This window comes from Mustela nivalis (assembly GCF_964662115.1).
Source record: "Mustela nivalis genome assembly, chromosome: 16".
NCBI classification, from domain to species: domain Eukaryota; kingdom Metazoa; phylum Chordata; class Mammalia; order Carnivora; family Mustelidae; genus Mustela; species Mustela nivalis.
The window spans coordinates 65,833,869-66,113,879 of NC_139035.1; the positions used below are offsets into that span (position 1 = coordinate 65,833,869).

At 54.8% G+C, this 280,011-nt stretch overlaps 6 protein-coding genes and 6 long non-coding RNA genes across 62 annotated transcripts in view; 7 read left to right on the forward strand and 5 right to left on the reverse strand.

The window, feature by feature from the left end:
* Positions 1-884: 884 nt before the first annotated feature.
* LOC309850026 (T-cell surface glycoprotein CD1a-like) lies at positions 885-15,568 on the reverse strand (the record flags this gene model as incomplete). Of its 6 annotated transcripts, none has more annotated exons than XM_082703141.1 (6): positions 885-1,180; positions 5,515-5,582; positions 5,730-5,820; positions 6,156-6,434; positions 7,607-7,873; positions 8,406-8,578. In XM_082703141.1, the coding sequence occupies 6 exons, from the start codon at positions 8,464-8,466 to the stop codon at positions 1,167-1,169; spliced, it is 780 nt and encodes a 259-aa protein (XP_082559267.1). In that variant the 3' UTR covers positions 885-1,166. The 6 variants fall into 6 exon arrangements, with proteins under 6 accessions (XP_082559267.1, XP_082559269.1, XP_082559268.1 ...); XM_082703143.1 differs by lacking the exon at positions 885-1,180 and adding an exon at positions 3,009-3,527; XM_082703142.1 differs by lacking the exon at positions 885-1,180 and adding an exon at positions 3,533-3,591.
* Positions 15,569-30,818: 15,250 nt separating this feature from the next.
* Positions 30,819-38,507, forward strand: LOC309850029. The gene is made up of 2 exons (XR_014304020.1): positions 30,819-31,938; positions 35,593-38,507. It is a non-coding gene; the product is annotated as an uncharacterized lncRNA (long non-coding RNA).
* LOC309850028 lies at positions 35,810-41,677 on the reverse strand. Its single transcript, XR_014304019.1, has 4 exons — positions 40,586-41,677; positions 39,785-40,185; positions 39,385-39,480; positions 35,810-36,681 (listed from the first exon to the last, which is right to left on the reverse strand). It is a non-coding gene; the product is annotated as an uncharacterized lncRNA (long non-coding RNA).
* Positions 41,678-42,573: 896 nt separating this feature from the next.
* Positions 42,574-47,319, reverse strand: LOC309850017 (antigen-presenting glycoprotein CD1d-like). The gene is made up of 5 exons (XM_082703122.1): positions 46,688-47,319; positions 46,145-46,423; positions 45,418-45,696; positions 44,562-44,664; positions 42,574-44,450 (listed from the first exon to the last, which is right to left on the reverse strand). The coding sequence occupies exons 1-5, from the start codon at positions 47,295-47,297 to the stop codon at positions 44,429-44,431; spliced, it is 1,293 nt and encodes a 430-aa protein (XP_082559248.1). The 5' UTR covers positions 47,298-47,319; the 3' UTR covers positions 42,574-44,428.
* A 13,175-nt stretch (positions 47,320-60,494) lies between these two features.
* On the forward strand, positions 60,495-70,603 carry SMIM42 (small integral membrane protein 42). Its single transcript, XM_082703145.1, has 4 exons — positions 60,495-60,819; positions 61,586-61,656; positions 61,860-62,120; positions 64,168-70,603. The coding sequence occupies exon 4, from the start codon at positions 69,806-69,808 to the stop codon at positions 70,016-70,018; it is 213 nt and encodes a 70-aa protein (XP_082559271.1). The 5' UTR covers positions 60,495-60,819; positions 61,586-61,656; positions 61,860-62,120; positions 64,168-69,805; the 3' UTR covers positions 70,019-70,603.
* An 18,651-nt stretch (positions 70,604-89,254) lies between these two features.
* On the reverse strand, positions 89,255-176,270 carry KIRREL1 (kirre like nephrin family adhesion molecule 1). 2 transcript variants are annotated; one of them, XM_082703166.1, is made up of 15 exons: positions 175,948-176,270; positions 108,701-108,850; positions 106,927-107,076; positions 102,418-102,575; positions 100,564-100,714; positions 99,576-99,681; positions 99,304-99,452; positions 99,001-99,128; positions 98,262-98,388; positions 98,080-98,180; positions 96,575-96,773; positions 95,339-95,446; positions 95,064-95,203; positions 94,409-94,486; positions 89,255-94,295 (listed from the first exon to the last, which is right to left on the reverse strand). In XM_082703166.1, exons 1-15 carry the CDS (start codon positions 175,997-175,999, stop codon positions 93,819-93,821), a joined length of 2,274 nt encoding a protein of 757 aa, XP_082559292.1. In that variant the 5' UTR covers positions 176,000-176,270; the 3' UTR covers positions 89,255-93,818. The 2 variants fall into 2 exon arrangements, with proteins under 2 accessions (XP_082559292.1, XP_082559291.1); XM_082703165.1 differs by having other exon boundaries at positions 93,015-94,295; positions 98,262-98,436.
* On the forward strand, positions 117,109-127,295 carry LOC309850044. Of its 6 annotated transcripts, none has more exons than XR_014304047.1 (6): positions 117,109-117,500; positions 119,732-120,388; positions 121,309-121,414; positions 123,778-125,039; positions 125,946-126,733; positions 126,869-127,295. It is a non-coding gene; the product is annotated as an uncharacterized lncRNA (long non-coding RNA). The 6 variants fall into 6 exon arrangements; XR_014304048.1 differs by having other exon boundaries at positions 125,946-126,140; positions 126,614-127,295; XR_014304049.1 differs by having other exon boundaries at positions 125,946-126,105; positions 126,614-127,295.
* Positions 176,271-184,638: 8,368 nt separating the features above from the next.
* LOC309850047 lies at positions 184,639-186,744 on the forward strand. The gene is made up of 3 exons (XR_014304054.1): positions 184,639-185,123; positions 185,429-185,650; positions 186,409-186,744. It is a non-coding gene; the product is annotated as an uncharacterized lncRNA (long non-coding RNA).
* An 18,056-nt stretch (positions 186,745-204,800) lies between these two features.
* LOC309849750 lies at positions 204,801-214,871 on the forward strand. 2 transcript variants are annotated; one of them, XR_014303874.1, is made up of 7 exons: positions 204,801-204,912; positions 206,559-206,810; positions 209,583-209,731; positions 209,998-210,304; positions 210,407-210,489; positions 211,610-211,771; positions 211,856-214,871. It is a non-coding gene; the product is annotated as an uncharacterized lncRNA (long non-coding RNA). The 2 variants fall into 2 exon arrangements; XR_014303875.1 differs by lacking the exon at positions 204,801-204,912 and adding an exon at positions 205,108-205,219 and having other exon boundaries at positions 211,856-213,715.
* Positions 214,872-252,336: 37,465 nt separating this feature from the next.
* On the forward strand, positions 252,337-263,064 carry CD5L (CD5 molecule like). Of its 2 annotated transcripts, XM_082703217.1 has the most exons (6): positions 252,337-253,091; positions 255,260-255,286; positions 257,797-258,147; positions 259,221-259,538; positions 260,234-260,558; positions 261,646-263,064. In XM_082703217.1, the coding sequence occupies exons 1-6, from the start codon at positions 253,064-253,066 to the stop codon at positions 261,725-261,727; spliced, it is 1,131 nt and encodes a 376-aa protein (XP_082559343.1). In that variant the 5' UTR covers positions 252,337-253,063; the 3' UTR covers positions 261,728-263,064. The 2 variants fall into 2 exon arrangements, with proteins under 2 accessions (XP_082559343.1, XP_082559342.1); XM_082703216.1 differs by having other exon boundaries at positions 252,722-253,091; positions 260,234-263,064.
* A 3,092-nt stretch (positions 263,065-266,156) lies between these two features.
* Positions 266,157-271,000, reverse strand: LOC309850046. The gene is made up of 4 exons (XR_014304053.1): positions 269,485-271,000; positions 268,867-269,437; positions 266,773-267,690; positions 266,157-266,737 (listed from the first exon to the last, which is right to left on the reverse strand). It is a non-coding gene; the product is annotated as an uncharacterized lncRNA (long non-coding RNA).
* The window catches only part of LOC309850038 (Fc receptor-like protein 1), a 14,120-nt gene continuing 3,584 nt past the window's right edge, over positions 269,476-280,011 (forward strand). For 4 of the 38 annotated variants that reach the window (XR_014304041.1, XM_082703207.1, XM_082703179.1 and 1 more), the window contains exons 1-8: positions 269,930-270,510; positions 272,087-272,413; positions 274,038-274,200; positions 276,163-276,432; positions 277,496-277,783; positions 277,944-278,222; positions 278,529-278,645; positions 279,632-279,659. Coding sequence is in view for 30 of the 38 variants with exons in the window: in XM_082703207.1 (XP_082559333.1) it covers positions 274,161-274,200; positions 276,163-276,432; positions 277,496-277,783; positions 277,944-278,222; positions 278,529-278,645; positions 279,632-279,659 (1,022 nt within the window). In the remaining 8 variants the exon portion in view is untranslated. Of the gene's footprint in view, positions 269,839-269,916; positions 272,414-273,911; positions 274,201-274,520; positions 275,385-276,162; positions 276,433-277,495; positions 277,784-277,943; positions 278,223-278,528; positions 278,646-279,631; positions 279,660-280,011 lie in introns of those variants that run through there. The other 34 variants (XR_014304042.1, XM_082703183.1, XM_082703194.1 and 31 more) reach the window with 22 other exon arrangements.

Sequence of the window (280,011 nt, forward strand, 5' to 3'; positions counted from 1 at the left end):
TAAGAGCGTCACAAGATAAGGGCACATGAGAAAAAAGCAAGCATATTTTGAAGCATTGAGAGAAGGAAAGCAAAGTCAGGAGGCACATTGCAAGGAAGAGAAACATTGACCCATTGTCCCCTGGGGGCCACATCCATGTCCATTGGTGGGGTTGGGGGGAGTCTTCAGTCCCTAAGGACAAAAATCCACGTTGTGCTAAAACTACTCAAAGGAGGTATTGGCTGGTGTAACTGTGGAGCTTAGGGTCACTGGGGCTCCATCCCCTTCTGTGGGTTTATGTGTCTGCCTTCACTATTCTGATGCTTTGGTTTTGTTATTGCTGTTATTTTCGGTGGCACTGGAATATGATAACAAATAAAAATTGTACCTATGGGGCGCCTGGGTGGCTCAGTGGGTTAAGCCGCTGCCTTCGGCTCAGGTCATGATCTCAGAGTCCTGGGATCGAGTCCCGCATCGGGCTCTCTGCTCAGCAGAGAGCCTGCTTTCCTCTCTCTCTCTGCCTGCCTCTCCATCTACTTGTGATTTCTCTCTGTCAAATAAATAAATAAAATCTTTAAAAAAAAAAAAATTGTACCTATGGATAGTATGAAGATTTCCAGCTGCCCAGGGAGGAAGGCTGGGAGGCACCAGGGTCGTGTAGGCCCTCATGGGCTCTGATAGGTATAGCAGGTCCTGTGATGTGACATGAACAAAGGTCTTTCTTGTGAAAGCCTTCTGACAACTTCTCAAAGAGGAATTCCTGAAGAACCACAGGAGCCTGGTGCACTGGGGTGTGCATAGAGCTACACATGAATGTACATCTTTACCCGTGGAGTCTCTACTGAGGCAAGCACATTTTGTAAAGAAAAGGCTGAATTGGTCAAGAAAACTTGCATTGAGGCAAATCGTGAAAATCATTCTTTAATGTAGTATTAGTCATGTGTTTGTATATTTTTATTGCTATTTTATTTTAAAAACATAAAATAATCACTTGAGTTTTTTGTGTATGTGTACATAGTGACATCATGCTTACAACCACGTCAATTAACAGTGCCATGGACTCTCATCTAGAATGTCTTCTTTTCTCTCTTATTTTGCTTTCTTTTGGTGAGAACACTTGGGATTCCCACCTCTTGGTAAATTTCACTTATTTTAACTTCTCTGCCTGTTGCAAGCAGGCTTCATCTTCAGGCTTTTATCTCTGGTGATGAAAAAAAATGATTGCATTTATTTCAGGCTTTATACCCTGACCTTATTATCCAGAACAAGAGAGAATACCTCTTTTCCCTTCATTAAGCATCAGAATCAGACCCCACTGACCTGTACCACTTGGAGCAGGTGCCTGGCCTGAACCATCACTCTGGGTAATACAAGTGGCATCTATCAGATGACAGCCCTGAACTGCATGTTACCTGTCCTTCCTATAGCCTGTCACATTTTTAAGGATCATTTCTACTAATGACCTCAGGCTGGCCCAGGGTACACATGAGTGTGCAGTCAACCATCCAAAATCCACATGGTGACCACAGAAAGATGAGACGGACTGCAAGTTAGAGAAACAGCCAGTCAGTCTGATCCATGAGAAGAGTCCAGAAATCCAATGATTTGCTCTCTCCCTTCCCATATTTTCACCTTTCCCACCTCTCCTATGTCAACAATATTTTCTGGAAATGTCCACATATGTAGGGCCAGGAGCCTGCACATGCTCTCTCTGGATGCTCCACTGCCCTAGGCTCCTCTCTCAGCACCTGCACTTATTACAACTAAGTCCCTATCACCTAGTTCATCCCACATAAATAGTGGCAATAACAAACTGGTTACAAACAACAATGAAAACCACAACCAAATCAGGAAAGCAAAATTTTCAAGCTATGAAGACAGGGAAGACCTTTTCTTCCTCACTACTTTACACTCAAAATGTCCCAGCTGCATGTCAGAGCTTGAGAATGGTTTGTTGTGTTAATTAATGAAACCAAGGATAGCTGAAGTCTAGTTATGGATGACTCCACTCACACTGCCATGGGAGTCATCAGTTACAGAGGGTCCATCTTCATTATTCATGGAGTCTGTCTGTCAGCACATACTCCATGAATTGGCCTACCTCCTCACATTGATTTGTAACCAACACAGGCACCTGCCACTATTCATGGACACGTAGAGTAGCTGACAAGAATCACCCACCTCAGGTAATCTCAGCTGAGGCCAGACCAGGTGCCCCTCTACCTTATGGTGTTAATTCCCACACTGTAAATATGTGTCCTATTAACAGCCCATTTGGTGCCGCATTTTCTGAATTATGTGCTCCCACTTGGTGATTTCAGAGTTTAAAAAGGCTCTGAAGCCCAGACTGACAGGTATTCTGCAGGACTGACTGGTATTCTAAGCACAAGAAGGTGGGATGTTCCTCATGACAAAATATGTGTGTAGGTGAGACTTGCTCAGACCCTTGATGCAGAGCTGTGGGCCCTGTGTTCACTGATAATGAGTCAAAGAGGCAGGAAATCCAGGAAAAGGAATAAGACACCTAGGAATGGGACACCTAGGTGGGTCCTAGGAATAGGACCCACCTATGTGGGGCCACTCCAGAAATTGCTAGAGTAACATCTAGCACACAATGATGGTGCAATGAAAAAGGACGAAAGTAACTATATTCATGAATTCATGAGAAGATGACCATTTCCTGTTTGTTCAGAAAACCATTGTGAGCAGCACTGCTGCAGGGCAGGAAGCCAGAGACCCTGGTGATCACAGTACCCAAACTGAGAAAGGTTACACACTTCCGAGCTGGTGTTTCAGTATAGGGAAATACACTATACAATAAATTATTTACAAATACAAATGTATATTAGAAAAGATGTCTTTATTTTTTTTAATTTTTTATTTCTTTTCAGTGTAATAGTATTCATTGTTTTTGCACCACACCCAGTTCTCCATGCAATCCGTGCCCTCCCTAATACCCACCACCTGGTTCCCCCAACCTCCCACCCCCCCCCACCCCTTCAAAACCCTCAGGTTGTTTTTCAGAGTCCATAGTCTCTCATGGTTTACCTCCCCTTCTATTTTCCCACAACTCCCTTCTCCTCTCTACCTCTCCTTGTCCTCCATGTTATTTGTTATGCTCCACAAATAAGTGAAACCATATGCTAATTGACTCTGTTTGACTTAATTCACTCAGCATAATCTCTTCCAGTCCCATCTATGTTGCTACAAAAGTTGGGTATTCATCCTTTCTGATGGAGGCATAATACTCCATAATGTATATGGAACACATCTTCCTTATCCATTCATCCGTTGAAGGGCACAGACACATAGACCAGTGGAACAGAGTAGTGAGCCCAGATATGGACCCTCAACTCTATGGTCAAATAATCTTCGACAAAATAGGAAAAAAATATACAGTGGAAAAAAGTCTCTTCAATAAAAGGTGCTGAGAAAATGGGACAGCCATATGTAGAAGAATGAAACTCAACCATTCTCTTACACTGGACACAAAGATAAACTCAAAATGGATAAAAGACCTCAATGTGAGACAGGAATCCATCAGAATCCTAGAGGAGAACATAGGCAGTAACCTCTTCGATATCAGCCACAGCAACTTCTTTCAAGATATGTCTCTAAAGGCAAAGGAAACAAAAGCGAGAACGAACTTTTGGGACTTCATCAAGATCAAAAGCTTCTGCACAGCAAAGGAAACAGTCGACAAAACAAAGAGGCAACCCACGGAATGGGAAAAGAAATTTGCAAATGACAGTACAGACAAAAGGTTGATATCCAGGATCTATCAAGAACTCCTCAAACTCAACACACACAAAACAGATAATAATATCAAAAAATGGGCAGAAGATATGAACAGACGCTTCTCCAATGAAGACATACAGATGGCTATCAGACACATGAAAAAAGGTTCATCATTACTAGTCATTAGGGAGATTCAAATTAAAACCACATTGAGATACTACCTGACACCAGTTAGAATGGCCAAAATTAGCAAGACAGGAAACAACATGTGTTGGAGAGTATGTGGAGAAAGGGGAACCCTCTTACACTGTTGGTGGGAATGCAAGTTGGTGCATCCTCTTTGGAGAACAGTGTGGAGATTCCTCAAGAAATTAAAAATAGAGCTTCTCTATGACCCTGCAATTGCACTCCTGGGTATTTACCCCAAAGATGTAGTGAAAAGAAGGGCCATCTGTACCCCAATGTTTATAGCAGCAATGGCCACAGTCGCCAAAATGTGGAAAGAACCAACATGCCCTTCAACGGACCAATAGATAACAAAAAATGTCTTTAAATGGACACACAAAAAAAAACAGTCTGGATAGTCATCAGTTGACAAATGTTATGAGCAGGGGCTCCCAGAAATACAACCCCACATTTCCCATAGGAGCAATGGCTCACTATTACTGACTTCACGTCCTCAGCACTATAACACAGAAGCCATGATGCCATGATGCTCTGCATGCACGGTCCTTGCTGGATCCCCATTCATTCCTGACCATGACACTCTTGTTCTCCTCCCTAGAGCATCTCTTTTTGCTTCAGCAACAAACGTGCACTGCTACCTCTCAAGCATCACATTTTATACACCTGTGAATCCCCTGCTAATTTCACTCAAATGCAAATTGCTTTCTGTGGGTCTCTGCTGAGTCCAAGACCCCATGTTTCTAGCAAACCACAAGGTGACAAACCTGCTGCTGTCCCTGAACCCTACGAAGAACAAGCATTCTGCCTTCCCCTTTCAATTCAGAACACTTGGAGCAACAGGTTCAGTCCAATAGGTGGCTGTAGTTAAATAATAGAAATCTACACAGGAAACTTGTTTCTACTGAGGGCACTAGAGATGTCAACAGGAACAGGGAAAGTGTGAACTCCCTCAGCCAGGTGACAAGACATTTAACAAAAGCATCAAACATCTCAACTACTACAAACATGTCAGCAAGAGAAAGAAAAAAAGAATGAATTTAGCATACATTCAACACATATTTTCTTTTTTATTTATTTCTTTCTTTTCAGCGTACCAGTATTCATTGTTTTTGCACCACACCCAGTACTCCATGCAATCTGTGCCCCCCCCAATACCCACCACCTGGTTTTCTTTAGGGACATATTTCATGCAGGTGACACTCCCCATCAAGGATACAAATATTAAAAAGATATGGTCTTTGCTGTAAACAACCTTAAGACTTAAAAGGCAAAAGGGACCTAATGGGTCAACAAGGACTGGGGGTCAGGAATAGATTAGCCAAAGTGCAGGCTTAAGTGGTGGAAATTCTCACCAGGCTGAAACTGCTTCCACTACTGATTCAGAAAGGGCTCACTAGAAGAAGTGACATCTGATGCCTGTGACCAATGAAAGTGCTGAGACTTCATTTTACACTGAGTCAAATTTTGACTGTAGAACTAAGTCAGAACAACAAATCCTGCTAAATTACATGGAGCTTATATTGACAACTGATCATTAAGCAGAAATGAAAGACAAAGTTGCACACAGAGAGTTGCAAGGGTATCACTGTTGAGTAGGGTTTAGGTACGTACCAGAGCCTGGGCTACTGGGATCTTGCTCAGAAGGGAAGCCAGTGCACTGAAGTCTCCAGTGTGTTTTCCTGAGAGGAACAGAGGAAGAGTCATTCTGCAGCAGGTGGAGGTGAAGACTGTAGGGGGGAAGGGCACTGAGAGCAAGAGGGCTGAGGACAGACTAAAAGGTGGGGAGACACCTGGGAAAGAGCAGAAAGGTGGCTCCAGAGACTTACCAGTGCCTGCAGAGCCACAACGTCAGACCTGCCAGAAGCACCAGGGGCATTATCACCACCAGGAAGTCCAAGGCTGTGGTGTGTGACTGCTCTGTGGGTTTGGTCCACAGAAGATACCATTTCCCATCCATCCCATGTTGACCTGCACCTCCCTCTTCCTCTTTCCATATGTCATCCTCTGCCTCACCAACTGCCCTTCTTCCTCTCTCTTCACCCATCCCTTCTTAGGGATGGTCTTTCACCCAACCACATGCACCCTCACACATCCTCAGGACCCTCACCCTCACCTTTTCTATTTTATGGGTTACTGGTTTTGTGCCCTTTTTGTTCTGGGGTCCTTAGATTCCCTAATTTTTCATGTGGCTCCCTTGCTGTGCTGGAGAAACACCCATACCCTCTCGCAGCCAGACCCAAGTTCTTTCTTACCCCAGTAGAGGACCAAGTCCTGGCCTCCTAGACTGCTGTGTCTCACCCGGCACAACAGATCAGCTGCTTCCATGGTTTTCACATCCAAGGACACCTGAAGATACCATGTCCCATCAGCATGGGGCAGAACATCACCTCGCTGAGTCCCCTGTTGCTCCTGCTCACCCCGCATCCACATCACCCACACAGGCTTTGGGTAGAAGCCAGAGACATGGCACACCAGCAAGAGATGACCAGGACCAGGACTGGGGCCAGTGGACAGCCAGGCCTCTGGCCTCACTGCAGAGACAGAACAGGAATTCACAGATTAAATGGGTAAATTTCACATCACTTTAGACACATTTTTTCCACCTGTAGAATTCTGCCACGATCATCTTCTCTCCTTCTTGACTCCTTCTTACCCTGAAAATGAGTGTATGGTGCAAATTTGTGAGTGCAGAAGCAGAATACTTGGAGAGAGGGATGGAGCGGGACTGACCTTTTCGTTGGGAGATCTGCCTTCCCTGCATCAAGAAGACTTGAGAGGTAAAGAGGACAGGAATCTATGATGAACGTATGCATTAATTCATTGTCTTCATGGTCCTGATCGAGTAGTCTGCAGACCTGTTGAGCCCTACTTCCTCCTGTTGGAGATGGCCACCATGTCATGTTCCAGAAACTCACAAGTTCTGATCCTTGATAAGCAATCCTCATGAAGCCTCCTGATGCTTCTCCAAAGTGCAGTTCACACCCTATTATCAGCTGTACCTGAAAAGGATCTGGGGAAGAAAGACTCTGAGTTGTTGTACAGAGGGAAAGAGAAGAAATGAGATGAGTGGAAACCAGGAATGGAGGAAGCAAAAGGGAAAGTCTCAGGGGAATGGAAGGAATGCAACAAAGTTTGGTTTGATGGGGGGCTCACACAAAGGGGAAGTGGTGGTGGATAGAGGGAGAGGAAGAGGTGAATTATTGAGGAAGGAACAAATGTTGGAGGAGAGATAGGAAGGGTGTGGGAAGAGAGTAAGGAAGGGCTCAGTGGGGAACCTGAGGATAAAAACAGTCTAGAGCCAAAGGAGTGCAGTGGGGCTGGGGGAAAGCATAGTCAGATTTTGCTGCTGGGATTGAATGGGGAACAAAAGCACAGTGCAATCGTCAGTCACAGAATGAGGGAGCAGAGGGTGCCCGGTTGGGAGCCAGAGAAGGGGGTGGTCACAGGAGACATTAGTGGGAGACAGGAGAGCACAGACTGTGGTCAATGAGGAGTAAGAAATAGCAAAAGTTGTTAAGTTTAACAAGAATTGGGGTCTGGCTTCTACCCCTGCCTAGATGAGTGTGCTTCAGATTTATGACGGGTAGATGTGAGTTTCAGAAGATGGTGGAGGATCTTTCCTAGAGAAGGAAAGAACTCAAAGAAACACACACACACACCAGCTACCTCCATCACATCACATCTCTGAGGGAAATGAACTTACATTCAAGCTGCCATTGGCTGCCATGGTCATGAAATTTTAGAGGAAATCCAGTGTAGTATGATGAGAATAATTCATCTACTTCCATCAGCTCCTTGTTGCAAAATTTGCCCTTAGGCCAACGCTGAAGGAAAATGAAAGCTCCAGTCTTGTTGTTCCAGGCATGAGTCTGCAACTCATTCAGCCAAGCTGAGCCTTGACTTTGCATCCAGGAATGGTTGTAAAAGGATGTGGTCAGGATGATTTGGATACAGATCGGCTCCTGGAAGTCTGTGGAAAAGAACAGATAGACTGGAATAAGATGGCATTAAAAGGAGACTGAATGGTGAAGAAAGTGGAAGAATGGGGAGCCAAAATCTAGAGAACAAGGGAGATATAGTTGTCTCCAGAGACATGTGCCACCCATAGCCCAGAGTTTGGTACCCATCCTTCAGAAGAGCACGGGGCCCTGGGGTCAGGATGTTCAGGGAGAAATCAGACTGACACGCTCACTCCACAAATATATGCTGGAGAACTCACTACACAAGTGCACACACTCAAAGGGAAATGCACACACACACACACACACAGACACCCCACAGATGCACAGATGCTCATATACACAAAAACACTTATACAAAGAACTGACACAGATACATATACACACAAGTATACAAACGTGGAAACACATATATATACAGACACATGTACACACATACACATAATAAAACACATACATACACTCACACAAGCACACAAACACAGAGAGAGATTGGCAGAAACACACACGTGTGCACCCACTGAATAAGGTCAGAGTTCTCACCATCTTCACTGTCACCATCTGGGAGGAGAACCACCAGCAGCACAAGTTGCAGGAACAGCATTGTACTTGCAGATGTCCTGTCTGTCTCTTACAAAATCGGTCTTTGACAGTTGTTCTAACAAACCTACCCCGCACACAGCACTACTGTTCTGACTTCTTTCTCCATATACCAGCCTTCCCTGAGTCTCTGCTAAAATAGAATTGTGCTCCTCCCTCAACCCTGGACACCTACTCAGACTCTCAGTTCCCCTCCTGGTCTGACCCTCCTCTCTGGCTTCCAGCTTCTCCCTGTCACCAGCTTCCGTCCTGCTGCCCATCTCCTAATTCAGTTGCTGCAGAACCAGTCCTGTGTGACATGGAAAAGTGACTACACCTCTCCCCTGACTTTCCTCTCATCCAGACAATAACCCATGAAAACATAGGACTCCCCAGCACCCCGCCCTGGACCGTGCTGTCACTCTGTCCCTTCTGCTTTTGTGAAACCCCACATGTATTTCCTTCCCCATCTCACTCCCAGCCCACCTCATTCTCACTGCTTGTGTTAAAAAAACAAAATCAGCCAGGTAAATTTGAATATGTAGTTGCTTTTATTAAATGGTTCAAGAACTAGGCAGCATCCTATCTGGAAGGCAGAGGGAAGCTTTGAGGAGTGGTGCAAATGGAGGTTTGCATAGGAAGGAGTTTGGCAAAAGAAGAGAAAAGAGGGTTTCAGGGAAGGACACCTTCCCCTAATTTGGAAAGCAGGGGGTCTTACCATGCAGATGACCTCCCTTCCTTGGGGGATGGAGAAGGCTCATATGACAGAATACCTCACCACCAATGACCAGAGACTTCCTCACTGATGGTTGAAGACTTGCATTTCTGGGGGTGGTTGCATCTGCAATTTGGTTAGGGATTAAGCAAGGTTTGGGTACTTGACCTGGCACAAAGTGCCATTTTGGACCCATGGGTCTCTTTTTAACCTTTGCTCTCTTTGCTTTTCCAGATTCACCCATGATTGCCTGTGTAACAGTATCAGCAACCACCAGTCTACCTTTACTCTTCAAGAACGAGTGTGCATAAACAATGAATTTTGGAACATTGAAAAGAAATAAAATATGGAAAAAAAAAAAAAAACAAGTAGCCATCCCAGGGACAACAGGACGTTGAAACATCTGAGGAATAAGACCCCCTCAATCTGGTTTGCATTAATATATATTCACTCACCAAACATTGAGCACCTGCACGGATCCGAGCACTGCGCCACCCCCATGAAAATATGGTGTGCACCGTGCAGTCACTTCATTCAAGGAGCTTTCCGTCTACTCGGGAGGAAAAAAACACACACACGTAAACTGAGAACTATAACTTTCAGTGTGCGGAGTTACTTTTCTGTTTAGTTGGTTCTTTTTTTAAATTCTAGTTAAGTCAGGGTTAAATTAGTGATGTACAATACAGTGATCCAGAGAGTCTAGATAGTACCCAGTCCTCATCAGTGTACGTGCAATGCTAATCCCTTCACCTGTTTCCCCGTCTCTCCCTCCACCTCCCCTCCGGGAGCCAGGAGTGTGTTCTCTATAGAGGAGTCTGTGTTTCCCTTTGTCGCTTTTTCTTTTCTTCCTTTCTTTTGTTTCTTAAATCCTACAGATAAGTGAGACCCTGTGGTACTTAGCTCACTTCCCATCATATTCTCTAGCTCCATCCATATTGTTTCAAATGGCAACATTTCACGCATTTTTATGGCTGAGTAACATTCTGCTGTGTGTATATGCGCATACTTTTTTCTTTATTCATCTGTCTATGGGTGCGTGTGCAGCATCTCTAATTTGGCTATTGTAAGTAATGCTGCAGTAACCATTTGGATGCACTTTTTTTTTTTTTTTTCAGTTTAGCGTTTTCACATTCTTTGGGTAAATATCCAGTAGTACAGTTACTGGATCAGGTGGTATTCCTGTTTTCAATGTGTTGAGGCACCTCCATACTGTTTGCCACAGTGGTGGCCCCAGTTTGCATTCCCACCAAGAGGGCTTCAGGGTTTCTTTTTCCCCACATCCTCCCCACCACTTATTCTTGTGTGTGTTTTAGGTTTAGCCAATATGACAGCTGTGGGGTGATATCTCTGTGGTTTTCATTTGTATTTCCCTGATGATGAGAGAAGTTAAGCATCTTTTGAACAGTGTATTGGACATCTGGATGACTTTCTTAGAGAAATGTCTATTTATGTCTTCTGCCTACTGTTTTATTGAATTTTTTTTTGTTCTTTTGTTGTGGAGTTGCACAAGTTGTTCTTTTGTTTTTTTACAAGTTCTTTATATATTGGATACTACCTCTTTATTGGATGTCATTAGCAAATACCTACTCATATTAAGTAGATTGTCCTTCAGCTTTGCTGACTGTTCCCTTCCTGTGTACAAGCTTTTATTGTGATGTAGTCCCAACAGTCTATTTTTGCTTTTGTTTCCCTCACCTCAGGAGACATATCTAGAAAAATGTTGCTGGGACCAATGTCAGAGACCTGACTGCCTGTGCTCTCTTCTAGGATTTTTATGATTTCAAGTCTCACATTTAGGTTCTTAATCCACTTTGAGTGTATTTTGTGGAAGAAAGTGGTCCAGTTTCATTTTTTAACTTTATAGCTGTCCAATATTCCCAACACAATTTGTTGAAGACACTGTCCTTCCCATTGCATAATCTTGCCTTCTTTGTCCAAGATTCAATGCCCATAAGGTAGTGTTTTTATCTCTGTGCTTTCTCCTATGTTCCATTGGTATTTGTGTCTGTTTTCATGCCAGTGCTGTACTATGATTACAAGATCTGTGACAGATAACTTGAAATCTATCTCCAGCTTTGTTTTTCTTTTTCAAGATTGCTTTGGTCATTCAGAGTCTTTTGTGGTTCCATAGAAATTTTAGGCTTGCTTGCTCTCATTTTATGAAAAATACTGTCGGTATTTTGATAGACATTACATTAAATCTCTGGATTGCTTTGCATGGGATGGACATATTAACAATATTTGCTCTTTTAGCCATGAGCATGGAATATCTTTCCATTTCTTTGTGTCACCTTCAATTTTTGTCATCAATATTTTGTAGTTTTAATTGTACATAAACGTCTTTCACCTCATTGGTTAAGTATATTCCTAGGTATTTTATTATTTTGGTGTAATTATAAATGGGATGATTTGCTTAATTTCTCTTCCTTTTGCCTCATTACTACTGTATAGAAATGCAAGGGAGAGGGAGTCCAAGATGCCAGAGGAGTAGGGGAACTTAGTTCCATCTGGTCCCAGGAATTCACCTAGATAGCTATCAAATCATTCTGAACACTTCAGAATGCAACCAGAGATATATTAAAAAAAAAAAAAAAAAAACCAATACCTGCAACTCTGCTAATAGAAAAGTGACCACTTTCTGCAAGGTAGGAGGTGCAGAGAAGTGAATCCAAAGTGATACATGGGAAGATAAACCACAGGGGGAAGGAGACTCTCTAAGCCAGCTACTGGAAAGTGATACAGCAGCAGAGCACAAAATCAGAACTTTTAGAAGTCTGCTCCAGTGAGGGACATCTCTGTATGAAAGATGTTCAGGTGGCAAGTGGGACAGAATCCTAGGAGGGGCAGTGTGGTCTCAGGATCCTTGAAGTCACAGGAAGACCAGGGTGCCAGAGTGCAGCAGAGTTTCCAGGCATCAGAGCACAGAAGCCAGCTACAACCAGTGAGCCTAAGAGTGGGCTCTCAGTTTGGGGTTGCCATGTACCATAACCTACCACACATTCCAGTGGCCACTTTCTGAGCAGGGCCCCAGCAAGCAGCAGAATCAAAGGAGCAGTGCAGGTGTGAGCCATAGGAGCCTGCAGCGTGTGGAGACTCCAAATGGGGTTTTATACTTGAGTTAGAACTACTCAGTCACAGGCTGGATGAGCACAGAGTGCAGATAGCGATCATGAAGACAAGAGAGGGTTTGGCTGATTTTCCCTGAGGATGCACTGAGGAGTGGGGCCTCAAGCTATATAATTATTATATAATTATAATTATTATATTACATAGTCCATAGTCTCTCATGGTTCACCTCCCCCTTCCAATTTCCCCCAACTCCCTTCCCCTCTCTAGCTTGTCCTCTATGCTATTTGCTATGCTCCAGAAATAAGTGAAACCATATGGTAATTGACTCTCTCTGCTTGACTTATTTCACTCAGTATCATCTCTTCCAGTCCCGTCCATGTTGCTACAAAAGTTGGGTATTCATCCTTTCTGATGGAGGCATAATACTCCATAGTGTATATGGACCACATCTTCCTTATCCATTCATCCAATGAAGGGCATCTTTGTTTTTTCCACAGTTTGGCGACTGTGGCCATTGCTGCTATAAACATTGGGGTACAGATGGCCCTTCTTTTCACGACATCTGTATCTCTGGGGTAAATACCCAGTAGTGCAATTGCAGCATCATAGGGAAGCTCTATTTTTAATTTCTTGAGGAATCTCCACACTGTTCTCCAAAGTGGCTGCACCAACTTGCATTCCCACCAACAGTGTAAGAGAGTTCCTCTTTCTCCACATCCTCTCCAACACATGTTGTTTCCTGTCTTGCTAATTTTGGCCATTCTAACTGGTGTCAGGTGGTATCTCAATGTGGTTTTAATTTGAATCTCCCTGATGGCTAGTGATGAACATTTTTTCATGTGTCTGATAGCCATTTGTATTTCTTCATTGGAAAAGTGTCTGTTCATATCTTCTGCCCATTTTTTGATATGATTGTTTTGTGTGTGTTGAGTTTCAGGAGTTTTTTATATATTCTGGATATCAACCTTTTGTCTGTACTGTCATTTGCAAATATCTTCTCCCATTCTGTGAGTTGCCTCTTTGTTTTGTTGACTGTTTCCTTTGCTGTGCAGAAGCTTTTGATCTTGATGAAGTCCCAAAAGTTCATTTTTGCTTTTGGTTCCCTTGCCTTTAGAGACATGTCTTGAAAGAAGTTGCCGTGGCCGATGTTTAAGAGGTTACTGCCTATGTTCTCCTCTTGGATTTTGATGGATTCCTATCTCACATTGAGGTCTTTCATCCACTTTGAGTTTATCTTTGGGAATTTTGTAAGAAAATTGTCCAGTTTCACTTTTCTGTATATAGCTGTCCAATTTTCCCAGCACCATTTATTGAAGAGACTGTCTTTTTTCCATTGGATATTTTTTTTTTCTGATTTGTGGAAGATTAGTTGACCATAGAGTTGAAGTCCATATCTGGGTTCTCTATTATGTTCCCATTGATCTATGTGTCTGTTTTTGTGCCAGTCCCATGCTGCTTGGTGATCACAGCTTTATAATATAGCTTTAAATCAGACAATATGATTCCCCCAGTTGGTTTTTTTTCAACACTTCCTTGGCAATTCAGGGTCTTTTCTGATTCCACACAAATTTTAGGAGACGCTGTCTTTAAACAGAAACACACATGGAATCAGACCAGGTGGTCATCAGTTGGCAAGCATTGTAAGCAGAGGTCCCCAGAAACACAACTCCACATTTCCCCCAGGAGCAATGGTTCAACAGTCACTGACTCTGAGTCCTCAGACTGTAATAGGGCAGCCACAAATGCCAGGAATCACTGTATGTACGGTCCCCGCTGGATCTTCATTCATTCCCGACCACAACACTCCTGTTCTCTTTCCTGGAGCATCTCTTTTCCCCTCAGGGATGCATTTACACTGCTACCTCTCAGACATCACATTTATGCACATGTGAATCTGTTGCTGATTTTGCTGTGATTCATTGGGTCTCAGCTGAGGTCAAGACCCTGTATTTCCAACAAGCCCCATGCTGACAACAGTGTTGGTGTCCCCAAGCCCCACAAACAGCAAGCACCCTGACTTCCTCTTTTTATTCAGAATACTTGGAGCTGCAGGTCCACTCCAGTAGGTGTCTATAATTATATAATATAAACCTTCACATGAAAACTTGTTTCTATTTAGGGGCCTGGAGATGTCAACAAGAACAGGGAAATTCTGAAGACTGTAGCCAAGTGAGACACTTCTAACATTAACAGTACCAAATATTTCAACAACTACAAACATGTCAGGAAGCACATGTAGGTGTGTGGTTGGAGACCAGTGAGGGGGGTGTCACAGGAGAAAGTTTATGAGACAGGATAGCACAACTTGTAGTCAATGAGAGGGGTGGGAAATAGCAGAAGATGTGAAGCTTCTCAATGGTCTGGCTTCTACCTCTTGCCCACACAAGTGTGTTTCAGTTATAATAGGGAGATATGAGTTTCAGATGCCTCCTCTTTTTCCTAGAGGAAAAATAAGCTCAAGAAGACACACACACACTCACTCACACACACACACACACAGCTGCCACCCTCATCTCACCCAGGAGGAAACTGAACTCACCTTCAAACAGCCATTCACTGACATGATTACATTATCTGAAAAAATCTCATAGCGTTTGTATGGAGTATCCTTTCCCTTTCTGAGCATCTCCCTGCTAAAGCTGCCCTTGGACCAAGGCTGCGGATATGTGAAAGCGCCAGTCTTGCTGTCCCAGGCATCCACCAGCTGCAGCTCATCCACTCACACTGAGCCCGAATTTTGTGCCCAGGGATGGTTGTAAAAGGGTGAGATCAGGATGATTTGGAAGGAGGTCGGCTCCTGGAAATCTGTGGAAGAGAACAGTTTGATATTGGAAGAGGAGCACATGAGAGAGAATGGAGAAGATAGGGCCAGGGAGGGGGACCAAAATCTAGGGGACCAAAATCTAGGGGACAGGGAAGCCAGGAAGTTGTCTCAGGAGACATGTGCTGCCCCACAGCCCAGAGCTTCATACCCATCCTTCAGAAGAGCACACGGCCCTGGGGTTGGGAATGCTCAGGAAGGAACCAGGCAGACGCTCTCATTCCCAGGTATGTGCTGGGGAACCAACTCCCCCAGTGTACACATACACATGATTACACAAATACACACATACAGCATACACACATCTACACACTCCCACACAAACACACCCACAGACACACATGTGTACATGAGTACACACACATACAAACACATGTAGTACACGTATCACAGAAACAGATACACACACACACACACACACACACACACACACACACACAGTGTAGGGCCACAGTTCTCACCATCTTCACTGTCACCACCTGGGAGGAGAAACACCAGCAACACAAGTTGCAGGAACAGCATTGTATTTGCAGATGTTCTTTCTATCTCTTAGAAAGTTGGTCTTTGACGGTTGTTCTAACAAACCTGCCCCCCACATAGCACTTCTCTTCTGACTTCCTCTCCACACACAACCTTCCCTGAGTCTCTGAAACAATGCAAATATGTTTCTCCCTCAACCCTGGACGCCTACTCAGAATCTCACTTCCCCTCATGGTCTGATTCTCCTTTCTGACTTCCATCTTCTCCCTGTCACCAACTTCTATCCTGCTCCCTGTCCCCGAACTCAGTTGCTATAGGATGAGTCCTATGTGGCATAGAAAATGACCCTACCTCTCCTACATTTTCTTCTCATCCAGACAGTAACCCATGAAACCACATGGCTCCCACCACCCAGCCCTGGAAACTGCGGCCATTGGGTCCCTAAGGCCCTTGTGACAACACCCCATGTATTCCCTTCCCCATCTCACCCCACCCTAACTCATCCACATCTCTGACTTCACACTGTTGATGTTAAAAACCAAAATCAACCAGGTAGATTTGAGGATCTAATTGGTTTTATTAAGTGATTAAAGAATGGGGCAACATCCCATCCAGCCAGTAGAGGGGGGCTCTGAAGAGTGGTGCAAATGGGAAGATTTTATAGCAAGGAAGTTGGCAAAGAAGAGAAAGGAGTGTTTCAGGGAAGGTCACCCTCCCTTAATTGGGAGAGCAGGGGTGGTATCATAAGGATGATCTCCCCTCCTCCTTGGGGTTGGAGAGGGCCCCTGTGACAGAATAGTTCCCTTGTGTTGACCAGAGAATTCCTCAGTGACAGGCGGACATTTCTGGGGGGAGCTAGAACTGCATTTAGGTTAGGGAGTAAGCAAGGTTTAAGGACTTGGCATGGCCCATGGCACCATTTTGGGCCCACTTTTTGTTCAACAGTTAATCTATTTGTTTGTCCAGATTCCCCTTGATTGCCTGCAACTACCAGTCCACCATTGTCTTAGGGAAGAACCAGTAGCAATTACAGAGACCACAGGACATTGAAACAGCTGCCTTGTGTTAACATATGTTCACTCAGCGAACAGTCACTTACACCTGCCTGGATCGAAGCACTGTGCTACTCTGATGAAAATACAGTGTTGACAGCCCAATCCCTTCTTCAAGGAGCTTTTACCCTACTTGAGAAGAAAAGCATGTAAACCAAGACTATTAATTTTGGTGTTCTGAGATTTATTGTAAAATGCACACTCTAGACAAAAACAAGCCTGCTTGAAACAACATTTTCTAAAGTGGTGACCCTTGCTGATGTTTGCACTCTCAGAATCTTGACTCACTGTTTGGCCCCAGGTGTTTCTACCTCCTCCTGATCCCCACATCTTAAAGAGGGCCTGGCAAGTGGTAAGTGCTCAAAGATGATTTCTGAGTGATCGATTACTTCAGCTCTGGGATCCAACTATTCTTAAATATTATGGAAATCTTCAACATAAAATTTTTTTAGCATCACAATATATTAGTTGTAATCCTATTTGATAAAATGAGAATCGTATACCGTTTTGTTTAGAATAAAGCCAGATGCTAAGAATCGGTATGTCTACACAGAGGGTTCTGCTGTGAATCTCCTATTACTTGTAGTAAGAAACGATGAGAATTTGCAGCAACGGAAGTTAATAGAGTGTTCTGGAATCATGTATCCAGATTCCCTCCTTACTGTTCCTGCTTGAAAGCTCCTTGCTTGTCTTATCATGAGCTGGCCTCTGCTGGACATGCTGACCTTCCTCCTTCATGGTGTTTGTAAGTGTCTAAAAGTTCTTCAGTATTTGTTTGTGCTTTATATCATCTGGATAAATGTGTTTGAACTGTTTGTCTTGTCGTTTCTTGGTTTACCAGTAAACAAATAATCTCGGGCTAACATTATAAAGATAACATTTTTTGGAAAGTTAAGATTGGAATCTAGAAAACTGGAAAGAGATCACTGCTGTATTTAATCTTATGAAAAGCTGGATAATCAAAATCTCTTGACTCCATCTGACTTCATCAGAGCTGAGGGATCAGAGCAACTTAACCTAACATCTTGGAAAAAACAGTCTCCTCTAAGGAAACAGAGATACAAATCCTCACTTACTTGGGACAGATGCCAGATGTTCTACAGCCAGAAAGAAAAATTCCACTGAAATGATTAACAAATGTCTGAAGGTGAGTACCTGGAGCCTTCGAGAGTCATGGACTCAGGAAGTTCTCTGTCTCTTTAGGCTTTTTCCCGTTGACATTTCTGGGGGCTCCTGACAGGCTGGAATCCAAGATATGGACCAGAGAACTGCTTTCTTGGGGTACAAGCCTGAGGCCTGAGAGGACCTGCTACCTGAGAAGGGCAGGAAGGCCATCGTCTCCCACGCAGAATGAAGCATTCATGAGGTGTGGAGAGGTCAGGGAATTGCTTCAGCACACAAGTGAGGCCATGCAGCCACTGGGGGAAAGGGCCTGTAGGGGAAGGAGAGTACCACATCCCGTCCCAGACTAAGAAGCTCCATCTGCTGAGGGAAAGGTGGAAACCCTTAGAAGGCCCAATCCCTAACCTGAAAAACAAAGCCTCAGGCTGAGTATGAGCCTGGATCAGAACAGAGCTAGTGTCCTGCTCTGTCCAAAGTAGGCTAGCCAGCAGGGTACAAAGAGCAGCTCTTGCTAATGGAGGGACAAAAGGATGAAGATGTCAAGGAGAAAAAATTTTCTCTGCCTTTCACAGTCCCTCTCACTAGGCTAGCATCAGATTGACATGAAATGGATTAACAAAAGAAAATAAAATTCAACTGCTTAAGTCCAGGAAATCCACATAGACATGAAATTCCAAAGACACTGAGGCAATATGAAGCTTATGTGAGCTCAGGAGAGGTGTAGGGGTCTGAGGATACGAAGCAGGGAAGACCATTAGTGGGAAGGTGAGAAGAGAGTCTTGGTGGGGGAAGGTGCTCTATTATGCAGATAAATTTCTTAGGTAAAGAAGAATCTCAGCTCTCTTCCTGGCGTTGGCAGGCAGGGGAGGGGGAGGTAAAGACCTTTTCTTGAATTTGTCTCATTTTTATAGCTTTTAACTAAAAAGATTGTTTTTTTCAAAGTCACCCATCTTAGAATGGTCTGCTATTGGTCTCTATAAAGATAAATCACCCTGAGGCACATCCCAAACGTAACACTCACAGTTGATAGGAAGCAAGCCCTCAGGCAAACAACCCCACCCTACAAAGAAAGTAATGGGAAAAGAATGTGAGGACTGTGGACAGAGCCACCAACAAAAACCCAGGTAACTGGACTAGAAGGACTGAACCCCCTACACAGCACTTAGCAAAAGAACAGGCAGAAGCATTTCCATGCTAAAATATATATTCTATGTGCCTCGGAGTCTTATCTTAATGAGATGTCTGCAGTTCGTTCAAAAATTATTAAATACGTGCAAATAAATGCAGGTGAATGGTGTCCCCCTGGCACCTAAGAGAGTCTGCGCTTGCCCTCTGAGTCCCTATACCCAGGGGAGAGTGACATTTTGCACATGAAATGAACAAAACCTACAGCAACAAGAAACACTATGACAGGTTGAATGGTAAGTACTTCAAAGGAAGGAGAAGTTTTTGTATTTTAAAGTCTTTAAGAGCACTTTTTCCCCTTCTTTTTGAGTATGACACCTCACAATTGCCTTTTGCACTGGACCACGAAAATTAAAAATGTCCAGTACTAACACCCTTAAGTTTGGTGTGGGGATAGTGGGAGGGGGTGGTAGGTTTGAGGAGGAAGAAGAAAGAGTGATAACGAAATGAGGAGTGCAATTCTGGGATCAAAGTGTCCAGAGATGATCAGAGACACCAAAGGAAATAACTGATGCAAGAGAAGGAGGGAGCCAGAAGACAGAGTGTAAGCAAGAGGAGTTAGGGGTCTCCAGGAAAAAAAAAAAAAAAGGCAAAATATAGCTTTCCTGACATAAGAAAAGTCACTTTAAACCTCCATTCTGTGAAGTAGGTATGAACAGCCACTATCAGGCCAGGAGAGAGTCTAATCCTTTCACAATAAGTCAGTGGTAAAACTCGCAGGGCTGGTTCAAAATGAAGACTAACCTGACACACTCTTGAGTTATCTTTGCAGTATCTAAGCCTGTTGGAGCACCCAGATGTTGGACCTATGGGGGTCAGATTATAGGTGATGCCCACTTCTGCTGACCTCATGACTGACCCAAACTCTGTCATCTTGAGGTGACTTTTCCCCCAGTTCAATGCTGAATTCCTCATTGCACGAGTCCCTTCTTGCAAATGCATGCATTGCCCATACTTTAAACTTGTTCAATTTTGTTGTCTGTGGAAACACTGCTTTGGGAAAATCCCCAGTGTTCACCTTACTTGTTGCAAGTAAAACCCTTCCTTGTCCTATTCTTTGGCTTGGTTGTGTCTTTTGGCTCAACACCTACCAAGAGGCAAGCAGATTTCAGATAACAGAAGGAAGAGAAGGAGGTGAAGGAAGAGGAAGCAGAAGAGGGTTGGAAATTGAACTGGAGTGGAGCCCCTCATCCTTCGGCTCAGCTCCTGTGGGCAGGATGACTCCAATCAGTGGTGCAGGAAGTAGCTGTTGCATTAGTCATGGTTCCACTGAGGATCTGCCACTTTCTCAGCATCGAGGTCAAGGCAGGCTGCCCCAGCGTGGACCACTTTAGCATGAACATTATTGTGAATTAAAAGAAATCAAAATCCAGCAGGTTCAGAAAAGGCTCTTTGCCTCACCCTCAACTGTCTAAATTTACATTGGAAAAGAGACTGTACCAGGAAGAGAGCTATCAACAGAGAGCCCTCTTTACCTAAAAAAACATATCTGCATAATAAAACATCTTTGTTTTCCATCCTCTCCTCACCTTCCCCTTAATGGTATTCCTCCCCTTCCTGTCCAGACCTGTGCACCTCTCCTGAGCTCACATGAGCTTCATGTTGCCTCATTGTCTTTGGAATCCCATGTCTGTGTGGATTCCCTGGACACATGCAATTGGATTTTATTTTCTGCTATTAATCTATCTCGTGTCAGTTTGATTCTTAGTCCAGCTAGAAGGACCGTGAAAGGCAGAGGAATTTCTTCCTCCCAAGCACCAGCCAGCTCCACTTCTGTGTATGCTTGGCTGATAGTGGACAGAGGACAAGCTCTGAAGCAGTAGCTAGGAGACGGTCTTCTCAAGAGAGAGAGCAAACTTTTGGGGGTGAAGGAGTGTTTGTCATGTCAGTGACACTTGTGTAATCCCTGGACACAGGAGCCCCCCAAGGAGAAATCTAGGAGGTGCTTGGAGGCTATCTGGCAGGATATTCAAGCCCCCCTCAGAGAGCAGGGCATCGGCCATGTCCCCAGATGTCCTTGAGACCCTCCTTTTGGCTCATTTGTGCTCAGACCTTGAGCAAGGTCCTGTTTCTCCAAAAGCCCTTGCTGGATGCCCCCCAAACATCATCATAGTCCTTGAGTTCCTCCCTCCTCAGGACCCAGATGTGATCCCCCTCCCCAGACAGCCCCACAGCCCCACACACTCAACTGATGTGCCCTTCCCACCAACAGAAACCTCAACTTCTCTGCTGAAGAAATCCACTGCCCCTAATAACTGTTTCCCTTTCCTGAGCTTCTCATTCCACCCACACTCTGCCTCCCATTTCTCTCCCAGTTGTCTGGCCTCGAGCAGCTCTCCCCACATCTACTCTGGGCCCTTCTCACCTCTCACACCACATCTCTTGTACTAAAAGAGCTTTGGGCTAAGCATCAAGAAAAGTCCTGGGTGGACATGCACTAGATGCAGTGAGTTGGAGAAAACATACTGGTGTCTGGTCTCAATGTCTTCATCTGTATTATGACAGGATTGAAAGAAGTGAATGTTTTCTCACAGTACCCTGGGCTCTGACACTCCACACGCCTTCCTGTGTTCCTGTGTCCCCCCACCCACATGTCCTGCTCCTCCCTACTCTGCTCTGTGGCCACATGGGGTCCACACAAACTTCACTTCAGCTCCCAGGACCCCCTCCCCCATTTCCTCCTCCTCCTGCCCATTCAATCTAATCTCAGTCCTTCCTTTCCAGACTCACTTTCAAACCTGAAACACTGTTTTCTCACATGCCCTTTGGAATTCTGCGTGCAAATATACAGAACAGATATGAACTCTATTCTGGCAAGATGACATGCTCCGTAACTTGAAAAGACATAAAAAAACAAACATCCAGAAATGCAAGATTAAAATTAAAAAAAAAAAAAAGTCTTTTAGTTTTTTTCGGAATCCAGATCTGTGGTCATAGTGGGAAAAAAAAAAAAAAAAAATGGAAACACCCAGAGAATAACACAAAAGAAATGGGAAGTCCCAAAAGTTGGAGAGGATGTGGAGAAAGGGGAACCCTCTTACACTGTTGGTGGGAATGCAAGTTGGTGCAGCCTCTTTGGAAAACAATGTGGAGATTCCTCAAGAAATTAAAAATAGAGCTTCCCTATGACTCTGCAATTGCACTACTGGTTATTTACCCCAAAGATACATATGTAGTGAAAATAAGGGCCATCTGTACCCCAATGTTTATAGCAGCAATGGCCACGGTCACCAAACTGTGGAAAGAAGCAAGATGCCCTTCAACGGACAAATGGATAAGGAAGATGTGGTCCATATACACTATGGAGTATGATGCCTCCATCAGAAAGGATGAATACCCGACCTTTGTAGCCACATGGACGGGACTGGAAGAGATGATGCTGAGTGAAATAAGTCAAGCAGAGACAGTCAATTATCATATGGTTTCACTTATTTGTGGAGCATAACAAATAGCATGGAGGACATGGGAGATGGAGAGGAGAAGGGAGTTGAGGGAAATTGGAAGGGGAAGTGAACCATGAGAGACTATGGACTCTGAGAAACAGTCTGAGGGTTTTGAAGGGGTTGGGGGGTGGGAGGTTGGGGGAACCAGGTGGTGGGTATTGGAGAGGGCACAGATTGCATGAGGCACTGGGTGTGGTACAAAAACAATGAATACTGTTATGCTGAAAATAAATTTTAAAAATTTTTTTAAAAAAGAAAGAAATGGAAGGTGACATGGCAAACAGGGCGTGTGAGCATACCAGTAACCATGTGTATCTCCCAGGGGTTGGCTGTTCTTGCTGCTCTGTTCAGATCAGGGCACAACGCCTGAGACCAGGCAAATGGATGAGTGTTGGCATCGAGCCTTCTGCTGTCTCCTCTCAGTGACAGGAGGAATCAGAAGAAAACCACCCAACTGTACAGAAGAGGAAGCTGGTCCATCTGTGTATTCCCTGAATGCTGGCTTCCTTATTTGCTTGTTCCTCATTCTAAGAATTACTAATCACAAGGGTTACCCTGGAGTTCACAAATTTTTCACTTGTGTAACACTGGAGTACACAATCTGACAAATTAAAGTAATAAGCGATTCCAAGTTCGGAACACACCTGTGTCACTTGGTGAAATTTTCATGCTATGTTAACCTCAAGAGAGCCACCCTCAACACCAGGTACAAAGGGTTCCCCACGCATAAAGCCTTTCCTTGTATGAGGCCACACTCCTAAATTAGAGAATGCAGAGAGATATAATGCATCACGAAGTCAAGTTGGCAAATAAATAATACATTAGATCCCACAAGAAATCACACATAGCAGAAATTATATTTTAAAAGCTCAAAGATATAAAAAGAAACAACACCAGAAAAGAAACAGACATTATCAAAAAATACCAGATTTTTAATAGCAAAATAACCTTCTAGAAATAAAAACTCTTACCACTGTAATTAAAAACTCAGTGGGTAGAGGAAGTAACAAATAGAGTTGTACTGATTGCATTTAATGTTGTTTTTTTTTTCTGACTTATTTTGCCAGGACCCTTGTTACCAGATAGAAAGTCGGTGAAGGTACCCTCTGCCGTGTGTTTACTTACACTCGTCCTTAAGAGCACCCTCTACAAACATGACCTGAAGAAGACGTGAAGTTTTGCTAGCAAGTTCTGAAAATGCTGCCTAAGTGTTTACTTACTATCCTGCAAGGATTGTTCTACGTTTGCTTACTTTGCTATCTTGCTTAATGCCTATTTACCCAGAAGAAAACATTGTATGAGTCTGCTGGGGTTGCCATGGCAAAATACCCTAGACAGGGGGGCTCAATCATGTATTTTCTTGTTTGTTTGTTTTAATTATAATATGTATTTTATTTCATTCTATTGTTTCATTTAAGTATAATATTCAAACACATATTTCTAACAGTTCCAAAGACCGGAAGTCTGGGACCAAGGGGTCAGCAGGTTTGGTTCCTCCTAAGGCCTCTCCTTGGCTTGTAGACAGATGGTCACCTTAGCCCTGTGTCCTTGCATCACATTTTCTCTGCACACCCCACGTGTCAATGTCCAAATTTCCTCTTCTTTAAGAACACCATTCAGAGTAGACTAGGGCCCACCCTCAGGCCTCATTTTAATGACTCTTCGAGGGCCCTACTCTTGAGTGCTAAGGCTTCAAGATATGAATTCCCAGGAGATACAGCTCAGCTCACTTTTCAAAATCTTCTTCACTTTCAAATGTGGGTGTTTTTTTTTTTTTTTTAAGATTCTATTTATTTATTTAAGAGAGAGAAAGAGCAGGAAGGCGAGAGAGAGACTCCAGAGCAGACCCCATGCGCAGTGCGGAGCCTGATGTGGCACGCAAGCCCGTGACCACAACATCACAGCTTGAGCCAAAACCAAGACTTCATCACTGAACCCAGTGAGCCAGCCGGGCAACCCATCCAGTGTGTGTGTGTGTGTGTGTGTGCGCACGCATACATGTGTGCACACGTGTGTGTACACGTGTGCATGTATGTGTGTGTTTAACAAGGGTATTATTGATTTCTAGACCTCAGAGACTATTGCTCTGGTTTGTGAAAATAATGTCCGCTTTCCCAAAGCCTGTGACTCTGTTTTGTCTTCTTATTAATAGTTACAGCTCTGGTGTTTATGTTTAAATCAACATCTATGTTCTAAGATGTATAAATTATTCTGGTGTTTCTTTATCAGATTGAAAAAGAAACACATTTTCCCCTTCTTCCACTAGATTCACTTGAAAAGAGGAAAAAGGAAGAGCTACTTTTGTATTAAGATTTCTTATAACTCCAAATAATTAAGATTACTTCAGCAGATTTCATTGCATAACAGACTTACAAAACACAGGAATGGGACAAGAGCTCAGAAACAGATCCGTATAGACAGACCCAGTGTAATTGGTGCTACATAGCACTGGCCTTAGTGAAGTGACTAACATTGCTAAAAATAAAAATCTTACCTGTATTTCACACCAGGCACAAAAGTCAGTTCCAGGTATATTATAGATCTAAATGTAAAAGGTAAAATAATTGAGTTTCTCAAAGGTAAAATACTACAGTGGTTTTCAAAGGTGATCCCCAGACCAGCAGAAACAGCATCATCTGGAATTGTAAGAAATGCTAATTCTTGGACCTCTTTCCCAATCTAAGGAATTTGAAACTCTAAAGGTATGTGCCAACAATTTGTGCTTTAAAATGCCTTCCAGGGGTGCCTGGGTGGCTCAGTGGGTTAAGCTGCTGCCTTCAGCTCAGGTCATGATCTCAGGGTCCTGGGATCGAGTCCCGCATCGGGCTCTCTGCTCAGCAGGGAGCCTGCTTCCTCCTCTCTCTCTCTCTGCCTGTCTCTCTGCCTACTTGTGATCTCTCTCTGTCAAATAAATAAATAAATAAATAAAATCTTAAAAAAAAAAATGCCTTCCAAGTGATTCCACTTAAATTTGAGAATTACAGAGTCAGGAGATTATCTCGTGACCTCAGGACTAGAGTGACTAATTCACAGGATTAGATAACTATAGTCATAAAGAAAAGCATCCACAAACTTTGTCCTGTTAAAAAGAAATCCTCCTCACCCAAATATGACTTTATAAAACTGGAAAGTAAACCAGAGCCTGGCAGGAAATATTCACAATCTTATGTCCAACCAAGGATTCGTATACAGAAATGATAAAGAACTTCCAATCAACAAGAAAAAGACTGACTCCTCCCCTCAACATGTAGAGCTAAAAACCTAAACTGGTACTTCACTAAAGACAGTATCCAAACGGCTAATGGGCCTATGAGAGAAAGGTACATACCGTTAGTCACCAAGGAAACAGGAACTAAAACATAGTGGATACACTATGTCCCCATCAGAATGGGTACAATTCAAAGGGTTAGTACCTAGGATAGAGGAGGATGTGGGGAAGGCGGAAGGTGGACCACTGTGAAAACCTGTTTGCCAGCATCCACCAAATGCAAAAACCACGTGTGACCTGTGAGCCGGCCATTGCATTTCCACACACAGTCCCGAGAGAAATGAGTGGTCACGTTCGCAACGAGACATATACAAAAACGTTCAAAGCAGCACGATTCAAAATAGGTAAAGTCAGGAAACAATTCAAATGTCCGTGCCCAGCAGAATGGATAGACTGGGGTATATTTACCCGGTGGCTTACTACAGAGCCACCACTCCATGGCATGACATGGACAAGCCTGAGAGAAGTCACCCTGCTGGGGGGGAGACAGACAGAGTAGGGCACACCACGTGAGTCTCGTGACGGGAAGTCAAGGACAGAATCAAAACTGCTCTGTGCTGATGGAGAGGGGAAATCTGCTGTCTTTAAAAGGACCATGAACCGGCACCTGGCTGACTCAGTGGGTTAAGCCTCTGCCTTCAGCTCAGGTCATGATCCCAGGGTCCGGGGATCGAGCCCCGCATTGGGCTCTCTGCTCAGCGGGGAGCCTGCTTCCTCCTCTCTCTCTGCCTGCCTCTCTGCCTACTTGTGATCTCTCTTTCTCTGTCAAATAAACAAATTTTAAAAACCTTTTAAAAAATAAATAAATAATAAAAGGACCACGAGGGAGACTACCAGGTGCTGAGAATATTCCTCAGCAGGGCACTGGGTCACGCGTAGGTTCCTTCACAACAGGGAAGGAGAGAGAATCAAAAGCGCACTGACCTGGGGCGTTCATAGGTTAAGACATGACACCAGGCCGTTGCTGTGGGACGCTGGGAAGAGAGACCGGGAACTGCGAGAAAGCCAGCACAACGGCATGTTTTCACAGTGGTCACCAGAAGCCCTGATCCTCAATGGTGCCCTTGAGGAATGTGAGGGCAGCACAGAGCCAGACCCCCTCCCAACAGTCCAGGATCGCCCCGTGGGCTGTTACTTCCCCCAGGCTTGCAGTTCCGAGCACCCACAAGTCATAACCCGCTTCACTCGGGGGCCCCAACCACATGCTGAGAAAACACCTTGGCGCCAAAATGCAGGAGATAAGCAGGGCAGCTGCAGCGGGTTCCCAGCAGCTGGGCTGAGGAGGGGTGAGGCAGGGCACAGGGTTTTATGAGCAAACAAGCAAAACATAATCTATACAGAAAATCACCCAGTTCTTTCATAGGGAGACTTCAAGACGCCAGTGTTCAGTAACGTGCCCCCAGGGACGCCCGGGGAATACAGACATCCACAAGCCCCGAGTTCCCATGCTGGCATGATGTCTGCGGAGACCCCCCGAATTCCGTGCGGCTCAGACTCGCTCGTTCCGAATTAAAAACCCAGAGCCTGATGTGCCCAGTGCCTGTCAGCGGGTGTGACCCGTCACCTGCTGTGACATCTGTTCGTCAATGGGGACCCTGATCTTAACCACCACTTTAAGAAGAGCAGGCGGGTGCAACCTGGTACCTTATAAGCGACCTCCATCGACGTGGGGAGCTCTGCGGGAAGGCTCTGCTGCAGGTGCGGGACTTTATCTGCCTGTGAGCTACATCCCCCATACTTTCCCACAGCCACAGTCAGCCTCCAAAGAGATCTCTATGTCACATCTGTAATGAAAGTCCTAATTTCTCCAGCTTTGGGGAGGCATTCTCCTTAAATCTCCAAAATTTAAGTAAACTACTTTTACTATTTAAAGTTTATTCTATTCCTAACGAATCATTAATACGGAGCTAGTCAGATGTTCTCCCTCTTCTTTTCTCGTTACAGGGAACTGCATGTCTCAGGAGGCTTTTTGTTTTTAATGTATGTTGTCCAATGTGTTGGCATGAAGTTTTCTGAATTCCCATCATATTCCTTTAGTAATAAAGTCTGTGGTAATATCCTTTCTTTTCTTCTTAATACTGGTCGTTCGTTTTGTTTTGTTTTTTCCTCTTCCCTTGTTCATGTTGGTAAACTTCTATAAATTAATTCAATTAATCCTTTTAAAACCAAACAGGGGGTTTCATTGATTGTGTTGTTTTCTCCTTGACTGACTTCCTCTTGATCCTATTATTTCCCATCTCTGTTGGGTTTACTTTGCTCTTTCTGCTCTTGCCTCTCAAGGGAAAACATAGATCACTGATTCTAAATTTTTCTCACCAAGTTTAATACAAGCTTTTAAACTCTGTGGTGCCTCTTTGTTCTGTACCTCTTCTGATGAATCTCACATCCTTTGATATGCTATGTCTTCATTACCACTCAGTTAAATCTATTTTCTAATTCCCCTTTCAAATCCTTCATTAACCAATAAATTATTTGGAATTGTGCTGCTTAATTTTCAAATATTTGTGTATTTTAAATGTCTTGTTATTATGAACTTCAAATTCAATTCCATTTTGATCAGAGAATACAGAGAGTGATTTCAATTCTCTGATATTTACTGAGACTACTTTATGGCCCACAATGGTCTACAGTGATACTTCTTCATGCACAGTGGAAATTCATATATATATCCAGAATTCATAAGGTGCAACGTTCAGTGGGTGTATATTAGTCCTATTGTTATCCTGTTGCTTGAGTCTTCTACGTCCTTATTGATTTTTGTTCATTTATTCTATTAATTGCTGAGAACAGGTGTGCTAAACTCTCCAATCATGATTTCTATTTGTGTATTTCTCCCTTTGATTCTGCCAATCTTTCCATCAGGAGTTGTGAAATTCTGTTATTAGGTGCATTGACATTTACGGTTTTTATGCTTTCTTTATGAACTAATCCCTTTTTTAAGATTTTATTTTTTTAAGATTTTATTTATATACTTGAGAGAGAAAGAGAGACAGAGAGAGAGAAATATGAGAGGGAGCACTAGTGCGCAGGAGCAGTAGGCAGACTCCCCGCTGAGCAGGGAGCCCGACATCGGGCTCTACACCAAGACCCTGAGATCATGACCTGAGCAGAAGGCAGAGACTTAATTGACTGAGTCCTCAGGCATCCCTCTGAATTGATTATTTTATCATTACTAAATATTCCTCTTATTTACTATTCCCAGATCTTTCTAATTCCTCTTGTATATCCAAGTTTAAAGCTGGTATCATTTCTCTTTATCCCGAAAGACTCACCGTAGCATTTCTTAGTAAGTCTACTGTCAACAAATCCCCTCAGCTCTCATTTATCAGGACATATCTCTACTTGACCTTTAAATTTGAAGGATAGTTTTGCTGATTATATCTAGCATGCTATAAAACTTTAAGTTGATAGTTTTGTTTGCTTTTTCCTTAACCCTGGGAAGATACCATTCCATTGTCCTCTAGCTTATGTTTCTAGCAGGAAGGCAATGCCATTCTGACCTTTGTCCTGTGCGTAGTGTCTTTCTTCATGGCTGTTTTTCGGATTCTCTCTTTCTCTTTGGTTTTCAGCATTTTGACTATGACATACATTGATATGGGTTCTGGAACTTTCATCAATTTTGAGAAATATTTGGCCATTATTTCTAAAAATAGTTTTCCTGCCCCTATCTAGTTATTATAACACTAGTCAGAGGTACCGTTCAGTTATTTTAGCTTTTCCCCCAGTGTTTTATTTCAGGTATTTTCTATGGCCCTTTCTTCCAGATCACTGACTCCTTCTTCCACAGTGTTTATCCTGTTACTGAGATCATCCATTACGCTTTTCTCAGAACACATTCTACGCATTTGTAAAGTCTTCATATGGGGGTGCCTGGGTGGCTCAGCTGTTGAGCATCTCCCTTCGGCTCAGATCATGATTCCAGGGTCCTCGGATCCAGTCCCATATTGGGCTCTCTGCTCAGTCAGGAGCCTGCTTCCCCCTCTCCCTCTGCCTGCCGCTCTGCCTACTTGTGATGTCTCTATCAAATAAATAAATAAAACCTTTAAAAAATAAATTTTTCACATATTCTATATGTTTGTCCATATGTTCACCCATTTTTTTAATCTTGACTTGTAAATTTCTAGATACATATATGTATTTTTTTTTAATGGAAAGAGGTTTCATTTATAAAAGGACTATTTACACAGTGTAGGGGAACCTCAAGCAACATAACCCAGAGCTAGGAGCCACAGAGCCATCCCCAGCTCAGGGCCTATTAGCCAAACAGAGGGAGTCATTCCTGGAACCCAGAGGGAGAAAGTCACACAGAGTCAACCACTCTGAGAGGAGCAGTGATCTCTACTTGAGGGACAGAGCCAGCCAAATGCTGCAATATAATAGCGTTATATTGATAATATTAGTTTTAAGTTCCTTTTCTGCTAGTTTCAACATCGGGGTTATCAGTGGATCCCTTTCTTTCGAATTTTTTTTTTTTTATGTGTCCCATTTCCTCACATACTTCACAGTGTTTTATGATGTGCTGGGCATCGCCCATAGATAATGGGGGGGGGGCTTAAATAGTCAGCTCTTTTGCTTTGTTTTTATTTCTAGGAGTGTGCAGCCTCTGTCCAACGCACGGCTGCTCAAGTGAGGAAGTCAGTATCCAGATTGTCCCAGGGATGAAATTAGGTTGGCCTAGGCATGTTTTTTAAATCGACCTCGCCTCTCAGACTTCCTCCCAGAGCCAAGTCAGACTTCATTGGTCTCCTCAATTTTTCGATCCCGGAGCCCGGTGGGAGTTGGGCGTGTTTCACCTTTTGAGTCAATGGTAGCGTCCTCTGTTTCTAAAAATCATAAGACTACATGAGACTAGAGTCTTTCTACTTACGGACTCATCCACACTGCCCTTTCCTCAGCACTACAGGAGGGAAGCCAGCGAGAACTGTTAGCTCAAGTAAATTATCGCTGAATTTGAGAGTCTCTCAGACCCCAGTGACCCAGCCGCCCCCACCCCCACCATGGCCGGCGTGTCTCTCGGAACGTCGGCAGGCTTTCTTCTCCAGAGCTGCCTCCACGGTCATGTGTAAAGAGTGCTCTCTGAACGTCAGTGCGTTGGGGATTTTCGTGCCTCCACGTCTCTTCAGTGGCTTCATCGATAAGTACAATGTTTATACTCCCTAAACATTGTGGTGTTACAATGGAAACAAAGATCTACATCCTTTAATATCTCAGCCAGGAAATGGCTTATTGTGTTTAAATTCTAGCCAAATTGCAAAGAAAACTACAGTTTCTCTTTATTTTATTTTTTCTAACATGAGGTTCTTATGGTACTTATCTCCTGCTTGGTGAAAAAACAGAAAGAAGAAAAGAAGGCAGTTACATTTAAAACTCGGTACGGGATCTAGAATTCCATTTTTGTGTCACGAACCTAGGAGATCCTATTGTGCACATAGAACGCAGAAGGGACATACTCTTGGAGACTGTGACCCACAAAGTCTAGGGTCTCTCTAAGTTGGCTTCTTCTAAAGCAAACACACAAAATGTGTAACAGATGAAAAACCAGTAGGAGTAGGGCCAGGAGTTGTTGCAGAGAAGGAGGAAGGGGCAGCGGCTGCGCTTCCGCTCTGGGACACAGAGGAGACCCAGAGAAGTAAACCACTGATGTCAGAGGGCAGGCAATGGAACAGTGGGGAGCCAAGGGCATCAGGGGTCCAGCCCAGAGACGCAGAAGCAGAGCAGGGCATGGGAACCCTGATGGTTCTGCAGGAAGTTCACTACAAGGAGGGAGAACTAAGTCTGGAACAGGCGCTCGGAGCTCAGTCCTCACCAGGGAGTCACAGATTAACCCCTCAGGAGCCTGGAATTACTCACTGCAAAGAAGCTGCTGATGCTTTTATCTTGAAGTTACAATGACTTTGTAGTGGTCGACACAGCACACAGCTGTGAGGAGGCATGAGGAGGCATCCAAAGAAGAGAAAGCCACACAGCTTCCTGTCCCTTCTGCCACACGGAATCTCCGTTTGTTTGAACTATTGAAGTCTGGTCTGAAATGAAGGAGCCTGTCGATGGCCCGTCATGTAGGTGTGGGACGCCTCCCCTTCTGTTTCCTGGTTTGCTGGCACGCCGTGGCTCTGCCGGAGGGCGTCTGTTCTCGTCCCATGTTTTCCAGTCGCTGCTCTCCACGCTGGAAGGACCCATGAATGATCGTGTGTTCTTAGTGGGGCTGAGCAGACACGCCAATCTGAACACCTGACTCCAGCGAGGTATGCAGTGTCCTCGGGGAAAAGAAGACCCAGACGGCAGCATCCGTGACGTCTTTGCTTTCAGTGGTTCGTGGAAACGCCCACCCACCCCAAATTCTCGGTAAGACGGCACAAGTGCCCTGACAGACGATGACCGTACCTGAGCCAGGGACATGGTCTCTGCTGCTGTATCCTGCTACATACGGGGTCAGTGTAGTACATTGTCCTCTGGGGTCAGGACCCCTATTGTTCAACTTTGTTTTGATTTTTTGGTCAGGGAGCGCTTACCTTCCTTTACCTACATAATGAATTGCTCCTGAGGGGGACAGCCTGTCTCCCCCATCGTCCTCAGGACCATGCCAGCTGTGGCAGCAGGAAAGGCCATATGGATGGGAGGAAGGGAGCTTCTGCCCACCTGCCCTGTGTGCGGCACTTCCACCGGCCAGCACGGCTCATCCCCAAGACCTCTCTATACACCACAGGAGAGTGTAAGTAAAAAGTAAGAAATAGAGCCCCCCGAGGCAGCCTATTCCAGATCAGCAGGCGGTGGGAGCTCCCTGGTGCTCCTTGTACTGTGTGTTCATCAGCGGGAATCCTAGTTGCCAACCACTGTGCCCTGGGGAGTCCATGGCTGCGCCCACTTACTCCTTATTAAAATACTCGAGACCTTTGTTGAGAAAATGTTTCGGTAACCCTAAAGATTGTAACCTTGGTAAAGGGCTTATAGTGTCATGCCCATAACGGAACAAACATAGGTCTTCACGGTGCGGCATCAGAGGTGACTTGGGTCCCCCGAGGTGAGTGACAGCCACTGTGTGCCAGACCCGCCCCTTCACACGGCGACTATGGATGGGCTAGATGTACACACGCAGTGGGATGAGTCTTCAGGCAGCGTTTGGGGGAAACCATGGGAAGGATCAGAGCAATGTCGCTATCAAACACCATTTATGACAATGTAAAATGCGTGCACACAAAACTATCTGCAAGAGGACATCCACAGAAATTAGAAGTTACCCAATAGGAAAGTGGTTGTGTGTGTATGAAATTGGACATATAAGTGGCTGATAAGAACAAATGCAGTAAATGCTTAAGCAGAAGAAAGTGTTTTTGCCCTTGTCCTTGTCCTACACTGACATTCCCTGAGCCGAGGAGTCTGATGAGCTCGACCCTCGGTGTCTCACGCCCGACCCGTAAACGAAGAGATCCTTAGTAGGAGAACAGAAAGGCACCGCAGAGCGGTGAACGGGAGCTGCCACGCGCGGGACTTGGAGCGTCTGCCGTCGTGGGCGCTGCGAAGCCCAGCTCCGGGCGAGCCACGAAGGGACGTGCGGGCCGGGCGCGGCTTCACGGTCTCACCCGGGGCGCCACAGACACGGAGAGAGAAAGGAAACTGAACAGTAGACATGAAGACGTTCAGATCCGCCGTCTTAGCTAAATTCTTTAAAACAGTCCTCGTCTTCAAACATGAGCAGTGGTCCTGAATAGAGTCTTTTTACCCGTCAATCATTTTCATGAAGCATGACTTATCTTTTCAACGCTGTTCTGGAAAAATTGTCAATCTGTTGATTTGATGGAGTTTCGGTTCCTGGTAAAATTAGGCAAATACAAATTCTGATCCAGTCTGAATTCCACATCAGGATACATGCGACAGGCTCGCACCCCAAGAGGGTCCCCGGCCACAGCCACCATCCTTCCACCACAGCCAGAGCCGCTGTGACTCGCGAGGACCTTCTGCCCGAGCAGGTGTGGCGGGGCTGTTTAGTCCCTTCCTGGTTTACAGGGTCGCGCCCGGGAAAGCCGCAGCGGCCAAACACACAGCTGATTCCAGAGCGGGGTCCACACGGGGCCTGCAGGTCTCTCCAGACGGCCCCTTGGCCAGCAGTGTCCGCAGCCACGCTCCTACGGGTTCCTTGGCCAGCCTGAGGTGTGGAAGAGCAGGTGTCCAGACCAGACGGGGGGGGACCCCAGCGGGCCTGCAGGGGACTGCTCCCGGGCCTCACAGCCTTCAGCCTTTCTTGGGTTAAATGGTGCTCTTGGGAGATGGCGGCTCGCAAAGGCTGGGTTAATCGGCAAAATCTTGCGTCTCCCTATCGTGGAGGCTTTATTGTGGAGAATTTAAACATGGAAGAGGCAAAGGAAGGCACAGTACTGTGACGGAGCTAAGTGGCTCATCCCCCGTGGGCCGTGGGCCTGGTCGTCCCCCGACACGCTCTCCGACAGGCACCCCCGCACCCCTGCCCCTCCACACCAGCCTTCACACCTCTCTTCACCCCTCACACCGCACCCGTATCTGCCCCCACACCCATCCGCCCCCGCCTACCCCACGCATACCCACACCCCCCTGCACAGCCTCCGTACCCACAACTCTTCCCACACTCCCTCCACACCCACACCCTGCATAACCACACCCCCCCTTACGCCCTCCACACCTCCACCCACACCCCCCTGCACAGCGACAGCCCCACCCGTATCTGTACTGTCCTCGCACACCTCCACACCCCCACAAATTCCAGGGGTCCTACCCTTTTATCGACAAGCACTGCGGCGCGTGTTACAATATCAGGATCGTACCTAAAACAGCAAATAGTTCTCGAGTCCCCTTAAATGTCCAGTGTACTTTTAAGTGGTTTTTTTACATCTTCAGATGGATGAAAAAAATCAAAAGCACAACAGTGCATGACACATGGAGGTCACACGAGGTTCACATTTCCACATCCATAAATCAAGTTTTGTCGGCACAGACACTTGGTCATTACGTGCTCCAGCTTCTGTGCCCCGTCCGCAGAGCGGAGCTGTTGTCACTGGGACACGGTGGCCGCAAAGCCCAGAGCATTTACTATCTGTCTCTCAACAGGAAATGACCACCCACCCCAGCCCCATTCTGCAACCTCCAGCGCCCCAGCCTGGAAGGAACTCTGCGACAGCCCCTCCTGCGGCTGTGCCACCTCGTCCGAGACCCACCTCCCCAGCCACTAAGGCGAGAGGGAGCCACGGAGCTGGGATGAGGGTGTGGGCGGTGGCGCGGCCGTGGGCCGTGTGGCCACCAGAGGGAGCAGCTGGGCAGTTGGTGGCTGGAGAGCGTGCAGTCTGTGATCTGGACTCCGGCTCGCCCTTCTCAGGTGTGTGCTGAGTCCCAAGGTGGCCCAGGGCCATTCTGGCTGCCAGTGGCAATGATCAGAACTTCTTCGGTCCGTAAAAGAATATTACAGCAGTGTGTATGTCTCCCAAACTTCTGAGTATCTCCTCGGCCTGAATATCCACGGAATTAATGACAGATTCTAGAACAACAAATACCTTCAGGATTTGTGGGGTTTGCCCCCTCAGCTGACCCAACCCCCTGTCCTGTAGAACGTGAAGAAACTCAGATCATCCTGAAAAGCCCTTTAAAGGACTTCAGGGTTGGGGAGTGCCTGGGTGGCTCAGTGGGTTAGGCCTCTGCCTTCGGCTCAGGTCATGGTCCCAGGGTCCTGGGATGGAGCCCCTCATCGGGCTCTCTGCTCAGCAGGGAGCCTGCTTCTCCTCCTTCTGACCCTCCCCCTGCTCGTGTTCTCACTCTCTCTGTCTCTCTCTAAAATAGATTAAAAAAAAAAAAGACTTCAAGGTAGAGACTTAGTGTTTGTAGACGAACCCAGGCAATGAAGCCTGGCCTTATTGTTCCCCGATGCGGCAGGCATTCCACCAAGGAGCTCTTTTATGTCCCCCCACCCACCCTACAGCAAGACTCAGTTCCCTTCACCCATGACTTTTAATATCACTATGAAAATTCTTCTTATAGGGCCTGCCGTGTGAATCTGCAGAACAGTCCGTAAGGAAGAGAAAGCAGCCTGGGCGTCTTGTGCGGTGAAAGACTGAACACAGGCAAGAGGGCGTTGTCAATTGTTGGAAAGAAGAGATGAGAGTGTGGGCTGAGAGCAGCCGAAGTGACTCCCAGAGGCCGTAGCTTGCACCAAGCTTTCCAGGAGTCAGCCGTGGAGGTGACGACACAGACCTCCTGCCTTTGAAGGAAGAGTTTTATTACGTACAAACCCCAGGAGAAGGGGCCACGTGGAACACGGCACACTTCGGACTGGAGGCAAGGCAAGGAGAAGCAGGGTGGGAGCCTCTCCTGCGGTTTCCACAGCAATGGCAAGGCAGGCGGGCCGGCAGGAGGGTCGGCGACTCAGGGTAAGGCAGTCCGAATAATTTCAGTGGGCTGGGAACAAGCAGGAAGGTGTTGGTTGGTGCCCTGGGTCATTAGAGGAGGGGGAGATCTTAGTTTGGTGTTTGAGTTACAGGAGGAAGGTGGCTGCAGACACGGGATGTGGGTTGGCTGGTTTGCCTGTGAAAGGTTGCTCCTAGGGAGTCATGTGCTAGTTAGGAATCAGCCAGCCCTAGAGGGACAGTCTGTCCTGGCCAGCTAGGTCCTCAAGACTTCAAAACACCATAAAATACAGAAAACAAAAAACACGGTCACTCCATTGGGCATTTCACACCTGGGTCAGAGTGGCGACGGAGAGGAAAGGACCATTCATCTACCAAATTCAAGACCACACCACAGTGGTTTAGCCCAGCGAGTAGGACGCCGGGTCAGCGAGTTTCTGCAACCGCTGCTAACCACGGCCACTGTCTCTGAACACACCGAGGTGGGGAGGATGGGAAGTAGAGACGGGCGCCGAGGACCTTATGGGCCACGACTCGAGTGAGGAAACCCATAGTAGGAAAAAGTTCACACAGTTTCTGCCTCCCCAAGATCACATGGAAGGACCTCCTCTCCCCGCAAGACAGAAAAGCAGAGCCCACTTACCCCGGGCCTGACCCAGGTAGAGCCATGGACAGTGCGTACGGCACAGACGTTGGACGTTGGGCGGAACAGGTCAGCCTGTGTCTGCGAGAGGGAACACATGGAGGCTGAGTCAGGCACCTCAGCCCAGGACTTGAGGAGTCTCTGAGCACAGCCGGGGGCGGGATGAGTAGGGGGTCAGGCAGCGTCCCTGGGCTGACAATATGCCGGGAGCTCAGCGGCCCCAGGAGGATACACTTCGGGGCAGAGTGGCAGGCAGGAGACAATGTGCAGCAGGCCCTGGGGCCTCGGGCAGAGCCCTGCCACCTGTTCCCCCAGGAAACATGGTTAGATGAAAGGTGTCAAGCCAGGGTCATAATTCATGCTGACGAAGGTCCACCCCTCCTCCTGCCTAACACCCAAAGCCAGCCTTGAAAGGATCACAGAGTTTCCCATTAGCCCAGGAAGCCCACATTTAGGGCTCTCGTGTCGCTCTTGTTTGGGGGTGACGACCAAGAGTGAAGATTGTGCACCATCTCCGGCAAGTACGACCCCGGAGTCATGGACCACCTGTTGTCTTCGTGTTGCTTCAGCCTTTCCCAGGTTAATTTTAATTATTTTCATATTTCATCATACTAGGATGCCCTCGACCGTCAGTATGACAATACTTTAGGCTCCCTTTAGGGAAGGAAAATCTGACAAATGCACAAAAACACAATATTGATCATTTCATGTTCTAGCTTTTAAGGGTTCTCTTAAACCACACTTATGTGTTAATCACCATCCTTGTGAATCAAGGAAAGATAAATTTAAGAGAAATAAGTCGGCTGTGGATTCTGAAAACTTCGTAAAGCTGCTGTGGCCCCTCCAACTGTCACAGACCTCATCACTTCCGTCGGTGGCGGTCCTCTGCTCTGGTCTGTGCTGCAGAGACGGCAGGTGCCTCCCCAAATCACCGGACATGGAGCGGGCACGTTATCACCAGCAAAACGCACCTGTCCGCCGGGGGAATACATGCGGAGAAAGGCTCTGCTGGCTGTGTCCTTCTCCTGAGAAGTCACCGTAAGGTGCAAAGAAGGGGGTGTCTCCTTCCCAGATCCTGCCCCCAACGCTCTCCTGGTGGGTAAAACGGTGGCGTTTCCCACAGGAGCCTGACCGTGAGCAGCAGCGGGGAGCAGGAAGGAACGCGGGTCCCTGTTCCCTTCACGGATCCGCTTGTGAACGCCTTCCTCCGGGTGTCCATCCAGCGAGAGGAATGAACCTGTAGTCTGTTTCTGCCGCGTTATTCTGTTATTTGGGCTGTTCCTGCCTCAAGCAACTAGAGCGAGGCCTAGCCGATGTTTGTTCACAAGTTGTCGTCCTTGTGAAATACAGGCTCTCCTACATCCTTACGTGAAGGGCCACAGCCTCGCAGCACGGTCTCACATTCTCGTGCCTTTATTTCCCCAAAATACAATCTCAAGAGGAGAATGTCTGGGTGGAGAGGTCTGTCCGTTTTTCATGGAAAGAGAGTCTGTCAAGTCGCTTTCCCCAAGTCTGTTTGGAAAAAATCCTGTATTTCTCTCCCTTTTTGTTGCCCACCTGGTAAGAACGGTGTCTCCTGTTGCTGTAATTTGCATTTCCGTGATTACTAAGGACGATGATTATCTTTCCTAGTTTCTTAGCCAACTTGGATTTGCTCTTTTGAGTTTCCTGTTCAGTCTTTGCCGTTACTCTCTGAGCACTGAGCTTGTTCTTACAAATGACGAAGAGATGTTTCTCATCATTAATACCAGCTCGAGCTATCTGTAATTTTCCCCAATCTAGGGTCGATGATGTTATCTATTGCCATACAAAATTTAAGTTTTTTAACATGTATTATTTTATTTTATAGTTTCCGAGTTCCTATTTTGGTAAAATAAATAAATAAATAAAAATAAAAATAATAAAAATCTCTGAAACTTCAGTCCTTAATATATCTGGAATTTATTAATGCTGTCAGGTAGATTTCCAATATTTCTTTCCTGGATGGAGAGCCAGCCCTTCTTCGGTTATTCTTCTGCAGCGATATGGAATCACTCTATCCCTTACCTTCAGTTCTATTACCACACTACTTTCTTCTCAGCTTTTAATTTATTTTATGTCCATTGCCATATGTCTAGCACATAACACTGTGTACCTGTAAGGTATACAACCTGTGAACCTGATACATTTCTACATTGTCACAGGATTGCCGTCGTAGCAGTAATGACCGCCTCTCTCTCGTCACATAATGATTGTTTTCTAGGGGTTGGGATCATTAAAATCTGGTCTCTCAGCAAGTCGGGTGGCTCTGTATTCCCTCTCCCGTACATGAGAATCTCTAAGACTTCTCTGCTACTCTCTGCAAGTTTGTCCAGTCGCTGTCGGTCTTGTCCCTCCCTGTGCCATCCCCACTGCCCTGTCCCATAGAATTTGGGGGACGGTGCCTCTAAGTTTTAATATTCAGTATGGCAGGTCCCATACCCACATCATTATTTTTTTTTCACATTTTTAGCCATTTTAATACTTCTAATTTCATTTAATTTGCACATCTTCGTGGTTGATATTTGATTATATTAACTATTCCAAACCAAGAATAGGCCATATATTTCCATTAATTCAGAACACATCTTTTGCCCTTCGGAAGACTCTGCTTTTCTTCATTTGGTGTGTGTACCATTCTTGTGAAATTCCTTCCTAAGAATTTCATATTTCTGCCACTTTTTTTGAATGGACTATTTATTCACATTTTCAATTCTAATTGATTGTTGTTAATAGAGAGAATAGCTTTGATTTTCCTACACTTACCTTGTCCACATGACAAAAATCCCTGTTCAAATTCAAGTTGTTATTTGCTTTATCAAATACGGTTGCTTGGGTTTCCCAGGTACATGGCCTTATCACCTGTGGAAAGAGCTAAGTTTAGTTCTTTTTGTCACATCTGTAGGGGACACAAGGGTCCCTCTGCCTTGGCAGTTGGCTTTCAGGCCCAGGACAAGAGGACCTTTCCAAAGGCCACCAAGCCAGTAAGACATCTCGACTGTCAAGGCTCAGGACAGCTCACCAGCAAGGCCTGGACCTCCCAGCACATTCTGTGTTCGGCGCTCTTTGATCACATGGCGAGAAACCAACTACACTTCCTCTCTCTCTTTTGGAAGCACCAGGACTCTGAAGTCTGAAATGCAGCACAGAACGTGCACCTTCGTACCTTGCAAAACGTGTTTCCTGGGAGTCAGGCTTATATTTCTAAGATGGAGCTCCCCAGGCCAGGACTGTCATGGAGCTGTTGGGCTAGGGTTGATGTGGTCACTGCTGTTGAAATCTAGAAACCGAGACACAGATGTAATGTCCCACTTCCCTCCATTTCGAGCTGTATTTCTGGAACCCAAAGAAGTTGATCTAACTTCTGGAAGTTCTAACAAGGCTACTTTGACCCTCTGTTTCTTCTACCCGACGTCTCCGTGTGTCCACTCGCCAACGAAGCATCGCAGTACATTTTCCAGCACAGTCCCAGCGCGTCTCCAGTCTCTACATGCACCGGATCCAGTGCTAAGGGCTATCATTTATGCAGGACGCAGCAACCCGCCGGTAACAGGTGTAAATCTTAGACTATAAATTCAATGGGCAAGAAATAGCACTTTCTTCAGTTTCTATTGGTTAACCTCTAACTTCTAAGTCTGAGCATCGCTCTACTCTGTGGTCGGGGAGGTGTAACCAGAGCTTTCCTCGGTTTCTGCCCCAGTCCCTGGAGTCCTGACTCTAATCCAACAGCCCCTGGTGCGCATCCACTGAACCACACAGGTCACTGCTCAGATATTCACCTCGCTTCCTGCGCAGCCTCACAGACCCTGCGCACTCTCTGACATTTCTGTGCCACAAACATGAGCATGAAGTTTTGTTCGGCTTTCCCTGCTGCGCTGCCCGGGAGTGCCACCCTGCTGGGAGCTGCTGCCTCCCTGGGAATACTGCCAGGCGTGAGGGGACAGGTGCATTTCGAGCCCCTACCCACCTCTCTGCCCCGGAGAAACACTGTGCTCTGGCGTAGGAAGATCTTCTTGTTTCGTGAGGATGTTCTGTTTAGGCTTGACATCCTGTTCTGTCTTCCATCACCGAACATTCGGAAACATAAGCTAGAGATTCTGTTTTCTGTTCTGCCACATTCTTCCCCCGAGGCACACAGAAATGCGCCGCATATCTTACATGGATAAGAATGAAAAACAAAGTATCAAGGAAAGGAATTCAGACATATGTTAAAATGTTAAATATTATCCAGATACAGAACTTCAAGATTTCTCAAAAAGAGGAGCTTTTGCCCACAGGCAAAAATTTTGTGTTTGTATTGTAAACGTCACCGGCTGTCTGTGAACAGTGGTGTGCTAAACGTGGAGAAACTGTGGGTGGCAAGACACCGGCGTGAGCCCCAGGGCTGTGCCAAGCAAACCCCTGATGGAAGGTTCTGGCTTAGCAAAGACAGACATCTCCCTGCAGAAGGGGATGAGCGGAAAATCACTCACCCTGTGAGCCAGGAAGGAGGAAGATGTGGAAATTGTTTGGGGTAATCCCGACTTTCACAAGAAAATAGGAAAAATAGCTCAATGCAGGGTGAAAAGCCAGGGCACAAAAATGTGGAAGAGCCCCTCTAGGGATGGTTCAAAAGAATCAGCAAAAGGAAAATACAAGCCATGGGAAAACCCAGCCTGAGTTCAGAAAAAGAAGATGAAGAGGGTAAAGCCTCTTCATGCCGCATCACTGAGCAGGAGCCACACTGAGCCCAGAAGCCAAGGGAAGACCAAGGGGACGAGAGAGCCGGGGAAGTGACAGTGGTGTGGAAAGGTATGCCTGGTCTCGGAACACAGGCCCGGCCCAGGAGCAGGGGCACAGCAGCCAGGACTGAGCCCCAGCTCAGCACAAACAGCAAACAGTCACCAGAGCGTCTGTCCCCGATTACACCTGCCCTGGCTTATTGAGAGCCCCTCTTTTACACCCTAAACTTCTGAGGATGGTCTGGCAAAGAACATCGAGTCAAAGTTCTGGGAGGAAAAGCTACAGCTCACGGCAAAGGGCATCGACCCGATGCCACAGACTGGAGAACAAAAGTAAATCTGAGTCACAGTCCCGTAAAACTCACCAGTGCTTCGGGAGGGTCACAGATGCACCCACGTGCATCTACTTGGGTCCTATTAGGAAGCAGAAACCAAACAATAAGCTAAGCAGAAGAGGTTGAGTAGAATTTGTGAACTATGATAAGATAATAATGAAGATAAAACAAAATTCTATAAAACTCCAGGGCGGGGGGAGAATATACAAGGAGGACCATGCCTGGAAAGGTAACCCTTCCGCAGGGCTGGGGTGCACACCTCATCGGAGAAGGTGTAGCAGAGACGTTCACAGGCTCGTCCAGGCCAGCGCTGGCCTGCAGTCACTGGATGAGCTGGGAGCAATTCTGCAGACCTCATCCCGGGGACTGCACTCCGAGGAAACCTCCAGGTGCCAGGTGGACCGAGCACAGGCCACGTGAGGGTCTGGCCGAGGGAAGGGGCACCAGCAGGAGCAGGAGGTGCCAGTGTCCCTATCAATGGGGCATGGGAAGACTATGGCCAGGCTGAAGCTCCAAGGTCACCAGGGTCCGTGAGCTCTGGGCACATGGCTGGGACCACAGTGCACCCGGTGCCTCTGTGCCCACTCTGCAGACCTGCCACCCCCAGCCACGGTCATGCGGTAGCTGGAAACTGCAGCAGAGCCCCTTCCTCCCGCAGCGTCTCTCTAGGGCCCTCAACCGAAAAAGCTTAAAGCTATGCTAACTTTAAAGAAGTGATCAGAGAAATTCCACCCACTGTCACCTGTCACCGAGCGCAGAAGGACGAATCTGGAGCGCAGGGACAAGCAGCCCGGCCCTAAATAACGAAGAGATGTGGACGAAGAGAGTGTCAACCGTCTAAAATGAATTCTCAGGGCTTCCTGAGATGTTCCGGGCTGAGGATTTGAAGACAAGACAGATTTTCCCAGAGACAGGACTTTATTTCCAAAATAAATCAATTTCTTTAAAAAGACCCAGAGTTTCTGCAAGCCCATGCTGAAGCATTTCCAAAACGATTTCAGAAGGGTGTTTACCACTCTCGCCCTAAGCACACAGCCTGTCGGGTCGGCTTCAGAGCCCGGCTGCTGCTGGAGGAAGCTAAGCTGAACAGCATGGCTTGGGGGGTGAGGTGGGGAGACACCAAAGACAGCAAGAGGCCCACGGTTTGAAGGCACTGCAGACAGCCACACACAGCACACGTGTGCTCCCTACCCTCTGTGAGAGCATCGTCTCCGCCCGCGCAGGCTGCACTGACAAAAGCCGTCCGAGGAGCGGCTGACGAACAATGGAAAGGCATCTCTCCCAGTTCCCGGGCCTGGGGGCCGTCCAAGACCAGGGCAGCAGCCGGTTCTGGCCGGACTGGGGATCTGCTTCCTGGTTCCACTTGATGCAGGAGGACACGGACTCCAAGGCCAGAACTCTGATGTCTAGAGCCAGGGCACTGGTTTCCTCACCACCTGTCCAAGTCCTGGGTCAGTGCCCCTTCCAGAAAGCCTTCCCTGAAAAACCCAGGCTGTTACTTTCACTTACCATTCGGAGGAATCTGTAGCCCCGCATGACCCAAAGCACAGCGCCTGAAACACCAGACAGGTCACACGGGGCCCTACTCCCATTTCTCATTTAGGAGGTCTGAGACGGGGTCCAGACTATGTGCCAGTTCCCAGTGGTGCTGAGGCTGCTGGTCAGGACGTCACAGTTGGGAACCACCGGTTCAGGAACTGGCAATATCTTCACCCACACCCGAGGCTCGACCAGTGAGGCCAAATCTTAATTTTCTCAAGCAAAGACTCTCTGAAGGTTTAGTCCCATGTTTTCTGGATGTTCAAGGATCCTTAACTAGGAACAGGGCAGACGGCTGGTGTTGATCTGTGCAGCCCACACCTGCCCAAGTGGCTTCACCCCTTTCCGAGCATTGTCCCACTGAAGACCTGTAAGTGGGGAAGCCTGTTTGCCGAGACACCTTATGACTGTCCTCCTCCGATGTGAAAAAAGCAACTGGTCACTTGAAATTCCCCTACCCAGAGTAACTTTTGTCCTAGATAGACATACGTTATGATTTCTCCTTATAAATCAGTTACACCAAATAAAATCTTAAGAAACATCTGTTCCTTACAACTTAACTTTCTTTTAAAGAAGAAAATGCCCCCCTTTATAAATCCAAATTCACAGAAGAAACCCTGCCCTAAAACTACCAATTTGTCATTTAGGCCTAACTTTTATTCAAGAAGCCCCCACATGGCCATCAAGAAACAGAGATGGATGTATCTGGGGTGTCCCAAACATTTCGTAAAAGCTTCAGTGCACAGTCCTATATCAGGCATGCTCACACGAAAATCCAGACATCTGCTTCTCTTGAAAAATGTAGACTGCAGCCCAGCCAGGGTCTTATTTTCAGAAACTCATTCATTTTGTTGGTCGCTCTTCCTTGACTGTTGGCAACAGCTGGACCTGCTTCCCCAGGGGCAGGCACTTCCCAGCTCACGGCAGATCACACCACCCACACGGTGACCACACACGACATCACACCCCAGCCTGTATCTGCCTGTCCCCAGACATTTGCATGTCTATTTTTACAGAACCATAGGAGTTTATAAACTTGCAGTATACAGAAAAAGAACCTCAGCCGTCTTAGATAAAATGTTTAAAGGATGTGATGAGAGCTGCCCTGTGTTCTCTGCTGCTTCAAGGCACCTCTCCTTGCAACCTCAGCTGCTGAGCTGACCTCCTGAGCAGCTGGGGTCCTGAGTCCCAGACAGACAGGTGCAGCGACCACAGTCACAGGATGCCTTGATAGGAGCTGCGAGAGTATAGGAAGGGAGAGAATGTTAAGGGAAAAGGGCGAGGGGCTGGAGGAATGAGGAAAGGGGGAGAGGCTGACGGTAGGAGTGGTTGGGAAGGGGAGACCTACCCACGCTTCCTGCACCAGAAGACTAAGCATCCAACGCATCCACTCATCAGGAGGGACCCCAGGACGGCCACCGGGATGAGCCACGTGGAGGAGAGGCTCCCCTCTGCGTGCAGAACACGGGCTGTCAGCCCAGGACCCTCCCTAGTCCCAGCCATGGTCTAAGCCTATGGGAAGGTGCCACGGGTGCCTCTCGCTGCCTCCCGCAGGTGGAGTGTCCACTCCCATTCCTCGGCGGTCTCGAGGCCCCCTCTTGTCTCAGGGCTTGGGGGCCGGGGCCCCTTCACTTCCGCACACAGTGGTTTAGCACAGGAAGGACAACCAGGTAGCCACGGGGACCTGAGCCTGGACCCAGCTCCTCCCCTCTCCACCGCCCATGAGACCGAGAGCACTGAGCCTGACCTCGCTCCGTCTCCACGTCTTCGACAGTAAAATGAGGAGGATGGCACCTGTCCCAGAGGAGCCGGGGACAAGTGGACGCCATGCTGGGCAGTCAAGGAGCACTTAGGACCCGGCAACTGCCTTGCTCCCCCGGCCCCCAGCCTCAGCCTTTCCACAATCCATGGTGAGCTCTCTGGGGACTATTTATTTACCAGCAGCTTCCAGACCTGTGAACTGTTGGGTTTATTTTTTTTCTTATATATGGGTCGTTTATCTCAACCCTTCCTGAGTTCAGACTTCATCCCCCTCCTTCCAGTATCTGAAACTCCCTCTTCTAACCCTCTTGGTTTGGGGGGGGGGGGTCATTTTGGAAACTTTTCTATCCTGTGTGTGTCCAAACCCACCCCATGGCCAGTGCCTCCCTCTATGCTTGAGGACCACATCCGCCAGGGCCAGACAGGCCCCAGCTCTTTCTCACCCCAGTGGAGGACGATGTCTTGGCCTCCCAGACTGCTGTGTCTCACTCGGCAGGACAGACCGGCCGCCTCCCGGGCCGCCACGTCCAGGGTCACTCGGAGATACCACGTCCCGTCCGCGTGGGGCAGGACGTCGCCTCGCCGGGTGCCCTGCTGCTCCTGCTCACCCCGCATCCACATCACCCACACGGGCTTCGGGTGGAAGCCGGAGACGTGACACACCAGCAGCAGACGGCCGGGACCGGGAGGGCGGCCGGCGGACAGCCAGGCCTCCGGCTTCACTGTGTCCGATAAGGAAGTGGGGGTGTCAGGGCCGGAACTCTGCAGCCCACATCTCCCCCTCTGGAGGTGGAGCCCGTGACTGTCCATTCGCGTTGGCCTCTGCAGGAAAGCCTTCCCTGACGCCCGCCCCATCCCAGGCTCTCGTGAGTGCATCTGCTTGGCCCCTGGAGCGCCCTGTGTTCTGTAAGGGTTTCAAACAAGCCTGTAACTGAGCCTCTGCGTTCCCATCCTCCCCTCAGCAGAGACCCTGTTTGACCCAGTGTTTATTTAATTCAGTGCATGGAACCCAGTCGGGGCTCAGTTAATGTCTGTGGGATGACCCTCAGTCCTCGCCCATGCCTTCCTCAGCAGTTCTGGCCCCACCATGATCCAAGGGCTGTGAAGTCTGAGGGGGAGAACCAGCCAGAGCGCAGGAGTGGAGGGCAGGGGTGAGGGAGGCGGGCTCACCTTGCTTCTCCAGCTCCGACTTCCCTGCCTCCAGGAGGCCTCTGAGGAACTGCGGGCAGGTGTCGTTTAATAACCACTGCAGGGTCTGTCTGGTCCCCTGGTCCTGGTTGAGCTCTTTGGTGGCCCTGCCTGCCCAAGAGGGGGCATCGGGGGCTGGCACCCAATGAGTTCCTTGGAAACTCATGATCTCTTTTCCTTGAAATGCCGCATGGAAGAAGCTCTCCGAGGTGTTCCCCGGGCACAGCTCGCAGCCAGCAGACACCTGCATCTCAAAGGGATCTGAGAAGGGGACAGGCCAAAGACCAAAGAAGGGCCGAACGGATTAGAAGGGGCCGAGGAGGAAAAATGCATGTCAGCGCTCTCCTGGGGACGCCGAGTCCCGGGAGAGGAGTGGGGGGCAGCGGCAGGAGGAACGGGGGCAGTGTGCGGGGTCAGGGCTGGGGAGCGCCCCGGGCAGAAGCGGGACCCGGAGACGCGCGCGAGTGGGCGGCTCGGAGGGGGAGGCAGAGCGCCCGCCGGCCCCGGCTCCCAGCCCCGGCTCACAGTCCAGCCGCAGCATCTTGACGAATTCGCGCACGTCCCTGGTGAAGCTCCGGCGGTACACCCGCAGTATCTGCTGCAGCTGCTCCCACTGCGGCTCGCTGAACCCGCTCCGCGCCCAGGGCCTGAGGAAGCGGATGGCGTCCGAGCCGTCGGCCCAGCTGTAGGCCTGCAGCTCCCCGAGCCGCCCCAGGCCGTCGGTGCGCGCCCAGCTGCGGTTGGCGAACACCGACACCTGCAGGCACTGCAGCCGGCCGCGCGCCAGCGGGGCGCACAGCTCGCCCGAGGCCAGCGGCAGCGACCAGAGCAACAGCAGCCACCAGCCACGCGGGCTCCGGACCGGCGGCCGCTCCCCGCGCGCGGGGGCGCCGGCTGCGTCCCGCGGGAGGCGCCGGGACCGTCGGTCTCCGGCGCCCCCGGCGCGCGCTGCCCCACGGATCCCCAGGACTTCCCGGAACCTGGGGGAGCCCCCGGAGCGGCGGGGACTGAGGCCACCTGAGGGCGCCAGGGTCGGACTCGGAAAGGTCCCGCCTGTCTGCCAGCCTGTGGACCTCTGGTCGCCCCGCCCCTGGCCCCCGACCCTCCCACCTCCGTCTGCCCCCTCCTCTCGCATCTCTGATCCCCCTCGCCCCAAAACTGTCTCAGTCCTTCCTGGACCCTCCCTATGCTCCCCCCCAACCTGATACCCCCGCCCCATCCTCCCTGCCCCACCCCTCAAGTCTGATCCCCGCCCCATGGTCCCCCTCCCACCTCTGCTCTCCTGCCCTATGCTCCCTCTCCGACCTCTTACCCTCCCACCCCCGCGCTCCCACCCCCGCCCCTCAGAAGTCTGAACCCCCCATCCTCCCCTGTGCAAGCTCTGATCCCCCCCCGCCCCATTCTACCCCACAATCTCTGATCTCCCCTCTCCACCACCCCCTTCAACCTCTTATCCTCCCCCTACTTTCTCCGAGAACCCCACAAAAGTCTGATCCCCGCCCCCACTTCCCCCTCCAACCTCTGACCTTCCCGCCCCCATCTTCCTGGAATCTCTGATCCCCCTGACCCCACAGGCACCCTGACCTCTAACCTCTGACCTTCACCCCCCTCGGTGTCCCCAGCCCCTCATTCTCCTCCTGCATCTCGGGTACACCTCCCACTCACCCCGGCTCAGCCCCGCTGCCTCTGTGCCAGCTCCCTGTCTCCTGCAGCTCCCCACTCACTCTCCAGACCTGAGCTTCTGCTCTGCTCGGGGAAACTAGACTGTGGTGTGCACCCGGACGGGGGGCCCCAGGGCTCACACTGAGGACCAACATCCAGACGGCACGGCTCAGAACGGCCAGTGCCCCTCTTCGGCAGGTCAGAACCTGGACGGCGCCCTGATACCCCCCTTCCCAGCGCTCCTTTTATTCAAATCCTGGGCAACTCCTCTAGGCTACCTCTCCGGAAACATCTCTCCAGTGTGTCCCCTTCTCTACATTTCCACCTCCTCCGCTGCCCTAACCTGCCACATCTTCTGACAGGGGTTTCTCAGGATAGAGACCACAGAGGTTGACGGGCCTACAGGCTGATGCCTGGCCTGACCTGACCTTGGTCCCCTTCTGTCTCCCTCCCCACCCTAGTCTCCCCTGCTCTGTGCCTTAGCCCCGCCACCAGGGTTTCAGTTCCTCCAACATGCAAAGCTTCTTCTTGCCGGACATCTTTGCACAAAGTTCCCTCTGCTTGGAAAGCTCTAGACTCTCTCCTCCCCTCACCCCCTTCTAAAGTCTAGTTATTCCTACCCAGATCTCTGTTCAAACGCCATTTTCTCAGGGGGACTTCCCAGATCCCCCTGCATGAACAAAGGCAGACAGGTCGGCCCTAACGGGGCTCCTCCCGTGCTGCCAGCTTCGTCACCCCCCACCCACACCCCCGCACCCATCGGCTGGTAAATACAGGGCCAGGCGAGCTCTGTCGCTGCCGGCCCTCCCCAGTCCCCACCAGAGTACAGGGAGAGCCCTTGAGGAGAAGAGGTTGCGTCTGGTCCTCCTCTGTGTGCTCAGCGTGGCCCCAAAACACTTGGAGATCACACAGAAAAATTTTTTTTGCTACCAGTAAGTGGTTCATGATTAAATTAAGATACGAAATCGCTGGAGGCCTAGGTGGGAGGGGACTGGGGGGGCAGAAGTCAAAAGAACAACAGTGTAGGACTCACAGCTCAGTCACAGCCAGGGCCTCACCGGCGTTCTCCAAGTGTCCCACTTCCTGTAAAACTTGGAAAGTTCTGTTTAGTTGATCGGCATCCTGAAATTTTCTGATAACATCCTTTCAGACTAAAAACAAGAACTGGTTTTGTTGTTGTTGTTGTTGTTGTTTGTTTGTTTCTAATCAGAAACAAAAGCCAGGGAGTATAACCTTCAGATGTTGGGGTTATGGAGATACACCAACAAATTTTCCAAAGGTCGGTTGAATCAGATGCTTTTAGCCATGACAACTTTAGCCACTCCCTTCAGGAGGAGACTCACTGAGTCAAAGGATGCCAGGAGCAAGGCTAGGTCCCACATGGTGAGGTCACTTTTTAAAGCAGGGCACAGGTGTCCCTGGGAGAAGGGGTCAGAGCGCTCCCCCAGTGCCAGGAGCTGGCTGCCATACATGCCCCTGGATCAATCCTGCCCTCACTTCTAGAACATTTTGGATTCCCAAAGTGCTTCCACATAGCCTATTTTGCTTACTCCCCATCACAACTGCTAGCGGAGTCATTACCTGTAATGGGTCAGTAAGCAGACCGACCAAAGTGGACGTGCACCAGCACTCCAATCCTCATCTGCTAACCCCGGTGCAGAACTTCTTTTCCTCAGGACCGCCCTCTGAGGGGCCACCCCCTACTCGGAGGTGCAGGACTCCGGCGGTTTCTTCCCACCTTGTGGGTGTGTAACCCTGGGACATCACAGCTGGAGAAGAGTAGAAATGTCTAAGATCGGAGTAAGTTTGGAGTAGAATCAGAGAATTACAGATGATTTGGCTAACAATAGCCACAAAGAAGACTAGTTATGGAGTTATTATCGGAAGCCCAGGATCTGAGGGCTTTACCAGAACCCGATTCCTAGGGGAGGAAGAGATGTCCCCAAGCACGGCTGGTAAACCTGCAGGCTTCAGGCGGGTTTCCTGTGCACCCTGGGCCACATCGCAGAGCAGCGGGCTGCTTTCCTCAGCTGTCCCTCCACACCTGGCATTACTGTTCAAGTGGCTGCCTTGGCTTAAGTTTCTGAAATAAAACTTCCCCACCGATCTCCAGGTGCTTCTGTTTGCACTGACTGATTGCTCCTGAATGGGGCAAGCGCAGGGCTTTCTGAAATTAAAGGACTCATTTATTTTGCTTGTGCATGCTCTCACCTCTTGCCCCTGGTGTTGATCAATACTGTATCTTCAGGGGCTACAATACTGACTGCAACATTGTAGATACTCAGTATATATTATGCAAAAATATTGCTGAGCACATTTTCTAAGCCTGCAAGCATTCTAAGCCCTTTGCAGCAGTATCTTACTGAATCCTGGTAAAGACCCCAAAAGGTCTCTTGTTGGTTTTGTTCTCTGCTGTCTTCAGCACCTAAAGTCTTCCCTGGGACAGTTTAGGCACTCAAGTATTTTTCCAAAAAATGAAGATAGGTGGTATTAATGCACATTTTAATCCTGGGCAAAATGATTTCCACAAAAGAGATTTTCATTACCTTTCATCAGCTCATAAATATTGACTCTAAGACCACAACTCAGGTGTCTTCTTCCCAAATATCGTGTTCTTTGCACTGTACTTTGCACCTTCCTCGTATTACCCCCGGGGGACCCCTGAATGTGCTGGGGAGGTGTGGAGAGGGACGAAGTCTGGGAAAGTAGGTTAGGGTGAGGGAGTGTGGGAACTTCAGTCCGAAGATACTCAAGAATCCTGCTCTCCTGGGAGAGTCAAACCTAACTCGGGAATGTGAATACAGATGTGAGCCCAAGAGACACAGCGGCAGAGAAGGTGGTCAGGGAGAATGGAAGAGGAAATTAGGACAGAAGTGCGTGATTCCACTGCTCAGTGTTCATCAAGGTGGCACCGCAATGCCCAGCACCAAGGAGACAGTGGGAGGCGGGGGGAAGTGGGCACCTCACGCATGTTCTCCTGACATGCTCCCCGGGCAAAGAGTTGGGCTCCGTGTGCTACAGTCATACAGCAAGGTCACAAAACCACAAATTAAGTTCAAAGAGCCCCACATCAGGTCTGCAAAGGCACAGTGAATCGTGACCTTATGGGCATCGTGCACGCCCGCCCCTGTGAGCCTGCACTCCTGTGCTCACCAACACACATGCCCTCTGACACACATGCACCGACATGTGTGCACGGCAGTGGTGTCTGCAAGGAGCCCACACTGAAAACGGTTTGGGGCCATCAGCTTGGGAGTGCTTGTGCTTCTTTAAGTGACACTTTCATCTATTTCTTTAGTTTCTAATCCTCTCCTTTATTATCTTTTCCAGAGGTGCCTCTCCACAGCCTGTACAGGCTGCCCTTCCTGACCCTCCCGCATCTCTTCAGCTCTGGTTTTTCTTTCCTTCCTTGTCTCTCTCTTCACGCACATCTGGGTCCTTTCTGGGGAGCCACCTTCTGCTTCACGAACTCAATGATCTCTGTTGAGCTGTTAACTTTTCTGTTGATGTGCTCATACTGGAGACTAGTTGCTAAGTCCTAAAAGATTTATTTGATTTTTTAGAAAATCCTCCTGTTTTTAGCATGCTGTTCTTTTCATGAGGGTTTCTCCACACACATCCCTTTTCTTACCTCTTTTAACATTTTTGGCATACTTGTTTTATTATTATGTCTTTTACCTTATTTTGCTATCTGCAATTTTGGGATGTGAATTTTCTTATTGTGTCTGCTGACAACTAACCCGTATATGTCTTATGTCCTCCTCATCGTACAAAGTTTCATTGATATTTTATAATTGTTTCCCTGTGACAGTCCCATCTGACCTAGACCTTGGGGGAAATTTATGGAGAACCGTTTTGCATTTGCTTCTGACATCTTCTTTGGAATGCCAGTGGCCCCGGATGAGCTCTTACGTCACTCCTCAGTGTGTGTCTCATAGTCTAGGCAGACGATAAATGGCAAGGCCTCTAGCCAGTACATATCACAGGCCTGGGGGTAATTTCTCTTCTCTGTGTGTGTGTATATACATACAGACACACATACATATGCTTTTTTTTTTTTTTTTTTCATTTTACCCAAATCCTTAGCAAGCTTTCTCATAGCTTTCTAAGGCTTGCGGCAGGGCTTTCTTGGCTTTTTGTCATAGACTTTACACTTGTTAGAGGATCCAGCTTTTTATGAAGGTGACCTCTTTTGCAAGTTCTACCTCCCACGATACCAAGGCCAAGTCTCCTGTCCTTGCACAGGACCCTGCAACGCCTCAGCCCCCAGCAGCCAGGTGCAAGCAGGACTTAAACTCACATGAACTACCACTGTCACTCACCCTGACTGTCACGGAGTCCGTGTTTCTTTTCCTTTGAGGCAGGTTTGAGCCTCACTGGGTTATCATCTTCGGGTTAAATATGTAAGTCTTTAAACTCCGTGTTGGGGTGGGAAGGCAGTCCTTGTTACCTTACTGTGTTTTGGAAATTGTTCACTACAGGGTTTGATATTGTTCTGGGCAGCTGGATTATAGAAGAGCATTTACAAGGATGTCCTGCCCCGAAGGAATCATTCAAAATGGGGAAAGGTCTGAAATCATCAGAATGAAGAACAATTTAAGGGACTAGCCAGAGTAGCCAGGGTCTGAGGTCTGACCTTCAGAAACAGGCATTCATTCACTTGCCAGTGGCCTTGCCAGGTGGCATTGGGCCCTACGTGTGAAAGTCACCAGAAGACAAAGTGTAGCGCAACACAAGAGTGAGACAACTTCATAGCCCCCAGTGTTATTCAATCAAAGATGGTCTGATTGTGTGTGTGTGTGTGTGAGCTCTGCCCATAGGGGGGCCCAGACTGGACCTGGGGGACCATTTGCCAAATATGCTGGGAAAGAAATTACTGTGTGGAATAAGGTCTTTGATTCTACGATTCTTTAGTTTCGTGACAAAATCTAATCTTGTGCACTCTCCTTTTATGGTCTGTGGCTCCAGGAACCAACCTAAGCAATGAAATAGAACACAGTTCACAGGTTCACCAAAAGATGGAGGAAACATGTCGTAACGGCTGCCTTCTCGCAGTCTACAACTCTGACTTCCAGGAGAGGGACTGGGTCTACAACTCCATGACGCACACTTCACAAACCAAACGCCTTTGAAGAATAAACCTTTTGTAACAAACACATAGCTGTGCTTGCCAGGGGTTCTGTCTAAGGGATCTCGGATCTCGGATCTCGGATCTCAGCGATCTCAGTCTTCTTGTCCCCCGCCCTGCCCCGTCTTCCCCCTCCCCTCCTTCCTGACCACCCTGGATCCCGGTTTCCTCCTCTGTCCTACTTCCTCCTCCCTCTTCTCCCTGCTCTGTCTCCGGGCTCCCTTCTGCTCAGATGGCCGTATGCCTGCCAAGCTCTGCCCAGCAAAAGTGGAAGTTATTGAAGCAAAATGGGGTTGACACTGTGGCTGCTCTGGCAGAGATTGGGCCTGACCCTTTGGGGTGGTTTCTGTTCCACCTACAGCCTCGACCAATCGTGGGGCATGACAGGTCAACCAAAGTTCAAACCAGTGAGGGAAAGGAGCTTAAGGAAGTGAGCCTGCCTTCTGTGGTGTAAGCCGTTCACCCCTAGGGTCTGCCGAACGGGTACTTGTCCAGGACCCCACAAACTCTGGACGCTCATTTTTCTCTTTTGGTTCTCACAACAGCCTGGCAAGGTTGTTACCCAGATTCACAGATGAGAAAACATGATGAATAATTTTAAAAGTACTGGTCACGTGCTGAAACGTCCATATTTGGGGTGTATTGGGCTGAATATACTACAATAAAGCGTATCTGTTGGTTTTGTTTTGTTTTGTTTACCTTTTCTGACATGACTATCAGGCACTTTTCATTTACATATGTGGCTTCCATTCTATTTTTAGCAGACATGGCTCTTTTAGGCCCATTCTAACTCAGGCACGCAGTTGTGTGGCCAGCCGCGCTCACCCACCAGGCCTAACTCACTGACTGGCTTCCGTGCGTGCTGCTGCCCATCCCATGTCTGATGCACAGGAACGGCCGGCCCAGCCCTATGCCACGCAGCGCCGGGTCCAGAAAACCACACTAGGGCCACAGTGCTGCGGGCAGGCACCAACATTCCACGTGCCCGGGCTCCCCCGGAGTCCCACGTGGCCCCGCAGTGCCGGCAGCCTCGCGCTGTTCACCGTTCCCCCTGCTGTTCTCTAAGAATCCAGGGACAGAAAAATATACTCACAAAAGATGCTACTAATTTGCTGACTCTACAGACACTTTGGTCCTCCACCATAGCTTTAACTTTTTTGCTTATAATTAAAAATATATTAAAGATCGTTGTGTATTTGAACTTCTTATACATGTGCAGATAAAGCTACCAGAAGAGAAATCTCCGCAATGTTCCCGGGGCTTTCTCTGAATAAGGATGTAAATAGGGGACTTTTGTTTCAGTTTTATGAGTTTCTGAAATGCGTACAATATACAAATGTTGCTTTCATAATCAACGGGTGGGGGAAAACTTCAATTTATAATCAAATAGCCAAGCCTGATAAAGCACAGGAAGCAAAGTCTCTTTCCTGAGCCTATCAAGAGAAAGGATGAGTTTTCTGTGAGTTCTGCTAACCCCAAGAACATAAACAAGATGCTGGCTGATTCTCCAGAAGCTTCTTCAGAGGTCCATCTGCAGAGACCTCCTGGTGGCAAGAGGAGGAGGTGACCCAGAAGCTTTGAGCAAGAAGCAACAGATAATGAATAAACAGAGGAGGGTTTCCTGGTTAGGTCGGCCTCCAGCAGGACCAGATGAGGTCGCAGAGCCCAGAACATGTGTTCCTTCTCCTGAAGCACCAGCCACTCCACCCCAGACACATACATGACCAGACCAAAGACATGGGACATTTGAAGAAAAGCAGCAGTATGCCCAAAGACACCTGAGGACCAACATGGTCTCCTACTCTGCCCCGAATGTGCCTCCCTTGCCTTGAGATCTCTCCTTGCAGTCAAGCTGCTAGTGCGTGTGTCAGCGCCGAGTGTGTCTGAGTCTTCAGAGGCCAGGATGTCAGGCCAAGGGGCAGGAGACAGGAGCACAAGCTGTCCCCACTCAGCAGGCACCTCCTCCACGTCCATATCCCAGAAGCCCTTCCCAACAGCATCCCACTGGGGTAGGATCAAGGGGAGGTACCAGAAACGCCAATCACTCCACTGCCCTGCATTCCCACTGCACTCCTTAGCCGAGAGAGTGCACAGGAATTATAAGAAAGACCCTGGTTCTCTCATCTGCTCTGTCTCTTGAAGCAGTGAGTCAGGACATGCTGCTGTTTCACTCGTGGTCAATGTGCCTCACATGGGAAGGTCAGCACCACCGTCTGAAGAGGTTACCTCACTGAATCCGGGAACGCTCCCTCGGTTCAGGACCAGGTGACATGGGCCTCTGAGGTCCTGGTGACTTCAGCCCTGTCCTAAAATTCCCCACTACCAGTCACTGTGATCAGGAAGAGGAGGAAGGCCTAGCTTACAACAGGCACTCTCCTCACCTACAGCTTCTCCAAACATATGCCCGACTTCCCCCCGACAAGACTTGCTCCTTGCAGTCCTAACCATGCCCTTGCACCGTCTCGGGGTTCTTCTGTGCGTTTCAAATGCACATGTGGCCCAGGGGCCTAGCGGGAACCCTCAGGCCTAAAAGAGGATAAATGAATCCATTCTAGGACCTCTTCCAAACAGAGTTCAAAAAGTAGCGTCGCTCCTTTTAAGTAAACTGTTCTTCCCCTTCCTGCTTCCCCTTCCTCTGCCGTTTCTCTTCCCAGCCGCTAGGGTCTCCAGTCGGGTTGACGAGTCACCTGGGAAGACATGGTGTGCAGCCCCAGGGAAGCCCCAGCACGAGGACAGCGGCGAGCCCGACTCCCGCTGACAGAGCGGGCTAGACTGATTTCAGTATCCAGCTAATCCGATCCTTTCATTTTTCAAGTGAAAGCGAAATGCCTCCAGGAAAACTGTTTTGTGAGAAGAATTTAAATCCCAGCTCCTGAATCCCAGAGCAGTCTTTTATTTTATTTTCTTAAAGATTTTACCCATTATTAGGAGAGAGAGCTAGAAAGAGTCCAAGCAGGGGAAGGCGGGGAGGGAGAAGCAGGCTCCCCACTGAGCAGGGAGCCCGGTGTAGGGCTCGATCCTAGGACCTGGGACCTGACCCGAGCTGAAGGCAGGTGCCCCACCAGAGCAGTCTTTTCGACATGGTGTGAGAAGGGTAGAGAAACACTGACAACAACAGAGGCCGTGGCAGAGAACAGTTTTGCAAGGAATCAGGCAGGTGGAGAAGGGACAGTCTCTGGGACGCCTACATCTCTGGGGAGACACGCCACAGTCAATACAGCCAGGACAGAGAACGAGTAGAGGGCACAACAACGGTCCTTCCGGAACCCCGAATGGGGACTCTGAACTCCAGCTCTGGGATGTGTGGGAAGCCGTCAGACTTCCCAGTATTAAATAGGGTCACATGAGAACACGGCCCCCAAACTGGAGATAGGGGCCTCCTCTCAAACCTCACTTCTTCGCAAGGCCATGACTCAACGCTGATCGTTGCCAGGAAAGCTGCTTGCATTTCAGTGCAACCAGCAAGAAACGATTCTACCGGGGAAATTCTACCAGGGAAATTCTATCTTCAAGTCATACTGACTCAAGAGCTACAGAGTCCTAACGTTTACTTTAAAAGAAGGAAACTAAGACTGGAAGAAACACACAGGCACTTTTCACAGATCCTGCTGCTACGGAAGAACAACGGGGAAAAGGAAGCAAAAAGGCTTCCCAGGACTTAGCAGAGGTGGGCTTCACGCGCCCTCAGCTCTTCCCTCAACAAGCGTTTATTGAGCACCGACGACACCAGGAGTGTAGACTGGAGGCTCAGGAAAGGCTTCCGCGGGTAAAGAAGACACGGCAAGTGGATGTGAAGGTGAAAGGCATCATGGATACATGCCCTTTCTTGTCGGGTACTGTCTCAGCTGCGTCCATTTGTGGCTGAGACGGAAGGGCAAAGGAACGGTTCAGAGGTGGCGGGAAGGAGCCGGCGGTCAAGGCCAGCGGAGGCCGTGACACCATAAGCACCCATGTGAGACACTGAGCCACAAGGACCCGGGAGGGACAGCTTAACCCCGAGAGTGACAGAGTAACGGGGCCACACCACAGAGGCTGGGGGAAAACAGCGGAGACGACGTGGGGAGCAGATGCCGTCAGAGGCATGGCCGTGGCTGACCAGCTTGCTCAGCTCGAACAGAACTGCCTCCTAGAGCCCGCTGCTTTCCCTGGTAGACCAGCAGGTGTCTGCAGAGCGTATGCAGTTATCCCTGCTTGACTGCAGAATAAAGTACGTTCTCTCTTCAATATCTTCTTTGATGGTGCTGCAGGAAGCGGGGCGCATGGGTGGTTCTGTCCTTAAGCACAGTCTTGGCTTCAGCTCAGGTTGTGATCTCTCACGGCGGTGGGATCGAGCCCTGCATGGGGCTCAGAGGGGAACTGCTTGAGATTCTTTCCCTGCCCCTCCCCCTACTCAGGCACTCGCACTCTCTCCTCTAAAATAAATAAAAAATATTTAAAAAAGTAGAACCAAGTGTTTTTCTGAATGTGAGGCTGAAGTGAGACTTTAGTGTGAGATATGATTAACTCCTTCTCTGAAGCAGATCTAACTGGACTTCAAATGACTCCTTTGGAACTTCTGAAACCTATTTCCATGGTTTCATTTGAGACAAAAGTCATGACTGAGTTACAGTACAGACTGCGAATCAAAATAAATCCACCCTTGATTTAAGGCAGCAATGTCAGACATTACACCCAAATTTGGTTGTCCTTGTGGGTTCTACGCTACAAATGCAAGTACAGATATTTGAGTTTAATCTGTCATCTGATTCTGCCCCATGTGGCTGACACTTAACCCCACTGCCGCCAACTGACCCTAATGAGACACACACTGGGCACATTTAACAGTCAATGGCAGCACTGGGGGGTGGGGTGGGGGGACACACACACTACTCCTACCTCCATCCTCTCCCTGACACAGACACCTGCACCCGTCACTCCCTCGCATCAGCCCGTTAGGACCCGCATGAATAGCAGAAGGGCAGAGAACGTGGGAACATTTCAGAGAAAATAAAACCGACAGCACTAAACATGGTGCCAGAAACCGAGGGTACAAAGATAGTAAAATTACTCGAGACCAGCTCTGAGTCAGGTGACATACAGCCTCCAAGTGGCTGAGCTGGAATTGAACCCTGGGCCTGATGGACTCTGAGGCCTGTGACCTGAAATACCATGAAGACAGCCCTTCATGTGACCGCCCTCATGTAACAGGTTAGAGAGGTGTGAAAGTACAGCAGTGGTGGACCCGGGGGGGAAACTCGTCCCTCGTGGGCCGGAGAGGAGAGCCGTCACACAGCTTCTTGGAAGACGTGGGCTTCCAGCTTCATTGTGGACCAACCAGCCCCTTTGCAGGAAAGGCAAACACTAGGAACATACTCTCACGATGCTTGTTTCCTACTTGGGAAGCAGGCAATAAACAAGGAACCTGTGTGTGTGTGTGTGTGTGTGTGTGTGTGTGTGTGTGTGTAACCAGTGGGGGGGGTGTGTTTTCAAGTACTAACAATACTAGAGGGAAATTGGGGAAGATCTTAGGGATAGCGTGAAAAGGGCGCCCTTTTAGGTAAGGCTGTTGGAGAGCGCCTCTCTGAGATGAGTATCTGGGTAAAGTCCCCAACAGACACCTGGGAAAAAAAAAAAAATTGTTCCAGGGAGGGGAGCTCCACACGTTCACACGCGAGCGATGAAGTCAGGGTAGCCAGAGCGGAGGGGCCACACGAGGAGAGCAGGAGGGACATGTGAGCGTGAAGCCGGGACCAAATCAAGTAGGGGCTTGGAGAGGAATCACTTTAACACCGTTTTGGGGGAAGTTTCCCTTCGTTGTGTCCCGAGCAAGGAAAGCAAACACCGCCCCGAGGCATGCGACGCATTCCTAACGTGAAGAATTGCAGTTGTGAGAGTGTTTACTCTGGGAACCCGCGCCGGCCCCCACCACGCGGCCTCCAGGAAGACCATTTAGAGTAGGATGGAAACCAGACTGACCAACGGTTCAAAAAGAAAAAGAAAAGAAAAAGAAATCTTCCGAAAGGGCCGTTCTCCCGGTCCAGCTGAGTCGATCCACCGAGGCAGGCTTTAAAAACCAGAAACGTGCTGGTCACCAACGTACTGGCCGTACTGGTCACCGCACGCGGACGGGTCCCCCCGCGTCCCCGAGCTCCGAGCCTCCCCGCACGGCGCCGACAGCAGCTCCGCGGGCGGCCCGGGACGCCGGAGCACCGGGCGCTGCAGCGAGTCCGCGGGCGGCCGGGGAGGATCGCGGGCGCCTCTCGCACAGGAGCGCGGCCCGACGTGGCGCACCGCGTGTCCCTGCGAGCGCGGCCGCCCGGCAGCACCTTCGGCGTCCGAGGGCCGAGCCGGCGCGGGCCGGAGCGCGGAGGACAGGCCGGTGCGCGGGGGAAGCGCGCGGAGCCGAGGGCGGTGCGAGGAGAACGGACCCCGCGGAGCGAGCCGGGGACACGCAGGGCGCTCCCCCGGGGCCGCCCGCCGCCAGCCCGCCCGCTCCGGCCCGCGCTCCCCGGCAGGCGCGCTCCGGCCCCGCGCTCAGCCCGCGCCACCGCCGCGGAGGAGCAGGAGAGGCGCCTCCTCCCGCGCCCGCGCCCTCGCCGCGGCCCCCGACGTCCCCCGGCCTCGCCCGGCGGGTCTTCCCGCGTCTCCCGCCGCCCCCGGTCTGCCCTCCAGGTCTGGCCGGTCCCGGAGAGACGCGCTCGGCCCCGAGCGAGGACGCGGAGGACCCGGGACCGGGCGCGAGGCCAGCCGGGGGGCACCGAGGTCTGCAGGGACACGCGCTTCTGCGGACGGAAGCCCGGAGCGGGACGAAGCGCAGGCCCCGCAGGCAAACAAGAAACGCCACCGGAACACAAACGGCGGGACCACGCCGCAGCCAGGCCGCGCCGCCCCGCCAGGCTCTCCCGTGCGGAGAGCTCCGCCGCGCCGCAGCAGAGACCCATGTCCGAAACCCCGCAGCCCTCCCTTGAACTACAACACCCAACATGCCCCACGCACAGGAAGAGCGACCCAACCTCTTCCGCCCCCGTCAGCCAATGGGCTTCTTCAACCTCCTTGCCCCAGAAACACCACCGGAAGGGAGGGCTCTTCCTGTCACGTGACCCGTTCAGCTTCTCCCTCGCGGATTCCAAAAGTGCGGTACTGGACAAGAAACGAAACTCCTAGGTCCTAGGTCCAAATATGGGATCTTTGGTAGCTTGGGTTTCACTAACGAAACGCGGGTTACTTGAGCGAAGGGCCTGTACCACGCCCCTCATTTGACATCCGTCCGCTCTTCATCCGGGGCGGGGCTTGGAACAGTAGCACACGTGCACTTCCCCACCTCTTGGGGCGGGCCTTGGATTGCAGCACATGCGCACTGGCTCACATGCGCCATTCTCCTCCTGGCGGGGCGGGTGGTGCTAGGACCTATTGCACATGCGCACTTTCTACCTTCCCTGTGGCTGGCCTAGAAACTGAAGCACATGCGCACTTTCCCTATACTCCGTGGCGGGCCTCGGACCTGACGCACATGCGCACTTTCCCGTCTTCCCCGGGCGGGCCTGGGATCTGTGGCGCATGCGTAGTTCCGTGTCTTCCCTTGGCCGCCGGTCGGTGAAGGCCGCCCCGCTCTGATTTTTCCCAGAGCCAGTCTAAAGATTGTGTTTGGGGAAATGCAGTCTTCCTTCCCCCCCACTCATGTTTCACTTCAGGATGCAGCAATGAGATGCTATTTTTTTTTTAAGCCCTAAAGCAGGGTTTGCAATCTGCCCTGTGTAGCCGACGGCCGTGGGGTTGCCGGTCACCTACAGCCGCCCTGGGCCGGTGGCCGGTGCTGTGCGCCCAGGCGGGCCGCCCGGAGCCGCCGGGCCGCTGGGCCCAGTGCCGGAGAAGCCCGACGAGCGAGCAGGTGCGGCGCCGGCCCCGGGAGCAGCAACCGCAGGCGGGGCGGCCGGAAGGGGCGGCCGGGACGGAGAGGACGGGCTGCTCGGGCCGTCCGTCCGCTGCACGTCCCGGCGGTTCTCTGCTGCGTCCCTTCCCTTCTGGCCGCTCTTCCTTCCCTGCCGCCGCTCACAGATCATCGCGGTCTCTTCTTAAGTGATTTCCCTGGGTCTGGCCCCCACCCCAGCCCGGTGGGAATCCCTCTAAAATGCAAATATGATCATTAAAACATGCCATGGCTCCCCCTTACCCCAGAGTCATGGCCCGCCGCCCCCTACAGCAGAGCTCTCCCACTCTGTTCCAATCATCTTCACACATTGGCAGTCCCTTTAACGCACCAGGCTTTCTCTTCCCCAAGGGCTTCTTTCCTATAGAAGCAATTTAATGAGCATCCTGAGCTCTGCAGAGCGCCGTCCTGACGGGGTTTCTTCCAGAGCCTTCCACCACACTCTGGCTCAAACAGATTCTATAGCTTTCTGCTCCCTTGGCTATCAAAAGTCCAGTCGAGTGAATCCGCTTTAAAGCTCCAATCTCATCCCACCCCGAGCTCCAGCCAGGCTTCCTGTAGGGCTTGGTTTGGAGAACTGGTGCATTCGGTCCTTCAGTAGAACTCTCACTAATTTAACCAAGTTGTTGCACTGGGAGCTGGAGGACTCATTAGGGAGGAAGGACAGGGGTTCCTTTACCTGACTGGGCACGTAATTACAATCATCTGTTGGTTCTCTGCCTCTCAGGGTAAGGCTGCCTGGTCATGGACACCTTCCACTGGAAAGGTGCCCAAATGCCAGCTCTTACGGGCACACGGGTGAGTTTTCTGGAGACTCTCCCCACTGCGTCATCCCAGAAGGGGAATCTGCTGCAGCTTAACTGTTTCTGCAAGCCCTCAGGCTCCCCTTTGATGGTGAACAAGGCTCCCCGGGCTACGGGTTTTCTTGGGTTTTCTTGGGAGGAGAACCAGCAAGACGGCTCAGGCCCTGCTGATTTCCATACTGTTCACGTGACTTTCAGGAAACTCAGAGATCCTTCTGCACCAGAGGATGTCCTTCCCACTGTGACTGCAGTGGAAGGGAAGTCCCAGCATCTCCTGTCCTCCACCACAGCCTCTGGACGTGACATCCTTCCTTCCTTTGTCCAATGAGCCACTGTTAACTGACCTGGAAGGAGTGAGGGAGCTGTGATGCGGGTCTGGCTGGGGCCCTTCGCGCCGGTGAGGACAGGATGACGGGTGGACAGCTTCCTGGAGCACATATGCCTATGCTGAGACACCAGGTAGAGTTCTCGGGAGCTACAGCCTCCTTCCTCTGTCCTCTCCCTCTCTACACCCCCACGATAGAGCAGAAAGGACAGGTTTGTCCCACAGGCTAACAGAAAAGTGCTGCTTGGCTTTCGGAGCCTTAGGATAAAGTTGAATATTGTTCCCAGGAGGCAGTTCCAGACAAAAAACCCTCCCATATCTCTGGCCCTGAATTGTCTGTTCTCTCCTTTACAACGGGGGCAGCAGTTTTGTCTGAAGAGCCAAGTTTCTGGGTTAACTAAAACTTGAGCTTACCCAGAGCATCACATTCTGCTGTTCACTCAACAAACGTATATGAGCATTATTTACATGCTAGTTTTCAGGGAAACTACGGCAAAGACAGTTCCTGCTCTCAAGTCACTGAGCACTAAGTACTCTGATGGGGCTAGGCATGTATGGCTTGCAGGTTCAGGTCCAGGTCCCAGGGAAAATAACTGTAGCCTTAAAGCAGGAGCTGAGTGCACAGAGAAGCCGAGGGGAGAGGCGCAGAGCGGCAGGCGGAAGTGCAGAGGCCAGGCGGTGGCAGAAGCAGATCGCCTTGCTGAGCGCCGAGCCTGCTGGAGGAGCCTTGCCCCTGGGAATGGGGCAAGTATTGCTTTGTTTGATTCTTACAACTCTTTGGGATCAGTACTGTGATGAACCCCATTTTATGGAGGCAGGGAAGTCAAGAAAACACTTGAACACAATCACAGTTTGCAGAGTAAGTGCTGAAGCCAGGCCTCAAACCAGGAGTGTGAGTGCCAGCAGCAGCCGTTCGCCCCTTGGCCACCTGGCTCTGGAGGCTGGTGAAAATGCTCTTTGGAGAAAGAGGACGAGATGCGTGGGAAAGGGGACAGGAGACTAATCGAGGCAGGTAGGCTCAGCAGGACGTGAATGCAGTTTATGCACCATGTGGGGCACTTGGACTTTATCTCAAGGTAACAGGAATGCAAATGACAGATTTTGAAGAGGAAAGTGGTCTGCTTTGTATGGCTAATACTCTGCTAACTCGAGATCCTGGAATAAGGCTGCTGGAGAGGGCATGAGGGCCAACCGACCAACCCTGCAGGAGGAGCCAGGACCGGGAGATGGATGCTTCAACGGAGGAGGAAGCAGGAGGGTCAGGAGGAGGGGTGGGTATGGAGGGCCCTTCAGAAGTGCGGTTGAGGGGGTATCGAAACTGAGTGAGGACAGGAGTCAGGGAGGACGCGCAGGCCGGCTAGACTGCTGGGCTTCTTACTTTGGAGTGAGGACAGGGGAGAGGCAGACGGGAAAGGAAGACCTAGGATGGGGTGGAGGAGACGGCTTGTGGTGCTCACGGTGCCCTGCAGGGGTGAGCAGGACAGGACCATGCAGTGGGACCTAGAGCCTGGGGTCGGGGATGCCATCTGGACGCAGGCACAGGACCACAGACATGCAGGCTGACACAGGAGAATGGATGGGACAAGCAGAGGAGCCTCCAGAAATCAAAGCCTGGAGCTGGGCCGGAGGGACCATGCAGCATGCAAAAGGGCAGTGGAGGAGGGGGGAAGGAGGGGCACTGAGGGAGGAGCAGTGTGCAGGGGTGCTGCTTCCAGAGCTGCGGGGCACAGAGCAGCTCAGCAAAGGGGCTGGGCGGTCCTGACGCGCCCAGATAAATGGGGAGAGGCTCGTACACTTGGGAGGACGAGACGGTTGTTGGCTCTGGAGAACACGGGCTGGGGGGTGGGCTTGGGCAGGGGATCAGAGTGGGTTTAGGTGCAGGGGTGCAGGGAAACAGACGAACACGGCTCTTATCGCTCACCTGGCTCTGATGGAAGGAGAGAGAACACAGCATCCGGGGAGGGTTTTCTGGTGGTTGGTTTGGTTTTTATAAGGTAAGGGAGACTTGGCTTGGCGTATTTGTTTCCCGTGACTACGACACACTGCCACACACCTGGTGACTTGAAACTAAACGGATTTCTTCTCTTATGGCCCTGGAGATCATAGGCCTTAAACCGGGCTGGCAGGACTGCATCCTTTGGGGAGGTTGTAGGCAAGAATCTGTTTATTTGTCTTTTCTAGCTTCCAGACGCAGCCTGGACTCTCCGGCCCATGGCCCCTTCCTCTGTCTCCAAAGCCAGCAGCGCAGCACCTTCCACTCCTCCCACTCTCTCCCTCCCTCTCCCTCTCTCTGTCTCTCTGCTTCTGTTGTCACATCATCTCTCTGTCTAACTCTTAAAAGGTCTCCTGTAATTACATCCAGTCCACTCAGATAATCTGGGACAATGCCCTCGTTTCAAAACCTTCAACTCAATCGTATCTGTAAAGTCCTTTCACTGTAGAAAGTAACACAGCCACATGTTCGGGGGACCAGCATGGGACATAAAGTCGGGTAACCGTCACACAGCCGACTACATACAGTATCTGCCTGGTGCATAGTAGGTGCCCAGCAATATTATCACGAACGGTAATATGAATATTCCTGTGCTGTGCCGAGAAAGAGCTGTCGGAGACATTACGGATGAGCGTGAGAGACTCAGAGGGAGAAAGCAAGAACCCTCGGGCCGGAAGGGTGTGCCCACACTGGAGAAGGACTGTGGATGGCATCATCACGGCTTCAGCCTGGCATGATGGTCGTGTGCGACATGCCAGCTTCTCCAGATCTCCCTTCTGATTTATTACTGTTTCCCCCAGCCCCAGCCCAGAGCTCCTGGCTCGGCCTCTTCTGCAAATCCGCATTCGATACGTGTTTGGGATAAATAAGTAAGTGAATTGGTGGAAGGACAAATGTGCAAACTTAGCAGGCCGGGGGGCAAGGGGGACTGTGGGTTTAGGTGATGAGGACAGAGCAGCTTCTAGCCATGAAGGCTTCCTGCGGGAAGGCCCGTGTCTGCTGGGTCAAGGGCAGAGAGCTGGAGGAGCAGGAAGGGACTGCTGCAGGTGGACACAAGAGGTGGCACCTGGGAGTCAAGTGAGTGCTGGCCGGACCGAGGGAGCCGGGGGCGAGCAGAGGCCATCAGCAGCCCCGCGGGTGAGCGTGCACTGGTACATTAAGGACCATCTGGGCTTCCGAGAGATGTAAGAACAGGACCACAGTACAAAGAGCACTGGAGTAAGAAGAGCCCCAGGTTGGATTTTTTGTTTCTCACAAGTTAAATGTCTGGTTCTGAACATATTCCTGCATGACTTGGAGCAAAGACTCACACTCTTGAGCCTCAGGCGCCCGAGAGGACTGAGCAGGTGCAGCCCTTCGCCCCGCAGCCGGGGTAAGGAGAGACAGAGGCGCTAAGGGGTTGCTGCTGCCCTCTCTGAGTTACCGCTTTAAATAAAACGATGTCGAAACACTAAGGATGTGTCTTCATGGAGGCTCTGAGAACGTTCTTTGCTCTCTTCCCTTTCAGAAGTTTAAAGTGCTCCACATACACAACAACAACAGTGACAAAAACCTGACGGCTCTCGGTCAGCAGGGCTTGGGACAGGCCGGAAGCTGGGAGGTGAGAAGGCTCAGGGGTCATCAGGCTTTGCAGGAGAAGGAGAACGTGTAGGGGTGTGCGTGTGTGTGTGCGTGTGTGTGTGTGTGTGTGTGTGTGTGTGTGGATTGTGGGAACTGCTTCCCTCGATCAAGGAGGCAGTAATGTCTCCCGACCTGCCCTCTGCAGTGGGAGACCCAGGAGAGCTACTGCTGTCATTCAGTCCAAGTCCACAGGCCTGAGAACCGGCGTCGTGAATGCCCAAGGGCAGGGGATGATGGACGCCCCGGCTCCTGCGGACACCACAGAGATGGAGGCAGTTGGAAGGAGTCTCCTCTGTAGCAGATAACGCTCCATGTGCAGCCACAGTGGGCTTCCTCATGGGAAGACCGGGATCAGACTGACTCACCACCCCATCCTGTTGGTCGGTGGAGAACCACGGGCCTCTCCTCCATGAGGTGAGCTTCTGTAAAAGTCACGGGAAGGAGCAGACCCGGCGGGTGCTCTCTCACCGGGGAGAGGGAGTGAAAGCCGGATGCCAAGAGCCTACGAGTATTGGGAACAGGGTTTCTGCTCCAAGACAGAAGACCCCAGGAGTGCGGAAAAAGTGTCCCTCAGTAGCACGTCCGAGGTCTTGTTCTCTCCTCGGGCGTCCCGGGCCATCGAGAGATGCTGACCCAGACAGTGGGACGCCCAGTGTGCTGCCCATCAGCGGTGTTTCCCCCGGGGATGCTGGGGGCCCTTCACCCCAACTCGGGGACTGAAGGGCCATTTGCTCTGCACATCTCTGATGGTCGGTTCAGGGAGTGGTGAGTGGCTTGGCCATTTCCTGCAGGTCAGCTCCCAACCAGGGAGGTGAGGGAAACCGGCAGGCCCAGCGCTCCACCGGAACCTCTCAGGACCCCTCTAACAGGAGTACGGGGCAGCCGGTTAAACCACCGCCCTGAGTGAAGCCACGGACTGGGAAATGAGAGAGCAGTATGAGGAGTAACAGACGGCACAGCGCAGTCTGGCTGAGGAGCGGAGATGAGCCCAGTGCCTCTGAAACGAGGAGGCAGAAAAGACAGACTAGAGTGCCGACGGGCAGGGCCTTCTTTTGTGGGAGATGAAGATATCCTCGTATTGGACTGCGCTGACACTTGGACAGTCCTGTGAATGTACATAAAAACATTGAGCTCTGCACTAAGTGGGTGACTTGTAGTGAGTCATACCTCATTGAGGATGTCTAAAAAATAACAACACAACAGAGATGGTGTGCTTTAGTGGGTGGACTAGCGGAGGAGAGGCAGGGTCCCAGGCCTTCCCTTGTTGGCCCAGTGGGTGTGCGCCCTTGGTCACTCTCCTTTCTCGTGCCTCGGTTAGCTCCTCCGGTAGGTGAAGGACGTGGACACGTGGTCTGCAAGGTTCCTGTATCCGTTTCCAGAGGCTGCTGTAGTAAGCGACCACGAGTGTGGTGACTGAAAACAACACAACTTTATTTTGTCCCGGTCCTGGAGGCCAGATACCTGAAATCAGGGGCTGTGGTCCCTCCAGACACTCGGCGGGGAGAGCCCCTTCCTGGCCTTTCCACACTCAGTGGCTGTGGTTGTTCCTTGGCCTGTGGCTGCCTCTTTCGCTCTGTCTTCCCTTCTCCTTCTCGTCTGTGTGTCTGTCTCTCCCACAACTCCTTCCTCCTCTTTCTTACAAGAGCACATGTGGTGCTTGGGACCCACTACTATAACCTCTGCAGAGTGCCTCCTCTCGAGACGCTCAGCACAGTCACGTCTTCTGTGCATTAGGTAACATCCGCACGTTCCAGGGAGCTGGAGCTGGCACAGATCTCCCGGGGCTGGGGATCCGTTCACAGCACTTTGAAAGTGCACAGTGCCTGGGCAGAACCAACCTGCCCTGCCTTGTCCCTCTTCCCTTCCCTCCCACTCACCCTAGCTCTTATTTAAAAGAACCTTTTAACTGTAACATTGTAGCATTTGTATACAGTTGCACGGCTTGGAAGGTTATTAGGCATTTATAAGCTTGTTTCAGTCCCATGGAAACCTATAATCTTGCCTTACCACTATCATCGCATCTGTGAAGAGTAGATGGAGGCTCAGAGACATGACCTGACCGAGGTCACAAGCCCTGGAGAGCGAGGCCTGGGCTCCACCCTGAGTCCTCAAGCCACGACTCGTGTGGCTCTCACTGCCCTCACCTGTCTGAATCCTGATGGGGCGTCAAGGTGTTCTGAGGCCCGGAAGGAGGAAATCCGTCAGGAGTGCGTTCAGTTCTTCCAGTTCCTCCCGTGAAGCACAAACCCTGGATGTTTTATATGAAAACAACGCAAGAAGTTTCTGGAAGGTGGGAAGGGGAAGGCAGACTGACTGGGACCTTGGAACCTGAGGATGGACGTGGCAGTGAGTTCCCTGAGTTTGCTTTTTGACTCCTACGTGCTAGGTTGGGTGTTGGAGGAACGACCCAGAAATGCCCATGGGCACAAACAAAATAAAGTCTTGGGAAAAGCCTGCTTGTCTTTCTGTAGCCAAAAAACTAGGGGGAAGGCAACCCAACAAGACATAAAACTTTTAGACAATAGCTGCCAATAGTTACTCTAGCCAAACACCATGGAAAACCTTGTGGCCCCACCCCCACCTCTAAGCAGAGCCCAAGGGGAATCCCAGGGCCCCACCCTTGCCCAGCTGGAATGAAATACCCTTCCCCATGCTCCACCCCAGGCTAGGGTAGTATCAGAGAAGACAGAGTGAGGACCCAGGACTTCCACTCCTGCCCAGCGACAATGAGCTCCCCATCCAGACATAGCAAAGTGGCCTTCCCTGTCTTTGCCAAAGTGTCAGAGGAGGCCACCTTGGGGGTCTGAGATACCGTATCCACCCAGCAGGGAGGCTTTACCTCTCTAACCCTGGAGGAGGCTAAGCAGAGAACCCAGACCTTCACCACTGCCCAGCCTTAGTGAGGTGACCCCTCCCCACAACGGGCATGATGTCAGAGGAATCCTGCTAAAATAGAAGATTTAAATAAGATCCAGAGTTCCATAACACCTAGATGCCCAGCATACAATCAGAATCATCCATCACACCAAGAACCAGGAAAATCTCAAAAAAAAAAAAAAAAAAAAAAAAAGATGCTAACACCAAGATGGGCAGATGTTCGAATTACCCGACAAGGATATTAAAGAATCATAAAAATGCTTCAACAAGCAATTATGAATACACTTAAAACAAATAAAAAGTAGAAAATCTCAGTGAGGAAATTGATATAGAGGAGAACCAAACGGAAATTTTAGAACTGCAAAATAGAATTACCAAAGTAAAACACTGGGGACAGAGGAAAAGAATCTGTGAACTCAAAGACGTAATAAGCTGAACAACAGCAAGTGGGATCAACGCAACAGACCTTCCTTCTCCTCTTGTGTTCTGTAAATCATGTCTGTTGAAGCAAGGAGCATAACATGGCTGGAGGTCAACGTCAACATATAGAGAGGAAATATCTAATAAAATTGTACTGCAAGAGGAGGAGGGGAGAAGGAGCTTGATGAAGGTGGGTTTTCTGCAACGTCTCCAACTGGTAGGATGTGGACACCATTAGTCTTTCTAGTGACAGAGTAATTCTGTGTCGTGATTTCAGTGGTGGCTACAGGAACCTGTGTGTACGATGAAAGACCATAGAACTACACGCACATGTTTGTTCCAATGTCTGTTCACTGGTTTTGATTTTGTGCTGTAGGCACCCACGATTAGCCATTGGGATACATGGGTTTTCTGTTATCTCTGCAACTTCCCATATGCCCCCAATTATTTCAGAATGAACAGGTCATGGTAAAAAGGGATTGAAGGGGCATCTTCGCAAGCAATTGGGGAGCCCTTTCCAATCTAGAGACCGGACATGAAGGGAAGTGGGGCTGAGGATGGAGGTCTCTGGACTAGAACCTTCAGTCCAGACCCTAGGCTCACCCTCAAGTGACATCACAAAGCCTCAGATGCCCCACCCCGCACCTGGAAGTCTTACCAATCAAGCCATCATCTGAGCACTGTATTTGTACTGGAAGCAGTTGTTCAACATCGCTGAGCAAACTTCCTTGCCCACTCAGTTGACATTCAAGGAAAATGGTGCTATGTGAGCAACAGGGTTGAATAGATGTATGGCCGTAGCTCCACACCCAGTTCGAGGACATAACAGAGAGCCGCCTGGTTCTCTTGGTGTGTAGCCACTGGGGCAGTCTGCGCAGACCACATAGCCCAGCTGTCTTCAAGAAGCCCATGTCTTCCTCACAACTCCCAACCTTCCTATGGGACAAGGGCACGCTCACCACCACCACATCTGATCCTGCTTACCTGGTGAAGGTTCTCTTCTTCTTGGCACTCCTGATGACGCTCGCCGCTCTACTCATCCTGGTCTGGAAAGTAACCAAGGACAAAGGCAACACGTTTAGAGGGCCAGACCCAGGAAAGGAGGACACTCTGCTGGCATGAACATGGACAGCCCCTGGCGAGGACTCCATTGAGGGGAAGACCTGGAGACTCAGGAGGCAGGGCCGTCCGGGAGCCTTCTCAGAGCCAGAGACTGAGGAAGAAGAGCTGCTCTGCCCCCCCAGGTCCCCCCGCCCCATGCCAGAGCACCCCCCTGCCTTCCTCCCTCCTCCTCCACTTCAGCTATAATTCACGCTCATCTTGCTGTTCTCTGGCTGGTCCCCGAGGCCGGGGTTGCACGTCTTCTCTCTGTGGATCTTCTCGACTGAAACTATAAATGGCTGTTGATTTCTGCATTAACGGAGGAAAGAAACAAACACGTGGAGGATGAAAAATTTATTACAAAGCCCAAGTTTTCGTTTCTGAATCGGGCATGTGTTGACTCTGGGATGTAGAAATCACTGGGAGCTCACAGCATCTCCGACACAAAACGATGCTATGCCAGCAGTTCAGTTCCAGAAGATCCTTGACATAGGACAGCTCACCTACCCCCAAGTTCTAGGTAAAATGCTCCCTCCTTTTCACCTAATTCTGCAAATAAAAAAAGTATTGCCTCTCAAAAAGTGATCTGAAGCATCAAATACTTTTCTCTCCTATCTCCCATCCTCCAATTTTGTGAGTTGGCAAACTTTAAAAATATCATATTCTAAAATAATGATTTCATTTCAAAATATCTTTTCTGAGGTTGGAATGAATTCCCTTTTCAAGTCAAATCCAAATTAAAGAGGCAGTATTTTGAGAATCCGTAGTCTCACTCAGGCTTGGGTTACCCTAAGGAGCATTTGACGGTTTGCTGGGAAAGAGTTAGTAATTTTTTGGAGAAACACGTCTATGTCCAACCCCACTGGTAACCCTTCCTCCTAGAAGCACCCCATCATATGTCCCCTTGTCTCCGTCCACAGGCGCTTGACCCCAGGCAGTCGCAAGCCAAGAGCTCCTTCCTCAAAAGCTTTGCATTTTGCTTAGAATCATGGGACTGTGTTAGTTGGGACCATGTTGAGTCTCCTCTGGGCTGTGTATTCTGCATCTCAACCATGGGCACCCATAGACTTCGACTGCAGCTGCAGAAGGTGAGGAGTTTGGTCATTCGGTGCTGAGGAGAGGCCAGAATTGCTGCGAGAGCCACGGGGAGCCCCTGCTGGTCAGGGAGCGCTCCCACCTGCCTCCTCCAGTGGCTGGTCAGGGAGCGCTCCCACCTGCCTCCTCCAGTGGCTGATGGGGCTGTGGCGTTTGTCTCGTGGTTGATCAACTCCAGCGGAGACCCGTCACAGCTGGCCAGCAATGGGACTGAAAGCTTCATGGCCAAGGAAGATGTACCCCTCTCTCCTTGGCAGCATGGGCCCCTTTCTCCAAGGCCAGCTGGCCTGCCTCTCCATCTGGTGACACACCCCTTCTCCATCCGACATGTCAGCTTGGGAGGGAGAGGACGGGTGGGGTGTTGCCTCGAGTGTGCATGTTTTCCACACGTTGCTCGCGGAGAAGGAGCTCAGAGTCGGCAGCACGGTCCTCAGCACCCCAACACCAGCAGATCTTCCTCTCCTATCCTGCAGGCGCCTGAGTTCATCCATCGGATGTTTACTGAGCTCTTGCCACCAATCAGGCTCGGTCCTGGGTGCCGGGGCTACAAGAGGACGGGGCCCTGTCTTCTCTCTTCTGGACCCTGTACAGCACAGTGGGAGATGGATGCCTATGAAGGGGTCGCGTAGGTTAAGTGTAAAGTGAGAGCGCGCTCCGGAAAAGAATCGGGCGTGATGGGGGCAGGTACGGAGGCAGGTCTGGAAGAGCCCGGCCCGAGCTGGAGAAGGCGCGTGGGAGGCGGCCGGCAGGCTGAGGCCGCGGGACAGGCGGACGGGCGGCGCGGCACAGGTACAGGCAGGCAGCCCTGCATCCCAGAGGGAGACCAGCGTGGGTCTTTACCCACGCCGAGAGCAGAGGGTAGAGAGAGCAGAGAGACGGCAAGCACGAGGATACTGAAGAAGGAGAGGTGCTCCAAGAGGTGGGGGCGGAATTCACAAAACCCCGGAGCGCAGGCCTCTGAGCCCTCTGAGGTTCCTTTGGTCGAAACCCATGTGCGTGTGTGACAGGCCACTTCCTGGGGCCCTAAGTCACCCTCCTCCCCACTCTTCATGTTCCCCAAATCTGTTTTACCGACAGACCAGCTGGGCTGCATGGCAAGCTTACGGCCACCCGATGGCAGCAAAGGGCCAGCAAACCCAGTCCTCCGGCCACACTGGGCCCAGGGACCCTCCCTTCCCCACTCAGAGCAGCAGAGACCCTAAGGGACTGCGACCATGTTCTCCACCACAGCGGGAATCTCTTTTCCTCAAGATCTCCTGGCTGGCGATTTCATCCTTTTTAAAACATGCTGTATAACAAGGATCAGTTATATGCTGGCTCTCAGCATACGGTGTATCTGTTCTGCCTAAGTACGCCGAGGACAGGACTCTGCCCCGCATACAGACCAGAGGGTGAGGCGCTGAGCTCAGAGAGGCTGCTCCTGCCCAAAGTCTCACAGCAGGGCCGGATTACCGCCCCCTCCGTGCACTCATCCGGGAGTAAGACACCCGGGCCTGGAGGCAGCCCTTCTTTCCCTATCAGACGCTCCTGCTCTGAAATGCCACCAGCATGACAATGTGTGGTCCCTCGTGATGGGGGCAACTGTGTCCTCCTCGGCCTCTTCCACCTGCAGAGCGGTCTGTCTGCTGCCCCAGGCCCTGTGCCTGCAGGGACCAAACCTACAGATACCACAAACCCCATAAAGCGTTCAGAGGGTCATGGGGACCGGAGGGAGGCAGCCATGAAAGACTCTAGGATGCTGCTTCCTCCTCCAAGGAGCTGCCAGTCCCCATGTGGCTGAGGACCGCCCTCGGGACAGTAACCACCTGGGCTGATTTCTGAGAAAGGCCGAGGATGGGTGCTAATGGGTTGCTCTAGGCATTCTGAAGCCTGAGAGACCCCTGTGGGCTGGATCAATCAGGGAGGGCTTCTTGAAGCAGGTGACATGTTAGGGTACCAGACAGGTCTTAGAAGCAGAAGGAAGCACGTGACATGCATGACAAGGGACAAGTAGGAGCTGCATGATACAGGTAGGGACTCTGGGCCGTCAGGTCGCGAGAGAGCACCAGCGGTGTTAAAGGTCTTGAATGCCAGACGAGGGTTTCCACGCTGGACCCCTAGGAGCCAGGGAAGGTGGTCCACAAGGGGACGACAGGGCAGCTGCGGTGCAGTGACAGGAGCAGGACGAGGCTGGGAGAGGGTCCTCGAAATGCCCACTGGACACTGACTCTTCCGTTCCCGGGCCCTCCCTCGTCCATGACGTCACGAATCCCGCTCCTTCCACCTGAAATGCCCTCTGGGGAGGCTCTGCTCAGCAGTGTGTGAGCGGGGAGGGGGCGATTCCCAGCTTCACAGGGTCTGGGACCGCCGACCGCAGCCTGGTCCCCAGCACCCCCACCCCCCTGTCCTGGGGACGGGAGGCTGAGTCCACGGCTGAACCTGGTGACAGCACGGGTGGGGGTGGGCAGAGGCTCCTTTTTCCTCGAAAAAGTATAGAACCCCGAGCTCTCTTCCCAAGAGAAGGAGGGTCGCTGTTCCAGCCTCGTGGCCGGCCCAGGAGCTGCCCCAAGCTGGGTGAGGGAGGCTCAGAGCCAGAGGGCTCTGCGCCGTGGAAAAGTCCACCCTCATCTTACAGAGGAGCCCCTGATGCCCCGAGGGGTGAGTGGGGGGCTGGGATGTGGGGCGGGGGCCACTGAGGCAAGCCCGGGTGCCTCCCAGCTCCACAACCTCAAACGGGCTGGGCAGCCACATGCACATTAGTTAAGCCAGTGACTCTCAGAGTTCCATCCGGGGTGCCTGGGGGTCCCAAGACCCTTTCAGGACCTCCACAAGGTTGAAAATTACTTCCATACAAACATTACAATGTTATTTGCCTCTTTATATTTTTATATTTTTGTTTTTTTAAGGAAGCACTATACCTGACACAAGGCTAGAACACAAGACCCTGAGATGGAGAGTCTCGTGCTCGTCCAACGGAGCCAGCCCGGTGCCCCTGGGTCTCCTTTCTTCCTCCCCTTCTTCCTCCCCATCTTTCCGGGGCGCAGTGGTTCGTCCAACGCACCCAGTGTTACAGAGATTTACAAAAGCGATACTGTTCTTCTCTCAAAACGTTTTTCATGTTAACATGTAATAAGTTTAGTAATGTTATTTTTAAATGAATTAAGTGCTTTTTGAAGTTTGTTGTTACTTTGTAATACGGCAGATATGGGTACATACAACCCGGGAAACGAAATCTCCTCCCGGGGGTTTCATAATTTTTTAGAGTGGACAGGGATAGCGACCGCGAAGTCTAAGAACCGCAGATTTGAACTCTGCCTCTGTTTCCTTATCGGCAAAACGGACATCACACTTACCTCATGGGATGGCGTGACCCCTCAGGTCAAGTGTAGAGTGTCTGCTCCGGGCGAGGACAGGTGTTGGGTTTCTTGAACCAGCACTCCGCCCAGCATCCTCTCAGGGCTGCCCGAGGCTGGCTGAGGTCTGGGGATGTAGCCTCATTGTAGCCTCGTGGGCTGGGAAGATGGTGAGCGGCTGGAAGCTAAGGCCACAGGCACAACATCCCGTCTGTGCCTGGGGCGGAACCCTCAGGCAAGGTCACGGTGCATGAATGACAATCCTACCAGACCGCCTGCTGGGACCCGTGAGAGCCCAGACGGTGTGCGCACCTGTCAGTCACACGCTCACCACCTGAGGGCAGCATCTCCTCGAGGAGGACCTCGGAGGGGGCCCAGGACACAGAACGAGCTCCTGGGGCTTCTCTGGAACAAGAAGTCACTTCAGTTTCCCCCAAAGCCTGCTTTAGGAGCTGTGACATTTCCCAGCCTAAGGAAGTACAGGCGGCCGACTCAGCAGCAGGATGATCAACCAAGGAAAAGGAAAACACCGCCACGGAGTTCCAGCGACCAGTTGTCCTTCAAGTGAGAAGGACTCCGCTGTTGTCTTACCTCCCCAGGCCCTTTGCATCACTGCGCCCTTCGTGAGCCTGTCTTCACTGAGACGGAAGTGAGTCCCAGGAAGAGTCAGAAGGTTCCTGCGTCCACGCGATCACTGATGCTCTGTGTGAATGAGCCTTGGTTTCCTTATCTGTGCCCGTTTCAGAGGATTCCGAGACGTCAAGTAGGGAGATTCGAAGGATATTTGTCAAGTCCGAGGTGCTGTGGGCCCTTTAAGAATGAAACATCTCTGTGAGGAAACGCCAATTGGGTCAACCCCTTCCTACCGGAGAGGGAGCTTCTTCAGGCTCTGCTGGCTCGGGTCTGAGAGGTGAGCCGCGGAGGAGGGCTGCCTCCGTGGACTCTGCGGGTCTCCTAGAATGAGAGCTCCGTCCAAACAAGACGGCTGCGGAGGACAGCCACACACACATGACCCGGGAAAACCTGTATTTTCCTGTTAAAAAGAACGAACAGCTGTACCCCACCTTAGTACTTACAGACGACCCCTGAGAACAGAGGGGAAGGAGCTCATTCTTGGTGCAGGAAAGAGGCTTGACGCAGGGAAGGAGCGCTCCAGGCCCCACAGCGAGTCAGGGGTGCCTGCAGACCCTGGGGCCCCTCTGTGGGGTCCCGAAGAGGGGGTGAGGGAGCCCCTCCACCTCAGCTCCCGTTAGCCAGCCTGCGCATGGAGAGCCAACGGCTTCTGGCTCCCACTTCCTCCGCCCTTGTAAGTGGCTTTTCCACATCCCGCTTGACAGCAAGCCACCCTCTCTCTCCAACTTGAAGGAGCCGCCCCCACGCCTCTGAGCCCAGTGCCCGCCGGCCATCAAGCCCAAGCCCTCGCGAGCGGAGCCGTGTGCACCCACGAGCCACGTGGAGCCACACAGACCCGTGCAGGTAAAGCAGACACGCGCACGTGCAGTGTGGAGGGATGAGGAGAGCCGGCCGGACAGAGGGGGCCGTGTTCTCCGCAGAGGAGGAGGGCGGAGGGCGGGTGGAGGCCCAACGAGGTGGAGATCGCCTGGAGCAGGGCCAGGGGCACCAGGAGCCAGAGCCCTGCTTCTGTTGTCTTTTCCTTCCGGTGCTCAGGCGGCTTGTTCAACCACCATGGTTCTTGGCTGCCGTGCTCAGAAGGACACCCGTATGTCCCAGAAGGCCCTCGTGGGCAGACCCTCTGTGTCTCCATCTCTCCCTAAGTTGCTCTTCATAATGCACACAGATGTTTTCAGCCAATTGCATCTCCTCTTAACCTGAGACGCCTGGGTAGGTTTTGGGGGCGGTGGTCTGGGGACTTGGGTGATGGGACGTATTTTCACCAGCTCTGAACGCATCCAGGATTTCTCCACTGCAAGCCCCGTACTGCCAACAATACCTGGGATTCTGTCACTAGTATCACCTGTGCTGCCAAAATACCTGGGGTTCTGTCACTAGTAGACACCTGTGCTGCCAAAATACCTGGGGTTCTGTCACTAGTAGACACCCGTACTGCCAAAATACCTGGGGTTCTGTCACTAGTAACACCCGTACTGCCAACAATACCTGGGATTCTGTCACTAGTAACACCCGTGCTGCCAAAATACCTGGGGTTCCGTCACTAGTAGACACCCAGGTGCATTCGTATTCCACCTGCGGCCGCAGCCTCCGGAAACTTCCTTCACCTCCTCCCGTCTCGCAAATTACAGCAGTTATGAGATCCGCTGCTAGATCTGGTCGTTGAATGCGTCGTTGAAGAGCGTGGTTGATTACTGGTTCGTGCATTTGTTTGTTTTGATTCTTTCAGGAGTGGTTTGTCAGTAGAATTGGGTTCCTTTGCAAGCCCACATATCTCAGTTCACGCATTTGGCAACATCATGATGCGGGAGGCAAGGGCAGGCTGCCCCGAGATGGGCCGCTTTAGCGGATGGACTGCTCTGCGCTGCAACTGTGACCCTGCGGGGTCAAGAGAAGGTTTCACCCTTCCCTTAACTACACAGAAGAATCTGAACTGGGGGTCTTTCCCAGAATAAGGGTTACTAGCAGAGATGAATTTTATCTGAGTGACCCTTCTGCACGGCAGGGCAGACCTCTAATCACCGAACATCTGCTCTTCTCCGCACTGCCCTGTGAACTACCCTCCTTCCCACGGAGGTCCCAGACCCCTGCCGCCTTCTCCTTAGTCTGGGATGACAGAGATACCTCATTTTGCCCCATGGTTTTTGGAATTTCTGTGTCTGTGTGGATTCCTCATATACATGCTATTAAATTTGATTTTCTCCCGTTAATCTGTCCCATGTCAGTTGGACTCTGAGTCTGGCTAGAAGGTCCTTGAAGGGGATGGGACAGTCTTGCTTCCCAACAGTGTGAAGGAATCCGTAGACTTCAGTGGACTGCCAGAAGGCTCTGGCTCTAAGCCCCCTGTGCACAGAGGGACGCGGCGGGGAGGCCGAGGGGGAAGCACCTCTCTCCTTGAGCTCCTACACGTCTCCAGACTTGCTCTCTCATTACACCCCCATGAGCATCTGGAGAGGAGCAGACCATGCGCACTTTAAAGAAAGAGGCACCAAAGCTCACCCAAGAAGTGTCCACCCCCTGCCCCTCTGGGGCTTTCTCGGCCTCCCCACAGAGCCCGGTCTCAGGACGTGCAGAGCTGGGCTCTGGCGGGACACAACCAGCTGTGCTCTCCTCTCCACGGTGAGCAGAAACGCCGATTCCACGGGCCGTCTCATGGGGACCGGGGAAAGCACCCATGTGCAGGGCCTCCCAGGGTCCTGACCTGCTGGCCGGATCCTGGAAAGCGGCGCTCCTCGCTGCGGCAGACGTGCAGCCCGCGCCCAGCCCCTGGGCTTAGGGTGCCATCCGTGCAGGGAAGCCAGTCCTCACGCCTCCCCGCACCAGCAGCCAGGACTCGGGCTGGAAGGAGGCGGTAGGAGAGGTCCGGCGGGGACATCTGGCGGATCCAGGCAGGTGGGCCGGCCAGGGTGGCCTGGCTGAGCGCCTGGGGCGGAGGGCAAGAGCGCAGCCCCGTGTCTGTGCGTGCGGGATTCATTTTCCTGCGTGGTGGGGGGCGGCTGGGGCCTCCCCGCTGGACCTGACACATAATTACGCCAAGATAAATGTCTGCCTTACCCTCTCCCGCGGTGTGTGCTGGGAGGGGCGCAGGCAGAGAGCTCAGGAGGGGAGGCCTGGCTGGTGGCCCCTTCCTCACCTACAAGCCTGGGGTGGGGGAGGATACTAAAGGGACCCTGACTGCACAGCCAAGCTCTTGGACCCGGGAGCGGCCCTCCTCCAGGGTGACAGACAGGGACAGCCTCTCCCACGCAGGCCCCAACCTGGTGGCTCTGTGGGAGGCCAGAAGCCATCCCCCCCACAACCCGGGCTGTGGGGGCCAGCCTCGAGGTTCTCTGCTGCGCCGCTGAGCCTGGAGGACCGCGACGGAGCACGGCCGGCTCCGGGAGCTGGTGGGAGCCTCAGTCCCTCCTGGGGCTTCTCCCAGGCTCTACCCCATGCCTCCGCCTCATACCTCTTTGCCTCTTTCCTTCTCTTTCCGATGAAAACCTTTTCTATTGCGTGACAGGATTTTTGTAATGTTCCCCGGAGAAATATGGGAGGCAATATATATAGGCTATGAACCTCCTACACTGTTTTTTTAAATTAAAATGGTAGTGGTTTTCACTGTAATCTTGAATTTATAATTATTTTATGTTGACCAGCATGGAAGCTAATAATAATAAATCAAACCAATAAACATATTAAGCTAGTTTTTTTTTTTTTTTTTTTTTTTAAGAGAGAAACCGACTGTTACGGCTGAGGGATGGTCCAGCCTCAGTTTTACATCCTCCTGGAGCCGGAGGAGAGCTTGATGCCCTCATCAGTACGGTGGGAAAGGACCACACTCCCCAGAGGGTCTTCCTGGAGCCCGACGTGCTGCTACCTCCGGGGGCTTGTCTGTGGGGCGTCCACAGGGCCCCTGGCGTGTCTGGCCCCAGACGTGACCTGGCCTGGCCCGTATCCTCAGAGAGCCCGACAGGAAGGTGCTGCGGCCCCACCCAGGCAGGGGGCATCCCCCCCTCCACCGAGGGGCCCGGGGAGCTGTGGTGAGGGGCTTCCGAGGTCCACAGCTCTGTCCTGGGCCGAGCCCTTCCTGGCCCCTCTCACAGCTGCTGTGTGGTGCACCTCAGCCTCCAGCGGGTTCTTCCCTCCGCGTCCTCGGACCCAGGGAGAAGAGCAGCTCCCCTCAGAGCCACCGTGAAAACACCTGCGGTGGGTGGTGTCCACTGCCCTCCCCGGGCTGGTCTCACAGGGGCACCAAGCAGGTCCCCACCTGCACTCGGGCCACTGGCCTCTGCTTCTCAGAGCCGTCTCCATGGGCTCCGTCATTGTCCAACCCCCCCCCCTTCCGCCCTCCTTCCCCCATGGCTGGCTTCTGCTCACCCTCCTCTCTGCCCTCCTCTCTGCCTCTGCCTTTGGCCCTGCTCCTTTGTTCTCTTTCCTGAGATCTGGGGCTGAGGAAAGGTTCCTCCTCCTTGTCAGGCGCATTCATCCTCCCGCCGCCTCCCGCCTGGCTGGCTCTGCGGGTATCACTCACCTCCCCCGGGTTTCCTGCCTTCCCTTGGCTCCTACCTCTTTTCCGGAGCAGTGGCTGGGCCCTGGCAGGTGCACCTAAGACCCCCTGGGCCTCAGCACCAACCCCGGTGCCCACCCTCGTACCCTGGCCCCTGCGTGTCCCCACCATGATACAGACCTCTCCGGGCACACACGCCCCACAAAGACTGCAGGGGCTCCAGCCTGTCCATGAGGAGCCCCCTTCCCGTCCCAAGAAGAAGCGGGGCTGCCTTGACCATGGGCTCATGCGTTCTTGGGAGGAGGTGGCTCTATGTCATTGGGAATTTCCGCAAACCTCAGGAGACAGGGCTCTCCAATGTCAGAGGCTCAGAGGAGATGCAGGCAGGTCCAGGTCCCCACAACACACTGGCAGCTCATATCCTTGGGGGCCCCAGGCCACGGTCCCAGGTCAGGTCCTGGCCCAGGCACTTCTCTGGCTCTCCTTGCCGCCCCCCTACTGGGCCCTTTTGGCTCCTCTCCTGCATCCCTCGCTCCCCAAGGACATTGCCTGAGGATTTCAGGACCCCCGACCCTTCACCGCCCCACCCCCACACTCCTGCCGGCAGCTACATTTGTCCCCAGCCCCCGTCTGCCTGCTGCTGTTGAGCACAGGACCCGAATCCCTCCCACCTCCGCCCGCTCTCCCTGGCCACTCCTCGCTCCGTTCTGCTACTCACCGGCCACCTTGGATGGGGAGCCTTCCCGGAGCCACGCGCACAGAGGACACGCCCCTGCCGGGGGCATTCTGGGATCGCGCCTACCCTCACATGGTAACGCGTGTAGGACCTCTGGGTCCACCCAGGGGAACCCCGTTGCTGGACAGCGGGGAGAAGGTAGGCTCCAGCGGGGAGGACAGGCGACCCGAGCACGCAGCTGACTCCCCGGAACAGAAGCAGCCTCAGCCCGCACTGCTACCCTCACACTGGGCTGGGCTGTGCGGACAGACACCTGGACGCAAGTGCCACAGCCGTTGGCACAGGGCAGGGCAGGGGGGACCCCTGGGGATGCTTGTGCATGGGGACCGCCGGGACAGACGCCTGCCTGTCGGTTTCCCCCTGACTGTGTGCAGAAACTCCCCCGCCCAGCCACAGTCCTCACCCCAAGGCGCCACCCCCACCCGGCAGGGTCTGGACTTCACCAGGGATGCGCCTCTGGTGAATGAGAGGGCTGTGGGCAAGCCCTCCGCTGCGGTAGGTGCCCACCTGGAAATGAGGGCAGGATCCCGGGGGTGTCTTCCCACGGGCATCGGGATGGAGGTTAGGGTCAGCGAAGAAACGGATCAGGAGGGAGAAGAAGGGACAGAGATGGCCTAGGGTGGGAAGGAGTGAGCCAGAGTCCCGAGGCTGCGCCCCCGCAGTGAGGGGTGGTTGCCGCCCGCTCTCCAGCCCTCCCACCCCACCCCGACCCAGCACTGAAAGGAGCGTGGTGGGAGAAGGAGCCACCAGGCTCAGGAACGAGGGGCAGGAGGACAGAGCGCGGTGGGGGAAGGGAAGCCGCAGGAGAGGAAGAGTGAAGGCCACAGAGGCCCCCTCCGTGCAGCCCCAGCCCTCACGCCCGCCCTGCCTGCCGCCACACTCCAGCACAAGCCATTACAGAGAACAAACTACCTTCTTGTCTCCGAGATGGGTCCCCGGGGCGGGAAGCAAATTGCCTGCCTCGTGCATAATAAACCAGGCGTGGAGAGGAGGCCGCAGCCCGGTGCCTGGAGCCCCTGCCGGAGCCTGGGTGCCCGCGGGGGCGGGGGCGGGGGCGGGAGCACCTCTGCCAGCCCGGGACACCGGGCGGCGCGTCCCCGTCCCCACACCCAGGCCCCCCCACCAGGAGCTGGGGGACTGCAGCTTATTCCGGGAACACCACAGCAAGCGCTGGGAACCTGCCTGCAAAGCCTTCCTTCCCCAGGAGAAAGTGGGCAGAGCCTCTCTCATCCTTCCCGTCCCTGCTCAGAGGTTACCTTGTCCTCGCTTTGAACCCTCAACAGTTACGAGTAACGGCTTTCTCTCCCTGCTAAAGCAGCTCTGTGTTCAGAGTCCTAGGGTCTAGAGACCACCCCGCAAGTCCGAGGGTTTGCAGACAGGTACGTCTCTGCTCTTGGATGGCACATCCCCGAAGGACGGAAACCATCGTGTATGTGTCTCCACACCTCCAGAGACTTGGCATAGAGTCCCGGGCTGAAGGGCTGAGTGTTTAAACAATGAAACCGGATGCCTGGGTCGCTAGTTCGTCACACGTCCTTCCCCTCCACTCACGGCCGACTTCCCACCTCTCCTGCTCTCCCGGGGCCGAGGGGCTACCTGGGGGGAGGGGCTACGCTCAGGTGCTCTCCCTTGGGAGGGAGGCTGGTCACCCTCAGACGCTGTGCAGGAAGAGGACCCTGATGGGGGAGAGGAGGGTGTACCGAGCCCAGTCCCTGCCCGCAGTGGGCTTCCAGTCTCCTGACAGAGAGAGAAAGAGAAAGAGAGACAGCAGCCAGCGCGCCACGTGCACAGAAAGAGAAAAGCAGGGAGCCCCAAGCTTTTCTCGCGATAAGGCAATGGCCACGAGAGTGCCTGGGACCCTGAGCCCAGGGAAGGATCACCTGCGCAGAGCCCGGAATGAGACGGAGCAGGCGGGGAGAACCTCTTCAGGGAGGAGGCCAAGCCCAGTAACGGGACTTTTACGACGAGGAGGAGTCAGCGAGGGAAAGATAAAGGGAGAGGGACACTGTTTTGAGGAGAGGACCACCTGTTCCAAGGAGGCAAGAAATGGGGCGTGCCTCATCCCCAGGAACCGAGGGCAGACTCACAGCTGACATCCTTAAACCCCGGAAAGGGACTCGGGAAGCCGTGAGACTGGACAGAGCAGGGTCAGGTCAGGGAGGCCCTTCACCCAGTTGTTAAAGGGCTTAATTTTGTCCCGACCTTGACGGGGAGCTGTGGAATGACTTCAGGGACGAACGTATCACATCAGATTTGCATTTTGGAAGGATTATTCCCGCAGAATGGTCAAGTACGGTTTAGACGGGGTCAGGCTGGAGACGGGAAGATTGCATCGGAGGCTGTCACGCTCATACAGGCAGGAGTGGAGAAAGCCAAAAACCCGTGCAGAGTCATGGAAGGGAGAGGAGAAGCTGGTTGGAGCGTGCACGGGGAGGGCAGAGTCAGCAGGTCCGGGTGGCGGATCCGGGAGGGTGAGGAAGGGCAGAGAGCTCGACACGGGGCTCGATCCCAGGACCCTGAGATCACGACCTGAGCCGAAGGCAGACGCTTCACCGACTGAGCCCCCAGGAGCCCCGATATTCATTTCTCACAGATGAAAGAGGTGAAGATGTCCTTGGGGCACGTCAGCACTGCTGGCAGACCTCAGGTCCCGGGCTCAGACCCTGCAAGCAGCCCTAGGGCCTGAGCTGAAGCACAAGACTTTTCTCCTCCGTCCTCCAGAATGCCAGTGTTTCTACACAGGCCTTCAGGTTCTTTCCCTTGCAAGATTTTCAATCTGGGAGGCACCTGTGCCCCGGGGCCGGGGTCCATGTCCTCCCGTGAGAACGGGGCGTACCTGAGCAATGAGGTCTCAGCCTCTTTCTCTAGCCTGGGGAAGGGCCGCCCTCTCAAAGGGGCATCTGGGATGCCAGCTACTTTTCATGGCATGGAGCCAGGACCAAAGGGACAGGCATCAAAAAAATGGTTTTAATAACTGAAGAGACTGTTAATAGCCTTTAGGTTATTAGAAGGGGAGCTGGAGCCCCAGGGGCTCTGAGGCCAGAGCTTCCGGGGCTCGTGTGCGAGGCTCGTCGCTGGGCGTCCGCCGGGTGCTGCATGGAGGACAGGTGTCCCCTTAAAGGTGTGGCTCCAGGGGCCCATTCCTCTGAACGCTGCACACAATCACACGTATGAGATGCCTGGCATTTTACGCAATATACAGTAACTTCTTCCCCTCCTGAAGCACCCCCAGACTCTCGGAGGTGTCTCTGAAGGAAGGGCTCCAGCATTTCACTCGGAGACAGGACATCCCTGAGAGCAAGGAGGTCAGTCATGGGACGTGACAAAGGCCGGCAAGAGGTAGACGGGCGGCCAAGGTGGGGCCCGGGGGACCCGAGGAGTGTGGACTGTATCCTGCACGTCGTGAAGCCGTGAGGTCCGAAGCAAGGGAGTGACGGGGGGTCATTTACACTTCGAGAGGCTTCCTTCGGTTGTGTGATTTTGGTGGGAGTCCCGATTTCTGGCCTTGGTGGTAGAATGAAGATCGGGGGCTTTTTCAGGCGGGAACAACTCCTCAGAGAGCGGGTGCTGCGGAGGACAGTTTCTGGGGCACAAAGTAGGGAAGCAGGGAAACCGCTTAGCCACTGCAGGGGTTGGGCCGCCCTGAGGGGCCTCTGGGCGAGGAAGGGCGGTGGAGGCGGTGGTGGGACTTGGGACACATGCTCATTGAATACTGTGCTAGCTCTCCCTTCGGCGAAGGAAGGAGGTTGTTATCCTCCCTTCAGGGATAAGAACACTGAGTTTCGGGACGCCTGCGTGGCTCAGTGGGTGAAGCCTCTGCCTTTGTCTCAGGTCACGATCCCCGGGTCCTGGGATGGAGCCCCACATCTGGGCTCTCTGCTCGGCAGGGAGCTGCTTCCTCCTCTCTCTCTGCCTCTTCTCCCCTGCTTGCTCTTTCTTTCTCTCAAATAAATAAATAAAATCTTGGAAGGCAGGCAGGAAGGTGAGGGAGGAAAAGAAAACGGAGACTCAGGAAGTTCGGTAACTTGTCCAAGGTTGCATGGCTCGGCGGCGGAGGTTGCTCTAGAACCCTTGATTCCTGAAGCTCAGAGCAGGGAGCACAGATGGGATTCCGGCAGCTGGGTCTGGGACCGTGTGATGCCAGCACCCTATGAAAGCGTTCCACAGAGACCCACAGCCCAGAGCACTCCAGGTCTCTGGACAGCCCGGAGAACCGAGGCTGTGGTGCTGGGCTCAGCTGCGGCAGCCCTCTTACTCCGTGTCCCCCGGGGTTTCTGTCTGAGAATCTGGAACGTCCTCCTGCTGCAGTGAGCAGCGGCTCTCAGGGCGCTGGGGAGGGGAAGCGGCCCCCTTCCCTCCTGGGGAAGAGCCGGAAGACAGCATATTCACTGGAAGTGAGCAAGTGAAGGAACCAGAGAACCTTGGCGGGGCTGGGGGAGGCCCTCCTTGATTAGTGGGGTGCAACGGGAAACACTGCCTTCCTACGATTGTTCAGAACTCACTCTGCGGGCAGGGCGTGGGAGAGGAGGGGACTGGGGGAATCCTGTCGCAAGAGAGAGGTTTGCAGAATCAGAAATGTTGAACTCCGGGAAGAGGTGTCTCGGGAAGAGACATGACGTCATGGCAACAGCTACGGCTCCATATCAAACGGGCCGGTGGGGAAGGGGGCTGGGCCCCCAGACAGCGGCGCCCTGAAGGCTAGACTGTAGCCTCTGTGTAAACTGCAGGGAGGCGCGTTGACGCTGCACAGAAAGAAGAAACGTCTTCCAATTAATCCTGCCAAAATAATAGAAAACCCTGTTTTTTATAGTGGTGATAATAAATTAGCAATACTGCACGTTTACATCTATTAGGCTGAACCGTATAAAATGCTGATGTTCAACCATTCCTGACCTAGAAAAACAGTCGTTTCATATGGCTTGACTTACTACATTTTCCCATCTCGGAATAATTCCCCAAGTCCTGTTTCATGGCCTGCGAGTCCTCCCAAGATCTGTCCCCGCCGCCTTTCCAACAGGATTTGCTGCCACTCTCAGGACGCCCACAGCAGGCTCCTGGCTGGGTCTTGAACCCCCAAATCTCCTTTCTGTTCCAGGGTCTTTGCAAATGCTGTTCCCTCTGCCTAGCCTATTCTTTGCCCAAGCTTACCCTTCCTCTTCTCTCATTGGCCACGTCCCTCCTCCCGGCGTCCCTGCCACCCCTCCACCTGCCGCTGTCCATCCCCGTCCTGTGAGGGCAGGCACCCCGTTGCCCCACAGCACCCCCAGGGTCTGGAGTAATACCAGACACGTGGTAAATGTTCAATACATGTTTTTGGCATGAATGACGGAATGACTTCTTAACCAATCAGCAAACCGAGGCCTGGAAGTGTCAAATGATCTTTCCCAAAGGCTCAGAGCCCGTGTCTGGAGAAGCCAGAGGGAAGTCTCAGCGTTCGGGTCCCCAAGTCCAGACTCTGTAAAAAGTCAACCCGTTTTCCAGGCTCAATGGTCTTGATGCAGAGCCTTTCTCTGAGACCAAGTAGGGGTTCCTGCTTCAGGTCCCTAGTGGGACCAGGTGCCCCAGAGGTACCCTCGACTCCTGAGTGTGTGACCCATGCTTCAGAGAAGGCTCTGAGAAGGACAAAGTGTTGACCACCTCCCGGAGTCGCGCGGCTGGGGTCCCGGACCAGGAGTGTGGGCACGATGCTGCCTGAAAAGAAGAAGTCCCAACCGGTGTCTCTTTTGGGAAGCTGGCGCATTTATCTGAGCCTCCAAATACGAAATATTCCTCAGTTTGCAAATGAATGCAGGATGTGTTTACATAGCGACCACCAGGAGAGCAGTATTATGTGGAGAGGAACAAAAAGACAAAGCTGCCCGTTCAATTCTGGGAGCTGATGGCTCTGCTCTCCCCGGGAGGCTGCCTCTGTGCAGCTAATTACAGTGAGTAAGGAAATGGAAAAGTGAGGAAGTGATCCTTTCCTCCCCCAGGTTCCGGCTTTGCAAAGAGCTGGTCTTTTGGTTTCAGAACCCCGGGGGCCGGACGGACGGGCTCTGCCAGGCACGTTCCCTGCCATCAGGACACTGCGAGAGACAGTATCCAACACGCGTTGGGGCGGGGGGGGGGGGAGGCTGAGGGACAGGTTGGTGGCAGCAAGGTGTGTGGCCGGATGTTCCTGAGCGGGGGTGGGGTGGGGGTGGGACCCCGCTGTGTCAGGACCAAGACAATCGAGGTGCAGAGGGTGTTGTGCATCTCGCCACATTGACTGCTCACAACATTTTGCAAAGAAAAGGAGCTCAGAAAGTGTGCTGGCCTGCAGGGGGACGGGGCGGCACTGCTGGGGGCCAACTGGTGACCGCTCACGATGTCCCTAAGGAAAGGGGCACAGACAGCTCCTGGGGCAGCTGCCCACTGCTCCCCTCTCTCCAGGCTAACAAAAGCTACCATGTGCTAGGAACGCTGCTAGGCACTTTGTGGTGCGTGGGAGCTGTTGTCTGTGTGTGTCTCAGAGCAGAAGAGCAGGATGTAGGGAGGTCAGGCAGGAGGAGGCAGAGAAGGTCTGCAGTAATCAGGATGGGCCATGTCGTGTCTCACTAACAAGCAGCTCCACACTTTCCTGATCTTAACACAACAAAGACACATGTCCCCCGCAAACTCCACGTTCATCATGGCCTCGGGGAGTCACCCAGGGACCCAGGCGGAGAGGGACCCACCATCAAGAAGCCGCACCATCTGGAATAAATGAGCTCTTGTTGCCAGACAGGCAGAGGAAGAGCCGGAGGGTCTCACACTAGCAATTAAGTGCTTTGGTCTGGAAGTGACATGTCACTTCTGTTTGTAGCGCACTGGCCCGAACGAGTCGGGCTGACCTCCTCCAGCAGTCGGGGGCTCGGGGAGACTCCATGTCCGTGGCTGTTGGCAACGTCCAGCCTTGGGCAAACTCACGTGAGCGCCCCTGCGTGGAGTCCCCACGCTGTCCTGCTTCACGAGACACTGCGTCCTCAAGGTGCTGTCCCCACTTGGTGCCTGTGTGCACAGGGCTGCTGGCTTTCCCCTCCTGCTCCCCATCCACATCCCTCCAGCCCACACGGAGCCACAGAATGCCAGGCCCTCTTTCGGCCGCTGAGGGTACTGAAATAGAGCATACATGGTCCCTGTGTTCGAGCAGCTTTACTTTAAGAGGACAGTGCGAACGTGTCCCACACATAACCCTGCCATCGGAGCAGACAGCTGCGAGTGAGTCAGCCCCATACAGCCCACCTGTCCCAGGACCTCCCAGACGGAGCGAAGGGGAATCAGTAATGAGTCCGGCAAGGCTTCCAGGAGGAGAGGGCCTTTGGGCTGGGTCCCCAAGATGAGTACGATCTGGAAGTGAGGAGGATAAAGGACAGGCTGGCACATTCCAGGCAGACAAGGAGACCAGGGGCCTCAGCGCAGAGGCGGGGGGAGCAGGGTACGTCCCCAGGGCAGCACTCCATCTAACGGCAAGAACACTGGGGGAGTCACAGGGAGAGCTGAGTGAGCCCGTCCTCTGGGAAGATGTCTTGTTGTAGATCAGTGGGGACCCTGAACTTGACATACGGGTGAGGAAGGGCAGACAGGAGGCTGTTTGTGCCTCGGGCCAGAGCTCGCCAAGGCAGAGGACTTCACAAGGAGGGGGCAGCTTTCCAAACTCAGCAGAGCTTGGCGATTACCACTTGTGCTCAAGCTGGGGGTGACTTCAGGGAGTGGCTGGGGTCCCCCGTCACAGGCAGAGGCCTCGCACGTGGGACAAGCTCCCGTGGCCTTTCTTCTGTCAGGAGCAGAGTGGAGCCCTCTACAGCTCACAGGCTTGTCCCCAGGACCCTGCCGGCCCCGTGCTGGGCTCCGAGGATGCACAGAGGAGGCGGTTGTGCGGAACCAGCCCACAGCAAGCAGCCGCCGCTCACGGCTCTGCCCGGCGGACTCACCTGCGTCTCGGAGTTTGCACACTTGCTGCTTCTCCTCTGCTTTTCTGCTTACTCTGCTCCGTTTGCTTCTGCCCCCACCCATCAGGCCAGGTTTTACCTGCCACAGTTCAGCTTACCTGGCTCCAGCCCCCTGCCCCACCCGAACCTGGGTCTCCCATTCCCACCCAGGAGGGACTCGCCTTCAGCCACCGACGGGCTCGGGTCCTGGACACGGCGTCTCCCCACGGCTCGCAGGGCTCCAGCCTCTCTGGCGGTGGGGCCTCTGACTGGGACCTGCCACCGTCTCGGAAACGGGTAGCATTACCTCTCAAGTATTTTCAGCTCCCCCATCCCTACCTCTGTCTCTGGCTGTGTCCTGTGTCCCTTGCACACAGAAAGGCTCCCGTGGACCAGCTTCCGTTTGCTCGGGGGTCACATAGGTGATGCAAACAAGAAAACCTTGTCTCTCTCTGATGATTTATAGCTTTCAAAAAACAGGATCTGAAAACAGCCCTTTCCCCCACCCCCCACCCCCGGTGATCCTCAAACAGTCCTGGGACATGACCTTGCAGAGGTCACTACACCCCAGGACTCCCAGGTTCTCAGCGGGATGACCTGTGCAGGCCTCCGCAGCCCAGGCTCCCCTCTCCTCCCTCAGAGCCAGAAGGCCACGGGCTTGGGAAATCTGCTGTTGACCCAAACCTCTACCTCTTAATAAATGGAACCCGACTGGCTCCCACCCTCACCCAGTTCCTTCGGGATCTGGACCCCGGGTTCAGTCGCCCCCTGACCTGCCCCATCATCGGTTTTGGCCCCAGAGTTCCGGGTGCGTGTCCCCGCGGCGGGCCCTCCCGCTGTTTGTCTGTCCTCTCCCAGGTGCCAGCTTCTGTCCCTCAGGGCCCGGGACAGCCACAGATATAAGTAACTGCCCGAAGGACCACACAGACCCTCTCTGCAATGTCTGCCCCAAAGTCCAATTGTCTTCCCCAAATGTGACCATTTCACTCCAAATCAGGCAATCTTTTAAGCAAGAACTACTCATGCCTTCAATAACACAAAACATGGTACTTTTTAAAACATTTATATTTATATATATAAAAAAATTAAATATATATAATATATAGTGTGTTTGAGACTAAAAATATAGTACATAATATTTAAAAAAAAGGAAAATGAAAACAGGCAGAATAGGAAAAGGCGTGAGGACACACAGACACACATTGCTAAAAACCTACGACGGTTGTTCTAACAAAAATAATATTTTTTTCTCTTAATTGTCATCATGGACCCATTTATTATTGGGGTTTGGGAGCAGAAAACTCAACCGCAGCCCAGAGTGAAGGCTGTGACCCCAAGGGTGGTCGGGGCGGAGAGCGTGACCACCGGGCCGGGAGCTGGGGGTGTTCCCGGGCAGCATCTGGTCTCCAGAAACAAGTAGAAGGCCCCGCAGCCTGCCAACCCTCGAAAAGGCCCGTGGTTGTGGCCCGAGAACAGCCAGGGGCGGGACAGGAGGCCGACGGGAGCGGGACGGTTCTACGATTATTATTATTATTATTATTCCTGTTATTATTTGCAAGGGCAGCTCGTACCAGAGCCGCCCATATGGCCTGTGACTTCTGCGCAGCCTTCTCCAGGGACGGGGCCTGGAGCTCCCTCACAGTGACGCAAGGAAACGGGAACCTCCCCCAGCGCCCCGGTTCCGGACTCTCCCCGGCCGCCTGGAGGCAGGAGGAGGCTAGAGGCAGATACTGGGGGGCGGGGAAGGCAGGGACAAAGGAGAGGGTGTTTAAATACTAGTTTCCTAGCCTCTTCACAAAAACAGATGCCTTTCCAAATCACATCCCTCGGGCTGTGGAGTGTCTGCTGACCACCTCTTCACTGGTCCTGCCAGAGGCAGGGGCTTCACGAACGCCTTCCGGGTGACTCCCTAACACGAGGCACAGGGCAGCGACCCGCCAGGGACACCCAGCACTGGAGTGGTAGGGAAGCCTGGGTTTCCGAGGTCGTGGCGGCCCAGGAGAGCAGCCCTGTGGAAGGAAGGGTCCACCTAGCCAAGTGAGGCTGCGACTGAGCCGTTTCAGTCCAAGCGGGGTCTTGACTTTGATGTGCTTTTCTTCTGACCTGAATGGTCCAGCACTGCTGCCTGCATGGGTCAGGTGGGCTGAGGGACCATTCGGTTCCATTCTAAGGAGCCCAGAGCCTGTGGCGCCCCACAGAGCGTGGGAGGAAAAGGGGCTCCAGGGCAGGGCCCTCCCTCAGAGCGATGGGCTTGCAGGTGGGGGGTCAAGCTGACCCTGTCCACCCCCGGCATGGCGTTCTGGGGAGCACCGCCATCCCTGGTGGCCCCCCTTCCTGACCCCACAAGGACTCTGGGGCTGGGCTTCGAGGGATCCAGGAATCAGGACGCAGTCTGAGCCCCCAGGAGCTCATCCACAATCACCAGAGTCACCTGCTCTCCCCTCTTCCCTCTACCAGCGGCCTCACAGAAGGGTCAGCCTTGCTCACGCTCACTACCTGGCTCGAGAAACCCTGGCTGGCAGGTTCGCCTCCTCGGCGAGAGGACAGGGCGGAAGGTGGCTGCCCCGACTCCCCCCCGGCCCCACGCTCGAAGCTGCCCGGAACCAGGGCACCCTGGAGGACTCCCCACGCCCCGCCCGGGCCACAGACACCTTTGCCAACCCCGCAGAATTCTGAGAGGGCTCCCGTCGAGAGCGACTACTCCCAATGGTCAGAGGACAAGCCCACAGCAATCTCACGGAGGCCGAGGGTGAGCTCCGTCGCCGTTCCGCATCCAGCAGACCCTGCGGGAAACCCGCTTGCAACACCTGCGACAAGAGGCCCACAGCGCCAGCTTTCCTCAAGAGAGAACCTTCCACCCCTCCTCCCCGTCCCTGCTCACGTTCCGCTCCCAGCTCCTCCCCAGGGCTGGCTGGGCCGCCGCCTCACCGAATGAATACAGCAAGAGCAGAATCATTCTAGGGCTGTGCAGCCCTCCCCCTGTTATAAGGCCAGAACATCGGGGGTGGCAAACATGAAGAGGTTAGGCCCAGGTCACTCAGCCAATGGCAGCTTCAGGATGAGGCTCCTGATCTCCTGACCCCCTCGTGCCTCACTCTTCCCACTAAGATGAGTGTATCAAAGGTGCTCGGGGTCACCGAGACGACCACACCACGCACTCGGGCACCTTGCTGGAGGAGGCCCGCCTCCAACGGCAAAGCTCTCCTGTGTTCAAGGGCGCCTTCCCCTCCCCGGAAAAGCAATTCCGTCTGGCCCGACAGGCAGGCTCCAGTTCTGGGGGTGATCAGACGAGCGGTGTGCAAATTGCAGAGGGCAGAGAGGGCCTGGGGCGTGGTGTCTCTCTGTGCCTTGCCCTGGGCACGCTCCATACCCAGGAGCGGCCGGTTACGGTGTCCAAGAGCAGAGAGCAGATAAGTAAGCTGTGTTCACAGGCTTCTGAAAACTAACGGTCCCCGTAGCGTCAGCTGAGCCGGCTGGTGACCTCGGGCCCTCCTCTTCATCATCTCCACAGAATGGGCCCCGCACAAAAACAAAGCCAAACAAAAGGAAACAGAATGTGGCCAAACCCCAAATACAAATGAATATTTTTTGGAATACTCTTGTTTAAAAAGCCATCGCCATCTTTAGACTTTAACTGTTCGATTACCCATGGCTTCTGTTTCTGCGAAGAGAATCAAAATATACGTGAATTCATCTGCATGGGAACCTGCATCCTTAGCAGACCTTCTCCCGGGGGCTCACATAAAGGACTCAGTACGGAGGGGTCAGCTCCCTGGGGTAGGGGTAGAATGCAGCTGGAACCTGGGTGATGTCCCCCCACCCCCAAGAGACACCCAGGATTTGCCCCTGATGCCGCAGAAGGGGATGTAGAGGCAGCCTGCCTGGCTGCAACGGAGCTGCCTGCTTCCTGGGCATTCGCTGGACCTTACCAGCAAAGATGGGGAGGAATGTCACCCCACAGAGCCATCCGCAGGGGTGGTGATGGCCCGTGGCTGATGAGCATGTAACTCATTAAAGCAAACACGACTAATGAGTGGTGACCAGGAGAGAGGGCAAAGCGCATGCCGGGGATCGCCCCAGAGACCCCGCCTGCCGGGAGAAGGGGGCGGGGAGCACAGTTCTCTTTGGTCAGAGGTGGCGGCTGAGAATGGCCATGTGGAATGTGTGTGTGGGGACAGCATGGGCAGGAGTGACTGCAGTGTCCTCCCGGGCCACCTTCCTTCCTCTCCAGGCTCCCCACCCGCCGTCCCCGAAAGTCGGCAACACCTAGCGGCGTGTCTGGGGCTCGCGATCCCAGTCCCCCGGGGCCCCTCCCACAGAGCCGGTCAACCAAAGCTGGACACTCAAGGCACTGAAAGTGGAAGGAATCTGATTGGTCCAAGAAAAAAAAGACACTTAACAAAAAACCTGTCTGCAGAGACGATCTCCCACGCCCCCGGGAGGGGGCCTCCCCGACCCGCTGGGGGGCAGGACAAGCAGTCTGAGAGCGAGGCACCCTCCCTAAGCCTGTCAGAGCCCGTGGGGGACAGGTCTTACCACCTGAATGTTTAAAAATGGATTCAAAGTGCTTGGAAATTCAGAGTAATGGACGGTGCTAGGAATCTGGTGAACAGGTGTCCCCTTCCCTTCCCATTGGGACTTTGGGTGGGGGATTCCCTACAGCTTTTGTTTTTTCCTCCCCAAGTGAGGTTTTCATTGTTTTTTGCTGTCTTTGAAAAATAGCCTGAGGCTTCCCACCCTCTCACCACTCGCCCCAGACGGGCTCAAGAGTGAAAGCCAGGATGCGGGACCGGCTGGGGAAGGAAAGCGGGACCGGCTGGGGAAGGAAGGGGCTCCGCTAGACGGCGTTCTGGAAACTGCTTTGTAGCGCACAGCCTTCCTGCTGGTGTGTCAGGGCAGGGTTCCCCCACCTTCTCTTCTCCATGGGGACCCTGATCTAACCTGCTGGCCCTGCACAGAGGACAGAGAAGCTGGGTCCTCTGCCCACAGGTGTCCACAATGAGCAGCCAGGACAGCTGGCCCTCTGATCCCAGCTGAATGAGGGCTGGATCTGAACTCAGCGCCAGGGCTGCTCGGTGGACCGCTAAAATCAATCCGAGGTCCCTTCTGCAGTCCCGAAAGGAGAGATGCTGCCCGAGTAGGAATGGGGGGGGGGGGCAAAGGCGTCTCCGTATATCTGCGCCTGAGTCACCCCCCCCCCATCGCCCCACTGCGTGTCCCCCTAGGCCAACGCCTGCTCATCGTCACACACCCCTGCCCACTTAGGGGAGACCAGAGGGGTGGGGCAGAATGGGAATGCTAAAAAGTGTCCCCTCCGCTCTCCACAACCTTCGCTTCCCTGTCCGCCTGCTGGGGCCAGGAGAGAGCCCAGGTCAGAAGAGACACGTCCTCCCGAAGAAGAGGGAAGGGCAGCCCAGGAGGCTGGGGCATGCACAGAGCACCATCCTCGGGACGGGGTGTTTCCGGGAGACCTGCTCCCCACCTGCCGCGCCGGCGGAGGACGACGAAGGCCGGGCCGGGCCGGGAGCGACGCGCAACGCCCCTGAATATCAGGGAACGGCTGTGACAGCCTCGTCCTCTGCCCCGCAGAGGCGCCCGGCCGGCCCCGGGCCTACACGTGAGTCTGCATGCGCTGCTGGAACCGCTGCCCGTAGTCCGAGTGCTGCGAGGTGTAGGAGAAGCGGGTGGCCGTGGCGTACTTGCCGATCGGGTCGTACGCCTCGAACGGGGTCCGCTCCAGGCCCGACGGCGGCGCCTGCGGGTAGCCCAGCCGGTAGGTGGGGTAGCCCGCCGCCGCGGGGAACGGGTGCGGGTTGAACTTGTCGTAGTTCTCGTAGGACAGCGTGCTGGCCGAGTCGGCGCCGGCCGGGGCGGCGGGCCCGGGGGCGGCGGGCTCGGGGCCGAAGTCGGACGCGGGGGCGCGGCTGTAGGAGCTGAGCTGCGCGTAGCCGCTCGAGTGCGAGAGGCGGGAGGCCGGGCGCCCGTCGAAGCGCGCGGGCCCGGGGGCGCGGTAGTCGGCGTAGAGCACGGCCCGCGACGCCGGCCGGTCCTCGTGGGCGCGCACGTTGTAGTAGCCGTTGGTGGGGTCCTGGGGACGAGGGACGAGGGGCGCGGTGGGGGCGCGGCCGGCTGCACCTGCCGGGGCCCGCGGGGAGCCCGCGCCCCTCCTCCCCAGCCCGCCCGCGCCCACCCCGCGCGCACCTTCATCTCGTACTCCTCCCGCGTGTCCAGGGCCTCGCAGCGCAGGTCCTGCTTCAGGTCCACGTCGTCCTTGAAAGACTGCGGGGCCGCAGGGTGGGCGTCAGGTCCCGTCGGTTCTCATCCCACGCCGGCCCCGCCCCAAGCCCAGGGCCGCCCGAGGGGTCTGGGGCCCCGGGCACAATCGGGTTCTGAGTGTGCGCCCAGCCCGGGAGAGGCTCTGGGGCGCGGGGCATGGGAAGAGGTCGGAGATCCGACCTGGCAGCGGTTTTATGGCTGACACACAGTGTGACCTTGGGTGTGTGACAGCCCCTCCCCGGGACGGTCTCCTCCTCCCCCTCTGAGCTATGCGGCAGTTGGATCAGAAAACTTCTAGGGGTTTCCAAGTCTGACTGTGTGGGAAGGACCAGGCCAAGCCCCGGCTGAGGGAAGGTCCCACTTGCCTGTCCTTTGCGGCACGGAAATTAGCCGGGGAAGGACATGTGCGTGCCCGTGTGTGCGTATGTGCACGAGCATGTGTGCGCCCGTGTGTGCACATGTGAGCACGTGGGAGTGTGTATGGAGGGGGTGGGTGTGGCAGGATCAGAGCCCATCACCAGAGGGAAGACAGACGGTGGTTAGCAGAGCGGGGGATGGGCCAGGAGGAGGGGACCCTCACCGAGTAGATGGCCTTCATGACCCGAGTCGCTGTGGACACGCTGGCGGTGTCCTCCTCCCGGTCTGAATGCATCGTGAGTGGCTCCCGGTTCACAGTCTCCACCTTGATGTCCAGCTTCCTAAGGGTCACGTCCTTGCGACCTGCACAGGGAAGGGCAGGTGGATGCACTCTGCTAGCTTCTGCCGGCCAGCCCTGGGGGCTGGGGGCGCCGCGGGGCTTGTCTGCTCGGGCAGGGCAGTGGGGGAGCCGCGTGCGGGTGGGAGGCCCGGACTCACTGCCTTTGCGGCGTCGGTAGAGGAAGAACACCAAAGCGATGAAGAAGAAGGTGAGCAGCGCGCCCGCGCCGATGGTGGCCCCGGCGATGATGCCCACGGGCAGCACCTCTTCAGAGAGAAGGGAAGGCTGGGGTGAGGCCGGCGGCTCACGCGGACCCGAAGGCCAGCACCAGGGCCCCGCCGGCACCCATGCATGGGAACGGCATTTGCCTCAAGTCAGGGGGAGTTGGAGAGGAAGGTCTGCATTGGGTCTGGGGTTAGGCCTGAGCTTCAGCTTAATCCCAGTTGGGAGCATGGCCATGTCCCCTCCCTGCAGCTGTGACACAGCATGACCCTGGCCCTGGGTGTCCGTCCACCCCTCTGCAGCCCACCTGCCTGCGAGGCTTGGCCTTGGCTTCCTGGGCTGGGATGGTCTGAGCTCAGCCGTCTCCACAAACTCAGACCCGCCACCCGTGTCCCCTGCATCTCTCCACCACGCCACCTCCTCACCCTGGCCAGGGCGGCCCCGGCACCTGCCTGCCCAGGGCTCCAACAGTTCTCCTGGGCTGCCCTGCTCCCCAGAGCTAAGCAGGACCCAGGGAACCTCCTCCAGCGAACTCTCCCTTCCTGGCAGTCCTGGATGGACCAGATCTGCGGGACGTCCTCACCCTCCTGGCTGGGTCCTGCCATACTCCCTCCACTTCGTTCTTCCCCACCACCCCCTCGCTGGCGCTCTCAGCTAAGACACACCGGACGGGAGCCCCCACTTGTCTCTCCCTCCTCAGAGCGTCCAGCAAAGTCAAAGGCAACGCCTCCTTCCACATGCACTGTCTTACGGGAGGAAGCGCGTGCCTCCTAGCAGAGGAAGGATTCCCGAAGAGGCGGGAACCACTAGCTGCGGCCGCCCACCATGTGCCTCCTCTCTGCACCCTCGTGCCAACCCAGGGAGGTCACCCGTCCACGAAGCATCTGATTTTTCCCCACCTGAAGTCCTTCGCTTCCCCACTCTATTCTGACCCAACAGCCCCTCTAGGGCCGGGGCGGCGTCTTGTGCGCAGCCGTCCCTGCAGCCCTGAGCGCGCGGCAGACCCAGAGGGGCCGCTAGTGCACTTTGGGAAAAGGGGGTGGGTTTCCCCAGCTGAGCACAAGCGCAGGCTCTGGAGGGCAGGCCCCCGAGAGGGTCATCTCCCCACGAGGACTGCCGGGGAGAGAGGAGGGAGCAGAACCCCCAGCGGTCCGCACCCCAGCCACAGTCACCTCGCTCCTCCAGCTGGATGATGGCCGTGCCGGGCCCGAAGCTGTTCCAGGCCGTGCAGTTGTAGTGCGTCTGAAAGTCTGCTTCCATGACGTTGTTGATGGTGAGCGTGGACAGCACGCCGCTGCCCGAGTTGGTCCTCTCCACCGTGTAGCGCTCCAGGGTGCCCGCCTCCAGGAAGTTTTCCTTCCAGGCCCAGGCCTAGGTGGACAGAGCGGGGAGGGGGAGGCACGGGGGCGTAAGGAAGGGCTGGTGGCGGAAACGCCTGGCCGACACTCCAGGCGTTCCTGTCCCATGCGTCCCTCAGCCCAGCCCAGCACTCACCCTGCAACAAACCCAAGTCACCCTCTTGCCTCAAACCTTGGCATGGGATCTCCAGTCTAAGGGAAACAGCGGCTCCCAGCGTGACGGAGATAGGAACGTGCCGATATGCCGAGGGACATTCTTTAAAACGCAGATTCTTGGAGCTTAAGTCTTAAATGTGCATCTCCAGGGGAGAGCTCCAAGATTCTCTATTTTTATAAGAATCCCACCGATGTAGATGTGGTTGGGCTGGTGAACCAGCGTTTGGTAGCCCCTGATGTCCTGGATGGAGGGTCAACCCTGGGCCCCGAGCCTGGCTGTCCCTTGAGCCCCTGTGTGGCCTCCCTCCCCGTCTCTGGGCCTCCGGGTCCTCATCTGTGAAAGCAGAGGACCAGGCTGGAGTTGGACGCCCAAGGTTTGTCCCGCTCATGACTCAGACTTTAGCCTCACCTCTAGGCAACCCGCAGGCTCGACCCTGAACCCACCTGGGAGGTGCTGGAGACCCACCCCCAGACTCTTGAAACAGGGAAGATCCCTCACAGAAAAGGGGTATCCGCATCCTTCTCCATCCCTGAGCTCCCAGCCGGGACACCCCCTTCATGTCCCCTCCCCGAGTGGAGCCCGCGGGAGGGGGAGTGGCTGAGCACTGGCTCCTTTCCAGGGATCAATCCTCCTAGCTCTGCACGGGGAGCCCCCCGGGAGCCGAGCCGCCCGCTGCCCAGGCGGCCGTGGTAATGAAGTGTCCCTGGGCAGCCCTGGAGTTAGCCAAATGGTCATTAAATGTGATGAGGGGTTTGACGGTTAATGGTCACGGGAGGAATTAATGGCGCATGGTGTGGGGACGAGGAGAAAGGAGGGGCGGGGGAGCGCGTCGGAGGAGGAAGACAGAAGGGGGCAGAGGGCCAGGAGCCCAGGGGCAGGGTGGAAGCGGGGGGGGGGGGGCAGGGAGGCTGGGAGAGGGAAGGAGATGAGGCAGACAGAGCAACCCCGGCCTCTGGCACCTGTCGCGACGGCCGCCCCACAGCCACCCGACCAGGCAGGGACACCGACCCCATTTTGTGGATGACAAAACGGAGGTTTGAAACACTAAGTAATTGGCTCAGGGCCATTGACAGGTGAGGGAGGAGGGGCTGTCCTGTGAGCAGGGATGGGGGCACAGGGACGCAGCCCCCGGGGCACTGGCCGGGACGCAGGCGGCACTCACGATGCGGTCCGGGGGGGGCGTGCTCCCGATGAAACACTCCACCTTGCCCCCGTCGCCCCTGACAGCGTACTGCACCGCTTCGCTGGAGATAATGGGGGGCCCTGTGAGCAAGAAGACGCAGTCAGGGCCGGCGGGACGCGGCAGCACCTGCCCGCTCAGGCCCAGCCCCGCAGGCCGCTCACCGTTCACATAGAGGGGCACCTCCCTCTCGGCCACGCCGATCCGAGGCACGATGGCCCGGCAGGTGTACGTGCCCGCATCGGCCTGGGTCACTGACTTCAGCAGCAACTGGTTGCTGTTACTCAGGACCTGGGCAGAGAGAGCAGCCTCGGGTGGGGAGCCAGGAGGCCTGGGCCCCTGGGTCCAAGCGGGGCCCCGCATCGGAGGCATTGGGAAGAAAGCAGGAAGGGCCACAAGTGAATTCCCGGAAGGGCAAAGGCTGCATCCCCTGACTCTAAAAAGGGCCTCACTGGGGCCCTGGGTCTCCACTAGAGTGAGCTGCGAAGGGCAGAGGCCGGCGAGGGCAGCCGGAGCTGCGGTGACTTCAGAGAACGCAGCCTCTCGGTCTGTTCTAGAACTTTCCCTGCCAAGCAAGACAGGGAATCTCACCCTGACATCCCTCTTCCTGCAATTCCAGCCCAAACTATCTCATGCAGGGGTCTACAGAGCTGCAGAAGCCCCTCCCTCCACACACACCTACGTCCCCGTGTCCCTCCCACAGGCACTGAGTCGCCCGCTGTTCCACGGCAAGAAGGGGGTTGGATCCCAAGCACTGGCCTCCTCCTTCAAATCCCAAGACCCTAGACACACCGTGGCTCCGACCGGAAAAGCCACGGTGCACCTGCCCCGCCCCACCCCGGCTCTCCCACCTGGGACCGACTCCTTCCTCCCGGCGCTCGAGACGGGCCGCCAGCGTCTTACCATGTTTGAGTCCTTTTTGGTCCAGGTGAGGGTGAGGGGGGGGTTCCCCACCCAGACGCAGGTGAGGGTCACGTCAGAGCCAATGTCTGTGGTCGTGGGCTTGGGGTCAACTACGATCCGGGGGGCAACTGCGTGGAGAAGAGCCCTGGCTCGGGCCTCGGTCTCGTCCGGGCTCAGTGCCGGCCGCCCTGCTCTTCTTTCCGCCGCCCTGCCACCCTCCCGGCCTGTCGCCTGTCCTGAGCTTCACGGAGCCCCCGCCCCTACCCCTGACCCTTCAGGGGTCCCTGCCCGGGCAGCACTCACAGTGGACGTTGACTAAGGTGCTGACGTTGGTGCTCCCCACTTTGTTGTGGACTTCACAGGACACGGGCTCCGTGAAGAAGGAATAGTCGACGTTCGTCTCATAGCGACTCTCGTGCGCGTCTTCAATCAAGAAGCCGCCCTTGGCCCACCTGGGGTGGAGGCAGCGCGGTGGGGATCAGGCCCTGGACGACTCTCACCCACGGCCGGGGCGCGATGCCCCCCGGCAGCCCCCACGCCAGGCCCAGGCTGACCCCAGCCCCCACCCCTTGCACCTGTAGCCCAGAATCTCGGGGTTGGCTGTGGCCTGGCAGGTGAAGACGACGCGCTCCCCCTCCTGTACCGTCTGCGGCTCAATAGACAGGGTCACCGTGGGAGGGTCTGCAAGGCAGGGGACACGAAAGGTCTTTTCTGTCCCTCAAGTGTCTTTCTCTTCCTAACCCACACACCCAGCCCTCTCCCTGTGCAGAGATCTGGGAATTGGAGTGAAGGGAGAACCAGGGCCAGTAAGAAGGCATCTTCCTCACCTTTACCCCGGGGAGCCTCCAGGGGGCCGGGCTAGGGGGCCGGGACCCAGGCTGCCGCCTAAGGGACACTTAGGGGATGTAAAGTGCACATTGGCTGCGAGGAGTCAGGGCAGCCTGGCGGGGTGCAGGTGGGGCATCTCCGGCCCCTGCTCATTCCCTCCCTTTTCTGGGGTGGAGGGGCTGTACCCCCCCCCACGGCAGTAGGCTCCATGCTGGCTGCTCTGACACTGTCCTGTCCAAGTGCTCCCCCAGCCCCAATAGACGGCAACGGGTCCCCAGTCCCTTCTCTGAGCCCCAGGGGATTAGATGTATTTCAGAATTTGGAGTTTTCCCCATTTTAGAAAGGTGCTGGTGTGCACAGACCATTTGCTACGTAAGACCCCCAGCGGGGTCTGGGCAACACCTCATAGTGAGATACGGGTTAAGTAAGAGACTGTGGAGAACCTTAGTCCATGTTTTGCCAGCAAACAGGATTTAGTTTGGGATTTCAGAGAAGACCCCGTAGGCCCGCGTTTAATTTTCCTCAGGTACACAGAGTTGGGAGCTGAGGCTCAGAGAGGTGACGTCACAGCCCAAGTCTCATGCTGGGTCTGACCCAAGAGCTGCCTGACTCCCAGCCCGTGCCTCCCCCACGCCCCCGGCCCCTGCAGGATCGGCATTCGGGGCTTCTCCGAGGTCGCCCCACACTCTCTCCCTCAGCCCAGTCCTCCCCCCGGCGGGCAGGACCCCCGCTCACGGTGCACGTCGAGCTCGATGGACGTCTCCTTGCCGGTGGGCGTGGCCTCGTTCACGCTGCGGCAGGTGAAGACGCGCCCGATGTCCAGGTCTGTGGGGTTGATGAGCAGCCGGCTGACCGTGGTCTCCCTCTTCCCGTCCTGCAGCAGCTCCTGGGGTGGGACAGCGGGAGACCGGGTCAGGCTGCACCCCCCACACCGCGACCAGGGTGACCCCGCAGAGACGGGCTTGCACTGGGGGGGCAAGAGGACTTTAACCGGAGCTGCCGCCCTCCCCGCCCCAGCCCCAGCCCCAGCCTCTTAAAATAAATAGACCCTAATAAAATAAATAGACTTTATTTTTTAGAGACGTTTTAAGTGGATGGAAAAACTGAACAGAAAATGCAGTGAGTTCCCATCTGCCCTCCAGGACCCACAGTTCCTGCTCGTGAGCACGACACACTAGGGCCGAGCACACGACTGACGGACCCGTGTCGGGCCACGGCTGCTAAGTGCTGCGCCGTTTCTGCCGGAGCCCACGCTACATGGCCTGCCGTTCCCCGTGGTTCGGAGCCTCATTCCGGGCACTCAGGCTGGCCCAAGTCCCTCCTCTTCTGCACCGTCTCTGCAACCCTCCCGTCCCCAAGACCCTCCAGCTCGGTCTGTCCTGCTCTGGGCACAGCAGCTTCACCCCGGGGGGCTGTTCGTGAGCTGGGTGCTGGGGTTCTCCTGCCAGACTGCGGGCCCCTGGAGAGCAGGAAGGCCCACGGGCTGTCTCCCCGGCTCAGCGAGGGCCGCTGAGGCCCTGAGGCCCCCGAACGTGGTCACCAGAACCTGTGAGCTGTTTTGTGTAAGGCAAACCACACCACTGCTCTCCGGCAGCAACACGCAGGCCTCTGCTGGGCAGAGCAGGGCTGGCGCCGTGCAGGGCGCAGGCTCCCCCTTCCCCCGGCTGCTCGCCCGCCTGGGATCTGCGTCTTTAGAAAACCGGAGAAGGGGCGTGAACGACAAATGGCTGTTAACAAATCAGCTCGTTTGGTTGCCAGAACATTTCAAAATATGAAGCCCTACAGGAGAAGAATTACAGATATCTTGTGCTAAAAGGTTAAGCACCACTGAAGCCGGAGTGTCCTGAGTCAAATGGGGAAACCAAGGCCAGAGAGCAGGGAGCTGTCCAAGGTCACCCAGCCTTCAAGGGCAGGGCTAACCCGGTTCTGCCTGGGGCTGCTCTCCGAGGCACACAGGTGAGCGGGTCTCCCACGGCACCCAGCAAAGGGCTGGGCACACCTGTGTGTTTGCCCGCAGCTGGCAGAAGCACCTCACACTGGAGAGGTGGATGTTCACTCCAGCCAGCGCCACCCAGAACATCCCCTGGTGACTCTGCCACAGCCTGCTCACTCAGTCGTGCCAACCAGAGACTGAAGGAAGAAGGCCGAGGGGCTCAGTGGAGTGCAGCCTGAGCCACGTGCAGACCCCAGCTCCGCTGTGCACCAGCCCTGTGACCCCGGGCAAGGCATCAGCCTCTCTGACCATCGGTGTCCCTCTTTGGTGAGTTGGACAGAACACCAGCCTTATGAAACTCCCTTGAGGATCCAGAGGGACTGTCCATTAGGAGCTCAGCATACACTGTGCCCAGCACACAGTAGGTGTTTAATCAGTGTATCTGGCATTAGCATCATTCTTCATCTCTGCTAGCCACTGAACGCACCAGCGCACCATGAACGTGGGCGCCCCCTCCTTTCCTCTGGATCCCAGCTACACAATGAGGGTTTTACCAGATGACGTACGAGCTCCCCCGTCACATCTGTGCCCCCCGAGTCTGGGTCAGGCCCACCTGGGATGGGGCTGAGGGGTCTGGGGGAGCAGCAGGGTCTCACCGTGCTGGCCACAGCGCCCTCTTGCTGTGTCCCATCCCGGAACCAGATGATGGTGGCGGCCGGCTTGGCGTTGAAGGCTCGGCATGTGAGATTGTGGGGGGTGCCAGCTTGCAGCAGAATCACAGGGCCGCCATCGATCCTGGTGTCCTCTGGGGGGACTGCGGGGTGATGAGAGCCATCAGTCAGGGTGTGGCTAAGCCCCTGACCCTGCCGGCGTCCCTCCCGCTGCGCGTCTGCTCCGTGGACGGCCCCTGCCGCCTGAACTTGCAATCTGTACACCTGTTGCCACCAGCGCAGCCCCCAACCCCAGCAGGTTCCTTCCCAGCCCGTCTGGTGGATGAGGGGTACTCATCTGCAAACTGGGGAAGAGCTAGGCTCTCCAGGACCGGGGTGCAGCTCACACTCCGGGGGCCGCACGGGGGGGGCCTCACCCTGGGCCAGCCCGGTGAGCCGGTCTATCACAGCCACCTCCCGAACGGACTCCCTGCCTCCAGTCCCCCGGCAGACACATCCATCACCACTGGCAGGTTATTTTCTCCCGCGCAGCTAAGACGGCGCCCCCTCCTTGCCCAGACACTTCGGAGGGCTATGAAGTGCCGTGGGGGTGCTCACTAGCGTCTCGGCCTGCCGCTCAGGGTTCCCCCAGGCAGCCCCACGCTTTCTCGCGTCCTCACCTCTGCTGTTCCTCCCGCAGCCTGCTGCACGGGCCCTCCCGCCACAGCCGGCCCAGCGGTGGCACCAGGCAGGGGGTCTGAGCTCCTAACCAACCTCATATTGGGGTCACTTAGGATGACTGCTCGGGCCCCCTTTCCAACCAAAGCTGTTGTCCCCTGCTCCCTGGTTTTCTACCAACTCCAGGCCTAGAGGCGGCCACCGTCAGCTCCTGCTAACTGCTTGAGGGATTGAATGGGTCCGATTTCTGATGCCAAGAAATAGGCCTCTTCTTGTCCTATCCCCACAGGCTCCAAAAAGCTCAGACGGTGAGATGACACGTTCCTTGAAGGCAGGGCTGCTTCTTTCTCTGAAAGCCCGAGGTTTAGCCGAACTTGGCTGACAGCAGGTCCACGGGGAGCGCAGCTGTAGGAGTAACTAAGGGACTGAAGCGGCAAAGGCGGGGTTTCGGGATTTCGGTGACGTCCTTCTGGTGCCCCGGTTGTCATCAGGCCGGCAGTGGGAAAGGGCTTGGTTTGCCTTCTGCTGGGGAGACCCCGGGCGGGCTCGGTGAGGAAACCGTTGAGAGCAGGTGCTGGAGGCCCACAGAGCCTCACGGCGGGCAGGGCTGCCCCGGGGTGTAGGAAAGGCTGGTTCTATGCTGCAGTTTCTTCTAGAAAGGAACCACCTGCACTGTTTCTTTTCCACTCAACTCACACACACAGAGCAGCAGAGTTTCCGAGCAGGCTGCCCTGATGTTACACCCCTGTGTCCGGCTGGTCACCTGTCGTGTGATCTTGGGTGAGGCCTTCAGGGGAGAGTCCCTCTTCAGCAGGGATGCGGCACTGCCTAACCCGGGGGCCCTCGTGAAGGTCAGCAGGGGTGCTGGGTACGGACTACGGTGTGCAGGCCTGGGTGACCGTGTGCTGCGTTCCCGTTGCTGCTCGGACGAGAGCCAGCAGTGCCCCCGGCTCCGGGCCAACAGATCAGCCGAGGCCCCGCCGCCTCCTCTTTGCCCTGTTCCCCTGTGCACATGTGGAAGTGGGGTGCGAAGGAGAGGCGTGGATATAGAGCCCCCACTCGGGGTCTCCTGGTCTGCGTGGGCCCCTCCGAGGTCACACCTGCGGTCTCTCCCAGGAAGGACGTCCTGGCTGGGCAGAGATCCTGTCCATCTGCGGGGTCAGTACGCCCTGGGTCAGACGGAAGGCGCCGCCTCCCTTTGGCTCCCCCCTCCCTGGAACGCTGGCCCTTTCCCCTCCTTCGGGCAAGACCATCCATCTGTCGCTGACCCGTCTTTCTCTCCGTTTCTGGGGCAAAGGAGAATTGTCTGCTCTGCTGTCAGAGGGCATGTCCGTGCGGCTGCTTGTTTACAAACACATTTTCCTAATTTGTGGCAAATCTGTATGTAGGTCTGTGGCCTCAGTTTCCTCGTTTGTAAAGTTTTAAAAATAACATAGACGACTCTTCCCCAGCGGTGTCGTCGACCGGAGATCCCAGACGTGCGGCCGATGAGCTGTGACGCGATCCGGTGTTTCCGCCGCTCGTGGGAAGCCGACCAAAGGGCCCAGTTCCACACGTATGTGACCGCGTCCCACACTCTCTGCAAAGCATACTTCATTAATCCTTTCGCGGTAAATACCATGGACCCCAAATGCCAGACGAGGTCCCTGAGGCTCGGAGAGGTTACAGAGTGTGCCCTGAGGCAGGAGAGGGAGTTAAGCGGCACGGCTGGTGGGGGCCAGCCCACCGACCCTGGGACCCTAGAGCCCTGCCACTGTCCCCACGGGGCAGGAGATGGGAGGGGGAGGCTGCAGGCCTGCGTGTGGGCGCCGTGTCTGTAGGGGAGTGGGAGGCCGCTGCTCAGCCCTGCCGCAGGGAGTAGGAAAGGCTGCTGCTGCACGAAGAAGGCAGACTGGAGCGGGGCGCACAGACAAGGGCTGCGGCTGCAGATGGGGCGGGTCTGCCGGGCACTGGACGCAGGCCACTGTCCACTCTGCTCAGTCTCCAGGACTGGTACCGTGAGCACCGGCGTACAGAACCGGGTGAGCAGGGAGCGTGCGAGACGAGGCCTGTCTTCTTAGCCTGCACACGGCTGCTGGTGGCAGGGGTCTGAGAGAGCAGAGCGAGCACGAACCTCTCACTCTTTTTCTTCTTGGGGACTGTCCCTGCCCCCCAGGTCCCCCAAGCCCCCCAGAGAGGCTGGGAAGTGGCACACACTGCACACAGACCATGCCCTCCAAATGAGCCACCCAGCGTCCCCACCGCGGGCTCTCCCTCAGTGGCTTGCAAGCTCTTCAACAAGGCGCTCTTCCGTTGGGGTCCTCATTCATATTCCTCTTCCAGGAAGCCTTTCTTGAACAAAACAAGCCACTGGATGCCATTATAAGCCCCATTCCCGCCATACCTAGGGGCTTAGCTGGCGTTTTCTCATCTTTGCTGCTCTGTCTCTGGGGGTCTGGGGCAGGAGAGGGGAGGGGGGACCAGGGGCTCCTTGTTGGGGTGGGAGTCCGCTGGGTGAGAAGGAGGACCTCCAGGATCCACAGCAGAGGCAGTTAGGGAGGGAAAAGAAGACAGACGGGCTGCCGAAAATCTCGGGGTTCCCTTTGATGGCCTGGGCCGGCGCGGGCTCACACTCACCCAGGAGGGATAGGAGGTGCTGTCACCCCCGCGGTGCCCCGTGCCCATCCCCGCCGGCCACCCGCCTCTCTCCCTGACCTCAGGCTTGCACCTTGCTCACGAGCGAGGAAGTGCGAGCCCCCTCCCCCCAGGCTAGAGTCCTTGCTGCCCTGACACCTCCCTGCCCAAGCCCCAGTGGTTCACAGCTGCCTGGGCAGAACCGCTAAGAGAAGGCTGATGTCACCATGCTGCCTTACCCATGAGCAAACTGAGACCCAGGGTTCGTGACCCCTCGGGGTCCCAGTGCCAGAATAGGCCAGGGCTCCTGACCTCCAGCTCCCAGTTCAGCCCTTCCAGACACAAGGACGACTTCCTGCGCCCCCCTCAGCCCCACTCTCCCGCCGGGTAAGACCTTCCTGTGTCCGAGCTCGCGGCCTCAGTCCCGCTCTCCCCCAGCCCTCCCAGGGGCTTCTCCCACGTTGCAGGTTTCAGGCAATGAGATGGAATAGAGGGGGCCCAACAGAGCACACGAAGGCAGCAGAAGGGACCGGGCCAGCACGGAGGACAAAAGGGAAGAGGGAGGTCCCGGGCAGAGGAAGCCCAACAGAGGCAGAGGGAGAGCACCAGGCTGGAGGGAGCCAGAGGGCGTGTCCCAGCCTGTCTCCTGCAGGGGCCAGTCCCCGCATTATGCAGATGGCCCGGGGGGCTCTCACAGAGGGACCTCTGCTCTGCTCCAGCAGGACCCAGCCCACCACCCCAGTTCTCAACCCTCCAGCTCATTCCTTCTGGTCTTGCTCCCCGGCTCCCAGAAGGGCCTCCGGGGGACTCTCAGTGGCCAGGGAGGAAGAGTGGTGAAGGGGAGTATGGGCTGAGTGAGGACGAAAGGGAGCCCTGGGGCAGCGGCTGGGGCTGGAGGCAGCCGTGGGGAGGGCGGGAGAAGCTCTTGACCGACAAGCGTGGGCCAGGAGCAGGTGCATCTCCACCCCAACTCTTCTGCCCTGGGGGGAGCCCTATGTCCAACCGATAGAGCCCAACCCACTGGGCACAGAGGATGCCAGGCCTCACGCGCCCTCGGTTCCACCGTGGGGGCCCACAGCCCGCTTTACCCTCTTCTGCTGGACTTGGCTTTGCACAAAGTTTAGAGAAGGATGCGGGAGGGCCGTGGGGACGGACAAGCAGCCAGGAAGAAGGGAGGGGACACGGGGATAGGAGGGAAAGAGCGGGAGGAGGGCAGAGCTTTACTGAGCACGGTGAGCTTGGCCCGCCGCGAGCGCAGGGCGGCCTCTGTGGCCTGGCACTCGTAGGAGGCGTCGTCAGACAGCTCGGCGTCCGTGATCTCCAGGTTGTACTGCCCGGCATCCGCGGAGCCCACGACCCGGTACCGTGGCCAGGCTGCAGGAACACAAGGGTGAATGAGGTGAGCCCTGCCCCAGCCGGGGACCCGGCCTACCAGGGGCCCCTCTCTCTCTCCCCACGGCGGCACTCCTCCCGCCACCCTGGCCTGGGACCCCGTCCACAGAGCCCCAGCTGTCACATTCCCATGTCACAGCCTCCTACGGACAGGCTGGGGGCCCTGGAGCAGGAGCGATGGGGGACACAGAAGGGGCAGAAGCGCGGAATTTCTGGAGCTGTTTCCAGACCAGCGTCCCTTGTAATAACAGGAAAGGAGCAGGAAAAAAGCTGAGGGAAGGGGAGACGGGGAGGGCATGTGGGCGCTGGAAATATAGGGCCTCGCAGCACAGACGGGGCTCCCTGGGGCCGGGGGGCGGGGGAGCCGAGGCAGGCCAAGGCCATGTCCGCACTGGCCATGCCGGGGATGGACGCGGCAGGGTCCCGCCCCCGAAGGAGGCCTGACCCACACAGGCCCTGGAGGAGCCACGGCTGCTGCGGCAGGTGGGCCTGGGAGCCGCTGGCCCCTCCGCTCTGCCCTCCCCTGCAGGCTCGCCGGCCCTCTCCCCCGGGCCCCCCACCGGCTCGCTCCCACTATCTCCTGCTGTCCGCGGCTTATCGATCCTTCTCACTCCATATCCATTGATCTCTCTCCCAGTGTCTCTTTCTTTTCTATCGTCGATAGAGCCACTAGCCCGTCTCCCGCCTCTGCACGGACAGACTTCCCTCACCTGTGCTAATATGCAGACCCCTCAGCAAATAATCTCAACCCCTAGACAACAAAAAGAATAAGAATGTGCAGCCCTTCCTGGGCTTCCGGCCTGACGCCGCTTCCCGGCGGTCTCTCGTTTGGCCAGAACTCACGAATGCCGCGCCGGATCCTGAGTTCTACGGCTGTTTTCCACGGTGGTAAACCGAGACCCAGAGAGGTGCCGCGACTCTCCTAAGGTCGCCCAGCTCACCGGCCGCAGAGGCAGCCCCAGAGCCCAGGGGACATCATCCTCCGCCGCGGCCAGGAAGCCTTCCCCAAACTGCCCTTCCTTGCTCTGGAATAGAGGTCATTGGTTCGTTCTGTCTCCCTGAATCGCCTCGCAGCTTGGGCACAGGCTGCCCGGCACCCGATAAAGGCTTCTCACACAAACACGGACATCGGCGCCCAGGCTGACGCTACCCTGGGGTTTTGGCCTCAGAGCAGACGTGGCCTGGGCAGGGGCAGGAGGGAGTCGGGAGCAAAGCCAGCCTGGCAGGAGGGACAGAGGGTCCCTGTGCTCTCTCCACAGAACACTCTGTGGTCTCCTGCCCTCTGGCCTCGTCTCTTCCTGCCTGGAGCACCTCTCCCGGTGTCTGTCTGTCTGTCTGTCTCAAGCTCTCTTACGTAAAGGCCTCTCGTTTCCCCGCAGTCTCTCCGGTTCCTGTTGCCTTTCTCGAGCCAGTCGGCAGCCGGAGGAAACGCAGAGCTTCAGGCGAGGCAGAGCTTAGGAGGGGAGGGCAAAGCTGGCCTCACAGAGATGGGGCAGGAGAGGCTGGAGCTCGGAGAGGTAAGGGCCACGGCCCCTGTGGGGCCTATGCTGGGGAGGGGCACAAAGACAGGACGTCCGAGGGCCGGGCCGGTGGGCCACCCACTCACCTTTGAGGCCCTGGCCCATGCCCAGCGCCAGCCCGTCCTTGGTCCATTGCACGATGCCGGAGTAGTTGAGCAGCACACAGGGGAGCACGGCCCGCTGTCCTGCCACCACCGTCTGGTCAGCCGGCTCCTGGCTGAAGCGGGTCTGGGTCCCTGGCAAAGCCAAGCCGGCACAGAGTAAGGACGTGTGGGAGGGAAAGGCTCCGCGAGGGGCCGCCCTCCCTGGGCCCCATCCCTGCTCTCCTGTCCCTGCCCCACTCCAGCCCAGCCCCTTCCCGCCACGATGCCCTATGCTGGCCCCGGATTCCTCCTCCTCACCCCCACCCTGCCCCCGAGGGACGGGTTTCAGGGAGGGGGCGCTCAGCAGCGCAGTGTTACGGAGGGCTTGAGATGAGGCTAGTCCCCTCCTCCCGTGCCACAGACAGGACACTGAGGACTGGCGTGGGGACAGGTGAGGGGGAGTGAGGGGCAGAGTGCGGAGTCGAACCTGAGCCTCGGCCCTCCAGGTCCTGGTCCTGCCCCGCCACCTGCCGCCTCACCCCCAGCCCTGTTCCCAGGTGCTGCACCCAGGAGCAGAGCCGCTGGCCCTGCACCACCCCTGCAATCCCAGAGTGGGGCTAGGGCACAGTACCGCTGCCCGCACGTGTTCTGTGAGCCATCGCGGGCAGCACATGGGTGCTTCGGGGACGGCGCACCCAACGGGCGCACAAGGGCAGACTCTCCGGGCGGGCATCGCACAAGGGTGAACACCGGCGTCCTGGGGTCGGAGCGTCCACAGCAAACCTCTGACCCCACGTCTTGGCACTCCCACCCCGCCCCGCGCGTCGGCCCCTTGCCCCCGAGCTCCAGGGCACGCGTGCGAACACGCGGACACACGGACCGCACTGTGCCGCCGGCGCGGTGGGAGCCAGGCGCGCGTGTGACTTTGTTCCATCCCCCGCCCCCCGCCCCGCGGCTGTGGAGCCACACATGGCTGCCCGGCTGGCAGCCCGGCCCGGAGCGTTTGATTAGAGAGCTGCAGAGTAATTGCCTTTAATTGTGGGGCCTAAATGGAGCAGGGAATTGGATTGTGGCAGCTCCTCCCCCCTGGGCTCCCCCCCCCTGCGAGCGGAGCTGGTCTGCTGCTGGGGCTGTGGGAAGAGGGGAGACAGCAAAGGGAGAGGTCTGGCGCTTCCGAGCTTCATCCCAATCTGTCACACTGCTGCGACCAAAACCAGCTTTGCCCCAGCTCAGGGGACTCTGCTCTCATGTTTCCCTCCCCAGCTCCCGAGGCTCTGCGGAGACCACAATCCCCAAATCCAACCCTTTCCACAATGTCTCTGACCCTCCATCACTCCAGTGTGTAGGCGGAGGGAACTTGTCGCTCCTCCTCCTGCGACCTCCCTCTGAGCCACCAGCCACAGGACCCAGGTCTCATCCCCTCCCTTCTGTTTCCTCCTCCAGCTCCATACCCCCCCATCTTTCTAAATTGGCCCCACATTCCCTTCTTCCAGGAAGCCCTCCTGGATTGATCCTTTAGCTCCTTGGACAAACAGCTTGTCCCATCTCCCAGCCCTGCTGTCACAGCTCTATCCATGCATTTCCTGTCCCAGACTCTAAGAGCCTATGCCCATGTTTTCACTGCGAGGTAGAACGCAGCGGGCAGGCGAGCGTGTTGGTCCTCTCCATCCACCAGAAGAGGAACCTGTCCTCCACAGCCAAGGCCCACATCTCCTCCCTCTGAATCCCCCTGGAATCCCCTGACATCCACATTGTCTGCTGCGCACAAAGGGGACCGAGAGAGGGGGCAGGGCCGGGAATGATGGCCAGCGTATGATTTAATACAACGAGGCAGCCTCTTTACTCTCGGCGAAGCGCACAAATCCAGTTCCTTGGGTCTGCAGGGGCCGGGAAGTTAGCAAGAGGGTCCCTCCCCACACTCCACGGGCTGCTGACTCGGGGCCGACCGGACATCCTTCCGTGGCTCCTGAAGAGGCCAAGGATAAGGCTGGCCCACATCCCCAGGGATTCTGGGGCAGGTGCTGAGATCCTGGGGGAGGGGCGGGTCAGGTGAGCAGGCAGCATTATTAATTCAGGCATTGCCCTCATTATTATTCAAATTTATTCATATCCTTGCGCATTCTCTAGTGCAGCTCCATGCTGCAAGGTCCCCGCACGTTTCTCCTTCCCACGGCCCCAGAACCCAAGTCAAGGGCTTGGGAGTGGGCTGGCCGGCTGTCCCCGGCTCAGAGATGAGACTCTGTTCACGGCTTTGCTGCACGGGCCCGGACACCCTGGTCTCCTGGCGACGTCTCCAGCAAACACTGAGTTGCTGCTCTTTGTCCACAGGGCACAAGCACGCAGGATGGAGGGGGTGCCCTTGTGGTCAGAGTCAGAGACCAGGGACAGGGAGCGGCCTGAGGGGGAGCGTTATGGCTGGGGCGTGTCACTCACCCACCCCCCAACACCCTGGGCCTTGCTCACCTGCACGGCCAGGAGTGTGGACAAGGACTGCAGGGGGCCTTTTAGGAGCTCAGGTGTAGGAGACAGACTTCAGTTTGCATAATGCCTCTGCCTTTTCCTGACCATGACCTTGGCCAAGTCCCTCTCTGAGCCCCACCTCCAGGGCTCCCTGAAGGTTAATGCGATGGGGAGTAGGACGGGCCTGCGACAAACCTTTGCCTGTGCCCACTCACTGGTAGCCATGCCCCGTATCTATCCCGGGCGGCTACAGAGTTAGGCGTCCCTGGAAACCCCCACAAGGTCATGAGAGAGAAGACAATTTAGTCGGGAGACGGGTGGAAGCAAAGACTGTGAAGTACCCAGACAGGAGGGCACACCAAGAGGTCTTAGGGACTGTCCTCAGCGGCAAAGACCCTGGATCCTGACCCTGCAAAACTCACAAGTGAGTTTGCCCCCAAACAGCCCCCACAGTCAAGACGGTGCCGAGACAGGCCCCGCTCTGCGGGTTGGCTCTGGGGAGGGGAAGGCCCCACGCTGCCCTCTCCTCTGCACACCCCAGCTCCTGTCACCCTTCCAACGCCTTGCACAGCCCGTTCCAGGGCTGGGGAGGGTGATCTGCTGCTCCCATTCCCGTGGGATTCAAAGAGTTACTTCCTCTGGGAAGTTTTCCCTGACTTCCCACGTGCCCCGAGAGCCCCTTTTACTCATTTCTTACCTCTGCGATCATACGTCCCCCACGGCACTGCCCATCCTTGCCATGAGCCTAGGGGACTCCAAGTCCAGGTTGGGTCCCTCAGAGCTCTGGCTCCTCCCCCAGCACAGGCCCGGCTGGCAGGCCCACGGGTGCTCTGAAGCAGCGAGCGACCCTGCTATGTGACCCATGCACCCATCGCCCCCCAGTGAGGGACAGGAGGCAGAGGGGTAGTCACGCTCCCAGGCTGCAGCGGAGGCACGGGCAGGGCAGGGACATAGAGGGACAGGCTGGGCTTCTCCCTGCAGGGAGCTGGGTACAGCGCTGGGGGCAGGGGTGCACAGACAGTCCTGAGAGGCTCCCTGGTGGAGGGAGTGTGGAGCCGAGCTGGGACTGGAGGGGGAGGCAGGACCCACAGTTCTACTGCGATGACAGGACTGCTGAGGAAAAGCCTAGGAAGTGAGCAGTGAGGGGAGACTCTGGACAGGGCACCACGGCGAGGGCGGACGTGTCCTGGTGGCCTGACGACAAAGAAGGAGGTAGGGAGTGATGTCTCCGCATGTCACAGAGGCACCAAGAGCCCATCCTGGTGGCCCAGCAAGGACACACACGCACACACACACGCACACACACACACACACATGCCCCCAAGGCCCTGGGGCCTTGGGCCTCCACCATCTGTGCCTGAGCAGAGCCCGCACTGCAGGCAGGGGCCAGACGGCAGTCCCGCCCAGGGCCGGCACCGGCTCGGCTCGCAGGAAATAAAGCCGGCAGCAAACAGAAACACAGGAGCATGGCTCAAGGCAGCAGGGGGGGACTCGGGCGGGCCTGAGCGCAGGCAGCCCACGACCACAGTCCTGCCTCGCCCACGCTGCTCGCCCCGACGGGCAGCCCTGGCCTGCCCCCCCTCCCCCCGCCCCACACGAATCTGCGGGTGGGCTCTGGAATGAGTTCCCACGGGCTGTGATCCGTGGCCGCCCCGTCTTCACAGGCGTGGGGAAGCCTTAGCAGCCATCACGAAGACAGGTGGGGAAGGACACGTGGCCACAGGCACCAAGCCACACAGACGCATGGGAGGCTGGTGGGGCAAAGCCAGACACCCACACAGAGGCTGGGGAGAGCCAGGGACAGTCGTGGGACTGGGGAGAAGCACCAGTGAAGGCAGATCTTGGTGAGAAGGAGGCCGGGAGAGGACAAACAGGCCCAAGGGAGTGACCCGGGGACAAGAGGACCCTGAATGTCACAGGCCAAGGCAGAGCAGCAGGAAGGCTCAGGTCCTTAAAATGGAGGGAGAGAGGTGGCGAGCAGGGGCATGGGAGCCAGCCTGGCCACGGGACAGGCACCCCTACATTCGGTGCACTTCTCTCCTTTAGACGTGCACAGTGAGGCTGGGGTCTCAGACTCCTGGTGTTCCCCTCCCCCAGGGGCCCACGGGACGGGAAGCTCCCAGGAGGCTCAGCCAACAGGGTGGGGAGAGCAAGGGCAGCACAGAAGGGCCCTGGGGAGAAACGAGGAGTGTGCGGGGCGGGAGCATCATGGGGGGGGGGGCTGTGCTTTTCACACAAGCTGAGGAGGGGTCAAAGCTGCAGAAACCCCCTTCCCACCTTCCCCACACCCCTTCCCCCATCACTGCCAGCTCCACCCTGCCCGGCCCCCACCCCAACTCAAAGCTCCTGGGCCAGACGGGTCACAGCTCCCTCCCCCATTCTTCCCGCATTGTTTGGGTTCCTGGTTAGAGCCCTTCTCCCAGCCTGCCTTGGATTAAAAGTTACTCATGTGTGCGATTCTGTCTCTCCCACTCTGCTGGGAGCCCCTGCAGAACAGAGACGCTTTGATTTACCTTTCTTGTCCCCTCAATCCGAGCAGCGTCCCTTAGTAATGATAACTCCCAATTATGCGACGCCCGCTACGTGCCGGCACCAGGCAGGTGCGCTGCAGACCTCACTCCCAGCATCTCAGTCCCTGCTCGGGGCGGCTGCTATATCCATTCCGCACAAACGGGAAATGAAGCCCTGGGCACTTAAGACAGAGATGTTATTTAGCGGCGGAGATGGGAACAGACTCGGGGCTTCTCGGCAGCAGGGCCACCGAGCCACGCCCCGGGAGCATCCAAGAAGCCTTCCTTGGAGGCACCGGGCTCAGGCCCCGGCCCACTACTTTGGGTCCCCACTCAGAGACTCCTACTTCCAACTTCATCCTGCTGGCCTCTGGGGGGTGGCTAGGACCCCGAGGCCACGAGGGAGCTGATCCGCAGGCTGCCGGGACCGCAGGAGGAGCTTGACCCGAGCGTCCTGACGCGGAGGGACAGTGGTTCCCAAGGCCGAGACAATGCCAGTGGCATCCGGAGAGGTCTCAGAGATTGGAGAAACCGCGAGTGCTAAGAGCCAGTGTCCACCTTTGGGAGTTGCTCGCTAAGAGCCAGTGTCCATCTTCGGGAGTTATAACAAACACCCCTGCTGACCCAGCCAGTCCCTGGGCCCAGTGCCGCCCGGGGTACGCCACAGCCTGTGAGGCACTGCCAGTAGCCTCCCCAGTAAGGATCTGAGGCTCAGAGAAAAGCAAGTTCCCTCCAGCCACATAGCTGGTGAGTCGCGTGGCCAGTAAGCAAAGCAAGGGGCCGGGACACCTGGCTCTCGGGAGGCCACCACACCAGCCCGGCTCCTGCTGCCTTCCCGGCTCTCACCACCCCCAGGACCTCCTGGCCCAGACCAGCCACTGTGCGGACTGGACCCCTGGTGCCTTGGCAGCCCCCCTCGATGCCGTCCCCCCTCCCCGGAGAACCTGTCCTCCTCCCCTGCTCAGCCCACATCTCCCTGGGGACACGGCCTTCCAGCTCTGCTCCCAAGAGTGAGGCCAGGAGAGGCTGCCTGCCCCCAGGGTCCTCTCTCGGTCCTGCTGGGCCTGGTGAGGACAGAGGTGGAGTTGCACTTCTGATTCTGGCGGAGAAGTGACCTCCAGCTCTGTCCTAGAGGATGGAGATGCTCGCAGATTCTCAGACACACCCCACACACGCCTCGTGGGCACGCACGTACCGTAACACGTGAGCACCCACGTCCCCGGGTGCACGCACGTGTGCATACCCGCTCTTGCACCACCGCATTCGAGTTCACGCTTCGGCGCTCACGCCCTGGCACCCCGTGCCCTGGTGGTCACATTCCCAGAGCCCTGCCCGCCAGGCCAGCCAGGAACCAGAGAGGGACTGGGGCCGAGTGCGGGAGGAAGCTGAGGAAGCCAGGCTGCCGGAGAGGGCTTGGTGGAGGCCAGGCCTCGTCTCCCCGGATTTATCAAACGCGCAGTAATGAGCCCCCCGGGCGGAGCGGTCCCCACGCTCTGCACTCCAGATTGCTGCTGGTTCAAAGGAAAGCCTTTGATTCGCACCGACAGCTTTCAGATGGAACTAAATCTCCCCACACTCCACCCCTCCTCCTGCCACGCGGCCCCCCTCCCCGCTCTCACATCTTCGCCGCCCCTTCATCCCCCTCCCCGGGCGTTCTCCCCCAGCCCAGCCATTCCCTTCCTGATCCATGAAAAATACAACAGCCCGGGAGAGCCCCCCCCCCCTCCGCGGGCTTCTCTCATCTCACAGAGAAAAGAGGATTGCGATTCTCCAGGCTGGGCCGGCAGAGGGGAAAGGGAGATTTGCACTTTCGATAGAAGAGAAGACGGGAGAAGGCGGGGAGAGAGGGGGGGCAGGAGGGGCCCCGGCTGGGGCGGGCAGCGCAAGGGCACGGGGAGAAAGACCGAAGGCCAGGCAGCACACAGGGACACACGGATGCAGACAGGCGAGGCCTCGGGACCCTGGGACCAGAAGTTCCCCGCTGGCGCTGACGGGCGTGGGGGCTGGGCTCTGCTGACCTGGGGCATTCGGAGTCCAGCCCAGAATCAGACAATGTCAAAATGTGGTGTGGCTCTCGAGAAGCTCTGACAGGCGAGGAACCAGGGGTCAGGAAGCCCCCCCGCGGGGAACTCAGGTGTGAGTAGACACCAGGTGCTCCGGAGATCGGATGAAGCCCCAGGCAAGTCGGCGAACCTTCTGCCTATCACCACCCAGCCCTGCCGCCGGCCAGGAGTCATTTCACCACGTGAAGCTAAAACGTCGCCCTGGGCAGCAGGAGCCCCTGCCCTGACGACCGACCCACCAACTTTCCCCACCTTCCCACCTGGACGCCAAGCCCCAGGCAGAAATGGTTGGTCTCCTCCGCCCGCCCCCGCCTGCCGCCTGCCTGGCCGAGCCAGCCGGACGCCCAGCTCCAAGGCTGGGGTATGGTGGGGACGGCCGAAGGGGAATCTTTCCAGGGACCAGATGGGATTTTACAAGTGGCCACAATCTGGCCCGGTTTCCTTGCATCTGAGCAGACCGCAGAAGCTGGCTGCGGAGACGGGCCCCAGGGCCTGGCCGGTACTCCCAGAGACGGGGAGCCTGAGCTTACTGGTCTGGGCCACTGGCTTAGTCACGGAGAAGCAGGAACAGAAATCCGAAAGAGGCAGGGGAGTCGGCCCGGCCCCACCTGCCGGGGAGGGTCAGCCATGCTCTGGGCCGGGAGTCAAGAGATGTGGGCTTATCTGGTCCTGCCTCTGCCCCCATCTGGCTGTGTGACTGTGGGGAGGTCACGTCGCGTCTCTGGTCTCGGTTTCCTTAAACTGTGAGGCGAGGTTGCTGAGCACTGGGCTCCTCAGGGCCTTCTGGTTCTGACGTTCGAGGATTCTCCGGCATCGCGGGCCCTCCTGGGGCCTCAGCCAGACCTCACCCCCCCTCACTTCCCCCCAGCAGGTGTGGAGGGAGGTCTGTGGGTTTGTGACACCAGGACAGCGGCTCAGAAGACCCAGATGGTGACCCAGCAGAGGGAAGGAAGGTCACACTTTGCCTCCCTCGCCAGGTGCTCCCTGTCAGCGTTCCGGAGCTCCCCTCCGCGCGGTTCGCCGTGGGGGAAGGGAGGGGGAAGGACAGGCAGGCGTCCTGGTCTCGGAAGCGACCTGCCAGCCCAGGCCCACTCCCAAGGACTTGGAGCTCCCGGACTAACAAAGACTGGCAGGTGCAGCTGGAAACAGGCCCCTCCCCCACTCCCATTTGGACCTCCAGCCCCCTCCGTCCTGCCAGCCCGTGACACCTGGGCCAGACCTGATCTGACAACTCTATGCAAATGTGCCCTGGCAGGGGCCCCTGAGAATGTTTTACGGGAAGGACAAGGGCACGGAGAGCCCAAGTGGGGTTGGCTGGAGCAGGTATGACAGCGGGAGCAGGAAGGGGGGCGGCGGAGGGGGGGGGAGGACAGTTCTGCTGAAAAACCGAATTCCAATCTGGCTTCAGTGGGAAAGGGACGGGCAGTGCGGGAGAGGAGGCAGGTGCTGGCGAGGACTTAGCTCTGATAGGAGACAGAGGATAAGGGGAAGGCACCCAGACAGAGGGCAGGAGGAGGACATCAGGCCTGGACAGTCTCGGAGCCAGAGGCCGAGGACACGGAGCCAAGCACCAGGAGCTGGGGGCAGGGCAGCAGAGCAAGTGGGCCCTCTGCCCTGGCCCCGGCCCCGACCCCGTCTTGCACCTGCTGCTGCCCACCCCCCACCCCCCGCAGTCCCCAGGCCCATGCGGTGGGAGGAAAGGAGCAGAGACACGGACCGCGACAGAGGACGGGAGCGGAGGACAGCCACAGACAGAGAGCGGAGAGCAAGGCAGGTGACGTGGCAGCTGGAGGCAGGAACGGGGGGCGGGGAGGACTGTTTCATGGGGCGGGAAGGAAGGAGCTCAGATGCCGCCGGGGCACGACAGAGAAGGGAACGAGGCAGGAAAAGGAAAGGAGAAAATCACATCCGAAAGAGAGTCTGGAGGTCAGAGTAGGACAGGGCCTTGGTCACCAACGCCACACCTTCATTTGAAGACACGGAGGGTCGGCTAAGACGGGTGCTCGGGGGGGACCCGTTCCGAGCCCCCGGGCCGGTCTGCCGCCGCCCAGACCCTGCTCATCCCGCGTGGGCGGATGGCCGAGCAGGAGGGGGCGCCCAGCCCTTCCCTGGAAACCCTCCTTCCCTAAGCCAAGGGAGGGAAAGGGGCAGCGAGAGGCAAGTTACAGGAAAGAAGGCAGGAAGACGGCTGGAGCCGGGGGTGAGGGGGCCGGAGAAACAGTCCTGAGACATCTGGGAGAGGCAGGTGGCCGGCCGGTCGGCGAGGGGAGGGTCGGAGCCCATCCTCCGGCCTTGTCTGGAGGCCTTAAGCAAGCAGGTCAAAGGAAAAGAGGGAAATCCTTGAGAAAAGCAAGGGATTTCTGAAGGGATTCGCCAGGGAGGTGGAGGGCGAGAGCACGAGGCGTCTCCGGGGCGGCTGAGGGCCAGGCCCGGTCTCTCCCCACGGAGCAGACGGTCCCAGTGACTGACGCGCCGTCTCCCTCCTCAGGCCTCCTCGGGCACCTTCTCTGGGGGAGGGCTGGTGCGCCAGGCCTCACCCCACATGCGCCAGGCCTCACCTCCCACCACGCTGCCTGTCCTGGGGTCCAGCCCCATTCCCTGCCCGGGGTCCTCCGGCACGCGGCCACAGGGCCTCCCCACAGGCAAGAACAATCTCTACTTCTCTGCCGACTGGAACGTTCTGTTGCCCTCTTATGAACGTGGCTCCTTCCGAGGACAGTCTGCGAGCAGCCACAGTGGGGCCCCCAGAGCCCCCGGCAGGCTCACATCCCAGGAAGACACGCAGGCTGCTCCCCAGACCCCCTCCAGAGACGTCTCCTGGGCTTTCAGGAAAGGTGTCCAGACTCAACAGCATCCACTCAGAAGCCCAGAAGACAGGGGCGGGCGGGGGCAAGGGCGGGCATTCCCCCATCACCCGGACATGGAGAGCCGGAGGGACCCTCACTCTTCTGTCACCAGGGAGGGGCTCTCTGGTCAGGACACCTGTCCAGTTCTAAGTGGAACGAACTTTATTGACCCCTGCCCCCCTCACACCCCCTCCCCTCAAAATTAAAAAAGAAAGAGCCCAGCAGATCTCAGTGTTAGAGTTTATCTCCGGCCAGAGCTGGGCTCCTCAGGGACGACCTCGCACATGCCCCCAGCAGCCCCCGAGGGACTGTCGGGCTCCAGGAGCCAGGCGGAAGGCGCAGGGTGTGGACGGACACCCCCAACCCGGCCCCGGCTCCCCACCAGCGTCTCTGAGAAAGGCTGCCTCGGCAGACACAGGGGTCTCCCAGGACCCCGCCCAGGCCTTTGCTACCAGCCCCCACGCCCAAGTTGAGGGACTGCGGCTCCCAAGAGAGGTTTGTATCCGCAGAGCTTGGCGCCGGCACACGGCCGTGTGCTCCCCCGTCTGGAGGTGTTCAGACAAGGGAGGGAGATCGCCTGTCAGCCACGTTCCGGAGGTGCTCTGGGTCGTGTGTAAGGTCTCTTTCCAGTCCTGGTGCCTTAGGATTCTAGTCACACGCTCACACATCCCCTCTTCGACGCACACCTATCAAATGATCAATTCGTAACGGTTCGATCAAGGTAGACTGAAATGGTTTGCAGTACCGAAGTTTAGAGGAAGAAATTTTGCACAAAGCACGGGGACAGGGACAAGAACAGGTCCCTGAAAGGGTCTAGGAAGGAAAACTTCTGTCCCAGGGCAATTAATCGTGAAACTCAACAAGTCAGCGGTGGGTGCTGGACACGCCGTCGTGTTGTCTGCGGCAATACTGTATTTTATTCTGGTTCCTTTTCGACAAGACTAGGTTGTCAACTCTCAGAGACAACAGATATAATCTTACACGCACATCCCTTCCAAAGAGACGACTACAAAACGGCTTCGCACAGAGTAGGTGCTCCATAAATGCTTGCTGTTTGATGATCTTAACCAACAATTAGTGGATAAAGCAACTAAGCCCAAAGTCAATGCAATTCAATTCAATATTTACCCATTCATTCTATAAATGTGTCCTTAGTGTCTACTGCAGAGCGAGCCCTGTCCTGGGCTCTGGGCTGGTCCTGCCCCCCCCCCCCCACACAGGCCAGGAGACGCATCCAGCCATCCAGGCAACGCAGCCTGTTGAGTGCGAACAGAGGAGAGGCAGGAGGGAAGCAGCGTAGAGCAGTGCAAACACTGCCTTTTCCACGTGTCTGACGTCCACACCCGCCTTCCCTTGGGACGAGACCCACACCGCGTTGGCCTCCGTGAGCTCTGGCCTCCTCTACTCATACAGGTTGGACGTCGGACGCCTCGCTTGGCACACAGTGGCTATCCGATCAATGCACACTTACTGCCTACAAGTGCTTTGAGCCCCGACGACGAGAAGGGTTTCACCAGCCGGGGAGCCGGGGGAGGGCGCTCCAGACAAGGGGAGCAGCGGGAGCCAAGACGGGAGACATGAAAGACCGGCGAGCAGCTGGAAGTGGCTGGAATTCAGGCACCGAAAGAAATCAGAACTAAGGTCGTATCGCTTTAAAAATTAAACAGTGTCTCCTTCTGGGCATGTCTCTCTCCTCCAGAAACTTCACTGTAGAGAGTGACTGGACATAGACAGAAGAGAGGTCTAGACAGAAGGACAGAAGCAGGCATGGTGGCAGCGGGTCCGAGGGCTGCAGGGTATCAGCCCCGTCAGGTGGGTCAGGGGGCGTGAAGCGGCTGTCTGGGGGGCGTGGGCGGGCGTGTGCACGTGTGCATGTGCACTGGGGGGGGCACGTGGGTCCTTGTGTGTGTCCACGTGTCCCATGAGCTCGCTTCTGTGTGTCTTACACCAGTGTTGATATGCAGCCACCATGACTAGGACATTCTAGGCTTTTCCAATTAATCTCCATTAAAAAGATTTCCCGCAAAGTTGCTTCTGGAGCCCCAAGCTGGGGTCACCTGGATCAATCCTGCGTAAAGTAAAGCAGCTCCAACTGGCGGCTGAATCGATCTAACGTGGTTCATCCCCCACGTGCAAGGGGCACGGAATGTTAATTTGCTGCAGGAGCCGAGGGAGTCCAGAGGCTCAGGCTCTGTAATTAATGGCTGGGGGCGCGGGCTCCCAATACGGCGGCTGTCAGTGGGCGGCAAACTCTGGGGTCTGTCTGCTCCCGATGGCTCCTGTCCTTCCTGCGTCAGTCTGCTTCTCAGCTGGGACACAAATGGCCACAGACAGCAGAAGCGGAGACCCAAGCCAGTCCTCTAAGCCTGCCGGAAGTTCACAGGACATTGGTGGGGAACGCAGTGGTGGTGGCCAACTGGGAGGCCACGACAGGGTCCGTCTGGCTGTGCACACTGACTGCAGAAGCCAGAGCAGCTCTGAAGGAGGCGAGTGCTTAACAGAAAGGGGGAGCAACCCGTGTACATGCCAGTCATCCTACCATCGCCTAGTACCCTTTGCGTCCCCTCCTCCAGGAAGTCCTCCCGGAGGCGTTGTAAAGGAAGTGTGGCCTTCTCCATCCCACCCCAGCCAAACCAGCCGCTCGGGTCTGGGTCCTCCTCATCTTCCCACATGAGCCCTTCTCAACTCCTTGCTCACTTGTCTCTTCGGTCCGTGCTCTGTGTCTGCCTCAGGACCTCCCCGACTCCGGGGAAGAAGCCAAGAGCATGTCCCGACGGAGCTATCATAAAGCTTCACCGAGGACCATGGAAAGGAGGTTGGTGGGGTCTGCGGCGTGAGGTAAGGGTAAGGCATGCAGGCGTAGGGGTGTTGGAGAAAGCAGCCTGCCTCCTCCTTCCCACGCTCTCGGCTCCTGATTCCCTCTTTCCCTTTTCGGTCTCCCTGTGTCGCCCCCGTCCAGGGCAATGTGGGGTGGGGGGGTTCTTTCCTCCCTCCGCCTCCACGGCCCCTGCTCTCTGCAGTAACATGACGATCCCTCACTCTGCTGCCCAGCCCTCGCCGGGGAGAAGTTCCCTTTGATTGCTTGTGACACCAATCTCACAACAAATTTAGCACCTCGTTTCCCGGATGAGCCAATATTCCCCCTCGATTATCTCCCAGTGAGGGGGACAGGGCGCCGTGCATGCCAACAAGCAGCTTAGGCCTCCCCTGGATATCAGAGCCAATCAAGCTCACCGTCCCCCTCAGGATGGATGGGGTGGGTGGGAGGAGTTCTCCGGGGAGGAGGGCTCCAAGAGTGACGGAAAGATGGGGGGGGAGGGCAGGAGGACAGTCGGGGAACAGAGAGGCCCCCCGAAAGTCGGCCCTCAGCGGCTCTGTGTGCAGGTTCTGTGACGTGGAAGGTGGTGGTGGGAGCAGAGTCTGGCTTGTGTTTCGGTGATTCTAGATGTTTCTTCCCAAGGCTCTCCTGAGATCTTGGCATGAGGCTAATTGGGGGGGGGGGAGGATGACCTGGGATGGGGAGGGGTCCCTGCCCCGCCACGGACCGAATCGGCGGGGGGAGGCATGTCCCTACTCTGTGCCCCACGCCAGCAGTCCCTGACACCTCGTCCGCTGCGGAAACGACTTTTCCTAACAAAACTACTGGCTCCTGGCTGGGCAGCTGGGAGGGGCCGGTGTCCTCCGAGGCATAAGCCCCACAGGACTGATGAGGGGCGGTGAAAAGAATTTCTCAAGGAAAAGGTGGGGAGGGAGCAGACTCAGGTAGCCGAGGAGGAGGAGGAGGAGAGGCAGCGTTGCGGCCCGGGAGAATGGAACAAAGAGGAAGGGGCTCGGAACCCCGACAGCTCCACGGAGGTCAGAGAGATTCCGAGCCCAGAAGACGGGACAGAACCCGGGGCAGGTGGGCAGCTGGTGCAGAGGAAGGGGTGGGGCTCCTGGCTCACCCGTAGTGACCGGGACAGGGGGCCGGAGAAGGCGGGGTAGAGGTCAGAGGCTCCAGAACTGAGCTGGGGGAGAGCAGGGAGCGGGAGTCGGGAATGCAGGGAAGGCGGGAGGAGGAGCCGCGGGAGGAGGAGCCGCGGGCCAGGAGCTGAGGCGGACACCGGGAGGGTCAGCAGATGTTCGCTGTCATTAAACGGATTCCAGTCCGTCCGGGGGGCCTCAGGAGCCGGGGTGAGCTACGGCGGGGAGAGGCCAGGAGCAGAGCCCAGGAGGAAGGAGAAGGCTCACACCGGGCTGTGTTGGTTTCCACACCAGCCCCACACATGACCGCAGCACACCTCAACGCCCACACTGGTCCCAACCAGAATCTAGTCCCAGCAGCCACTCAACCCCAAGCTCCAGCTAGAACCCCAGCTTCTAGAAGGCCGACGGCTCAGGCTCCCTCGGCGCCCGCCCAGCAGAAGTGAAGTCGTCAGCAGGGGGTTATTGACTCCGTGAGGGCACAAGCCAAATGCAACAGTAGCCCTTAACGGTCACCCGCTCAGGCCTGACCCCCTGCAACCCCCGTGCCGCACTGAGCAGGGGTCAGCTCCAAGCCCCGGCTCCAGCCGGCGCCCACCTCAATCCCGAGGGCCGCCGACCCTCGTGCAGCTTCATGAACCGTCTGACCTCAGTTTGCTTCTGCCACACACCCCTCCCTGGTCAGGGGACGATGCATTCGGGCGAACAACAGGGTCAGCTCAACCGGGGGCCACGACACGGTGGGAAGGTGGGCACCTGAGTCCTCGGGCTAATTACGGAGGCTTATGCCTCTCTGGAAGCCGGCTGCCCAGAGCTCTCTGCCCTCGGAAGACGGGCTGAACAAGGCTTAGACACAGGACGAGAGGACCCGGATGCCAAGATCCCGGATGCCAAGTCCCCAGGAAGAGTGAGTTTGACCTTGAGAGGTGACTTCGCAGACAGGAGTCCACGGATCATGAATGGACTGCGGTCAGGACGCAGTCTGAACGGCTTCCCATGCGTTGCTGACCCTGCGTGTCTGGCCCAGACACAGGGCCTAGTGGCCCTTCCTGGGGTGCCCAGTGGAGGCATTGCAGTGGAGAGGGTGCCCCGGAGGTTCTGAGTGGCCCAGAGACCCCGCCATTGGCCCCCTGACTCAGGAGCGGGGCCTCCCCCCGGGCCCTGCCCCTCCGTGCTCCTCCCGGGACTCCAGGGCCAAGGCTGGGACAGGAGCTGAGTGTTCTGTTCTGTTCTTGTAGCAGCCAAATCTGGTTACTGGCAGGGGTGATGGACGAGTTGGCCCTGGAGCCCCGGCTCAGGCCGCGGGAGGATGGAGTTGCCCTGTCACTCCTTCTCCACGGGATGAAGCGTCGGGTCCCAGACATCATCTGCAGCAGGCACGCCTCCGAGGTGTCTCTGGAAGCAAGACGCCGCTCCAACCAGGTCTTGAGAGAACCTGTGCACCCACACACCCACAGCAGCCCCCCGAGTCCTGCCAGAGTGGGGTCAGGAACCCAGCAACACGAGTCCCTGGGCCTGGGTGGGACACCACCCCCCCCTCCCCCGCCGGCCAGCTGCCACTTCTGCGGGGGACGCCCTTGGAGGGGGAGTGGAAGAGGCGGCCTCCCCCTGGCTGGGGGCCTCGGGGCATTTCTCAGTGACAGCCACAGGCCTCGCAAGCCTGGGGCAGGGCAGGGAGGGAGGAGGGAGAGAGACAGCACGGAATAATAATGAAGGATTTTTAATAACTCGTCAGCCATGGTGTCAGCTGAACAGCCGCGCAGGGCAACCCACTGGGAAAACTTTGTGAGGAATCGTCTTCCCAGCAAGCGAGAAGGGAGAGGAGTCAGGACGGCGGAGGGCGGGCAAGCGTCCGCGGACTCCCCGGCCCCGGCCCTCGCGGCGCTTCCACTCGGGGCCAGACCCCCAGGCCACAGCCGCGCCCAGGGCGGGAGTCGTGGTGGAGGAATCACAGAGCACGGGCAAGCCCTCTGCCCCCAGAAACACAGCCCCCTACTCGCTCGAAGGCAACGATGTGCTTATCAAAGGGCTTCTTCTCTTTCCCTAATAACTCACCAGGGGGTTGTTGGAAGTAGGAGTGTCGTCAAAGGGTAAAGCCCCGGCTGACCACCTTTCCAATGGCCTCGTTTGCACACAAGGACACCAAGGTCCAAACTGTGGCAAACACAGTGCTGGCAGAGCGGGGCCTCTGGGACCTAGAAATCCAGATCTCAAAACGAGCACAGTTTTATGGAGTGAGAATTCCCGCGACCTTTCCCGGGGCCGGTGCCGCAGAGAGGGCAGTACCCAACTCTCCAGCAGGCCAGGGCCGGGAACGGCAGCAGAACGTGGGGCGACCCGTCGTAACAGGACACGTCCTGCCTTTCCCTCTGATCATTCTTGGCAGGCTTCCTGGAAGCGGTGACTGTGGATGTGGGCTGGGAGATGGAGAGATTTTCCAAGCCTTTGGAGCAATAGCTGGGAAAGAGCTCAAGGACAAGGAGAGAAGGGAATATTCTAGGTCTGTGCAAAGCCCTGGGAAGCTGTGAAGAGATGAGGGTCCTTTCCTGCACATCTGTGAAAGCCACAGAGGCTGGGGTGGAGGGGCTGGAAGCTCCAGTTCTTGGGAAGTCAGGGACCTTGCAGGCCCAGGGGCTCCAAGCAGACCACCAAAGACAAGGCAGGGCGAACCCTCCAGGTCCAGAGAGGTGAGCTAGCTGGGCTCCCCCAGAAGCCCTGGCAGCCTGCCCACACCCTGCACATAGACGCAGAGGGAGGGTGTGCCTGGGACGCAGGCCCTTACCCCAGCCAAAACCCAGAGCCCCCCAAGTCAGTGGCAGCTCTGCCGACACCAGGCGCGTGGCGAGGTCTTGCGAGTGACAGCAGGAGTGCTGGGGGCTTTCTGGGAGAAGAATGACACAGGAGAGGTGCGGGGGTGGGGGGGACGGGGGCTGGGGGACAGGGGAGGCACCTCCAGGCCCTGGCGGGAGGCCAAGTCCGAAGGCTTCCTTCCTAGTTCAGAAAGAGAAACTGAGGTATCAGGGAGCAGACCCGTGCTCCTGAGAAGTCCTGCAGCGAAGCCGGCAGCCAGCCCCCCGGCCCCGCCGGCCGCTCGGCAAGATGTAAAGTGCCATCCAAACGCGATGCATTATTAACACTTCAGAAATCATATTTCACAGCCGCCCGCTGGAGCTGGGAAGGGGCTCTTTGCTCCTGCTCCCAGGCTGGGAGTTATTGTTAGAGCCGCGTGTGACAGCAGCGACACGTGACCGGGGCTGAGAGGGTGGAGGCCGGGGGCACCCGGGGGCGCCCGTCCTCCCCTGCCCCCCGGGGCTGGCCCGACCAGGCAGGCAAGCGGACCCTCCCTCTCGCACCTTCTGGGAGACCCTGGCAGAGGGCAGGCTGAGCCCCCCACCCGGCCCCTTAGCTCCAGGCCACCGGTCTTGCCCCATCCTGCTTGGTGAGGAGGAATTCGAGGGTGGAGGTGGCTCCAGCCTGACGGAGGAGGCGAGTCCGCAGGATGGACACAAGGGCAGGAGATCCAGAAGGTCGCGACGGCGGGGGCTTCCCAGGAAAGGAGGGTCCAGGTCCGCTTGGGGAGGAGCAGACTGTGCGGTCCAGGGTGGGTAGGGGCTGAGAGGCCTACCAGTGGTCCGGGCACACGAGGGAAGGGCGTGGACTGGCAGGGACTGGCTCTGCCCAGCTGGGCTGGGAGGGGTGCGCCTCGGGGCACAGGGAAGAGGAAGCAGGCCAGGGAGCTGGGCCCTGCCCCCACTGCAGGACGCCAGCCACGGTACCAGGGGGAAGGAGGGTTGGAAGGGACGGCGCTGCCCGCCAAGGACAGGCCCGACTCTTGGGTAAGAAACAAGAAGGGCCCAGGGGTGGATGTGGGGGACGGAGGCTGCCTGTCCCGGCCAGGCCCTCCCGCGACCCATCCCGCTCCCGCCTGCAGGCGCTGGGCCCCCGTCCGGGCGCCGCGGGGCCAATGTGGGCAGCTTGTAATTAGGCAGAGGGAACAGACGAACCAATTTTCAATTAAAACCTTATCTACAGGGTGCATAGATAGAAAGGCGGGTGGGTTGGATTCTTTTCTAGGCCAGCCTTCAATATTTGCCGTGCCTGGAAGGAGGCGCGGGGAGGGCGCCCAGCAGCCCTGGCGACATATAAATTCTGCTCATAATTACATGACTTTCAACACCACGAGATGCCAATAAAGTATTTGCAAGGCCCACAAATGAACAGCGGGCTGGCGTTCCCGAGCCGGTGCTTGGGCAGCCCGCGCTCAGGGAGGGGTGGCCACGTCTGGGTGGGGAGGGGGCTTCTGCAGGGCGGGGGGGGGGGAGCGCTGAGGCTGCGGATTGGCCTCCTCCTCCTCCTCGGTTTCTCCGCAGACACCAGCCTCAGGGCCCCGGGCTCCCTGCCCCGTCTCTTGAAACCCCAGCTCTGTTAGGCCCGCCAAAACACAGGATGTGAGCTCTGCTCTTCCAGAAGGAGGTGGGGAAGCCTCCCTCCCCTTCCCGAGCCCGGGCCCTCTCCGGCTCCCACTGGGCAGCCCCTTCCCACCTGCCGGCCCAGTGGCAAGTACCAGCCCCACCTTCCAGCACGGTCTTCTCAGGGGAAACCCAGGGCAGGGGCGGCGGGAGCGGGGGGTGGGGCAGCAGGAGAGCCCCTCTGACCCGCGCGCAGACGCCCTCTGCTAAGGGGAGGCCCCCGTGGGCCCCATCACACCCACCCCCACCCACAGTGTGGGCGGCGAGCGGGTCAGGAACCTGGTCCTCCCCCCTGTCTAGGCCCAGCCGCCCCACACTGGTCCTCGCAGGAGGCACTCGGTACAAGACACATCTGCGGAATCGGACAGAACGGAGGAGGCTGGACGACCAGCAACGCTCACAGCTTGGCACGGGACAGACGTTCCTAGAGATGGCAGCAAAAACCACCTGGGCTGGAAACCAGAACGGGGTTCAACTCCAGCTCTGCCCCTTCCTCCCTCCCTGCGCCCCCAGCCTCCTCCGCGAAGTGCATGGCCCGGATGAGACAGGGATTTGGCACCGCCCCCTCCCGAGAGTGTGGGGCCTTCCAAGGACCGGTGGGAGGCCCTGAGAGCTGGTCGCAGAAAATGTCGCGTGCCACGGGCCCGCCACTCTGCGCTCAGCATGCTTCTGCAATACTAAAACACTCAGTAATAGCAATAATGGTGCCTCCACCAACATCCACAGGCAACTGGTTGGCAAGAGATCTCGTAACTTATGCGGGAGGATTCCCAGGATCCGACCCATTCTCACCACGAACAACTTTCTGCCTCTGGTTCCAGCCAAGCCAGAGAGAACCTTGAACGCTAAACAATTCAGTTCAATTCTGTTCCACACGAAGCAGCAACAAGTCTTGGGGACCTACTGTGTGCCAGAGTTTCTACTGAGTTCCGCGGAGATAAGGGGATTAGTACGGAGCAGCCAGCTCCTGGGGCGTCTCTAATAAATAGCTTCAGTTAGAGATAAGGCTCGGGCCAGGCATGGGCTTTGGTGTTCAGGAGACACATGATTAATCCTGATGGTGGGAAGAGAGGAGAGGGACTTGGGCAGAGACTATGTAAGGGGCACAACAACCCCCCCCCCCCAGCAGATACGGAGGTGAAGCGATTCCGGGCAGGAAGAACACTGGGGACAAATGTGTGTGGCGTGTGTGGGGAAGAGTCTGGGAGGGCGGGAGCTTGGGGGACTTGTGCAAGGGTAGGTTGTCGGGATTAAAGTGATAATCCCCTGCATTGTACTTGCAAACAACATGTGCACGGCAATTACAAGGTACCACATTTTTACGGCTTATGGGACCCAAGACGGGGCAGGTGGACTGGGGTCAGGTTGTGGCAGGTCCTGCATTCACCCCTCTGCACCTACCCTCCCGGGCCTCAGCCACCATGCTGGAGGCTGGGGGTCCGCCGTGGGATCCCACCGCTTCCTGCTCCCCAGAGAACGTACATGGAAGCACGACTGCCACGGGTGAATGCCTCGCGGGGTTACAGGCACGGTGATAACATATGGAAGGGACATCGTGGGTGCACAGAGAGAGAAAGAGTCCATTTCACCTGGGGCGAGGTGAGGGAAGGCCTCCCACGGAGGCCAGAGCCCTGGGACCGGGGTTTGCAGAGTGGGAGGCGTCCCAGGGACAGAGGTCGGGAGCCTCACCGCGGGGCTGGCCTGTTTCCCCCGGGGAAGACCATAAAGGAGAGCAAGACTCCGAGGCAGGATGTCTGGGGGACGGCGGCATCGGCATGTGGCTCTGATGAGAGACAGAAGACACAAGCAGGTTGGGCCGGGTCCGTGCTGCCCTACCCAGTCACGGGACGGGCTCGATCCTGTCGCAGCCGGAGGGGATGATGGAGCAGGAGGCGGGCGGCCCCTGCTGGCGGGGCCGGCTCCGTGGGGAGCTGCAGCTCCTGGAGAGAAATCGCAGCGATGCAGGATGGAGAGTGCGCACTGCCCGGAGGACGTGGGATCCGTGGGGACGGTCTTCAGCCGGGGTCACGGCGCGGTGGGAAAAGTCCAGACTCCTGGAGGGGGGCGGGTCGGGGAAGCCTGGCAATCGCCCAAGGTCATCCCAAGGAGCATCTCATCCCCTGGGCCACCGGCCACTGAAGGGGGGATCGGTTACCCATATCGGGGGGAGAGTAAGCAAGACGGGAGCCTGACTTAGGCTGTGGCCCTCTGAGGGGAGGGCCCTGCTCCCATGCTGGTGCCCTTGGGGCCCCGGGGTGGCTGTTGGCCGCGTTCAGGTGCGGGCATGAAGTGAGCCGCCCAGCCGGTGCTTCAGAGTAAGCCGCAGCCATCACTCCGCGGACGACGGCGCCGCACCTGTAGGCCGTTTGTTGTGTGACCCTTAATCAGGACGGCTTATCCTCCGTGACTGCGGGTGTCAGGAGCTGGGGACCGGCGCCAGGGGCCGGGCTGGGCGTGTCCCCTGCTTCAGGAGGGCCGCCCTTCCAGGCAGAGGGAACAGCATGAGCACAGGCTCAGCGTGTGAGCGCGAGCGGACTGCCCGTGGGCCCCTTGCCCTGACCCAGCCGGGCTTCCTGCTGTCACGTTGTCAGGAATCCGAGAAGGGAAAGCTTGAAAAAGATAAGATAGCGAGAGCAGGGGTGGGCGAACTGGACGGCCGCCGTCCAACCGCTGCCCCACATCCTGGAACGTTACGGCTGGAGAAGACCACAGATGACGTCACCCAACCCTCTTGTTTCACAGACGGGGAGCCTGAGGCCCAGAGAGGTGAGGCAGATCCTCCGAAGCCACAGAGCCGGACGCCAGGAGCACAGCTCAGGGACCGACTCCATCCCGCCGGCCGCCACGAGAGTCCTGTGAGCACTGGACGCCTGGACTCTTGCGAGTGGAGTGGTCTCTCACGGTTAAGTGACTCCTGCTGTCGTCAGTAATACCGTCCTGCTTCTGGTGGCCTCCGAGCCCTTTCTCGGATACCCCCGGGCCCTGCAGAACCCGGGACCGAAGGCCTTGGGATTCATCCTCTACTCCCGCCAGGAGGCCGCAGCACACGGGGCTGAGCTGCTGCCCGGGGATCCGAGCCCCTGGGAGCCAGGAACTCCCGGACGTGTGTTCTGGACGCTGTCTCCAGCTACGCGGCACACCTCTGCACTCCCCTCCACACAGCCCTCCCTCCCCCGACCCCTCCTGTGGACAACGGCCAAGGGCCTCCGTCCAGGGCCTGCAGAGAGTGCTCCCCAGCACGTGGACCAGCTCAGTCCATGGTCACAGGCAGACCGTGGCTGTTGTGGCCCGAGCACCTTCCCCCTGGTGTCCTGGTCCTTCTGCCCACTGGCCCTGCCACGTCTCCACCCACAGTCCAGGTGGGCGCTCACCACAGGCCCCTCCTTGCTTACCTCGTGCCAGAGACCCCTCTGAAGCGGCTCGGTCATCACGGCCATCCCTGCCCCCAACACCCGCTCCCCCGGCTGAAACCCCATCTTGGCTCCCCTGGCCTATGGCAACAACCGCTGATCAGTTCCCTGCCTCCAGCTCGCACCCCTGAAATGCATTCGCCACACAGTGGCCTGAATGATCTTCCTAAGACACAGATCTACTATCACCACCACCACCAATGGCTCCCCAGTGACTTCAAAGGAAGCTCAAATTAGCTGAGGGACTGGCCGGCCTCACTGCGGCTCTGGCATGGTCCTCCGGAAACTCTGGCCTCGGCCTCCACCTTGCCCTCTCCAGCTCCCCCTCCTCCTCCTGGGCCAAGGCCCCGCCTGAGCTCCCAGCCCTGTGACTACAAGCCCTGAGGACGGCGGCTGTAATCCGTCCTTACCTCCCCTGGCAAATATATTTTTATTCATTCTGTCTCCTCCTTTGCTAACCAAGTCTTCCTCTCCAACGTACCCCAAATGCCCCCTCTTCCAGGAAGCTTTTCCGGCGTTGGGGCCACACGCCGTAGCATCTCGGCCTTACCGGACACTTCTCTCCCACGAGGGAGCCCCGCTCCCCAGCTGGTCTGCTCGTTGCTTCTCAAGGCAGCCAGTGCCCCGGGTCGATGTCCCGCGATTTCCTACCCCTGCCCTTCCCCCCCAGCCGCGGGGCGAGGACCGTGCCTCCAGCCAGGGGCGCCACCCCACATGCGTATTTGCTGTGACAGGTGCGTGGCCACGTTGCTAAGGGCCCCGCACTGAACTGCTGACTTGTGCGTTTTATGTTATTTTTGTCTGCGAGCAAAGGTGAGTGTTCCCTTTCCCTTCGTAGGCGTTTCTCTGCACTCTCTGTGTCCCAATTTGGACGACAGCCCCGAGACGCCTCCCCGCTTTGAAGCTCGGCGAGTCTGCCTCTGGGCCTCTGGGCGTTCACTGGGGGCAGCGGCTCCGTCTATTTCTTCCCTCGAGGCTCAGCACACCAGAGGCTCGGAAAGGCCACGCCGAGCGGGAGCCTTTCCTAGTCGGTTCCCTCCCCATTCCCTCTCGGGACAGGCAGGAGTCCGGGGGCTGACCCGGCTGACTCGGTGGCCACCTGTGCAGCCCGGGGCCGTGTGCTCTCCGTCTCTGAACCTCGGTGTGCGCCTCTGTAAAACGGGGATGACGTCAGTGTTTCCTCACAGAGCGTGAGCCTCAGCACGTCTTCCTTGTCATTCTGATGGTTCCTTGTCCCCCGTCCTAACGCTTTCCTACTCAGTGTGCGCGTCTCACACTTTCTGACCCAGGGTCCCCACAAGTGTCCTGAGCACCAGGGAGCCCGCGGACTGGGGGTGGGGGGGCTGGTGCCGGAAGCCCGAGGATGCGCGGTGCTAAGGCTCCCTCAGGCTCCGAGCGCTCCAGGCAGTAACAGCCCCGAAGCAGGGTCGAGGGAAAGACCGGGTCAGGCCGTGCGGAGCCACACTGGGGAGGGGCCACGGGTGACGGATCATTCCACCGCAGACCCAAACCCCGGCCCCAGAGCACGTGGGTGTGTGGGTGAGAACGGGTTCTAACCGGCGTGGCCGAGCATGGGGCAGCCCTGGGGGGGTGTGCGCTGGGGACTCTGAGCGTGGTCACAGCCCCGGCCCCGCCTCTGCCCCGGTAGGTGACCTCGAGCCAGCCCTCCTGCTCTGGGCCTCAGTCAACCCACTGTACAACAGAGTGATCGTGAGGTCGTGCGGTTGAGGACAAAGGGCCCCCACCTCTGCCCTGGGTTTTATCACGGGGGTGTCTACCTGGCTCAGCCACCCAGAAAACAGCCTGATCTCCCCAGGTGACCCCAGCCCTGTCGCGCTCCCGTTACCAGCCGGAGAGGCCGTGTGTTCCGTGGGGCTGGAGCCGGTTGCCCAGGTTGGCATCACGCACATGGCCGGCACACGGCGGGCACTCGGTGGGCACATGGCGGGCACTCGGCCGGCACACGGCGGGGACACGGCAGAGCTCTCTTCAGTGAGTAAACAAGCAGGTGCTGGCCCCTCTCACTCTCACCCCTGCCTGCACGGCTGCCTCCTCTCTGCGGCTTCGAACCACCGGCCCCGGGTCCCCTCTCTGGAGTCACATGGAATGAATCTGCTTCTCCCGATAGAGCTCCCGGCCCTCAAGCAGAGCTGGGGCGCGGCCCGCAGGCTTCTCTTCTCAGGACCACACAGCCCAGGGACTCTCCACAGGCGCCGAGGCCCCGCAGCCACCTCTCCGTGGGCCCAGCCCCTGCCCCGTCTCTCCACTCTGGTCACAGCAAACCCTCGGAGAACAGCTGCCTCTGGGGTCCCTCCCACTCTCCCAGAGAGTCGTGCTCGGCTTGCCTGCTCAGTGTCACCCAGGACCTCGGGGGGCCACATCCAACATCATCCCTCGCCTCCGTCCCCACCTCGCTCCATGGGTCAGCACCGTTGGCTACAGCGGACGGCTGCTCCCTGGGCTCGTGGGTCGGGCACTCTCCCGGTCCTCCTCCCCCCGCCTCATCCCAGCCCCCCGCTGGCTGCCCACCCCTGTCCTGCCCCTGCCGTCTCCCCGCAGCACACCTCCCCTGGCTGGCTCAAACCTCTCCCTCAAGCTCTGGCCAGAGCCGCCAGTCGGCTTCGCTCCCAGCTGACCCTGGGTGTCCGATGGGCATCTCACACTTCTCTCCAAAATGGAACTCATGATCTTCGTCCCCTGAACCTGGTCCTCTCAGCAACCTCTAGTCCTAACACAGCGGCCCGAGTGACCCTGTTGAAACAGAAATGATATCACACTTGTCCGCTCAGAACCTATCCCGCACTGCCCGTCGCGTTCAGCGAAAACACAAGTCCTCCTGATTCCTTCAAGGTTCTTGTCCCACAGTAACTTGTCCGACCCTCTTCCTGGGCTCCCGGGACAGAGGCTGTAAACCCTGGGGACTTCTCCAATGAGAAGAGTGTCTGTGGGCTGCTGGACCACAGCTGGGTTTGTGCTAAGAAAGTGACTTTGGACGGGGGCTGGTCCTACAGGTAGACGAGCCATGGGGGTGGGGGGCTGCGGCTCAGGGCCACAGGTACCAGCCCAACCTGCTGGCCTCAGGGGCAGGAGGAGGGCTTGGGGGGTTCCACTACAGGCCAGCGAGCCACTCACAACACTCCAATAAACACTGGATGCTGAGGGGGGGCTCCTGGTTGGTGGCTTCCTCCATGTGCCTGGAGGGAGAGGCCTGACTCCCCAGGGAGCGGATGTGGGGCTCCTCTCCTCTGCTTGGTCCCGACTTGTCTCCTTCCCAGTGAGGTTCTGTGAGCTCCTCAGGGAACCTGAGGGTGGCCGTGGTCAGAAGTGCGGTGCCTGGGGTCTCGCACACTCATTTGGGGCCATGCCCTCCGCCTGCGGACTGTGCACCAACTCAGGACCCCAGAGCAGTGCTGATTACACACACACGCGCCATGTGCACGCGCACACACATGCCTACTCCTACCACTGTTCCCTGCTCACTCCATTACATCCGCACTCGATTTTCCTCAAACGCAGCAGAAACCCTCGGATCTCAGGACCTTTGCATATGCTGTTCTTTCGGCCTGGAACACCTCTGCTGTCTGCACCCACTCCCTCCTCTCCTGATTCAGACCCGGCTCTACCGCCTTCTGGGGGGGTTCTTCTGGGACCACCCCACTTCAGATCAGGCCACGCCCCCTGACGTTCCACGGTCCCTTTCTCTGGATTTATTATTCCTCCAACACATACCAATATCCAGCCTACCTTATGCCTTACTTCCTAATTTACTCCTGGTCTCTTTCCCTGATAGGAGCCTTCCAAGATCCACAAGGTAGAAAGGGCCGCACTCAAACTCACCCCACCCTGCTGGTTGCTGTAAGCTCGGCACGGAGAGAGGGCCTGGCACTTCAAAAACATGGAACACGTAAGAACGAGTGTTGTGATTTCTAGAAGCTTTACTGCCGCCCTCGTCTAGGGAAGCCCACTCGGTCCACTTCCCATGACAGCGGGTGTCTCCCGAGGATGGATGCTGCCGGGCACGGCCTTCCAGGACAGTGCAGCGGGCCGCCCCACCCACGGAGGGTCTCCATGGGGCATGGGAGGCACACAGTGGGCTTCACCTCCCGCCATGCCACCTTGGGTCCCGTCCGTCGCGCCCACTCGTGTGCTCCCAGCAGGGGGCCCGGTGCCTATGCCAGGACGACGTCCCGTTCACACCGGCCCACTGCGTGAGTGTCAGATGTGGACTGTGCCACCGAGCCCTCCGCACGCTCCCTCACAAGGCCTATCACCAGCCTCGCTTCACGGACGGCAAGGTGGCGGGTGAGAGAGAAAGCACACCGTTCGCCTCACGTCAGAAGGCCTGCCGTCCACTGCGCTGTGACGGGAAAGCAGAGCTGAAGTCTAGGTCTTCCGGCGTCAAAGAGCAGGCCCCCGACCTCGGAGCCGCACTGCCCCCACGGCAACTAGGCGTGCCCCAGCGAGCCAGCCCTCTGCGCCCCGTCTCTTCCTCCACGCGATGCACCTGCCGAGACCGGACTGGGACGGGCCAGCCGGGGCTCAGCCACCCTGCAGGCTGTGCAAGTGGCCGCGGGTAGGAGAGCGGCAGAGAGCTGCCCGAGCCTGCTGTCCTCCACACGGGGCTCCCTTCGCCTGAAGCTACTGAGGACGGCTCCCTCCCACCCCGGGGAGGCGTCCACGGTGCTGACACAGAATCGCCAGCAGCCCACAGGCACGGGCCGCCAGGGGCTCCCACACCCGCGGGCGCTCCATGGCTGGTCCTGGTGGGGGCTCGGGGAAGCAGGCCAGGAGGCCCCCCGTGGGTCCTGAGGCTCACAGCCCCTCCCCAGCCTCGTCCGTGTTTCTCCAGGAGGCCCTCATTCTACTCGTCCCCTCCTCTCCCCAGGAGGACAGAAGCCTCCTCTGTGGCCCCTGGAACTTCACTGTGTTGAGGCACCCGGGCTCCAGGAAGGTGGCGGAGGAAAGTGGCGGCAGCCGGAGAGAAATGGCGGGAGCCCCGTCCGACTTCCCAAAGTTGCCCCCTCGGGTCCCCTGAACTGTCAGTGTTCCCAGACACGGAGGCCTTTATCCCCTGAAAGGGAGCAGCCAGGCAGAAAGACAAAGGCCATATCTGATCCCGGCTGGGGCGAGGCCGCGGGGTGGGGGCAGGGAGTGCAGAGGGGCCCAGCCCAGGCTGGAGGGAAACAGGAGCACGACCGGGTTACCTGGACCCCTGTGCCGTCCTCCCCAGGGAGAGGACAGGCACCGGCTGGCGTCCTGCGTGTGCCTCGTGCTTGTTTGTTAGGGGCCATCCATGCACCCTCTCTCCCTGAGGCTCTGCAGGGCCGCTCAGCACGCAGTTCCAGCCTCCCTACTGCCCCCTGCCCAAGGTGGGCGCGTGGCGGCCCACCAGGACGAATGCCAGTCCCTGACAGGACATGCACGCCAAGGAGCCCACGCACAGCCCGTCGGGAAGTGTGAGCGCACAGACCTGACCCCCGGTGGAGGTGAGGGTCTGACGAGGCTGTGTGCACGGGTCAAGCCAGGGCAGGGCCTGGCACTCTGGGAGCACCGACCTGTAAATACCGGCTGGTACGGACCTGGGCCAACTGCAGACTGCGTCGGAGAGAGCCCAGACCCTGTCCCACCTGGCAGCAGTGTCCCCCAGCCAGGTCCTCGGCCGGACCATCATGCCTGCCCTGCAAGCCCGGCACCTTCCTGAGGGGTGGCCTCGGAGGAACCGGATCCCTCCTTCCCCCAGTCTTTACCGCACATGGACTGTCAGCTCCAACTCCTAGATACTTCCCGGAGCTCCCTGGCTCTCACCTGTCTTCTCGCTCCGGGACAGTTTCAGCACCAGGTCCACCGGCTGTGCTGCTGTATTGTCACTGAGCGAAGGCCCTCTGTGCGGACGCAGGACAGCCCTGCCCGCAGCCTTTCGCCCACGGTCCTCCTCGGGCTCCCTCAAGCCATGCGTCTCTCCAGAGCGTGGACCGCCCCCGCTGTGTTCTCCCTCAGGGACCCTCCCTGACTCACCCTGGCACAGAGGCGCTCTCCATAAACGTTTGCTGAATGACTGACGGCCGGTCGTTCCGTTCCTCCCCGTGCTGCCCACCCCCCCCACCTACTTCCTGGCTTCCGTGCTGCTCCCCAAGTTATTATCCCAAAACACAAAATCGATTCTATCACTTACTGCTTCAAAACCTCGATCATGGGGTCGCCTGGGTGGCTCAGTCCGCTGAGTGTCTGACTTCGGCTCAGATGGTGATCCCAGGGTTGTGGGATGGGGTCCCGTGTTGGGCTCCCCGCTCAGCAGGGAGTCTGCTTCTCCCTCTTCCTCTCCCCTGCTCCCTCCCCTGCTCACTCTCTCTCTCAAATAAATAAAATCTTAAAAAAAAAAAATCCATCTGTTGGTGGGAATGCAAGCTGGTGCAACCTCTCTGGAAAACAGCATGGAGGTTCCTCAAAATGTTGAAAATAGAACTGCCCTATGACCCAGCAATTGCACTATTGGGTATTTACCCTAAAGATACAAACGTAGTGATCCAAAGGGGCACGTGCACCCGAATGTTTATAGCAGCAATGTCCACAATAGCCAAACTATGGAAAGAACCTAGATGTCCATCAACAGATGAATGGATCACGAAGATGTGGTATATATACACAATGGAATACTATGCAGCCATCAAAAGAAATGAAATCTTGCCATTTGCGACAACATGGATGGAACTAGAGCGAATCATGCTTAGCGAAATAAGTCAAGCAGAGAAAGACAACTATCATATGATCTCCCTGATATGAGGAAGTGGTGATGCAACATGGGGGCTTAAGTGGGTAGGAGAAGAATCAATGAAACAAGATGGGATTGGGAGGGAGACAAACCATAAGTGACTCTTAATCTCACAAAACAAACTGAGGGTTGCTGGGGGGAGGGGGGTTGGGAGAAGGGGGTGGGATTATGGACATTGGGGAGGGTGTGTGCTTTGGTGAGTGCTGTGAAGTGTGTAAACCTGGTGATTCACAGACCTGTACCCCTGGGGATAAAAATATATGTTTATAAAAAATAAAAAATTAAAAGTAAAAAAAAAAATCCACTATGTCCTTGCTGTTTACAGTAAACTTCAAAATCTTCAGCTGGAGCCCCAAGGCCTTCATGACCAGGTTCCCGCCCACCGCTTGCCGCCTACCACCCACCCCCAGCACGGGGGAGCCCTCGTCCGTCCTCTGAACAGGCCGGGCCTTCTGCTTAGGAGGACTGGGCTAAGGGAAGGCCTGCTGGAAAGGCTGCGTGCTGGAGTGACCGTCTGTCCGTCCCCACCTGGTCCGCGCTCATCCCTCCGCTGTGAAGCCCTCCAGACAGACAGCCGCTCCTGTTACATTCTCCCGGACGAGGGGAGGAGGGGCTCCTGCTGATCGGGTGCTGACCACGCACGCTCTGGTTGAACTCCTCCTCACTACAGAGTTAGAAGACACACGTTTCCATTCCACTAACCAGGGGTCAAGGTGGTCCCAAAACTAGTAAGAGCGGGAGTCAGGATTTGAACCGCGTCTGTGGGACCCCAAAGTCCCTGGCCCTGGCCCTCTGCCTCACTGCGTCTTCCTCTCTCAGGGGGCCTCCCTGCTGTGCCTTGCAGCTTGCACACAACTGTCCCTTGGGCTCACAGGAGGTCCAGCTCCTGATAAAGACAGTTCGTGGAACAAACACGAGGGGGCGGACAGCCGCGCCGGAGTGACATCACTCCCGCAGGAGCCGCGGTGCGGAGCGGTCCGGAGGGCACCCTCCTGGGACCCCCGGCTTCACGCTCCAGGCGGGAGGGCCCCTGGTGCCCCGGCTGTCTTCTCTCCTCGGAGCTCTGCTCCACACACAGGAAAACGGCCCTCGAGGAGACAGCATGGTTGCCAAAAAACAAAGCACCAAACACATCAAAACAAACCAAAAAACATAACAACAACGCCCACAGGTGACAAGCACGGCTCCCTACGAAGAACGAGACAGACACCTCCCTTGCCTCCCGGGACCCCCCTCTGAGAGCAGCCGTCCCCCGCAGGTGGCAACCGCGGGCCACTCGCAGAGAAGGGCCTGGAAATAGAAAACCCGTCCTCGGACAGACAGGGTTCACATCACAGGCCCGTTAGGAGACTCAAGGGGTGGGGAGTCAAGGGGGAAATGCTCAGGCCCAGCCCATCCCGAGCCCCATGTTCAAGGGCAATCCACACGGTTGGAGGAAGACCCTCCCCATGAGCCGGTGCGGGGCACGGGCCAGCGGTGTGAGTGTGTGCTCGTCCTGGCCCGGGCCACCCCAGCGGCCCGGCCTCCTCCTGCCCCACGCCACCCCCCAGCCCTCACGGCCCTCCTCCGGTCGGCATCGCCCAATGTCACTAATTGTTTCCCCCACTGGCCAGCTGGTGGGAACGAGGGGTGCCCAGCAACGTTACTGTTGGCGAGTTGATACAGAAAAATAAAAGAGGGCAGAGCTGCAGGGCCAGGAAAGGGAAGCCTATTTCCAAGTGATTTTCCCTCCTAACGCTGGGTAGCCGGGGAGGCCCCTTCTCCACCGACAATCCTATTGCAAGACACAGACGCCGTCAGCAACGTCCAGGCATTCATGATGCAAGGCCGGGCAGGCTGGGCCGGGGGAGAGGAGCAGCAGAGCCTCAGTCCGGGAGGGGACAGTGAAGGCCACCTTGTCCCACCTCACTCATGATCAGTAGTCCCCGGTCCAGCAGGCCCAGCACATGGCCCTCCGGGCCCTTCCTTTCAAGATTTTATTTATTTGGACCGTCCTGGGCTGCAGCTTTGCTGCCTCATGAAGCCAGGCCTTCTGGCTCTCGAGAAGCTCTACAGACCCTGGAGCTCTGCCCCTCCGCCCCGTCCACACCCGTCCAACCCCGCCGGACCCTCTGGAGCCGTCAGGACTTCCTGAGGACCTACTGCGTACCACTGTTCTCATTCCGAAGTTAGAGCAGCCAACGCCACCGCACCCCAGGGGGACTTCTGCCTAGTGGGCCCGTCCCGTTTCCTCCAGGGCCATGGACGTGCCCTCCTCCCCAGACCCTGGGCGCCACGTGTGTTTGTTCAGTCTTCACTCTGCAGGACCTCTGAGGGCTGAGGACGGATTCTCCTACTGCACAGCAGGACGCGTGCCTCCAACGAGGGAGAGGAAGCTGTAGGAGGACTGGAAGACGCTGCTTATTTCCAGCATCGCAGCCCTTACTCCTGCTTGGCCTCTATACTGTCCTCCGCCGGCTGCCAGCCCTGCCATCGAGCCCCGCCACCCAGGGCAGGGTGGCCTCCTCCCTCTCCCCACCACGATCGGCAGGGCCTAGAACAGTGCCTGGCACGGGGCACCGAAGCGGACATGTTGCCGAGTTCACGACCATGTGGATGGAGGCACGAGACTCCGCTCACACACGGCCTCTGCAGAGACCGTCCTTGGGCACCATCACCTGCCCAGGAAGAGAGGGATGTCCCGCACCGGCCGGGCAGACGGGCAGATGGGCGGCAGCCTGAAGAGAGCCTCCCGGGGGCTTGCGGGCGCAGAGCCAGGCCACGCCTTCACCAGAGCGTCTGAGCAGCTGTCACGCTGACCCCGCCTGGTGTGTAGCGGACACGAAGCCCGGACGGTTTCCTGGTGAGGAAGCGGGATGAGCGGCAGCCGGGTGCGCCGCGGGCGCTGCGGGCGGGATCCGCTCTGGCCCCGGGGACAGATGTGGGGAGGACAGGAGCAGGCCCTTGCTCGGGAGACCGTGTTTCTAGGGCACTCGGGAAAACAAGCCAAAGCTACCTGGGAATCCAGAAAGAGGCCAGGAGCCCAGGTTCAGCGCATGGGGGTCCTGCGGCTTAGTCAGAGAGTGCTTCCTGGAAGAGGGGCTGCAAACAGGGACCGGATGGCCAACGCGCATGACCGAACACTTGAGCGTCCTGGGCACTCTGCTAACCGCTCGTGGACACCGGGGCCGCTATTGCTCACAACCCCAGAGAAGGGGATATGCCCTTCGATAAGTGGAGAAGCAGAGCTCAGCGGGGATGTAACATGGCTAAGGTCCTACAACACAGGGACTTGATGGAACCCAGGGGTGGAGGGCCCCAAACCTGAACTTGTTGCTGCTATGGTGTCAGCAGGCCCCCAGGCCCCCAGACTTCAGCAGGTCCCCTGGCCTCTGGGACCTTGGCCTCGGCGGGCATCATGGCCATGGCGAGACGTTGGCCTCAGTGGGTCCCCTGGCCTCAGTGGCCCCCGGATGACATGGCGTCTTCTGGGTCTTCTGTCATAGGAAAGCCAGCTCCCAGGGGCAGAGCTGAGACGGAACGCAGCCCCAACCCCACAGGAGTGCGCAGCTCGGAGAGGTTCACTGCAGACCTGCTGGGGTTCGGGGAGGTGCCCACCCAGCCTGCTGGCCCTCAGAGCCCCCCCCCAGCATCCCCTTCCTGCCTGACCGCGCGCACAGGTCTGTTCCCACAGCCCCTCGGTGGCCGGCCGGCTCCCCGGCTTCGAGCCGAGGCCGGGATATACAAAGCCATCCCCCAGCCCGGCCGCCTCACTGGGCGTGGAGGACGTCAGCCCCTGCGGCAGACCCAGGTGGCACCAGGTTTGGCCCCTGCCTGGGCTGCACTGCCCCGGGGAGAACCAGCCCAGCGCCGCTCTGAGAACGCACCTGCAGCAAGGCCTGGGCCTCCTCCAGCACTCTTGCTCTCTGCCCTTCGCTGGGGCTGCTGTCCTCCAGAATCCGCCTGAAGCCCGTAACACCTGCGCCCCAGAGTGGGACTGCACCCGGGGCCTTTAGGGAAGTGATTCAGATAAATGAGGCCGTGGGGGAGGGCACTGACCGATCTGACGGGGCCCATGGGAAGAGGAGGTGTCAGACCCCGTGGGGACCCGGGGAGGGGGCGGCCCTCTGCAGCCGGTGCACACTCCAGCCCTGCGACCCCTTGACCTTGGACTTGCAGCCTCCCGAGCCCTGAGGAGGTGACTTTGTTTTCCAAGCCACCAGGACTGTGGTGCTGTGTGATGGCGGCCACGGGGGACGGACATAGCCCAGCACAAGGCCTGCGGCCCGGGCGTGACCTGTGTGCCATCCTACGCGGGGCGGCTCCCGGGGCCCCCTCGGCCACCCCCCGCCACTCCAACGCCGCCGTGGAGGCACAGGCCACGCCTCGCGCTCACCTGGTGCTTATCCCAACGAGCCCAACAGAAAGTTCGTCTGGACCAGGGATTCATTCATGCATGAATGGACCAACGCACCTTCCGAACCCCCCATTCCAGCTCCACGCTCTAGGGGGCGCCGTCTGCCCTGCCGACCTGGCCACTGACACCCCGGCTCCCGGTGTCCCCACAGCTTCCCTCCCGTGAGAAAACCAGCGGACCAGAGCGCCTCTGGCCATCCCAGGACCTCTTGGCTTTGACTGCTGGGCTTCGGGAAGGCTCCGTCTGCACCTGGGTCTCTGCGGTCACAGGACGGCGACAACAGGAGACTGTCTGCGCATCAGTCCACCCCTGAAACCCATGGCTCCATGGGGCTCTGTGGGGCTCCGTGGGGCTCCGTGGGGCTCCGTGGGGCTCCAGAACTCTGGGCTTTGGGTGGCAAAATCTTCCCCAGAGGCAAAGGCATGTTCCTCCCAAATCCCTGTCCCGGTTGCCCCCAGAGTACAGACCGCGGCTCTGGCTCCGTGCAGGGGGACACGGCTGGCCTCCCTCGTCAGTGTGCTGCCCGAGGCCCCGTGACCAGGACTTCGGGGTCAGACAGGTGTGGGTTTGAACCCACCTCCACTGTCAGCAATCTGGGCCTTTAGACCTCCTCCGGAAAATAGGATTAGTAATTTTCATTTAACAGGGCTCCGCGGGAATTCTGTAAAATGGGTCAGCAGTGAGATCAGCCAGGCTGAGAGTGTCTAGTGCAAGGCAGGACCCACGACGCGTTCATTCCCTGCCTCGGGGCCCTCCATCTCCTGGAGCTGCCCTCCTAGCGTGAAGGGCCTCCTGCCCCCTCCCGATGCCAGCGCCCCTCCTCCGCGGGCCCCACGTGTAACCGTGAGCCCAGCACAGTGCATCTGGACCCCCTTCTCTGTGACACTCCCTGCCCGGGACCCCATCCCCGGGGCGCCGCTCGAAACAGCTTTCCTTCCAAAAGAAAAAAGAAACCGACGGACGGTGAGTAACTGATCCCTTACAAGGGGCTCGGAGGGCAGCAGACCAGCGACTCGCCAGGAGGCAGGGAGCACGGGTCCCACCAGGTCTGCGGCTCACGCTGGAGGCCGAGATGGGCTCCCACCCTGAGAGGTGGAAGGAAAGGGTGCAAGGAACACAAAACGGTGGCGTGCGCGCACAGACACACAGACACACACACGCACGGGCATGCACAGCTGAGAGAACCTCGGTGCTCCCTTCCCCAGCCTGCCTCGGTTCCTTCCGTCTGCCCGTAGCGGGATGAGAAACAGATGCATGACCTATGACCTGCAGGAGCCGCTGGGCGGCCCCACGTGACCCGAGGGTCCGTCCATACCAGCCGCCTCCCCTGTGGCTCCTCCTCCCCTCCCACCCTCGTGGGGGACTAAAGGAATCAGCGAGAACCAGTCCCCCCGACATCTGACGAACGGCTTCATCGTTCACAAATCGTCGTCATATTTGCCTCAAGGTTAGGACTGTGACCCCTCGGCGCTGGGAGGCTGAAGCTCAGGGAGCTTCCGAGCGGGTGTGCGGCGGGACCGGCAGGATCGGCTGCCTGGGAGGCGCGGACTGGGATGGAGATTGGCAGAGAGGAAGCTATGGGAAACAGAGGCACCCAAGACCAGAGAGGGGGAGGACGAGGTTCTGTCTTCCGAGCGTTGGCTCTGCGGTGCCCCGTGGACCCTGCCAAGGGCCGGACAGGAGAGTGTGGGCTGGCCCTGCGGCAGCTTCCAGACGGGGCTCCGACAACTTCCCGGTGGGGACGAGCAGAGCGAGGGGAGAAGACGCTGTGCGCAGTGACTCACTCCACAGGCCCACCTACAGACCCCTGAGGTGTCGTGGGTGAGGGCAGGTGGCGGCTCTCGGAACCTGGGCTTGGTTCCTGCACGGGGAGCCACCGGGGCAGGGCAGGAGACCTCCCAGAAGGGGACAGGGAGGCCCCGCCCCTGGCTGGGGATGGTTGGTAGAGACACGGGCACCTAGTGGAGGGGTGCGTGGTGGGGAAACTGTCTGGGGCTCGAGCAAGGGACAGCCAGAGATCCACTCCCCTTGCACAGACCGGGAGGCTTTGAACAGACGTCCACCTCCATAATGCACCCCTGCATCCGGTTCCTCGGGAAAGTCTTCTAGCCCCTGACGCCTGCCAGCCTCAGAGGCCACAGGGTGCGGCCCACCTCCCAGGCAGCCGATCCCAACAGGTCCAACCGTACACCCACTCAGGCACGCTAACCCTGTGCTGGGCCGCGGGTGCTGGGGAGTCGGTCCTGCTTTTGGGGGTCCCGCAGACCTGCCCCAGCCTGCTTCCACCCTCAGCCCACCGCCAGGTGCACGAGCACGGCCACTCGGGTCTCCCCAGCCCCCCGGCCTCAGGTCCCGCCATAGCCGAGGACCTCACAGCTACTCTGCGGTCTTGTTCTCATCCGCCCGTGCTCAACAGACTGCAGGCCGCGCTGTCCTCTCCCATCTCAAGCCGGAGGCCTCAGCTGGGACTCTGCCTGCCTGACCCCCCACCCTGCCCCTGGAGGGTGACCCGCACCAGGACCTCGCAGCCCAGCCATACAGTGCTTCCCGGGGTCGCCCAACCATCGGGACGGACGCAGCAGGTATCACTGAGTACCCAGTGCACATCCCCCAGATGCTTAGGTGTAACATACTCTGTCTTCTGGTCAGAGATGGGGGCGCTCACCCACGGTGACAGGCGGTGAGTGGACAGGGGAGGGCGATGGGAACTGAAGTCTCCCGACCGGGGTGGCCTCTCCACCTGCACCCTGTCCCAGCCTAAGGCCCAAACAACGGGGCAGCAGCAGACGGGGACTCCAGATCTGTGTGTGCGCGCGTGTGTGTGTGCGTGTGCAGCTTTGTGCACGTATGTGTGTGTGCACAGGCGTGAGTGCACACATGCGTGAGTGTGCACGCATGTGTGCACACGTGGTGCAGAGAGGGATAGAGAGAAAGGAGTGGGAAGGCAGAGGCGGCAGAAGGACAGAAGTGTGTGCCTTCACAGAACCGGTGCGGCACGGAAGGGAACCTTCCTGCTTATTTTTCCATATTAGGGAAGACATCCTACCGCCGGCTTCCCACTACCGCCTTCATTCCCTGCTCGTTCAGGGACCCGAAGCGCAGAGCTGGCTTGTTGATTGGTTTGAGTTTAATTCATTTGTGTAATATCCCTGTTCAGAACGATGTCTAATTAACACTTTTGTTGGGGGGAATAAAACCTCCCATAATCATTAATGAGCGGGGGAGGGGAGGGGCCGCTTTCCCAGGCAGCCTCCCGCCGACGGCACCAGGCGGCTCGCTGGCTGCGGCTCCCAGTTCTTCTAATGAGACGTGTCCTCATAACGGAGCCACCGCTCACTCTGGACTGGGACGAGCGGACGGAGCTGGGGCTTGACCAGGGGACGGACGCGTGGTGCTGCGTGAGTTGGTCCTCACACCTAGCCCCGGGGCCTCGGTTCTGGGTGTCGCATCCGAGAGGGTCACGAGGCCCCACAGCCTCCACCCACGGGGCAGACACTCTCCCGGCCGCGGGAGGAGACGCCAAGTACGAACCTACACTCTGGTTTCTTCACTTCCTCCAGGCTTTGGAGCGAATAGTCAGATCTTGGATTTGTTTGTGACTTAACAGTTTGCAAAATGACTTTATGAACATTAATTCACAACTGTGTGGGGACAGAGTGTGAACCCCAGGTAATGGACAAGGAAGCCCAGAGGAATGGAGGGACTTGTCCATGTCCAAGGTCATGAAGCTGAGACATGGTCTCCAGGAGAGACACGCAGGTATTCTGATTCCAGAAGCCTGGGCTTCCCGGGGAGCAGGCCATGGCTCTCCAGAGAGGCTCCTCAGGGTTAAAGCCCCATCGAGGACATAGAGAAGGCCCTGAGATGGTTCAGGTGTCTCGCGGTAGAGAAGCCACTGGAAATCCTGCGCGTGGGTCTGGACGACTTGGTGTGGTGGGGGGGATCAGTCGCCCTTGTGAGATTTGCAAGAGATCATGGCCCCCACATCACAGGACACAGCAACGCGGGGTCCTCCTCTGACCACGCCGTGCAGTGGAGTGGGGACTGCAAGGTGGGCTTCCATCAGGATGACCTCAGGTAAGCCGCTCAAAGTCTCGGGTTTCAGCGTCCATTCCAGAGAAGCAGGGATGCTGGGTGCGGCCCCCCCCCCCCACGCAGCACTTCCGGGAGGCCCAAGATGCAGCTGGGGGACAAAACCGGGAGGGAGGCTTCACCATTTACCCTTCTGCATTTTTAAAATTTTGTGCCATGCATACTACATACTAAAAATATAAAATTAAAAATATAACAAAAACACATGACATCATCAGGTTACGGAGTACTTTGTGCACAGTCTCGCTGGGTTGTCTGCACGGCCCAGCGAGGTAGAGAGAACCCTCCCCACGGCACACAAGCGTGCAGGGCTCCACGGGCTCAGGGCAGTGGCCCGGTGTTACCACTAAGACTCAACATGAGGTAGAGGATGAAAACCCTTTTCTCACCAAAGTCAGAGCTGCTGTTTGGTGCCCTCGCCCCGACCTTACAGGTGCTCATAAAAGCTCCGCGTTAGGACAGAAACTGGGCGGGTGTGGGAGGACAGTGAGTCCCCCTCTTGTCACCTGAATATAGGACCCCCTCGCCACCTGCCTCGGCACCCACCCCGCGGGCGCTGGGCACTCGCATGGACACACACACGGGCTTCGTGACAGCAAGATGGGCAGGAATCAGGACGGCTGCTGGGAACAGACCCGCGTGGTCCGGCGCCGGGGAGCTCCGCCGAGCGGGCCAGGCCCCGGCTGCTCCTTCAGTCCCAGCCCCAAACAGCTCCTCCTTGCCTCACACGGTCTTGTCAACACTCCGGCCGCGGGCTCATGTTAGGACCCTCACGTTAGAGCCCCGTGCAGGCTCCTCAGCGTCCTTGCGTGGCGGAGTCGGCACCCCCAGAGGGCAGGGATAGCCAGGCGGACCTCCACACCACACCCGCACAGAGCCAGACACAATCCTGTGCTCAACAAAGGTTTCCGCAGATGACCGCACAGATACAGGTCCACTATCCCACCTTGAAGCGCAGCGAGCCCTCCGGGTAATGTTTGCCAGGCAGGGCCGCGCAGGGGAAGGCAGGCTACTGCCCTGCCGGGGAAGCGCGGACGCGCATCCGGCTCTCCCCGGCTGGAGCCGGCTCCAGAGCAGGACAGCCCTCTCTCAGGGCCAGTCTGGCCACCTGGACGACGGGGACAACAGCCACTTCACAGGCCGGCAGTGAAACCCAGAGAAGGGGCCGAGATGTGCCCGGGGAATGGGGAAGAGCTGTAGATCCGCTGTTCCAGAGAAAGGGGGAGGAAGAGATAAACACGACAACAGAGCCAACCCCTCTGAGGCCCAAGTATCGGGGGTGCCGCTGGGAGGTCACGGGGTGCCGTGGGCAGGTCACGGGGGTGCCGTGGGCAGGTCATGGGGTGCCGTGGGGAGTCACATGGGCAGGTCATGGGGGTAAAGTGGGGAGGTCACAGTGCTGGTCTCTGGATTATCATTCTTTCCCTGAGATGCCCCTGCCCTACGAACTCCTGCTAGCTCTCCCGGGCGGTCAAGCCCCCCGGGCACCCTGATCAAGGTCATCTGTCCATGCGCAGAGCTTCCTGCCTCTGCCACGCCGCGGCAGCTCAGCATCTCCGGCCTTGCTCTGGGATGACACAAACACCAGAACCTACCATGTGCCCAGTGCTTTTGCTGGACCCACACCTCCCCGCGGCCTGTGCCCAGTGACATCATCCCCACTTCCCAGAGAGGCCCTGGAGCGAGGTTGTCGCAGTAGGACCTCCAGGCCGGACTACCGGACTCCAGCCCCAGCAGCTCTGTCCAGGTTGAGCTGAGAGACTCTGGACAAGCAACTCAACCTCTCTGGTCCTCGGCTTTCTCTTCTGTCGGATGGGAGAGAAACACACCTCCCACCACAATGCCGGTGGGAAGGCCAGTGACGTGCCACACGTAAAGGCATGAAGGTCACTTAGGACAGGGCCTGGCGCACCGCTGAAGCTCGGGAACTCGCCCGGGACCTCCCTCATAAGCTGGGGTCAGAGCCGAGTAGGTGTGACTTCCAACCACCTCCCCGGGGTCTCCCTTCCTGGGATGTCTCTCCACACACTGTCCCCATCTGTGGCAGTCCGGGCTGCGTTATCAAGTGCTCGCAGGACACCGGCGCTCTCCTGTCCACCCCTGTCCTCCAGGGCTCCCAGAGGCCGCGGGATCATATGGACCCGTCAGTCCGGGGCCTCGTGTACTAAACTCAACCACCAAGTCACCCTGCAGGATGGGAACAGGGAGCTGCTGGGCCTGCCCCGGATGTGCCTCCTGTGACTGTGAGATGCGGAGGCGAAGCGTCACTACAGTCAGTGACCTGGGCACGAGGCAAGGCCCCAGGGAGGTGCTGCGGAGAAGAAACCCCGGCTGGCAGCTCCTGCTTCTCCTGCCTCTTCCTCACAAGGCTCTTGGCTTCCCTAAGAGGCCAGCAGGGCCAGGGGGCCAAGCGGAGTAGGTGCGCGCATCCAGGTCCCGCGCCCCGGTCTGGCCGTGTGCCCGCCACCAGTGCACGGGAGGCCTGCCAGCCTGGGCCGGTCCCCATTTGCTATCCTGCCGGCTCAGCACTTTCCCGCCCTGCGGGCTCCACCCTCCCACCCCCCCTCCCCTGCGTTCTGCTGGCTGAGGGCATTTCTTCAGACCTCCTGACCTCCTTCTGCCCAGGAGGATGGAGGCATAATGAGCGGCTCCTAGGGAGGTGGGGGGAGGGCCGCAGGCTCCCCGGGGTCCCTGCTGCCTCTGCGGTCCCCTGCTGTCCCCTCCGGTCCCTTTCCCCATCTCACCTTGCTCCCCGCTCGCTTCTCTGGCCGGCCTGGGCCACGCCTCCCTCCGCATCTGCCACAGTCCGGTCCCCGCCCTTCCCTTCCTTGCCCGCACCCCCGAGATCAGCTTCCCTTTTTTTTTTTTTTTTAAGATTTTATTTAATTATTTGACAGACAGAGATCACAAGCAGGCCGAGAGGGGGACGCAGGCTCCCCGCGGAGCAGAGAGCCCGATGCGGGGCTCGGTCCCAGGACCCTGGCATCACGACCCAAGCCGAAGGCAGAGGCTTTAACCCACGGAGCCGCCCACAGCTTCCTGAGGTCTCCCCATGCCTCTCCCTCTTTCCTGACCTCCTCCTTGGGCCCCTGTCCCCGTGCCCCTCCCAGCGGCTGTCCCGAGCCCCAGCCCCACCCCCTCGCCTCACCGGCTGCGGGCTCTTCCTTCTGCTCTCCCGACCCTCCAGCTCCCCCATCTTGGCCGAGCCCCAAAGTTCTCTCTCCCCTTCTCCTACCTGTCCCCTTCCCTGGTTCTCCTCCTCCTCCTCCCCCTCCCCACTGGTGCCTCCGCCCAGGAGAAGACCTGTGTCCTCTGAGGGACTTGTGTGCGGTCAGTCCCTTCTGGCTGGGAGGAGAGAACGGGGGACATGGGGGCGGCGGTGAGTCGTCCTCTCCTCGTGCCTCGTGCAGCTCACGACCACAGGGAGTCTCTGCTAGGCAAGCCGGGGACGGGCGGGAAGAGCCTGCGGGGTCGGGGCCAGGGACAAGGATGCCTTCCCCACACAGCAGGGGTGGGACCTCGGGGGCAGGCCCTCCGCCAGCCACACCGGGGCTGCCCACCGTGGAGGAAATCCAAGGCAGGGCCTTTTGAAGGTCTGGCTTCCTTAACTTCAGGCAAGCAGCTCCAGCCTCGGAGGAATTCTGCCACGCCACCCTCCCTTTCTAAAATGCAGCTGCCGGCCAGCGGCCTCCAGCTCTGAGGTCAGGGTGGATCACCTGCCTGACAGAAAACCCCCGACTCCCTCCGCCAGGTCGGTGTCCAGGTCCACGCTACAGACCATAATGCCTTTGGGTGCTGTCTTCTACCACTGGGTCCAGAGGCCGCCCAGACTCCTCCTCCAGCTGTGCGCGTCCCTGCACTGGGTGCTCATGGCAATCCGGTCAAAACCCTTTGTCTCTGTTTACCCGCCCCTGCCACTCAGCCCTGCCCCTGTTTCTCCCAGATGATGCTCCGCACCGCAGGGATGCCTTTCCCCGCACCAGAACTTCAGGTCTCCCAACACGGACATTGCACTTCCTCCAGGAAGCCTTCCTGGATTGATTCTATCTTAAAGATGAAGAGAAACTGTTTACGGTTAGTGTGAGGGCACTGAGAGCCAGAGCAGTCCAGGGCATGGTCCGCTGCTGCGAACGGAGTCTGCAGGGCGGCCCTGGGAGAAGCTGCTCTCCCGGAACTCCTCCCCCTACACTCTTTCCCTCAAGGCAGAGGGGAAACCTGAAGGTCCGACCTGATGGTGGGGGATTTCCAGCACTATGCCGCTCAGTCTGGATCCCCGAATACCTTTCCCTGTAGTCACTCTCTCCCTATGTCGGACACGGGTGCTGTTCTCCAGTAAAAATGTCCTTAACTGTGCGCTGCTAGAAGTAGGTACCCCTCCCGTGTCCCCGGCCTCAGCACCAGCAGCGGCTGGCAGTCCATAAAAGGTTACCGAACCAGATCCATGCACCTAACGGCAATGAGACCACTCTGTCACCTGCCTAAAGCCGCAGGGCCCTTACTTTGGTTAGAAGGCCACGGGGTCTTCGGTAGCAGAGGGCTTCACAGCAGAACTGCCCCCCTCCCCGCTTCAGCCCTCCCACCATGCCCCACCATGCACCGCCCCCCTCCCCAGGGCACGACTTGAACTTCTTGCCCTTTCCACTGTGGAGAGGGCAAGGCACAGGCTCCCAGGCTGGGGACTGCCAGCCTCAGTCTGCTTCATGGCTTTGGGCCAAGCCCGTGGAGAGAACTGAGCAGGAGCCCCACGGGCTCCACACAGAACTGTGGAAGGCAGCTGAGGACCCCAGGCCCTCCTGGACCAAATCCTCGCTCGCACCTGCACAGGGTCCACGCAGGTGAGAGTCCACAGAGGAGGAAGCGAGCTGGACACGTCCGCGGACTTCCGCGAGGCCCTGCCGCTGCCCACACACAGGAGTCCAGATGTGGACAGGCGAGGGACGATCCGGCTGAGCGGCGCTTGCGTGGACACTGGAGCCTGCTCCTGTCCTCCTGCTGCAGCTGTTGTGAAATCGGCGCCCGGCGGGGGTTAAGTCCCCGGGGCCAGGATTCGGGAGGCTGGCGGAGGATCTGGGGCAAGTCCTGACTTCTGACTGTGGCAGGGGTGGGGCGGGTGGCGGGCTGGGCAGCACCTCTGGAGTAGAGCTCATGGGGTGCATGAAAAATCCATCGATCCCTGGAGCCCCTCAGGCGCCAGGCGCCAGGCGCCAGGCGCAAATTTAACAGGGAAACTGAGGTCCAGCAACGTGGGTGGTCCTTGGTGGGTCTGGGAGTCAGGAATCAGTCATGTGGCACAGGGCAGGACCTGCAGGACAGACTCTTCCTGCCCCAGAACACGGGGAGTGTTTAGCACAAGTTAGATGGCCGAGAGGAGGCATTGCCGAGACCCCCTTCCCTCTAGATATTGCCATGTCCACGCGCTACGGTCTCATCTGGCTGATGAGGACCCCCCCCCCAGCCTCCTGCCTGCTCCGTGCCTGCGTCACCTGCAAATGCCCAGAAGTCTGCACACAGCCCCCAAACTGCATCCTGGGGCCGCTCCTCGTCAAGAACCCACAGCAGCTTCGCACCGGGAGCCCAGTGCACAGAGCACCCTGCGGCGCCCCTCCCCTCTGCTGCACCCACCCACACGCCAGGGGGGCTCTCGTTCTCCCCCTCACCACCCGCCCACCTTGTCCCCTCCTTCCGAGCCCTGCTCCAGACCCGCACCTCACGGAAATCGGGCCAAACCGGAGTCATCAGTAACCACACCCCACTTCATTTCCTGGCCGGTCCGACTTCGGGCCTCGGCTGCACTGCATTTACCCGCGGCGGCTTAGAGCCATCCCCTAGTCAGTACAGGCGTAATTTACCCCTGAAACCCTGCAAGGGAACAGAAGGGACCAGGGACAACCCCTTTCCTAAAGCCCACCACAGCCGCCAGGCCCACAGCCTCCGAGGCCTCCCTCTCCATCCCGCAGGTAAGAGAAGAAAACAGGGTGATCTTACACAGAAACACAAAAAGCCACAGCGAAAACGAGCCTGTGCTTTTCCCCACCCCTTCCTCATGCTAGGGGAGACCGAGGCCAGAGAGGCTAAGCGACCTGGTCCAAGCCGCAAGCTCACTGAGCGGTCAGAAAGGACACCCAGGCGAGGGCACGCCTTGCGCACCCCGATGCTTCTCCCAGCTGACGGAACGAGCCAAACCCAGGAAGCGCCGGGCCCTTGTGGGGCCGGCCAGATTCTGTCCCGGAGGCAGCACCTGCCCTGAAGTTCGGGAAGAGACCTGCCCTGGTCTCCCCAAAGAGAGCTGTGGCCACAGGAGGGGACGCCCAGGTCTGAGGAAGAAGTGAAGAGATTCTGAAATGCGATCCCAAGAAAGTTCAACAGTCCCAGAATGAAACTCAGACACAGCATTTTGGGGTTTTGGTGGCGACGTTTCCTGGAGGCCAGCCCATCTGGGCCATTTTGAGGTATCTGCAGAGGGCGGACCCCCCGCCCCCGCCGGTGCTCTGTGTACAACCCGGGCACTCAGTGTCTGAGCAGAAAGAATCCCACAGGATTCCTCCTCCAGCCCAGGGCACCCAACTGCCCTTTAGGGAGGCCCCGTCCTCAGTTACGGGGAAAACAACACGCCTTGGGCCCCTCTGTCCCTCTGAGGAAAAGCAGTAGTGTAGATAAAGCAGAAGTCATTTCTTCAGGCTTTAGGAAGCATGAAAATGAATTTTTAGCAGCACCTAATTATGTCCTACTGAAGATAATATTAAAACGCTGTCTGCATTCTCTGAGCAGATACTAAGTGATAGTGCGAGAAGTGGCGAGCTCGGAGAGGAACCCGCCTCGGAGCTAAACCTCCTCACCAGGGCGGGCCGAGGGCAGGAACAGCCCTGAGCTCCCTGGGACGGCGGGTTTTATAAGCACTGCGTGTCCGTGTGCGTGTGCGTGTGCGTGTGCATGCGGTGTGTGCGTGTGTGCAGGTGAGGATGGGCGTGAGTATGTGACCTGTGCGGGTGAAGACATGTGAGTGCACACACGTGTGTGAGTGCGTGGTGTGTGCGTGAGTGTGTGTGGTCTGTGCGTGTACATGTGTGTGCAAGTGTGCACACATGTGTGAGCACTGTGTGTGTGGTGTGTGCACGCTGGTGTGGACTCACTGTGTGGCAGGCCTTGGGCCACGTGCGGGGCCGGGAGCAGAGGGAAGAGAGACCCGGTCCCCCCCCACGGGGATGTCCAGTCCCGCCCGAGAGGTCCCGGTCAACAAGCCACTGTGATCAGGACAGAACGTAGGGACCCCATTGAGCTTTAGGCTGTTTCCTTGGGAAGCCGGGAGGAAAGAATCATTTTTGTGGGGGCGCAGAGGGCACAACCGTGAGAGAGACGCACTGAGATACACTCAAGGCAAATGCAGGTTTCCGAGGAGGAAGGATGGGAAAGGGGCTCACTGGGGACCCCGTGCGCTCTGACCGAAGGGAGCATGGAGGTGAGAAAAGGCAGGGCCGGTGCAGGGGACAGTGAGGGGACACTGCACCCCCACTGGGTGGGGCCAGGATCTCGTCTGCCCCGTGTCCCCCTTAGAACAAAAGGAAACACACAGCAAACCCCGGGACCCCTTCCCACGCACCCCGCGCTCAGCCACGGCGCAGGCTCTCGCTCGGGTCCCCCCACGGGTCATTCCTGGGAGCCTAACACAGCTCCGGGGAAATCCCCGCCCCGGCCCAGGCTGCCCATCTCCGAGCCCAGACTCAGCCCACCGAGGGCCACCTTCTCCAGGACACCCAGGCAGGGCCTTTCTTCACAGGGGCTGAGAGCCTTGGGGCCTCCCTTTCGGCCCTTCTCCCGCGCTCCTGCTTTCCAGCTGCAGGGAAGGAAGGCGGAGAGGAGGCAGCCCTGTCTGCCTCCTTCCCTCGCTCTGCTCTGCTCTGCGGTTACACTGGGCAATGATCCTACAGGCCTGGAATCCCAGGAATTTCCTGCCCCGTGCTCCCTGGAAGAGCTGAGAGAGACCCGGCAATTAGGCCTGGAGTTTCCACCCCTGCCTCCCTCCACCCGCGGCCTGGGGCGTGTCTGGGGCCCCAGCAGTCCACACTGAAGGCTGCCCCCCAGCCACCCTGCCCTCACCTCCTGGTCAGCCACCGGGAGTCTCTGCCAAAATGCGCCACACCCTTTCCTCCGCCCTCTGGGATCCAGTAATAGTGCTGGACACACACCAGGTGGCTCCTTCCTCATCGGCATCCGTCTCGGGATAATTCATTCTTTCTCTCTTTTTTCCTTTTTTTGCTTTCTTTTCCTTTCTTCCAGCCCTGGAGCCACGACCACAGGGCACCTCAGCTCTTTCTTCCTCTCTACTCCAGCCTGTTTCTCCCCGCCACCCCCACCCCTGCCCAGTCTCTCTCTCTCTCCCTCTCTTTCTCTTTTCTCCTATGCTTACACGTTCTTCATTATGCACTGACTTGATCTGTGCCCTTGTCCCAGGCCCCGCTCTCTGCAGCCTGAGAGTCTGACCTGCCCCCAGCAGCATGTCTGTGGCTGGGACTTCCAGATCACAGGGGGGAAGATCTGGGCTCCTATTTTTTGGTGCAAGCCAGAGACATAGGGGCCAGAATGGGAAAAGATGCTCCCAAGTCCTTTGAATGAACCCTTATGTAACTTCTTTCTGCAGCAGCCAAAACAGCAGAAGCAGATTTCTCTTCCTAATTACATTTTGTTCAGGCGAATATTAAAATCCGCTCCTAGTCCCCCATTGCACATGGGTCGAAGGCTGGACACCAGGTGCCAGGACACAGGCAGCCTGGGATTTAAACACTTGCTACAGATAGTTCTGGCGCTGGCCGGCCTCCTGGGACTCCTGCGCCAGTGAGCGGTGGACTCCCAGCCTCTCTCCACTTCCCCCTCAATTCCAGTACTCCTTCTGGTCCAGGCCTCTAGTTCTCTGTTTTCTTCCCCGTTCTAGACTCCCCTTCATGGACGCCCATGCCCCCCTGGGTTTTCATGCTTCGTCAGATCAGTGGATGTTTCTGGATCTTTTCTGCTCAAAGTCACAGGGAAGTTATGACCCAGTTGTTACCCGGTTTCCACACTTCCCATCTCAGTGCACGTAACACGCTCCGTTCCCAGGAGGGCACCCCTCCCTCCCCCCGCCCCGGCTCTGTAGCAGCAGGGCCTCCACGGCCCCCAGGCCTGGCCTAGGCTTCCAGCAGCCACGCTAGATCCTTGGCCTGCCACGGCCCTCCCACCGCGCCTCTTGTGCCCACTCTCGGGAAGCGGGGAGGCCAGGCCCGAGGGCGCATCTCTCCGTGGCTCGAGGTGTTGAGGCCTGGGCCTCCTCTGCAATCTTCCTGACTCTGACTCTTGGTAATGCCGACCCAGGACGAGGTTCATACAGGACCTGCGGCACCTCCCCGATCTCCGCGTACTCCACAAGCCTCAGAAGGAGAAGACTGTGGTGGAAAAGGCCATCAAAGCCATCTCAGTACTTCCAGGGGAATGTGCGCTACCCCGGCTCTCCTCAAGATATTTGCCTTTTGAGGTTGAGAGTTGCTACTTGCCAGTCCCCTCCCCCCCCACCACATTCCCTTCAAACAAAGCTTTTCTGTCAGGTTTCTGACCCTGATGAAGATTTTTAACTGGAATCCTGCCCCCACCCCAATTCTGAAGGATCCTTTGTCTTTTGAGTAAAAGAACTGAGGGATTGGAAAGGCTGCTTTCTCTCTTTTTTTTTCCCCTTGTAAGTAATTGGGGAAGAATTTTAAAAAGAAAAAAAAAAAAAAAACCTGAAGGATAAAAGACAGAAAAAAAACAATATGAAGCTATTTTCTTTCTCAAAAATTTACTTTAATGGAAAACAAGAGAAAGACCTTGAGGAAAAGAGAGGAGAGGGGCTGGGAGAAAGGTAGGAGCAGGGAGGGGGAAGGGGACATGTGACAGGGCACTCAGGACGACCATCAGGAGCACGGGGAAACCCGTCACTGGGAGCACTCGGCACCCGTCACCAGGAGGACTAGGGACACCCGTCACCAGGGGCACTCAGGCGCCCATCGGCGGGGCTGCGTATCTACTGAACGGTGTCTCCCACTTAAAGAGAAGAGAAAGAAATGGAAGCCCATGCTGAGGCAGCAAAAAGAGCCTTCCTCTCCACACAGGCACCGCTCCTAACAGGGCCTCACATTCAGTAAGTGCTCAATAAATGCAGGGTTGCACAAAACAGGCCGCCGTGGGTTCCGGGGGCTGATTTTACTCTCCTCCAGGACCAAATGAAAGGTTGGCTGGGACGGAACGGACAAGGATCTCGGAGCTCGGGCCCGTCTCCGCCGACGCGCTTGCACAGGGCTCACAAACAGGACGCGCTTGCACAGGGCTCACAAACAGGGCTCACAAACAGAGCTCACATCCCGCGACCACTTCTCATCTTCCTCTGCTGCCTTCGCTGGGCCCAGACCCTGCCCGGTCCGGCTAGACACAGCCGATCCCAAGAAAGGCGATCGGCTCTCAATGACCAGCTCATCGGTTTCTCACTTTAGAGATTATCCATGGAAAAATCTTAATCCCAGGCAGGCTGCTTCCCTCTGCCACCCAGAACGTTTCGGCTGTCAGTCTTGGTGCGAGCCGGGAATTAGACCTCACGTACGCAGCAGTTCGAGTCAGCACTGATGAGCGAGGCAAATCTGATTATTACCATCATGACCATCACCATCAAGCATTCCAATGTTAAAAAAAAAAAAAAAATGTAAAGCGTTGGCTGGGTGGGACCCACGGTAAGCCTTCCCCTCACTTCATCCACTAGAGCGAACAACACTCACAGATTTAACCCGGGGGCTCCAATAGCTCCCCACAGTCCTGGGTCATCTTGACAGCACCTCGAAAGGAAGATCACTAACAGTTTATGTATGTGGCTCACGTTATAGAGCTGCTCCCCTACTGCTTGCCGGGCACTGTGCGGTGTGTTTTATTTGTCTTAGCTCAATTGACTCATTTGTTCCATAAAAGATTTGGGGCAACATACATCGCCATTCAGTCAATGATATAAACCATAAATTTTGGGAAGAAAGTCGGCATCGGGTGAGTGGGGGTGAGTGGGCAAGGAGGGAAAGAGAGATGGAGATCAAGTTCGGATACGGGATGCTCCCCAGGAGCTCCACAACGCCCACCAGAGACAAACCGGAAGGCTAGCCCTGAGCTTCCGAGCAGCCAGTGCAAAGAGGACACGTTCAAAACCAGTGACACCAGGTACAGCGGCAGTAAAATGAAAACCAACCGACGGCTTAGGGTAAGTAGCGCCATAGAACTTTCTCCACGGATTCTGAGGAGAGGACACGGGGAGGTGCCCAGCCACATCCCGGGCAACGTCCCCACCACAAACACAGGCTTCGAGGGCTGCTTAGCACATGCTAGGTGGGCTGGTGGCTCAGCTCAGTGAAAGTCTTGGAGGGGCCAGGTCTGGTCAGTCTCGGCTGACCACTCTCGCAGGGCCTGGCTCCGCGTGAGGATAAAATTTACAGTGTCTGGAGGTGTGGACTGCATGTGGGCCATGATGGCGGCGGGGCTGGGGGAGGTGGCGTCGCGGCACAGAGGAGAAAGGGCTCTTCGGGTTCTCAGTTCAGAGCTGCTTCTCGAGGCGAGGAAGAAAAGAAGGCCACCTGCTCGGAGAGTCACCGTTTCTTGGGAAGCCTCAGAACGGAGGGAAGGTGGAACTCGAGACTTGCCCGGTGGGAGGGGCGCAGGGGGCCGGGGCAGCCAGTTATTGTTGATATCTGGGGTCAGAGTGAGGTAGCAGAGCAAAGCTCCCTTAAAAAATACAAAAGTACTTTGGCATTTAACAGAAATTTCAACAGAGTTCACGGAACCCCCAAATATCAGCTTAGCTCCGGGACGCCCGAAGGCTCAGGAAGATGGCGTCCTGAATGAGGGCCCCTGCGGGGCAGCCAGGTAAGGGGCCCTAGCAAAGCGCCCAGCGAGACAGTACCCAGACCCTGGAGGCAGAACCTGGGGACCCGAGCATCTCGGACCTGGAGGGCGGCGGTCAGCTCAGAGGTTAGCCTGCCGATGACCTCTGCGCCCTTCACGCTGGAGATCGCCCCAGGGAAGAACGTCCACACCTCAGGTACCCATCGAGGCATTCGGGGTCCAGAAGTCCTTCCACGGATCTGACCAGTCCTTCTTGCTGAGTGCCCTTCCCTCCCAGTGCAGGGGACAAAGCCTGCCCAGCCACTGTCCGGGGGGCTGCCCTGGTGCGCAGGGCGGGCCCCCAGCAGAGGGAGGGAGCCGGCGGGAGGGCGGGAGCTCCGGCTGAGGCTCGAGGCCGAGCCCCTGGGCGAGGGAGGAGAACCCGGCTGGGGCTGGAGTCTCGAGTCTCGGCCATCCCCTGACAATGGGCAGGAGTCTGGAACCTGCAGCCTGTTACTTAATTATCTCTGAATGGTTTTTGTTCCTGGCTTTAAACATTTACCCCTGTTGGGTTTTCGCGGCCTTCGCCAGGGCCTCTGTCTCCTTTTCTTTGCGGTTGCCATGGCAACGACTCCAGGCGTACAACTGCTCTCTGATTTTAAATAAAAGTTGAGGTTTCTCTCTCTCTTCCCTCCCCCTCCTCCCTCCCCCTTCTCTCCGGGATGGATGAGGTTTCGCTCGCCCCGCCCGCCCCTTCACCTTCCCCTCCGCCTGCGCCCTGCACCCGCCTGGCCGCTTCCTTATCATCCCGTCTTCTCCCATTTCCTCCTTCCACCGGCCTCCTCCCTCAGCTCTCCCCAGACCTGGGGGCTCCAGGCTGCCCCCCCTACCCAGGCAGTCAGGATGGAAGGGGCAGGCCCCCGAGGGGGCGCTGGCAGGCCAAGGCTGGAGGACACGGGCCCCTCTGGGGAGCCTCTGCGAGCAGTGGGCTCCTGTTCTCATCACCCCAGCGAGGACCTCCTGGTCTGTGCAGTGGGGGCAAGTGGAGAGAGAGGTGTGTGCTGGGGGCCGGGTGGGGGGCAGTGGGGGGCAGGAATCGGGCTGCCGTGTCTGCTCAGGGCAGGGCTCGCTTTCCTTCCCACCTAAGCCGCCGAGGCGGAGCCCTGTGAGGCCTTGCAGCCAACCTACAGCAGCAGACTCGGTGTTTCCAAGCCAGGAGCTCCCTCCGCTCGCTGCTAGTAGGCTGTTGGGGTGACTCTCCCATCTCCTGCTGCCCCTTCCCCAGCCCCAGTCCTGGAGAGACAGGTTGGCCATGGCTCAGGGGGACACCTAATCGTCTCTGAGACATCTCTCCAAGACACTGGAGGTCCTGGTCTCCAAGGACTTTGCATGAACTTAAACTCACAACTCCAAGCAAGAGGGGCCGACAGGCTTTATGAGCTCAGGGCTACCATTAGGGAAATGGACTTGTGCGAGGTCACACGGAAAGTCAGGAAGGACAGGACGCTGGAATCTGAATGAGGTCTCCTGACTACAGATCCAGAATGTTAGGATTCGATTTAACAATGAGAGCTCACAAACACCGTGGGCTGAACGCGTCCCAGATACCTTGCCAAGCGTCCACACGGGCCAGGAGGCGGTCGGTCCCACCCCCCTCCCCACAAGGCAGAGGCACTCGTCTAGAGAGGCAGTGACCCGACAGGGTTGAGCTGGTGGGAGGCAGCAGGTCCTGGGCTCGGGCAGAGCTGTCTGAACCCCAGATGCTGAGGAGCCCGCGGGGGGTCTCAGACACCATCACACCCGCTCCCTTATAGCCAAATAAGCCCCGAACAGCCCCAGGACAGGCCCATGAAGAGTGACGCTAGAAACCCAAGACACCCGGCCCCCGTCTGAGATCAGCTCCGCCGCACCCTCGGCTCTCACGGTTTGCCATCTCACCGGGGACAGGGGTGGGGACCCATCCGGAAAAAATGTCCCAACACCCAAGGGTCAAAATTGGAGGGACAGACGGAGAAACAGCTAGTGGTCAGGAGCCTGGCAAGAGCTGCGTCCCCATGCATGAAGAACTAGAGAACTCAGGCACCTGCCTGGCCAGCTGGTCTGGGGTGTGTGCAACGCTTGACCTCCGGGGTCATGAGTTCAAGCCCTACAACGGGCGTGGAGCTTGCTTAAAATAAAAAGAAAAAATAGAGAAGTCAGAATTGGGGGCCTGGGCTGGCGATGCTCAGAAAGAAGAAAGAGGCTGAGCACAAGAGAGACCCAGACTAGGAGGACGGGGCTGAGGGCGTGGCTCAGAGAACTTCCTTCGCTGCCTCCTCCTCCTCCCAGGTTCACCTGGGCCCCACATATCCCTGCCCTTAGGACCCACCCAGTCTCCCGGCCAGGGAAAGGAAAGAACTTGGCACCCCTCCAACACCCCAGGGTCCAGGGGCTTCCCCTGCTGCTGTTCCTGCCGAGCAGCCCTCGTGGAGGACGGGACAAGCCAGAGCCACGACCCAGGCCTCTCACGGGCAGACCCTGACTCGGCCCGGGGCTCCTGCAGCCAGCTCGGAGCGGAGCACGGGCCCGGCACGCCGCGGCGCTCTAGGCCTCCCCAGGCCTCTGGAGCCTCTCTTGGGCTCAGCCCGTCTCCTCAAATCGGTTCCCAGAGGAGGAAAACAGGCCCAGAAGCTTCTCCGGGGGCCCTGACCCTCACCACAGAGGAGGCCCAGCCAGGCACGACGTATGAAAGAGGTTGGGGTTTGTTATTTGTTATTTTTGTTTTGTTTTTAACAAAACATAATCCAGGGCCTTGGGGAACTTGCAATCCGGTGGAAAACTGAAAGGTCAGTGCTTTAAGTGGAGTCTGAGAAATGAGATAAAGGGGAGGTGAGTCAGGAGGGCCCCGGCGGAGTCGGTGCGGCGAAGCCTGGAATGCGGGGGCGTCGGGCGCGGGCCGGGGGCCTGGACTCGGGGAAGGGAGAAGCCCAGGCCGGGGCTGCAGTGCAGGGCTCCGGCTGCCAGTCCGGGTCCTGGTTTCATGTCTCCCTCCGGTAGGGCTCTGAGATGATTAAAACCAAAAGAATTTTAAATGTCTGGAATTCACTTTTCGCCGCGATGCTATTTGCTTGTTTTCCCTCCCTCCCTCCCTCCTTACAATGTCTCCTCCCGGGAGAGCTGTTTGCTTCCCTCCTTTCCTCCGGCCGGGTTTGCAGGGAGGGCTCCCAGTGCCCACCAGACCAGTCTGTTTTCACTGGGGGGGTGAGGAGGGGTGAGTCGGGCAGAAGGGAGGGAGGAGGGAAGGGCGGAGAGGCCTTGATCTCGTGGGCGAAAGTTCCCAGAAAAAGAAAAGAGAAGAAATAGCTTTCAGGGAAAGAAATCTGTCAAATGTTTATGTTCCCACAAGACTGCAAAATCTTTTCATAGACCCAAGCCGAAGTTGAGGGCGAAGCCTGAGCATGTTCCTTCAGGGAGAAACTAACTCTTCCGTGGGCCCAGGAGCCCAGGAGAACCCCAGCCCCAGTCCAGGGGCCCCTCACCCTCCCAGAGCAGCTGGACCATCCCCAGGACAGTGGACACTGTGCATGGGCGTGGGGGGGTCACACCCGTTTTCTCGCCCCAAGTCTAAACCACGTCCCACAATGTGGGAAATACGTGCTTCCTGCCCCTCTGCCCAGCTCCACCCTGCCGTCCCGGGGTACCCCAGCTCTGGCCCTCTGAACCCAGCACCTCTGCCAACCAGATCGGAGACCCTGGGCCCGCCTCCCTCAAGAAGAAACAGCTCTGACCGTTAACTCCCACAGGTCGGCCAGGACTTGGAAAACCATGAAGCCAGAAAGAATCCTGGAGATCAACCTTCTCATTTTACGATAAGGAAACGGGCCCCGGTCACTAGGTCACAAACAGGGCAAACATCCACCGCTGGACTCGGAAGCCAGTGCTCGTTCCTCTTTGATACAGATGTTCCCATTGTGGTGCCCCGGAAGCCCAAGGCCGGGTCGGAAGTTGGAGCCACGGGAGACATGCCACACGTAACCCTGGAGCCCACGGGCTCTGCTGCGGGCCGCGGACTGTCTGTGGCCCGGAGGTCCCCAAGGGAAGGACCAGCCCTGCCTGGGGCTGGACCCCAAGGTGAAGCAGCCCCCGCCCCAACACACGGTTGATACGTAGACAGAAAACCCGTCCGGGGGCAGAGTGGCCTGGGCTGTCAGGCTTCGCGCACACCCCAGAAGGAGCCGAGGGCAGCTGGAGAAGGCAAGGACCCTCCCCTCTCACCAGCTTCCTAAACGTGACACGGTGTCTCCTGCAGCTTCCCTGGGCACAGGCTAAGTGCTCTCCGCTGTGGTGATGACATTCCTAGCCACAGTGACAGAAAGGCCGGCACTTCCGAGCTCCTGTCCCAGGCCAGCGACGCCATCTCGCTTAGACTGCCTGCGAGCTCTTTAAGGTTCCCACTCCCCAGAGAAGCAGCGGCTCAGACAGTTTACATGACAACCCCAAGGTCTCACACCGAGCTAGTCATACACACACACAGACACACACAAAAGGGAGAAGGACCCACTTTATTTCATCCTGAAGACCAAGCACATTGTGCCGGGTCGGGGACATGGAGAGGGCAAAAGGGGTGCTCCCCTGCTCCATCACGGCCCGCGGGGCCGGCAGGAGGCCCGCGGACGCCCTACGTGCTGCAGCCCAGCCCCGCCCCGTGTGCCGCCCTTACCAACTCCTCGGTGTCTGAGCCCCACGAACCCACCCTCTGGACACGGCTCCCCTCTGCCTCTCGCTGGGGCAGAGCCCAGGGAAAGGCTGAGGCCTGCGGTGACGCCGGGACTGAGGCCGGGCGGCCTCTCTCAGCCCCCACCGTCCCCTGGGGGGCACCTGGCAGAGGAAGGGCACCTGGCAGGTGTGAACAGCTTGGGCCTTATGCTCATCCTTGTCTGGTCATTCTCATGGGACAGAGTTAAGCCCCCGGGTGCACATCCTATGCTCCCTGAAACATAAACGTGCCGGCCCAGCCCCGGGGCCCGCCTGGCTGGTGGCCTGGCCTGCTCTTGCCCATCACAGTAACAGGTTCCCAGCCCGCCAGCCCCTCGTCCCAGCACAGGCGGGAGGGACTGCACTTGTGACCACCTCCCGCTCCTCACCTAACTTTCTGGCCAGCAACCTGTCTGTCTGTCTGCTCCCGGGCGGGCCGATGGCCCCAGCCACGCACAGCTCGGGAAGGCAGGCGGCGGGGAGCAGGCAGGCCTTCCCCAGGGAGCCCCGCGGCCTCCCCACCCGGCCAGCGCCTCCTCAGGGCCCAGAGCCCGGCTCCCACGGCTCCAGGTGGTGCCCGCGGCTGCCCCAGATCCCCCCCACCCCGCTGCCCCCCTTCCTCAGCATCTCTCTCCCCTTCCCCCCACCCCTGTGCTGCCGGCTTGGAGCAGGAGGTTATGAAAATGAGCTGCGTGCCCAGGAGACTGTAATTATCTGCTAAGTGTGAAAGCCAGAGTGATTAATTAAGAGATAATAAAAAGGAAAGGAGGGCGAGAGGGGGCCTCGCGGCTTCGCTTTGATGATAGAACCTGAGGTGAGCCCAGCAATTAGGGAATCTTTATCGAGAGTTAGCTATAATCCACAAATTATCAAGCACCAAATGCTTCAGGAGCAGGGCACACGTCACTCCCGCCGAGGGACAGACCTGCAGACAGGGAAGGACCGCGGGAGGAAGGGGCCGGGAGCATGGGCTGGGGGCGTCCCGTGCCAGGCCGCGGGCAGACCTTCGGGGAGGGCTAGCTTGGAAGAGGGCGGCTCCCCGCAGCACCACGTCCTGAGAGCCCGGCTCCCGGCCCCGGAGGCTCCTCCCAGCGGGAGCACACGCGCGCCGTCCCTCGTGCAGGGCATGGACCCGCCGTGCCCCCTGCCTCTCCTGAGGCGCCGGTGCCTGTGCTGCGGGAGACTGTCAGCCACTGGTGCGAGCGCCTCAGGGTTCACACCTGACAAGGCGACTCTGCAGCTCCGAGCCCCGCCAGCCCCGCTGCCACCCACGGGCCCGTCTCCCCGGCTTCCTTCTCACAGGGTCCTGTCTCCCCGTCCCTCCCCGCTGCCCGTCCAGGGAGCCTCCCTCACGGTCCCTCCAGCACCCCATCTCTTTCTGTCTCCTCCCGTGCACGTGCACGATGGGGTTCAAATCCCTGCTGATCCGAGATCCCTCCTTCTCTGTGCACGGAGGTCCCTCAGGATCCCCACGGGCAAGGCCGGACTGGGGACACCCCGTGTGATGCCGAGAGGAAAGTATTCATGCTCTGAAGCTGCAACAGGTGCTGCCTGGGGGGGCCGGCCTCCCTTGGCCATCTCCGCCACCCTCCCTCCGCACCCATGCCCAGCCACCGTTCGGGCCATCCTCAGCCTGGCCCCCGTGGAGGGGGAGGGAGGGGCCCCCCGGCCACAGGCAGAGCCTGTGGGAAGGACACCAGAGCCCTCCAGCCCCCTGCTGCTCTGAGCTTCTGGGAGGGGGACCCTGGACAGGTCAGGGCAGGGGGCTCTGCCCTGAATGGGGTCACTGGGAGACCAGCCTTGGTGCTTTGCTGGAAAGCCAATTTGAGCCCTAAAGAGACAACCTGCTCGACTCCCGTGGGGCCTTAGAGGCGGTCTCGCCGATGGCCTCCCTGGGCTGGCTTCTCTCTCCCCCAGGAGCTCTGACTCCGAGCGAGAAGATGAACGTCCTGGGGAAGACGCAACTGACCCCCACACGGAGAGCCCTGGGCGTTGACTCAGCCGCAGCCCCTAATGAGACACCCTCCGCGCGGGAGCAGGAAGGGTCAGGTCAGACACGAAGAGGGACTTCCCACTTGTGGGGCTTCCTTGCCATGAGATGGTGAGCAGAGTGGATGTCCCTTCTCCTCCCGAAAGGACACGGAGGTCCTGGTGAAGTCCAGTTAGCCCGGCCTGAAGAGCGACATCTCGAGAGTCTCTTTACCCCCCTACCCACCCCCCACTTTCATTCCCGGTCCTCACTCCAGAAGGGTAGCCCCACCTCCTTCTCCATTTACCACGAAACCCCCAGATTCATGTGGGTGGTTTGCGGTGTCCCCGTGCCCTCAGTGTGTGGCATCCTCCAGGGGAGAGTGGAGGATGAATGAGAAACGGGGGGAACCCCTGCTTCCCCTGCTGGCTGAGGTTCCCTAGAAAGAAGGCCTGAGCGTCACCCAAGGCCTCAGCAGAACTGTGAGGGCAGACGTTCCCCCTTCTCCAGCCCGCAGACCCTTCTGCACACAGCCGGAGCCCTGCACACGCATCCTGACATGCGGCCAAGAGCGTGTCAGCTCGCCGTGTTGGCCCAACAACCACCGGGTCTCCTGAGAAACTGACCTGCCCAGAGATGTCCTCACTGCCCCCTAGACCATGCCTCACGGGTAGCCCATGACCCATCTTGCTTCCCAAATCACACCATTTGCTCACAACCCAATATTCAAGCCAAAGCCAACAGGGTCAAGTTCCCCGTTAGATCTCTGTCAAACCATCTTCCCCAAAACTCCACCAACCTAGAGCTGGATAACAGCTTTTTTCATAAACAAACAAACAAACAAAACAGAGTGGGAATGACCCACTGGCTCAAGCAGGGAAGGGTCCTCACCAATGCCCTGGCTGGTTGCTTTTCTTTTCTTTTCAAGATTTTATTTATTTATTTGACAGAGAGAGATCGCAAGCCAGCAGAGGGGCAGACATTGGAGGAAGCAGGCTCCCTGCTGAGCAGAGAGCCCGATGCGGGGCTCGATCCCAGGACCCTGAGACCATGACCTGAGCCGAAGGCAGAGGCTTCACCCACTGAGCCACCCAGGCGCCCCTGGCTGGTTGCTTTCCAATTCTGCACCTGGCAGCTGCCGTGCTGGTGAAGACCGGGCGGTGAGGCGGGAGGGCTGGGGCCTGGCGAAGCGCAGAATGGGGCCCCGGCGGGTCAGTCTCCACGACGCAGGGAGCACCGGCAGACACTGCCCCTCTCCTGCCCCACAACAAGTACATCGAGAAAGCTTTGGGATCAGGGACCCGCCCAGGCTCTGTTATACAACTGAGCAAGCCGACAAGTGACTTCGGTCACGTGGGTTCTATTTTCTGGGGCCTCTCGCTAGAACGTGGAAGGCCTGTCTCCCCAGGGGAAGGATGCTCTAACACGTGCAAGTGTGGTCCTGGACCCAGCGGCACCAGCGGCAGCCGGGAGTCCAGTGCCAAGGCAGCATCTCACCTGCCCCAGACCTTCTCACTCAGAATCCACACTTCCTCCAGACCCCCGGGTGTCACGGAAGCACGCGGAATCTGAGAAGTGTTGCCACGGCGCATGGAGGTGAAAGCGTCCAGAGACAGGGGTTAAGGCGGTCACACTTCCTGCACCCTGGGCTGAGGGTGCTTTTCCAGGCCTGCAAGAGGTCCGGCTCCACTCTGCAGATGCGGAAACGGAGGTCACGGACCCGAACCAGGGTGTTCTCCGCTAGGCTCCGCAGCCGCCTCGGAGCTCCCTCCACACTGCGCCCTGGAGACCACAGCCTCAGGAATTACCGGCAACGCGGCTCACCTCCCTTGGCAGCGAACCCAGACTCTTGTCAAAGAAGTCCTTCGGACGAGGTCTTCTTTGCTCCTCCGCACATCCGCCAGACTGGGGACTGCGAGAAGCAGGCACTCGGCCATATTAATACTAACTATGACTTATTGACTATCTACTGTGTTCTGGATTCGGATCCTCCCACTTAGGGAGCTACTACTGCCCCCATTTCACGGACCAGAAAACTGAGGCTCCCGCCAGGCGGTTTAGTCCCACAGACCTGCTGGTAAGGAAGCCCCAGGGCCCTCCAGGGGTCACCCAATCCCAGGGTTGTGTTGCCAGGGCCCAGTCTACATGACCTGGCCCTGGAGTAAGACCAAGGCTCCATGCACACACTAAATCCGGTAGGTACAGGCGCTGCGGCCCCCGCGCTCCATTTTCTGCATAAATGGAGAGCGGCAGTGGTGCAGATAATCCTGAAGTCATTTCAACTTGGCTTTGCAATGCATTAGTTGTTTTTTTTTTTTTTTTTTTTTGCAAAGTCAGATTTTCCTTTCTAATTATATTTGGCTCAAACTGACATTAAAATGAGTTTGCATTCCCACTTCACCCACTGCCTGGCGAGAGGCGACCTCCCAGATGTGTGCGGGGTGATAGGCACACGAGGGCAGGATCCGCGTCGCCCAGAGCAGCTGACAGCAGCAGGGGCAGCAGCCCAGGCCACAAGCGTGTGCTGGGAGAGCGGGGGGGGCACCCGGGGGGGCACCCCGTCCTAGTGTGGGCAGCTGGCAGAGTCCTGGGAGGCTGGGTCGCAGGCACAGAGAGGCAGGCCAATGGCTTGGGGCTTGGGATTAAAACCCAGGAGTCCTGAGGAAAGTCCTTCTGGAGAATGAGGGTACCGACGGGGCGAAACCTCAACTTCTCCCAGGCTCTCCACCCGCCAGCCTGTCCACCCCTGGGTTTCTGCTCCTCTGAAAATGCCTTCGTCCCCTCTGAGGTCCCCCTCTCTGCCCCCATCTGCCCATCTCAGCTCCTTTCCTCGTAATAACCTCCCGGTTAAGCGAATCGACTGGGAAGAAGCCGTTCAAAGCTCCTCCTGGCTTGACAATGCCGGGTAATGGAGCGAGCAGGGCCCCAGGCTGTTCCTCGGAGAACTGGGGACGGAGGGAGGAAAACTCAGCTAAGCTGATTACAAGGACAAAGTTAATTTAGAGATGAGCTCCGTTGGGTGGCGGTGGGGAGGAGGCTGCTGGACCAGGGGGTGAGGAGATTTGGGGCAAGTGGGCTTTAGAGAAACAGCCTTTGTTCCTGGAAATCATAATCCTTGGGAGGGACCTCGGCTCACTCCTTCGGATTCCTGGGCTCCTTCCGTCCGGAGCAGGGGCCACAATCGGGGATTGTCCAGAGCCGACTATCTTCACCAGCACAGCACTGCATTCCCAGGGCTCCGGTCGCAGCCCCTGAGCCGCACATCTGTGGACGTCCCCTCCCCCAGCCGGGCTCCCAGCCTCCCAGGCGGCCACTGTTAGACCTCAGCATTTTTCACATTCCTCCCCCACAACCTTGATCCTATAGGACTGTCCGTGTTTGTCCAGGGACTGAGAGTGTGAGCCCCAGGGACCGCCACCACACTTCACTTACCTTCCCATCCCCAGTGCCTAGAAGAGAACCAGACCCAGCCCAGCCCTTCAAACAAGAACACCTGCTCAGGGGGACAGAGGCTCCCACCCCACTGGCAGGAGCCTTCTTCAAAGGTTTCCACTGGAGAAAGGGAGCTTTCGAGCCCGCCACCCCCCCCACACACACGTATCGGCCAGCACAGCCCTGAAGTCACCCCACAGGGATTAAGTCCAGACTGGCCCTCAGATGCAATCAGAGGGTCCCCCTAGACTCTGGGAAGCCCCCACCCAGGCTCCCAGGGAACAGCACAAGGCGCCTAGGATCAGGCCCTGACTCTGGGATCCCTCCACGGCGCTCGGCCCCCACACACCTTTGTGTTAAACCTGAGGACTCTGTTCATCATCTCAGGGGATCCCCAACCCAGCTCACAGGTCAGGGAGAACTGGTATCTCTCTTGGGTTTTTTGCTCCGTCAAACCCTGACTATGTGTCTACCTCACCTTGTTGTTTAACTGAAGGGCTGCAAATCTCCGTGGCCGCCCCTGCCCACGAAGAGGGTAAGAGAAGAGCACCTTTCGGTGAGGAGTCAAGTAGGGATCAGACTCAAACAACAGAAGGCCCTGGGGCCACACTTCCGACAGGACAGTCGCTGGGCAGGCTTCCCAAGCCCTTCCAGGTCTGGTCCCGGTCTGCTCTGGGTCCTCTTGCCCGTGTCCCCCCACACACTCTCCCCCTGCAGCCAGGCTCCGTGGACCCCTGCGTCGGGCAGCCACACCTTGGCTCCGGAAGTCCCGCGGGTCGGGTAACGCTCTCCCTCTTCCTGCCACACGCACGTCCTGTCCATCCTCAGACCCACTTCCTCCCCGAAGCCCTTCCTGGCCTCTTCGGCCCACGCCAAGTCCCCTGGCGGGTCGCTCCAGCTCTGCGCTGAACGCCGCACTCCCGGCACGGCAGCGTCCTGCCCAGCGGTTCGGGGAATCCTGCCGCGCGCACATCTTAGCTTCCTGGAGGGGACAGACCCCAGTGGCGTGTCATTTCTAAAAACATTTTTGCACAACACCTACCAGGATGTGTTGGACAGAGTAATACACATTTGCCGATTTGGAAAAAAAAAAAAAAAAGTTAATTCTCTCCATTTTCCATTTTCCCTGAGGAAGGAGGCCTCCTGAAGCTAAGTGACTGACACTTAAATCCTGAGTGAGACCCCGCAGGGCAGGGAGAGGGTTCTGCTGGTCTGCAACAGAGATGTCTGGCCCACAGGAGGCACAGGACGCAGGGCCAGAGTGCCCGCTCCTCCCACACGCCTTCCGGGGCGTGCGCTCACTCCTCACAGGGCTTCAGGAGGAGATGGGGGCAGAGAACAGCATCCCACAGCCCGGTCCAGAAGGAGTTACGAGCCTCACTTGGCTTGGGGGGCGCGGGGGGAGCGGGCAACCAGCCCTGCAGGCACAGAGCACCTGACAGGGGGCTTCTGCTGTCCCTCCTCTGTCTCAAAATCCAGGCTGTGCTGCCTTCGGGGAGAGCCCAGCACTAGGTAGGGGAATTTTCTAGGGAGTGCTCGAGATTTCCACCCCTGGATTTAAGACCCTTCATTCTGAGGAGGGTGGCTGGCTGCAAGGCCCATTTATTTCAATAGGATCCCAATTTTGTTAAATGGGCTCAGGAAGGGCAGAAAGGAATGAGGCATCAGCCCCCAGAGACTCCAGAGGTTAATAAAAGTTGCTGGAGAAATCAAACATGGAGGGAGAGACTGGGAGCTTCAGGAGCCGACGGAGGGAGAGAAGCAGGCGGGAGAAGAAACACGACGCGATGTCCCTGAGGTCCTGGAGCCAGAGCAGCCTTCCTCCTGGGCGCGCCGGGGACCGAATCGGGGTGCAGGATCTGGGAGCCGGGCAGGCAGCTGTACGGGCTCGGGCTGCAGCAGGGAGCGCCCCGGGCAGCAGACTCTGTCCCAGAGTCAGAACCCGGGAGCCACAGGTTCTGACTCCCTTCACCTTGCCAGCAGTGTGTGCGTCTCTCACGGGCGATACGCGGGACCAGACGAGCAGCGGTGCCTCTGGAGACTCGGGACGGCCGCCCTGGCCGGACGTGGCCGGCCACCCGGACCCACGGCAGCACGGCACACCCAAGCTCTGCCGAACGAACATGCCGAGGGAGACGTGGGTCTGGGACCATGCGCGTGAGGGCAGGCGAGGTGAGTGTGCGTACATGTCAGTGGAAACAGCATGCACGCGTGTGGGCAGACGCACACTTGGAGTGCGGGGCCTGCGTCCACACACTTCCGTGCGGCAGCAGAAGAGGTGAGGGGCTGGCCCAGGGGGCTTTCTTCGGAGAGTCACCTCCAGCCCCCACCCCAACCGTGTGCCAGCCCTGCCTCTGGCACGGACCGGCTGCTTCCTTGCTGACAAGCTGCTTCTCTTCTTTGGGCCTTGCAACCACACCGCGAGGGCCAGTCCGGGACGGCTGTCCATACTAAGTTAGTCACTAATACACACAACACACCCAGGGGGGCCTCCGCACACATGAACGGCCGTGTCCGTCACTTGAAGTGAACCCATTTTCTTTCCTGCCTTGCCCCGGCCTCACGTTTCAGGACCAAAGACATGGCTGGGTCTTCCCCTCCCCTGCGGACCACCCAGCCCCATGCCCCCAGGCCCTTCCAGACCAGAGCCTCCGCCAACAGATTGCCCAGTAAGATCAGCTGGAGGTACTGGGAAGAAACCACACCGGGGCTGGCAGGTCAGGAAGGGGCGGGGCTCTCTCGGCTCCCGATGCAGGGGAGGGAGTTCCCCACCCGGGCACCAAAGACCCCCAGAAATTGGCGATTAAGGAATTGGCCCCCAGCCCTTCCGTCCAGCTCTGCTGCTACCCTTCACAGGTCATTTCAGCGCTTACGGCCCATTGGCTCATCTCCTCAATGGAGAAACGGGCATTGCCCTGGCTGTACCGTAGGCGGCCGTCTGCCTCTCTTAGATGAGATGGAACAGGTCAGCAGGCTGAAACTGCAAGGCCCCACACAAATACACAGAGACTCTACGGGGTAGGAAGAAGCGGGGTTGACGCATCACAAACCTGCTTCTGCTCGTAGACGGGGCGGGCCGCTCTGAGTAAAACAAGTGAGGCAGGGAGAGGGCGCAGCCCGGGCACCAGGAGCAGCCCGCCCGCCACTGTGGGCAGGACAGGGAGGCCGCTTCTCCCCTCCAAGGCTGCCTCAGCTCCTCAGGGGGCCGGACACCCGTGCGCCCGCCCATCCTGGAGGTGCCTGGCAGAGGGTAGGCTGTGCCGCCACATGAAGCGAGTTTTAATCTGAGATCTAACACCCCAGGTATGGCCTTGAGCAAGTCAATTAAACTCAGCTTTGGGTTCCTTATCTATAAAATGAGGAGGAAGGATTTACTTCACAAGGCCATTAAAAGGGATAGGGGATGGTATGAAAAGCATACAGTAGGAATGCGGGAAGCACACAGTAGGAATTCAATATAAAGCAATCTGCTGTTTGGGTGTGGAATCCACCTCCCGCGGGCACTCCTCGCCCACGCTTGACCAGGCGGAGCATCTCTGGAACAGGCTGCCTGAGCCCCCAGCCTCTCTGTCTGCCGGGAAGGGCCTGGCTTAGAAGTGACCCACCGCCCAGTGCTCAAGTCTTGCCTCTGTCTGCTCTGGCTGCTCCCGAAGTCAACCTTGCGTGCAGTTCCCAAACGTGCGGTTCAGGGACCCGTAAGTCCGTGTTCAATATTAGACACAAACACAGGGTTCCAACCGTTCCTATTTGCCAAGCGCAGTCCTTTAAAGAAAAGCCACTTCGGAGCATGGGGCACCATCCAAGAAAAACCATCCAATGCTAAAAAAAAAAAAAATGTAGAAAGACAGAGTTGTGGAATAAAAGATTGTTTTGGACATGTGAATGAGGGGCGCTTGGGTAGCTCAGTGGGTTGAGCCTCTGCCTTTGGCTCAGGTCATGATCTCAGGGTCCTGGGATGGAGCCCCGCATCGGGCTCTCTGTTCAGCAGGGAGCCTGCTTCCTCCTCTCTCTCTGCCTGCCTCTCTGCCTACTTATGATCTCTGTCTGTTGAATAAATAAATAAAATCTTTAAAAAAAAAATGTGAACGAGTTTACCTTTATGGGATGCTGCTCACTCCCTTTTCTCCCTAGTCCCCATCCGACTCTGGACCAGGAAAGATCTGTCCCAGTCCGGCATCAGTCCCTGGGAGCATGTGGGGTCCCTGGACAGGGCAGGTGGGGGCGTGGGGTAAGGGGAGGGTGTGTGTATGTGCAGCCTTTGAGGTCCGCTGGTTTCCACAACTACCAGCGAGACATTTAACCTGTCTAAAACTCAATTCCTCATCCATGAAAGGGGACAATTACAGAGCTGATCTCGGGGCCCGTTGCACAGATTAAACTAGCTAATGCGATAAGAAGTAGTTAGCACTAGGGCTCCATAAATGATCTTTGTTATTTCCAGCCTCAGGAAGGCAGCCACCTCAGGCCAGTGTCCCCTCCTCACTGCCCATAAGAGCTCCACGCCCTTCTCCTTGGAATGCCAGCCTCTTCCACTCTGCTTTCCTCCCAGCCCCAGAGCTCCTGAGCTCTCCAGCCCACAGGGGCTGCTCAGTTTCCCTCCTGGGTCTGCCAAGACCCCGTGCTCTCCAGGAGAGGTCCCCGAGGAGGCACTGAAGGCCAGGACGAGACACAGAGCAGCCGGAGGGCGAGGACGAAGCAGCAGCAGGAGGACGCAGACCGCGGCCTGCCGCCCTCCATGGGCAGCCCCAGATCCTGAGGGCAAGCACGGCCGGGCCCCCGTCCCGGGCCGGACACCGGTCCATGCACTCGGCACACAGCACGTTTCATGGCCACCGCAACCCTGGGAGGTATGATTTCTATCCTTGCTGTCCAGGTAAGCAGAGTGAGGCCCAGAGAAGGCGCCTGCCTCGCTCAAGCTGACAGGACACGTCTACCAAGTGATCGAGGGGATGTCACCAGGGATGGACTAGCCTGGGGCCTTTCTCACACTCTAGCGCTTGCATCAAACCAATCAATTGATCAGAGTCAAGGGCACTCACCGCGCGCTCCGTGCTGGTGTCAGAGACTGAGGGGGTGGAGGAGAAATGAAGACCTGGTCCCCAACGGTACTGAGGCCAGAGGAGCTTCCGTCCGTCAGAGGTCAGGGCTCTGGGCTCCCAAGGCGAAGGGTGAGAGCCAGACAGTGCTGGCTTCCTGGTCCCCGCCTCACCGGAGAACCCAAGGCAGAGCCAGACACCTCCAGGCCCGCATCCCGATAACCAGCCTAAGGTAGGAGCAAAGGCCTCCAGGCCTCCTCCTTGGGATCCCAGATCCTTTAGGGCCTGAGAGTAATGCCCACAGAGCAGCGAGCTCAGGCTCCCTTCAGCTCTGAGGGGAAGCTGGAGCCCAGTCAAGGTCAGAGGGCGACCTGCCCTCCTGATCTCTGCCATGTCTCCCAGCCTCTTCCCTAGCCTCCAGGCCTGCTCTAGGCTGGGCAGGCAGGGGTTGGGGTGGGGGGCATCTGCAGCCCGTGTGCAAAGGGGAGGAGAGAGCTGGTCCCCCACTACTGGTCCTTCCACACTGCTGCTCTCAGCCAGGACGGAGCTGTACTCAGGCAGCCGAGTTCCTGGGAATTTAGGAGGTTCTTGACTCTTCCTTGGGCTCCTCACCCCAGCTAAGCTGTGGCAGGGGTAGCTGGGGACCTCTGGGGGCAGGAGGGACAGATTTTCCCCTGCCCCCGCTCCATCCCCCAGAGGCAGCTCCCGCCCTGAGCCAGCCTGTCATCCCACATTGCTCTGATTAGCTATAATCTTTCTTTTTCAATTTCTCCTCCCAGAGACTGGGGAGAGAGAAAATCTCCCAGAAAATGAATAAATATTTCAATTTTCGGCGCAATCAGTCTGAGGAGCCGGCGCATGATGGAGACGGGGGAAAGGATAATGGTTTTCATTTAGATAAGATACAGAAAATTATTTAGTGAAAAATGAAGATTGATGAAGCCCATTGAAATTCTTTAAAACGCGGTTTTTATTTCTCTGCCTGGGCTGAATCTCTCTCCCCCCTTGGCTCTGCCCCCCTCAATTTGACTGCCTTCTGCCACCTTCCCCCCTTCTCCCCACCAACAGCCCCCCTCCCCCGCCACACCCCCATCCCTCTTTTCCTCTCCCAGGACCCCAGTCCGACCTGAAGCTCTCTCTTTCTAAGGATGGAGGCCGAGGAGCGGTCACCCGCCCCGTGAGTCCCCCAGCCTCCCTAGGTCCCTGCTCCCTCGGTCCCTGCCAGCTCCCCAGTCCCTCCCAGGAACCAGGGCAGGGACTTCCTCTTTCCCCCCCTCCGGGTCCATCTTCCCCCCTTCCTTTCCTTTGGCACCCCTCCCCCACCCAAATACTTTGCACACTCCTTCGGGTCTCTGGTCTGGCTCTCAGCCCCTTGGGAGGCCGCGAGGTGGAAGCCCCGCTGACCGACCCTCCCCCTTCCCAAAGGGAGGACGGCACACAGCACACGCCTCGCCTTCTGACCGGTTCTGCTCCAGATTCAATCCGCATGTCTCTCCTGTTTGCTAACTGCAGCTTTTGTTCCTTGAAGCTCATTTTGTTCCATACTGCTGACATGCCAGGGCTTCAGGAAAGGGACAGACCTAAGCTTGCCCCCAACACACGCTGATAATGACCCAGCGCGCCCCCCCTCCCCCCCAACAGCCAGGCGAACAAAGTCAGAACTTGCGTCCTCTTCCCAACTTTCTGCCAAGCTGCTGCTTGGCCTGCCAACCCCAGGGCCAGGCCTCCTTTCCCAACACCGCCTCCCACCCCACTCACACGGGATGCACACCCTTCCCAGATCTTAAGCTTGTGTTAGGGGCTTGGGTGCCTTTCCAGGAAAGAAAGATCAAGACCAGCCCCCCACCAACTCAACCAGGCTTTGCCTTGAGAGCTGGGGAGGGGCCTGGTAAGGAGAGGAGGGGTCCAACACAACACCCCACCCCTAAACACCCACACCCACACACACACACACACACACACTCCCCAGCCCCGGAAGGGAGGGGAATTAAGAACAGGGCAATGTCTGAGGGTGTTCTAACCCAAGCAGACTTCCCTCCACCAGATTCCCTTCCACAGGAAAGAGGACCACCTCCTCCATGATGCAGTCTGTCCACCTCCATAGGTGTCTGCCTATATGAACGTCTGCTCAAGTTTCTTTGTTTGCTGGAGGGTTGGTCTCCGTAGAAGGGTTTCACTGTGTGTGTGTGTGTGTGTGTGTGTGTGTGTCTCACGTCCTTGTAAATGCCTGCCTGCATCCATGCCCTGTGTCTGGGTGAGTTTTGATGTGTTTGGGTGCATGAACGTGCAAGCCGACGCGGGGGAGGAGTCTGTGTTCCTGGGGGTGTCAGTGCCTTTGTGTGTATGTGTCTGTCTCCGTTTGGGGATGCTTGTGGGTATATCTGTCTCAGTAGGTGAGTCGTCTGTCTCCGTGTCTATGACTGTTTTTTGGTGTTTGTGTGTCAGCTCCATTTTTGGAAGGGGGTGGCTAGCTCGGCAGGATTAACTCTTCCCTCGAGGGAGACCCAGGAGACCAGAATGCACACCCACGGAGCCCGGCGCTGGCTGAAGCCTGGGCCCTCGGTCTCCCCAGCTCCCCACCCCCAACCCCCAGCCTCAGGAGACACTAACGTCCTCATCTCTCTCAACCGCTCCCTCACCTCCCAGCTTCTCCCCTGCCAGTTCCAAATACGACCCGGACATCCACACTTTCCCGCCCCCAAGCGGGAGGTGAGCCCCCCCTCCAAGTGCCCCCCCCCCCGAATATCCAGCCGGCCCGAAGCTGCCTGTGGAAGTCCACTCTCCAGCCGGCGCCGCCGCGAGCAGCGGTCCCGCCAGAGGCCCCCAGGCCGCCCTCCGGGTTTCCAGAGGGGGCGGCCCAGGCGGGAGGGAGCGCCCCCCGTCCCCAGCAGGGCCCGGCTGCAGCTGGGATTCCCTCCGCGGGATCTTCGGGACCGGGTCCCCAGCTTCCCGCGCACCTCCCGCCCCGAACCCGAAATCCCACCGTCCTCGCAGCCCTCACCATCCTCGCGTCCCCCCTCCCGCAGGACCCGGGCGTGCGGACTCCAGGCCTCGGCGGGCAGCGGCGGGGGGGGGGCTGCCCGAGGCTCCGGGGGGCGCCGTGGGCGCGTTCGGGTCCCGCGACGGCCCGACCCCCGCGCTCGCGGCCGGGGACAACTTGGGCGCATCCGCGGGAAAGTCGGGCCCGCGCCCGGGGTGCGGGCTGCCTGCCCGGAGGGGCGGCGAGGGCAGGCGGCCGGGCTTACCTTGGGAGAAAGTGTCCGAGAGAGTGAGGATCCAGACGAGGAGGCTCAGCATGCTGCCCGCCGCCCGCCGCGCCGGGGCCCCGAGTTGGCCACGGAGCGCGGGGCGCGGGCGGGAGGAGGGAGCGGGGCCGGAGCCCGCCCCCGGCCCTGCACACGCGCGTGCACACGCGCACACACACTCGCACGCGCGCACCCCCGCGCGCACAAACTCACTTCCCTGCCCTGCGCTTTCCTGCGCTCTCGGCCCCCAGCCGCGGCCCCCGCCCTCCGGGCCGCCCCGGCCCCCGCGGTCCCGCCCTCGCCCCGGCCCGGCCCTCTCCCGCCCGGTGCTGCCGCTCGCCCAGCTCGCGCTCTCCGGGGCTCTTCCGCTCTCCGCTCCTCCGGGCCCTCCCCTCCCCTCCCTCCCTCCCCGCCCCTCCTGACGTCTCCTCCCCCAGCCCTCCCTCGGCCCTCGGGCCCCCGGCGCGCACGCACACCCCTCGCCGGACTGAGATGCCCGAGGCGCGGGACCCGGGGGGACCAAGGAGCGGCCACGCGCCCCGCCCGTCACACGCAGCTTGGGGGCCCGCGCTGCCGAGGGGGCGGCGGGTTGTGGGGGCGGCGGGGCGAGGACCTGCCCCTGGGCCGGGGCATGGCGGGGATGGGGAGGCAGCGGGAGAGCTCCTGTGCGTGTTGGCGGGGGCGGGGGGCGGGGGCTGGGGGGCGCGGTGGGCAGGGGGTGGGTCTTGGAGTCAAAAAGCACAAAATCCCTGTTTTTCTTTTTTCTTTTTTTTTTTTTTTTTCTTGTTAATCCCACACCCAGAATCTAACCCCTAGATTCCCGAAATTGGGAATTCTCGGTGGATGACTGAACGCTGGGGCGGGGATGCGATGCGGGACTCTCCCCACCTACAGAATCCGGAGCTGGGCACTGCCGGAGGCTTCTCCGAGCCGCCTGGAGCCCCTGCCCGGGCCACACAGTGGGGCCAGGCCAGCTGTCGTAGCCCTCAGCCCGCCGGGAAGGGGAGCCCTGGCCTCCTGCCTTTGTTCATCCTGGGTGGTACCGTCCAGGAGGAGAAAGTAGCCAACTCCGCCGCTGGGCAGGGCCAAGGGGAGGGCGGCCACCGGAGGATCTCCAAGCGCGGAGGAGTTTGAGATCCTGTGGGGTTGAGAGGTGCGGGCACTGGGACGGGAGGGAGTGCCCGGCGAGTGCAGCGAGGGCAAGGCCGGGGTCCGGCCCTTCCTAAGAGCCCAGCTGGGCCGCCGGGCCCCCTCCCCACGCGGACCAGATGCGTCTGCTCACGCTGTCGCTGGGGGTGCCCGGAGTCCCGGGGGATGAGCGGAGGAGAAATCACAGACTTGCACAACTTCGCAGGACTCCGCTGGTCTAGAGAGGTCTCTACTGCCGCCCGCTCCCGGGTCCCCGGGGTCCCTAACACTCCCCGCGGATTCTCGCGGTCGGGGCCTCGCGGTCGGGGCCTCGCGGTCGGGCGCGCGGCTCTCGGGTGCCCCCTGCTGGTCAGAGGCTGTTCCTCCGCGGAATCTGACACGGGGCGGGGGCGGGGGGGGCGGCGGATGGTCCAGACCCCGCGCGCATCCAGAGGACGCAGGTACGCGGGCTGAGACGCACACGAGCTGCTGTTCGGAAGCATGCGGTGCACAGACCCGGGGGTCCCTCACACGTGCGAACACACGTGTGCACAGGCAAGCGCTGCGGCTTAAGAGGCGAGAGCCAGAGGCAGCCCGAGAAGGAGGAATGAAATCACAAACACGTTCGCACAGCCGCACACCAGCCGCACGCAGCACGGACACATAAGGGCTTTTCATTTGCGCGCTCATTAATCATGCATTCCACAGATATTTCTTTAGTGTCTGCTTGTGCTGCACTCGCAATTCTAGGCCTTGGAGATACAACCATGAAAAAAAAAAAAATTTAAAGAGGATAAGTCCCTCTTTCCTCCTGTTCCATTCTGGAGGGGACGAAGAGGAGTTCTTACTGCCTCTCTCTATACAAACGTACATAAAGTATACCACGCTGCAGTAGATGCTGCGAGAGACAAGTGTAATTAGGGAAAAGGGCTCTGCCAAAGCACCATTTGAGCAGGGACCTGAAGGCACTGAGGGATTCAGGTACCTGAAGGGGGAAAAAAAAGCAGGTAGGTGGCAACAGCCAGTGCAAAGGCCCTGAGGTAGAGACGTTCTTGGTGTATCGGTGAGACTGCCTTTTCTCCTTCTTACTCTGCTCAAAGGTGCATGGAAGAGAGGCCCATGGTGATGGTTATTTAGGAGAATGTTAAGAAGAAAAACCCCAGAAGTGAGAGAAGAGAATATTCTAAGCTTAGAGCTTCTTACCCACCTTTCTCCAGCTTCAGTTCAGGTTTGATGGTGATTCTTCGTGTTAGGGGACTTGGTTATCAAAAGTTATCTCGTTATTACCTCGAAGCGCTAGCAGCGGAGGAACCCAATTTCTCCAGTGCCTCAACAGCTGAAGCAGTCACCCCGTCTGTCTCACCCAGTCCCTTAACTTGCTTCCCACTTTTCTTTCATCTCAAGTCCTTACCAGCTCCATTCATCCGTAGCAAACACACTTCTCCAGAATCCCCTCCAGATGAGCCACTCGACATCCCTGATTCCAGAGCTGAAGACCCCAACTCCGGCCAGCGGTCCTCGACACCAGCTGCAGATCATAATCTCCTGAGAAACTTTTTCAAAACACCGGTGCCTTGGCCTCGCTTCCAAAGACTGCTTGTTCTAGGGTGAAGCCCCAAGCACTGGTATTTTTAAACATCTCCCCGGGCAATCCTAATGGGCAGCCAGGGCTGAGAACCACTGAACTCCCCAGGTATTGCCCCCCACAAGCCTGAGTGTACCTGCCCCCCTAGCAGTGCTGCGGAGAGCCAGTCCTGCGACACCTCCCCTCCTGCAACGCCCCTAACTTTGCTCCATTCTCCTCTCTCCTGCACGGGCATTCACAATTCTAATTAAATTAACGGAGGAGCCTGGTAGAGTCTAATCACAGAACTCTCATCAAACTGGAGGCTTCCTGGGGCTGCGTCCCCCGTTTCAGAGGGATGCTCCCAAAGGCAAAGCCTGTGTCTTTTCCGTCAGACCAGACATACTTCCCCAGGACAGAATATCTGCCTCCCCTATCAAACTTGGGGCTGCTTGGAGGCAAGTGCTGTTCATGCCCCCTTCGGTCTGCAACTTCCGGAGGGCAACCTGGGGAGCCCCTCTCCCACCAGAGGGGCAGCAGAGAGGCTGAGAACCAAGCACATGGACCCTCATCCAGGTTCTGTCCTTTACTTCCTGTGGGACCTCCGCAGCTTATTTACCTGACCTCCCTGTCCTTGGTTCCTTCATCTGAAAACAGGGACAGTCCAGCTCTTAGTGCTAGGCACAGAGTGAGCAGGAAATGCTAGCTGTGATTATTTTCTCTGTGGGAGCTCCCCGAAGCAGGGACATTCGAACCTTCCTCCTGCCGGCTTGGTCTCCGTCCACAGGCAGAGGGCCTTGCCCAGACAGAAGTATGTGCGCCTGGAGGCGGGGGGAGTAATCCCCGAGGACACTTTCACCCAGAAAAGGGAGAGAAGCAGCCAAAGGTTATATATGGAGTTAAGAGAAATATTAATAATTTTTTGAGCACAAAAGCAGAAAGATCAAGAGGTCAGAGAGTGAGCAGGAAGGCAATTTATGGCCATCGGCGGGAGAAGTCACCCTGAGAGACAGAAATGAATTCTTTGTCTCAATGAGGGCTAAGAACAGCAGAACAATTCTATAAATTGTCCTCTTTCCCCCAGAGGGGGCGGAGGACTGTGTTCCTGCTGCTTCCCAGAGACGCGCAGAGAAAGGCCAAGATCCTGATTTTCAGCTCGGAAGACGGGCCTGCCCGCGGAGGAAACCTGGACTCCCCGGAGTAGAAGTCGCCCTGTCTGCACCCTGCCGCGGGAAGGGTGGCCCCGACGGTGAGCGGGGCTGTCCTGCTCCCAGCTCCTCCCTGTTCCTTCCCCCTGTCCTGTCTGCCCACCCCAGGGGCTGCAGAAACCCTTCCAGATATCAGGCCTGGGGCTTTCCTGCTGCTACATCAGCCCATTTTCTCTGCTTCTCAGTCTCCTTAGACACCCAGCTTTGGGGGATATACGGGAATGAGAGCAGAGCCAGGGGATGGCTTCACCGGCCATGGGGAGAGACTGAGATCTGTACCATGAGGGGAGCCAGCGGGGGCAGAAGAGCGGCCTCAGGGGTCCCTTGGAAGAGCTGGACAAGGCAGGCTCTCGATGGGGCTGAGGTGTCCGTGGATGCCTGAGGGAGCCGGAGCTGCCAGTGAAGAGGAAGGACTAGAGGCCAGACCCCTGGAGCGATGCCTACTGAGAAGCAGCAACCACAGTATTTAGGGGGAGGTTTGGACAGGGCTGGGCGGCGGGGGTCGGGGGGGAGCTGCTTCCAGGCAGGGCTTAGGAAGGACGGACTTGGTGGAGACAGGCTCCCGCGGTGTGCTTCCTGTGTGCAGCCCCACTCCCTGCCCCATTCCCTACCCCATTCAGCCTCAGAATCCAGCTGCAACATGCAGAGACAGTTTGCTCTAAATGGACCCGTTCTCTCGTCTTTGACGTCATGAGGATTTCGTGGTCTGAGTTCACAGGGGTCAGAAGACCCCCGTCTTCAAATGGGCAGCCCAGCCAAGCTCAGAGAAAGAGAAGAGGGTGGGGGCGTGGCATGGGCGTGAGGAAGGGAGACCAGGGAACAGACTCATTAGGAAAAAAACCAGAAACAGTAAAGTAAGCCCATGGCACCATCCTCCGGCCTCAGAACCAGAAGGGCCTCAGACCAGGGGGAGCCCAGCTCCCCTCTGAGATGGTGAGATGCTCCTTCAAGGCCGCAGAGTAAGTTCCAGTGGGGCAGGGACCAGCACCCAGGCCTCTTGCCTCTTAGGCCAGGGTCCGCCCGTCTATCTGGCTAACTCCTACCTCTGCACCCCAGAACCATCCCAGATGCTTTGTCAGCAGAACCCCTGTGGTCCAGCCAGCTCTGGTCTCCTGCGTGTAGTTCTGGTCTCCTGTCAGTATCCGAAAATGGGAAGTAAGGGAGCAGAAGTGGGGGATCCCCAGGAGTAAGGGGGGCTCCTCATCTCCCTTTGGTCCTTGGCTTTGGCTTCCTTGGGTCCTACTCCCAATCCCACAGCTGCCAGAACTTCAGCATTCCCCAGGGCTCCTTTGAAGACCTAAAGCCCATCGTCAGATCTGTTTGTACAGGAAGGGCACACAAGTGGCAGCTAATGTTTGCACGGGAGCCAGGGAGCCGATCGCATCAGCAGCATTAGGCCCAGAGGCTGCATTAAGGTCACTTAACGTAGGTTGAAAGGTAAAGGGGAATCAAGTCCGCAGGAATGGAAAACTTAACCCGTACTACAGGAAGGGCCATGAACTTAAAGCAAGACCCTTACCAATGTCAGAGCAGCCCTGGCTGAGGGTTCGGGTCCCGAGGAGCTCCTTCAGCCATTCGTGCCTCTGCCCACCAGACGCGTGCTGCAAGCTGACTCTGTGGCCAGGCACAGGCGAAGCCTTTGGAATGCAAAGAGGAGGGAGGCTCACCCTCTTGCTCTCCGGGAGCCAGTCTGGGGGGAAAGACAGACAGTTACCGAGAGCTGAATTGGGAGGTGCAGAGAGAGAGAAACGCCCGTGTTTTTGAGGGCAGAACAGAAGAAGCCTGGAGTTTCCTGGAGTTGAGTGTTGAGAATTGGCATCTCCTGCCACAGTCTCAAGTTTTCTTCTCTAGACCTCTGTTTCCTGCCACATCTGCTTCCCCTGCCCTGGTGGCCTGCAGCAGGGAGTTGGGGGCTCTTCCCTGCAGACGCCCACGGAGGCCTTCCCTCGGGCGGACGGTGGGCTCTGCAAAAGCTCCCTGTCTGAGCACGTTCCCTCTGGCTCCCCAGCCTCGTCCGGGCCCGGGACCAGGCCCAGCTGCGCCTGCCAGGCAGGGTCTGGCTGCCGGCTTTGGTGGCATTTCCGAAATGGACAGATGGAGAAGGTTGATTTAATGTCCCTCCGGTGCCTCAGTTCCAGCCTCCAAGACACAGCCAGCTCTGAGCCTCTGCCATCGCGTCCGCCCCTTTAGACCACGGCAGGCCCTCCCCCTGCAGCTTTTCCCTGACCCTCTCGCTCCTCCAGCTCCATCCCCAAGTCCTCCCCACATAAAGCAGGGGTCTAGGCTTTGGGAAGAAACCTGGGGAACGCAAATCCAGAGAAAAAAGTCACATTGCCCATGAAAAAGAACAAACAACAAGCTGGCCACTCCTTCTTGGGCCCTCCTTTCCGGGCCTGTGACCAGGGAGGGGAAGTGGGCTGCCAGGGGGCTGGGGAGGGGGGCGGGGAAGCAGTCCTCAAGAGGTAAAAGGTTGGAGATATGCAGGAGCGGTGGGGCCCAGAGAGGCCGGCCCAGCGGCACCGCGCCGGGAGGTAATAGGGCGGTACTGCACACGTACACACTTGCTAAGACTGCATGCTACGTTACGTGTCCTCATCACAAAGGAAAATAATAAGAAATAAAGGAGGTTGGAGGAGACTGTTGGAGGGGACGCATCTGTTTCTGGCATAGACTCTGGGGATGGTTTTCTGTGTGCACGCCCGTCTCTAACCTCTCCAAGCTGGGCACATGAAATACATACAGCTTCTTGTGGGTCAGTCCCTCCGCAGTGTGGTGAGAAGGGCAGCAGCCTCCGTCCCGTTTAAACCCAAGAGCTGCTGGTCTGCACCTGACCGCTCCTCCCTCCTCACCATCCCCACCTCGGTCCTCAGTTCCTGGAAGGCGGGATCGCTTCCTGCCACACGCACGGTCACCCCCACTGTGGCCCCCAGGGTCTGCTCCACCCCACCCCGCCCCCACAGAGCGGCCCTCTGCAGCCCCTATGCTCTTTCTCAAGCTCGAATCCGACCACTTGACTCCTCTACCTGAGCCTCCCCAGTGGTTCCCACGGCCCTTAGGATCAGACCCAGAATTTTCCCTGGGCTCCGGGACAGAGCTGCCTTGCCTCCCAGCCCTTGCTTCTTGCCAACCGTCTCGGCCCTTACCTTCCAGCTCGCTCCGCATCGCAGCTTCCCTGCTTCTCCGGCGCCCGGAACTAGCCACAGGTCTCGGTTGCAGCTTCTCTGCTATGGCCTTGTCCACAGCGCTGATTTCCACCAGGCCTAACCCCATCTTGCATCTTGTCCCCTAGGCCAAGCCGCCTCCTCCTTCAGACCTCCCACTGCATGTCCCTTCTCCAGCAAGCCTCTCTACTTCATCCAACCGGGGAGGTCACCTTGTTATGGCCCTCCAGCACCCTGACTTCAACCGGGACGTCAATCACACGTGGGATTAGGGGTTCAGTGTCTGTCCCCTGCTGACTGCGAAGCCGTCCCGTGCGGGCCAAGACGGTGCTGGTCGCGTCCGCGGTGGCGATCGCAGTGCCTCCCGTGGAGTCGGCTTCCAGGACTGAGGAAGAGAGAGAGACGTCCCTTTTCTGAGTTGTGCAAAGCTTCCATTTCACAGCGTCAGGAGCCCCAGGGCCGACCATGGGAGCAGGCGAGGAGGTTGGGCATGTGGTGAGTTGTAGGAGATCACCCCTCCAGGGCGCTGCAAGAAGAGCAGAACTGGCAGGAAAGTTTATCTCCTCTTGTTCAGTGTGAGTGTGCGGTGGGGAGACACATATTACCGCGGATGTGCAAAAAAAAAAAGAAAAAAAAAACCCAGGAACGGCCAGCGAAGCTATAAATACAGCCGAGCGTCGGGTGACATCACCTGAGCACAGTGTGGCGATTTATGGCCCAGTCACAGGGCCCTAAAGTGTATTTATAACGGTGTAACTCACTAGGACTTCCCGGGCCCGCCTGCCCTCCCTTGTTCTCGGGCTGCACTGTGGCCCCGTTCCTCCTCCTTCTCACGAAACAGCTTGGCGGGGGCCCTGCTCTGGGGGGACGAGCAGGAGAAGCTCTGGAGAATGGAGCTTCGCTCTGAAAAGGAGCGTCCAAAACCCGTCAGTGGTCCCCATTTCCTAGTGAAACACAAACACGTAGCCCGGGACCAAAGACTGTGCAAAGCCATGCCTCTCTGGCCTCGACTTCCCTTGCAGCCAGGGGCAGCGTTATTGGTTTCCAGCCTTATTCCCACGCCGCGTGGCCCCTAATTCCAATTCTTCACTTTCCCCAAAGAGCATCTGGTTTCCACCCTGGTGCCCTTGCTCCTGTCTCCCTCCACGGGGCGTAATTTTCTGCCATAAATCTCCAGCCAGAACGTCTCCTCCAAAGCCCAGCTCAGAGGCAGCCCTTTCACGGACCTGCCCCAGGATGACCTTTCCTGCCCCAGGATGACGTGTCCCTTGCTCCTCTCCTTCCAGTGCCACTGGCTTCCCACCCTCTGCTCCCTGGGGCCCCCTGCTCACTCCCCCAGGCAGGCACATGGGCACGTCTCATCTCCCCCTCACACTAGGAGCACCTTCTGCACGTCTGAGCCCCTCCCTCGGGTTCTGCTCAGCACCTAGCATGGGGAGAAGCTCAGAGAACGTTTCTTCAGTCAAATATCTGTCCCCTTTGTAAGCCTGGTCCCCGCCGAGCATCTACGGTGGGTCCAGTGCTGTGCTAGAAGCTGTCCCAGCATTCTGTTCAATCCTCACAGCGACACGGAGGGCGTCACCTCCCCCACTTCTGGGCACAGGAACTGAGGCAGAGAGAGGGTCGGGGGCCTGCCCGGAGGCACACAGAAGGAAAGGTGACCGCAGGATTCACAACCAGCATGGCAGACCCCGCTGAGCTCCCTCTGTTCCAGGAGCCCCGGGGCTGTGTGCTCGGAGCAGCCTGGCTTCTGTCGGACACCCCAGGACGGACATTCTTTCCTAAAAGACCCCGCACACCCCCTGCCTCCTCTTCCCTGTCCACAGGTGCTTCCAGACGGGCTCGCTGAGGTGCTGGGTTGTCAAAGTTCGCCACGGTGAAAGCAGCAGCCCCAGATCGAGCCCTCGCCGGTCTCAGAGCCCGTGGAGACACGGAGAGGAACTGTCACCCAGCACCCACCGCCCTCAGGACACTGACTCTCTTCTCCCTTCTCCCCTCCTCTGCTCCGGATCTTCTCCGGTGACCTCGCCACCACCCCTCAATGGAAGGAGAAGCGGAGTTGACCTGAGAGGCTCCCTGTTTGCCCCAAACCACTAAATGCTCACCTCAGGGCAGGTGAGAGCTAGAAATCACCCCAGGTGGGTGAGGTAGGTGTAGGCGATGCCACTCAGCTGGGCTGGGACCTGAGTCACGGTCTCCCGAAGACAGACAGAAGTGCCCCAGGGGGAAGTGGGGCGGGGGCAGGTCATGGTGGGAGCAGCACGTTGGAGCCAAGCAGAAAGATCGTGCGTCTTCCCAGTGCGTCTGCACGGGGCTTGCTGCCCTGGGTGGGATCTAGAACACCTGCCCAGCAAAGTGATTCTGTTGAAAAATCGCTGTGAACACTGTGAACACTTTGTATCTCTTCTATTATTGCTCAGGTTTGAAAATTGACTAAAAATGATGCCAGGATGCTGTCGGCTTTCTCCCCCACTCCACCTTCTCCCGTGGGCCACTGGCGTCCCCAGAACCGACGGCCGAATCAAGCACATTCATCCCCACGCCACGTGTGAACTGAAGAAATTCGCCTTCCGTGATTTGGTCTCTCTCTCGAGTCTTTATCACAATCCCGAGAACTCTCCCTTCGCTCTAAACCTCCTCTGGTAAATGAGTTTATACTAAAACATGAAGGACTCTATATTCCTCCCCCCCACCACGCCCACCCCCCAGCCCCAGGCGTATTTTCAAAAAAAGGTAGGGCTTTATCCAAAGGAGCACTGTAATTATGGGCAGCTTTATGCTTGATAGGAAGCATGCCATGGAAGTCCAATAGACAGAGCTTCTAGAACCCCTAAAATAACCCCTAGCCAAGAGTCCACAGCCGGAGGTAGACTTACCATCAAGTTCCCTGGGTTCACTTGCTCAGGGCCCTCTAAGGCTCCGGGCGGCCTCTGCCGGCGTGCTTGTGTGGCTCCGCATAGAAGAGGCAAGAGTGAGTACCACAGCCATGAGCGATGACGTCTGCTGTCTCTTTCCACTAGGACTTCCCCTCCAGCCCACCTTCCTTCGTGGCCGGGGTGGAAAAGCCACGGGCATTTTGGTGGGGGGTCTGCTAAGTGGAAATTGAATTGAGAGTCCACTTAGGTTGGATTAAAGGCTTATGTGATGTGGCTCCCTGTCCCTTGCCTGTGTGATTAGAGCAGGGATAGCTTTCAAGAGTGCTCCAAGGCCACCACGCTGACTGGCGCAGCATTGGGGCATGTGGACGCAGAGACCCAAGGGGCCCTGGTGGCAAGAGCTTGTCCCCTAGCACGCGGATCTGGAAGCAGTGCCTGAAATGTATGGTATGAGAAGCTGGTCCATGGAAAACACTTCTACTCAGCAAACGTGTAACGCTAAGCGGTGGGTTTGTTTCTCACAGATGCTCTGTGGACATGGAAGTTCTGCCTGGGATGTGTCTGACAATGCCACATGGGACTTACACACTGCTGGAAAATGCTTCCCGCCTTCGATGTGAAGAGGTGGATTGTAATGCAAAATGCAGATGATTCTCAAGGAGACACTATTTAAGTGGAAGAGTTAGATTTCTGATAATCCAATTAACGATGAGGCATACATAACCTGTATGATTACAGTGGGTAGAGTTTTATATTTCTTGATGATTTGACAAAGAACGTAACACTCACAATAGGGCCGCCAGGACAGGGGACGATCTGGCTAATAGCCACTGCTGTCCTTCACAGCCAGTGTTTAAGACTGGTGACAACAGGAGAGAACTCAGACTGTCCTGAAATCTTACAGCTCAGTTACAAAAAACAGTGTCTGGTTCTCTTTTTTGGATTCGACAACAATCCCAAGATTACATACGGTATTATCTGCACAGCACTTTTAAGGTTAAAAGACATTTTTAAAGACTATCAGTCTTTAAATATATTTCGATCAGCCACACTGGAGGAAAACTGAACTATCCTGCTCTTTTGATAAAAAAAAAATTCTTAAATCATTATGAAGAACCAAAGGGTATGCAGCCAAAAAAGGAGAAAAAATACGACATGGTATCTCCGACAGTTACTAAAAATGATTATGTTATTTTTCCGGGTTTTTAATGATTTTTTAATTTGCCAACTTTTAAAAAGGCATAACTTGTTATGATTCCTTTTCTCATTTTTAAAGTACAATTTCACTTCTGTATCTACTTTTGCATTTATAATTTTGTATTACTTTTCTTTTTTTTTTTTTTTTAAGATTTTACTTATTTATTTGACAGAGGGAGAGAGATCACAAGCAGGCAGAGAGGCAGGCAGAGAGAGAGGAGGAAGCAGGCTCCCCGCTGAGCAGAGAGCCCGATATGGGGCTCGATCCCTGGGATCATGACCCGAGCCGAAGGCAGAGGCTCAACCCGCTGAGCCACCCAGGCGCCCCTTGTATTCCTTTTCTTAAAGGGGGTTTCTTCCCCAGCCCACCAATCAATGTAGGCTTCAGGTCCCACAAAAATGGATTCACTCTGTCAACAGAATCAGTATTTTATTAAAATGATGAATAATGATGATCATGGTGATGGTGGTGATGGTGATGGTGATGATGGTGGTGATGACGATGGTGATAGTGGTGATGGCGGTGGTAGCAATGATGGTGGTGGTGATGGTGGTGGTGATGGTGGTGGTGATGGTGGTGGTGATGGTGGTGATGATGGTGGTGGTGATGGTGGTGATGGTGGTGGTGATGGTGGTGGTGGTGATGGTGGTGGTGATGGTGGTGGTGGTGGAGGTGGTGGTGGTGATGGTGGTGGTGGTGGTGGTGGTGGTGGTGATGGTGATGGTGGTGGTGGTGGTGATGGTGGTGGAGGTGGTGGTGGTGATGGTGGTGGTGGTGGTGGTGGTGGTGGTGATGGTGATGGTGGTGGTGGTGGTGGTGGTGGTGATGGTGGTGGTGGTGATGGTGGTGGTGATGGTGGTGGTGATGGTGGTGGTGGTGATGGTGGTGGTGATGGTGGTGGTGGTGGTGATGGTGGTCGTGGTGGTGGTGGTGGTGATGGTGGTGGTGATGGAGGTGGTGGTGGTGGTGGTGGTGGTGGTGGTGGTGACGGTGGTGGTGGTGGTGGTGGTGATGGTCGTGGTGATGGTGGTGGTGATGGTGGTGGTGGTGATGGTGGTGGTGAAGGTGGTGGTGGTGGTGGTGGTGATGGTGGTGGTGGTGTTGGTGGTGATGGTGGTGGTGGTGGTGGTGGTGATGGTGGTGGTGGTGATGGTGGTGGTGATGGAGGTGGTGGTGGTGGTGGTGGTGGTGGTGGTGGTGACGGTGGTGGTGGTGGTGGTGGTGATGGTCGTGGTGGTGGTGGTGGTGATGGTGATGGTGGTGGTGGTGGTGGTGGTGGTGGTGGTGGTGACGGTGGTGGTGGTGGTGGTGGTGATGGTGATGGTGGTGGTGGTGGTGGTGACGGCGATGGTAGCATTTTCCTGGAGTTGCTCTGTGCCTACTTTATTCCAAGGCTTTGCTGTAATTTATCCCATTCTCCCCTCTAATAACATCTCATTTCCTCCATTTTACAGATGAAGGAGAAAAGTCCCCCAGGACGTTAGGTAATCTGCCCACTGTTGCTCAGCGGGGAGGCTGCCAAGTCTGGACACAACCCAGACTTGTTTCCTTTCTGTCCTGCTCTAAGTCCTGTCGCCCCCGCCTTCCTGCTCTGGAGGGGAACGGGGTCCCCAGACTCCCGAGCTCCTCTTACACTCAGAGAAGCCGGGCGACTTGCTGGGGGACACACAGCCGGCAGACAGCAAGGGCAACATTAGGTTTTCCTTTGCCTCCCCCATGCCCAACCAGCGGCCACCAGGCCCCTCACGTGCACAGGTGGGCCACGATTGGCAGATGTGACCTGGGGCTCAGGCTGCGGCCTCCGGACAAGAAGCCTCTGGCAGCACAGCATCACCAGGGGCCGCAGAGGTGACTACGCCTCCCTCCATTTCATTAACTGGAAAATAAACTGAAGCCACAAAGGCCTGTGGCGGGCAGGGCAACGGGCCAGCTGCCGCGGGGCTGGGGTTGTGGGGGGGGGACAGGAGATGTCTCCTGGGGCCTAGGGACTTCCCAATTCCCATCTGCCCAGCCCCTCATCGCCCCCCCCAACCTGTGTCCCCTTCCCAGGCTGCTCCCCCCTCCTGGCCTACACCCCCTCCTGGGCCTGCTGCCCACCCACCACCCCTTCCAAGGCCTGCTGTCCCCTCCCCGGGGGGAGGGGAGCGGGAGAAACCCCCCTCGGAGCGCCCCAGCAGCGCTGTGGGCACAATGGGCCGTCAGATGGTGGGGAGGGGCTGCGACGGCCCACGGAACAGAGGGACATTGAGAGAAGGGCTCTGGGGAAGGCTGGCCCGGGGAAATGGGAATCCCGGAGAGAGGAAGGACTCGCTGCCTCCAGCCCAGGCCGTCGTCCCTTCGCCACGGGCTCCCCCGGCCCTCGGTGCCCTCCCGCTTCCTTTCCTGCGAGGATCCCCCAGCGCCGGGACTCCCCCCACGCCACCCCTTCCCCACCTTGCCGCCTTCCCTCCCGGGCTCACCCCTTCTTCGCAACGCTGACCTCCGTGTCCCCCAGTAGCCTGTGCTGATTGGCCAGGGCGGCCATAGCCGAGTTCCCCAGACCAGTGGCCCTAGCGTTTCTCACAGTCCCAGAGCCAAGCACCAGCAAGACGGGTTTCTTCTGAGGCCGCACTCCTCGGCTGGCCAATAGCCTTCTCCTCCCAGCCTGCATCCTGACGTCCTCCAGCCTGGGTCCTGACGTCTCCCAGCCTGGGTCCTGACGTCCTCTTAGAAACCACCAGTCTTATCGATTCAGACCCACCCGAATGATGGGACCTTAACTTAATTACGTCTTTAAGGGCCTATTTCCATACACAGTCAGACTCTGAGGTACTGGGGTTGGGACTCCCATGTATGAGTTTGGGGGACCTGGTCCAGCGCATAACACCTTCCACAGGAGACCAGTCTGTCCCTCATCCCGCAGGTAACAGGGCTGCCCTAGACCGGACACTGTGACCTCTCCAAACTCGGCTGCGCAAGCACATTAACATCTCCCTCATGTTCCATGCCCCCATACTCAGGACCTCTCAAGTCGCCGTCACACAGACCCCAGTCCCCTAGCAAATGTCACCTGCACACAGGATGTCACCCTCTTGGTCCACTAACCCCTTCTGGCCTCGGGCTTCTTTCTCTGTGGCTGGGGGGCCATCTGTTGCACGCTTCTGGCTCAGCACCTTCATCCCCCTGCCCCTCCCTCGCCGAGCCCTTATGGGGGATGATGAATTAGCTTCTGCTGTACCTCCCCAGCTTCTGCAAGCCCGCACAACTGCAAGGGTTCGAATTCCTCCTTTCTTATGCAAAAGGAGCATGCATAGTTTTCCCACTTTTCTCACTTACCTGTGTACCTAGGAGGTGTCCTGTCACAGCAGTCAGGAGGCTCCTCCTCTTGCTTCTGCGGCTGTGTGGTGGGTCATGACTTGACGACATGACGACTTGACGTGGCTACAACAAGGTTTATTTGGCGCCTCCCCCGAGAGGAGCCCTGGGCTGCCCCCACACCTAGGCAAGAGGAGGCAGAGGGCAGGCAGCCAGGACGGACAGCTGGCAGGAGCTGCGGTCTCCGGCCCGGGAGGGTTTCCACCCGCTGGGAGCTGGGAGCGGCTCTGCTCCGAGAAGGCTTCTGCCCGGAGGGACCCACAGGAGCCCACACTAGACATGTGAGGCTGCTCTGCTGGTTCGAGGCCTCTCCCAGGAGGGACTCCCCGAGAGAGGGGCTGTGATTACCCACCCCCCGTGATCCGTTCTTCCCGGCTCTGTATTCGTTATCTGTGGCTGTGTGACAGAGTGCCCGACGCAGAGTTCCACGGCCCAGGCTCACCCGCTCACCGCGTGCGGGTCAGAAGCCTGGGCAGAAAGGAAGGCAGGACGCCGCTGGCTATGGTCGTGGGGGCGGGCGGTCAGCCAGCAGCAGTGGGGCTCCGGAGCCCGGGCCGGGGGTCTGTGGGGCTGCGGCGTGCAGGCTGGGGCTCTCTGCTTCGCTCCTTGCCGTGGTGGCTGAGGCCCTCGCTCCCGGAAGCAGCTCTCCAGAACATTCCCAGCAGGCGCGTTGGCTTCGAGGCCACCCCGAGATTCCATGCTCCGGAAGCAGCTCTCCAGAACATTCCCAGCAGGCGCGTTGGCTTCGAGGCCGCCCCGAGATTCCATGCTCCTTCAGTCTCTCCTTCTTCGAAGGCCCCGGCCCCCCTCCTGGTGCCTTCATCTGAGTGAGGGTCTCAAAACCAGCCACCTGGGGACCTTAATTACATCTGGAAAATCCTCTTACCGAGTTTGCATCTGACCTGCCCTCGCAACTGCCTAACTGACTCTTACCCAGTTCAGCACCTGCTGAGCCTCTTCTCTGGACCCCGGCCAGGCCCCCTGGTCCCCAGAATAAGTGTGTCAGAGTGCCACTACCTGGCCAGCCCTCTCCCACTGACCCCTGTGGGATCAGGTCCGGCAGGCCGTCTCCCCGCCACGAGCCCTCTAGGCCCCCCATCCCACCTCCTCGTCAGGTCCTGGCAGGGACTTGGGACCCACTGGCATTCTCACTGCTCCCCCACCCCGACCCCACCACCGTATCCCAGCTCCCGTGGCTATGCTGCCCGGAACGCCTTCTCAGTCCTTCCCCCGAGTCTGCCCTCTTCCCCACGTGCGTTTGCATTTAGCAGGTATATTTTGAGAGACGTCTGCATGCACTGGGGCGCAGAGAGAGACAGTGCTTTCCGTGACCTCAGAAGTTTGCAGAGCAGAGGGAGAGCCGGGCAGGCAATCGCAATGCGCACAGGAAGTGTGGCCAGAGGTAGAGGTCAGCATAGGGCACAGTGAGGCAACGGAGGACGAGCAGGGAACTCGGCCCGGGGTTGAGGGAAGACGTCCTCGAGGAGGTGGCTCTTGACCCCCATCTCGTAGGTGGACCAGAGTGAGATGGGGGGGGGGAGTACTTGCTGTGCGTCACCTGCAGAGGAGAGCGGGTGCACACCCAGACATGTGAGCGCGCGGAACCTCCAGACATCGGCACCACCAGAATGCAGGCTGGTCCGAGCAGACCCTCGGCAGGACTGAGAGGCCACAGGCTGTCCCACCAAGGCCACTGGTGGTGTTTGAAGGCGAGAATCAGGGGAGAGACCTGTACCATAATGAGGACATTGATCAGCAGACTGGCCCTGACGGTGAGAGGTCCGACTGCAGATGTGAAAAGTTAGGAGAAGATCCCAATGTTTCTAGCTCCAGGTGAGGCCTGTCTCCTCCAGGAAGCCTTCCAAGAGTGCTCATCCTGGCCTTTCCCTTCCCAGAACGGTGATTGTGTCTATGAGCAAGAGATGAAGCAGAAGTAACAGGAATGTAAAAGATGCCACATTCATCCGTACCGACAACAGCCCGTCAAGCAGGCGGGAGAGGTCCTTACGCCATTCTGCAGGTGAGGAGCCCGAGTGTTCAGAAGAGGCGGCGATGGCCCTGAGCGCAGCGGTGTGTTATCACGGCCACAGTAAGCGCCTCTCGGCTCGCCTGTGTCCAACGCCTTTCCTGACTCTCCAACCCGTTGAATACGTGTGTATGTGTCGTCTGCTTACTTGCGCACGGTGCGGGCTCAGGGCTGCACTCTGGAAATGTGGGCTCCTGAAGATGCGGACCTTGAGGGATTCTGTAATGTGCCTTCTCCGATTCCAGGGACTGAAAGGATGGGGCACTCGCTCTGACCTCCTCCCCTCTCCCCGTACCTAGCTCGAGGCAAGGGGAAAAGCAGACATTCGACACCCACGTGTGCAACGTACCTGACTGTTGAGGAGCTGGAGAAGACCAGGCCTTGTGTGGAGACCCCGGGAGGGAGGAGAGCCGCGATCCAGGCCGGGCCCGGGGAGACCGGCTTGTGGGACACGTGAGCCACCGACCAGCGGCGCCCCAGCCCAGGCGGACCTGGCAGCCAAGTGGAGTCTAAGTAGCACTTTCCTGCAAAGTGCCCTGCAGGGAGATGTAATGTGTCTCTATTTAAAATTAATTTTTCAGAATTGGAAACCCCACTCTGAAAGGCAGTGCTCCCTTGCTGGCATCCGGCAGGATTGGAAAGCCATAACTTTGGAGAGAAACACAATAAACCAGAAATTTCCTCCCAGGTGAGCAAGAAACCGCCTCTCTCCTCCTGAAGAGAGCATTTTCCAGAACTTTGCTCATCAAGTAGCTGGTTTCCCCATTGTTTCTTCTATTTGTAAGTGAACGACATTCCGGCCCAGGGCTGCTCTCCGCTCTGATGGATGGATCGGGGCTCTGCAGTGCGCATATAGGGGAGAACACAGAAGTCATTTCTCCTTCCCTTTGGCTCCGGGAGGTTCCTGTATTTACATGTGAATGGAGCGGAGTCTGATGCTGGGAAGATCTGCTGCCCTTGCTGCCAACAAGGAAACACCCCTGCGGGGCTCATGTCAGCAAGTGCTTCCGAGGGTCGAGGGTCCGAGCCGGGGTCACAGTCATTCATTCATTCAACCAATATTTAGGGAGCGCCTACTGTGTGCTCAGTGTTGTACCAGGCGTTAGAGAAACAGCAGGGACAGACTCAGACAAGAAGAACCTACCTTTATGGAGGGGAAATAAGCAATATTATGAGCAAATCAATACTTGGTGCATTAGGTAAGGATACGTCCTAAAGAGAGAAAATGGAAAGGGGGAGCAGGAAATGTGTGTGTCTGGGGGGCGGGGGGATTTGCCGGGGGAAGATGCGCCCCTGAGGAGGTGAGGTTTAATACAGACCTGAAGGAAGGGAGGGCGTCAGACGTGCCGAGATCCAGGGACAGCGCCCTACAGAGGGCCCAGCACGTGCGGAGTTTGGAAGGTGGAACGCGTCCAAAGCGTTTGAGCAGCAAGGAGGAGAGTGTAGGAGGCAGAGGTCAGGCCCCTCGGCCTCGGGAATCACTGCGAAGGCTCGGAGCTTTTAGTACCAACACGATGTGTTACCAGTGGAGGGTTTTGAGCTGAGGAATGATAATGATACGGCCTGACAGTTGGAACAGGAGCATTTGGCTGCTGTGGGGAACAGGCAGCCCCGGGAGGCTGGGGGGAGGCCGCCGAGCAATCAGGTAAGAGTGATTTGGGGAGGCCGAGCAGGGCGCGCGCCGCGCGAGCTGGGGAGACGCAGACCCCAGACTTGTTCTGAAGGTGGGACAGCTGGGTGCGGTTGCCGGGTTGGGTGTGAGGGTGACAGAGGCCGCAGAACCAGGCCCGGCTGCGGCTGGAGGTGCTATCACAGACAGAAGCAGAAAGAGCAGGCCTGGGTGCACCCGGGTGGGGGCCGCAGGGAAGGTCAGGAGCTTGGGCTCGGACAGGACGCTCCGCTTGCGGTGCGTGCCGGACACCGAGGGGAGCGCCCTAAGGATTTGGAGGATGGAATCTGGAATTCAGGAGAGACTATTCTGAGCAGGAGATGTAACTTGGGGAGTCATTAGCATATAGATGGTATTTAAAGCCACGAGACTGGATGAGGTCACCTGAGACGCGCGTGAGTGTGGGTCAGAAAGGAGAGGAGACAGGAGGACCGGAGCTGGGGCACGGCGGGGTTTGGAGGGCGGGGGACCCGCAGAGGAGGCTGAAGGACAGTGGAGAGAAACCCGGGAGGCGGCGTCCCGGGCGCCAAGGGGAGAGAGTCTGGGCGGTGGGGGGAGAGGGGGTCCGCATGTCCAAGGCTGCACGAGGGGAGAACCACACGAGGAGGTCACAGGTGACCTTGGCGGAGTGATGGGGACAGAGGCCAGAAGTGGGGCGAGCAGCCTGAGAATGTGGGTGAGGACTGACATTAAAATCAGCGACACACGGGGCGCCTGGGGGACTCTGTCGTTAAGCGTCTGCCTTCGGCTCAGGTCATGACCCCAGGGTCCTGGGATGGAGCCCCGCATCGGGCTCCCAGCTCAGCGGGTAAAGTGCGTCTCCCTCTCCCACTCTCCCTGCTTGTGTTCTCTCTCTTGCTGTCTCTCTCTCTGTCAAATAACTAAATTAAGAAAAAAAAAATCTTTAAAAACTAAATAAATTTTAAAAAAGCAGGGATGCAGAAGCTATGCTGTAAAGACGGACAGCTGAGGCGAAGCGCGTCCTCCTCTCTCGCGGGTTGGACAAATACAGCCAGATGGTGCGGCCTGTCTTTAAGTTGCTGTAAATCCTGGAGGGGCGACAGACACCCAAGCAGAAGTACGAACATAGAGATGAGGACCGGGTGCCACAGCCCCTCAGTGAGACAATTTAAACGCGCTAACCTAACTCGGGGCGAAAAACACTTAGAAAACGTGTCTTAAACCAGGTCTGGAAAGACCAGTGGGGAAGAAAGAAGGGAATAGTGTTCTTTCTTCCTTTCTTCCTTTCTTTCTCTCTCTCTTTCTTTCTTTCTTTCTTTTTTTTTTTTTTTAAGGATGTTATTTACTTATTTGGGAGAGACTGAGAGAGAGACAGTGAACACAAGTGTGGAGGCAGCGGGAGAGGGAGAGCACCCCCTCTATCCCCCTCTATCCCCCCCTCTATCCCAGGATGGAGCCCGACGCAGGGCTGGATCCCGGGATCCCAAAATCATGACCTGATCATGACCAAGACCATGACCCGACGAAGGCAGATGCTTCACCACCGGAAGCATCAGGACTGGCATTTCCGATAGAAGCAAGGACATGCGTCAAGTCGTGGGAACCTGAAACACCTTCTTGTGCTTGGGAATCCCAGGGAGCTCAGCATTCCTGTTCTAGAACGGCACCGCCCAGGTGCGACCACCAGACTTGGCAGGACGTGTGACTGTGGGCCGACCACAGCAGAGCTCTGGGATCCGCTGCCTCCGACAAAAAGCGAGGTCAGCACCGGTCTCCCCAGCTCCTCGTGAGGCTGAACCGATTGCCCCGTGTGCACGGTGCTTGTAGGTGTGGGGCCTGAAGCAGGCTGATGTGAGGACATCAGTGTGTACAGGGTGGGGGACACAGCCAGACGGGGGGACGGGACTTGGGTCCGGCACGGGAGCCATCGAGGAGGCTTAGGCTGAGGAACGACACGATTGGACTGGCATCTCCTCAGCTTCACTGTGGCCGCCGCGGCGGGTGGCTGCAGGGGCTGCGTGCGGTCCTGGCGGCAGGATTCCGAAGTCCGACGGGGTGCGCTGGCTCAGCTCCCGCCCGAGTGCCGGCAGCTCCTTGCTTGCGCTCCCGCCAGTGGTCTGGGAGGAAGGGTTCACAGCACACACCTAAGGGCTGTGGTGAGGTGGGCGGTAAGTGATGGGACCCCCGCAAGATGCAGGTAGACACGGGAGTTTTGTGTCGTCCAGTCACAGGAGAGGAGCGCGGGGTCCATCCGTGGCCCGGCTCTCCCCGGCCTCTGGGAACCTGCATGATGTCGTTCCCTCCTGCGCCGCTCTCCTGCCTCCAGAGCGCCTGCGTCCCCTTGTGCGGCCGTCAGACCCAGCTTCCCCTAAAGTGTCTGCCATCCCCCAGGACAGGACCATGTCCCCAAGGCTGGACAGCAGGCAAAGAATCTTCTGACGTTACACGTTCCGTGACCTGCTGCTCGCAGTCAGACCACCCCGACGCTTCCTCCGACCCGTGACCCGCATCACTTCTTCTTGCTTTACATTTGCATTTCGCAAGACCTACGTCTCCTGGCACCATGTCCCGGAGTCGTGGGCTGCGGAGTAGATGCCCGTGAGCTGGGGGCAGCAGCTGGCGAGCATGTGCGCAAGGAAGGGCTCAGGGCGGGTCCTACACCGCCGAGCGCCTGTCAGGCTGTGAAGACGTGTGAGCTGGCTTGGTCTGGAAAGGCAGGAGATCACGTCTTGTCTTTCGGAACGGAACAGAAGGCCTCGCTCAGGTGGAGGACAGGCGGGGCCAGGACACGTGGCCCGAGTCGGGCCCGGGATCATGTAAACCTCAGTCTGCTCCTTATACCCCATGGTCCCCAGGAACACGGCGGGGGAGGCAGGGAGCCTCGGCGGTCACCGCCCGTTCAGGGCCCTCCTGCCAGTGATGGGTTTGGGCCTCTAAGAGCCGGCTTGAAACATTCCCCAAAGACAAGCCAATTTACATAATTTTCCTGCTCCCGCTCCCTGGGACACATTTTGTGCTGACGCGAGAGCTCCAGAAACAGATGTCTCTGGCCTCCGGGAAGGCAGAGGAAGCCCGGGTCCTGTCTGACGCGCCTCCTCTTCGTCCCGAGCCACGGGTGGTCCAGGCCTGAGCCGCACAGGACCCGTGCAGGAGCCGGCCCAGGTGGCTCCGGGCTGGCGTGGTGGCAGTCGGAGAGGACATTCAACGACCTGGGCCTGAAGGGGAGCACGGTCATCCCAGCCCTGAGTGCGGGCATCCCGGTCCCTAGCGCTGTCCTTGGGTGGTGCAGTTACTCTGGCTCTGCTGTGTGGCAGTGCCCGAGGCCGAGAGTGGGAGTGTGACCGGACCAGGTAGACACTCAGTGTGTGTGCGGACAATGGAGGACAGGGGCTTTCCCCCCGTCCCTGCCTGCTGCCGGCTAAGGCTGGTGTCTGCGCGGGGGTCAGTGGGTACTGGGGGGGTGCTGTCACCGGAGCACACTCACCGAGCACGGTCCGCATGCATGTGTGCCTGTGCCTGTGTTCGTGGGCGTGACCCTCTCCTCGCTGTCCCCCGTCTGCTGCTGCTGCTGCTGCCGGAAACTAGGGGCCACAGCCCGCCAAGCCACCGGGCACCTGCCGCGTGCCAGGCACTGAGCGCAGGACGCGGATGATCCCACGGACCCCTCCAAGAAGCCATCGTCGTTAGGATGCCCCCATTCTACAGCTTAAGAAGCGGGAGGATAAGAAAAGTGAGGAGCCCTCTCCGGGCTGCACGGCCGGTGGGTTCAGAGCCAGAGTCTGCTCCTGGGGTCAGCATCAGGGCTGTCCGTACCTCTCTCTCTCTCCCCGTCTCTGCTGAGCTGGAGCGTCGCTGGAGGACCTGCTCCGGCCAGTGAAGGGGGAATGCATGTGTCACTCCGGCCGGCAGCTCTGGGAGCTGGGATGCACTTGGGGCAGCCGCGTCCAGGTGAAGCTGCCCCATCAGCCTGCGTCCCCCGGGGTAGGGCCATGCCTTGGCCGACCTGCAGTCAGCCTTTGTGGGGCTGTCTTCCCAGCCGCACAGCTCAGCCTGCCTCAGCTGGGGGGAGCCAGCCCCCCACCCCTGCACAGTGGAGACTCCGAACCCCCGTGCTGGGCATGTTCCCCAGTTTCTTCGCTGACCAGAGCTCCCCCCGCCCGGTACTCCAGAGAGACACTGATCACACTGTGTGTCCATGCTTATCTCTGTCATCGGACTGAGCTCCCAGGGGTGCGCGTCTGACCTCTGGCTTCCCAGCACAGGAGGTGCTAAGAGCCTGTTCACCGAGCAAAGACCTGCAGGAGAGGACCCTGGGCCCCGCAGTTACCTCACAGGACACACCTCCAGGTGACCAAGAAAGCCTGTCCACCTCTGACCTCCATTCTTGGGAGGTGACACGGCAGGGGAGGGTGAGCCATTCCAAGAACCCGGCCCCTGGGGGGTCGACCCGGCTGGCCGGCAGGGCTTGCCCCGCACTCTCCAGACGCCAGCAGTAGATCAGCAGGTTGGGGGGAGGTTGCCCCGAGAGTGATCCAGCGCCGGCATGAATGAGTAATTTACAAAGCCCATTAAGGCGGCACAGAATTACTTATTTATGGGAACTTTTTGACAGATCTGTGGCTTAATCATTTATCCCTCTGAACATTTAGCTAGGGTCATTGGTAAATAATTCACTTATTACACACTCCGGAGTGGTTTATGGCCCTGTGACTTATGATCTCACATGAGTGCACAGCCGGGGAGCCGGGACGTGAAGGCCAGGGGAGGGGGGCGCTGAGGGTCCTCACAGATCCAGGCCGCACCTTCTGGATGCAGCAGGCAGGTGCCCAGGCCCCAGCAAGAAGGAACTTTGCTCTGAATCAGGTTGACATTGGGAACAGAAGGATGCCAGTCCTTGGTCTAACCTTTGCAGGGACAGTGTGCAGAGGGGAAGTAGGTGTGCAGAGACAAGTCAAAAAATGGTAGGTCTTAGCTCCAAAGTGGAGACAGAGCCCAGCTTCAGGCGCTTTCCACTCACCCTGCCAGACATTCAAGACCCTCCCATGCTGCCTGGTCTTGGTCAGCACAGCCGCTGGACCCCAAGGAGGCATGACTTGCCCCTCCTTCATGCATTAGCTCACGGGCTCCTGCCTGCAAGGTCCTACCTTCTGCTTGCATCGCCCATCTGTACTCTTCTAACTGCTACTTTGTACTCAGTTTTCAACTCAAAGCCCATCTCCTGCAGGAAGCCCTCCCAGAGTACCCGAGCCCTGTTTGCCCCCTTGAAAACCTACCAAGCGGCAGGCACACACTGAATACGTTATACGTGCTGCTGATTAGTCTGTGTCCCCCGCTCGACGAGGTGTCTCCTGGGGGCCAGGACCCAGCCTAACTGAACGTGGCCCCCACTGTAGCTCGCTCCGAGCCTACCCCCCAGAGAGCTAAAGTGTGGGCCATTGATGCCAAAGACCAAAATGAGGATGCGAACGGAGGCGGTCGTGATGTTGACGCCCTCGGGTCCCCCACGGCTGTCCTTCCAACTGCGTGCCTTGCCTAGCCCCCAGAGACAGCGGAAGCATGTGGCTGCGTCTGTGAGCTGCTTTGGGCTTCTGAGCGGCTCCGTAAGCGGACACGGCGGCTCACACGGGGATGGAGACGTGTGTCTGGGCAGATTCACTAAAAGGGAAGCAAGTGGAGGGTCCGAGAGCTTGAGTCGAGCCGTCAGCTCTTACTGAAGCTCCTTCTGCAGCCACACCTACCCCATCTGGAGGCTTCCGGGGAGACGCTGGGATTCCCAGGGTGGGTCCCCCTGTCCCAGCCTTGAGGGGTAGGTCTGCTTTCTGTGCTTGAGGCTGTCTTCAGCTCTCCTTCTTCGTGTCAGTTCCGGTTCCTGCCCAGACGGACAGCGAAGAAGGCTTGCGTGCAGCAGTCCCTCCTCGGTACGGACCTCCAGCAGGAAGAGAAGCGAGAACACGTGCCCCCTCCCCCTTTCTGCCTGTTGGCTTTTGCCCACCGCAGGTGCTGCCTAGAGCCCAGTCTCGGGCCATCTTGCTGGGATGTTCGGGAAGAAGGCCTGGGGTGTCGAGGGGCTCACCTTCCCGGGGAAGGAGCCCCCTGCCCAGGTGGGGGAGGGGAGCACGGACAGACGCACCAGCATTCCTAAACATGGGGCTCCCTTTCTTCCCCGAAACCACTCTGGGCCTCAAGGAACTTGAATTTTAAACAGGCCTCTGGCCCAGGAGCGGACAGGCACGTGCCCTGTTATTAGACTCCCTTTTAGGCAATCCCCACCCCCTCCCTCTCAGAACGCACTCTTGTTAGCTTCTGCTACGGACCAAGCTGCACCCCCGAAATCCGTATGCTGGAACCCTAACCCCCAACGTCGCTGTGTTTGGAGACAGGGCCTTTGAGGAAGTACTTTAGGTTGAACGATTCATAAGGGTGAGGCCCTCATTGGACAGGACTGGTGTCCTTTTAAGAAAGGAGGAGACAGCAGAGCTCCCCCTCCCGCCCCTATCACCCCTGCACCGTACAGGTGAGGACCCGCAAGGAGGGAGCTCTCACCAGCCGTCCACCCTGACGGGCACCTTGACCGTGGACTTGCGTGCCCGGAACCGCCAACAGCCGCCCGGTCCGTGCCCTGTTGTGTGTCCGCCGCCGCCGCCTGGATTCTCCCCGCGTCCTCCCACAGACGCGCCGGTGAGATGGCCGGCCCAAAGTCCCCCTCAGGGTGAGGCCCTGAACTAGGACTGGGTCCCACCACCCCTGTCCTGGAGCCCAGGCCCTGCCCCAGCAGTCACCCTGGTGACCCACCCTCCTGAGTTCCGGTCACAGCTGCCCCACACTCCCTGCCGCCCGTCCCGCCTTCCCAAAGCCGCGGCCTTGGTGGTGGCCTCAGAGGCTCTCGGGGACTCCGTGGTGCAGCTCTGCCACCTGCCGGCTGGAGCGGCCAGACGAACCCACCGCCAAGGGCCTTGTTTCCCTCCTGCTTTTTGTTTCTGTTGGGGAAGAACGCTTGGCACTAAGCACTCCGTACAATACAGTTAACTGTAGGTCCCGTGTTGGACGGCAGACGTCCAGAGCTCACTCAGCTTCGTCACTGGAATTCATGGACTCCTGCATCTCACCCCCTCCCCCTCCTAACTCCGTGGCCGTCCCTGCCCCCTGCAGGCACGCAGCGGGTAGGACGGGTCCTTGGCCACAAAGGATAGAGGCCGACACGGAAACGCGTCCCCCGGGTCTGAGGGGAAAACTGACAGCACGTGGGGAAAGGTGACGGATCCCAAGTTGTGCAGAACTCCACCGGGAGCCCTGGAGTCCTCCCCCTGCGTCCCGGGAAGGCGAGGGGGGCAGGTGCGTCTGGGAAGCCTGCGGGAAGGCGCAGAGGGGCAGTGAGGACAGGCCTGTGGGCTGCTTTCTGGTGGGCGCCCCTCCCACGGCCACCTGTGGGGGAAGCAATCCTGCCCCTATCCGACACACGGGGGAACTGAGGTCAGAGAGGTCATCAACCCACAAGCTAGAGTGGATGGACCAGACGCAACCGCCTATCAGTGTGGGTGTCGTTCAAGGGTATCAGAGCTCGGACCCGCTCGGCAAACAGTGTGTTAGTGTTGGTGCTTAGAAGGGGGCCCACTTTTCTCCAGGAAACCCCAGCTCGAGCCTCTTTCTGGGAGGTCACCTTGTGTGTATAAGAGGGACACATCCCATCTGGCTGATGCTCTCCTGAGCCACCCAGACCCCAGGGAAGAGAAGCAGGAGGCCGCGAGAGCAGGCGGGCCGCGGCCGGGCGGTGGGAGGGGTTGCTGGAGAGCCGACCCGCGGGGCCCGGGCTGAGCTCCGTGGCCTGGAGCCTGCCCTGACCAGGCCGTGCCCCTTCAGGGGTCCTTCCTCTGTAAAGTGAGGAAAATGCAATCACACCCAGCGCGCGGGGCTGTTTTGAAAGTGAAGCATCACGTGAAACCTTCGCCCCGGGTCGACGCTCCGTAAGTGCTGAACCCGACGCCGTGGCACGTGAGCTGCGTCCCGCCTCACCTCCTGTGACGGCTGGACTGCTGGCTTGTGTTCCCACCAGCTCAGCGGCTGCTCGTCACCAGAAGCCCAGACCCGACGACGGAAGGCTGTGCGGTGCCCCAGCCCCTCCCAGAAGCCGCCAGCCGGCTCGCCCCTCCAGCTTGGCCCATCCCTGCCCCATGCCCCTGAAGGCCTCGGTACCCTCGCGAGCTCCGTCTTACCCACCAGACGGACGCAGGCCCCCGGCAGCCCCACGCTGTCCCCCGGGGGGAGGTAATTTGGGTTATTTTGTTTCCGGGGAAGGACGGCACATCTCTGTGGGTTTGCCACATGTGTAGAGAGCCCTGAACTTAGAGTCAGGGGTCTGGCTGTGGTCCAGGCTGGGCCCGGGCCAACCTCTTCCTTGCTTGGGTCTTAGCAATTCCATCTAGGAGCAGAGGGCACCTCTGAGTAGGGGGACTGGCCCTGTCATCCACCCACCTGGCTTCTGTTATTTTTATCGGGAAAGCAGATTTTCCAGGAAACCCCTCGAAGGCATCACTTTTAATTTCAGGATGCAGAACTCAGTCATTTGACCCCCTCCTGTGACAACAGAAGCCTTCAAGACAAGGAACTAGAGGCTCAGAGAGGGCCCACCAGGACCACGTGACGGGAGAGCTGCGGCTCCAACCTAGGGTGGCCCGAGTCCTGTGGCCCCGCCCTTGTGACAGCAGGCTCCGGGGCGCTCTCCCCGGACCTCGTGCCGTGCTGCACACTGCAGGCACGCCGGAAACCTGTGGGGCGGCTTGTTTCTCCGCCGATCCGTCTCCTGTTTCTGGCCTCTAACAGACTCCCCTGTTCGTACGGGACGGCTGCGTCGTCGGCGTCCTTCCGAGCTCTGCCCGGTGCAGTGACACCGACCTGCAGAACGCCTGCTCCGTTAGGCACGGACTTATATCCCCGGGCTCTCGGTAACTGCACCGATAGAGAAATGGGTCTATCAACATGCAGGTCTTGCGTTCTTTAATTCTCTATTTTTAAAAGTGATGGACTGAAGGCTGGACGGATGGAAGGCTGTATCCAAAGGGCACCCAGCAGAGACAGAAAGTGCCTTTGCTCTGCTCTGCTCTGCTCTGCTCTGCCCAGGAAGCAGGTGCAGCCAGGTGGGCAGTCTCTCCTGAGTGGGGACAGGGAGTCGGCTACCAGATCCAGACACTTCATGTCAGATTTCTACACCTGCTGGTGGACCCCGTTTCGCCGTCCGGGGACTCGGCCTCACTGTGCTCTGAGGCTTATTGCAGAAGAGGCTTAGGCTTAGGCTCAGAGAAACCCAGCTTTCCTCCGGGATCAGCAGCAGGTGGCATCTCAGCGGGACCAGCAGGGTAGGCAGCTTGAGGGCCTCGGGGAAGCCATTTAACCCAAGTGTCGGCTTCCCCTCCTGCAAAGTGGGAATAAGAGTCCTTGTCTCTTACAGCGGTGAGGAGTAAGAGGGCGCTTTGTGCACGGTGGTGGAGGGCGTGGTGAGCTCAGAGCCCGGCCAGACACTCATTCAGTGGCAGTGACATTTCTGCTGCCATCACGACCCGACGGCCAGACCGCGGCGTGCTAACGTGGGGTGCTCGGAGCGCTCACTGCCCGACTTCCCCCCATCCTTGCTCGGGGGAGCTCTGTCGCTGCAAAGGTCCCTGCTGAGGCTCGGGTCGCAGAGCTCCTCTGTCTCTCCTGACACAGCCTCTGCCTGCAGGTGCCCTCCCAGGCCTCCTAGAATCTTCCACTTGGCTCAAACAAGCGGCTTGTTGGGGCCCGGGGGCTGGCCTGCTGGAGTGCCCCAACATTTTGCTCTTGAACTGGTGACCCCTCGTAACTCCTGGGTGGACGACGCTTGCCCACAGCTGGTGGGTCACAGAGCCTGGGGGTGAGCTGCCAGGAAAGGCCGCCGGCGACCGCCTCCCACGCCACACTCTGGTGTGCTGGGGCCGGACGCAGCTGCTCGCTGAATAGCCAGGAACTTGGCGAGCCACTGGTTAAACTACTGATAGTTTGGAATCCGCTGTGGCTGCAGTATGTGCACCCCGGAAGCTGGCAAGCGCTGCTCAGAACGTCCTCTTCTCCCGCAGTCGGTGGCCCACCAGCGCGCCCCGGAACACACCCGTCTCCTGAGACTTGCTCACTGGTGGGAAGGCTACGGGATTCTGAGCTAGACGTGTTGGTTAACGTGTCTGTATTTTTAGAAAATTAATTCTTTAAATTAGAGAGTAGCACGAGGCTGTTAGGAAAACTTTGAATGACTTAAGATGCGTGAAAATGGGTCTTTCTCCCTTTGTGCCTCCAGCTGCAGAGGCAGCCACTGTGCCGGCCGGTCCCTCCGGAACTCTCCTGTGCGCAGAGAGGGGCAGCTGCCGCATATATGTAGGGCTTAGAAACAGATTGGCCTTGAAGCAAGACACCGCCTCGTCTTCTTCCCACCTCTGCTCTGACCTGGCCCCTGAGGACTGCCTTGGGCAGACACAGTAGCTTTCTGGTCACTTCCAGACATTAAAAACATGCTCTTGTCCATTTAGCTTCAACTTAAATGTCACATCCAGTTCACGGCTCCTCTCACCCCACGTAGAGCACTGGCCTGTGGCTCAGAAGCCAGTGGTGGGCGAGGGGGAGTCTTTCTCCCTCCGCCCACGCTTCTGCGGACACAGGAAGAGGAGTAAAGTTCTTCTCACTCAGTGGTGGCTTTGCAGTTGTCTCTGGCTGAGGCTGACCGATACGTCCTTGGAGGGGGCTGTCACAGGGCGGCTGTCACTGTGCAGTTCCCTGCTGGCTGGTTTCCAGGGTCCCTCACTCCACTCCTGCCCCTCCAGGTACCGGTGCAGCCCCTTGGCTCTGGCGGGCAGCCTTCTTGGGTGGATCTTGTCAAACTGGTCGCAGTAGGGTGACTCTCCGGAGTGTCCACTGAGCTGCTAGGAAACCGGAGGAAACACGGTCACCCCCACTGAGGGGCAGAGATGGGCCTGCCCACTGCCAACCCCTCTCCTGGACCCCCCACCCGCCCTCATCCAGCCCCAGCCAGCACGGAGCAGTCACAGTGCTGGGGAGCTGGCGTGCTTAAGCTGCATGCACCCAGGCAAGCCTGCGGGGGGCCGCGTTCGACCAGTACTCAGCAAGGGGGTGAGTAGCCAGGCTGCATGTCCTGGGGGAAGCCCCAATCTTTGTGAGTTTATCCTCTTGGGTCTTTCATTTGTTGGCTTCTAATGGCGGAAAGAGAAACATGACAGGGCCCTACTCCTGTGAGTAACCTGAAACTCCCCGTCAGGAGCTGGTCTGTTCCTTTCTAGGCTGTGGTTGGGCAGGTCTGGGCTGCAGAGCAGGTGTGGCTAGAGCTGGGCAGGTATGGACCCAGGGCGGGTGTGGCCACAGCTGGGCAGGTGTGCGCTGCAGGACAGGTGTGGCTACAGCTGGGCAGGTGTGCGCTGCAGGACAGGTGTGGCTACAGCTGGGCAGGTGTGCGCTGCAGGACAGGTGTGGCTACAGCTGGGCAGGTGTGCGCTGCAGGACAGGTGTGGCTACAGCTGGGCAGGTGTGCGCTGCAGGACAGGTGTGGCTACAGCTGGGCAGGTGTGCGCTGCAGGACAGGTGTGGCTACAGCTGGGCAGGTGTGCGCTGCAGGACAGGTGTGGCTACAGCTGGGCAGGTGTGCGCTGCAGGACAGGTTTTGCCATCTTCTCCTCAGTTCTGCAAACTGAGTTGGCACCTCGTCTTAGAATGTAGGATCTTCACCACCTACTGTTCTCAGTTCTGGGGCTCAAGCTGAAGCCTAAAGACGACATCTATCATTTAATTAAGCAAATGGGATTGTTCCAGACATATTGTGCTACCATTTGCTTTCCTTACCAGGCAAAACATTATATCGTGGGCATATTTCTTCATCATTACGCACAGATCTAACTTTTTTGTTGTTGTTTAAATGTATCTTATATTTCCTCACACATTTCTCTTTTTGTTCTCTTACGTGAGGAAGCGGGTCTGAAACCAGGGTTTTTAGAACTGCTTAGTATAGCAACAGTGCTGCTGCTTCTTCCTTTTTAAGATTTTGCATTTCTTTATTGCTGCTGAGAGAGTCTTAAGAAAGGTTGGGGAACCTGAATGTGCCTGCATTCCTTATCCTGCCGTGGCATAAACCCCTTTATCCCAAGCAGCACAGATATTTAGGAGGAATTGTTTAAGTGACTGTATCGGTGTGTGGCGGAGTATTAAACGAGGCCCCTCGTGGACATTTCACTGTTTGGGGCTCTTCCCTGTTATAGACAATTCTGCACTGAACAGCCGTCTTATGTTCTTATGTATGAACTCGTTGGTTTTAAGTAAACAAGGCATCCCAACAGCAGACCCTCTCCCTTAGAACACTTTTTCAGAAACCTCATTCAGCCAGAGGCAGACAGAAGGCTGGAAGCAGGGCTGGAGACGACCCGTGAAAGATCTGGACTCTGTTAACTTTCCCTTTTAGCAGCATCCTGCTTGAGTGGCACCCGGTGGACTCGGAGCCCAGGCCACAGTCCACTGATCCGAAGCCGAAACAAGGCGCGTGGCACTGAGCGCCCAGGGCCAGGCCCACAGCAGGGGCCCCCTACCTGTCTGTGTACCCTGACGCGCGTGACCCGCCCTCGTGCCATGGCAGCCGAGACGCAGCTGAGCGCGTGATAGTCGGACGGACGTGATCGCGCCTCGCAGACCAGACTTCAGCAGGACACTGGTCACCGAGGTAGGTCTCCGCAGCTGAGCGCACCTGGTGTGACGGTGGGACCCACGGTTCTCAGGGAGCCCTCGGGGCACAAGGGAGGAGGGAGCCACCCCAAATGTGACCGAATGTCACTCTGGGCCAAGTCCCACCTCAAGAAACAGCAGGCTGCTAGAACAACGCGGCTGACGCGTCTCAGACGCCAGCCGGGGGCACGTGTCCCTCCGGGGCGGCCTCCTCTGGGCCTCCCTTGCCGGGCACTGGGTCCGTGACCCCTTCCTTCCTTCTCTCTCTGCTCCACAGCCCTCGCTTTCCGCCTGCGTCTGCGGGGCTCGCCTCTGCTCTTCTCTGCCCCTTTAGGCCTCTCCTGACTGGGTTCCCCCGGCCCGTCTCTCACACACACCCCTGCAGGCTCATGACCTTGTGCCCCGGGAGGCAGAGCTCCATGGGCACCTTTGGGAATTCTAGGGGATAAAATTCCCCATTGCTTTACACAATAGCGTGAATAGTAACGGCCCCTTCTCCAGGCGGTCACAGCCCAGCTCTCCTGTCAGCCCGGGTGGCCGACACTCTCACTGGGTACAAGAACCAGAGACGCAGAAAGGCAACATCTTCGGACGTCCTGAGACCACGGCTCGGTGGTGCCCGTCCAGGATCAGCAGCGCCCCCGCCGTGCTCACTGGCTGCAGCTGCCCGGGGAGGGGGCACAGGTTCCGTCGACAAGGGGTCCTGGAGGTGCTGCAGTGGGAGGCTGCTCACTGACCGCCCCCTGGCCGGGGTGTCTCCTAAAGGGACGCTTGGCAGCGCCCCTCATGGAATCACAGGACCCCTGGCCAGCACACAGGAGGCCAGGAGACCTGCCCTCCCCGGCAGGCTACGATGCTGGTTCTGCAGCTGCACGCGAGCGAGCCTCATTCACCAGAGACCCTGGCTGCCCCTCTGACAAGCAGGCCATTGTCTCCGGGGACAATGACGTTCAACACCAGGTGATGCGATCTATGTGGGGGTGCGTTTGACACAGACCTGGTAGTGGGAGGAGAAGGAGGAGGCGGCCGGTGGCCAAGGGGACACCTGAGCCAGAGGAGACGCAGGGTAAGGTGCTCCCTGCTTAGGCCTCTGTGCTCACCGGGCTCTGTCTTGAACTTGATCCGCGTTCCACGTAGCCACGGGAGAAGTGTTAGCATTCCACGTAGCCACGAGAGCCTGTAGGGACCGAGTGCCCCCTGCTGACAGGGTCGGGGGGGGGGGCCCTTGCTCAGTGTTGCAGGAACAGCAGAGAGAAGGGGTCGCCGGCGCCAGTGAGAGGTTTAATAAGCAAAGAAGACCTCCTTGTGAGGCTTGTCCTGGGCAACAGGAAGATGAGGGGATCCCTGCACCTGCCTGGCAGCATCTTGGAAGTTTATATAGAGGCCCTGGCGGGGTCGGTCACATACGCCCGCAGGTGCTCTCAGAGCCACGTCACTCTCCCAAGGCTGTGTCCTCGGGGCAGCGTCTGGGAGCAGGGAAGGCAAGCAGAACCCACATTCCTGGACAGAGGAGGGGATGGGGAGCCTCGATCACCTGGTCCTGCCCGGGGGGTCAACCGGCACTATACCGGTGTGATGGCATTCCCCAACGCTCTACCGCTCGTGACCAGTGCTTATTTCATTTTATTATGCTTTATTTTATTTTATTTATTAAAATTCAAGTTTAGTTAGCCAACCGATAGTACATTCCTTAGTTTCAGATCAGGTGTGGTGCAATGACTCATCCATTGCCTGGAACGCCCGGTGCTCTCCGTTAGTCTGTTTCCCGGAGTCCAGAGTCTCTCACGGTCGTCTCCCTTCCATTTCTCCCCGCCCAGTTTTTCCTCCTTCCCCCGGGATCCTCTGCTCTGTTTCTTAAATTGCATGTGTGAGCGAGATCATATGATAAGTGCCTTTCTTTGACTGACTTATGTCGGTCAGCTCAGTCCCCTCCGGCTCACCCACGTGGCTGTGAGTGGTAGGCGTCATCCCTTCTGGTGGCTCCGTGATGGTCCATGGCCAGGGCTCTTAATCTCACACTGTCCCTCCTTCTGCAAGGGGCCCTGAGGCATCAGCAAGGGGTTTCACTGGCCTGGAGGTGGCTCCTTTGGTGGTTCCCTGGATATAGCGGGGACAGATGCCTCAGGAACAGCACAGGCATATGCAAGAGAAAACACTGATTAAGACAATAATGGCCCAAATCAGGGCAACTTTCTCCACCAAGAGCGCCAGGATCTGAACTATTGATTTGTCGTGTCCCCTAGGCTGGGGGTTGGGTCACTCAGGGTGTTCATGTGTGTCTTCATGCCTCTCAATAAAGCTGAAACATTAGCTCACTCATCAGGTATAAACACACAACATTCTGCTTAGATAATGGCCCAGGGCCCTCCCTGCAAGGCAGCAATATTGTCTAAGGCCATCTTACTTGGAAGGCAGCCTTTCTCCTTAGAGTCATCTCAGTGTTCAGTAAGGACAGAGTTTATTGGTTAGCATTTAAGGCTTGCTGGGCAAATTTAGGAAGGGCTTCTATGTGGGCTACAGTGTCCTCCAGGTCAATGGAGGGAACAAAGATGGTGGACAAAGGATCGAATCACTAGTAAACAGAACACTCCCCCAAACGTGACCTTGAGGAAAGGGAAGTTGGCTGTTGTAGGAAGTGGACCTGGTTGTATATACCGCGTGTTGGCTGGAGGAGGTGGCACTGTCAAGCATGAGGAGGACTGGGGCGTGGATACGGCAGACCAGGACCCCCACCTGCTCCTCTCTTCAGCGTAGGCATGCTCCCTTCTAGGTAGGGTCCATTTCAACGGTCTGGCTTATGACAAGGCAATGGGATCCCAGGGAGCCTGAATGACTCTCCCTTGCCCAGGAGTGGGCAGAAGCTCGCCCATCCCAGTAGGATGTCCGCTGGCAAATTCCAGCAGAGGACTCCGTTCCCAGGTGAGATGGGGCTTGGTGCTCTCACCAGCTTGGCACACTGATGCATGGTGGGAGTGGGGGCAACAGCTGTATCCTGTGACTTCAACACCTTCATGCTGTTGGGTGTCCTGGCAGGGGTCTGGCATGCGGGGGGGCGATCGGTCCTTCTGGTTGATCATTCAAATGTGTTAAAGCCTCGACAGCACTGGAGTCCCTCCTGCCAAGGTGGTTTTACCTATTGCTAATTTAAGCTGCTGCATTAATGTTTCATTCTTCCTTTCCATTAGCCCTGCTGCTGCTTCTGGTTTATAGGTGAGATGGTCCTCCATTCAAAGTCAAGTTCGTTTGCCCAGCTTGCACATCCTGACCTTGGAAATGCACCCTCATCACTGTCTACTTGACAAGGACATCCATACGTGGTGCTCAGCTTCTCTAATCTCCTGATGATGATGGAGACGTGGAGACGTGGAGACGGCGAAACTTGGCGAGGCCAGAAGTGTTGTCCTCACAAACCGAGGCATATCTAGAACACTCATGCAGAGGGAGGCAGCTGCCGTAATCAATCTGCCAGTCCCTCACAGGTTGGGAACTCCGGTGAGTGGCCCCAGACCCCTCTGACAGTGGCCTTGGGTGATGTTTAGCACACACAGAACATGCTCTTACCATATTAACCAGGTCCTCCTCTTTCAAGGGCAGGTGGCGTCTTTGGATATAAGTCACCCACCTGGGTACCAGGGTGACCACTTCCTGGGCATCCAGTCTGCTGTGTCTACTAAACGGTCAGTTGCTAGGGCTCATCCCGAAGCTAGGGCATCACCTTCCTGATTGCTTGGGGTGCCCGCGGCTTATGAACCAGACATGGAAGACAGCAGGACCACCTGAAGCCCTTGCAGGCAAACTCAAATGTCCCCCACACATCCTGATCCCGTAAGGGTCCACTCAGGATTAATCCCCCTTCATCTTCCCATTGTCCAAGCCATGGGGCTCATCTCTCTAGAACAGCCCAACTGTCTGGGCGAAGGAAGGGCTCATGGCCAGCGCTCACGAGTGATCACCAGCCAGACCCGCTCTGAGCTCAGCCCTCGGGCAACTATGGTTTGTTCCTGTTTTTATCCAGACGGTGTCAGTGTTGGGCTGAATAGTGGCCACAGCCTTTGCGGATGCATCGCTCAACTAGACAGTCGACACACCAGGCGTCGGCCGGAATCTCCCCCCTCCCTGGTTATAGGCTGTGACGACCAGCGCAGGAATGGGGTGGGGGCATCCGGGGATCTGCACTCTCACGGGACCCAGTAGCGCCGAATTTCCGGAGACCGTGAACTGGTGCACAGTGCCCTCTTCTGCTGCAAACAGGAGTGTTGCTTAGTCAGAGAGGGGATTTGAGCCATGGCAGAGGTGCGGGGCTGGAACGCTCCACCCCACCCCTCACGGGCAGGCAAGCTCTCACCATGATACGCTGCCCTTTAGAGAGAAGCTCCAGCTGGAGGAGCGCTGGCCCACTGGAGGAATGGCTGTCCTACGGGGTGTATTGGGCTTCTGCCCCTTCCAGAGCTGGGACAAAAGTCCTGGGGCTCCGTCCCCTTCATTGTCTCTGCCTCACTGCCAAACCCAAGCCTTCCAGAGTCACAAACACTTCTAACTCTAATGGCAGCTCTGCTTGGAAGATGCAGGGAAGGAAGGGGCAGAGGGGCAGGTGAGAACTGTTGTTCAGGTTTTAAGGCTTTCCGCAGGCTGACCAACACAGGGCTAGGCTGTCAGTCTATCTGTTTAGGTGGGGCTCCCACCTACATGAGGCTAAACCACATTGACTTCCAGTTTACTTTTCCCAGACTCTTAATAGCCTCTTGGCTTTCTGAGCTCCCTCTCTGAGCTCCCTCTCTGTCCTGATCTTTCCCACAGCCCACATCCATTCCTGGCATTTGTCAGTTGTGCCCAGATCAGCAGAGATTGCCCAACATCGTAAGTGTCCTACCCCAGGACTGGGCTCAGCGTGGGTATCAGTGTCCCACAGCAGGTGCTGGGACAGACTGGAGAATCTCGGCTTTCTTCGCTGCAGAGAATGTACCCCATCAGGGGCCCAAGACGGGCTGCAGATGTCCCGCCCCACTCCCAACTCCGTAAGAATTTGTTGTGCCTCCTCTACAGATGGGCCGGAAAGTGCTGCTCATTGGACCAAGCCTCCCTGCAGGACAGAAGAATCGAGTCCGTGAGGAACTGAGCACCTTGACCACCTGAGCACCACGCAGGTGTTTCCAGAGGGCCAGGCGGGGAGAGATGTCGCTCATTCTTTCTGCCTCCTGCCCACTCACAGAAAAGCCATCACCTCCACACTGCCACTCCCCGAAAGTCAACCAGGGGAGTGCTCTGTGGTCAGAGAGAGGTTGAAGGATGCTCCCCCATGAGATGCTGCCACACTCCACAGAGTGACGTGCTTGTCATACAGGATTGTGCGAGACCCTCTTTTGGCCTTGTGGTGGGGCTCTACTATGTCCCCTGTGTCATTCTGGATGTCAGAAGCCCTGAGGGTTATGACAGAATGTGACCTTGGCCATGACAGAGACAAAGGAGCCATCAGAGGAGGTCCCTGCTGCTTCTACAAATACAGTGTCCATCTCTCTACCTGCCTAATAGGGATAGGCTAGATCAGCAGTTGGCTCTTAATATACAACATCCCACAGTCCTGACTTTGCACCCAGAAGGATCACCCCTAGGCTTTTTGGGAAGAACTTCAGACACCATTCTTCTATACAATCATCCTGAGTCCTGGATGTCCATAGCTTCCACACGGCAGTCTTCCCGGAGCCTTCAGTACCTTCCTTGTTGTCACCATACCCAACAGCAGTAGCACCAAGGAGTGATCCTTTCACAAGCCCACCACAATAAGTAGCTAACTGAGATCCGTAGGACCAGTCTCCAGGTTCTCACTGAAATGATCTTATGTCTCTCTGGGGACACTGACCCCGGTTTGGGAATTGATGAATGAATGAATGGAAGTCCACTTCTCATGGTGTTATGTACCCACCCACTAAAATTAGGGCGGTTGGATGCACCACATCATTCTCCCTCTTAACAGGGATCAATGGTTCACCCTCTATAAATATGGGGTGCTCCTTCCCAGAACTTCTGTCTGCTGCTCTGAACAAGGAACATGTGTCATTTCCTGAGACCACAGCCAAATTTCCCCTGCTCTGGGGAGGGGACCTTAGAGAATGGTTGTGGGGGGAGGACACAGAGATCACATGGGGATCACAGATTGAGTACAAGATGTCCCAGGTTGGGTCTCCAGTGCAGCAGTCCCTCACATGGAAAGTAGCATGTAGGAAATTTATTAGGGAGTGGTCTCAGCATCGAGAATCATCATGGGAAGGGAACAAGCTCGTGCAGAGGGAGGAGCAGATGGTCAGCTTGGAAGCATCTCTGTGAAGATCTCAGCCAATCCCAGAGACAACCTGAGGCTGGGACAATCTCTCAGAGTGGCCTTGAGTCGTGTGAAGGAGCCTTGCTCTCATGCCCCATGTTCTCCAGCCTTTGGACGCACTGCTCTGGAAAAGGACAGTGATCCTGAATGACACGGTCAAGGCACGTTCCAAAGAGGGCTGATGACTGAGCACTCTGCAGGTGGAAACCTCAGCCACGGGAGAGATCAATCCTGCATTCTGACACAGGAGTTGGGTGGCTCATCCCAGCATCCGCTGCACAAAAGGAGAGTCAATTTTGAGCACATTTTTGTGGAAGGGGCAGAACCTTGCCTCCCTGCTTAGGAACATGTGGCCTCCAGATACCAGAACTCATTTCAGAAACTCCAATTTCCCCAGGAGGGTGAGTGTGGGCTACTGTGGTGACATCACTGGGCATGTGCCTGGGGCTCACTGGGTAGACATGGCAGGGAGGATACTGCAGGATACTAACCCTCATGTGAAGGACACCCCTGAGGGTCTTCAATCCCTCTTTCTTCTCATGTTTCCATACTTATCTCAAGCCCAAATGCATCTCCATGACACTGTCTCCTCTCTGCCCTAGTCTATCTCATCTGTCTTTCTCCTGTAGTCCTCCTGTTTTGTGAACTATGGCTCCCAGCTGTTCTCTGCATGGTGTTGGGGACCACTCCTTGTAGCCTCTGTGGCCAGCTGATGGGCCACTGTGGACCAGTATGATGCCCTATGGAACAGAGAAGGTGACCACGTGTCCTCTTGGTTTGGATATGAGGTAAGACAGTGAGCAACCCCTGCAGATGTTTCTGGTGGCCTCCCCCAAGAGGAGCAAAGGATCGTGTGCCAGAATCATGTGCCAGGTTGAAAGCTACCATGGCAGGTACAAAGAGTAAGTTGACCTGCTCTATCTACCAAACAGGCCAGATACCTAAGACGACTGGGGATGTGGGAGGGCTCGCCACCCTTGCCTCTCTCCAATTAATTTATAAATTCAGTAAAATCCCCATAAAAATCTCATTGGACAATTTGAGCAATTTAATATACCTACTCTAACATTTTTATAGAATAATAAAAATCTATAAAAGACTTTGGTAAACATTTTTGGACACAAAGATAATTTTGACAAAGAAGAACAAGGAGGGGTCTTATGTCATCAGATATTGGAAGAGCCATAAAGATATTGCCAGAGCAATAAAGGTGGTATAATGTATGTGCAAAATCAAGCAAAACAAGGAACAAAACAGAGAGATCCTACGCAGGCCCCATGTACGTATGGAAACTGAAAGTTGACCCCACCAGATAATGGGGATGATGACCTCTTTAGTACATAATGTTGGGCCTACTCTCCAGAGGGAAAAAAGTCAGATCTATACTTAATATCAAATGTAAAGTTGGACTCTGGTAGACCTGATCCATGAAAAACAAAAGACTATAAAATCAAGAGAAGATACTCTAGGAGATTTTCGTCATGACTTTGGGGTTGGGAAGGGCTTCTTACACAAACACAAATTAAAAGATGAAAAAACAGGGGCACCCGGGTGGCTCAGTGGGTTAAGCCTCTGCCTTCAACTTAGGTCATGATCCCAGAGTCCTGGGTTTGAGCCCCACATCAGGCTCTTTGCTCAGTGGGGAGCCTGCTTCCTCCTCTCTCTCTGCCTGCCTCTCTGCCTACTTGTGATCTCTGCCTGTCCAATAAAAAATAAAAATCTTTAAAAAAAAAGATGAAAAAACTAATGAATTTGCATAAAAACAAAAAATGCTGCTCAGTGAAAGACCATTTGGACAAAGCCCAAGGCAACAGAATGGAAGGTAACATTCGCAAAGTATGGAACAAGCAAAGGGCTTATTTAAGGAAAGCAGTAACTCGTGGGTATCAACTAGAAAAAGACAAAAATAACATTAAGGAAACGGGTAAATGGTTATTTCATAGAAGAGGAAACCCCCCAAATACTTAGTTACTGATAATTATGGAACAAGAAAAATGGAAGAAGAACACCGAGAGATCTCTCTTTAGGTCCACTGAGTTGGCAAAATGAAAACACTAAATAACACCAAGTTTTGCCTGGAATGTCGGGCTAGGGAACGTGCTTACACTGTTGGCAGCCGTCACGATTCGGAGGACCCCCTAGCTTTCTTTATTGCTTAAGGTCCACTCCTGGGTATGTATCCAGAGAAATTCTCCCATGGTCCAAGACAGGACAGGAAAGAGGGGTTTGTTGGAGGTTGTCAGAGTCTGAAGTCGCGACAAGTTGGGGGTAAGGTAGGTGTCCATGTCTGGGGGACCAGAGAAGGAGACGGTGGGGAGCCAATGTGCAGAAGTTAGGAGCAGCAGACGAGAGGTACAAACAGCCACATGGATAGACCAAAAGAGAGTACCCAGTGAAAAACAGCGCCAGTCCTTACGTAAATAAAAAATCTAGGTTCACAGAACATCATACATTTAAATGAAGGGAACTCCCCAAACACATCAGAATATCTGGATGCTGAGGCATGGGGGGGTGGGGATAGAAACTAGAGATCCAGACTATAAACAAAGAAAACTGGAGAAAGTCGGTGTGGCCGCCACTGGGAGTGAGCCATGGGGGATGAACTCTGCCCCTGAGCTGCCCAGTGAAGAGGGAGGAAAATAAAACACAACAAAAAAGGAAAGAAGCTTTAGGAAGAGAAAATGTAATATAGAATAAACAAGCCATATAAAAAAGAGAGAATTCTGTATTTGGTGCAAAACCAAAGCTCAGCCCTGAATTCTGAACATCACATGCCAGGGACTTGCACAGAGGGAAGTGGCTTGGAAAGTCAGAAGTGGAAGAATTACAGAGGCTTGTGGAGGCAGGAGCCTGAGGGCCAGGGAAGAGCCTGCCGTGACCGGGAAGCTCTGAGCTCATGGACCGCTGGAGCCACAGACCACGGCGTCCGCGCGCTGACCTGCGGACCGCAGGGCGTGGAAACAGACCGGTGCAGGGAGACCGTGCAGGTCCACGGCCGGCCAGCGGGTGGGGTGGAGTCCCTAGTGTAGGTGGTGCTTCGGAGTCCTGCTGAGTGGCCTTGGGGGCCACGGGTGCAGGGTTCGGGTCCGTCCAGCGCTGAGGCCCAAAGGGAAAAAACCTGCCAGTCTTCAAGAAAAACGAGGCAAGAATGCTGCAGAGAAAAGGAAAAAGGTGGTAAGGAGGGGGTGATCTGAGGAGGGGTTGTCCAGACAGGTCAGGGGGTCTCCCCCGAGAAGTGAGGCCCAGGGGAAGGAAGAAGGCCAGCCCGAGCCCCAGACCCCCCTCCAGGAAAGACCGTCCCACATGCCCGGGATTCCTTCCAGCGGGCAGGTCTGCGCGAGGGGCGAGAGTTTGATGGGTCCTAATGCTGCTCCTAATGCTGAGATCGCAAGTGTCAGAGAAGTTTGCTACGGGCATGGCTGGTGAGTGGGGGCGGGGCATGCCTGAAGCCCCACACGGCGGACCCCAAATCCTGGATCCCTCCCATGCCCAGTGCTGACGCCATGTCCCTGAATGAGCCACAGGCCTTCACATGCTCCTGGCCCTGGGCCTCAGTCACTGCTCCTGAGACTTCCCTCCACAGGGCTCCCTGCTCCCCGACCCCCGGACGAGGGGCTGGGCTGCTCCAGCAGAGTGGGGGCTGGGACTGGGCCAGTCTGGGTCCTCCAGCCTCCACCTAGTCACAAGCTCTGTGGAGGTTTTGGGCTCCGCGCCCAGTTTTCTTTAACCTCAGGGAGCTCTGTCCTTGACGGATTGTGGCCTGGTTTCCTCGATGGCCCCAGAGTCTTTCCGACTCCCCTCCGGCCTCCCCAGGCCCGTGTCCCATCGGAATCCCGGTCGGAAACAGCACCCGGCTCAGCCCCCGCCGGCAGGCCTCCGGCTCCGGGACTGATTCTGAGGAGCAGAGTTGTTTGGGGAGCGGCCTCCGACCCCGCGACGGGGTCACAGAGCAGTATGGGCCGTGTGGCCGGGCTGAAGTCTCTCACACGCTGACATTCGGGGGCCTCGTGACCCCGTCCCAGTACGGCGCCCCGACTCACAGCCGTGAAGCATCCGTGTTCGGCCTCGAGACGGCAGATCCGGGCTAACAACGGAAGGCCCGGGAGAGCCCGTGTGACCTGGACTAGCCTCCGTCCGGCCTGACCACGGCCCCACGGACAGCGGGTGAGGGGCCGGGAAGGAGGGGCGGCTGCGGCGACCGTGGGGTGGCCCGGAGCTGGCGCGGACAGTGGAGAGGAGGCTCTCAGGGCCGGATGGCCCGATCCCAGCCCAGGCCCGGCCCTCACGCACCTTCGCACACGGCCCCCGCGGCCCCACGGTGGTCGCCGTGGAAGGTCTCCACCTGCTCACACTCAGCCACGGCCGCCTGCATGAGCACGGGCGGGTCCTCGCCCGCCAACGGCGGGTACAGCGCGCCTGCGGGGGTGTGGTGGCCGCTCCGCAGCCCAGCTCCCGGCACAGCACGGCCACGTCCGCATGTCCCAGCCGCCGTCACACACGGTGCCCCCAGCCGCCGCCCGTTCCCCCCCACCCGCCCTCCGCGGCGGTGGGCGCCGTTTGCCAAGCGGATTCTGGGCGGAGGGTCTGCAAACGCGGGGTCGGAGCACATCAGAAATGCGGGAGGCAAAGGGGAGAGGCTGTTTGGTGGGGGGGGGGCTTGCTGACGTGGGGGTGCATCTTCCAAGGGCAGCCCCCGCCTACAGACCCCTGGGAAGAGCATTCTGAGCATTCTGAAGATCACGGAAGGGAGGACACAGGGGTTTGTGTTTGATTCTCCAGAGCTCAGAAAGGTCTTGGAAAAACAGAGAGAAGGCTAGAACTAGGTCTTCCCTACAGAGGGAGCCTGGGGACGCCAGTATTCCGGTGGCTGAGCTGCCCCAGTTCTTCTGCGAGCAGCTTCACGCCCCGCGGGTGTCCTCACCCACCCCAAGCCCGCTCCTTCTGCAGCGGAGGACGAACAGGCCACAAGGTTGACCCACACTCTGCCCATCTCTTTGCTTGTTTTTCCAAACGGGAGCGACCTGTAAGGAGGCCTTTTCTGGAGGGTTTGCAGCAGAGAGGAAGGATGGAGCCCAGCGCTGTCAGGGAGCAGCCCCCCTTCTGAGGACAAAAACAGTGGAGAGACAGAACAGGAAGAGGGGAGGCTAAGGTCGGGGCGTAGGAGCCAGCCCCGCACTCGGCCGCGTCCGGTCCCCACTCTCTTGCCTGGCCCAAGCCCGTTTGTATAGCGTCTCTATCCTTTGCAACCAAAGTGCCCATCTGACACGGCCGGTTACCAGACTCACAGCGGAGGCCCTGCAGGATCAGTAAACCTGGGAGAGTTACAGGTACCATGTGAACGAGATTCTCAGAGACTCACAGACTGAAAAGACCGAGCGTATGTAAGGCGCCGTGAAGACGGACGGCGTAACAGGCTTCATCCAGTAGAAAAATAAACAGCGAACTCTGTATATCCCAAACAGAACATTCATGTTCTTCTCAAATTCCGCATAGAGAAACGCCTGAGTGGTTCGGTCGGGGAAGCATCTGACTCTTGGTTTCGGCTCAGGTCGTGGTCTTGGAGTGATGGGATCGAACCCCGGGCCGGACGCTGTGCTCAGTGGGGATCTGCCTGAGGGTTCACTCTCTCCCTCTGTCCCTCCCCCTCCTTGCTCTCTCTCTCAAATAAATAAATACATAAATAAATAAAATAAAGTCAAATTCTGTATATAACATCCACAAAAATGACAACTGTGTGTGAAGCCGTGAAGACATTCTTAGTTCCCCAAAGTAAATGTCGTGCAACCCCTGTTGTTCAATCAAGTTTAACCACCAGGACAAAGAAGAAATCTATTGAGAAATCAAGGAACTAAAGGATAAAAATGAAATCTATTCGTTGTTGTAAGTCCCGAGTTCTAAGAGAAATGAAAACCTATACTCCACATACTTCAGAAATTAAGTGAGAATGTTAGACATCAACACTTGTAACGGGTGATGAAAGAAGTACTTCGAAGAAACATATGTTTTAGATGCATTTACGACATGCAAATAAAGAGGAGTAAATAATTATTTCCTTGAGAACTTAGCAAAGGAGCAACATGAAATAAGCCTGAAGCCCCAAGGAGGAGGATATGCGGAAGGTGGGGGAGAAGATGAACCAGACCTGAAGGAACTAGAAAACCAGAACCCACATAGATCTGAGTCACAAAAGTGCCCCCGAGTCTTGAAAAAGACAACGGTCATTGAGGCAGGCATCTGATAGGCTTCTGTCTTAGGGAGCCATCTTACCCGGAGGCTCACAAGAACTAAGAGAAGGGGAGCCCATGAAGCTGTCCACACTAGGGGATGGAGGTTCTGAGATTAGCACAGGTGGGACTTCTCAAACTTTAAATCTTGCAGCCCTTCCGGAAATTTCGTGAACTTCTACCGTCTCACCTCCATGTCCCAGTTGGAGGAGATTACCAGAAGAATAGGAGGAGTCACGGAGGCAATGGGTACCTTGCCTTGACAGTGGCCTTATCTGGAGGTCCGTCATGCCTGCTGCAGCAGAGGGACTGTGGAGCAGATCCAGTTAAATAGGAAATAACCCCCCTCTTGGGCTCTTGGGAACTTGGGCAGGGAAAGTCTCTGGGTGGCAGACTTCCTGTCTGATGTGTCGTCCCGACAATGTTCTCCTGCCCTCTACTAACCCAGGTCACTGATGCTGACATAGAAAGATTTTCAAAATCTTCTTTTCTCCTTTTTCTTTGGGGGGTGGTGTTTGTGTTTCAAGATCCAGCACAGCCTGTGAAGGGTCAGCCTGGAGTCTGTGGGACATTTGGTCAGTAGATGATGGTCACGAGGAGCATCATCTCCTGGCTATATTCTGGGTCTGGCCATCAGTGAGTGTGGGGAGAGCCAGGGATTGGTCGGGGACTGTGAGAGGGTCCCATTTATAATAATATCCTAAACCCTCAAAGTTCTGATGCCACAGGAGTTCCTGTCTCTCCAGGACTGAGATGATCAGGAAGGGCTACGGACAAGCACAAAAGCTCTGGTCAGGTTCCAGAAGTGGTGTGTCAGGTGGGTATTGACCAAGAAAAGGAGGTCATTTTGGGATGTGGGGTCTTGTAGCCCCCATCCCAAGAGTAGAGAGGTGAAGGCAGAGCTGAAGGATTGAAGCTGATGTCCACGGCCATCACCTGCTCCCGAGGAGGAAAAGGGGTTCCTTTCAGCAAGGGGCTGCTGCCTGGGAACCAGCTGGTGGTTGGAAACCCAGCCCACATCTGTGTGAGGAAGTCCCCAGGGCCCTGCCAATCCAGGCCCCGGCACAACAAGACACAAGGTCAACTCAGACGGCACACGGGAGCATCTCTGCCCCAGGACCCACAGGCCACGGGCAAAGGTGGTGGCGGAGTTCCAGAAAGCTGTGGCATTGAAAACGGGGCTCCTACCATTTCAACCTTCCTTGTCATGAATCTGAGCACACTCCCTTCCGTGGCCCGAGTCTGAGGTCTCAGGGGATGGAGCACCACGGCCTCCCCGACCCTCGCCTCCACTCTGGTGCGCTTAGAGGCCTGTCCAGAGACTGTCAAAGTAAAAGGTGGCGGGCAACACCCAGAGGGCATGTTCTGACCAGGGCGAAGAGTCAAGGAGTCTGTGCGAGTTGGGTTCTCTCGGCTTCCAAGCACAGATTCTGGGAGATCATACAGTATCGCTCTTTCTCTGTCTGACTTACTTTGCTTAACATCATGCTCTCCACGTCCGTCCGTGGGGTCCAAAATAGCAAGATTTCCTTGTTTTATTGTTCTCTTTGTTTGTCCTGTGTTCTTTATGGCTGAGCACTACGGTCTGTATGTACACAGCTGTCTTCATCCCCGCAGCAAGCCATGTGCACCCATGCTGCTTCCGTGTCTTGGCTGCTGTGACGGATGCTGCAGTAAACTCGGGGTGTGGACATCTTTGCCAGTCTGTGTTTTCATTTCCTTTGGATATATTCCCAGGACTGGTTCTATTTCTAGTATGTTGAGGATCCTCTATACTGTCTTTACCACCGGTCTCCAACAACACTAACATCTTCCGTTACTGTGGGACGTGCCGAACTCAGGACACCGGCACTGGTGCGGTCCTAGAACTTCTTCAGAGGTTACCAACTGTCATGCATTTATTTGATTTACTGTGGGTATGTGTCTCTGTGTGTGGCTGTGCAATTTAAAGTGCAATTTAATCACGTGTGCAACTTCCTGTAATTATTGCAACAACGAAGGTACTTAGCTGTCCCCACTACACTGTCCAGCCCTCCACACGCCTCCCCAGTCCTAAGCTGCCATTCACCTGGTCTCTACCTGTACAACTATGCCATTGAACAAGGTGTTATACAAATGGAATTACAAGGCGCATACCCTTTTGGGGCTGGCATTTTTTTGTTTGGCCCAACTCCTTGGGGATCCTCCAAGTTTATGCCTGCATCAATCATCTGTCCCTTTTTTTTTTTTTTATCATAGAATGCAGCACACTTTCCTGAACCATTCAATTGTGGAAGGACGTTTGGGTAGTTTTCAAGTTTGGGTTATTATGAATAAAGCTGCTGTAAGCATTTATGTACAAGTTTCTGCTAAAAAATAAGTCTTCGGTTCTCTGCCCACGAGTGTAAGTGCCGGCTTGTATGGTAAGTCAATTTTTAATATACACTTTTTAAATCTGCTGAGTTATTCTCTGGCATGGACCTGCTGTTTCTCGTCCCTGGGCGTGTCCAAGGGACCTCGCCCTCCGCGTCAGCAGCGGCACGGAGTGCCAGACTTGGACTCCGCTTGTGGCCACTCTGGCTGGTGTGCTGGGACAGCTCACTGGTTTTGTCGGTTCTTCTCCAGTAGCCGGTGCTGTGCTCTGGTCCGGGGCTCCCTTGCCCTGTGTATGTCCTCTCTGCTGGATGTCTTCTGTCTTACATCCGGTCTTCAGTTTTCCTAACGGTTAGTTTTGACGTCTTTAAAAAACAGGGCCTAGGTACCAGTAAATGGTTGGCTATGTGGTTTGAAAATATGTTCTCCCAACCCATAGCTTGGATGTTAGGAGGATGCAGGGGCACTTGCACCCCTGTGTTCACAGCAGCAATGTCCACCATAGCCAAACTGGGGAAGCCAAACTGTTAGCCTTCAGTCTTATGGGGCCATCTTACCGAACAGGGGTCTCTGCAAAGCAAATGTTTTAACTTTTTATGAGGTCTGATTTATCCATTTTCCTTCTCATGAATGTTTTTTTAGTCTTTAATCTAATACATCCTTGCTTAGGAGGAGGCCCTGATGAGCTTGTCCTTCTTTTGTAGAAGGTTTATAGCTATACCTTTCATATTTAAGTCCGTGGTCCGTCTCCAGTAATTTCTGTATGAGGCAGGTGACGTGGGTTGGGAGTTCTGTTTTCGTTTTGGTTTTGCCTATAAATACCCAATGTGCCAATGCCATTTGTTTCAAAAACGCTCCTTTTCCCTATTGGCTGGTTTTTGCCCCTTTATCAGATGTTAACTGGATATATTTGTGTGGTTCTCTGTCTGTGTTCTTTAGTCTGTTCCGCTGGTCTTTGTGTCTGTCCCTCTGACAACACTGCGCAGTCTTGCTTACTGTAGCTACTCAGTAACTCCTAACACTGGGGAGAAAGATCGTGGCCGCTCTATTCTTTTCCAAAACTGTTTTGCCTATTCTACAGACTTTCCCTCTCCACGTACGTTTAGGGTAAGCTTGTTTATGTCTACGGAAAGCTTGCTGAGATTCTGATAGCGATTTTGTTAAACCTACAGATCAGTGTAGGAGGAATGAAATGTGTACTACTGAATCTCCGAATCCACAAACACAATATGTCTCTCCAAGTACGTGGGTCTTCTTGGATTCCTTTTCTTTGTGTCTTGTAATTTTTAGCATGCAGATGGTGCACCTAATTTTGTTGGACTAATATCTAAGCCTTTCACTTCTCTTTGAGGGTATTATAAATAGCATGCGCCTTATTTTTATTTCCACTTGTTTGCTGTCAGTATGCAGAAATACAGTTGATTTTTGTGTGTCAGTCTTGAATCCTTTGACTGGATAGAGCTCACGTTTTATTTCTAGGAAGGGTTTTTTCTTTGTTCTTTTTTGGTGGATTCTTGGGGGGTTCTTGTATAGACAATCATGCTACCTACAGATACAGGCAGTTTTATTTCTTCCCCCTCATTCGTGTGCCTTTTTATTGCTCTTGTCCTATTGTAGTGGCTATAACATCCTGTCTTATTGAACAAGAGTGCTGAGAACAGATTATCTTTGTTTTGTTCTTAATCTTAGGGAAGAAATACTTGGTACCTCACTGTTAAGTATGGTGGGACCTCTCGAGTTCCCATAGATGCTCTTTACGAGGCTGGGTCTTGATTTCCACTTGTTTGAAATATATTTTGCTTTTTTTTTTCTAGTTTATTCATTTTCTAATTTAAATTCAATTAGCCAACATATAGTTCAGCATTAGTTTTTGGTATAAGGTTCAGTGATTCACTAGTTGCACGTAACACCGCGTGCTCATCACATCACCTGCCCTCCTTAGTGCCCATCACCTAGTCGCTCACCCCTGCACCCACCACTCCGTCTGCAACCTTAGTTTGTTTCCTGGAGTCAAGAGTTCCTCATGGTTTGTCTCCCTCTCTGGTTTCTTCCCATTCAGTTTTCTCTCCCTTTCCCTACGGTCCTCTGTCCTATTCCTTATATTCCACATAGGAGTGAAGCCATCTGACACTTGTCATCCTCTGCTTGACGTATTTCACTTAGCATAATCACCTCCAGTTCCATCCGTGTCGATGAAAATGGTAGGTATTCATCCTTCCTGATGGCGGAGGAATATGCCTTTGTATATATGGACCACATCCTCTCTATCCATCCATCTGTTGAAGGACATCTCAGCTCCTTCCCCAGGTTGGCTATTGTGGACATTGTTGCTATGAACACGGGGTGCAAGTACCCCTTCATTCCACTCCATCTGTATCTTTGGGGTAAATACCCGGTAGTGCAATTGCTGGGCCATAGTGTAGCTCTTTTTAACTTCTGAAGGAGCCTCCATACTATTTTTGAGATGACTCTACCAGCTTGCATTCCCACCCACAGGGCAAGAGGGGTTCCCTTTCTCCACATCCTCACCAATATTTGTTGCTTCCTGTCTTGTTAATTTTAGCCATTCTAAATGGCGTGAGGCGGTATCTCATTGTGCTTTTGATTTGTATTTCCCTGATGGCAAGTGATGTGGAGCATTTTTACCTGTGTTTGTAGACCATTTGTATGTCTTCCCTGAGAAATGTCTCTTCATGTCTTCTGCCCATTTTTGGACTGAATTATTTATTTTTAGGGTGTTGAGTTGGCACATGCTTTGTAGATCTTGGATACCAGCCCTTTATCTGAAATGCCATTTTCAAATATCTTCTCCCATTCAGTAGGTTGTCTTTTGGTTCGGTTGACTGTTTCCTTTGCTGTGAAGAAGCTGTTTATCTTGATGAAGTCCCAATAGATTATTTTTGGTTTTGTTTCCCTTGTTTTTAGAGACGTGTCTAGCAAGAAGTTTCTGCAGCAAGGATGAAGAGGTTGCCGCCTGTGTTCTCCTCTAGATTTTGATGGATTCCTTTCTCACATTTAATTTTTCAACCAATCTGAGTTTCTCTTTGAATATGGTGTAAGAGAATGGTCCAGTTTTATTCTTCTGCATGTGGCTGTCTGATTTTCCCAGCACCATTTATTGAAGAGATATTCTTTTTTTCCATTGGTTGTTCTTTCCTGCTTTGTTGAAGATTAGTTGACAATAGAGTTGAGGGTCCATTTCTGGGCTCTCTAGTCTGTTTTATTGATCTATGTGTCTGTTCTTGTGTCAGTACCATACTGTCTTAATAACAACAGCTTTGCAATATAGCTTGAAGTCAGGCATTGTGATGCCACCAGCTTTGGTTTTCTTTTTCAACGTTCCCCTAGTGATTCAATTCCTTTCTGGTTCCATAGAAATTTTAGGATTGTTTGCTCCAGCTCTGTGAAAAAAGTTGATGGTATCTTGATAAGGATTGCTTTGAATGTATAAATTTTATTGTTTCTTTTCTGGAAATTCATTTCTAGTTTTATTACATTATGATTGGAAAACATATTGTGTGTGACTTCAGCTATTTTATTCTTGTTAAGTTTTGATTCATCATCCAGGAAAGAGTCTGGAAATAGTCTGTCATGGGGAATGTTCCGTGCACACTCAGAAAGATGGCACAGGCTGCTGTTGGGTGGAGGGACCTGGGAACGTCACTTCGTCCCGGTGCTCGATGGTGTGTCCAGTGGTTCCATATCCACCTTTGCTCTATCAGTTGCTCAGAGTGGAGTGCTGGAGTCTCCAACTCATATTGTGGATTGATTTCCATGGATTTCATTTTTCCCCTCAGCTTTGTGATTCTCATGGTTTTAAAATACAATTTCAGATACCATGGAACTCGTACCCTCTAGTGCTCTTTCAAAATTTCTCTGATCGTCCTTATTACCCTAGGCTCATTTCCTCATGTGAGCTTTAAAATGAGCTTATCTTGGGATGCCTAGGTGGCTCAGTTGGGTAAGTGGCTGCCTTCGGCTCAGATCATGATCCCAGCGTCCTGGGATCGAGTCCCACATTGGGCTCCTTGCTCAGCAGGGAGCCTGCTTCGCCCTCTGCCTCTGCCTGCCACTCTGTCTGCCTGTGCTTGCTCTCCCTCTCTCTCTGACTAATAAATAAATAAAATCTTTTAAAAAATTTTTAAAAATAAATAAAATGAGCTTATCTGGTTAAAAAGACCAAAAACAGAATTTTGCATTTTAGCAAAAACCATATCAAACTTATAGACATAAATAATTAACAAACAATTACACAAATAGCATTCATGAACAATAAATACATAAACATTTACAGTACTCAGAGTCTGAGAACAGGGTTTGCACTGCAGTTTTATTGAAGTCTTCTGTTATCTCATTCATTAGAGTTTGAAAATGTCTTATCTAAGTTGTGCAATGTTTTACTTGGCTTATTGTGAGGTGAATAAGTGAGGTACCTCCTCCTCACTTTTCTTTTTCTGTTTGCAAATGGCATCTTTTATTCTATTTTGTTACTAATAGTTGGCTTTAACCCTTTCAAGGCTCTTGATTCATACTGTCAAAGGGCTTACTAGAACCGCAGTACAAGAATGTTCCTTATCCTGCTCTGAACTGACACACAGCTGAGCATGAATGAAATCCTCAAAACTGGCCCAAGTGACTTTCCATGTCCCATTAAAGTAAAAGTCTGGGTGCTCATGATGGCTATAAGATTCTGGCTATGGCGTCTGGCTCCCAGATACACTTTCTGTCTTTGTCTCCATTGCTTCCCCTCATGCTGCCAATCAATCACCATAGCTTTCTTTGCATTCCTAGGAAATGCTCAGCACTCCCCTGCCTCAGGGCCTTTGCACTGGCTATTCCTTCTGCTTTGATTACCCCCCCACCCCCAGCCAGCAGCATGGTTCATCCCTTCATCTGATCCCATGCCACCTTATCACTGAGGCCTTGCCTTGCCAGCTCACCCAACAAAGCAGCTCTTTCCTCATCTCCTTCACCTTCTTTGTAAAACAGCATTTATCAATATATGAAACACCATGTATTTTATTTGTCTTGTTTTTCCCCCACCAGAATGTAAACTCCATGAGGTCAAAGGCTTTACCTTGTGTTTACCATGACATCACCCATGTCCAATGGTGCCTGCTCCAGGGACAAGGTCAGTAAGTGTTAGTGGAAAGAATGAGTCATATCTCTTACTGCACTGGCTTGGAAAGGGGTGAGCCAACAACATCTGTCAAACTCCGTGCTGCCTCAGATGGCCCCTCACAGGATGCCTCTGTTTTCTTTCCCATGCAGGGATTTAGGGGGAGAGTCTGTGCCTCGAGAGGAGAAGAGAGGACAGTTCATAGAAAGGGGCAGCAGAAGACAGTATGGCACATGCAGAGGGCATCGGACTAAATCCCCAGATGTCCAGAAGCACTGGAGAAATCAGTTCCTTTTCTCTCCCCACAGGAAGCAAATGGCTGGGTCCAGAACCAGCACCCAACGTCTGCATTTCTGAGGGAAGCTGCCATAGCTTCCCAGAAAAGAGAAGGATAATCCTGAGCTACGACAGGTTGTGTGATGGGGGAAGCTGGGGGCGCTGTGGCCCCTCTACTCCTTCCCTCTTTACTAGAATGGAAGGTGGTCCTAGTGGTCATTAACCCAGGCTTGCTCTTGGCTCAGGGTCACCAAACTTCCATTCAGGGACAGAAACCACAGGCCATTAGCACTGCTTCCCCATCATGGACAAACACTGACTAAATGTTTGATGCTAAATTCAGGCTCTGTAAGAGTTCCTCGCTTAATAAATCTAAACTACCTCTAAGTCCTTCATTCAACCACGAATCAAAATATGCAAAGTAGATCAAGCTAAGGTGGTGATTGTAAGAGAACGTTCATTACTGGGGTATTCATTATGCTGAAAACAAGTCGCTCCATTTTAGGGGAGTGGTTAAATTACTTATTGTGTATCCACAAAGTGGAATAATGTGTAGCTCCATCTGAAATAGATGCATAATTTTTTATGTAGAGAGAGATACATGCTGTGTAGCTAAGTAAACAAAAAGAGATTCTAGGACCATCTGGGTGGCTCAGTTGGTCAAGCGTCTGACCACAGCTCAAGGCATGATCTTGGAGTCCGGGGATCAGGATCCTTGCCCAGCAGAGTCTGCTTGTCCCTCTTCCTCTGCCCCTCCCCCCACCCATGCACTTGCTCTCTCTCTCTCTCAAATATATAAATAAAATCTTTTAAAAAGAGAGATTACAGATAGTGTTACGGTAGGATCCTACTACGTGTTTATAAAGAAATTACTATTTAAAAACCAATATTGGGGCTCCTGGGTGGCTCCGTCAGTTGAGCGCCAACTCTGGTTTTGGTCGAGGTCATGATCTCTGGGTCCTGGGATGGAGTCCCATGTCGGGCTCCAACTCAGTGGGGAGTCTGCCTGAGGTTCTTTTTCTTTCTCTGTCTCAGCCCCTCCCCCATTTGCATGCTCTCACTCTCTCTAGTAAATAAGTAAATAAATCTTTAAAAATACCTACTATTGACCTGTGTCAATTAATCTAGACATTGAAAACAAGTTTTATCTTAGGAAGAGAACCACTCTTTCAAAGGAGAAGAACACTACAGCATGCCCCTTGGCTCTGTTAGGGAATGTGGCCTCCCCTCTCCCAGCTCAGCACCCCATCCCGGGAGTGGGTGGTCCACAAGTGTGGTTGAAGTCCTTCTGAGTAATATAACAAAAGAAGTCATAAGCAATATGGAAGAATGATTATCAAAAATACTACACAATTGGGGCACCTGGGAGGCTCAGTGGGTTAAAGCCTCTGCCTTCAGCTCAGGTCATGATCCCAGGATCCTGAGATCAAGTCCTGCATCGGGCTCTCTGCTTCATGGGGAGCCTGTTTCCTCCTCTCTCTCTCTGCCTGCCTCTTTGCCTACTGTGACCTCTGCCTGTTGAATAAATTAATAAAATCTTTTAAAAAAATATTACACAGTTGTTTTCCTTATTATTCAGTTACAGTTGTGGATTGTACCTTCAGGCTGGAAATCCCTTCTGAGGGGATGGTTGTCTCACTCATGAAAAACGCAGCATGTATCCAGCACTTCACGTGTACAAAAGCATCATTCACATCATTGGAAGTGTTGGGTCCGCAAAACTCCTGTAAGGTGGGCATAGGAAAGCAGTTACAATTATCACTGGGGAGTGAAGAGCTCAGCTCAGGGAGCGTCCAGGACTTACCCCAAACATCAGCGTTGGTAAATACTAACCACCATCTGTGTGTGTTTTAGAATTAGTAACTCAGCTTTATTAGTATCATAACTGAACACATAAATCTCAGTTAATTCTCAAGAGCAGTGAACTGTCAGACCACCCGGGGTTCCTGAGAGCGAGGAGGGATAGAGCATTTCTCTACTCTTCCCACCTGCTCTATTGGGTCTCACCCAACCACTGCAGTATTAGTGGGACACAGACAGAGGGAAGGGCTCAAGCTAAGTCACTCCAACTGCAGGAGGTCTTGACCGTGTCTCCCAAAACAGACACTCCCATGGCCTGCTACACTGTGGCTACTGGTGCAGATGAGGTGCGGATCCCCTAGGCCCTTGGTGGGTGGCTGTGGTGCCTGCGGCTGCTGGAAACCCTGGACGGCCATTTCCTGCTGCAGCAGCCCCACTTGAGCCTTCAGATCCCTTCCGATGCATGCCACATTGTCACCAAAGTAACATGACAGGAAGTACTTCAGGAAGCATTGACTAGAAGTTCACTTTCTTTCTACATTTGTCTTGTACCAGCATCCTCGCTGCAGATTGTGTCAGCGGCACACACACGTGCATCCCTAACTGCTGGTCCTAGTGCAGGGCAGGGATTCTCCAGGACGAAGCAAGGTGTGCGAAAGACCTGACAGTGTGTATCAACAGCTTTGTACAGAATCTGGGGAGAAAGGGGAAGTCTCTGCTGGCACAGGTCTCAGAAGCTCAAGGAGAATAATTTACTCTGTCTTTCTTTTCACCCTCCACCTACTACCAACCTTTGTGCATCCAAGTAATTGAGAAAAGCTTTTCTAGATCTTGTGACCTTCTGTGCCAACTGGTGCACATGATCCCCTTTAAAAGTTTTACAGAGGAAAATGGTGGAGAACCATTGAGAGTCACTCCTGGTTTGGGTGCCTGGTGGTTCAGTTGATTAAGTGTCTTCCTTCGACTCACATCATGATCCCAGCATCCTGGGACTTAGGCCCACATGGGGCTCCCTGCTTGTGTGCTTGCTCTCTCTCTCTCTCTCAAAATAAATGGATAAAATATTTAATATTTTAAAATATTGAGAGAGTCAATCCTGGTTCTTCACTTACCATCTTGTTAGAGTTTCCAAGGTGACAGCTCACTCACTGTCACCTGGTGATGCTCTAGGCTGCTCCTTGGGCATTGGGAGCTACCAAGCCTTATCGAAGCGAATCCACAAATAATTCTTTTGAATGGCGACTCTTGTTGGGATGAATTGGTCTGGGGCCGCTTCCTTCTCTCATCAGTTGAATCTTGTGTGCCTGCATTTCCCAGAGTGAGCACTTTATTGTTCAAATCCTGGAACTGCCTCCTCTACACGCAGCTTTGATCATGATTTTGACTGGAATCAGATTGAGTATTTATGACATCCTCTGTTACCTCACTTACCCGAGCACTGCTTCAAACAGCTTTGTGTATTTTGACATTTACTTTTCTCTTGGGGGGAATATTTCTAAAATGGGATTACTGAACCACAAAGACTTTGAACAGATCTTTCCACATAGTGTGAAATTATTTTTCTGAGAAACTACCATTTTTCAACGCTACTAGCAATATACTTGTTTCCAAAAGACCTACTATTATGGCAATGTATCCTTTATGTGTATTTTTGTTAATGTAACTGCATTGCCTAAGAAAATACTGAAACATAAATATACATGCCTCCCTCTTGTTCCTCTGCCTAAGTAATTCACAGCCTGCTCTGCTCAGCAGCCAGCACTGACAGAGAGAACGGAATGGAGAAGCCCAGAGCAGAGGGACTGATTTATAGAGAGAAGGCACAGAGGTATCTATGGAAGAAAATTCTCTGAACAAAAACAAAGAGAAGGTTAGAGACAGAAGAGATGAAGAGAGAGGAGAGCCAGGGGAACCAGCATTGGGAGACGTATCTGGTCAAGTTTTAGAAGTAACAGATGCAATGCTGAGTGCAATTTTATGGGAAAAGTTTGTCAAAATGAAATATTGAGAAAATTTGGCTTTGTATTTTGGATGCAACTTCTTTTTACATATACTTAGGAAAATGATAACCTTCACCATGACTTCATAGTTTTTGGCCTGTGGTAAAAACAAAAAAGGAATATATCCTTTTCAAGTTATAATGGTCTTCGAAATACCCACTCAAATTGGAAAGGATATTCACTGAAAAAGTTAAATTAAATTGAAAAAATAAAGACAAAGCTAAGTTGTATTTAATCTTATCTTTTGAGTTATATCAGCATGACATTCTATAAAACTGGAAGATACTACTGCAGTATACCGATAAAAGGAGGGTAAGATTTAAAAAAAGAAGGATATTGCAGAGAACACTGTGATATTAATAATGCTCAATGGGGAAATAACAGTTTTGACCCCTGGGTGTATCAGATGGGGAACCAGAGCTATGATGTTAAGTGAGTTGATTCTTATGAAGTCTAAATTGTCTCTTCCAAAGGTCAGACTTGGCTTTTTGGCTCAGCTTCCAAAGAAATAAGAATTTCCGTTTTTAAAAATTTAAATTCAATGAGCCAACACACAGTATACCATCAGTTTCAGATGTAGTATTCAACAACTTATCAGTGAAGCACAACAACCAGGGCTCATCACGTCATGTGCCCACCTTAATGCCCACCACCCGGTTAACCCATCTTCCCCACTTCCTCCCCCCCCCCCCCCCCGCAACCTTCAGCTTGTTTCCCAGGGTCAAAAGTCCCTCATAGCTGTCTCCCTCTCTGATCTCTTCCCATTCAGTTTTCCATCTCTTCCCCTACGGTCCTCTGCACTGTTTCTTATGTTCCGCATAGGAGTGAAACCATCTGACACTTGTCATCCTCTGCTTGACGTATTTCACTTAGCATAATCCCCTCCAGTTCCATCCGTGTCGATGAAAATGGTAGGTATTCATCCTTCCTGATGGCAGAGGAATATTCCTTTGTATATATGGACCACTTCTTCTTTATTCATTCATCTGTTGAAGGACATCTCAGCTCCTTCCCCAGGCTGGTATTTTGGACATTGTTGCTATGAACACAGGGTGCAAGTACCCCTTCATTCCACTCTGTCTGTAAATACCCAGTAGTGCAATTGCTGGGCCATAGGGTAGCTCTATTTTTAACTTCTGAAGGAACCTCCATTCTGTTTTCGAGGTGACTCTACCAGCTTGCATTCCCACCCACAGGGCAAGAGGGGTTTTCTTTCTCCACATCCTCACCAACATTTGTTGCTTCCTGTCTTGTTAATTTTAGCCATTCTAAATGGCATGAGGTGGTATCTCATTGTGCTTTTGATTTGTATTTCCCTGATAGCAAGTGATGTGGAGCATTTTTACCTGTGTTTGTAGACCATTTGTATGTCTTCCCTGAGAAATGTCTCTTTATATCTTCTGCCCATTTCTTGACTGGATTATTTATTTTTAGGGTGTTGAGTTGGCACATGCTTTGTAGATCTTGGATACCAACCCTTTATCTGAAATGCCATTTTCAAATATCTTCTCCCATTCAGTAGGTTGTCTTTTGGTTCTGTTGACTGTTTCCTTCACTGTGCAGAAGCTGTTTATCTTGATGAAGTTCCCAAAGTTCATTTTTGCTTTTCTTTCCCTTGACTTTGGAAACATGTCTAGCAAGATGTTACTGTGGCTGGGTTGAAGAGGTTGCTGCCTGTGTTCTCTCTAGAATTTCTTGTCTCACATTTAGGTCTTTCGTCCATTTTGAGTTTATTTTTGTGTGTGGTGTAAGAGATTGGTCCAGTTTTATTCTTCTGCATGTGGCTGTCTGATTTTCCCAGAACCATTTATTGAAGAGATGGTCTTTTTTTTCTGTTAGTTGTTCTTTCCTGCTTTTTTGAAGATTAGTTGACAATGGATTTGAAGGTCCATTTCTGGACTCTCTAGTCTGTTCCATTGATCTATGTGTCTGTTCTTGTGCCAGTACCATTCTGTCTTTGATGACAACAGCTTGAAGTCAGGCATTGTGATGCCACCTGCTTTGGTTTTCTTTTTTAACATTCCTCTGGCTATACGGTGTCTTTTTGCATATAAATTTTAGGATTATTTGTTCCAGCTCTTGAAAAACACCATTGGTATTTTGATTGGGATAGCATTGAAGGTATAGATTGCGCTGGGTAGTATAGACATTATAACAATGTTTATTCTTCCAATTCATGAGCACAGAATATTTTTCCATCTCTTTGTGTCTTCCTTAATTTCTTTCATGAGTGTTCTATAGTTTTAGAGGACAGATACTTTACCTCTTTGGTGAGGTTTATTCTTAGGTATCTTATGGTTTTTGGTGCAATTATAAATGGGATAAGTTCTTAATTTCTCCTTCTTCAGTCCCATGTTTAGTATATGGAAATGCAACCAATTTCTGTGCATTGATTTTGTATCCTACCATGTTGCTGAGCTGCTGCTGTATTTTGGGGTGGAGTCTTTTGGGTTTTCCATGTAAAGAATCATGTCATCTGAGAAGAGTGAGTGCTTGAACTCTTCTTTCCAATTTGAATGTCCTTTATTTCTTTTTGTTGTCTGATTGCTGAGAGTAGGACTTCTAGTACTGGTTGAATGATAGTGGTGAGAGTAGGCATCCCTATTGCGTTCTGACCTTAGGGGAAAACCTCTCAGTTTATTCCGTTTGAGAATGATATTCACTGTGGGATTATCATAGCTGGCTTTTATGATACTGAGATATGTTCCCTCTACCTCTACACTTAGAAGAGTTTTAATCAAGAAAGGGTGTAATATTTTGTCAAATGCTTTTTCTGCTTCAGTGGAGAGCATTATAGGGTTCTTGTCTTTTCTCTTATTGACATAATCTATCACATTGATTGATGTGCGAATGTTGAACCACACCCTTCCATCCCCAGAATAAATCCCATCTGGTCTTGGTGAATAATCCTTCTATAGTAGTGTTGGATCCTATTGGCTAGTGTCTTGATGAATATTTTGGCATCCATGTTCATCAGAGGTGTTGGTCTGTAATTATCCTTTTTGAGGGGACTTTGCTTGCTTTGGGGATCAGGTAATGCTGTTCTCATAGAATGGGTTTGGAAGTTTTCTTTCCATTTTTATTTTTTGAAAGAGTTCAGTAGATTTAGTTGTAGGTAGTAGTAGTAGGTACTATTACTTTAGTAGTAGGTATTATTTCTTCTTTAAATGTTTGGTAGATTACCCCTGGAAAGCAATCAGGTCTTGGACCCTTGCTTTTTGAGAGGCTTTTGATTACTGATTTAATTTCCTCGCTGGTTATTGGTCTGTTCAGATTTTCTATTTTTTCCAGTTTCAGTTTTGATAGTTTATGAATTTCCAGGAATGCATCCATTTCTCCCAGATTACACAATTTCTTGACATATATTTGCTCATAGTATGTTACTAAAATTGTCTGTAGTTCTTGGTATTGATCATGATGTCTCCTCTTTCATTCATGATTTTATTAATTTGGGTCTTTTCTCTTTTCATTTGAATAAGTCTAACCAGAGGCTTATTGATCTTAATAATTCTTTTGAAGTGCCAGCTAGTTTCATTGATCTGTTCTACTGTTCTTCTGGATTCAATTTCATTTTTTTCCTTTCTAATCTTTCTTATTTCTCTTCTCCTGCTTGGTCTAGGCTTCATTTGCTGTTCTTTCTCCAGCTCCTTTAGGTGTAAGGTTATCTTGTGTATTTGAGATTTTTCTAATTTTTTGAAGGAAGCTTTGCAATGTGCTTCCCTCTTAGGACCATTTTTGCTGTATCCCAAAGGGTTTGAACAGATGTGTTTTAGTTTCCATGAATTCTTAGAATTCTTGTTCTATTTCCTGGTTGATCCATTCATTCTTTAGTAGGATGTGCTTAACTTCTAACTGGGTTACTTTCAAATTTCCTCTTGTGATTGAGTTCAAGTTTCACAGCATGGCAGTCTGAAAGTGTGCAGGGAAAAATCCCAGTCTTTCGGTCTCTGTTGAAACCTGATTTGTGACTCAGTATGTGATCTATTCTGGAGAAACTTCCATGTGCAGTCGAGAAAGATGAATATTCTGTAAATTTAAGATGGAATGTTGTGTACGTATCTGTGAAGTCCATTTTATCCAGTGTGTTATTCAAAGCCCCGTTTTTTTGTTGATCTTCTGCTCAGATGATCTGTCTATTCCTGCGAGTGGGGCATTGTGATCCCCTACTATTAGTGTATTGTTATCAATGTCTTTCTTCACTTTAGTTATTAATTGGTTTATATAATTGGCTGCTCCCATACTAGGGGCATAAATATTTACAATGCCTAGATCATCTTGTTGGATAGACCCCTTTAGTATGATATTGTGTCCCTCTTCATCTCTTACTACAGTCTTTGGTTTAAAAATTTGTCTAATAAGAAGATTGTTGCCCCAGCTTTCTTTTGAGGCACATGAGTGTGGTAAATTGTTTTCCATCCCTTGACTTTCACTCTGGAAGTGTCTTTGGGTCTAAAATGAGTCTCCTATAGTAGCATATGGATGGGTGTTGCTTTTTTATCCAATCTGATAGCTTGTGTCTTTTGATTGGAACATTTAGTCCATTCACATTCCAAGTAAATATTTAAAGATATGTATTTAGTGCCATTGTGTTGCCTGTAAAGTCCCTGTTTCTGTAGATTGTCTCTCTTTCTTTCTGGTCCATGTTATTCTTGGGCTCTCTCTTTACTTACAAGATCTCCCTTAATATTTCTTGCAGGGCTGGCTTGGTGGTCACATATTGTTTCAGTTTCCATTGTCCTGGAAGCTCTTTGTCTCTCCTTCCATTCTAAATGACAGCCTTGCTGTATAAAGCATTCTTGGCGGCATGTTCATCTCATTTAGTACCCTGAATATATCATGCCAGCCCTTTCTGGCATGACAGTTCTCTATCGATAAGTCTGATGTTTGTCCGATGTTCCTTCCACTGTAGGTAAGGAGGCTTTTGTGTCAAGTTGCTCCCAGGATTCTCTCTTTTTCTCAAAAATTTTCAAGCTTCCTTATTATATAACAGGTTGTTGAATTATTTTTATTAATTTTGGGAAGGTTCTGCTCTAGCTCTTGGATATGAATGCTTGTTTCCTTCCTCAGATAAGGGAAGTTTTCAGCTATTATTTGCTCAAATATACTTTCTGGCCTTCTCTCTCCCTCTCTCTTCACCCTCAGGCACCCAAATAATTCTGACATTGGCATATTCACGGCATCGTTAATTTCAGGAAGCCTCTCTTCGTAGGCTATTAGTTGTTTTTCTCTCTTTTCCTCAACTTCCTTCCTTTCCATCAGTGTGTCTACTAGATCACTTACTCCCTCTACTTCCTCATTCATCCCATTAGAACATCTAATTTAGACTGCCTCAGTTATAACATTTGTGTGTGTGTGTGTGTGCATGCTCTAGCTTTTCTTAATTTTTTTCTTTTTTTTTTTCAATTTATTTATTTTCAGAAAAACAGTATTCATTATTTTTTCACCACACCCAGTGCTCCATGCAATCCATGCCCTCTATAATACCCACCACCTGGTACCCCAACCTCCCACCCCCCCGCCACTTCAAACCTCTCAGATTGTTTTTCAGAGTCTATAGTCTCTCATGATTCACCTCCCCTTCCAATTTACCCCAACTCCCTTCTCCTCTCTAACACTCCTTGTCCTCCATGATATTTGTTATGCTCCACAAATAAGTGAAACCATATGATAATTGACTCTCTCTGCTTGACTTATTTCACTCAGCATAATCTCTTCCAACATTTTTTTTTGCCTGATTAGACCTCATTTCTGCCCTAAGAAATTCTCTAGTATCTTCTTTGCTTTTTCAAGCCCTTCTATTAACTTTATAATTGTTATCCTGAATTCCATCTCCAACATCTTACTTATATCCATATTGATTAGATCTGTAGCAGGGAACATCAACTCTGGTTCTTTCTTTTGTTGTGAATTCCTCCTTCTAGTCATCTCATCACCCAGAGAATAAAGGGTGAGCAAATGAGCAGAATCAAAAATATCAAGCATGACCCAAGAAAAATACACACTAGACAAATCTGAAGCAGTCAGATACCAAAATGGAAAAGTAAACGGAAACAAAATAAAACAAAAAGGGAGGGGGGAGAAGAGAATATAATCTGACAAGGTGGAGAAAACAGGGTGATCTACTTGTTCTTGAGTGTATTTTGGTCTCTGTGTTAGAAGACAGTAAATCCCAAAATTGCAAAGAAAGCATAACTTATGTATATATAAAAATAAAATTGGGTAGATTAAAAAATGCCAAAGATAAAGCATATATCTCTAAATGTAGATGTAAAAAATAAAAGTTAAAAAGCAACTCAAAAACAAAGAGCTGTTAAAATAAGAAACTAGTTGGAAAGGGTAAAAAGAAAAAAAAGAAATGAAAAATTTTAGACTGCAAGATAAATGAATCATGAGAAATATGGTGTCTGTACCCACTCTGCTTCTTAAGGGGGATTGCTGCGTGTCACTCAGGAGTGTCTTACAGGTCACTCCCCTAAGAGCTATTGCTGGGTCATGGGTAATGGTGGATTGTCCCTGCATTCCAGATGTTGCAAGGTGCCCAGGCAGTGAGCAGTCACCTAATCCAGCCCAGCTCATCGTTTATGGCTAACTGAGCTGAGAGCCCCTCCTGTGCTTATTGACTATAAACTAGTTTCCCTGTTCCACTGCTTGGAACCTCTACCAGTTCAGGCATCCCCATCATTTCTGTGATTCCTGGGATCCTGAGACCACACTGACCCATCCAGAATTCTGTGCATTTCATCCCCCTCAGCCCCTTTCAGGCAGGGATGTTTCTCACTGGAGCAGATTTCTAAGGGTTAAGATTTGCCCTCCAGGGATATATCACTTTCCAGTAGCTAGCTTATGGAGGTTACCTCTCCCCTCTGTTTATCTTCTGACATCTCCTGTCAGATTCACTTCTGTGTCTCCTATCTTGCAGAAAGGGGTTGCTTTTCTACTTGTAGAGTTTCAGATATTTCCTTTTCTTATATCTCATGCTGAATTCATGGGTGTTCAGAATGGTTTAACAGTTACCTAGCTAAATTCGAGGGACCAGATGAAACGAGATCGCCTACTCTTCAGCCATCTTGCCTACTCCCCCACAAAATACAATTTTCTCATTAGAGTCTTTTCTAGAAAGAGAAATGTTTTGGGTAGCCTTTCACTCGTCCTGTCATGTAAAACAGGGCCTCCTGGGGGACTGTGTGGCCCTTGTGTGCACCATCAAACAAGTTTCAAACCACAGTTCCAGGCCATGAGCTGCCAGCAACGAAAGAAATTCATGGTGGGGAGATGGTAGAGATAGAACCTGAGCTACTGTAAGATCCCTCCCTACTTCCCCACCCTTCCAGGTTGAGCAACCTGGGAGGTAAAGATATATTAGGGATTAACTGAGGCTCTGCAAGTTCTACTTGATGCCCACAAAGTCCCCCATGAGTGTCACAGACTTGGTAACAAAGAGGGAGTTCCCAGGATGTGGGAAGGGAAGGGGACCCTAGCAAAGATCAGAGAAAAGCGACATCTGGTGGCACCAGGATTGGAAGAGGAAACTGACCCTCTTCCTCACTCTTCAAGAGGCAAGCAGAGTCAGACACCCACAACACAGCAGCCAGCTAGTCCTCTTAATGTATTTCCCATCAGGACTGTTACAAACTTCCAAAATATAAGGGCCCCTAAACCAAATTTTGGCCAACAATTGGGCTCAGCCAGAGAATACCAACCTGAAGAGTGGCAGAGAGCATCCATGAGTAACCAGTCAGATCAAGGTAACACCAAGGACAAGGATGAGCTTTGAAGTTGAAGGGACCCTGAGAGAATTAAATGTTTTAAACCTTGATAAATGATCACAATAATTTCCCTGAGTAAAAACTTGGCAGAGACTAAAGCTAAAGTGTTAAGTATTCAGTCTCTGCCTCATCCTTGCCCTCTGTGGGAAATCCCTTGTTTGTGCTGCTCAGTTGTATGGATCAATATAATCCAAGAAGATTATATTAGATCAGTATGATCCAATGTGAGTTTTGGAGTGTATTTGAAGGTGGATTGAGGACACGTAAAAGACCTTGCAGATACTTATGGTTAAATATTGTTAATGTATTTAGTAACAACATCAACAAAAACTAAAAAAGCAAAAAACAATACAAGTTTTTGCTAATGAAAGTTTATCATATATTTTTAAAGGGAGGATTAGAGCCTAATTAAATTTTCTACACACTTCCAATTGTGCTTATATATGTAAGTCCCAGTAAACTGTCTGACTAATAAATTTTTTCATGTACTTAAGTAATCACAAATCAAATAAATTACACTTAGAAATATGATGCCTATTACGCTCTCTGCAGTGTTTACAAACAGTGCCATTCTCTTACAACTTTCAACTTAAAGCCACCATCCTATGGGGCAAATTCCTCCTCCATCATTAAGTGGTCTGGTTGATTTAATCGATCACCCAAGAAAAAAGATGGGGCATTATCATTTCTCTAAATGACTAGTTTGGGAAGTATACAGAGTATCATCAAGATGGGCTGGCAGGATCCCATGCTGCTGCTTATAATGCTTGCCCTGTGTTTACTCAAAAGAAGTTTCCTGTCAAAGGTTTAGAACTCTGAGGCACTTATTTAGGACACTTGGTTCTCTAGAGTCCCTGCTGCCTGGTGTTTAATGCGTCTGGCAAGGGGGCTGCTGATTGCACATCACTGGCCACGCTTATAAATGCAGAGATACTCTTTATGCTCTGAATTGAATTAGGTGATCCTATGGATTCTATTTTTATATTATCAGACAGAAAAATGAGAGCTTGTGTACATTATTAAATGGAAGGAAATTGAGGACTATAATGAGGAGAGAAACAACACAGTATGATGCATCACTTCAAGATTATCAGATTTAACCCATGGGATATTAGGGAAAAGGTGTTGTTTTCAAGAAAAAAATGCCAGTAATTTAAAATATTTGGAGTTCTTTCCTTAGAATATAATGAAAATTCTTCTTTCTTAATTAGAAAAAATTTTAGAGAATTATGTGCCAAGCACATACTAGAGCTCAAATAAATATTGACTTTTTTTCCTCAAAACACCTCACACAATTCTATATCAATTATTGATTACACATTTTAAAAGTGGCACTCTCGTGGTTAATTTACTAGGGACTTAAATATCCAAATTATCTTAAAATTACAAATATTCAAAGTACCAAATATACAATGATTTCTCAACATAGTAAAGAAATATTAAAAATATGCATTTTCTTTATTTTGCCATATCAATTCTTACTTCTTTTTTTTTTTTAACTGAGCTAAATCCCCTGATTCATGAAAAAACAATTTTAGCATTCTGATGTAATTTGAAGTTGCTAAATATTAGGAATTTGATTAATTGCTAGTTATGGAAACCTGAATGATGGTGGCTTTACAGTGTTAGCAATTTGTTTTCACTTCACTTGAAAAACATCTATTCCTACAAAAATGGAATCTTCACAAAGAGGGTCACAAAGTCCGATCAGTCACGCAGGGTCCCTTCCACTTCAGGTTTCACCTTTCACCCACGGTGTTCTCTTCCTCCTACTGAATTTGACACTTTTGTCCTTTTCATTGTCCTGGGCTCTTCCCAGCTTTCTTTTCTGTTTTTCTTAGCACATGGTTTCCATCCTAAAGGCTGTCTCCTCAAGATTGCAGCCACAATATTCCTATGGGAAGAAGGACGCAAAACAGCAAGGCTTCCATGTTGGGTTAGCCTCATCCCTGTTGAGGGTTTTTCTAAACAGCTTCTGTCTACACACTATCACCTGGAATGCAACCACATGGCCACTCCTACCTGCAAAGGAGCCGGAAGGAAACTGGTGTTCATCTGTTACATCACTGCCCCTGCTGTTACTAGACAAGCAGGGGATAGACTCTTTGGTGGACACACCTGCCTTTGCCACACCTGCCGACCACCTAGGCTTTATGGCATGGGGGACTGATTATGTATGTCAAACACCTGAGGTGACAGACATCTAGGGTTATTTTTTTCAAAACTGTGAAAACTGAGTTGATCTCTGTTTTGTAGTCTCCATGACAGTAAAGACTTCTATCTACACCCTATAAATGTGTTTGTCTTGCTACTCGCTGTCCCCAGATGCAAATCACATCTTGACCAATTTTTCAAGCCTGGCTTGAGCCTATGACCCTTTCCTCATCAGGTCGCCACCATGTGTCATTGCCAGTAGGTAGGCTTTAATTATTTGTATTCCAAAACCTCTTCATAGTGCTAGGTAGCAAGAGGACAGCAGGCATAGATATTTGTATAGCATTGATTGTTATCAGCATAACTTTTATTTTATTTTTTTAATTTTTTATTTTTTATAAACATATAATATATTTTTATCCCCAGGGGCACAGGTCTGTGAATCTCCAGGTTTACACACTTCACAGCACTCACCATAGCACATACCCTCCCCAATGTCCATAACCCCACCCCCCTAGCATATCTTTTATTTTTAAAGATCTTTTTCCTTTTTTATTTTTTATTTTTTTAAAGATTATTTATTTATTTATTTGAGAGAGACAGAGATCACAAGCAGGCAGAGAGGCAGGCTGGGGGTGGGGGTGGGAAACAGGCTCCCTGCGGAGCAGAGAGCCCGATGCGGGGCTCGATCCAGGATCCTGAGATCATGACCTGAGCTAAAGGCAGAGGCTTAACCCACTGAGCCACCCAGGCGCCCCAAAGATCTTTTTCCTTTTTTAAATGTTGGCTCCAACAAACCATAAGAGGCTCTTAATCTCACAAAACAAACTGAGGGTGGCCAGGAGGAGGATCAGGAGAGTGTGGTGGGGTTATGGACACTGGGGAAGGTATGTGCTATGGTGAGTGCTATGAAGTGTGTAAACCTGGTGATTCAGAGACCTGTACTCCTGAGGCTAATAATACATTATATGTTAATAAAAATTTTTTTAAAAAATTTTTAAAGGAAAAAAAAATGTTGGCTCTGTACCCAGGGTAAAGTCCAACACAGGGTTTGAACTCATGACCGCGAGATCAAAACCTGAGCTGAGATCAAGTGTTGGATGCTTAGCCAAATGAGCCACCCATGCATTCCTGTAATCAACATATCTTACACACCAGCTTCTGGAACTGAAGTCGGAGCTCCTAAGTGTTTTCTAATGAAGAAAGGGGATTTGGAAGCACCCAAAGGTTAGATGCGGAAGAGAGCTCTGGAAGGTAAGAGGAGGGACAAAGAGAATTAAGAAATTGGGACAGGAAGTCTTCAGTGAAATCAGAAAACTGAAGATCAGTCAAACAACTGAACGAGTTTGGGGTAAGAAGATGCTACGATAAACTTTCAAGAGTGATCTCTAAGGTGGAATTTCAAGGAAAGTTTTACTGTGTGCTCTATGTTGCAATATCCATCACATCTTATCCACTCTGGTCACCAACTCCAGAGATGGTCAATAAGGTTTGTGTTACTGTTCAAGTCTTCTGAATTTCTATATGTTTTGCAAGTGCCACATTGCCAGAATGGGTATTGAGAGAAAGCAGAGATCTAATCTACTGGAATTCAGTAATGTCATGACTTATGATACTTAATATCTGCTCTAGGGAATTCAGTGAGAACACAGTTGTAGGTGGGAGTTTCCAAAGCTGGGAGTGAAAGGGATTAAGAAGAGGCTGTCGATAAGAAGTTAACTAGATGAGGGAAGAGGGGTGGGCGGCGAGGTCAGGGAAATCCAAACCTGTGTGAAAGTAGAGTCAGCTGGAGAATACTTACTTCTGACACAGATCAGAGGTGAGAAGCCATCAATATCAAGGAGCTTACCCAGTATGTTTTCTTCGAGGAGTTCTGTGACTTCAGGTCTTGCATTCGAATCTTTCCTCCACTTTGAGTTTACTCTTTTGTAGAGTGTAGGATAGGCATCCTGCTTCATGCTTTTGCCTTTGGCTGTCCAGTTTTCCCAACACCATTTAAGAGACTGTTTTTTCCCTGTTGTGTATTCTTGGCACCTTTGATGAAAATTAACTGACTATACATGCATGTGCTTATTCTTGGGCTCTGCTCTGTTCCATTGATCTACGTGTTTATTTTTGTGCCAGTACAATACTGTTTTGATTACTACAGCTTTGTAATATAACTTGAAATCTGGAATTGTGATACCTCCGGTTTTGCTTTTCTTTTTCAAGATTGCTTTGGCTATTTAGGCTCTTTTGTGGTTCCATACAAATTTTAGGATTCTTCATTGCTGTTCTGTGAAAAATACTATTGGTATTTGATAAGGATTGCATTAAATCTACAGATTGCTTTGTTTGTTCTTCCATTCTGCGAGCACAGAATGTCTTTTCATTTGTTCATATCTTCTTCAGTTTCTTTCTTCAGTGTCTTATCATGTTCAGAGTCTAAGTCTTTCACCTTCTTAGTAAAATTTATTCCCAGGGTGTTTTGTTGTTTTGTTTTTGGTGCAGTTGTAAATGGAAATATTTTCTTAAATTTTCTTAAAATTTCTTAAATTTAAGAAAAACTTTTTCTTAAATGTTTTCTTAAATTTTCTACTTTGTTATTAGTGTATGGAAACAGCAGATTTCTGTATATTAATTTTATATCTTGCAACTTTACTGTATTCAGTTATAGTTTTGTTGTTATATGCTTTTGTTGTTGTTTGTTTTTGTTTTTTTGCTGGCATATTTTTTTAAAGATTATTTATTTATTTGACAGAGAGAGAGAGGTCACAAGTAGGCAGAGAGGCAGGCAGAGAGAGAGGGGGGAGCAGGCTCCCCACCGAGCGGAGAGCCTGATGCGGGGCTCGATCCCAGGACTCTGAGACCATGACCTGAGCTGAAGGCAGAGGCTTAAAACACTGAGCTACCCAGGTGCCCCTTTGCTGGCGTATTTAAGTTTCTCTATATATGGAATTATAACATCTCCAAATAGTGTGACAGTTTTACTTCTTCCTTTCCAATTTGGATGACTTTTATTTTCTTTTTCTTGCCTAATTGCTCTATAAGACTGTGGGATTTCCAGAACTATGTTGAATAAAAGTGGTGAGCGTGGACATCCTTGTTTTGTTCCTGATTTTAGAGGAAAATTTTTCATCTTTTTACCATTAAGGATGATGTAAGCTAAGGGTTTATCATAAATGGCCTTTATTGTGTTGAGGTATATTCCTTTTAAGCCCACTTTGTTGATAGTTTTTATGATGTTGATAGCTTTGTGAGCAGATGCTGAATTTTGTCAAATGCTTTTCTACATCTATTGAGATGATCATATGGTTTTTATCCTTCATTTTATTAATGTGGTGTATCCTCTTGCTGGGTTTGCTGATATTGAACCATCCTTGTGTTCCTGGAATAAATTCCGCTTGATGGTGGTGAATGATCCTTTTAATGTATTGTTGAATTTGTTTTGCTTATTTTTTTCTTTAAGGACTTTTGCATCTATGTTCATCAGGAATATTTGCCTGTACTTTTCTTTTCTTGGTAGTGTCTTTGTCTGGTTCTGGTATCAGAGTAATGCTGGCTTCATTGAATATATTTGAAAGCTTTCCTTCTTCTATTTTTTGAAATAGTTTGAGAAGAATAGGTATTAACTCTTCCTTAAATGTCTAGTAGAGTCCACCTCTGAAGCTGTCTGGTCCTGGATTTTGTTTACTGGGGAGGCAGGAGGCTCCTGCACAGAACTGGTGGTGGGAGGAGACAGCTGCAGAAAGTGCTAGTGTACCAAATTAGCAACTGCTTCTTTGTTTACTATGGTCCTGTGGGTCTTGTGAATTATGGCCCTGTTGGCTCTCAGAGCTCATTGATTTGGATGCACACCCCTTGGGTGGAAGCCATAACATTTGAAGTGCTAGATGTGTAATCCAAACCCTTTCCTCCTCAGGGAGAAGCTGGAAGTTGGAGCTTCCCCCTTGAATGTGGGTGCTGTGCCACGGGAGGGGTTTGTGGTGAGTGTGTCTCAGCTTCTTCTATCCATATTAGTGTGGGTATTTTCTGAATTGCATAATGTGTGGGAGCCACTGACTTGTTTCTGAATTTCTCTCAGAGGGAATCCATCCACATAGAGTTGTATACTTGCTGTGTCCATGGAAGGAGGGAAATTCAGGAGCCTCCTCTGTTGCCATCTTGGTGATGCTCAAAACGGATTTTAAGTCAAGCTGGCCTGCAGCACCTTCACAGTTGATTACAAACTCCAGTCCACTGGTTTCAGTCTTTGAACATGTCCTGAACAGATGGTCTAGCATTCATGTATCCAAGCCTTAGGGCCTCTGCCTATAATGTGACCCTATGAAAAATCAGATTTATCAGCAAAAGAGGCACTACTAATGATTTTGTAGGGGAGCTATGAAAGAAGTTAGAGAATTTACAGTACTCTCATACAACAAAAAATAAAATCAAGTAAGTTCCAGTTAAACATTTTAATTCTTCCTATTGTGTTTCTTCTCAGTCTCACATGAGGTGATTCTTGGTTCTACCTTTACAGGTATAAGATATGTGTGTGTGTGTGCCTAATGTATCACTCTGTACCTGCATTAATATACATCTATGTAGAGTTTTCTCCATTTATACAATGAGAGTTTTTAGCCAACTTCCTTATTATCCACAATTACTGATATTTTTAGGTATCAACAGTTAGTATTAAATTAACTGTTTAAAATATTAATTAATCAGTTATGAATTATAATTTATATTATTTTAGTGATTATTAATGATTATAAAGAATTCTTAGTCAAAATATTAATTAATTACTTAACCAAAGAGAAAGGACAAATACTCTAATAGTTATAAGAATATGCTAGAGCTATGAATTTAAAATGTTATTCTAGAAATATTACTCTTACACAGTAGCATTCAAGGTATACTGTCTTTTAATATGGCATTTATGTCTTTAGGTAAATAATTGTCTTGAACCCATCACTGACTCCTGTCCTCCTCCTTTTAGAGTCTCAAACATGCCTATACACAAGACATAATCAGTGAATGTTTCTAGTTAACTTAATAAGATTTTTGATTAAAAGTTTGTTACCAGCTTCAAGGGCATTGAGAGAGCAGTGACAGAGAATGTCCACAGTCTGTTCCTCCTGGTCTGCTTTCTCCTTCTGTGTGCCCTCAGCCCTACCCTCAGATTATTGTCATCATCTCCACATTCCATTCCCACTGTTTTGGGGAATGGGTGATGTGCTCCAGAAAATAATAAAGAACAAGAAAATAAGGGAAACAGACACCCCACCCAGATCCCATGGAAGTGGATGGTGTGGACACTCGGAAGAGGATCCAGAGACTCTGGAGAAGAGACACCTGGGCTGGACAGAACAGAAATGGTTCCTCTTGGTCACACAAATTAATGAAGATTGTCACCTTCTGGGTGAGGAAGAATTGGAATTTTACAGTACAGTACATTCCCACAATTGAGTAGGAAGCACAGCAGACTGCGTGTCACTTGTTCCAGACTGCTCATTTCGCCAATAAGATTATGTCCTCTGTGGTGAGGCAGGATGGTAACCCCTGGGACACTTCCCAGTCCAAGGCTGGGCCATTAAACTGATCCTCCTACCTTCTTCTCCTGGCCCTGTGTTGCAATATTTATTCTTACATTACCAGAATAAGGGCTTTTTAACATGGGAATGTCTATCTTCCACAGGAACTAGGTTTAGGATCAGGGATGTTCAAGGAATGAGCTTTGCGTCAGAGAGGCTAACGAGGGCTACTTAGCACGAGGAGGCAAACTGGCCTTCCCTGATGGGTGTTTCTCTGAGGTGTAACCCCATAAAGTACTTGCTTTGCTGTCATTTTTAATTTCCCATTTAAAAGAGGAACTCGAAAGTGGATTAAGCAAGATTAAATTAAATATTTATTCAATAAAAGGCAGAAACGAAAATGAATCATTCTAGCAAAGAAAGAAAGAAAGAAAGAAAGAAAGAAAGAAAGAAAAGAAGGTCTAAATCCTTATCAAGAAAGCTACTTGCAGGGGCGCCTGGGTGGCTCAGTGAGTTAAAGCCTCTGCCTTCGGCTCAGGTCATGATCCTAGAGTCCTGGAATCGAGCCCCGCATCAGGCTCTCTGCTCCGCAGGGAGCCTGCTTCCCCTTCTCTCTTGCCTGCCTCTCTGCCTACTTGTGATCTCTGTCTGTCAAATAAATAATAAAATCTTTAAAAAAGAAAAAAAAAGAAAGAAAGCTACTTGCAAAGGCCCAAAGTATCTTGCCGGAGGTCGCAGAGTTATTGACCAAGTACATTAGCACACTCAGGAGTACTGTCTCTTGCCTGTTACATCCACATTACCTTGTACAGGCTGGGGGATAGGGGCCATGGGGTCTCCAGGAGGAAAAACTGGTGGGAAATAAGTATTCTGTCCATGTGGGGTTTGCATGATCAAAGGAAGATCTGAAGCGCTAACAGCATACTGAGGTCCACGTGCCCCCCAAGCACATGTTCTGAGCCTCTGCACTGTGATGCCTCTTTGTAAGGATGGTTCTGGGCAAGTGGAGAAGAGCATGGGCCCACATTCTAGGCAGAGCACACCAGAGACATCAGGACAGCCTGGGGCTGTTGTCTTGCCAGCAGGACATGGCTAGCCAGGCAGGATACAGGGGAGCGGGGTGGCAGCTAGGTTTACAAGGCTTCCCCTCGGTGGGCCACAGTCTTCTGACCACCACCCCCTGTCCTCCTCTCTCTGGGATTTCTCATTTCAGGTGCCTGAAGAATGAGAGGACTCTATGGCTTCTCCGTTCTCCTGTGGGGGGCTACAGCGCCGGGGTCCTGCCTGCCCCTCTGCACGCACACTGGCCCCCAGACTCACAGGTTGTTGTTTGTTTTCAAAGAAGTTTTTAGGAACTTTTTCCTGACACTGATGAGAATGTTTGTGTAGTCCTGAGACTTGGGGACAAAAAACAAATCATTAGTAATGATCAATAAACATTAATATTGATAGGCCATGTGACTAAATACCTATGATTATAGACAGCTCATGCTCTCTGGGATGACCTATTCTGTCTTTAGATTTTTTTTCCATGATGAATTGCAAACAAATCTTTTCCTATACTTCCCACATATAGGTCTTCTTATCTCTTCAGGAATCTCACAGAACGATTTTACTCTAAATGACTGAAGACTGTGCTTACACCCCCTCAACCCCAAGTCTCGGATGTATTCCTCGTTTTGAGTTCCTTCTCAGTCCTGGACACTACAGGGCGAGGGAGGCAGAGGAACATACGAGAAGAGCAGAAGGAGATCAGCAGCACTAGTTAACAGGTGTTGACAGTCATACACGGAGGAGTGGCCAAACCCACCAGAAACCTGTGTCCTAGATCAATTACTTTTGGAAAACCAACCCAAGAGCAACCTAGTCATTCTGGCAACCACCTCAGAATACTAGTTCTTGCTTTCTCCACCCAGAAAGTACACCCCAGTGACTCTCCCTGTGGGCTCTGTGACACCTGTCCCAACGCCAGACCTATGTAAGATAGGTGCACATTAAAGCCTTGTCTCCCAAAGAGTGACTGCAATGAGTCTCCTGGAGAAATAACGTAGCCATCATTATGGTGGTAGACTCCTGTAGACTTGGTATCCAGTTAGAGTTTCAGATTTTCCTTTGATTATGCAAACCCCACATGGGCAAATTACTTATTTCCTGTCAGTTTTTCCTCCTGGAGACCCCATGACCTTTATCCCCCAGGCCATACAAGGCAATGGGAGCATAGTGGGAAAGACATGATGTTTCTCATGGTTCTAAAGACTCAGTGATGTTCTCTGGCTGCCAGTAGTCATTCGCTCATTCACAGAGTCAACAATCATTTATTGCCTGCCAAGCTCTGGAAATATGAGGAGGGGACAATGCAGGTAGTTTCCTGCTCTCAGGGAGATCACTCATAATTGGCATACTCCTTACTTATGGACGGGCTTCACCTTGGCACTAAAACAGTGGAACAGGTAGCTCACCCCTCAACAGAGTTCCCCAGAGAGCATCTTCTGTGCTCTGATGTACGTCATGGACCACCGTCCTCCAGACAGCGATCCACTCTCACACAGCCTTGGGCTTCCCCACTCCTCACACCCCAACCCATCTCCCTGTCTGGACAAGCCTCTTACTGACAGCCTTTTCTCAATCCCCCAAACTCCCCCTCCTGAAACTCTCACCTGTGCTTCCTCCCAGTCCCCTGACCTGGGGCTTGTCACTGTCCAGAAGTGCTTCTCCTCTAAAACCTTAATCTCCAAATCTCCCAAACTTTCCCATCTCTGTCCTTCCTTAGTGACATCCCTTTTCCGGTGGCTCATTTCTCTTCTCACTTTTCCTCAGCCCATTTCCTGGCCTCCTCATATCTCACAGGCCCCTTAGTTTGCTTTCCAGGCCTGCACCCTAGCTTGATCACCACCCAGCTTTCCTTAAGAGCCTCTAAATCCAGATCTGTGAGGCCCACATCTCATCCCGAGCCTGTGACTGGAGCTGGAGAGGGCATCGTGGCCAGGTCTATGGTGCCCCTCACACAGGTGGGTTTCCAGCCCCTGCTGAAAACAGTCACACTGATCGCCCTTACCTTTGTCCCCTTCTTCTCCATGATAGTTTCACCTTTCACCACTCTTCAGAGACCCCTGTCCAATCTGGCCTCTCTGGCTCCCCAGTAGACTGTATCCCCCATGACACCCCCAGACACGGTGCCCGTGACATCCAGTCCCCTACTTGCCACCTGTGGTTGCTGTCCTTTACCTGTATTCTGTCACATTTTTCTCTTCTAGAAATCCGAGAATGACCTGAAACCACTAATTACCCTCATGTTCATATCCAAAGAGCAAAGTCTTCTTATGGATTCTACCATTAACTAGGTCTGGCAGCCCTCACCCCTACCCCAACAGTCCTCACCGGCTCCCCCAGACATGGTTTCTTCTCCAGCCTCCCTGGGGCCAGACCTCAAGCTCCCCTTGAAGCTGCAGTCGGAACTCGAGCTCCCTGTGGTCACATCCCGCTGTGGCTCCCTCTGCCTTTGGGGTAATGCTCTCTCCCTTCCTCGCTTCACACTCCTGACTTTGGTGGTAAAATAGCATATTGGTGAGAAAGCTTTTGTCTTTATTTTTTCTTCCTTTTCTTTCATCCAGTTTTCCCAGGGGTGGGAGACATAGATCTGAACCTGGAGGCTTGGAGGCTGGAACTCCCTGCTGCTGGGGGGGCCGAGGGCCACAGGGAGTCCTTTCTCCTCCAAGTGCAAACTCAGTAGGGTGAGTCTGACTCCCGTAGCTGAACGTAAATGCACAGGATCTGGGGTCCTAGTCACAATCTAACCAAGACCCATCAACAGGAAAGCTGGTGTTTTGAGTCTCTTCTGCACTCTGAGTCTGTTACTGCATCATTTCAGAATACGGAGAGTGAAGGTGTAAGGAATGAGTCTATAAAACCTATTTGTAATAGACCCTTTACTATGTGTACCTTTATTTATGTATTTAGTTAGTTAGTTAGTTAGTTAGTTAAAGTTAGCCACCATACAGTACATCATTGGTTTTTGATGTAGTGCTCAATGATTCATTAATTAGGTAAAACACCCAGTGTTCACCATAACACCTCAAAACATCATGACATCCTTAATACCCATCGCCCTGTTACTCCCCCCCCCTCCCCTCTGAAACCCTCAGTTTGTTTCCCAGGGCCCATAGTCCCTCATGGTCTGTCTACCTCTCTGATTTCTCCCCCTTCAGATTTCCCTCCCTTCCCCTATGGTCCTCTGTGTTATTGCTTATGTCCCACATATGAGTGAAACTATATGAAAATTGACTTTCTTTGCTTGACTTATGTCACTTCACATAATCCCCTCCAGTTCCATCCATGTCAGTGGAAATGGTGGCTATTCATCCTTTCTGATGGTTCAGTAATATTCCATTGTCTACATGGACCACATCTTCTTTATCCATTTATCTGCTGAAGGGCATCTCAGCTCCTTCCACACTTCGGCTATTGTAGACATTGCTGCTATGAACATTGAGGGGTGTGTCCCCCCCCTTTTTTTCACTACATCTGTATCCTTGGAATAAATATGTTGCCTGACTTCAAGTTATATTACAAAGCTATGATCACCAAGACAGCATGGTATTGGCACAAAAACAGACACATAAACCAATGGAACAGAATAAAGACTCCAGAAATGAACCCTCAACTCTTTGGTCAACTAATCTTTGACAAATCAGGAAAAAATATCCGATGGAAAAAAGACAAGTCTCTTCAATAAGTGGTGCTGGGAAAATTAAACAACCACATATAGAAGAATGATACTGGACCATTCCGTTACACCATACACAAAGATAAACTCAAAATGGATGAAAGACCTCAATGTAATAAGGAATCCATCAAAATCCCAGAGGAGAACATAGGCACTAACCTCTTCAACATCCACCAGAGCAACTTCTTTCAAGACGCGTTCCTAAAGGCAAGGGAAACAAAAGTGAAACTGAACTTTTGGGACTTCATCAAGATAAAAATCTTCTGCACAACAAAGGAAATAGTCAACAAAACAAAGAGGCAACCCATAGAATGGGAAAAGATATTTACAAATGACACTTCAGATAAAAGGCTGATATCAAAGAACTATAAAGAACTTCTCAAACTCAACACCCAAAAAACAAATAACCCCCATCAAAAAATGAACAGAAGACATGAACAGACACTTCTCCAAAGAAGACATACAAATGGCTAATGGACACATGAAAAAGTGTTCAAATCATTAGCCATCAGGGAAATACAAATCAAAACTACAATGAGATACCACCTTACACCTGTTAGAATGGCTAAAATTAACAAGACAGAAAACAACAAATGATAGTGAGGATGTGGAGAAAGGGAACCCCTCTTACCCTGTCGGTGGGAATGCAAGCTAGCACAGTAACCCTTGAAAACAGTGGTTCCTCAAGATGTTAAAAATAGAGCTGCCATTGCAATGACCCAGCAATTGCACTACTAGGTATGTGTACTTTAAGACACTGGTATCCCTGACACCTGACCACCAAGCAGGCTGAGACCAGCCCTTCCAGACCAGCCTTCATCTCTGAGATGGATGACGCCATTTTATTCATCTCCATCCTCAGAGCCAAGCCTTTTCTGCTCCAAATCCCCAGGCCACTCACCCTTCACTTCCCGCTCAAATGTCATCACTTCTGTAAAGTCCCTGATTAACCCCAAGTAGAAGTAACTATTTCCTCCACTGTGTTCCCAAAGTGTCATGTACTTTCCTCTCTCACAGCTGCCTCCACACGCTGACACAGCCACGGGACCATGTCCCATGGAGTGCCAACTCCTCCATTCATGGGTGTATTCCCTGCACCCCTCATATTCCCCTAGCACTCAGGCTGCTCCGAACTCTCTCCTGAAAACAATAATAAGTAGGTGAAGAAAAACAAGACTAAACAGAGAGGTCTGTAATGAACCAATCTTTATGCAGAATGACCTGAATATTACAGAGAAGTGAAAATGTGTAGTTGTGGAAGGAAAACGACCTTGGGGGGAGCAGCAGGAGCATTGTCAATGGATATAGTTGAGTATTCCCAGAGTCCAGTGCTGAATAGCTCTTGAAACACAGTGGTGCTTAATAACTAGGTGGGAGAGGCTTGGGGGCTGGGAAAACTGGGGGTCTTACTGCTAAACCATTGTCCATCATACACTGGTCCTAAGAATGACTTGATTTCATTACCACAGGGACCTTTTTCCACTCAGCTTCCAAAGATGGGCATAAACCAGGACAGGACAGGAGAAGAGCAGATCCGTGGGCTGAGCCCTCTGCTTTGCGCTAGAAAAGCTGGTTTGAAGGGAAAGCCAGCCCTAGATGCAGAGATTGACACCTTGTCTCTAGATTATGGTGCCTCCAAGGGCAAGCTAGATGTTTTCTACAGTCTCTGGCTTTTCTCTTGTCCAGAGGTGGATGGAGCTGGGATATAGCAGAACCCAGGCAGAACAGCTTGGGGTTTTTTATAGTTTCCTTTCTTTTTCTGTGTTTTTCTGCCATTTCTGGCCACCTCCCTTCCTCTGGGGATATGCTGAACTCAGCGAGTCCAGCTCCACCAGCTCTGCCCCCTGTGCCCATTGGCTTCCGGTCATCTGGTCATCTGATAAGGCTTCTGATAATGCTTCTGCTGCAGACAGGACCTGCTCTGCTCTGTCCTGCTGGCACACTTGGTGGCCACAGCTGACTATTGCTGCTCCAGGACCTCCTCCCAGCCTCGGACTTCAGCTCAGCATCTCCGGCAGCCCGGCTCATGGCCCTGCTCTTCCCCTTGATCCTCGGTGAGTCCCTCTGTCCCTGCCGGCTGAGACTCAGAGTCTCCCCGGAGCTCTGATCAGGAGTGTGCTCTTCCTGCCCAGTAGGTGCAGATCCTGCTACCTTTCCAGGAGAGGCTTCACCTGCTTTCCTGCCTTCTCTGTGTCTACTTAAGTTCCAAACTCAAGCCACTTAATCCATACCTAATTTATAATCCACTTGGATCACCAAAGCTTTTTCTGTTTCCCTTTATTTGCACCAACAAATTTATAATAGTTCATCCCATTTCCCTTTTTACAAAAATTTCCATAAATCTTTTCTTTATAAGAAGACAACTGAACCATGGGTAACAGCGGGTAGACAAGAAGAGGAAGAGCACTGCCCGACAGACACTTTCACAGGTTATACTGTCCAGTTTCCCCTCAAAGGTGTTCCATATAACGTTGCTCTAGTGTCCCCCAGTTTCTTATCACCCAGATTAAGGTACTGTAAATGGGGATTTCGGAGTCAAAGGACCCGGGTTTCAATCCTTGTTCTTATATTTCTTAGCTGTCTGAATAGTTAAATTGCCCTCTCTCTCTGGTATCCTACCTTCGTCTGTGAAGTAAAGATAATAGTATGTTCTTTGGAGGTCTGTTAGGAGACTTTTCATGAGATAATGAACTTGGGGCATCTTACAATCCTACAAGGTCTCTTCCCTAATCAGTCACATCCATTTTATTGTCTTGATGATCCCATGCATCACCAAGGCTCACACTGGCATTTAGGTGCTCTCAGTAGGGTGCTGCCAAGTTCCCAAACACCAGTACATTCCCTGTATCACCTGACAGCCAGCTCTACCCTCTCAGGAGCATCCTATCACCTCTCCCCACTTTCCTTCAGCCCCATCTCCTTCACGAAGCCTCTCTGGTCTGGCTACCCATCATCACCCTGCTCCAGAATGTTCAACTTCCTTTTGGGCTCTATCACTTTCAGACCCGCATACCAGGCATGGCACATGTGGTTTCCATTGTGTATACGCAGGCTTTGTGCTCCTTACTAGATGTGTGGGGTGCAATATAATCTTGAGTTTTAGACAGTTACAGACAAGGTCATACTGAGTCTGAGAGAAGTCACGTCCTGAAGATTAAGGGCTTAGAGTTACTTAGAAATTATTGGGAAATGAAGAAAATATTTCAGAATAAGAAACTGAAATTTTTGTATCTGCCTTAAAGGCTCTAGACCAAAGATATTAGCTCCTTCAGAAATATTTCATAAGGTGCTGGGGGGCGAGGAGCACGACTGTTCTGCAGTTCAGAATGCCTAGGACCTTGGGGACCACTGATGGGCACAGAGCACAGGTCTCTGGGTGTCATGAGACGGGAGCCTAATGCATAGAGGAGCCTGATCACCCAGGGGTCCTATAGGGAGAAATTATGATGTCCTTACGATGTGCTGAGTTTGGAACCAAATTTAGAGCTGTTTTCTGACCTGTTGAACCCACAAGCTAACAATGGTTTTCGCGTTTTTAAATAATGGGGAAAATCAAAAGAAGAATACTATTTTGTGAAAGGGAAATTGAAATTTCAGTGTGTATAAACTAAGATTTATTGTAACGTGGCCATGCTCATTCACGCACATATACACACGTTGTTGTGCTCTCATGTTGCGGTGACAGGGCCATAGGGTAGTAATAGACCAGGTAGCCACAAAGCCCAAATTGTTTGTGATCCGGCCCCTTCCAGGAAAAGTGCGCTGGCAGCGGCCTGAGCACAGTGCCAGTGACACAGACAAATCCTTCGGTTTTCCTGCTTTCCTCTGCCCCCATGGTTTCGCTGTCTTCTTCATGAGAGCCTTCTCAGTGGCCTCCAGCATGACTTGCACACCACCTGTCCACTCCAGGCAGTAATCAGTTAACATAATTGACTAGAATAGAAAGTGAATCTATCCGTGCCTGGGGCAGAGCTACATCACATGTACAGGAAATAGGTTGGGCTGTGGTAGAATTGGTCTCTGTAGTTCCCAGTCAGTGTCCCTGTGTCCTCTGGGGCTGGTCATTGCAGGAGGTTTCTCTAGGACTGACTTTGGAAGCTCTGTACCCAGCACTCTAGCTGCCCCACAAAGTCTACCAAAGACTTTCTAGAGAGTTGTGTTATTTGAACAAAGCCTTGGGATTGACGATATGATCTCACTCGTTTGCTTCTTCTCTCCTCAGCCATTTGCACTGGACCTGGTCTCTTAGGTAAGACTTTTTGGGTTCCTGAGAGGGAGGCCTCCAAGTTCTTGAGATGGAAATCTTGATGCTTACTCAGGACGTGGGTAGAGGCTCTAGTTCAATAGAACCTCAGTAGATCTCCTCTCTGGTATCTCAATCCATCCTCTCTGTGGATGGGTTTCCACCTCCAGAACCTGGACGGGATTTGGGTGGTGTTTCCTGCAGGGGATTCCCTCCCACTTGGACTCTGTGGCCTAAAACTCTTGGCCACCTCCAAGTAATAGATGGTTTTATTTGGGGGCTCAGAAGGTACCTCTCTCTTGCTGGTGTATCTGGGAGAGGAACTTCCTTTTGCCCTGCTTGGCTCTACCATTTCCAGGTCCCTATGCCAACCTGCATGGCTCCTTTGAACTAGAAATGCATCTACTTGTGTGCAGCATGTGGTTTGGCCAGCAGCAGGCAGGCTCGATTTCAGTCTCCACTGGCCACCTGAGTAAGGGGTCCTTGGACCATGCATAAGCTGCACAGAGAATGGGTCTGTCAAGAGGAAGACTGTGATCTCCAGACTCAAGGTGGTTGGTCCTGGACCATCAGCTTCTTATACATTATTCCATTGGTCTTTCTCTCTTGATGGTAGAGACTTTACCAGAGAGGGACAGCCATAGACTCTGCAGTGGACATGGGGGACCCCACACCAGCAGAATGTAATTCAATTCTTTCAAAATTGCTGTCTTGGGTTCTCAGTGCATCAATCAGATTTCATGGTCTTTTCCCCGTGGCGTCCAGGGCTGTCCTAGCTGTCGGTACAGGGACCACAGCTCTACAGCTTTCCCACGGCCCAGGTCACTGCTTCTCCAACCCCAGCCCTGCTTTCGAGCTGTCAGCCAACAAAGTAGGCTGAAGACACTGCCCGGGAGGCAGCTGTCCCAATGACCCCTCTGCCCTTCTCTCTGGCTTTCAAATCTCTTCTCAGCTGGGTTTCTTTGACACTTGGGCTGTTTCTTTCTTATGTGCTTCTTCTTTCTAAGGGGGTCTTCTAATCCTACTTTCCCTGGAAAATAAGACTCATTTAAAACCAGAATTTTACAATTCAAAACCAGATGACATGTGCATCATCATGATAGCTAGAGTTTCCTGGGGTACACAATAATGCCTGTCTAAACTCAAATCTTACAATGACCCAAATGCTATTTCTGAATGATTCTTCTTGAGTTATATTTGTACCTTATAAATGTAAGTGTGCATAAATGAAAACTTTTCTCGGTTTTCTGTAGTTAAATTTTAAAATCTATTTCTAGTCTCCATTCTACTCATTGCTTCCCTCAGAAAACACACGGAAGAAAAGGAGACACAAAAACAGATGAACAACCCAAATGTCAACTTCCAATGCACTCTAAAATCAACCAGCTCAGGGCCTTCTCACTCAGAAGCTTCTTCTGGGGTGGATTCCAAGTTCTAGGGTGTTTGTGCAGCGCTGAGGCAGGATAGATGGTGGAAGATCTGGTCCTCCAAATTCATGTTCCATCTGTGCATGTTCCGGAGTCACCCACATGTCCTACGTGGTCATAGGTGACACTGCTTGAAATAAGGTAGGCCACAGACCAGCAGTCGGATGTGGCCCCACCATGTACCCCAGACCTGTCTATGTCAACTACTCCACTGCATGGAGACAGGGACCATTCAGTTTCTCTGTAACATGCTGTCACCCAGGGGCTACTGGAGTCCTCGTGGGTTTGCTCCCAGACCTCTTAAATACAATGTGCTGGAGAGCAGCACTGCTCTGAGTTCATGAACCAGTACCTGGAATATAGTATATATACGCCAACAAAAGCGTGTGGCCTGCTGGGCTCTTTTCTGCTCTCCCACAGCCATCTCCGCTCTATGTCCGTCTCTTGGTGGAAGAAGGAAAAAGATTTCCATTAGCCTTTCCACCCTCAGAGTTATGGTTGGGAAGCCGAATCATGTCCTGGATTCCTCAGAACTTATCTGGAGGCTCTGGGGAGGTCGTCTTCTACCCTAAGCCCTAGAACCCTCTAGACTAAGAATCGGACTAGTCAAGGCTCTGAACTTTCCTTCACCCACTGCTCTCTGCATTCGTCTGAGCTGGGTTCTTGGGCATGGGAAGATGTCATGAGAAGCAGCAAGGATGGGTAACGGGGGATCATGGATATTGGGAGAGAAAGAGAGTGAGGTTGTTCAGCCCAAATTATATCTAGAGAGCCTGCCTCAGTCTGGCTGCCATGGGGAGAGACAGAGTCAAGAAAAGACAACACAACAGACCACATCTCTACACTTGTGTTCTGACCCAGGGCTCCCGCTGCTTAGCGGTGTGAGCATATAGACCTAGGTGTCTTGAAGCGGAGTTTCTTAGCAGGGTAAGTTAGGAGTGGAGCAGAACCAGAACTTAGGGATGGGGTCCTGAAGAGCCCCTCCTTCCACTTCCCGCCCAAGCCCTCCTTTCTCAGCCCCCAGCATCCCACACCCTCTGGGAAGGGTGGGCGTGTTCTGAGATGCCTGAGTCCTCTCTCATCCTCCAGATGCCCAGCCAAGCTCTCATCGCTTTGGAGGGCCTTTGTCCAGAGTGCGACTTGTGGGAGGTGACCACCGCTGTGAAGGGCGGGTGGAGGTGCAGCGGGCCAGCGAGTGGGGCACGGTGTGTGATGACGGCTGGGACGAGAGCGACGCGGCTGTGGTGTGCCGGGAGCTGGGTTGTGGAGCGGTCAAGAAGGCAATCAGTGGTACTGCATTTGGGCCACTGACACAAGAAGATCAAAAAATCTTCGTCCAAGAATTCCGATGCAATGGCATGGAAGAGAGCCTGTCTCAGTGTGAAAGGGAAGATTTTTTCGACTGCAGCCACAAGGAGGACGCGGGAGCTGTATGTGGGTGTGAGTACCGCAGCCCTGCACCCTGTTCCACCCAACCCGTGGGCCACGCTCACCTGTCTTAACACCCTGTGCACTTCACAGGTGGCTAACTAGCTCCTCACCCTTTTCAACTGCGGGCCCTGCAGAGTCGGTATTTTTCCTGCTCTTTGATTGAGGTAATGAATTCAGCTTAGTCTCAGCTACATGAGAGCCTGCTTCTCTCCTTCACACACACACAAACACACATACACACACACAGGCCACACACACAAACGTACATACACACACACAGGCACATCCAGACCCATCCCCCACTAAGTGTTCGTTGAAAAGCGTAGCCTGTGTCGGGAGCTCAGGGGCTTGTTTGGGGAAGAAACGAGCTGGCAATGTATGATATATGTTTCCTGGGCTTCACTCCTCAGGAAACCAAGAACCATGCACGCTTTTCCAGCTCCCAAAGATTCCACCAACGAAAGAGCGGGCAAGAGATGCTTTTAGGAAACCAACACGACACTTCGCCTTCTGGGCGTTAATAATCCCTTCTCTGCCTGCACTTCCATTAGACTGTGATTTGCCTGAGGAGCTGGTCCCTGTCTTCTCTTTGTCACCAAGCAGACTGTTACCAGGGAGACAGCCAACAGATCTTTGGGCCTGATGCTGAGATCTCATTCCTACTTGTTAGAGAGATTGAAAGTCGGGAGCACTAATCCATGGTACCCGGGTGATAATGCTAAAAATGAACCAGGAAGTTTGGGGCTCGGACACATTGTGTATGTCACTATTGCATTTTATTTTTTAAAAATCTATGCGATCCATCTACTTGCCTCGTATGAGGAACAAATGAGAATACAAATGTGAAAATAATTTGAAAAACTAAAAATGTTACAGAAATAATTAATTCACTTGGAACTGAAAAATGACATTCATTCTGTCGATTCACTCATCCAGCTCTTTCAACAAGCATCTGCTGGACAATGCCGAGCGCTCTAGCACGTTGGACTAGACACGAAGAGCAGAGGGATGTGCCCATGGGGCTCTATTCTGGGAAGACCATGTTCTTGCTGAACAGACTCCTCCTCTTCCCTTTCCCACAGTCCCAGAGAACGTGCGGCTGGTCGATGGCCCCCAGCGCTGCCAGGGCCGGGTAGAGGTGAAGCACCAAGGGCAGTGGGGCACCGTGTGCAAAGCAAGCTGGAGCTTTGCCGCCACCAAGGTCGTGTGCCGGCAACTGGGATGTGGACGGGCCCTGCTGACCCGGAAATGCTGCAACAAAGCCACTCAGGGCCAAGGGCCCATCTGGCTGAGAAAGGCATCATGCTCAGGAAAAGAACGCAGCCTGGAGGAGTGCCCTGCCGGGGCCTGGGAGAGGAGCAACTGCACCCACGATGACGACATGTGGGTGGAATGTGAAGGTAAAACCCACGAGGTCGGACGCTAGAGCCATTCCCGGGTCTGGCCGCACTGGGTTCCGGCCAGCCGGCATCCCCAGAGAGCTAGCCACGCGTCAAGGCGCAGGGACAGACTCGCTTAGTTGTGCTGCTCGCCAATGCTCATCTATTTATTTATTTTTAAGATTTTAATTTATTTATTTGAGAGAGAGAGCGAGAGCGTGCGCCCGTGGGAGGAGGGGGAGAGAGAGTCCCGCGGAGGCTCCTCTCCGAGCGTGGAGTCCGATGAAATCAAGAGTCGGGCACGTGACCGACTGAGCCACCCAGGCGCCTGCTGGTGCCTCTGCAGACGCTGACACGAATGCCTCCCTTCGTGCAGGAACGTGGTTTTGGCAGCAGGAAGCCCCCGAGGACTGTGAACTATTAGCACACTGAACTCTGCGTACCGGGCACAGAGCACACACCGTCCATTGCTGAGCTCTTTGATTTTCAAAAGCGATCAGAAAGTCATTATTAATATTAGAGTTTTAGGAATTAGACAGAGAAGTGGAAAATCCTGGTTAAGGAAGGGACGTGGGACACTCGGTCAGGCCGGGAGAAGCGGATGTAGGCAGGGGAGCTGGGCGGAGGGTCTGACGGGCTGGTGGGATCTGAATCTAGAGCAGGTCCTCTGTCTGTCCCCTGCTCGCCTCCACCGTTGCTCCCTCCTGTACCTGCAGATCCCTTTGAGCTGCGGCTGGTGGGAGGAGAGGGCCGCTGTGCCGGGCGGCTGCAGGTGCTGCACAAGAGCCAGTGGGGCACCGTCTGTGACGACGGCTGGGGAGAAGCCGCGGACCGGGTGGTATGCAGGCAGCTGGGCTGTGGGCCGTCCCTCTCTCCACCTGCTAAATCCCGGAGAAGATTTGGCCCAGGGACCGGCCGCATCTGGCTGGACGACGTGGCTTGCTCAGGGAAGGAGAGGTCCCTGGAGGAGTGTCCACACAGGTTTTGGGGCCGACACAATTGCAACCATGCCGAGGACGTGGCTGTGGTCTGTGCAGGTAAGTCCTGGAGCAGAGTTCACGGGGACGTCATGGGGGGGAGAGGAGGGAGGGCGGCCCCCGCCGCGGTGCTCACCTGCTCTCCGCGTACTTCAGGGGATCCTAGTGAGGCATTTCAGCAATAAACAGAAGTAAGGATGAAACGAATAATGAGTCCCATACCACAGACTTACTGATGGGAGGGCAAGAGAGGTTTTAGAAACCACACCCTTATATGAAAACAGGAACAAAAGTGAGAATTAGAGAAAATAAACAATTTTCCAAAATCATAGAAAGTTGCTTTGAAATGATAGAACATAACTAAAGTGACCAGTCCTGACACTGAAGAAGACCCCAACCCTCTCACCCAGAGTTTAAACCACGGGAGACGGTCCCGCCTCATTCTGTCTGACGTCTCTCCACCGATTTTACGTGAACCTGTGGGAATGGGGCTGGGGTGGAGAGGCTCTTTGGAAATGCCCAGGAGACAGTCTTTCCAGACAGTGGGGGGACTGTAGGCCTCTTCAGGGGACGGGCGGAGGGAGTCCTGCCCCAACTTGAACCATGCAAGCTCAGTCCCTGGGGGCTGAAGCCCAGCTCGGCAAGCGGCGAGCCGGGTGGGAATGCAGGGCTGCTTGGTTTAAGCACCCTGCTGTGGAGTCCGGTGAGGGCGGAGGCTGACCAAGGGCCGGATGAACAGCTAGTGCCCAGGAGAGGAGGGGTTGAGTCCTGGAAGTCTGCAGGTTGAGTGCTGATGCTGCCATCCTGAGGCTCTCTTAACTTAGTCACTTAACTACTCAGGGCCTCATTATTTTCATCTGTAAAATGGGAAGACCCTGGTCCCATTGACCGTGAAGAGTTCCGTGATCAAGTGAGGGCGAGACGTGTTCACATGCGGGAACACTGTAGCCGCTGGCTGAGCGAGCCCTGGGGAGGCCGCAGCGGACTCCACCTTGGTTCACTTCCGTGCGGGACGTGTGTAGGATTAGGGTCTGGGAGGGCTTCTCTTTCCTGTTCTGGGCCCAATATTCTTTCCTAGCCTCATTGAGCTTGAATGAGATCACCCTTTCTGACGTGTCCCATCCTTACTGTACATCCTTTTCTCTTTGTAGCCCGGCCTACCTGATGGTCGACCAGAAGCCCCCAGTCCCAAGTGTCCCCTACTCGTCAGGGACCCTGATTGGTCTGGCCTGAGCCCCGGGCTGCAGGCTGTGCCTGTCTCCCACTTTGCCCCCAGCATGCACCTGCACCCTGTGCCCTGCCTTGCTCTAGAGCCAAGCACTCCCATCACCACCTGGAGACAGGAGCTGTTGAATGCTCTCTGCCGGGAAGACAAGCTCACAGTCCCCCTCTCCTCGCCGTGGACCCTCCACACTGGCTCTGGCCTGTGCTGCCTCTTCTCACCCCGCCTGGGATCCCCAGCCCTGTGCTCTGACCAGTATGGGCCATCGCTGGGCGTCCTCTGTGTCTGTAGAGAGCATGAAAGGAAGCAGACCACTACATGGAACTTGGGGGAAAGCTTAGAAGCATTTTGCCCTGTTTCTCATGCTTCAGGTGATCGCAACCATGGCTGGCACCTCACTGCCCTTCTGCTTCTTGGTGACAGCACGTTCTTCCGGGAGCAGGGCAGTGTCCTGTAATTCCGGATGCTTCCATGGTACCTGGAAGCCACGGCACGCCCCCCTCCCAGTATCGGCAATAAAGCCCCTCTGGGGACCGTCTGCCACAGCCAGCCAGCGGGGTTGCTCTTTACCAAGGAGAATCGCACAAGTGTTTTCTAACGGATCCAGGGAAACGAGTGTTGGCAACGGGGCTGCCTCTGGAAGGAGGGGAGGCCGAGGCGGAAGGAGGCTGGGGGTGGGAGTCGGGCCTCTGCCGACCAGATGACACCATTTTCACTGCACCCCTCGGACACTGGCACTTGCACGTGTGAGGCGCAGTGGTGCCGGCTCAGGACCCGAGGCTACGGCGCGGCAGCCTGGGACTCAGGCTAAGCTGAGCCCCCGGGGCAGGCCTGCGTTTTCGCTCCCTAACGAAGCAGACTCGGTCTCTGCGGCGGCTCCCGTGCTGGGCGCTTTCCCTGCCGCCGGGAAGCAGGTGTGTCCGCTCCTCCGCGACGGCCTCGGGGGCTCCGCTGGGCAGGAACCTGCCTGCCGACAGGACCAGGCGCATTACAGAGCCCTCCGCTCCTGGCTCTTCCCTGGCCTGGGAACTAGAGCCATCGGGCTCCCCAGGAGAGAGGACAAGGCCTTGGAAAACATTTTGGGATCTACCCTAGATACATGAAGAGATTCCGCCTTTATCTGATCAGCTCTCTTTATCTGATGAGCTGCTCCTGGTTTTCCCTACAGAGGAGGGTCCTGTCCCCTTCACCCCATTGTAGCTGGAAACTGGAGGGCCACTGGGCGGCCAGAACCGAGTGCCTGAAAAGCTGTTTATCCTCAGTAGAGTGGACAGGGTTGGAGTGTCACAAAAGGGACTTCAAATCTCCCTCAATTTCTGTATTAAAGTTTCATTTGCTTCCATTCCAATAAGTCCCCTGAGAACCAATCAGACAAAAGGAAGACCCCCTGGGAGAGATGGGGGGAATCTGTCCCAGAAGCGAGAGCTGACAGTCGTTTGAATAATGTCCCTGAAGGACAGCAAGCCGAGAAGCCGACCCCGGCCTGTTGTCAGGGCCGAGGGCACGTCCGTGGTGGGTTCGGAGGAACCCAGGCAGGCCAGCCTGTGACCCTGGCTGCCAGCGCTCCGACACTGCCGCGTCCCCCTAGACGTGCCCCTCGCCTCCTCCAGGGTCTCTTACCCGGAGCTGTGCCAGCCCACACCCCAGCCAGCCCTGGGCCAGTGGGGCGCTCACCCGGAGCTCTGCATTTGGGGGGATACATCCTGGGTAGGTCGGAGACTGTGAGCTGGTTTACGCCTTCTCCCACAAGAGACCCTCCTGACACCCTTGCGAGGGTCCAGGTCCTTAGGCACCCCACACTCCTGGGCCCACACCTGTGCAGTGTGCACCTGTTCCTCTGGCCTGGGGCCGATGGGGCCCTTATAGGTCTGTGGGACTGAGGACTCCCGCAAGTTCCCCAGTACACAGAGAGCCTCCACCCTGAAAACCCCCGAGGAGCAGTGACACACTGGCCACAATCAGTGCCCACCTGCACTTGCTCTTTGGCAGGGTTCGGGGCCTCGCCAGCACAAGGGCTCCCAGATCTGTCGTGGTAGAAGACGCTGTGTGCAGCCTCTCACTCTGTCATCGGTGGAATACTGTCCCCTGGTAGGCAGGTAGGGCTTGCAAGCCGCATGGGCCTTGTGACCCTGCCTGTCCTGCCCCTCGTCACAGCGCACACGTCATCCCGCAGCCTGGGACAGCCGGGGCACCGTCCCCAGTAGAAGGGGGCCAGCCCCTGAAGTCACCGTGAGGCAGCTAGAGTCGCCTCCTCAGCCCCCATTGGCACCTGCTGCCTCACGGTGCCACCTGCTGCCTCACGGTGCCCGGCTCCTCCAAGCGTCCAGGGCTCCCAGAGGTTTCTCCCATGTAGACAGGGTCATGAGGCCCGTTCTCAGAATGGACGTGACACCTTCCCATCAAGGCCACTGACAGAGCTTGGCTCCCTCATGCTCTCTCCCCCTGTCTGCTGGCTTGTCAGGGAAGACCCCAGCGACACGGGGGCAGGCGGGGCCCTCTGAGTGACCGGCTGGCGGGCCCTCACCCCGTCTCCGCTGCCTGTGAGACAGGGAGAGCTGTGTCAAGCCAGGGAGGTGTTTGGAGGGCTTATCAAAAGCACACAGCTGGGGCGCCTGGGTGGCTCAGTGGGTTAAGCCTCTGCCTTCGGCCCAGGTCATGATCCCAGGGTCCTGGGATCGAGCCCCACATCGGGCTCTCTCCTTGGCGGGGAGCCTGCTTCTCCCTCTCTCTATCTGCCTACTTGTGACCTCTCTGTCTCTCTCTGTCAAAGAAACAAATAAAAAAAATCTTAAAGGGGCGCCTGGGTGGCTCAGTGGGTTAAGCCTCTGCCTTCGGCTCAGGTCATGATCTCAGGGTCCTGGGATCAAGCCCCGCATCAGGCTCTCTTCTCAGCAGAGAGCCTGCTTCCTCCTCTCTCTCTGCTTGCCTCTGCCTACTTGTGATCTCTCTCTCTCTCTGTCAATAAATAAAATATTTAAAAAAAAAATCTTAAAAAAAAAAAAAAGCACAAAGCTTACCCCAACTCACACAGACATAAACAGTTTTTTCAAAACCAGTCCCATTTCTTCAGAGCTCTCCAACCAGCGCCCGGATGCACTGTCTGCTTCCATGGGCGCCTCTGCCATCTCGTTATTTGGTGCTGATCAGGGGTTGGGCTTTTTTTTTTTTTTTTTGAAGAGCAGTTTAAGGTTCCCAGCAAAATAGAGAGGAAGATACAGAGTTCCCACACATGTGCGCAGACCCCCCGATTGTCCACATTCCTCACCGGGGAGTACGTATGTTACAAACTGCTTTGACGCATCATCACCCCAATTCTGTAGTTTACACTGGAGTTCACTCTCAGGGTCGTTCTATGGGTTTGGGCAAATGTATAAACATGTATCCAGCATCATAATGTTGCGCACATTAAGTTTATTTCCCTAGAACTCGTCTAAAGTCCTCCTGGCTGGCCTGTTCCTTCCTCTCGTCCCCAAAGTCCTTCTACGGTCTCTCCCCCTTTCTCCTCTTCCGGAGCGTCAGGAATCGGAGTCAGCGTACGTCGCCTTCACGGACGGGCTCCTTTGGCTCAGTGGCGCGCGTGTACGTTTCCTCCGTGTCTTTTCATGGCTTGAAGCTCGTTTCTTTTCAGCACCAAGCGGTATCCCATTGCCCGGATGGGCCACAGTTTATTTGCCCACCAACCTCCGGAAGAACATCTCGGTTGCTTCCCAGTTTTGAAAACCATGAGTGAACTTGCTGTGAATATCCACGGGCAGACTTTTGTGTGGACGTGTTTGCAACTCCTTTGGGTAAAAACTAAGAAGCGTTTTTAAACAACACCGTCCTGCCCTCCTGGCCACAGTTAGCTGGTACCGCGAGCAGGTATCTGTCCCAAGCCGGGTGGGCCAGCCCTTCCCAGGAGACGGGAGCTGCGGCGGAGAGTAGCTGGACCTGCAGCAAGTCAGCCCGGGAGCTGCGGGTGGCCGTTTTCCACACACCAGGAGGACCAGAGAATGAGAAGCAGCCCTTCCACAGAGACACTGGACGTCGGAAACCCAGAGGAACAGAGATGAGAGACGGGGAGAATCCAGACAGCATCTTCGGGTTCTAGTTCTTGTCTCTTTCTCTTTTGTGTCCAACTGCATTCTTAGTTTTCGGTTCTGGGACACACGACTGCATACTTTTAATATACATTTTATGTATAGATATATGTAAATACACATATACAAATATATATGCAAATTTTTTCTTCCAAATTGTTATTTAAATTCTGGTTAGCTGACATACAGGACAACGTTGGTTTCAGGAGTAGAACCCAGTGATCCATCACTTACATACGGGACCCGATGCTCATCACTAAGTCCCTCCTTAATGTCCCTCCCCAATCTAGCCCAGCCCCCACCACCTCCCCCCATCATCCGTCAGTTTGTTCTCTGTCGTTAGGACTCTCTTGTGGTTTTCTATGTGTATTATATATTTAAAATTTGGATTGCATTAGCTCCCTGGTCTTGGTACTGCTAACCAAAATAACCCTAGCCAAATTTCTGGTTTAAAATTAAGAGAGCGACAATCTATTCATCTTGTGTGAGGTTAGATAAGCCCGTTGATTGGTTATGAACCAGTTCTCACGGCACTTACAGCATCAGGATATGGCTCTGAAAAGGCGAGGGCCAGGACCTATAGGAGAGTTCCCGCTACGACATGTCGTTGGCCACACATCCCTGAATTCTCGTCCTTAGCCCAGCTCGAGGTCGTGGCCTCTCTTAAATCCTCAGAAGCTGATGGCCCTCCGGCCACGTCCTGTCCAGGCTGCGCTCTTTCCAGGGACGTCTGAAGTTGATCTGCTCTTGACTGACTTGGCCTACCCAAGCCACACCAACGTCCCGGGTGAGTGGGTGGACAGTCAGTGCGGACAATGCACTGTGACAGCCTGGAACGCGGCTCGGTCTTGCTAACTCTGGGAAGAGAGAGGCAAACATCGGTCTCTGGGTGACCCTTCTGTTGGACTCCCTCGCTGTGAGAAACTCCACAGGAACGGCGACCTGATGCATTTCATCGGTAGCAGTGACAAGACGACCTGATGCATTTCATCGGTAGCAGTGACAAGACTTAGCCACAGCGGTTATCCCAGAGACATAGGAGAGGAGCCCTGTCCTGTCAGAAAAGCAGGAGCGGAGACACTGAGGGTGATCCTTGGTTGCCTGAGGAGGGAGGGAAAGCCTGAAAGCACGAGTGTAGAGGAAGGGTTTCTGGTGAAGTCAGAAAAAGCGTTGGTCCCTGTTTTCTTAGGACAGGAGAGTTGATGTCTGCTGAGGGCGAGCTAATCTGTTAACAATTTTTAGTAGACATTTCCCCTCCCAAAAGTGTCCTGGTTTGGATGATAAAATTCGGTGTCCGTTTTAGCACTGAGGGCGGGTTCACACTTGAGAACTGCATTTGGCAAGACGGAGATGTATGGGAAGTGGGATGTGGTCGCCCACAGCGCAACCCTCTCTTCCCCAGAAGAGCAAACTCCCAGGGTCCCGGCGGTCTGATTCCGACTCACTGCGCTGGGCGTTCTCCCACCACTTGTTCAGCAGGACCAGCCAGTAGCCTGCTCTGGGGGAAGACGACCTCCACCATGAGTTTTCTACAGGATGGGCCCACAGTGTGGTCTGAAGTCATGGCAACGCTCTGAAAATTGCAAGAATGTCCTCATCTCTGATCTGCTCCTGATGTGCGACCCCAGACCCAGCACGTTCGGTGGAGAAGCTGCCATTTCTGCTCTTCCCGGACCTCAGACTTTCCCTCTCAGTGTTTTTCTTCTACTCTGACGTGGGGCATCACATCTTGTGGGAGCTGGACACAGGCAATGGCCCAGGCCGGTGTTGCCTGCCTTCTGGCTGAGGGCTGAGTGAGGAAGCCTCTTCCTGCTGGGCACCAGCGCGGCGCCACTCCGCCCAGCAGACACGTAAGAGGGGCCGCGCACAGAATGTAGAATTTGCTAGTAGCCATACTGGAAAAGAGTAAAAAGAAAAGGAAACAGGTGGAATTAATACTTTAATTTTAACATTTTTAAACTTATTACATGTAAAGTATTATCATTGAACATAGAATTGATGTAAAATCATTAATGAGACACTTCAAGTTCTTTTGTTTTTTTTTTTTTTCTCAAGTTTTTAAAACATAGCGTGTGAACTGTGCTCACAGGGCCTCTCAGCTTGGACTAGCTCAGCTTCAAGTGCTCAGGGGCCACGTGCGGTCAGGGGCTGCTGTCTCGGCCAGCGGACACAACCAAGGGTAAGGTGAGGTCAGGGGGTCACACCCGCTGTAGTTCTCACCTACCAGAGTTCTCGCCTAAAGCTTTGAAAATTGCCCAACATCTTTGAGTTGCAGATTCCTAATCTGTAAAATCAGTAAACTTTCTACCTCAAAATGAGCAGACTCAGTATGTCCCCGGATTTCTCATCTTCTGCGGGGTTAGTGGTGTCCTCCCTTACCGTCCCGCGTGCCAGCCGGGGCGGAGGTCGCACAGCTGTGCTGCTGTACAGAAATGCTTTGTTTGGTTTGGTTTTGTTTTTTAATTTATTTTTCATTTATTTTCAGCATAACAGTATTCATTATTTTTGCATCACACCCAGTGCTCCGTGCAATCCGTGCCCTCTCCAATAACCACCACCTGGATCCCCAACCTCCCACCCCCCCACCCCTTCAAACCCCTCAGGTTGTTTCTCAGAGTCCACAGTCTCTCATGGTTCACCTTCCCTTCCAGTTTCCCTCAACTCCCTTCTCCTCTCCATCTCCCCTTGTCCTCCATGCTATTTGTTATGCTCCACAAATAAGTGAAACCATATGATAATTGACTCTCTCTGCTTGACTTATTTCACTCAGCACAATCTCTTCCAGTCCCGTCCATGTTGCTGCAAAAGTTGGGTATTCATCATAAATGCTTTGTTTTAAAACAATTTTTAAATGTTACTCTCCAGCATGTAGAAGTTAGTAGGTTTTACATAAAATCCCAAAATTCTGGCTTCGGGGAACGATCAGATGGTCAAACAGCGTGTCCTTCGAACCTCACAGCAATGGCCCAGCGCTGCCTCTGATGGGAGGTGCCTTCTCCGGCCCGGGCCCCACGGGCCCCTCCCCCTCCCTGGAGAGCCCCCACTCTTCACTCTTCGTGCAGCGCACAGACCTGCTGTGGCTTCTCCTCCTCCCTGTCTCGTTGGCCTCCTGCTGTCGGTACTTCACGTTTTGTTCCAACAATCAAGCTCCAACGACCCCAGCAGAACACCTCGCTGTTTCATGACTTCAAGCCGCACGCCCTCTTGGCTCTGCACAGGGCGTCCTTGCCCGCCTGCACGGCTGGCGGAGATCCCAGTCATCCCCGGAAAGCACACCCTCTGCAGACCCTCCCCTTTCCCGACGCCCGCTCTTGCCCCTCGACCAGGGCTGGCTCAGTCATCACGATTTTCGCACTTCCCAGGGTTCGGTTTGCTCATCGATCTTTCTCGCCTGCTGCACTGTGAATTCTCAGCACTTAGGGAACATGCACTTCTCACCTCCAGATCCTCAGACTGTTAACACGGTGCGGGGCAGACTGTGCGGGACAGACGCTGCTGTCTTCCGGGGACAGGTGACACCCTTCTCTTTCTCGCCCCCGCACAGGACGAGGGGAAGGTAAAGGGTGGTCATGCAGAAGGAGGCAAACGTCAGATGTCGTACCAGTAAAAATCAGTTTGGAGGAAGTGGCTTAGCTGTGTGGCCTCCATGGGCTCTCATAAGTCAGCATTACACAAGGCAGGTCTGTGGCTCCTCCTGCAGCTGGCCCAGCGCTGGCCCGATGCGCACCCCCTACCCCACCGTCTCTTCTGGTGCCTTCTCTTCGAACTCCACACCCACACTTGGGCGTCACGACCGAATGGCGTCTTGCCGTGTCCCCTGTGTTTTGCTCACACGCTTTGCTTCCGCACGTTATCTGGTTCTTAATCCTAGATCCTCAAAGAGGTGCTGGAACCTGAGACGGTTTATTCTTTCTGAGCATGGTCTGAATCACACCCAGCCTCCCCATGCCAAGCACCAGGAGCCCCAGTGTGCTCCGGGGGCGATGGAGTAGAAGACACCCACCTGATGTGGGGGAGGGGAGGACCGCCCTCACACATGCCAGGTGAGCATGTCCCCAACGCCCAGGAGATAATTTGCATAAGCTTATTTCCTGTATTTCACTTAAAAACTTCCCCCCCAGGCCATAAGTTCCTGTGATTCTGTTTTCTTCTGTTTCTGCTTCACTGAAGGCTATGCCATGAAAGTCTAAATATGGGCGGGAGCCAGTACCTTACAAACAGCTTGACCCTGAGCCCATCACAGTCCGTCAGGTCCTGTCCGTAACCCCGGTGAGAGCCCTCAGGCCCCGGCTCGGCCGTGCGTGCCCAGAGAGACAGCGTGCAGCTGTGGAGAAGCCGGAGCACGTGGGGGCGACGGACCTCCCCACGGGGAAAGCAGGACTGCAGTCCGGGGAGCGCTCATCCGCGTCAGAAATTGCCTTCGGGAACCGTCCTTGGAGACAGCCCTGAGCTCGTGAGGAGGCCCTGATGTGCTGACGCGCACTCTCATCGAGCTGTGGACATAGAACAAAGCCACAAGAAGGAGCGTCCGTAGCTGCCTCAGGCCCCTGCGGAGAGCAGACAGAGGGGCCTGGGAGGGCGCTCACGCTTCTAGTTCCCATCCCGGATGCCTCCACCCTCTGTCAAACTGGATTCCTCCTTCGCGGAGAAAGCCTCTCCAGGGACAGTCCCCAACCCGGTCCTCATGCTGCTGGGGCTTGTGCTGCTGATGTGCGGTGAGTAGGACATCCAGGCCGGACCTCCCAAGGTCTCCGCCTGCACCCACGGAGGCCAGGACCTCGGCCTCCAACCTGTGGCTCGGAGTCAGGCAGCGGGGGTGAAAGCCGGGAAAGCCAGGCGTTTGAAGAAAACTATCGATTCACTTTTTATCTCATAGGAAGTGTTGAGTGTCTGTTCTTCCTTCCGAGGTGAACTCTGTGTCTGTTCTCCATGTTGTGGGTGGCTGCGGGGGTGGTTCACCCCACAAACGGGGCTCTTTGTCCTCACGGTCATCCTCCTTTCCTTTGTCTTCTGTCCCTGGCCCCGCCTGCCTAGCTAGAGTGGACCGTCCCCACCGCCACTAACGACGCTTGCTTCCAAATCCCTGCTCCTGGCACCCCCACCCCTACCCCACCCTATGACCACGGGGCATTTGCAACTTTCCCTCTCGGCCCCATGGACTGGGGTTTTTCACTGTCTGTTCCTGTCCTCCGCGCCCCCCGCCTCTCAGCTCGATGCTGGGGCTGGCCCAGCCCCGCCCTGTCTACACGCTCCGTCAGCTTCTCCGTGTGCTTCACACCAGTGCCCAAGCAGCTGCGCGTGACTTCACACGGAGGGCACCATCCTGTTGACTCACATCCCTTTAAATGCGGGGCACACATCTCGGGTGGCCCCTGTAGGGCCGGAGACCCTCCCACACCTTCCCACTCGGTGCCTCCCACTCAGGCCCTCAGCCCACCATCTCCCGCCTTCTCTGTCTCCTCAAACTCCGTCCTACTCTCGGGTTGTAATCCTGCTGCATGTCACTGAGGAAGTGAAAGCCATCAGAAGACAATGTCCTCACCTTTCTGCGGCCGTGTCTGTGGACCTGCCGACCCCCGCCGTCTGTCCCCGGGCAGGACAACCCCGTCCCACCTCCCGTGCAGGACGGGACCCCCGCCCCCCGTATGCACTGGATTCCCTAACGCTCTCGCTTTCTCAGAACCGTCCCTGTCCCGTCACCACATTTCTTCATCCCGGGTTAGTCCGGTGAATACACAATGACGCCACCGTGTCTTTCCCCCTAAGACGAAGGGAAGGTGCCGTGACCGTGTTCACTCCCTTTCACAAAATTTCCAGAGAGCTGCGGGGCTTGCCTCATCGCCACCCGCCCTTCCTGTTTTAAACTCATTTTTAACTTACCTCACATTAACTTTCACTTTTACGATACAGCAGCTCCGATTTTCCAGAAGGATTTGCCGTCCGGTGAGCTCCCGCGCCGGCACGACGCAGAGCATTTCCGTCTCCTCAAACCCTCCCTCCTGGCCTCCACCCTTTCAAGCCCTGGCGACTGTTGGTTGGTTCTCGGTGCTATCAGGTCCTTCTCCCCCTTGGCCGTGGCTGTCCACCTTTCGTCCCCACCCCTGCCCCTGCTGGGACCACCAACCCCTTCCCCGTCACCCCAGCCAGGGCTGTTTTCAGCTTCTTTTAACTTGGACTCTCCCAAGTGGTCCTTCACCCCATCTTCTGGAAGCACGTCTTCCTCAGCTTCTGGAACACCACAGGCTTCTGGGTTTCTTTCTAACTCAATACCTGTTGCCTCCTGACCACCAGAGGTTGGAGTTGTCCAAGGCTGGTGCCAGACCTCACGCTCCACCCATGTGCACGTCCCCGCCCGGTTCAGACACTTCCTGCGCCGCTTTGACCTTCAGCTCAAGCTTATGTCCCCAGCTCTGGCCTCTCCTCGGAGCGCCGTGCATGCGCTCCGCAGCCAGTCGGCTGTTACACTCCACGTGGCCAAACGCATGTCCTGATCTCCCGTGAGTTCCCCCAACTTACCCAGGTGACCGTGCCGTGCTCCACCTTCCAGCGGCTGCGACCAAGACTCTAGGACTTACACTCATCCCTCTCTCTCCTCAACACTTGACCTCCCATCCATAAGTAAGTCTTGATTCTACTTTCAAATTTATACTGGACTCTGGCCCTTCACGGTGGCCCTGCCTCGCCCGAGCTCTTCCAGACTAAATCTTCCAGACTAAATGGCCACTAGTGTCCTCCCTGCTTCTCCTGCAGGATGGTGGTCTGCCCTTCTCCCAGGATAAGAGTGATTTTACAAACGTAAGTGGAGTCAGAACTGTCCCCAGCTCCCCATCATACCTGGAATGAAATCCAGACCTGGTACCAAGTCCAGGGAGCCCTCCGTGACTCACTGACCCTCTCTACCACACCAGCGCCCACCGCCGCCCCTCTGTCAGCTCCAAGGGCACCACCTTCTCTTCCCCACCCCACCACAAGCTCATTCCTTCTCACGTCCTTTGCATTGGCTAGTTCTGTGTTGGGGTGCTCATCCCCAAACACCCCGAAGGCAGCTGTTGACTTTCATTCTGTTTTCTACTCAGCTGACAGCCGTCCAAAGTGTCCAAACTGTCCTAAGACCCTCGGACTTGTGTCTCGGTCTCATCCCTCCTGTAACACTGATCACTCTCTCAAGTCAGGCTCTTTGGTGATTTTTCAATTGGCTCTCTCTCCCGAAAGTCCTGGACAGCAGAGCCTGCTGTTTGCACTCGCTCCCGCAACGCCAGCCCGCGCACAGGCCCTGGCACGCCATCATAAGTGCTTGAAACCGTGTGTAGAGCGGACAGATAAAAAATGTGATTTTCACGCAGCCCCATCGATTCCATTCTCCTACCTGAGGCAGACATTAGTCAGACCAGCTCTTCAGCTCCAACAGGCTACACAAGTCAGACTAAACATGGGCTCAAATAGGTACTAATAATGAGTAATGTTTGCTGGATGATAAATAAATCCCAAGCCCTATTCTAAGCATTTTATGGACATGAACTTATTTAATCCCTGCAGAAACTCTGAGGGAGTCTATGATTACCTGCATTTCACAGAAAAGGAAAGCGGAGCACAGAGAGGTGAAGCGTTGTCCCTGGGGTAGCACAGCTTGTAAGGGGAAGAGGCAGGCTTCAGGGCTCTGTCTTCTGGCTGCAGAGCCTGCATCTCCCCAGAATGTTCTGTTCTTGAGCGTGATGCTGCCATACTACCTACAGTCAGACCCTTGAGGTGTGGGAGAATCTTGGGAGAAATCCGGATTCTTTCTGTGGACCTCGTCCACTGGGGCGTTAGTGAATAAAGGGCGTCGGGAGCAGGAGGCTGGCTGCTGTGACTGCGGTGGGCCGGCCCGGGCTGGGGTCACCTGGACATTTGAGAGGAGGGATGAGAGCCCAGAGCTTGAAGGGGCCACGGAACAAAGGCACCACCCTCAGCACGGATAGGAGCGGTGATCGGGAAGGAGCTCCTGATCACAAAAGGAACCGTGTGGTGTTGGGGATGTAGGCGAGGGAGCGGGGGTCAAGAAGGATGGGGGGAGGAGAGTAGTGGGCAGGAGGGGGGGGGCGTGGAGGGGGAGGGAGGAGGGAGAGGGGGAGGAGCGGGGAGGGGGAGGGGGACGGCTGCAGGAGGGCACGCGGAGAACCGCCCTGGGGACGGTCCGCCAGGCTGCAGGGGCTGCCCGTTTGGAATTCGCACCTGCACTGACCTCTCCTGACTTCTCTCCTAGCTGCCCCCTGCGAACCAGCCAGTGAAGGTGAGTCGGACCTCCCTTTCCTCTTCGTGGCCCAATCCGTGCGGCAGGCCCACGGGGGTGCTGGCTGCCCTCCGGTGACAGCCGCTGAGGTCTACCATGGCAGCGGCTCCCTGGGGACCAGGCTGCTTGTGTTCAGGTCAGTTTCTGCACCTGACACGTGGCCGCTCAGTTTAGGGGAGCAGGTCTTCTTGAAACCATAGCCCTTTCTGTAGGGAGTGGCAGCTCAGGAAGGGAGAGGCTGTTCCACTGGAAGTCACAGAGTGTGGGAGACGGACGTTAGAAGACTCGTCGTCCTCCCAGACTCGGGGGTGGCAAAGCCCTCGTGTCTTCCCCATGAGGTGCTCCCCCAGGAGCGATGGAGGAGACGCCGCCATCACACATCCATGGAGAACGTGACAGTCGGTCCCCGGGACCACGGGAAAGCCAAGTAGCTCTCTGTTCCCCTCCCATTTCCAGCCCTGCTCTGTGGCCACAGCTGTTGCCCATGCGGCTTCTCTCTCACTCTGGTTGGCACAAACCCATCACTCAGACGTTCATTCAAGGTCTTGCTTCCATCAGATGAAGAGTGGAGAAAGCTTTCTCCCAGAAGGAATCCTCCACTGAAGCGCATTTCAACCCAGGATACATCAGAATCGCTGCCTTGCACAGAAAATACTACCTGCAGGGCTCGAAGAAGCTTCCTGCCCCACCAAGAACACAGGCCATGCACACAGCTGGGGAGCACGGCTTTGCACAAATACTGGGGACCAGCCCAGGCTTCTGGGATGCTCTCCCAAAGTTCGTCCAAGTGGAACTCAGGCTGTGGGTTAATACTGACACACTCTGTGCCTGATCCTGCTTCTACCCCTTGAGCGCCCAGTCTGAGCCCAAGCACCGATCCAAATCCACAACCAGCAGAAACAAAGCTTCCACTACCAGGGACTTGCCAGGTCTGCCTGGGAGTCTGAGAACTCTCTGAAAGAAGCTCGGAGCTACAAGACCGAGCTCCAGGCCTTGCAAACTGCCCTGTCCGGTGTCCCCTCCACGCCACCAGCCCCATTCGGAAGAGTGGGGAATGGGGGCTTGGACGCCTTTTTTATTCCTTTCTCTGTCCTCAGACCTCTGGGGATTGCAGGATTCTCAGGAGAAAAGACCACCCCTGCCAGGAATTCCAGGCCCCGGAGCAAACCTTCTGGTACTAACCCTGGACTAGAGTTTACAAAGTCCCAGGGTAAAGCATCCCAGGAGCAAGGCTTGAGGCTGACAGGTGTGGCGGCAGCAGCCCCCTCTCGGGATCCAGAACATGCGGCATTTTTATCGGAGCAGAGGCTCTGATGCTGGGTAAACAAAGACTTCGAGAGCTGCTGTGCTCCAGGATCTGATGTCTTGTTGGGGGCTGCTGCCAGGCAGACGGAGAGGAGGGGAGGCAGGACCCAGCTTTGCCCATCTGTAGTGCATCCATAGAAGAGCCCCCCCTGGCTGAAAAGGGAGACATCCCTGGGGCTCAGGGTATGGAATGAAACTGCCCCTGACAGCCGTGGTTCACACGAGATTTGCACAGAGTCGCAGAGCAGGGGAGCTGCGCGTGTGCGGGTGGCATTTTCAGGCAAGCGTACACCTGTTCCTTCCGTTGGGAGCAGCAGTAACGGGCAGGAGAGGTTCAGTAAAGAAGGCATTAAATTCCTCTAATCTTTCCCCGACTGGCCAATCGTCCCATGTCACATTCTGTCCTTGAAAGACAGTGTGTGGCTCTGGGATGCCGGGGGAGTGAGCGGAAGAAGATAACCGACATGGTTTATGACAGGAATGAATGAAACACTCTCGCTTTTCCTGAAACGTCAGGCTTCACCCTCTCTGGTAACAGTGGTCGGCGCCCGGCCCTGTGTCCAGAAAAGGTGTTTTTAGTTTGTGGACAGAGATGTCAAAGAGTGGGAACCAAGCGGGAGGTAGAGGTTGCCTTGTGGGGGGCGGAGACATGGCACAGGGTCAGGCCGGGCTGGAGTCGGGGGCGGTCTCTGCACCCAGTTCGCCTTGTTCCAAACACTGAGAGCCCCGTGTGCCTCTGACGGGAGCTCTGGAACCCATTGCCCTGGGATTTGTCTTTCGTCCCTCTCTCTAGCATTGCTTCTGACAGCCAGGCCCTCTCGGCCCAAAGAGGGGGGTTCGATGACCCTGACCTGTGAGATGCAGGCCACTTCTCAGAAGCTGGGTGCCCCAGTCCAGTTCTGCTTCTTCAGAGAGAGTCAGGCCCTGGGGCAGGGCTGCAGTCACTCCCCAGAGCTCCAGCTCCCCACCGTGTGGAGGAAAGACTCGGGCTCCTACTGGTGTGAAGCAAAGACCTCGGCGATCAGAGTCACTTGGAGCCCCAGGACCCAGATACAGGTGCAAGGTGAGCCCGGGGTCTGCACGGGGAACTTACACAGGGTCGGGGGCCCGAGGCTGCTCTCCCCTGGGGGGTAGGAGCTGGTGGAGACATGCTGGAGCTTCTCTCCTTCTCAGAGTCTTGAAGGGATCTGCTCCTATTCGCCCTAATCCCGCTCAAGTGCCCAGGAGAGTACTTAGGAGCCCCTCACAGCATCCTCCCTGTGCTGGAGAGTGGGAGCAAATCACTGCAAAATCCCGACCCCTGGCGACATCCTCCCCAGGGGGGACACGTGTGGCCGCGGTGGGGAGTCACGGGAGCTACAGAGAAGGGAGAACTCAGACCCGCACGGTAAGGGCCCGCTTTGGGCCCGAGGCTATGGGAGGCGAAGCTGGGGCTTGGTTTTGAAAGAAAGGAGAAGGGGGCGTTTGGTGACTGACCCGTGTCACTCCATGTTCCGGGGGGCGCTAACGTCCTCCCCCATTCTCGACAACAATGCGTCCACGGTGCCAGGAAGAGGATGCGGAACACCTCCGGAAGGTCGGCTTCCCCACCCTTGTTCAAAACTCAACACTGGTGAGGCCGGACAGGAGCAAAGAGCCACCGGTCAGCCGACCGGCTCCAGGCCCCACGTGCGCTAGGTCATGGGACCGTCCCAACCGCAGGAGATAGCTAGTATCCCGCCCCTGCCTTGTACAGACGGGAGACTGAGTCTGACAAGTGAAGCGGTTGCATCAAGCACCCACAGTAAGACGTGGGGCCAACATTTGAGACCAGACAGCTCGATCGGCCGTCAGTCTCTGTGGCCGCCGCCGTCCTGTGCCCTGCAGAGCGTGGGCTGGAGAGGCCCAGGCCCTGGGAGCCCCACTGCCCCAGGAAGGGAGGGGAGCCGGCAGCCACCATGTAACAGTGTGGCCTTCTCACCCCCCGCACTGTCCAGCTGACCGAGGCCGCCCCCAGCCAGCAGCAAACACCACCCCCCTCCCCAGAATGCCACCCACCACCACAGAACAACATCAGTTATTGACTTGACCCAAGGCCCGTGCTTTCGGGACTGTCACATCCCCGGTGTCTCCTTGTGTTTGTGTAGGAGTCCCCGTCTGGAATGTGAGCTTGGAGACACAGCCTCCAGGGGGACAAGTGCAGAAGGGAAAGAAGCTGGTTCTCATCTGCTTGGCCACCCAGGGCACAGGAGACATCACCTTCTCCTGGTACAAAGGGGTCCTGGGTTTGATTCTGGAAACAAAGACCCAGCGCTCACTCATCGCCAAGTTCGAGATCCCGGCGGTGACCGACAGTGACGCAGAGAACTACTTCTGCACGGCCGACAACGGCTACCACCCCAGCATCAGCGAGCTGGTCAGCGTCACTGTCAGAAGTAAGTTCCGGAGCTTCTGTCCCGCCAGCACCCCCACTCGCTGGGCTCCACGTCCCTTGGGGCTCCGTGCAAATGACCAACGGGGCTGAGCCTCTGTGGGCAGGGATTACGAGTTTGTCACGGTGTGGAGACCCCGTCCAACAGCCCCTGTCTCCCTCAGGTCCAGTGTCCCGCCCCGTCCTCACCCTCAGGGCGCCCGGGGCCCAGGCCTTCCCTGGGGACGTGGTAGAGCTTCGCTGTGAAGCCCAGAGCGGCTCTCCCCCGATTCGGTACCGGTTTTACCATGAGGACGTCATCCTGGGGAGCAACTCGACCCTGTCTGGAGGAGGAGTGTCCTTCAACCTCTCTCTGACCGCAGAACGTTCTGGAAACTACTCCTGTGAGGCCGACAACGGCCTGGGGGCCCAGCGCAGCGAGGCGGTGATGCTCAGCGTCACAGGTACGGCTCAGGCCATTGAACTGTCTTGGCCAATGTCCCTCTCTGGTATCCTGGAGAGTTGTACGGACCCCACAGCGCCTGAGGGTGGTGCTGCCCCTGGAGGTGTGTCTGAGGGGCACAGAGGCCACGAAGGCTGTGCCTCCCTCCTGCCATGAGGGTGATGAGCTGCAAATCACATAAGTCAGTCCCGCCACCCGCGCCCCTCTCCCGGGAGGAGCAGACCTTGGCTTCAGCCCACCCGAGACGTCTGCTCTCCAAAGGCCAGCCCTGCTGCAGGCTGGCTCACGGGCAGACGTCTCCCCTCAGTGCCTGTGGAGGACAGAAAGGAACTTCTTGCCTCAGGAGTCCTGGAGGGGCTGCTTGGCACCCTTGGTCCCACTGTTATGGCCTTATCGCTCTGCTGTTGGCTCAAGAGAAGAATGGGTTAGTATTTATCGATTCTGGTATTTCGTTACTGTGAACTTTGTTTTCACAGAAATAGGCGGGACTGGGGACAGACAGGAACACGGTGGGGGTGGGGGGGATACGTGCTGCCAAACCCCAGCCCGGGAGCGGTGCCCGTGTCTGTGGCCGAGTCCCCCGACCCCTGTGTGTGACCAGTCGGGGCTCAACTGATGTCCGCTGCTTCCGGGATCTAATTTTCACCCCAAATTCTGACTCTATTAAAAACAACAGGTCAGCTACTAGAAGAGAAACACAGTTAGCAACTCCAGCTCTGCCGACCACCCCCCAGTTAAACTCCGTGCCTCTGTTCTCATCCCCCCGAGCACCTTCACGAGCTCTCCCCACTTTCTGGAACGCTCACCTATGCACCCGCTCGTCTGCTCACGGCAGGATCTCTGCTGCTCCTCAGCCTTTCTTTTTCCCCCAGAGGCTTCAGCCAGCCACACGGCCTACAATTCTCTCCTTTTATTCTTTCCTCAGAGCCCCAAGTTGTTCAGCTTCGCCCCCGCTCGCAGCTGGTAATTACATATTTATTCAGGTGTTTAATCCCGGACTCCTGTTCTCCCCTGAGCAAGATGGAGACCATGCGAGAGTCTCACTGAAATTCTAAACTCGTCCTGCCGCGTGGGGTCCGTCACCTCACCTGTAACGTGGCTGTGCCTGTGGTGCTTCTGAGGGCTCTTGTCGTGACAAGAGTAGGTGGTGTGTTGTTGTTGAAATCAAAACCCAAAGCAGAAAAGACAATAGGTGTTCAGGTTCAGAGGCTCGGGCTCAGGTCCTTGCCGTGGGAGGAACGTCTGGAAGCCGACTGCTCTGCGCGGAGTGTCTTCCCCTGCGAGTGAAGAATCCGAGTCGACGACGGCCAGGACGCCCTCCGGCACGCGGTGACACGCCTGGGGAGCAGCCCCCGCACAAGGGCCATCTGATTCCCTTTTGACGTGTTTGCCCATCTGCTTGACTTCTAGGGAGACGAGAGGCTGAGGACCCGGGCAGGTGAGGCTCTGCTCCCTCTGCGTGTGCCGATGATGCAGGAAAGCCCATGTTCCCCGCTCCGACTGGTCCACTCTCATGCGCTTGTTGTGTATTTTATTATCTGGAGTTCTCCCACTGCTGACGGGGTCTGTTTGCTGCTCCTCCTCATTTGTACATGGACGAATTAATCCAAATCCTTTTTCCGTCATTTGTCCTGATTCACCTCCCCCACTAAATGGACCCATTTCACACATTCACCAGTGAATTGATTTATCCAATCAATTAACCGATACCTGAGCATCTGTGAGTCATTCTGATGACAGGATCCCGAGGAAAACAGGATCCCGAGATCCTGAAAGTATCTCAAAGGCAT

What these genes read in the sequence shown, in the direction of transcription:
- KIRREL1 (XM_082703165.1), bottom strand. Translation starts at nt 175,999, where the DNA reads ATGCTGAGCCTCCTCGTCTGGATCCTCACTCTCTCGGACACTTTCTCC. An exon ending in AGGGCGCTGTGGCCAGCACG is followed by an intron (nt 100,715 to 102,417) that starts GTGAGACCCTGC and finishes GTCCCACCCCAG; the next exon opens with GAGCTGCTGCAGGACGGGAA. An exon ending in CGCCCCCCCCGGACCGCATC is followed by an intron (nt 96,774 to 98,079) that starts GTGAGTGCCGCC and finishes CTGTCCACCTAG; the next exon opens with GCCTGGGCCTGGAAGGAAAA.
- CD5L (XM_082703216.1), top strand. Translation starts at nt 253,064, where the DNA reads ATGGCCCTGCTCTTCCCCTTGATCCTCG. An exon ending in GCTCTTCCCCTTGATCCTCG is followed by an intron (nt 253,092 to 255,259) that starts GTGAGTCCCTCT and finishes TTCTCTCCTCAG; the next exon opens with CCATTTGCACTGGACCTGGT. An exon ending in CATGTGGGTGGAATGTGAAG is followed by an intron (nt 259,539 to 260,233) that starts GTAAAACCCACG and finishes CTGTACCTGCAG; the next exon opens with ATCCCTTTGAGCTGCGGCTG.
- SMIM42 (XM_082703145.1), top strand. Translation starts at nt 69,806, where the DNA reads ATGTCTTCCTCACAACTCCCAACCTTCCTATGGGACAAGGGCACGCTC.
- LOC309850017 (XM_082703122.1), bottom strand. Translation starts at nt 47,297, where the DNA reads ATGCGAGAGGAGGGGGCAGACGGAGGTGGGAGGGTCGGGGGCCAGGGG. An exon ending in CAAGATGCTGCGGCTGGACT is followed by an intron (nt 46,424 to 46,687) that starts GTGAGCCGGGGC and finishes TCCCCTTCTCAG; the next exon opens with ATCCCTTTGAGATGCAGGTG. An exon ending in AGACATCGTCCTCCACTGGG is followed by an intron (nt 44,665 to 45,417) that starts GTGAGAAAGAGC and finishes TTCTGCACGCAG; the next exon opens with AGGGGAGCCTCTCCTCCACG.